Source organism: Harpia harpyja, chromosome Z, assembly GCF_026419915.1.
Source record: "Harpia harpyja isolate bHarHar1 chromosome Z, bHarHar1 primary haplotype, whole genome shotgun sequence".
Lineage (NCBI taxonomy): Eukaryota > Metazoa > Chordata > Aves > Accipitriformes > Accipitridae > Harpia > Harpia harpyja.
The window spans coordinates 19207541-19448180 of record NC_068969.1 but is presented as its reverse complement, the minus strand read 5'-3'; the positions used below and the strand labels follow the sequence as shown (position 1 = coordinate 19448180).

Genomic DNA, 240640 nt, shown 5'->3' with positions numbered 1-240640 from the left:
AAGCATCTGAGAGTCAGAAAAGGAGAAAACTTGCCCCACATACCATTGCTCAGAGAAGTACAAATACACATGCACCTTGGCAGTCCTTGCTCTTGATGCTGCCATCCAAAAGGGGACAATTCACATGCAATGGCTGGAAGAAGACCAAGAGAGGAAACCAGAGGGTGGCATACCCCAAAATGATGCCAGTGAGGGACCCAGAGTTGGGGAACTTCTCTTGCAACCCAGGATGTCTTGTTCCAGCTCTGAACCTGCAAGGTATACTGGGATCACCCATGGCAAGTGAGGTCTCCACGCATCATCTGTGGAGCTGAATTAAGGACTACTGGCACAAACTTTTTTTTTTTTCCAGCTCCTTTCCTAGGAATCATTATTCAAAAGAGCTTTTTTTCATGTTGTAATCCATAGGTTGGCAAACTGAGGTCATGTCTACTGTAGGGCATGGGTAAGGTCAAAGACAGAATTACAGTGGTCACGGCCATAGCCACGGCTAGACAGGATGTCCCGACAATATGAATTGAATCGCACGGTGGGATATATTGAGAGCTGCTGTTGTAGTGAATGGCGGTGTTTTAAATAATGCAGCAATATCTCCTTGCCTGAAGTGTACAATGGCACATTGCTCTGTTTCCTGTTTTAGGAAGTAGATTTTAAGAGGCCTTCTGTATGAGCAATGAAAGTTTGAAAAAACATGTTATTTCATACAATGTAGTAGAAGCAGCAGCTTATGATGACTTTGTTTTCTGTCATAAAATTATTAATTGCAGCATTGTATTTTCATGACACAGAGAAACCCTTCAATACATTGACACCAGAGAAAGTCAGTCAGACTTTTCCATTAACTATTCCAGAAACTGGGTTTCCTCTTTGGAGAGCCATCCTATTCCCACACTAAACTGACTTCCTAGGCCAGACAAATACCCATTTATCAGATTTGAACATGGGTAGACATTCCAGTGAAACAGAAATATTTGGAACAATTCAAGGCTGTCTCTGTATTTTTTATTTACTGGGAAGGAAGGTCTGAGCACTTGAGTAGGAGGCGTTTGGGTGGATGGCTGTTCTGAACATGTTGGACTCAGCTGTGCTCCCAGAGAGATGTCAGCTCCGCAGCGTGTGAAACCAGCTCCTCAGAACAACAAATAGAAGTTACCATTTTGCAAACGGGAACATCACTCTGACACGACGCCTCTCCTCAGCACCAGAAATGCGCTGACAGATTGGTTGGGGGAAGAGAGAGACAGAGATAATAAGGAAGAGCTATATTGCTACCTTCTACAGGAAGGGACCATGGGATGCTCTCTAAGGATGTCCTCTTGGAAATGACCCAGCAGTCTCATCCTTGAGAGGAAAATGTCTTTTCACCTCCTTTTACTGTGTTCTCAAGACACAATACAGATTAGGATGTCAACTCTTTACAGCAGAAATTGTCATTTGCTAAATATTGTACTGCACACAGAGGACTGGACGTGAAACGCCTCAGGGTGCTTCCGAAAGGTTAAAGACCAGTTATCTCAAAGGAAATGAAATTCTCCGACTGAACATGAGCCCTTCTGTAATGTCGTTCTGGTGCCTTACTCTCCATTCACACTATGAGTCCCTTCAGATATGGGGCTAACAAAAATTAGCCCATGTACACCCCATGGGGCACATTATATTGTCTCCTTTGACTTCCCTCTGCTTCCTAGAGCATTTTGATCATTCGTATTCTCTTAAGCAATCACAACCAGAATGACCAACATCTTCCAACGCACAACTCTGCCTTAACTCCAGTGCTGCTTAGGGATTCAGGCTGAGTGCTACAGCTGAGCTCTAGAAGTCTTTGGTTCTCAGGAAGCAAGCAAAATACGGGAACGATTAAGATGTTCACAATTGTATTTCTCCTACTGTTATACTTGTACAGTATCAAAAAATGTTCAATAGTGTTGGACTAAGAATGTATGCATCTATTAATTTTTTCTTTTAATTACATGAAATGGGTGGTTCCATTGCTTTAATCTTCAGCTATGTCAGGCTATATTTTAGGCCTCTTAAATGCAAGGTAAGTTTCCCACTATGCAAGAAAATAAGTTTACCAAACAGGCTACGATTTCCAGGCACTGCTCCACTATAATTCACAGTAACAGAGTATTAATCATGATTAATAATCTATCATTCCTGTGGTTTTAAAGAAATGAAAAGGGAGGGAATTATTGAGAAACTGCACTTTGTCTTAGCATAGTTCATATAATTGCACAACGGAACAATTCTATGGAATTCATTATTCTGCTGGTAATGATCTAGATTTCCTTAACATTGCACATGAACAGGAATCGTTGCCATCTGATGCATGTTCCATGGCCTGTACAAAATAGAGTCGGTGGGTGCAAGCCAATTCATAATGGATGTGTGCCCATATCACAAAAACCACCATTATAATTGGTACCCTTAGGAAAAATGCCAAGGTCTGAGTGTAAACAGAGCACTTTCTGTCCCAAGAGCTAGTTCTTCCATGGTCAGAGTTGAAGCACAATAGGAAAAGCAGTGCTGAACTGCATCTGCTGCCTCTGTAAAGGGCTTCACTCTCCTAAGGTAGCAGCTGGCATCTCAGATCCCCTTTAGAGTAAGGAGAAAATTCACTCTTAAGGGACACAGTCACTGTGCCTCTTCCTCCCGCACCCATTAAAGCCATCATGGAGATTGTGCAAGTATAAAAGAAAACAGAGCCAGTCATTGTTACAGTAGATAATTTGTCCTCTTTCTAGGTGTATCCAGAAAAAACACTATTCTCACTGAATAAAAAGTGTCTATTCATCAATCTCCATTTGAAATCTAAGAAATCTATGAATCAGCAAATGCCGAAAGTCACTGACTTATCATCTCCTAGTGCTTTCCGGTGGTGAGCCACCATTCTCCTCGTATTGAAGAGGGACTGTGGACTTCCAACAGGCCAGTTCACAGGCCACTAGAGTATCTTGCTTATAAAACAAAAAGCAAAAAAAGAAGATGTCTTGTGGACATTCTGTTGATGGCCTGCCTGAGCAGAGCAGTTTAAGTGACAAAGTAATGTTGGAAAAGTCTGCCTCCTTATTAGAGAATCTTGCAACTGAAACAGTCATTCACATGCTCATGCCGCAGTATACTAAAATGACCACAGTATAAAAGAGAGAAAAAAAGCCCACCTTATACAAGCACACAAGAAAATCACCATCAATATCATTAAAATGCAGACTCAATTTATATTGCCAGTTTTGCCATGATTTCTATGAAGTAAAAAATAATGCCAGAGAGCAGTGAAGAAAATATTATTAGATCAACTGTATAAAAAGCATGAGTGATTCCATTAGCAAGCACAGCTGAGAAAAGACAGTATTTAAATCAAATCTAAATATGACAAGATTATACAGCCAAAGTGACATGTCCATTTGAGAAAACATACAGGGCAGGGACAGAAGAGGCAAAACAAAAGTAGAATTTGGGGTTTAGGCTGTAAAACATGTTTCATCTTACACAGCATTTAAAAACCTGATGGAAGCATCCTGTTAGCTCCTCAATTTTATACTGTACTTGTTCTAGGTAAATAACAAGTGTGCAGTTAATTTACAGGGACACCCTTTGCTCATCTTTATTGCAGTATATTTGCATGATTCATCCCTTCGGAGAGTCATTGTGTCTTATCGCTTGATACAGTCATCATACACACAAACCCTTCTACTCAGAAAACAGCAAAGCTGCCTACAGAACCCAGTTTCAGCTCCTAAAAACTTTTGGGGTGTTGTAATGTGTCTTTGCTCTACATAGAAGGTGAAGGAAAATGTGCCAAAGGTTGGTGTTACATGGGACAGTCAAGAAGATCCTTTCCAAAAGAAAAGGATCAGGTTTTCTAATCTGTTCTCTTTTGGAACAGGAGAGCTCACCCTGCACTTCATGAGCCTTTTCATCAAAAATGTAGCCGGAAAAATCTCTCTCCGAGAAGCATTTTTTGGATAGTACAGCGTCCAACAAAGTCTACTGTATTCAGAGAGAGATAGGGGGACAGGTAAAGGATTAAGAAGCAGAAAGAGATGCCGTAGCTTTATAGTAGCTAATACTAGCTCGTGATCTCCGATTGCTCCCTGGAACAGTTTTCTCCTGTCAGGGTAATCTTTGTGATTTCTGCTGCGCCAGAGGCGAATGAGCCATGGTATGAAAGCAGGACAAGCGTCGGCGGGCCTTTGCCCTGGCTCCTGAAGATTCCTGCTTCCTCATGCGCTGCCCACTCCTGTCCTCGTCTACATCCAGACCGTCTCTCTGAAATACGTTTAATTTGTAAGAGATTTCAACACAGTTCAAAATCAGGAGTAGAGAAGGACAGGCATCAATGTTCATCTTCTCAAAGTTATAATCAAATATTAATCCATTTTAAGACCCTTAATTTTACTATGCATTTCAGTTTTTCATATAATCTATAACCCATACACACCACAAAGTCATCACTGAGAGAGGAAGCAGGAAAAATCCAGCTACCTTTCCAAATTGAAATCAGAAGATATATTTTTAGCTACATTAAGCCAACTGCATGCAGCTCTGCACACTTATGTAATTCCAACATAAAAATAATCCATAATATTCCAGAGGAACAAATCCAATTCTTAGTCATATAAATTTTCATATTAGTCCATCAAAACCCATTCCAAAAATGTCTCAGTCTCTCTGAGCGCTAGAGTTGGAACAAAAGAGTGAGTCCTTTAAAATGCCTTTGGAGCTTCCAGGGATGTTAAATCTAATTGCCCTTAGCATAGCACCGATCCACAAAGGTTTAAGTCATGGAAAATGTATTTTACCTTTATACAAGATATACTACGCAAAGTTTATCATGGCACAGTAAAGTCAGATCTAACTTACTTTGTGCAAATTTCAGACAGAAAGAAATTAACCTTTGATGCTCCACTTTGACTAACAGAAAATGTGTCTTCTCATTGCAGACACGCAATTTTATATTAAGTTATATGACACAGTATGGTATGATATGATAAAATATCAATTTGTGCACTTGAGTGTAGATGTGTACGTAGAAATCCATATTTATACTCACAGATACTTATAGCAAAGCCTCTGTGTTCCAAGAAACAAGAAAGGATAGAGAGTGGGCAAAGATTAATTGCGATAGAAACCTTCTTAAGACAAAGCCAGAACCAACATTATTTGTTAATACCTTTAGAAGCTGTATAATTATCAGAGCTAAGGTTGAGCAGAAATTTCCCAGTAGAACGGTTGTTCATGACAGAGCGATCATTTGCTAAAGCAGACCTTGCAGCATCGCGGGCAAGGTAGCGTTGGGAACTGCCCGTTTCCCTGGAGGGCTCCATGGGGCTTTGGCAGCCCACAGAAAGAAGAACAACCCAGGCGCTTGCCTGGGAGCCTGGGAAGTCCTTGAGATTCAGGTCAACCATCTGTTCCATTTCATTAAAACATAAAATAAGAACTAGAACAGAAACCTTCTTTTTTTTCCAGAATGCGTTTTCTTTGACAATCCTTCTACACGAGTTCTTTCATTTTCTAACATCTATCTGAACCGGTATTTTTCCCCAAACTCCAGAATCTCTGGTGGAATAAACCCCCCTATCTTTGCCTGTAATGGCTCTGTCACAATCAGTGTTTTATAGGCATAGGAGGAGACTATGTCTGACCCAGAGAGCTCCTAATTTTAAAGATGAAAGAGGGAGAAGTGTAAGACTGTACAGTCTGCAAACAGGAAAGCAGAACAAAGGGACCAAGGGTGGATTTTTTCCTCCGAGAACTTTATTTCTCAGCTAGAAATCTGATCTGCAGCGAGGGGGGCCAAGGGACAAGCCGTGTTTATAACACAGCCAAGGACGCTGTTCCCTTGGTTCAGTCCCCCCGGCGCACTCAACACTCCTAAGCTGCGTCTACTCTATAAAGGCCCAAGAAAACTTAAGCAGCCTAAAAAAAAGAAAAGAATTTGCAATGGCACGTCTTCTTAACCAGCATCATGGAAAAGTCACGCTGCTCTGCATATAGCCTTCAGGATTGTGTCTGTAACACTTGAAATCCTGCCCAAGTCTGGCTTCGCTCGCACTAACAGGTACTCTGTGTGCTTCTGCATCTTTTCCTACAAGCAAATGTTGCAACTTTCCTATTGCGACAGCTGTAATAGGCATTCACTTTACTCTGTTTTTCCTTAACACTCCCGATTCCTTTTATATCTATTTGGGAATACACTCAAGCGCTAATGGCACTTGTTCAGCCATCCAGAGAAGGCGCAGCGTCGCCTTTCAAGCTATTTGTATTTCTTCATTTTGGAAATCTGAACTTTGCCGAGATCCAAATGCCTGATATTTAACTTAGAGTCATCCCTCTTAAGGTCAGAAGGAACCATTAAAATTATCTGGCAACACAAGATTGGCATCTACTTGGAGAAAGAAGGTTTTAAATCAGTCATTCCTTCCTCTTACTTCTGTTTGGGCAGTAAGCGGATTCCAGGTGCCAGATAATTAAGTCACCACTGACAGATGAGACAGGTGATAGACCTGCATCCATATGCTATCACTTCTAGTTTGGTAACCTCAAGGGATGTGGCTCACGCTGCACGATAGTGATCTACAGCTGCTGGTGTTTGCTAGTCGGTCAGCACAAGCTCCTTCTGCCACCACCTGATGGAAAAGTCCTAAGGAGCTGAGCAGAATATATAGCCTTTAAGGCTCTAAAGACATGGTTTCATGGAAAAGGACCTGCTCTGGGGTTTCAGACCATAAGCGCTTTCTGCTGTCAGCCGTATGGGGTGGTTCAAGGCGTAGGGAACAGCATCGGTGCAGTCCTGCACAGCGGCAAAGAGGCTGAACTGCCTCGCAAGCCACTTCCAAATCTTTGAATCCATGTGTGAAAAATGGCTTGAACGGTATAAGAAGAAATGGCACTAATAAGCCCTACGAAACCCATTGGTAAGGCAAAGGAAGGAGAGCTGCAGGGGAGCTGAGGGAGTGTGGCGACAGCCAAAAAATTCAGAAACTCCTTCAGCAAACAGGGAGAGAGACATACCACCACCCAGGCAGGTCTGACATAAGGGTTTTGAACGGGAGCCTTCAAAGTTTTATTACTAGGCTCCTTTTTGTAAGGCAGGGCACAGCAAATACTCCATTTAAGGCTTCTGTGGAGTAGAACCAGAAATATCCAGCCTTGCAAATATCCTCACCAGCCAAGCGTGGAGCCGAGACATGCAAAATGAGCGCCCGTCAGCTCGGTGCCAGCACAACAGAAGGCAGAAGTGCTTCAAGGAACTTGTGACAGGTTCTCTGGATGCACCAATTCGAGACGGGCCAATCCCTGCTCGAAATGTGCAAACTCTCACACTCCTTGGCATGACCGTGCAGCCAAAATGCACATTTTTTTAAAGGATTCAGAGAAAACACGACCAAAGGGACAGGAACACAGAAGAATTTGGCAATGGGAAGCAGATGCTTCCTAGGGAGGAGACAAGACTTAGTTCGGAAAAGGTTTGAGGGAAAACTTTATATATAGCAATGAAGTTGTTGAAGTCTATTTTATTGCAGAATATCTAACTTACAGGGAGGACTGTACTCTAAACAGTCACACCTAGAAAAGCAACTCCATGGAGATTCACTCTGGGGAGCGAGGAAACTTAAATGGTATAAATATCAGTGCTCTGATTTACCTAGAGCAGCCGCTGCTGGCTGACACTGCAACCATCCGTCACAACCCAGGCTATCCAGGTTTTGTCATTCGCTGCTCTCCAACAACCCCTCTGAAACCCCAGAGGCGACGTACCAGGGATGCCGACAGCGAGAGGGTGAGCTGGTGTGCGGAGCTGGACTGGGAAAGAGAAAGAGAGGCTATCAAAATGCATATAAGGCACAAAACAGAAGTACAGAGACTCAAGATGAACTCCAAAGTTTCTGGCAAGAAAGAGAAACACGACCATCAGTTTTGAGGAGGGAGGTGGTACAGTCCAGGCTTGTTCCTGGCTAGTGGGATACATTTTCTGGTTGAACTTTGTCTGAGAACTGAAATGGTGCTAAGCACTGAAATGGAAAGAAAATGAAGGACAGGCTGGCTTGTGAGGGATGGAGCTACCTACCTACAAGAGAGAGAAATGGCTGGTTTGGGGAGAAAGGACCCAGGACAGGGCAGAAAGTCCTACAAGAGAAGGGAGAGAAAGAACATCCCTGTTCTCCTTTGTGGCACTGAAAAAGGGTTTGCCTCCATCCAAAGGGACCTTGCTTTGCTTTCTTCTCATAGGCAAGTATGAAATACATTATTCCAAACGGACCTCAGTTACAGCTTGAGCTGAGCCTTTGCATCCTTCTGTTAAAAAATAATAAGACACTTGCGGTTCTCTGGGCTTCAGTCCTTTTCATACTGGTGTTAATTTTATTTTTGAGGCTGAACAAGATCACTCCTCATTCACATCTTAGGGCCTCCTCATAAAATTAGCCTGGGAAAGCAAGACAATTGGACTGAAAATTTTTGGACTTGCCTTGGCTTTGGAACACTCCTAAAAACCTCATGTTTCCTTGGAAATACTCCCCTTTTGACCAAACTAAACCTGCTCTATTTCCACTAAGTGTCACAAGATCATGCCTCCCTCCAGCGGGACCAGAGAGTTTCCTTCCTATAAAGCCAGGTTTAAAGGCCAGCTGCACTCCCGAGGCTTCAGCAACAGCCTGCAGTCTCCAGCACACCACATGCCAGAAACCAGCATCTATACGGGCTCACAAAGGCTGTAAAACATCTTGTGCAGAGCAGAAAAAAAAAAAAAAAAAAAAAATGCCAGGAAGTTTTGCCAAACACTTTCTGCTTATTTGCACATATGCCAAAAGCTTTGCAGTCTTTTGCGGGGGGCATCAGAAAGTTAACCCGCAGCAGCCCTGGGAAGCAGGGACGTCCCTTCTGTCAGCATCCTTGGAGAAGGGCTGGGACAGAGCTCATGCTCCCAAGGAACTGCAGTAGTTTTGAGATGTCTGCAAAGACATTAGGCTATCTGATGCCCTTGGGGAGAAAATTTTCATCTGAGGCACAATTTAATTCCAGTCCTGCCACAGAATCCTTTGCAGTTGCAAGACTGCTGCCTCAGTTTCCCCATCGGGAAAACATGTTAGTATGTCCTTTACACAGCTGTCTTGGGCACTGAAGGGACATCCACTTCTGAATCACATAGTTTGGAAACGGAGAAGCAGAGAAACAGGGAAATGCAGGACATGAGCTATCCTTCTTTTGAAGAGGACTTGAGCTTCTGCAGCAGCTTGGCTTTGCTACCCACACTGTCCTGTAGGGACCTATAAGGCAAGCTCTTCTCCACACCTAACAAGAATCTTTGGCTTCAGGAGAAGCAGCTTTTCCCAATCTGGGATGTGGAGTGAAGGTCTTACAGGTAAGAAGAAGTTCCTTCTTGCCCAGAAGGAACAAAGCTTGGCGAGAAAGTGAACCAAGGGGAGAGCTGACTTAGGCCGTGCCCTTCGCTGCTTTGAAAGAAGCTGAGAGGAGCTGCATTCACCTGTTGCAGAGAGAGAAGAGAGAGGTTTAAGCGCAGCAATTTTTAAGCAGTAGAGAAAAACCAGTGTCCTGGCTGGGGTGGGTGACCGGGAGCATCCCGCACTGCACATGGAGCAAGAGAAACAGCAAGGCACCAGCCAAGCACTGGTCACAGGAAGAGCGGTGAAGATAAGCACTTTGCAGATGAATAGACTTTACCCAAATTAACTTTCCTTCTCCGTATTTTGCTTCCTTTAACAGTGGTCATTGCCCACTGACTTGTCCTGGCAGCCTGGGATGAAGCACCGGGTGCTTTTGCCTCAGCAGCCCTTGCCAAGGCAGCAGGGCAGCCCCAGCTCCTGGTGCTGCTGGAAGCTGCGGTGAAGCCTTTCATCATGAAAGAGTCATTTCTTCTACTGGGGGGAGCATTCAAAAGCCACAAGAGGCCACACAGACATCCAAGAAGGCATAAGCCTGTTTGAGGAGCTTACAGCATGGGAAGACAACAACAACACAAGAGAAATGACGGGAGAAGGCAGACAGAGGGATACAGGATGCTCTGGGCTTCAGGCAGCCAGTCATTAATTCCTTACTTCAGTGTGGTTTTGTTATTTCTCTATATAACAATTTGCTTAACCAGCCTCAAGTCTTCAGCTGTTAGCCCCCCTTCCAACACAGCAGAAATGCTCAGTTTTGAAGGGGAAACACAAAGCACAATGGTACCTTCGCATCTCTGAGCGACCTTAACCTCCCTCAGAAAGCACGGGCAAAGGCAGGTCCCAAACCGCTGTCCTCACAGGTCAGCCTAAATCTGTCCTTTGCAAAGGACAGCTGATTTTGACTTAAACACAGCTGTGCCTTATCCTCGGCTCCTGCAAGCTGGCATCCACCTGCTGAAGTGGGAGTCCCTGCTAACGGCTGCCAGGGGAGGACCCGGTCCTCCGCATCCGCAGGCGTTGCAGAGGACACACGAGCATCCTGGCAGCGCTGGATGGATGCTCCTGGCCACCCTGCGACCGAAGGGACATCCTTCCCCAGGTGCCTGCCCTCATCCCTCCCCACCGCCTCCCTCTCGCTGTGCAGGCACCAGCGCAGAATCTGCCCCGGTAATGAGATCCGGGACTGTCACTTCTGACATGGGGCTGACTTTTGTCAAAACCTATCATTAGGACTCTGTTTCCCCACTGTTTTGAACCTTCTTACGTACAACATTGAAGCCTCAGATTTGTCAAAACACGCAAAGGTGCTGCCAGAGGCTGAGCAACTCATTTTAGTCCCTTTACAAAGCCATTTTAAGGAAAGAAACAACATGTCAGGGCGATGCCAACAACTGACTGTACCAACAAGGAGAGATTTGACGTACTTTTCTATGCTGCAGTGACTGTTACAATAAAAGACAGCAGTGCATTAGTGAAAGATTTATGCTAGTATTTCAACAATGGAAAACATGAGCTTTGCTGTATTCTCATTCACACCGAGACAGGCAGCGAGGGCATGTCAAGTAACGCTATTTCCAGGAATGATGTTACAATTGAAGAAATGCTGAATTGCTGGTACAGTAAGACAATTCCTGGAAGCAGGACAGACCCCTGTATTATTATCATCGCAGAGGAAGAATTTGACTGTACAGCCGCCTATCCCCGGCTGTTTAGGAGGGACGGCTCTCCTGCTCCCAAAGGGTAGGAAGGAAAGGTGAGCCAGAAAGCCTGGGAGAGCTGCCGCTCTGCCGTGGCCCCCTCTGCGCGGCAGCAGCCTCCCTGGCACCGACAGAGCCCTCCATGCCAGCAAGCGCAAGTGCCAGCTAATTGAATTTGCTAATGATACATTCTCTCGAAACCCTTCACGCTGCACCCACCATTTTGTGCTTGCAATTAAATCACAAGCAAAAAAAAAAAAAAAAAGAAAAAAATGCCATGTGGTGTCATTTGACATTTAGATGTCAAAGTAACTGATTGACAGGGAAAAAATCAACAGTGAAAGGCCCGTTCCTGCCAAAGCCAGTGAGGGGAGGTTGCCAGCGGCATTGGGAAGAGCAGGATCGGGGCCCCTGTGGGCCAATGGGATGAGGCAAGGTGGTGGGAGAGTGGACAAGCAAGCCCCTTGCCAGCTTATCCTGGCCCTGAGAAAAGTGGGAATTGGGAATCAGCCATCTCCGGGAGCCTCCCTCTCCATCCTCCATCATCCAACATGAGGGTTTGGGACCCACGGAGGGAGGGAGGGAGGGACCAGACCCCGACGCCTTTGCGGGAGGGTTGTTCTGTGCAGAACCTGGGAAGATGGGGTTCTCCCACCTTGCCAGAGGTTTTGACATCTCGGTGTTTTTTTCTCAGGATAAAGAAAGGAGGGATTTAAAAGGAAAATCGTTTCTGAGCTGACCATTGGGAAAAAAGCAGAATTAAAGCAAATAACTCATTTTGATAATTTTGAAATCTTTTCTTCAATTTTTTACCTTACACAATTTTTATTGGTTTTAGTCTAAAGACTAAAGTAATGAAAATTTCAAAGGAAAAAGGAAAATTTTTAGATGTCAAAACCTGGACAGTTTTTATAATTTAAAAAAGCTTTTTTACCCCAAACCTTTTCAAACTGAAGAGGTTCACCACAACAGGCCCCATCCTGCAAAAAGCCTCAGCAATGCTAAGTATGATGTTTTTCCAATGGGATTAAAGGTTTATGCCCAGGTTCCTGGCGAGCCAAAGGAGGGAGACCTGCCTCGGGGCTCAGTGAGGAGGGAAGGGGACTGCAGAGCCGGGGCCGCCTCTGCACACGCGTGCGCATCTGCATGCTCACCCCTGCAGCCTCCGTCAGCATCTGCGCGTGGTCCAGGAGTGCAAAGCACAGCTACAGTCATGGGCCTCTGGTTTGAGAAAGGGAAAAGAGAGAAGAAACAAAGAAAAAAGAAAAAAAAAGAAGGGAATTGCAGTTGCGTCTTTTCTCTTTCCTAGACCTCATGTGGAAGTTGGCTAAATAAGTGAGGGTTTGGGTCACCCACTGCAGGCAGTCCCAGATCCACCCGTACGGTGCTCAGCTGCTGGCAGGGTGCGAATGCACAAATTCCTATAAGAGAAGAAAAATAGGAATAATACAAAATTAAAAGCTCTCTCCCTCAAGCTCACTTACTCAGTGTCTATAGCAAACAAAGTACACCAGTGAGCTTCCTTGCCTGTCTCCATCCCTGCCTGCAGCAGCGGTCTCCCGCAGATCCCACGGACCACCGGTGCCGTGGGTTTCAATGGGCTTCATCTCAGCCCCCCACAGACCGGTGCCGGGCAGACAGTGGGCGCTGGGACTCGTGTGTGTTTTAATGGAATGGACAAGGTATGTATGCGGAGTTAAAAATAAAGCTTTGGGGCTTTTTTTCCTTCTCTTAGATGCAGGTGGGGCTATAAAACCCTGTTAGCATGAGTCAGAGAGCCAGACTTGGCAAAGCTTGGCTTGCCACTTTAAAAACAGAGCACTAATTAAATCAAGTAACAACAAGGAAAAAAAATACCTCTTTTTTTCCAATAACTAATCCAGCCTGAAATGAATTAAAAATATTTTACCTGGACTCTATTCATGTAAAGAATAAAGCAAAAAAACACTCCTGAAAAAAAATGGCTTGGCAAAAACCTAATGCAAATTGCTCTAACATGAAAGTGCAGACTCTTTTTTTAAGCAGTTTAGATAGATTTAATCATGAAGCTGAAAGCCTCCTTCTTCTCTGAGGAGAGGCCAAGTGAGTAGCCCTCGCTTGGGTGTTCTTTGTAGAGAAGAGAGGATGGGACCATCAGAGTCATTCTGAATATCCCATTACAAACTGCTACTAACAGGCAAAAGTGTATCCTTTATCTTCCGATGTATATTTTACAACCTATTGCAACTGTGAGAGAGGCTGTGAGTGGGTTTATTAAGGCGAAGTCATGGCAGAAGTTTAGGCTTTAGCTTGGTCCTGTATCCCCTGCGCAGAGATCTGCCATCGCTCGTAAGCCCTCGCTGGGTGATGCTGCATGGGCCCGCTGGGCACCGCGGGTGCCTCTGCCCCAGCACCATCCCTGCCACAGAGATGCTGAACCGGTCCTCCTGGCAAATCTTACAGGCACAACCAAGACGAAAGATCTTAATAGCCATTACAGCAATTTCATTCCCCTATGTTCCTGCTTCATGCAAACATTTGAGGAAAATGAGATCCATTTTGAACTCACACCAGTGTAGAAAAATGTTCATTCTTCCAGTACTCCACAGTCCTTGGCACTATCCTTACAGATTTTCTTCCAGGTTTTGGTTTTTTTTTTTTTATAATCTTATGTTGTTTATAAAAAAAAGAATCTTCAGAAATGTTAGTATCAGTGAGACACAGAAAATTAGTGCGAAAAACACTCAGTAAAAATACTAGAATGTGACAGGAAGTAATCTATTTCTAAAAAGCAGCTAATTCCTCCTGAGCATGCTACATTTGCAGAATTAGCTAGCAACAGTTAGGTTTCACACAGGAGTCACGGGACAAAGTTACACGGCTTGCATTGTACAGGCCATCCGATCGGCTTGTCACAGCATCACTTGCCTATAAAATTACTTGGGGCAAAACGATGCACAAATCCAGCTCACTGTACATGACAGTCATGCCATTAACTCCAATAGAAATCTGCTCGCCTGAATAAAACAGGAAAGACTTGCCGGGGAATTTCTATCAGCACAGTGAGCAGTAATAGATACAAAGCGTACAGCCTGCAGTTATTCATTCTGGAGATTTATTTTTATTGGGAGCTATTTACAGAAGTATCTGCAGCTGCACATTCGCGGATGCTCAGGCCAGCCTGGACCACAGAGCGTTTCCCCAGTCATGATCCCGAGCGCAGCAGAGACACGCTGGCTCCTCTCCCCGACTTTATCTGCTGCAGCCGGTGCTCTGCGTGCTATGTGCAGGCTTATACCTGCATCCCAATCTGCCATTAACTTCAGGGACAAATTTGGCTGCCAAATAAAAGGGATGTCTGGTCCGGTCGGCTGGGTGGGTGGAGTACACACCGTGTGCCACGGCAGGGTCTGCATTACCCTTGAAGCCTATGCGTAAATCCCATTAACGGTCATTAAAATTCCCGGCTGGTGTTGGAAGGAAAATAGACATTGATTGGTATGCGGGGGAGTTCAGGGGAGGCAGGAGGCACCGGGGAATTGTGCAGCTCTTGCTTAGGGTCCCGATCTACTGCGTGGGTGTTTCTGTGGGTCAAACCTGGTTTGGGTACGGCTCACCGAAGCACGGGACCCACAACCACAGCAGCTCCGGTGGGCACGATGCCAAGCCCCATCGCAACTTGTCCTCGCGCTGTTCCAAGCACCTCGCCTGCGTGAACACGGCTCCCTGATATTTCTGCAAGGAACGGAAAACTCAAGGGCCATGCCCAAATTACACGGCAAAAGCAGTGCCGCCTGAGACTTTCCAAGTCCCATCCCTTGCCTCTTTCCGCTGAAGGCGTCTTTGGGTTTTTTTTCAGAGTGCTCATTTAAATTACATTTAATAAGATAGGCATGTCAGATTTTGTTTACAGAAGTTTACTGTTCAAGTCAGTAGGGAAAATAAAAATCTATCGACTGTGGCTTTTAAACAATAAGAACACAGATTTTTTTTATTAGCACTTTATTTCAGTGCAGACAGAAACATTGCTGACTATCACTGTTGTTTACTGTTAAAGGCACAGCTCCTACCGCCTTTCCACACATAGAATATTCCCATGGCAATCAATGGAAGTTTAGCATAAAGAGCAAAATATACTCCATCATGTTGTCTCTCTATATAGTAAATGCTAATTTCTTGCCAACTATAAACTTGAAAATTTCTTGCAGTACATTGCAACACAAACCTATTCTCAGTGTGTAATTTAGATTTTCAAGATGTGTACATTCCCAGCGGAGAGTCATTTCTGTGTGTGTGTGTGAGTATATGTATAGAAGAAATGAAATGTTAATGACTTCTCCATCTACGTTTCTATACTTGTTAGCTTTTCCTACTATTTTCTTCTGCCCTTCAGAGTGCTAATTGTGCCTGTAAAAGTCCAGGAAATTTGTGTCATAAATAGTTTCTGCCTATTATAGCCAATGAAACACATATTGAGACAAATATATGGGACTGAATCACAAGTTATTTCACTGAAGTCAGTGGGGTTACTCTGCATTTTGATTTCGATTTGGCAAAGCATGTGGTCTAAAGTTGGTCTTGGAGACGGGAATAAAATTAAGCACATGCATAACGTACTTGTCTGGGGCTTTTTTGTTTTAAATTGATTCCATACAGGGAGCAGAATTCAGCTAAATACATTTAATACAATTTCCTTCTGATTTTCATCACTATAGATAATAGCTTGTATTAGGAAAAGTGTACCATAAATATCACACATTTGCCAGAGAATGGGCAAATAGGAAATACTGATGCTGCACTTGAATCAGCAGTAGTGCTGATTTTGATATCCAGGTTATTGCCATCTGGCCATTAATTTTGCTGGTAGGTTGGAAAATAGTATGCTTTTCTGTGTTAACTAATTAATTTTGTATTCAGGAGCAAAAAAAATCCTTTGGTTTCTCAGGTGTTCAGAAGTACTACCGTTTCTTTGCCGTTGCCTATTCCCCAGTATTTTCGGTATGTGACCCTCTTTGGTGGGTATATTCGACCCTTAAAACTAAGTTGCTCTTTATTTTTCATGGGGTACAGAATTGTATGCATGTGTGGTTTTAAACAAGGGCACCTGCATAAAAAATGTCTATCCTCATTAGATCCATTTTCTCAATTAAATTCAAGTTTCTATGTCCAAAAGGCATAAATCTGGGTATCGATTTAGTCATAAAATAATGAAACTCCCAGCAGTCTTCTAAACCCATTTTACTTGGATGAGCGTATAAGCTTTTAAAATATCAAGTTATTCCAGTATTTAATACACATAACTGCTTCCAGAGGTCTGAAGGCAATAAGGCATATCTTCCCCACTCCATTTGAAGCAGTACAGTTAGAGCTAGCCAGTCCCTCACTACTGGTTTTAAGGCTTTTGACAATTTTATTCAGTGTGAGTTTGATACTTTCTCAACAGGGGCTATATCCCCCAAAGCCAAAATCAATAACCTATCAAATCAAAGCTCTATAAAATACCGATGGGCTCTTGGTGCTTTGCTCCCATAAATACAATTCAGCTTAATTTTACACTTCCAAAACGGGCTGACTCTACATTTACTGGCCTGTTCCACCAAGTTAACTGTATCGTCAATGTGTACTTCCAAAAATCTCTTTTTAGGCAACAAATAATGATCTATTCCTTGTAAAGTAAAGAATCAAAACCAATTCCACTTACCTGTGTTCAGGGGACAACTCTGAATCTTTTTTTTTTTTCAAACAGGACAGTATTTTGCTGCGCCCGTGCATCCTTTACCTCGTTCAGAGGACTTGCCCAGATGAGCAAGTATAACCTCTGCGTGGAGACAGCGGGAGTCTGGGCAAAGCATTTAAGGTTCTTGTGGTCCTATTTCAGGTTAAACTGGATTTAATAGTGCATAGATCAATGTTGGTAAACAAGCTTTAAGGTACATCAGCCTCTTACTCAGCCCTGTCTACGCTCAGGGCAGTTTGAAAATATAGGAAGAATGGTAAGTTGAAGCAAATCGAAAAAATGCCAGTGTGTTTTATTTGACTCTCTTCCACTCCTCACACACATGCTGAAGCTGCTGCTTGATAAAACAAAATCTCATAGAGATGAGCATTTTATGAGCTAAGAAACTTTCTCTTCTACTGCAAAGTGTAACAGTGCAAGCAGTAACTTACCTTGTTAAATCAAAACAAATTCAGCATACCATGTTTTTCCCCAGCTGGCAGAGTTTAGCAAACAAACTTGCCCTGCATAATATAACAAACATTCTTCTGATAACTAGGAGCAACATTTCAAATTCAGTGGGTTTGCGAGGTGTTTGATCTGCTGATGCAGGCTGCGGTTCCTTTCCTTTCCTCGCTTGCCTTTAGCACCAGAAAGCTCGGTTCACAACCACATTCTTCCAGGATTTACAATCTATACCACCGGAGCAAAGGATCCTCACTGCTGGCTGTTTTCAAATGATTTCAAAAGAATTGAACTGTCAGATTTCACTGAAATTGCACACACAGAAATCTGAAGTAATGTGGTGATGAATTATCCTCCAAGTATTTTGATTATTAATGAATACGAAATACAATTACTCCTAGCAGTTTCATATATACAATCTTGACTCCTGTTCAGCAGCAAGACTAGTTTCTAAATATAGTCTTGAGGTCAGCGTGTAAAAAACGTAAAGTGTGGCCACACTTCAAATATTGTTGTATATCATAAATCAAAATTAATGCCAAAAATTTCATTCAAATTAGTATTTTTTGGTTCGGCCACTCCTCTCTTCTCTCTAATTAACTCTTCTCCCATAGACATAGTGAGGTAGTCGCTATTTTTTTCCTCTGGATGGCATTTACATAGTTCCCCTACAGCAAACATCACAGGAACATATTTATGTATTGATCTCTCTGGTGTCCTCCAAAAAACCAGTTCTCTAATACTACTTTATTCCAGACAGGTCCTTATATTCTTGACTCTGTTCGATAAAATTAGTAAGCACATTTTCTTTTATGTTAATAAAATCAGTAATATCGGCTGGAATAATCTTCTTCCCCTATTACTTTCATCTCTGTAGCTAGCAAGGACGATGTCCAGATTTGGAGGGCTGAACAGCTGCCGAGCAGGACCACAACCTTTGTTTCGTGACATCTCTTGTTTTGACCCCTGCTTTCTGGTCACCAGAGAGATGATTGACTAAGTGCGCCGAGAAGTCCATTTTTAGTATGGTGGACTGGAGCACGGCATGACAAACTGTGATGTCTGAGTTTTGCGTTACACCATCTGGCCTGCCATTTCCAGAGCCTCACATCAGAGTCCTGATGATGTATGTTTAAGCTTGGCACTATCATTTATCTCGTATCTTGTGTTTAAACAGATGCAAGCTGAATATAACAGAAAAGGAGACCTTGATGCAGGAGTCGCTGCAGAAAGCGATGCTCTTGAGCTGTCTACAGACTCCAAGATTAAGTGTGAAATCTGACAGGGAGGATATGTATTAAAAAATATGTGTTGACAGAATGATTTAACTAATATTTTAAAGGCAAAACATCAACTGAATTTCCATATCATTTATAATGTTAGTGAACAAGGTACTACAAAGCAGGCTATCCCCTCCTGTCACCATCATCTTATTCGCAACTTTATTTTACAGATCAAGAATGTTTTAATAAAAGGAAGCTCTGGGGCCTGATTTTCAGCTGCTGTAAATCAACCCAGCTACACTGATAGCACCAGGGTAGCCACATTAATGAAGCGACGCCGATTTACATCAGCTGAGGATCTGGTTCCTAATTCTGGTACAAGTTCTTGTACACAAAGATAACTTGCTGCATCGCCAGGAATACAAAAGCTCGATGATTAAAATGAGCGCTTGAAATGCCGTGGGTGGAAAAGCATGACTGCAGGGTCTGAACCAGATGTGTTGGTCAGCCCAGGAAGAGGAGAGGAACAGAGAGGGGTCTGCCCTGTGCCACGAGGTGGTGCTGGGTGGAGGGTCCCCACTGTCCCAATCGTGCTCAACTCTTTTTTCCTTCATCCCACATTAAAATACATGTCTCCTCCTGGATCTAGCTCACATAAATCGGCAAATCCAATGGAGGAATGACATTTCACACCAGCTTTGGATTCAGCCCCTGAAGCCTAGATTAAGTTCACCAAACTTAAATTAGCAGTCCAGGTCTGCACTCCTAATCCACAGAAAGAGGTAGGCACAACCAGAAGGGGATGCAGCCCTTTTAAGATATGAAACATACCTTAAACGAGGGGAACAAACCTCATTTCACTGGCAGCAAAGGGAGTGTTGAGCAACCTCATTGTATCTTGGACACCTGGGTCCCGACATCCAAAAGAGAAAATACCCCAGGGCAAACAAGCTAACTGATGCAGGCAAATGGGAACTTCTGGGGGAGAAACTGAAGGTTGGAAGGGGAAGAAAACATGATGAACTGAATAAAAGAAGCAGGTAATTGAGACGTGAAGAGTTTGGGAAGACCAAACTGTACAAAACCTAGATACGTCACCCTCTTACTCCCTCAATGTTGCTGTAAGCGCCAACAGCACTTCCATAAATTCCAGGGGACATCCCAGTGCTGAAACTGGACTAGGAGCAGCCACGGTGCTGGGAGGATGAGGGAGCAGCCCCTGAGCGACATACTCCCCCGCAGCAGCTCCTGAGCAGACAATTTTCAACCCTTATTAAAATGTTAGCACTTTATTTTGTGAATGGAGTGATACTTTTATTGCATGCACAATTAGCCTTTCGTATTAGCAACTTCCTAGCAACTCTGTTTCTTAAAATAGGGACTTACAGTGCAAGCTTTTATCTTATATAATCCCTTAGAAAAAGATAGCTCAGACACCTTTTGGGGGTTTTAAACATCAAATCTTCAGCTTGAGACCTGTCTTTATCAAAGGAACTAGCAGCTCTATCTAGGGTTTATGTTCTTTAGAGGAATTCCAAATTGCCTGTTTTTTATAGACTACCTACATAACAACCTCCTACAGTATTTAAATTTTTGTAATTTTCTACTCCTAATGTGATCTTCACATTTAAATGCACACAGAGTATTTTACATTTATCTATTTAATATCATAGTTATGTCTTTCTTTAAATGCCTGTTATTCAACAACTTATTAATAGTGAACTGTTTTTTTCTAACAGAAGCCATTTAAATTTAGTTAGTTTATGGTGATTTCTTGTATCTTTTCAGCCAGGAGAAAAGCCTTAATAGCCTAGAAGACTGTATTTATAAAACATATTTGTCTATTTAACCTCAGATGTATCATCATTATGAGAGGACTGAAACATTTTTCCTGACTTTTCTTTTCACAGGTATTTCATTGCTACGCATTAATAAACATGACTCCTCTGAAACAGACTTGCTGTTTATCGCCAATCCTTAAAAACTGTTTTGGCATCAAGAAACCAAAGAAGTTCTCCTCCACAGAGTGTTCAAAGTCTTCTCAGGAAGCTGTCCCAAAGACAAAGGTCACAGCAGAGCTGTGCTTACCTTGGCTGTCACGCTGCTATGGGGTCCCAACGCAACAGTCTCTCTGGCATCAGCTGCCAGACGTGACCCCATCCTCGGCGGTACAGAGCACCCTGATGCCTGGGCTATGCACATGAGGTGAGTGGGCTGAATATGGCCCAAAGAAACATCATCTTGTTAGTGAAGAGTATCTACCATCTCCTGGGCAGGGAAAGATAAGGGAGGAGAAACCAAGTGTAGTGTCATTTAGCATCACACTCACCCCTGCACCCTTCTTACTCGTGTGGACTGGCACTTCAGTGCACAGGTGGGCCATAATCCAGAGCCAAGCCTTTGCACATGCTGTACGTGAAGAGCAGAAATGCTCACAGGGTTTTAAGGACATCCTTGGTCACTGCTCCGCATGGGGCCTCTGGAGGCAAGCGGCAGTGAAATGTGTGTTTTCCTGACGGGCTCTGGCACGTACCGAGAGGAAGAGATGAGGGCTGAGAGAGAAATGGCATCAGCTGAAGTGTTGTTTGCAATGACCTGCACAGGATCATCAACGGTAGGTCCAGTCAACGGTGTCATTGACTTCACCCACATTGTTGACTCCAGAGCATCTCCCAGGCAGGAGGGGGGTGACCCGCTCACTTCTGACGGTTGCCCGAACACCATTACTCTGAAACAGGCTGAGCAGGAGGAAATGGAGGGTTCCCCAAGGACGGGGACAACCCAGCTCCCCGCATTCCCTCTGGGCCCACAACATCAAGTGATGTCTGAGAAAGGAGTGACTGTAGAGGTAGCCCCGAGTGCAGGGAGGGTCTTGATCCCAGAGCATCTCACCCACCTCTTTGGGTCATCCTCCTCCCTGCAGGACCTGAGCCGTTCGCAGGTCGTGCAGCTCCTGGCCTTCTCCCTTGCTATGGGTACCTAACAGCGAGACTTCAAGGAGTCCTTTTCCTCCTTTTTATTTATCCACCAAGCGTGCTTTGCAAGGGCTAATTTATATTTGAGCAGCAGTGTGTATGAAGGTCTACGCAAGGCAGCTCAGGCACCAGAAAAGTTAATATGTGCTTTGCATTTGCTGTCTCTAATTACAGGAGGGAAGGAGCGGAGGTACAGCTATGCCTGCCTCTGCGTGAGCCACTTTGACTATTGCAAAGCTAATTAAATATGTCTCCTGTATATAAAATATATCATCTCCAGATAACAGCATACTGTTAAATTCTTCATCTTATTAAAAGCTTGCATTAATGCTTTTCCAACATAAATTTTAACTGTGGACAGGTACTATTTGAGGAGCCTGACAATAGGACTGACCTAGATTAGGCTGACAGTGCCAAAAGATATATCACCTCTAGCTGTCTGGGGGAGAAGAAGGATGAGGAATACATTCTCCATTATTGCCTAATGCTGATGTGCCGGCATTATCTCCAGAAAGCCGGTGTTGCTTCGCCTCCTGCTCTCTTGGTACGGTAGGTGGCCATACCATGCCGAGGAACGGTATTCTCTGCTTGCCATCTCTTATTTCCCATCTTATAACTCAGCTGCAGGGAGATTTAAAGGGGCATTGGATAATGATTTTAAAGCCATTGATGAGTCCCCCTATAGTTTAAAACATTTCGGGAGAAGTCAGGTAATTCCAGGCGGTTGGGTTTATGCAGTAAGTTCTTGCAGGCATTTGGGTCAGGGCTGCCATCTGTATGGGAGCAGAAGGAAGTCTGCCTGTACCAACGCTTGAGCCTTTGCAAATTAAATCTTCTCTAAGATTGCTTGGACTCTTCTGCTAGGCCTGAGCAAGCAAGGGGCAGTGATGACAAGTTTAAAAACCACAGGGAGTTTCACCACATAGGGAACATTTTGTTCTTTTAGTATATGTGCACAGAGCTGATCAGAGATCTTTTCAAGGCATCCTTGTACAAAAAGAAGACAGCAAGTGGGTTCATAAAAAAACCCTTTACTGTCACACAACTTCTAATGCAGAAAACAAGACGACTGCCGAAAAGCAGCAATATTTCTCACATGCATTACTGAATATTCAAAAGATATGAAAATAGCATTAAAAGTCTAAGAAAATAGAAATCCCAAATATTAATAGGAACTCTGCCATTGATTTTAGCACAGAGCTTGCACTGACATTGTGAGATTGCTCAGTCTTAGACACTTGATTGACACAGTGATGGCTCATTCAAAGTGTATGCAAAGTCAGTGCAACTGTATTAGGCTTTTCTCTTGACTTCAGGTTTTTTAACTTTTTCCATTGACATCCCAAGGGCCATTGTATTGACAGAATAATACTTCTGTTGCAATGCTGGTGTATGACAGACTTTCCTTTTGGGGCAGGGGGATGGGAAGACTCTTCCACTGCTGTCCTCCTGGATGAAGAGCTCGAGATACAGTGAATGAGGTGCAGCCACAGAGTGTCCAACCCATGAAACACTTTTTGGACTAATTGGTGGGTTGAGCCCTCAAAAATTCAGTGAAAACCAGTGGGAGCTGATCCCAAACCAGCACTTCTGAAAATGAGACTTTATACATATTCTGCTAGTGGGGTGAAAAGGCCAAGGACCAATTTTGGAGCCACACCTCTCTCAAAGTTGACCGTGGTGTTTCCCAGAGCTGGCTCAAACCTCTTCAGCAGGACAGAAGAAAACCAACATTGCCATCTCCCAAAAGAGGACAAAACTGCTGCCCAGGACAAGGGTGCCATTTGGCATGTTTCCTCCCCACATACCCAGCGAGTCATCTGCTGTAGCACAGACCTGTCCCTTCCCCAGGCCATGAGCCCATGGCCCCTGGCAGGGGCTCGTTAACTAAGATACCAATGCAGGCAAAAGTGGCCTATTCCAGAGGGGAAAAAAAATCCTTCGTTGCCACACGCTTTTGCTATATAACTGGGTGAAAGACAAAGAAAAGGAAGTAAAACTGACGGAGGAAAGGCCTCTCTAGGGGAAAAGTTATCCCTTGAGCACTAGGACGATAAAGTAAAACTTACTGTATCTAGGGATTCCATCTGATAAAAAGAAAATCCAGTGCCAAAGCAAAACTGAGGATTGGAAACTCAATGAGCAAGAACTGGAAGGGTGTCAGGATCACTTCCTCAGCAGGAGTAAATGGCTATAAGTGCACTGGATTTAATACCAGACAAGAATATGTCAGGGATCTATCAAAAATGTCCTACAGAAACAGATGTTTCCACCTGCTCAGAGATATGGACAAGAGTCTCAGTTACCCTAAATCCCTTTCATGCTCTTCTAAATATATACCCATCATATGCCCTTTAAAGTGTGAGAATGATGCAAGACAGACTTCATGTGTATGAAAATCTTATCCTGGATTTTTAGAGGGAAAAGCATAATTTATCATCAAACTTTTTCCCAGCATTTCCACTGGCTGTGGAAATTCACCTCCTCATTTTGGAAGGTATGTACAGAAATCTCTCTAACTCAAGGAAGAAAAATGAAAACTGACAATAAACCATCATAATCTGCTTGATCAGCTGAAGCACAGAAATAAAAAAATGCTACTTCTTAAAAGAGCAGTCTGAATTATCTTGATTTGTACGTAGAAATAAGTGACAACAGCTTCTAGATAGCACCACTTCCTATCCGCATATTTAAACCTAAAAGTCAAGGTTGAGTGAAAAAATATTGCTGCCTTGAAAGATAAATATATTACTTATATTAGCTATAACAGGAATATGTGCTACTGCATAAATATTTAAATTCAGATTTGGAAACTATATATTTTGAAGAAAGCAAGGCCAATGAATATTGGATTACAAATTCATATTTACAATTTCCTTTTAAAAAAAAACCAACCTTATGATTTTTCTTTCACTGAACTGGGGCGGTAATAGTTTGTCTATGTTGTACAAATGCTTGATTTGTACTCTGTTCTCCAAGCTAACATTTCCCATTTCCTTTTAACTTCCAGAAAAGTGAAAACCTTGCCCTAAAATATTTCCATTCAAATTTCTGAGATTAAATCATATGCTTCTAAACCTCACCCTATGACCAAGACACTTTTCCGGCAGCCCTCCAACCCAGCTAGTTGAGAGGGATGAAAAGCAATAGAGTTGCGCTAATAGAGCAACGCTAGTTTGGAACAGATAAAACAGAAATGCTGCACAGCAGGCAGCTGACAAAGCCCATTGCCAAAAGACATCCCTGAAAGAAGGATCTTAGCAAATTTTAAAAAAAGGAGGTGGGAGGAAGAGACCGTTGTACATAATTAGAGCAGAAAGGGCTTGAAATGTCTTAAAATATAAGACATGCGCCAGCCTGTAAAGAACGTAAGCAAGGAGGAGGCATTTCATTTGGCCTGCTCTTTCGCTTTGACCTACTGTAAAGATTACTGCATTTAGCTCCAGGGCAGCTCTTATGGGTCATTTTTACCTACAAAATTAGGCCTCCATAGCCTGGGGTCTCATATGATCTGATGGTTCCTACGTTAATTACTGAATACCAGGTTCTTCCCTTCTTGCTCGGATAAGCTGCTGTTGGTCTCTGATGGTGCAGACTTTGAATCAGAGGATTCACAGCTGTGTCAGGGCAGGAGTCGGGAAACGATAAGCCAGGAGTAACAAAGAAAAGACTGAAAATTAACTTGGCAAGTGCCATGGTACCAAAAATTTAAACTATGCAAAGGATGTATTTATAAAGTTTAGGAAGAATATAGACTCCAGTCACAGAGATTACATGGAACAAAATGCTTAAGTGGGGCTAATAATAAAACAGTCAAGGAAGAAAATAATCTGGTCTTCCTATCCTACAAACCTACATCTGCAATTGTTCAGGCTGGGTAAGATCCCAGAGGGGTGAAAAATCATGTCGCTGAACTTGTAGAGTCCTGTCCCCTTGTGCTGGACCCCCATTTTTGCTCATGGGGAGAGCCAGCACCCCCACGCAGGCGTTAGAGGAATGCTAAAATCCACCCTCGCACAGCTGATGGTGCAAACTGCACATTGCTCTGAATTTCAGAAAATGATTGCTGGTTTTAGTTGCTCTTTTTGGGTGGCTGCCCAAGAGAATTGATTGCCAGAGAGCAAAGGCTTGGGCTCACTGTGAATCAGGAGCTAATAAAACATCTCAAGGGACAGGTGAAGGCATGCCAATTGTTTTTGAAAGTGTAGGCTTTTAAACATGACATGACTACAAAAAAAAAAAAAAAGAAAGAAAGAAAAAGAGAAATAAGTTTTGTTCATAACCAGCACAATAAAAATACCTGATTTCAGAGGGAAAAAAGAAAATATGGATTTTTTGCAAAATCCCACTAGAAAATTATCTCATTTCTGAGCACCTGTAATGCTGACTCTAATACATCAGACTTTTCTTTTTTTTTTTCCCTGGGAAAACCTAGTTATCTTTTACATTCCTCTCCTTTTCATTCTGCAATCGACTGTTGCCACAATGTAGTCTAACTCTTGCCCATTACTGGACCATCAATGACTGTACCAAAAGAAAATGCTGCATACAGTTGGTGCCTTGATCCAAAGGAAAACATAAATAACAAAGAAGTTTTAAGAAGCCTTGGGATAAATTCAATTTTCACTAGTTTAAGCTACTTTACCACTCTTTCCAGCAAGCTGACCTCAGCATGGACAACCCACTGCATTCACGTGAAGCGTTGACATCATGTCCGTGACTGTAAAATGAACTTTGACAACACATCTGGCTCTCTGGGATGCAGCAGGCTGACCGCTGGGTTTCCAAATCCTCCCCTTCTCAGGAAGTTTTTACACTTGTTCATTAATACTTAGCTTAAAGGGCAATTTGCTGCCCACTACTGTGTGGACAGCATTTTTAATAAATAATGCGTATTGTGTAATGAGGACAATAAAGGCCAAGGTAAAAAATGTAAAACATTTTAACGGGATGTCTTGATGAAAGCTTCCCATCACCTTCTCTAAATACTTTACTAATGATCTTTTAGCTTGGGGAGATTATTTTTTTTCTTAGAAACAAGTTCATAATGTACTAATAATATGCTGCTAATTGTTGAAGTAGCAAAGTTCAGATATGTTATTCCAGCTGTTCTCACTGAGTAAATGCACTCGTGTCACACACCGAAAGCTTCAGTAGGGTGTAAGTGATACATGTATAGGGTCTTCAGGTCTGCACTGCCTGGGAGAACTTCAGCCTCTCAGTACAAGAGTGGATTCCAGTTTTCAGGGGTGGAATATGGAATAATGAAGTGAAATAATAGCATTAACCAATACCTAATTAACACACAATCTATTTAATTTCTAGCTCCACCATTAGGTTACTATTAAAGTATATTTAGTTGGCCTGTGTAAAACCGCATTATGGCAGCTTTTCAGAGTCAGGCTATTCACAGGCCATTTGCAATTTTCATTTCTCTTCTCTCTTTAATGTCATAGACTTAACTTCATGAAGGTCTAGAGCAGATTAGTGCAGAAGATTGACGATTACAGCCTAATAGGTTTTTTTCTTGGCCCCTCCATAGCATGTATTAGAAACCTGCATAGGTTCAAAGCAGCAGTGTGTCTCCTCTTGGCCTCCAAGGTAAGGGGGAGCTGCATTTTAAGTAAGAGGAACCGGTATTTGAGGCAGAGCTATGTCATTCTCTGCTAGACACCAAAGTGTTTAATGTATTTGGATACTCGGGCAGGTGAACAGGACCAGTGCCTTAAACCTAGCGCCCATGGAGCTAACAGAGTGCCATTCACTCTGGGAGGACTTTACATCCAATGCAATGCACGGCGTGTTACATCTCTCTTGTATTCCTGCCTCAGTTCCTGTTAGGGTCATGGCCAAGGGCATACTTGTCCATGATGTGCACGACTCCAGTTCTGCATCCCACTAGGTCAAAACACTCCGCTTCCTCCTGACCGAGAAGACAGCCGCATGAAAGCTCCTGCTTGTGCTCAGGGACCGGCACAGTTCGTCTGCCACCCAAGCACTGGGCAGAGGGGATGGAGCAGCACGAGCAGGTCCAGCGCTGCAGCGAGCACCAAGGGGAAGAGTCTGTGCTTGCAGCCCTGGATTTCAGACCAGGTGGGTGCTGGGACAAGGGTTCAAGCCAAGCACGTTGCGGATCAGTCCATCAGCACTTATTCCCTCTCAGTAAGGTCTGGGTCATGTGCATTCACAATTAAACTATTCCATCTGCACCAAGCCTGACCGTGGCCACAGATATTATGGTCAGCGGGTGAGCCTTGGGGAGTCACGGTCACCCATTCTTCCCAGCCAAGAGACCCAGCAGCAATGGTCCATATACTTAGTTGCTAACTTTAGTAAATCATTCAAAATACTGCCTAGCCCATAATATAAAGGACAGCTGTGATTTAGTAAGGCTCTCAGGCTGGGCAGAGCAGAGCTGTCTCTGTTACCTCAAGCTAGAAAAGGATGAGTTTTCAACAGACCTCCTCAGGATATTTTAATTTGTGTAAGTGCATTCAAAGCATGAAAGCAGACGGACAATATGTGAATTATGAACTAATTGGGGGAAGATGGAAATGAGAAGGTAAATTTCATTTACATTATCTTCCTTTTTACGCTTGCTAAGGTCTAAGGTAAAGGCTTGGTCTCTTTCTGGTCCATAAAATATGGATTGCTATTTTCAAACTACATCAACACTGCTAATAGCCATTCCCATTAGTCAGCCGTATAATAGCATTATGATGCTATGAAATATTGACATGATAAAACAATGTAAGCCAGAGGTTACTGACAGTGCACACTCTGCTATTGACAAATAAATGCAGATTTTTTAATGCACTTCTTTTGCCACCTTTCTACCTGGCTGACAGTATATAAAACATTTTTTCCAGATGCTTTACTCAGTATTGCTAATGTAGGTTGATGGCAGAGGAACACTGAAATTAATGGGACCATTCTCACTGATGTTTTCCAGTGTGGAAAAAGAATTCAGGAATTTGGCTAAAATGGGGCCAGCTCTGAAGATTTTATATCTCAGCCAGTGCGGCATGAGAGAGGCGAGACAGGCGTGGAGGTGTGAGAAACCAACCAAGGAGATGAAAACTTGCTGGATAACACCCAGCTTTTTGGAAGTGTGAGCACACAGAAATGATCAGGGTAGGGCAAAGTGATAGACCTGGTTGCTCCAGCACCTCTTTTTTTGCACCCACACACCTTCTCTGGAAGGGAGCTGCCCTGTACTGTACCTCCTTCACCAGCTAGCTGCAAAGTCACCTTTCTGCAAAACAAATATACATAAACACATATCCAGCTACCCCAAGGGAGTATTCTATTGGGCATTTTTAAACATCAAAATCATTTATAACACCTGTTCAGTGCCTAATTCTCCACCCTAAATCACACCTGCAGTATTTTTTATTTTGCTGGGTTTAGGCAAATTTCATGTAACATTTGATGATACAGTATAGATGAGAGGGAGAAGCTTATTTTTCTAGAAATAATGATTACTGGTCACCTACTAGAATGCATTCCAGAAACATTAAGTTAGAAATCATCTCTTTAATGGAAAACGTATCCTCTGTACCAGAGGCTTCCATTCATTAGTGTTTTCTTTACCTCTTGTCTTTACTGTGTTACTCTTCCTCTCTAACCGAAACATGTCCACACAAAATTTCAGCCGTGGCCGTCTCTGTTTTCGTGGTACTCCAATGATGCCTGCTCATTTACAGCTCTGTGTCCCATCAGAAACAGGGATAAAGACCCCTGCCAGGGGATGGTGCTTCATTCCCTGGTGTCCGCAGAGCAATTGGATGTTGCCAGGTACAAGGGTCCAGAGGCCCTGTCCTGCGTGTGTTTCTGCTTCCTTTGTACCCAAGAGGAGCCTAGCACAACTTTGTGGTTCTCCTGGAGAACGCGTCTGCTGGACTCACTCTCCACCTCCCAGGAGTCCAACCTAGGACTGAGCTCCCCTTCTCATTCCTCCAACCCATCTGGTTTAATGATGACTAATTTCCACTGCACATAAATCACCAGCTCCCCCTTGTTTTCCTGGAAGAATCCTTATTCTACGGTACATACCTCCTTATCTGTTCCTGCAACCAGCTGTCCTTCCTTTGATGGTTTCTACCAGGATTGCTACACAAAATCCCCAGACTGTATAAATCCCGTTCTGTGGAAATGTGGTGATTTTGCCACCGGGGTATCCAGCCCACTCCTGAGATGACAGAACCCGAGGAAGGGTCCGTAACAAGCACTGGCTTTGATGTTCTCTTCCCACACGCTCCGTCGCCTCATGTCTGAGGCTGTACGTACCGCAGGAGGGTACAACAAGGGGAGCCTGAGGAGAGCTTGTCTGGTGGGGCTCGTTCCAGGAAGACGCGTGTTTCTGGTCTCCATTATCTGCAGGAGTCAAACAGAGGACGTGAGACGATGGGTAGTGCTGAGCTAAGGAGAACACAGCCGCGTCTGAACACATACAGCTTCTGTGTGCCTTTAACAATTTACACTTCACAGGCGAGGTCTGGATAACACAGGAAATTTCACCGCCAGATGCTGTAGCCCCTACCTGCAGACAGAGACCACACAAGGGAGCGGAGTAGCACCGGGTAGAACAGAGGAAGGGAAGGATGGGGTCACTGCTCACCTCCGGTGTCGCGGCACTGCTGGGACAATGAGATCTGCTCTTGCTTCCCACCAACATGCGACACATCCTCTTGCTTAAGATAGGAAGCGTAGCTTTTGGTTATGGAGGTGCATGGATGCTCCAAACTGCTGTGCAATTAAAACAAGAATGAAACAGAGAAATAGGAGCAGTGAATGGAACAATAAAAAGAGAAAGGAGAAGCTCACGCTGGCAGGGGATGTGTTTGCTCCCTGGCTATCGGCGATGAAGCTGTGAAGTGGGTTCCTTTGTTGTGCCCAAATTACGGGACGTTGCTGCCATCCCCACCAGCCAGACAGGGCTCTGTCTCCAAACTGGAGAGGCAGAGACCAAACGGCACAGTGAGCCCATCAGCGGGGCTTGAACTGGGGCATTGTGATGGGCGAATGATTCCCCCCAGCAGGCACAAGTGCTTGCTGGAAATATCCTGCTGCCTCCACTGATGCCTGATGGTCACAGCCCCACATCCAAACAGGCTCTCCGGTTAGCCAACCTGAGGGTACAAGCAACAGTCTGCAACTGTGACTGTTGTGGTGCCATAAGGCTGATAGAAATCCTGGAGAAAGCTTACATCGCCGCTGATTGCAAGCATTTTCCCTGGTCTTATTCAGGAGACAGCTCATGAGGACAGGCACTCAAAAATAGACCTTCCCGTAAGACTTAACATTACTAGATTTTAGCACAGGTTTGAAACCTTGCTCGGTCTAGGTTACGATGCTTGGAATATGGTCTCCTGAGTTAGCACTTTACTCTGCTGATCTGGCTCCTTACCTGAGCAATGCTGACGTGCGGAAAACAGACTCCACAATCAGTGAGATTGTAAAGTAGGTATGTTTATTCAGCGCTGGGCCGCACGGGGGGTAGTCCCACCAAAGTCGTGCGCGCCGCACTCGGCAGTTTGTCTCAAGTTTATACAGTCAAGTGTTACATATTCACAATACACCTATACATATGCATGACCTATCCCCGCTCCATATTAAAATTAGGTCCGAGAGGTCATTTCCATAGTCTCCTCTCAACTGCGCTTGCGCAGTGCCTCTTTATGGTGGTCGTCTGGTGGTCGCAGAGATGAAGATAGATGACTCCTCTTCGTCACCGCTAGTAACCTTTTTTCTTGCGCAGGCTCAGTGATTTCTTGGTATTCACCCAAGCCACAAGACCAGTCTTAGCTGGCTCTTGGGGCCTGCTCCTGCTTCTTATCAGGAGCTGTCTTTACCTCATTGGCTGGTCCTTGGGACTAGCTCTTCTTATCAAAGACTGTCTTTGCCTCAGCTAATTTCAACAATGTAAGTGCTAAACATCATCCTTCATCCCCCCTTATTATGTCTACTGAGATTCTTTTGACTCCCCTTGTCTCAATGCTTAATAGCCGTAAAGTAGCAGAAACCATTCCAAGTTGTGCGCTGCGTTGCTGAGCTGGTGGGTGAAGCACGGGCAATTAAAAATGTAGTCAGAAATAAGTTTTCAACCACAATAGATAAGTGATATGCAAAGCAGTTGCTTGTCCTTACTATTTACCTTGGTTTAGAAGCTGATGGCAACCCTCCAAAGAAATGAGTTTAAACTGAACGCTGAACTCAGTTTAATTAGTTTTAAGGTATTGACACCACAGCAAGAACCATCAGACAAAACTTCAGTGCTTGATCAAACATATGGCTTTATCTGTGTCCGATGCGAGGCTTTTGCTGCCTAAACCTGAAAACTTATCACTTAATGGCTTGGCTCGAAAGAAAGCTAATTTGGGATGGTAAGTGGATTGACTGACCAATTTGTGTTTTAAGACTAATCCACATGTGCTGTACTTCACAGTGCTCCTTGGTGAACTCCTCACCTTGTTCTGAAGCTTTCTGTATAAGCTATCTTCTGTGACAAGTGCAGGGAGATGCAGTGAAGAGTTAAAAGTGAATCTCCTGCCTCTTTGAACTGTTTTCTCAGTACTGCGTGTACACAGATACACTTTTGATGTGTTAACTAGAAAATCTGACTGAAAAAGAACAAAGCAGCTGTCACTGAAAGGAAGACACTGACGAAGAACCACACAGCCTTTTATTGAAGAACTGTCAAGATTGATCCTACAGCACTCAGTTTGTCTGTAGTATTTATCAAAGACCTAGATCAGATGAAGGAAATTAAAAAAAAATAATAAAATTCTATCCACTGGACATTTATAAATGGTATCTGAAAATACATTACATTTAAGACACCTATGAGAATGGGTTTTTTAACAATTCAGGGACTGGAATATAAGCACACTGGCATTTTTCACAAGTCTTTGAAAATAATAATTTGTCATTGTTGAACAAACTCATTTAATTACTTGTGAAGTCTTAAGTAGCAAACTTGATTAAAAAACGTTCTGTGTTAATAAATAAATGAACTCATAGAAAGTTCAAAATCTCTTGCCTTTAAAAGAGAAACAAAGCATGCAATGCATCCTTTTAAGTACTGACATTCATGTTACAGTTGCGCCGTGAGAGCTCAAAACAAGATCAGGGCACAAGTGTGCCAGAACCTCCCCAAACATCTGGGTAGGCTGCAGATGGCTGCATGAGCAGAGGGATTAAAGCATTTGCCCAAGGTCACACAAGGAGGCCGTTGGATAGTCAAATCTGCAGCCCTGAGGGTTTCAGTCCGGTACTCTACCACAAGGCCAGCCGCTAATGGAACATCCTTGCTGGCCTAGGGATGAAGCACGTGATGTGACGATGTGAACTAGGGTGATACATATCTCACAATGGCAATGACCGCCGTTGAAAGGATATTGAAAGCCAAAATCCTCTCCAGATGAATATCGCAGGTCCTGGTCCTGCACTGAGCTCTTCTGGGGAACCAGCACTCCCTGGGGGGGTAGCAGAGCAAAACCTGTGGTTACTGTGTGATATCTCTTGGCAAATGCTGACAGTTTAATGATGAAGACTCTGGAGATATCTCCAACACAGAACCAACAAGATAAGTTCTTCTCCATCAACCTCTCTTTAAAAGTAACAAAAATATTGTCCTTTCTTCCAAAGAGGCAAATGCTGCACAGAGAGCTCTGAAGTACTGTGCAAGTGTTGATTAACATACAAATTCTACTTGTCTACACACACACACACACACACGTATATACTCTGGGAGGGGAGGACAGATTAAGCTTTCTGTCAGTGATGGAAATGGAAGTTGCACTTAGGAGCCATGGAAGCCCATGTTAAAAAAAAAAAATGTTTTGTGCCATTACCCTTTGTGGAAGAGCACAAGTAAATCCTGGAAATGCTGGTGTGCTATTCTGCATCCTGGGCCATTTCAGGCACTGTTTCACATAGGCAACGAGAGTGGTTGCCGGCCTTTCTTTAGCCAAGGCTCACCTGAAGAAATCAGGAAGAAATCTGCACCTCACTGGGTCCAGCTCCTTACACCACACTCACACATTTTCACTCATAATAGTTAATACCTCCTAACTACCAAGGCTGCCAACATTTCCACCTCTCCTTCCAGTAGAGTAAAGCCACGTCCCTGAACAGGATAGGGCATATGGCCAAGAAAGGCATATATATGGTACATCAAAGAACTGTCCATAGGGGGTTCATGCACACTCTCTTTGCACTGGCAAGCAAGATGTTTGCTAATAAGGTAGTCAGGCCTTCCTAATTAATTCATGTGCCTACCGACAAGCACAGCACTGGCCTGCTTCTCCCATGAGAAACGGCCCTGGGAGATGTGGCAGTGGGTTAGGCAAAGCAGGGGTTAAGGAGTTGGATTGGGAATAGACGTGTGTCTCAGTTTGACAGTCATACGCTAACTGGGGATGGCTGAACAGATGCTCTCCGAATGCTAATGTCACTCATGGTGTTCTACTTTGGGCAGACTCTCTCCACCAGCACAAGTCATCTGGGAAACGGCTGAGCTTGGAGGAGCTGGTGGCCCTTGTCCTGGGGCACTGGGGCTCTGCCCAGATGGAGCTTGCCCCAGCGCACATGGCCAGGCTAAAACCCTTTGCTCAAACATTATTTAAGCACCTTAAACCAGCATTGCCCCTTTTTGCCAGCACCTTGGCAAGGGGTGGATTTCTACAAATCACCTGGGGGTGGGGCCTTAGCCATTCAGATACTCTTGGAGGAATTGAAAAAGTGCACTGGACTTGCCATGTACACTGTAAAAGACATTTAGCAAGTCCTTAGCCAGCATATCTTCATTGATTTAAACACCAGTTCTGTATTCAGACCAGCTCCTCCAGACTCGGAGTCCTACTTCTGAAGCACCTTTTGAAGCGGAAAGGTCTGTGCTATCAAAGGCAGTGCATGGTCAAGACCTCAAATAACAGGCTGCTTAGATCGAGGATGTACACAGTGCCACAGGGACCTGTGACATTTTATAGTGATCATTAACAAGACATACTTAAATTGCACTTCGAGAAAATATATATTTATTTAAACTTTGAGCAGAAGACCCCAAAATTTTAAAATCACATTGGAGCTGTCCATTATAAACAAAATAGCAGAGCTCTTCCTTAGCTCTACCCATATAAACTTTCCCTGAAATTAATCAGTAATTTGTCCGGGGGATTACAGAGATGCGGGACTCTGGGTGTACAGGCAGAAGCTTGCTTACATAGGATGCTCTCAGTGGAGTAACACTGATTTACACCACTAAGAATCTGTCCCAGAGATTTTACTTTTTCTGAAAAACACTTCCCGCTGTGGCAGACATAACGCCATATCAAAGGCATGTGCTGTAATACACAATAAAGATATAGCTTTCATAATTTTCAATTACACTTCCTCTGCAATGATGTTAGTGAATCTCACCCAAAAGTAAATTATTCAGTGCAGATGATATAGAAATCATTTGATGAGTGTCACTTTTCCATTTAAAGTTTTACCAAGATCTTCTTGGATAAGGGGCTCTTTTTTCACATGACACATTTTATATTTTGTTTCTGTCCCTCACCTTCATTCAGCAGGCTGTTTCAACTTTTTAATATACTTTTCTAACAAAACATTGAGTAGCCATTCAAATAGGTCTATTCAGGGGAACTGCTCATTCATTCAGCCAGAAATACTGATATATATGTTTTATTTAGTTTTAAGAATACTTTTTTTTTTAATTTTGAGAACATTGAAAGCTAGAGCCAAATATGAAAAGGCAACCTTCTTTCAAGGCAGGCTTGGAGGGAGAAGTATCGTGGGCTGCACTGGGAATCCTTTTCTTTCATGTAAATAAATAGTTCATTTACAAGAGCTTTTTAAATGGAAAAACATATCCAATACACCAATACATTTAAACTCAATCATATGGTAAAATACAGCAAACTGAAAAGCTGAATTCCAGAATGTTTTTATCTTTCTTTTCATGAAGTTACAGATACATTGGAATCTAATTCCAAAAAAAGTTAAATGTCCCTTTAACTTCACAGTTATTTTCTACTTGCTGTACTTCAGGTATGTACAACAATTAATCATTTCATTTTCCCATCTACTTTTTCTCTTCTACCAAACTATTCAGAATCCTGCTCATGTGACATGGCCAGTAAATGATGTCCTAGGTTATGTTTATACGAAGCAAGCTTCTACTTTTATGTCTGGATCACTAATACGTTCCTTATTACCTCAGCCATACTGGTCAAGAAGCACCAGGTATCGGTACCGTAAATGTTGTGTCAATTATTCCTGTTTGGAAATGGGTGGGTAACAACTAACTCCGGCCATAACTATTTTTGCAAGCATGGAAGCAAGGGAAGGAGCTGGAGGAAGAAAATGAGGCTTGCACATTGTTACGGAGTGTTCAGCCAACATAGAAAGAAGCCTCTATACCATTATACTAAGTTGGCAAAAAAAGCCCCATCTCTATCTACTGGAGAGAGGATGGTGAATTTTCACTGATAAACACATACATTAAGATAGACCAAGAAGAGCCTTGAATAGGAAAATCAGCAGCTTGTGTCCGAGACTAAAAGATGTAGCAGCAAAGGAGATAAAAGATGATGGAAGTCTGGATGAGAGAGATTTAGCGTGTGTTGATGTACAGGAAAGGCTGCATCAGCCGTGATGGGAGGAGAGATGACATTCTTCACTGTTTTCCTCCTTCTGCCTTGGAGTACTGCACCTGCCTGCATTTCCCTAATTCTTTAAAAAAGGCCTGGATCTATCTGCAGCTCATGACAGGTGACACATACCCATGCAAACCCCCAAGCTTCAGCATCTGTCACTGAACACATCAAAAGCATAGCAAAGTATACCTGTTTGTCCTGGCATTTATCCTGCACTTGCCTTGGTTTTGGCACCACTTAGGCAGTGCAGTGCAAGTCTGGTTCGAACTTGTTGTAAATAGCCCACAAGCAAAGGTCAAAGGCAGTCTTTATCCCTTGTGTCTTATATACTAACAGTATTTTTTGTAAGAGTCTAGAAAACCTTCCTGAAGATTAAGACTTCCCACTAGTCCACAGACATACACAAATTTTTGTCCTCTGCTAGTAATAATCTAGCAACAGAGACATGCAACACTATCCGAAAAAAACAAGGAGTTTTCCAGTGGGAAAATACACCGCTGCATTACACCGCTGAGGTCCGTAAGTCCAACTGAAGCTCTGCACCTGCAATTGATGCACAGTCTTTGGGAGAAGAAACCTCAAAACTTGGTGAATTATAGTTCCAGGTTATGGACCAGAACCACCGTGTTATGGGCTAGCACACCAGTATTACTCAGAAGTAGTTCATAGGCAAGTGATAGAATAACCAAAGCTGTGGAAAAACCCTCATGTGAAGAGCTGGAAACTACTTGGGATTGCTTACCTTAAAGGAAAGGGCATACAAAGGAAGTGGGTAATATAGATCAACTAGGACCTTCTGATCTCCCTGACTCAAAACATAAGGGGAACATTAAAAGATGGGAAATTAAAAACTGGTGGTTATCATATTTTCCCAATTTGCTCAAGTGCAACAGAAAGTCCTTGAAGACTACAACCTTGCAAGATTCAAGAAGGGACTGGACATTTGTACAAATTTCACTATCCAGAGAAGTTCTCTCTCTGCTTAACAGCCATCTAGTAAACGCAACACATCATGATTTTAGCCATTCTTAGATTTTGAAATGGCAGACCAGTGTGGAAAGCAAAAAAGCTCCTATCTCCCTGTTGTTGGGTTTTATATTACAAATGTTAGAGTTCTCAGACTTTTGGGGCTCATGGACCACAATAAATCCACTGATGTTCCTACTGATTCCCGTCCTAGCAATGAAGAACTGATAGACTTACTAGTGTTGCCATCTAACACAAATCCATACATCAGCTACAGATCATATACCCTTGCCATATAACCAGATTGACAGCCCATGCTGGGAAAGCTGGTACAAACTTTGACTACTGTTGGCGTGCTCCTTGTACAGACTTCAATTCAAATGTGCACAGTACTCAAAGAAACCAGACCATGGCTCAAAAGACAACAGGACACCCTTTTTTGCAAGCCGGCTTATCTCTCTAAGCCAGCGATCTATCAGGCACACAATTCCTCCCTACCGCAACCACTCATCTCTGAAAGAAAATTTGTAATTCCCATTCTTGATTTCCTTTCAACCTGTTTCTCTAAAACAATCTTCCCCTCAGGCAACGTGAGTCTCCAGCCTTTGTTTGGCTGAAGATGTAAATATTTGGGCACTCACAGATTTGATATATATATACATATTTGTTGGAACATTTACCACCTGCTATTCAAAGTTAAATCCATAGATTACAGAAAACAAGTTCTTTATCACTTTTTGTCTAATGTAAAATTAAAGACAGCTGAAAGCCTACAAGCTTATAAGTCAGTTGTAGCATAATTACCCCTCTAAGGCTTGAATAGCAGTGAAGAGCCAAATCTTTGCAAAGGCCCATCATCCCAGCAAGAGCTCCAGGAGCTTCTGTGCTCCTGAGGACATTCAATCAGAGGTTGTTAAAGCAGAGGCCACAGACTAATGAAAACTCCTCGGCTGTACTCCGCATGAGCTCTCATCTGCCACTGATAAAGGGTCACTTGGCTCCTGAAGCAGGGAGACCCAGGGTCTCCATAGATCATCACGTGCTTCCTTCTGAGACCAATGCAGGTAACACTGTGGTGATGTATTGCACAGGGTTTTCCCAGCCCATTCCCAAAGTTAAAAGTGGTTTTTAGAGGTTTGTGAGATCTTTACACAGCCAAACCCTTCCTGTGTGTGAGGTCAGGTCTACCAAACCTGCATTGCTTTCCCTGGGTGGCTTTTCTTCTGTAAGGCACTGAAGCAGTACTAGGAACAAGGTCCAGCACTTGGCTATGGGCAGGTTTCTCCTCTCTCCAGGCATCTCAGAAACTTCTTCGGACTCAAAACCAGATGAATCATCTGGATGCCTGGTTACAGCCATTGAAGTGAGGTTCTGCCAGCACTCAAAAAACCCCCAAACAAACAAACAAACAAACAAACAAACCCCAACACCAAAACAACAAAAACCCAAGGAGATGTGTTTGCTGGGAGAACTGTGTTGCATTCACATGCTTCTTGTTTTCATTAAGTTTCCATGTGGTGACCTGGGGTGGTAAGAGCAGAGGAGAGCAGACTACGTAGGAGCAGGACGTGTGTGTGGAGTGTACACAGTGGTACAGCAGAGCTGGTACAAAGAGTGATGCAAACTGCAGCAGTGCCATGACCTCCAGTATCAAACTGGGCTTGATTCTACGTACTACGTACGGGCCTCTTTAGGTTTATTTCACTCTATGATGAGCTTTCAAAATATGCTTGAATAAAAAATAACATCCCTAAAAGAGAGCAGGCTTACTTTAGACATTTCAGAATTTCCCAGTCCCTTGTGACTACTCTCAGTAAATGGGTACCAGCGCAGTTTCAACGCCCACGTCCACTACCAGCATCCAGGCTCCAAGCACAAAACCAAACTGTTCACCTGGTAACTGCTTTTTGCACTTAATTGTCTACGTGCAAATATTTTTGAATACCCAGCTATGTATATGGAACTTAGATGACATACACCAAATGGTACACACAACAGTATAAGCAATATTCTCCAACCGAGAAGGTTTGGAAATCTGAGAAGCGGAAGCACTGATGGCTGGTCATTAAACTGACTGTTTGGATTTGACTGTTACAGGAGAGGAAAAGTATGTCTCTGCTCCCTAATGAAAAGGATAGACAAATATTGAAGAAGAGTAAGTTGGACTTTAATTACTGTTTTTGATGTCTGATCTATAACTCCCTAAAAGTTTTGTACAGGAGTAATGTGTAAGCATCGGAAAATTCCACTGGGATATAGATGAGGTCCAGTTTGCAAAAATATCCTCTTCATAAAGAAACTCAATGCCCTCTTTTGCTTGGCAAACCATCATGAATTTATGATGCATTGCATTTGGAAGGCAACACGGCACACAGCTGAGGCAAGTTACTGAAACGCAGGGAGAGTAAAAGCAAAATGTTCTGAGAGTGAGGGTGCATATGGGGATGTATTTGAAAAAAATTATATATATATAAATATACACACACATTTGCTAGAGAAAATGTATATGTATTTATAAAAAAATCTAAACTTCTCACCAGTCAAAAGTTAGAAATGATGCAAAACGCATCTGCTTTGATAAGCCTGTTATAAATCTCACAGCCTGAAGCTTTTAACTGACCCTTTCCAGTTCATGAATATTTTAAGCGAACCCAGTTTAATTTAAAACAACCCTGGATCAATATATGCATTTATTCTGGTACTGTCCAAATTTCAGGCCCTTGTATAATCAAAAATTGTATCATACATCTCCAGTTTGACTCCAAATCTAGGGTTCATTCAAGGCTGGACCTCAAATAAGGGGTAAACCTACATAGATTGAAACCTAAAAATGTCTGTATGGAACCCGGCCAAGCAAGACAATTTGGCTAACTATATTTAGAGCAATCCCTTGACATAAGGTCTCTCCTATTGTCCGAAGCCGATGCTCAGAGCAGCACACAAATGCCCTGGGGAATAGGTGATTTCCAATATCACTTTGTGATGGAGTTCAGCACAGGATATCAGCAAGGAGGCATTTCTGCATGCCGGGGAAGACCACGCTACCTAGCTTCAGAAAACCCACCCGCTTGTTCCCCAGAGCACTGGTGGGGAGAAGAGATGCTCACTCCACCAAGAACTGACAGCTCCAACCTAGCGGGGGCACCTTCCATGCAAAAATAGTTTCAATAACCCAGAACTGCTGCTGTCCTGAACGTCTTTTGGAAGAAGTGCTCTTGCCTGTATGACACACTTCTTCATCCAGGTGTGCAGAGGGAGTCGTAGGATGAGAACCGCGAGGCTGACAAATTATTCTTTGAAGATTTTGAGGATCTTGGAGCACTTGTATGACTTTGCAAGACTTGCAAAAAGCAGCTCTTTATAAGAATAACTCCAAACCTACTGTCCAGTTTAAATATTAATGGAATTAACAACTGTTCACTGTCCCACAGATCAGTGTTCTCTGCCTCTCATCTTCATGTCAGTGAGAGGCATTTCTTAATAACTACAGTGAAAATTAAATCCTGCCGCCTTCTTAAAGTTGATGAGAGTTTTGCTCTGAGTCATAATTTATTATATACTTATGTTTTTCCTTCCTAATACTGTTCATTTTTTTAAAAAAAGTTCTCTTGAAAGACACCAGCATATATTCTACTGCACTAACTAAATATGTTTTTCATTTGAAAACCTCTCCTTCCATACATCTCCATCCCCTGCAAAATTCATTTGGTGCCACTAACATAACACAGATCCTGTATTAATCCAAGCGGCATACTTCTATTGCCGTTAAATTTCATAGCAGTGACAGCCGCCTGGCCGTCATCCTCTCACCTGGTGTGGGGGCAGCAGCCAGCTGCCCAGCTGCGGTCCCTTGGGTGCGCTGGGACACCCTTGTGAGCACAGCACCCTTTAGAGACTTCCCAAAAGCATGGGCACGGATTGACAGGTGTCCGTGGGAAGGGCTATGGAGTTTCTCACTTCTCAGGTGTAATTTTAATGCCTGAAAAACATCTATTTTCATAGGAAGGACAGCCTAAGTCAGCTTCCAGATGCTTTGGTAAAGAGAAAAGCTATTGGTCATTTTAAATACAATTAATAACAGATACTAAGCTAAGAGTGCATCACAACGCCAACATTTCTGCCTAATCACACATGCTAGCAGTGATAAAAAGGCAGAAACATGGACCGGTTTTACACTTGAGGTGCATTTGGGGGGGCTTATTCAGTGCATAGATTGTGTAACCAACCTCTAAGGAAATACCTACATAAACATCCAGCCTATGACTTCATTAAGATGCTCAGTGACTCTATGGGAAGTCCATAATAATCTCCATAGAAAGAATGCAATCAATATGTTATCAAGAAGATAAGTCAGTTTAAACGCTAATGTTTAAATATTCATCTACTTGTACCAACATCTTGCCTGTTACTGAAACAACAGGAATATTCAAAGATTAACTCTACATAAAAGACTCGGTAATTTTTTTCTCCAATTCCTTGTTTTTCTCTCGTCAGTTCTACGAACAGTTGTTAAGTAGAACAGGTTGGCATTTTTTCATCAAAACGTTACTTATTTGAAAAATGGGTCTTGGAACAAACCAAGACTTTTGCAGAAAATTTTCATTTGGGGAAATTTTTCAGCTTGTTGTCAAGAAAAGTGAAAACTGAAAAGAACTCATTTTCCAGGATACACAATAGTTCTGAATATATAATCAAAAGAGCTAAAAGAACCAGACGGTATTTGTTTTAATCCAAAGAATTTGAAGGGAGAGAATATAAAAGGACTCATATTAACTGCAAGCACATTTATGAGGAGCTTCAGAAGAGAGAAGATTTGCTTCTTCATTCAGGACGACTAGACTAACTCCAGAAAGTACCAGAGGAGAGGAGAGGACAACTTCCTAGCATTTGCAACCCACTCAAGCCATTTCTATCTCTCAGAGGAGAATTCCCAACATTTCTGCAGTGAAAGATCTGTTTAAAGTTAGAAATAAAGAAAAAACTTTATGTAGAAGATTAAGAAGCATGTGAAACGCTTGGACGGAAAACTGCTGAAGTTCACTGAAGCTTGTGTTCTGCATGGTGCTGCTTGGAGGCTCTAAATATAACCAACATTTCTGCCACCAGAGGCAACAGTCCCCTGCAAAAGGGGAGAAAACTGATCTCCCAGATGATTGCACTGCCCTGAGAAATCCTGCTGAAGAGCATTAACATTGTTTCACGCAAGATGGTGAGTACATCTACCTGAGATCTGGAAAAAGTAATGTATGGTAGCGAACCTAGTCCCACAACTAATTCATCTATTGCAGCACAGGCACTGTGCAGCATATCAAAAGCAAATCAACACTTCCAACACCTTATTCACAGGTAAGCATTGAAGTTAAGCCTGTTACCATTTCGTAGGTGGGATTTGAACATGCGAATTGGATGACTGATATGACAGTAAGAGAAGCAACAGAGACAAACCACACTGTCATCAAGAGAGTTTTGTAATGGAATAGCATAGTATTTGCCATTTTGCTATTTACCAAAAGCCTTGTTTTAATCAGGGCTGTAATTAAAGCCCTTAATCATTCTGAACAGTTTTAAATTAATGGCTTCTCTCATGCGTTAACATATCATTTATGCAACAACTGTACATGTAAGGTAGTGTCAGTAGTCTGTCTGGACATAGGAAGTAGCCTATGGAAACATAAATCTATTTGTCGGTATTTTAATACAAATCTGAAAATGCTAGTTTACACATTTAAGAAGCTGTTACAAACTGTCAAGCAAAAAAATATGTATCTTGTGAATTAATGAGGCTTCCTAAAGACACAAACTGAGTCTGTACACAGCATGCTGCGCTGGTGAAAGGGGAGCAAATAGAGCATGGCAGAAAGCGCTTGCAGCTGCCGTGTGGGGTTGCGTCCTGAAGGACATCTTCCAGGGGAGGGCATATTGTCCCCACAACCAAGCCAGCAAGGGCTGAATTAGTCCTGATCGAGCCCCAGATTGGGAAAGGACTTTAACAAAAGTGGGAGTGGGATCTACAGCTTTCCCTGATGCCTGGATACATTTTTCAGGCCACTCCTGGATTCAAGAACATATTCAAGTATTCACATGGGAAAAGATTGAGGTGGGAGTTACTTGTACTCACCCATGAACAAGAGTCTTCCTGCGTTTGCTACCACCAATGAAGTCCTGGTACCAGAAGCTTCACGGATTGCGACGGAGTCATTTGGGCTGCAAGTAAATGAAGGCTAAATCCAGGCCTTGGTAATGAGAGGTATTTCTGGGTAACCCGTGTGTACTGTCGAGGTGCTCTGCTTGGTCCCTCTCCGCTCCTCTCCGTTTGCCTTGGTGCGATGGGGCGACAGCAGCAGCACCGGCAGCAGAGCAGGGGAAAGAGGTCAGGTAGGACAGGTGGGGAAGGGAGAGTTCTAGAGAAAGAGGAAGGAGGCACTGAATGGAGAAAAGACACTGGGTAGGTGAAAATTGAGCAGCAAACACTCAGTGTGATTTGAGAGTTTTGAAGAATTTCAACCTGTTCTGGTGAGAAGGCATATGCTGTAAGACTGCATTGGGGTTCTCCAAGGAAGAGCATGTATTTTCCTTCCCTGCTTTAAAGAATTAAAACAGTGTGGAAATTAATATATAGTCAGATTTATAATCAGTGTAAAACACATATGGTATTAGGCAAGGCTGGGAAAGGTATCCAATTTTCAGTCCTCAGCTCCTTGCGTTTCTCCTCCCAACAACTGTTTAACTCTCTCTCTTGAAGATCATAAACCTCCTGTTCCCAGGTGCTACCGCTCTCTTCTGTTCCTCTGTCAGCTGGCTGGAAAGGCAGCGAGAGCCTCCCAGAGCTTCCTGCTCCCTAAAGGAGTAGGAAAGGCAATCCCTTTCTACCTTGCTAGCCAAAGGTGCAGCAATTTGCCACAAAACCTTTTGCCCTAAGGGAACTGCTGATTTCTTTAAGAAAATGTTCCAAAGTGGGTTTTGCTGAACTTCCAGCAAAACGTTGACGTGTTTCTGAGGAAGAACTGGTGGACTTGCAGTGCTGTGCTGGACTCCGCAGGGAAGCCCTAGCAGAGAGATCAAAGTCCTCAGCAGGGCATGTCAGAGCCTGGGCCTCCCAAAAAGCAGAAAACCACCAGGATTTGTGTCCTCACGGCACCTGGTAGGTCCAGTTTCCTCCCCGTGCAGCAGAGAGCCAAGAGAGCCACATCTCACAGCTCAGAGTTTCCTCTCCCGCTTCGCACTGGAAATTTGAATGGTCCCTGCCACGTTTGCTCCAGTTACGTGCTGAAACAGAGAAGTAAAAGGCACCTGTGTGAAGCACTTTACTGACCTGCCGCCCTTGGCTTTGCATACCCACATACTTGAGATGCCCGTCTCCCAGATGTCGTCCAGCATGAGAAACTTTATGTGTGCACTTCAGGGCTGCAGCACGGGGTGCAGCCAGCAGGTATTCCAGGTCACTGGTCTTGGGTCACCAGATGTCACCCGCAGCACCTATGCCTTCAGAGGTGTCACCTTAAAACGTTTCTTTCAGGGCGACCAATGGTGGATGGATAAGCTAAAAGTATAAAATCCCCCTTTTTCTCTCAGAGGCCACAATAACATTCAGTCCCACTTCCATGTCACACTTAGGTCTGCATTTTAACATATACATCAAGGAAACTGTTAAAAAAAAAAAAAAATCTAATATTATGCTTTTGAATAGAGAATTTACCTAAGTAAATAATTATTTTTAAACCCAAGATTTAGGCAGCTTTAGTATTCCACATTATGCTAATGTTTGACAATTACTAAGTGTGGGTATCAGCCAGCATTTTTTTTTTAAGTTTAATTTAAAGCAATTTGACATGGAAAGGTTATTACTTTAGTTGCCAATAAAAGCTGTACTTTTAACATAAGTGTACACCAAGCCCTAGGGTATGTGACTATTATCTTTTCGCAATTATGTGGTGTTCTACATAAATGTTTAAAAAAAAAAAAAAAAACTTAGAAATCTCAAAAGTACTAACTTAGCTACAATATAAAAGTTGAATAGCAGAGCCGGGAAGCCCGGCTCCCGCAGACACAACACAGGTTGAGGTTTCCTCCTAGAGGTACCGCCGGGAACGGCGCCTCCGCCCGCGGCCTCTCCGCGCCGCTCCGCACCGCTCCGCGCCGGGGCTGAGCTGCCCTGAACAACCCCACCAAACACAGAGGCTGCCATTTCGCAGCTTCAGCCGCATTCCCCAGAAAGGTGCTTTTTTTCAATTTTTTTTTTTTTCCCCCCTTCCCTCAGGTTTTCTGTGCTAAGAGGGGGAAAAGGCTTTTCTTGCATCCCTCCGTGCTTTGCTTTCCCCTTATAAAGGGAAATCGCCGCTTCCACTCACTTTAGGGCTGCGTTGCCAGAAAAGACCCCACGACTGTAGCAATGAACCTCCCCCTCTGCCCAAGGCAGGGTGCGATCCTGCACCCAGCGGGGAGCCCCGTTCCCCGGGGAGCTGCCACCAGATCCCAGCCCAAAGGCAAGGTTTGGTCCTATCGGACAGAAGCACCACTGCACGGTGAGCCCTGCCTTTGAGTGGAAATCAGCTTTTTCTCCCAAGAAATTACAAGGGGAGACCGTGAAGAGCCACAATGTCGTTGCCGGAGCCCGTGAAGGGATGGAGCCCGTGAGGGGATGGAGCCCTGGGTACAGGCATGTGGAGGAGAGAGGTGAAACTCTGTCCTGAGGAGGAGACAGGCTGGCTCACACATGTGTGGGGAGATGCATTTCCCTCCCAACACCTGCTCTCCTCCAGGATTCCTTTCTTTGGCCCAAGTGAGGATGCCACGCAAACCAAAAGTGCCGTGAGGGTGTTTGCCCGTCGCCCCGGGGACTTGGCACCGAGTGCCGGACTCCCTCGGGCCGCTTAGTTTTGAGCCGCTGCTGTATCACGGAGTGAGAGACGGCCTCTTCCACCAGCCGCTCTGGGCCAACAAGAGGCAGAGCCAGGGTCCGCGCGGACACACGGCAGCGTCTCCAAACAGGGTCCAAGCCCCACATCAACCTGTGCAGGGAAACTCGCTCCTCTCTGCTCTGCCTGCTCAGCCCTTCAAAGGCAGAGCCTGGGGGCAAACAGATCGGAGAGAGACAAGCTCTAGTCCAAACACTGGAGGCTGCTTAGCTAAGAGATCATTTTGATTTTTTTTTTTTTAAAGTCTGGGGGGGGGGGGTCTGTCTGGGTTTTGTTTTTAAAGTTAATTTGGAAGCTTGTGAAAGTCACAGCACGACACTTACTGGCTGAAAATCTTCTTCCCAAAACCACCCGGCACCAGGGCAATGAACTTCAGCTTCCTGCAACGCCCTGCCAGTGCCTTTGGTGCTAACCTGCAACCATCTCCAGACAGGGAAAGGGAGTTCAACCTCAGCAGCCTGTTCAGCTCTTTGTCTTTCTACCGAGAAAGCGAGAACATTGGTTACAGTTCCAGTGCCAACTGCAGTTCATGTTTCAAATTAGCTCAAGTTTGTTATTTTACACTTTAGGTAGGAGCTGCAACAAACTGTTCACCAGCAGTCCAAGCGATAGTATACAAGCCCCTCTAGGATCCCTTGGAAGAGCTCCTGATGAGTTCACCAATGTTTGCACATTAACCTCTGGGTGAAAAGCCAGCCAGAGGGATGTGAGAACTCCACCGAGCCCTCCAGAGCATGACACAAAATGATGCAAGTGTGGGAGCTAGGAGAGAAAAGGTTTTGTGAGCCCAGAAAAATAATAAAACGTTTAAATCCTTAATTGTTTTTCTTGAAGATTTATCCAAAATTGAGCTCTCCTTAAGCCTGTGAGTTTGCAGAGCACTGTCAATAAATTAGATCATGCACACAAGGCAGGGATTTCAAGCCAAAAAACTCTAGCCCTGAGTCGCTTAACAGCAACGCTCCCCAGAAAAACGACTCGAGATGAAACATGAGATATGTATTAATTATCAATGGTCTAATAGAAAATTTAATGAAGACAAGTATCTTCTTGCACTTTATCCATGATAACGATGATAGTACGTCAGCGAGATGCATACCTTACAACGTGGCGGTGAATGTCAAGTCTGAAGCCATTATAGCAATTCACCACAATAATGGCTAGCCAATGTATGGACTTGTAGCACTTAATCAAAGTAATGACATTCATCCACAATTATTTATGTTATGGTAACAAAGAGCTGCCAAACGCAAAACAAATGACATGAGGATTTGCAAGTGAATTCCTTCCCGTAAATTCTCCTTAGGTTATGCTTAAAGGCCCTCAGGATGGAAGTCTGTATAAATTCAGAGCATTATCGAAACGGTGGTGTTATTGTACCACGTTTTATTACCTATAAGCAATGAACCCAGAGCTATTGCCGAAATGAGCTCTTCAGCCAACAGAACTGTATTGGTACCATTTGAGCTGGCCTTGATTTACACCCAAGAGCTGTCTTCAGAATTTTACAGGAGAAAAAAAATATTTGGAAGACGACCTTTGCTTACATCTGCCTATCAAGAAAAACAAAGACCCAGTTGTATCAACATTTATACATGGGTTTAACTTAAAGTATATGAGCAGTCCCCACTTACCTCAATGGGCTTTGGATTAGAGCCATTATAATTACCAACCATGATTCTCTGTTAAGTGCAGTACTTTCCTTTCAGGGGCATTTATGTGGGTGTTTGTATAAACACAGTTAAAAACTAAGAACACCAGTAAATATAAAATGGCAACATTCAGGTTCAAATGCAATGAACTAATTTATTTTTTTTAACACTACATCCAACTGTTTTTCACCACTCATAGATGTCACTGGAACAACTTGAATACAAAAAATCGCCTAAGAACAATATACTACACAGACCAGCTAATACTGATCGCTTTAAAAATGCCCCGTTAAACTAAGTAATAGCCAAATCTCACTGCAGTAAATGTGCCTTTATATCATTAAATACTAATTTAACAGAAATCTGAACATGTAGTGAAAAAACATGAAAATGTCGAAAATGGAAGATTGCTTTTTTTCCTTTTTTTTTTTTTTTTTTTTATTACACGAGTCTCCAAAGCAACACCCAAAAGAAAAAAACCAATCATTTCATATTAGCTGGCCACTTAGCCGCACAGGCCAAAACTTGGACTAAGCTAAACTCTAACAGGCACTTTCCAGTGTGAACTATACCCCTGAGAGGGGAGGCAGGAGGACACCCCTTACCACAGGCTCTGGCCGCCCTCGATGACCAGATTATGACCTGTCATGTAATCCGAGGCTTCGGAGGCCAAATAAACAACGGCAGCCTGCAGGTCGGTGGCTCGAGCCAGCCTCCCGGCGGGGATGTCCGCCAGCCAGCACCGCACCAGCGGCCGCAGGTCCTTGGAGCGGATGAGCGGCGTGTCCACGATGCCCCTGCGACGAGAGCACACGCACCGAGAGTTTAGGACCGGGTTTTCCCCAGAAGGAAAGGTGGCCCTTAGAGGTTTTTGAGATGTTAATTCGGAAGGAGAACCGTGGAATAGCACAAAGGAGATGTGCAAGTCAGACCTGCTCTGCCTCTGCTGAAAGTCGCGATGCAAACTTCGGTAGCACTTCTTTCCTATTGCCTTTCGCCACTGCCGGGCAGGTTTACAGGTTTTCTTTAAAGTGAGTACACACGTACTATCTTCTTAGCTAATAGCAGTATCCCCTTACTTTTAGGTTACTCGTTGTCATCGCTAGTTTAAATTTTTTTGCAGAAAACAAGCATGGCATTGGAACCGAAAGCGCCTTGAACCGGGTCTGTCACGGCCTTTGGGAACTGTCATCCTTCTACCCATTTCTTTTCTCATCGCTTTGCAGCATAATGTCACACAGCGTGTTTGTGTACAGCCGAGAAACTGAAAACAGCCCAACTTCCCGTATGTCAAAAACCAGGGGAAACAAAAGCCAGTGCCCTTCTGGGCACCAGACCCTTTCCACACAAAAAACGAGAGGCAAAGATAAGCACAGTGCGATACCCCTTAAACCAATACCCCGACAAATCACACTGCATTTCTCTGTCTTGCCTCTTTTACATTAATGAGTGACTACGCCATTTATTAAAACTCTGCTAAGTTCATTTTCTTCAGGTGCCCTAAAAATGAGTGATGCTCCGGAAAGCACAATGCAGGGCGAACGTTTGGCTGGCTTTTATGACTTTAACTGCGACTGATTTGTCATACTCCTCCTTAACAACATATTTGTATTTTGCAAAATGTATAATTTTTTCAACCTCTGAACAAATATATTTACATAACTGTGTCTAACGAGAAATTACATTTAACTTCTCAGAAATGACAATAACTAAAACCTGAACTGCCAATTCCACTTCATTAGTGTGGTAGAAATGCATTCCAAATGTTAATAAAAATTCCAACATGCTGATAAATTAGCGCTTCTAAGGAGCATGTGACACCTTGGTTAACATATTCAACCTCAATTATATTTCTCTTCAGCACCCTGTTATCTGGAACCTTTGCTGGCAATCAGAGGTGCTGTTTTTCAGCGGCCAATTTTCTAGATAATGTAGCTTATCAACACTGTGGGTAAACTTGCCAATGAAATCAGGCTGCACTGAACCACACACACGCTAATTGCATCTCTTTTTTATGCATATTTACAGACTGTCACTTCAAAGAAATCAGTGGCCCATTGAGGCAGCCAGTTAGCTGGAAGAATTGCCTCTTGCAAATGAAAATTAGCAAACAAGCTAGTGATAAATATGAAATGAACAAAGTATAAAAATACCCGTTTTGTTCTGAAACTTCATTGGCATCCCAATTTATACTTCCAAGGAAATAATTTTTTGAGACACACTGGATTCTGGGTATGAGATTTACCTTTTGTTTTAAATGAAGGCTGAAATCTGCTATTTACTCTGTTACAAAGTGGAACTAATTCAGACTTCCCCCCAAACATTTCTGTTTTCACTAAGCAGGCAGGATTTAAATATCAGCTTTATTTTTTATTGTAATTGTCAATAAACACCAGAGCAGTTCAGAAACACTGAGCGATGCAGATCACTTAAGATCTGGCAATGTAATAAAATCAAACACATTCCAGTATAGGACTGCAGACAGTTCACTTACTTCCCCCAAGCACAGACCCCCGCTCTCCCCCTTGCTCTCCCAAACTCCTCGATAACTGGTTTTCTTCAGAGACAAACACGCTTTGAGCAGCAGACGAGAAATATATTGCACTCCTTTTCCTTACGTGCCTCTCACCGTGCTTACAAAACCATCAACATAATCATTCTGGCTTTACACTATCAGAGATCAGAATAAGATCCATGTGATTTTATAATTTTTTTAATTTACATATCTATTTTAACCACAAGAGAATGCAGATTAGGGAGTACGACACATAGTCCTCCAGCACAACAGATTTTGCTGAAAAGAGGACATTTTTCAATCTGTTTGGAAAAATGATCTTTGGTCTGATCACTGCAACCTGTAAATCACAGCACTGTGCCTCTCGCTGGGCCTTTCTCTAGGTTCACTTCAAGTAGCAAAAATTTAGATACGTAACAAAACTTCATTACAAATTTTTGTTATATAAATGAGAAAAAAATATAGCACAAAACTTAAAAGTTGCAAACACACATACTGATGGCACTATAAATATTAGGCATGTCATTGATACTACACATCTTCTGGGAAAGCTTTGGTGCCAAGTTGGGCAATTTAATGTTGTCGAACCCTTTTAGGCAGATTTTAGTTGGCTTCTAACCAGTTCCAGCAAAGACAACTGCCAATGCATTAATTCCCTACCTCATCTCGTATGCAGTGCTGAGCCTATCAGTACTTTCTGTTGCATGTCAATGTAATATCAAACTGCTGGTTCCTTAATGTTAGATATGAGCATCAATATTTCATTATTGATACACAGGACAATTCAAGATATTAGAAAAAAAAAACCAACAACAAAAAAACCACAACTGCTTAAAACATTTCCACTTTGAGAGACACATTAGGAAAAATATCACTTACCAGATACTTAACTGGAATTGTTATGTGCGCTCAATCCCCAAATGAAAGGAAAAAAAGATTCCATCTGTGTGTAACTTGATTTCTTTCAGATGAGTTATTAATTTGAATGAGTTAAGTACACTCCACTTAATCAGGAAGTGTTTAATCACAAGATCCACTTAATTGGGACATCTCCCACGGAATTAAGATTTAAGTCCAAAGATACTTACCAGCAACGACTGCTGCTTAATGGGGATAGTAATGCTGCTTAATTGGGACACCTTCAGGGGATGCTGGGGTGCTCCTTCTCCTGCCAGCTCTGCCCCTCCTTCCCCCATGATGGGGTACACCCAAAATCTGCAGTGATCCCACCCTACCTGCTTTCTGAGTCCTCGCACCCACTGGGCTAAAAGCCTGGGAGAGCACCGTATGGCTGCCTCCGTACCATCCCAGGCGAGCAAGACAAAGCCTCTTTGCTCATCGCAGCCCAAACCCAGATCCCTGTAGCCTAGCAGCCCCTGGGACTGCTGAGTTCCACTGGGTCTCCGACAAGCTGCCCTGGCTGCGGCTGTGGGTTGAGCTGAAGATCAACTTCCAGCTGCCCATCCCCAAAGTCATGACATTATAGCGTTTTATGCCTTGCAAATCAAGCAGGGAGATACAATTAGCCCCCAAAACGGACATTGATTCAGTGCAACAGCTGCAAAAACGAACCGTTCCAATGCTGCACGTGCCAAAAACCGGAGACCCTCAAAAGTCCCCTGCTCCATCACACCCAATGCATTTCACGTGTGCAGGGACCAGCAAAGGGACTAAACTACACCATGGGCAGCCAGGCATCAGCTGCCAGGCAGTGCTCTGTAGAGGTCCCCGGGTCCCCTCTGCAGGCCAACCCCCACGTCCCTGTCAGGAAGACTCCAGCACCTTCTTCATATTGCACGGCATCGGCTGCGCAGCAGGCTACGAAGCAATTGCACCAGATGGTGGCAGAAGGGCTGAGCACAGTATCCTCCATAACACGGAGATGCTTGCTGCTGCACGGAGCAACAGGCAAAGTCAGCCAAAACATCCAGGGGGTCTTGGCCACCTTCTCCTCATGGGCATGAGGCTCGCCTGGCCAGCCAGAGAAGCCTGACTCTTCAATTTTATAAATGCAATAAATTATCCTGAGGACTGTGCCATAACATTTTATGTATTGCTCACTTTTATGCATTGCTCTGCATAAGTTTTATGCACTCATTAAGAAATTAAGTTGATAAAAAGTGACCAGATAGGAAGAGGGAAAAAAGGCCAAAAGGTTTGCGTGGTGAAATAATGTTTAAGGCCAGACTGGAGTGTTTGAAGCTTCAGACAGAGGTAGGCTGAGAGTGCCTTAAAGCATTAATGCAAGTGTGAGTGGGAGGGGCAAAGTACTTAAGGACACACTTACATATTTTACTTATCCAGATATTATCTTCGGTACCATCATGCCCTGTATATTCACCTCTGTGCTCCTCACACTCCTCAAGATCCCCTCCTGTTATAAGATGACTACATGCTAGGGTGGACACCCGTGCTCGGAAAGACTTGTGCGTTTGGGACATTTTTCAACCCTGCGAAGTTGTCTGACGGCTTTGAGTTGCATTGAGGTTACTGCCCGGTGTTGGGTACAAGAGGGTTGAAGATGCCCCCGTGCCTCGGTGAGTCCCATCAAGAGACAGGACAATGAGACCGGTGGGGTCCACAGTTCTGGGGATGGGTCCAAATCTGCACTGAAACACAGGCTCAATCTCACAGAGGCAGCAGGGTAAACGTGAATATTTGTTCACTCTCAAGCGTATCTGGGTTTTGCTTGCGGTGAGGAGGGATCCGAACTACACGAACCGCTGTAGGCTCCTTCCTCGGAACGCTCCCCACCGCTCCCCGGGCAGCCCGGCACGAGGGGCTCTGCCAAAGCTTTGAACTGCCAGGAGGAAAACTCTGCCCGGCTCCCGGAGCGGTTCGGTCCGGGTCCCCAGCTGCGTGAGGGGGGACTGCTCTGTCCTGGACGGGGGACATTAAAGACAGCAAAAACATTTGTCCTCTGTGCGCTCTTTCTGGCTATTCCTCTGCAAAGCAAACCCTGCCTTCCTGTCGTAGGATTTTGAGCTCAGAGCTATTGTTTAAGGCAGGTAGGGATGATCAAAATGCAACCCCGTTTTGGCTTGAAAAGTAGAAAAAGAGAGGCACGACTATCTTTTCTCCATGCTCTGACAACTGCCTCCAGTAACATAACTTCTTCAAGTATGAGTGTCTGCTTCCAACTTACACAAAACACTAAGTTTTGATCATTCGGTGGATATTTTTTAAATTTATGTAAACGCTCTCGAAATGGGTAAATCCTCATCTAAGAGCTTCCTTATCTGTGATTGCTGTGAATATGGCACTACTATCCCACCTCTGTTGGTAAAGATTACCCATGAGTTTTCAGATACAGTTCCTGCCAGGTTCTGCTGAGCTTCCCTAATTCCCTTCATCTTCCCTGGCTCCCGAAAGCCAGTGTAAATTCACTAGCACTAGTCGTGAGAACACTATTGCAGAGCTGATAGCATTGGCATGGGGAAAATCCCATTATAAAGTAAAATGCTGTTTAAAGAATCTGTGGATCACATAGAGCGACGGCTGGAGTCACTGGTATAATTAGTAATAAATAATCATAAGGAAGACAGCTAGCACAAGGAAGTTGAGAGCAGACCCACAGTAAAAACAGAGGCACTTGCCATTGAGCTCTGTGATATATTTTTTTTTTACTCCACTTTGTGGATTAAAAGACGTCATTTGTTTTTCCTAATTTGATATACATTATATCTTTGTTATTACAATTTAACTCCTGGGTTAAAATCCTGCCCTTCTTACTTACTCTGATTGACTTCAATGGTCTACAGAATTTGACCGCTTCCAATTAACGCTATCCACTTGGGTTTTTGCTTAGCAATATCATGCACTGTTAATTGTTTAATAAAATGACTGTGTTGGGTACTTGTGTGAGAAACAGGAAGAGAAAAAGTGTATGTGGCAAGAAAACTCTTCTTTGTGAATAAATACCATAAAATAAAACATACACCTTTAAGCCTCTAAAAATAAGGAAAACGTAACTTGTAATAAATATATATACATATATATATGTATTTACAAAATTACACCTGGCCTCCTGTGATTGTCAGAACTGAACAGTATCTCAATTACAGCAGTACAATGTGGCTTTTAAAGTGCCTATATATTTGTCTCAAGTAAAAAAGGGAAAGAAGTATTGTCTATTAAGTGTCAAAAGCCTTTTCTTTAACCGAAGAAGGCTTGGACAGACTAAGGAAATATTTCATCTGGAAGAGAAATGCTAAAAACTACCCTTCACGTTATTGGAAAACCTATTATCAAATGCTAAAACCTCTTCTTAAATCCCTGAGTATACACAGCAACAGAGCAGGCTTGGTTCTAAGTATTTAAACCTTTGTTAAGGAAAAGACAACATAAAAAGGGATGCAATCCACCTGTTAATTAGAAACTTTATTTGCTGAGATACTGTTCATTTGAGCTTTTTAGAACATTTCATTCTCTTTGTACTTTCAAAATGAGACTACATTTTACTTACGGGGAAATGCAGTTGACTTTTACTCCTCTGTCAATCCACTCGGTTCCTAATGTCTGTGTTAATTTTACGACCCCGGCTTTCGAGGTGTTGTACGCCAACTGCTTCTGCGGGTGTGGGACTAGAAGGGATTCAGAAATAGAAAATTATTTATTCTCCACAAATGAAGATAGCTTAGGCACTACATGGACAATTCCCTGCATTGAGATGAACTATTTGCCATTTTCCCTGATACTAGGCAGGGAGCAACAAGAATTTAGCCACCCACAACACAAAAATCTAAATCTGTATTTTGCCATCTAACATTTTTGCCTCAGCAGCTGGGCTACTGGAAAAAAATGGAGGGGAAAAAGAAATAAAGAAATTTAAAAGGTTCCATATTTGGGCAAAGCCAAAACCAATGTATTAAACATACATATGTAATATTTGACTACTTCTGAGAAAGAGAAATAATCATATATAGACATGCACAATCATATATTATACACATATGTACGTTTATATACAAAATACTTGTACACTGTAGTACTAATAAAATATAGTATAGCATAATATGATATAATATGATATAATATAATATAAAATGTGATATAAGTGCATAATAGATTTTATATAATATATTATATATAGCTTCTTGGAACAAATTATTCTCCTTAATTTTTAAATTACCCATAGTCTGAACAAACACATCATATTATCTAATCAGTGTTTGTGTGGATGTGAGCGCAGGTGCGTCCCAAAAATTCAGAACACCCACCACTTTCAAAATCTGAAGCTTTTGAAAATGTTTCAGAGATGTCACATGTCAGTCAGAGAGGGAAAATGATCGGCTTGCTAATTACAATGTTCAAGCTTGTTAGTGCTGTGTGCTCGGGTGGCTCTGCCCCTCCACCAGCTCACATACTCGCAGTGTTCCCAGGAAAGCTACTTAAGGACAAATCCCCAGTGGGTGCAAAGTGCTTTAAACCCACGGGAGTCCAACCAAGTCAGTCCAGCCGTTGGGATTTACACCCACAAAGTGTCTCTTCTTGGACTTTTCTGGCTGCTGTTATGACTTCATTAAACAAATCCAGTGCAAAGCGCTGATCCATAATTAGCATCGTATCGGTGCTGAGTTGCTGACTCTTTCGTGGAGGGAGAGTGGGGAAAATCAGTGCTAAATATCAGTAATCACAAAGGCAAGCAATTGTAGCCTGCGGGGTTAGGTAACGCTGAACCCTGGAAGAAAGTGAATCGCTGCGTTTGTGTAAGGTACAGCAGGCAAACTCCACAGCATTTTGATAAAAGCACGTAAGCGGCACTGGTAGATGGCATTAAATTGGTCTTAATTTATTAAGTTAAGCCGGTGCATCAGTTCTAGATCGCTGCCATCCATGGAATCCCAACATATCCACTCTTGCTTTTATTGACTAAAACTGTTGGTTTTGAGTATGTCAATTTAAAGGGCGAAAAGAAGATGATAACAAATTGAGTTATCCAAAGTCTGAAAGAGCCAAAAGCCCTGCTGCAAATTACTGAGCATGGAAACAAAGACCTTTGCCTTGAACATAGATGCTTGTGAGTAGATTTAAAGCACACACATGATGGGAGCAACAATTAGTGTTTCTTTTTTTCTGCACGTGCTGAAGGTTTGGTCAGAATTCAGAGGCCTTTTGCTTGCTACAAGGAGCATTTCACACCACAGCCCCCCTCTGCCAGCATTTTTTCTGCACTTGCTTTTTGTTCAATATGAAAGAATTCGCATTTTGACCAGCAGAACCGCTTTGTCCTCTGCGTGTGCCTGTTGCCCCCCCAGACACAGCACACCGTGTGGGCTCTCGAAAAGATATGGAATGTAATTTCTTGATTAATTGCCATGCATCAGCTCCAAGTTACATACAACTTCGGTAGTTAACCTTGTAACCTCCCAAAAGCAGTTCTTTGCTAAACTTTCCAAACATGTCTGTTTGTGATAAATCATTCGGCATTTGCTAAGAGGATAAGAGTTTTGGCACCAGCTCCGCACCTCTAGCACACGTGGGTGAGAACAGCAAGTTGCTGCAAGCTATCAGAATCAGCTTTCTGATTTGGGATGGGTGCTAAGACAGGGTTTTCAAGAGTCCTTCCGTGTAAATGTTTTTGTCTTCCTAAGAATATCTAAGGAAGGTTATTCAGAAGATGAAATTTCCCCCTCCTGAGACACTTGGCCCCTCTCAACTGGAAGAGCTTAAGAAGGTGGCAATGGGCACGACGAAGCTCTGGTGCTGGGTGGGCTTTCTGCAGCTGAGCACCCCACACTGCCTCCTCTGCCCTTACCTAAGGTGGTCTCTTCTAGACAGAAGAGCAAATCTGCAACCCTTCAAACTCGTACAAAATGGGGCTAGAGCTTGTAAATAAAGCTGTGCCTCCAGCAGTGTCACCAAAAAAATCTGAATTTGTAGGGCGTCTGGGAAGCGAGGATGCTCACTGCTGTTTCAGACGGAGAAGATGGGAGGAAAGCAGATAAAAATGCTGCCAACATCAGCTGCATTACATTTTAAACACCTGACACGATGTTTTTGCAACCTTGTTCGGTGCATAAGGCTTCTAGCCTGACTTGGAAGCAGCCATGTAATGTCAATGAGAGGTGCACACAGATAGGGAAGACCAGACCACTTACCACTAAAGATATTCACTGCAAAAATTACAGATCTGAGTTACACCTGTGCAAATCGCAGAGCCGCAGCAGCCTCGTCTCCGCTGCTGAAACATACGTCTGGAATAATTCCAGTGAAATACCAGAATCAAAATGCACATATGCAAAATGTATGCAGCTTATCTTCAATTAATTAAAACTGATTCTGAGCAGTGTATCTGGAAAAATCACAAACAAAACCCTCCCTATCCTGCTAAGTGTCTCCTCATTTTCCTCTATATCTGAGGAAGGACTCAACCTACCAAAAAAAAAAATATCCCCTAACTATTTCTAGAAACATTTCATACTATGCCAGTTGGCCAACATACTTAAATAACCAACCAACCAACATATTTATTTAACATTCAGCAGATGGACATGATATGAACATCGTGGTTTTCAGTCGTAGTTTTATAACTACTAGATTTTTTCAATGCCAAGATTCAAACAGGTTCAGAAGGTAAACACATCTCTCCAACTCTTAACTTCTGGCCTTGCCTGCATTAACTTTCAATGACATTTAAATGCATCTTGCAATGACCCTTCCAGGCTGCTCTCAGGGTTGCTTTCCAGTGTTTGTTCCTGCTCCAGGACTGATACCACCCTCAAACATGATTCCCACGTGGGTCTCAGTGGACTTGGCATGCCAGCCAAGGAGGTGCAGCCCCGAGTTGGGGCTGGGATGGATGCCGTGGTGGAACGGCATTACATCCCGGCTCAGCAGAACTGTGCCAGGACCTGATGGAGAAGCTGGGAAATAGCTCTCCTCAAGCAGTGGAGAGCACTTCTGGGCTGCAAGAGCCAGACTGGGAGCAGTGTGCCATACCAGCAGACACCCAGCTGGTGCCAGTTTCCAGAGCTTCATAACTTTCCCTAGGGTGGAATACTTCCCAGTAAATTTTGCTTTGCGACAAGGGTGTGGACGGTGACAGCCCAAGCCCAGACCAGAGCCCCACTGTGCAGGGCAGAGCACAAAAAAAAAAAAAAAGTCTTGGGCATTTGAAATTTAAAGCTTTACATTCTTTTCAAAACTATTTTTCTTTGAGAGATTTTGTAAGTCTGCAAAGCTGGGGCGGAGGGTTAGTGCCTGTGTTTAAGCATAAGTAAAACAGCTGGTAAAGACACTTGAAAAAAAAGATTAACAACAACATTATAAATGCATTTTTTAAGAAACATTTAAAGTTACTGTGCAATAAACTGAGCAGAATGTCACAGAATGTCAAACTGGGCACAGTAAAAATAAATGTTATTCCCAAGGAAAATAAAAGGACTGCATATTTATGTAACATTCAGCAGATGGACATGATATTAATACAGGAGTTTTCAGTTGTACTTTTACAGCTACTAGATTTTCTTGCCTAACTTGGCAACCCAAGGCACCATTTGATTTTTGGATTCGGACAATACTGCAACAGATGTCCAGACCAATAAAATAAATTCCTAAAGGGCTATGCTTAATTTGTGTAATTGATCAATTTTTGTTACATGGGCCTCAGTTCACCAGCATGTAACTGCCTTCCAGATTAGCTCAGCAGTAGGGATTTCATTCCATATGTTACAATGGTTTATTGGCGCTTTTGACAATACTGCTGATTCAGCAGCATTGGTGGAGACACCTGTTGGCAACGATAATGAAATAAAACCCGCGGGTACTGGGGGCGAAAACCAGTGCAAAAGCTTTCGGGTGGCTTGTAAACATCATGGGGGCACAGCTTCCCGCACTCAAACGCGTTTGCCTGAAATTACTGGGGAGTGCACCAGCACCTCTCCTATGCCATCAGTGCATCGGAGTCAGAGGAGGTGACTCCGCCTCTTCTATAAAAAGTAATAAGTGCTCTAAAACATAGAGAACAGATAAATGTTGAAAAATGGTATCAATAAAAATTTTGTAGTACATTTCCTCTAATACAAAATGTCAGTGATTTACTCCTTCCCAATACAGGTTTAATTGATTCAAATAGCATCGGTAGTAATTAAAATATGGATTCTGAAGCACAACTGTTAGCTCTCATCACTCACCTATTAAACTTGCCATAGATGCTGTGTTAATTATCTTCCCATATCCTTGATTCAGCATAATGCGGCCTGCAGCCTGTGACAGAAATTAAAGGAAAGACCAGTGACCCTTTTTGTGATTGTGCTAATAATGACATGATAATAAATTAGTCTTCACTTTTCAGAAGAGTTTATGTGCTAACACATTTTTTTTAAGTACTTGATATAAAAACTTGGTATAAAAATGGCTGATGTAGGAAAAATCCCATTGCCATTTCAGACCCTCTTCACTTTTGGCAATATTTTTTCGAAATAATCACTAATGTTGGGAATGGCCCCCCACAGCTTTCTGGTTTTCAGAATGTGTCAAATAACTACTGTCCAAAAAATCTGGTCATTCTTAAATGACTGGGCTTGGGCAGCCAGTAAGTACCAGCTGCTTTTGAAAATATTGACCAAAATCTGTAACTGATATAAAGCAAATCTCTCCCTAACTCCACCAAAACTAGGATCAATTTTATCATGATAATTAGTAATAAATTGTTATTAAATCTTGGTAAAGTAAATGCTTAGAAAATTGTTACCCATTTGCAAAACAAACCAGTACAGCATTTCACACTTACTTGGCAGCACAAAAATAATCCTCGTAAATTAACATTAAAAGTTTTGTCCCATTCTTCTAGGGAAGTATCTTCGCTTGCAGAGTTCATATTGATTCCTGCGTTGTTGCATGCAATGTGAACTGTGCCCCAGCGAGCTACGATTGTATCCACAATCCTTTGCACATCCTCGGGTTTGCTTACATCTGCTGCGAGGGCAATGCTTTTAATCCCTGCATTAAAATAAGAGTGATGAAGTCGGTACGGGAATTCATAGAGGAAGAAAAAAAAATCTATGTTATGATTATTTATTAATTCATATATATATATTGTATTTTACATATATATGTGCTACCTTAAGTCATCGCTCCACAAATTGTAGCAAAATAGGTGCTTGTTACAGCGATGCTGCTATTAAAGTTGCTAACTAACTCGTGCGAGGTTTGCTTGTTGGAGGCAAACACAAACCCGAGGTAAGAGTGGAGGCTGCCACTCCAGCAGGACGAAGCTTTGAACACTGCACCATCTTCTGTCCAAACCCTCAACTGCAGCTTCCCCGCCCGTGAGCAGTTCCACAGACCAGCAGCACTCGTGGGTGGGTGCTCAGGAGCAAGGTAAAGCCAAGGACTCTTTCATTTGCTCAGATGTAGATGGTGTTTATGCCAGTTGCCCCCCAAGATGCTGCAGAAATGAAACCAATTTGTCCAAAAAGTGCTCTCTGGATGAACTACAGCATCCGGACAGCTTGGAGCCTCAGACAGAACCAAACCAGTTTTAGGTGGGAGCTAACTGGGAATACCTGCAGGGTCACAGGTATGGTAGTCACGGTGCCTGGCCTTATTTATCGCAAATCACACTACCAAGATAACACAAACATTCAGAAGTTAAGAGATTTACTGGATTTGAAACATGCAATAGTTGGGCTTTTTTTCCTAGAAAAATCCAGGCATTGACTTTTGCACCAGTGCTGATCCGTAAATATCTTCATTTAATTTACTATGAAAATCAGCTTTAAATACCCTTATTATTAAACAAAATAAGCAGCCTACTGAGGCGCCTGATGCCAATGGGATTACACCCATCCTGAAAGTCAAACAAGGCTACACCGGTAAGGGCTGTGGTGAAATGGGTCTTAACTCACAAGGAGGGAGGCAGCCGCTGGGGTTGGACCATAGATCAGCAGTCTGCAAGCAAACAGTGCCCAGGTAGGAAGTTACAGCTGTTAAAGCAAGATTTTTTACTTCTATTTAAATGGAAAATGTATTCCCTATTGGTCCCTCTTTTAGATCATTCTAATAAAAAACTTAAAAGAAGCCTTAAGCCTATCCTAGAAGAATAGCAGAAGACTCTCCCAAAATGAAGCTTTGAGATGGAGGCTTCCATGAAAGCAAGGCAAAGCAACAATTGCCCAGTGATGTTTGAAGAAAATGACAGGAAAGAGGCTTTTGGATGGAAAAGCTTCCCTTGACGTCCAAAGCCTCCAGGAGCCTGCCAGAGCGCACGCCCCGAGGCGATGCTGGTCTGGGGTGCTCCCCATGCCGGACCATGGGACCTCACGTCCCCTCTGGGCTTCAGCTCTGCCACAGTCCCCTTGCTCTCCATGGCAGAGAAAAGGGCAGACCCATAATGCAGTCACCTCCAAAAATGAATGCACGTTCTCCTACAAAACTAGACCTCTTATTTTATCACAGGTTTTATGCTAAATACGCTGAAAGAATAAGAATAGCCAGACAGCCCCCCAGTTGCTCCTCTTAATTGTTATCAAGACACGTAACGTACAGGGAGCTGCTGCAATCTTTCTTATTCAATTTACAGGCAAAATGGGTGCGTGTTACCAATGGTAACAGAATGAGGCTCTTCACCTGCCCTCCAACTCTCACCCCATTTATGGCTTCATCTTATACAATAGTTCACAAAAACAGCACAAAAGTTGCCACGCGTGAGTATCTAGTGAAGAAGCAGTGAAGGCACGCTCACTTCAAACCAGAGTCCCACACTTGACCTTAATCAATTCAGCTGATATCCCCGCACTCTGAGAGGAAGAAAATCCACTCTCTGTCTCTCCACTGTCCCCCCAAACCATCTGTTAAAAATAATAAATAAAATAAACTATGAAAAATAGCTTAAAATCTGTAGTCCCAACCAGAGGTAAGAAACCCAACCCATGACCGTGCTGCTACATGCATGATGGTGCCAGCGCATCTCTACGGTCCTCAGTTCAGTTCTGTGATGTTCATGGAGGCAGTTGTGTGATGAGAGGGGCAGGAGAGGAGCCCAGTGGCTCCGTGCTGGAGAGACATCCATGTGCCGAATCTGCCCGAGGTGCCCTTCTGCAGGGGACGTGAAGATGGCCCCCCCTGTCACGAGCTTCATCTCTGGTCTCTCAGTATAAATGGAAGTTATATGTTGCATATAGACAAGAAGATCAGAAGTGACATTGTGGGGAAGGCATTTGCATAGTTTACAGTGAAAATGCACATTCTAAAAATCCCATCAGACTAATTCTTCCCTTAAGGTACAGGCAGTGATTCCCCCTGAAGGCAGAGGGGTATGTAGTGGAAGGTAACCCTTAGGATTTTTTGGTTATGTTTCATCATTTTTGGTTCTTCTGTCAGGATCCATTAGCAACTGTTGAAAAAGGTATTCACGCAGGATCTAAAAACAAAGACCCCTGTAGCCAAGGGACATACACCCGAGCTGTCTAACAAAGCTAAAACCGAGATCAGAGAGGTTCTGATGTTTAAAACTCATCATGAAATGATGGCACCATCCCAAAAGACAGTAAAGGGCTCCTTGGTATAAGAAGCAAAGCCGGTTTAAGAAAGCTAAGCAAAATGTTTTGAAAAAGTATCAGTATGGGAATGACTTGGGGCACTGCGTTTCCAACTTTGAGTAAGAGATCCACAACCAAAGAAGGGGGGGAAAAAAAAAAAAATCACAGCTCCTTTGTGCTTATTATAGCAGGAAAAATATGTATTAATACTACGATTGCTTCAATTTACTCATGTGAATATTTCGAGAGTAAAGCTAGCTGAACCTTTTTGTCAAAATTTATTTCCAACAGAGTACGTTACTTCTTTGAAGCCAAAATGTTTCATGGAAACATATTGATTTCAACAAAAGTTTTCAAGGGAAAGCTTCTGAGGTCCAGGCTAGACTCTCTCGTTACCTCTGGAGAGAAAGAGATTGAAAACCTGACCTTTTCACATCCTTTCCAAAATTGGGCATTTGGATATAATTCCCTTTCACAAAAGCATTACAAAGTTTGGGTTTTGTTCCAACAAGGAATGACAATAAATTTGAAACCTCAAAAACTGTCATGAGATGGAATAGATGTGCCCTGACCAGCAGCATTGGTCAAGTTGATAGAGAATATTTGACCTCAAAGGATAAAGATGTGTAAAGACTGAGAAGCGAGATTTTCTTTACTTTAGACAGCGATAATATTTGCTATGCTTCGTGACCTCTCCGACTGCATTTTGTAACACCCCCCCACGTCCTCCGGGCTTGCAGCCCACCAGTGAAGGAGCACAGATGTAGGGCAGCCATTGAAGGATGGATGATCAAACTCCTACTGAAAATGCCCTGGAGATAAGTTAAGTTAGTTTTCAAATAGGCTGTTGGCATCCAAAGTCTCACGGCTCTATCAGGTAGCCCATTTCTATCTGAATAGCTCTACTTGATATGCAGGATGTCACTGTGAAAAAATGTCCAAAAGGCGAGTTAACTTGTAGGGCACAGCTACTTTGTGCCAAGACCATATGGCTTTAGTGCATAAGAAAATGGAAAGCTTCAGGGAAGGAGGGACTGGATGACTCAAGAATTTGTAATAGGAGCTGGACACTTTCTATTCTAGGTCATTATTTGGGATCAGACCAGCAATCAAAGCTTTAACCATTACACTGACACTCCGTGTAAAGTGTCTCCTGCTTACTAGAGCTGGGATCGTACAGGCTGAGACTTTTTGTTTAGGATGTTCTCTGAGGAGGCTCAGGATGCTATCAAAACCAGAACCGAACCATTCCTCTCCCCTTCCTCAGGAAGTTAATTGAGACTGGGTGATAGAAATACATCTGCAGGGGCTGGTTTTGCTGGAGAATATGGTTTCCAATGGCCTGACCCTTTCTGAAGTCAGAGTGGAAATAAATACTGGTGACTTTATCCGAACGGGAATGCGAAAATTTCCTGGGTAAAACTCTGTCTTCAGAGGCAATGAAGTACTGAACTCAGAAGAAGGCTCAGCTGTAATCTCACAAAAGGAATTACAAAATGAGTAACACTTCCTTTCTTTTCTCATTAAAATTATATTTCTAGTTTTCTTTTTCCCCTTTACAATTGCAGTTTAGCATGACTCTAGGGGGAAATTCAATTTTATGTTACATTTTCTGTTTTTACTGCTAAAATAGAAGTGGCTTGTAGAAGATTTTACCTCTTATTTGGGATTTTAGTTACTATGTCTATTAGTATTTCGTTCCTATATCTGACCTTGCATGCATGTTTGAAAGAACTATAGCTGAGGCTTTAAAAAATGACTTTGCATCAATTTGAGGGCACAATGAGAGATTTAGGCTGACAATACCTCTACCTTGGCTTGGGGTTTTGTCTTCACAGTCCAGACATTAGGTATGGAAGAGGTGCCAGGGAGGGGGTACATGCTAATGAGTTCGCAGACCATGTCTGTCATGCGTCTTTAGTGAAGCCTGAGGTGCCTCGGCTGCTGCATGATTTACTCTGAGGAACACCATCTCCTTTTGTTCAATGCAGGTTATACAGATCTCATTTGCGAGAGGTGGCCCTTCTCTGTCCCTGTCAGTCATGGCTCACTGCTGTGTTTCCTTCGGGCACTCTTGGCAAGGAATTTTGTTTGGATCGCTTTGCCTCTCTGGTTGAGTTTATATTGATAAATAACTCTCGCAGATGATGTGATATCGATGACTGTTTGCTGAGACAATGCTGACAACCAGCCTGGGCAGGAGAAGCTTTGTGACCAGGGCATGTATTTGCTGTTTGAAAATCCTCTGCTCTAACCTATTCCCCATCAGGGCTGGATGGAAGATAATTGCACTGCAGAGAAAGGGTCAGGTTTGAACAAGGAAAAGAAGCCCGTTACAGCACTCAGCGCCAGCTTGCGTACAGCAGGACCTGCGGGTCAGTCCCATGCTTACCTTTGAGGCTGAGCTCACACACCACCGCTTCTGCCTTCGCAAGGACCAGATCCACAACGGCTACTTTAGCACCGGCTTCCCCCAGCGCATGAGCAAAGGCTCTTCCAATTCCCTGCCCTCCGCCTGTGACGTAGGCCACCTTGCCATCCAAACGCAGACGGTCGAGGATGTGGCGCCTGTTATAACCCCAGAAGACATCATCCCTCACCACTTCTTTCTAAAACAAAAACAAATATACGTTGCACAATAAGGTGCAAAGCTCAGGAAGTGATAGCTCTGAAGGACTCTGCCTGTGAGAATGAGGTGGGAGCACGAACAGGTATCCATGTCTTCCTGGCTCATTATTTAATACAAAAGGTATGACTAAATCAAGCCAAAAAGCACCCGTATCCCTACAGATATTAGTCTCAATAGAAGCACTAAGGTGCAAGACAATGGAGCAGAAGGGCTGTGGTTCGGGGAGATGCACCGACCACTCCACTTACATGAGAGTAGGGTATGGCATTTCCTGACCCGGCTTCCCATGGGAGATGGGTCAGGTACCATGTCTTAGAAGATGACTGATTAAGTCTTCCAGTTATTTCACCCTCAGGGCCCAATCCTGCCGTCAGGCTCAGCTGGCTCCAGGAAGGCACGGAGGCTAAGAACAAGTTTCCAAAGGCAGCATTTGGCTCAAGTGGAGTGCAATCAAAATATCTTCACAAGGCTGGTGCGCAAATAAAGGTATCAGCCAATAACTTAAACCAAGCTGTCATCTGATCAGCTGCCATACATCATTTCCCCCTGACTGGAATCAAAATGGAAAATACAAGATGTTTAAAATATTGAGTTTGAAATGCCAGGAATTACCAGTGGGTGTAGCTTTGGGAGCACTCAGAAACTGCAAAACAATCAGGACGTTTGGGACTGGATTTACTGAGTTAAGCCATTATGATTCCAGATGGGAATTTCATTACAGCTGGATGATGCCCACAACATAAAATGGAGAAAGACAAAAACACCATCTTTTCCACAGGACAAGCAAAATCTAAGGCCGTGAAAATATTCAGCTCAGAGACCATAGGAGGGCATCATGTGCTGCCTTTGAGCAAAAAAGAGCTACTTCAGAAACACTGCACTGGTTTATTATGGCTGGGCCCCGGCTCCAGCTGCCCACACTCCCCTGCATGGCGAGGACCGGAGAGCACCGGGCACAGACACCCGGTGAGCAGCACGACAGCCACTCCAGGGATTTATCATGGCACCAGCATGACTGATCCAAAAGATTTTGCAAGGAATCAGCATTTAATAGCTTTAGTGTGACCCTGGACTAGTGAGGCTAATATGTGCCAAGCCCTATGCTGGTAAGTCCATGCTGCACAGCACCATGGCATGACAGAATGTGAGCTGGGGCTCTCCCCACCAAACCCCTGGAAATTATTTTGTCATTGTCCTCAGCAGAGTCAAAATTTTCCCAGAAGTGCTCACAGAGAGGAAATACATACCTTGGATTCAATCACTGCATCTGGAAGTGCATGGCTCCTTTGAATGATGCTCAGTCCATTCTGCACAGGTAAAATTATCTGCAAATATAATGCATACACACACAGTTCTCAACTGCTCGGTACCTGGTTTTCTATCACCCAAAGTCCACTGACATGAAGGATAGTCATTCCTTCCTTAGGTCAAAGTAGCTCTTCTCTTACTCCTATTCTTTAGCTGACATTCCTTCCAACACAAATATGTCAGGCATTTGTATTTGCTCACATTCTCTTCCAAACTCATGGCTTCCAAAAATGCCAGGAAAAAAATGCAATTTTGTCACTCCGTTTTCTAAATCGGTGCCAGCTGCTGAGGTTTCTGGGTTTCCACTGCCTGGCTAATGCTGTCATGAGGATATTCCAGTCTTATTCTTGGAGCTCAGCACACCACAATAGCAACACTTCAGTGTTCTTCAGCGTTTGCCAGAACATCTGCACCCATAGACGAACGTCAGTGGGTTTTGCCACCTACCTTCTCTGATAGCATTATCACACTTTAGTGAAAGCTGCAGTCGGTGTTGGAGATTCAACACCTATATCAGACTATTAGAATATTAGATAGGAAACCACATGCTATCTATCTGCATGCATTGAATGGCTAACAGTAAGATTCAGGGCATGGAAAATTGTCATTAATCTTTCCCTCTTCTAGAAAGAAAAGCTGTTGCTCCTGGTACATTAGCTGGTAGTTGCGTTGATGATAGAATAGCACAGAATCCCAGGAGGCACCTCCAGAGGCCACCTGACCTGCAGATAGACAAGGACCTTAAGGCTACGAGGCGCACACCAAAACCCTCCGGGCACGAACCTCACCCCCCAGTGCCGTGGTGCGCTGTGGCGGGGAGCGGGGTGGGTGGGAGAAGGCGCCTGGGACGGCGGTGGCAGACCTCACCTCTCCCACCATGGGACCAGCCTTACAGTGCCGAAGGGCAGGCAGGGATCCGGCCATCCTCAGGGGCTCCCCCCAGGCACGGCAGCCCCTCGGCCAGCCCGGCACAGCCATGGCACGACAGCAAGCTTTGCAGGCCGGTGGCTACTCCCCTGGGGTAGCATCATTCACGCCTGCTGTTAAAGCCCTGGAGGAGAAGTGTCTAATTTTGCCTCTAGAACCACAGCATATTGTTTATGCACCCTATTACTTTTTTTTTTTTTTTTTTTGTCCTGCTGAAGTAGGACTTTATTGACTCCTGTTGCGCTGGTGTTGCCCTACAGCCTGCAGAGCCTTTAAAGCAGAGCGGCGGTTCCTTGGTTGTGCTGTAGAGCTGATTAGTCACTCTTAAGTGCTCCACTTTTATCTTGCCTTTAACACTCTATATGATGTAGACAGAGAGTAGGGACCATTTCTGAATATAGAAACTCATACATAGAGCTCAAGTGAGGTGAATTATAATAAAATTTGAGTTCATTTTAGGTCCTCTGGATAATAGCACCAACAAAAGAAACATTTTAAAGAGTACTTTGCAAAATCCATAGCTACAGTACGACAGGCACCTTAACCAATTGCATTGCACTAACCTGCTCAACACGAGGATCTGAATTAATCACTGTATTTAATTTGCTGACAGCTAGTACATTTTCATCAGATATGTTCTCCAGGTAGACTTGTCCTTTCATGAGTGTATTCTCTACACAGATCACTGCATCCATTCTCAGCAAGTGGTTATCCATGACAAAGCTGTAGTAGTTAACAGCGTTCCTTTGATCAGCATCAATAAAGACTATATCAAAGTGCTCGTCCTCAGCATGTAATGCCTGGAAAAAAATTATGTTGGAGAAAACACTAATTATTTACCTGAAAACTTAAAGTCTTGCCATTAAAATGTTCTTTATATAAAACCCAAACCAGAGGGAACCCTGTTCTTTTAAGGTAACGTTGCTAGAATTACTCGGGGAGATCTTGGGAGTTTTCCATGCTTTGCAAACAATTCTTCAGCAACGCTGGTGCCCAAAACTCTGAAACTCTCAAAGAAAATCAGGCTATAAAAGAGCATGGCTCATCCCAACTTGCGGTGTTGAGAGTCACAGCAGAAACATCTGCATACCTAGAGTCAAAGCGAATTAATCCATCAGGGTGAGGGACAGGACTGGCATCAAACCCTGCAGCTGAGGTGCTGCAATATGTTATCTCTTCTCAAAAGAGTAACTATTAACAAATTGAAGAGTGGCAATTATATCAGTCTGGGAAAAAGAGGTATAAGGCTGATCCTGGGAATTGCAAACTAGTGAGTCCCACTTTAGTAGCAGGAAAATGGTTGAAATCCCAATTAATAATAGAATTATAAAGCACATAAAAGAACAGGTCATGATAGAGATAAAGCAGCACAGCTCCTATGAAGGAAAATGATGTTTCTTTAATCTAAAAAAATGCTTTGGATGGCTCAGCAACAGAGAGGATAAAAGAGAACTGGCTGCTATCATCTAATTGGATTTTCAGAAATGTGGCACACCTTCTCTCCAAGCAGGCTGCTGATGATAATGTATAAAAGTGTTGATGGATGACCAGATGGGAGCCTTTACAGCCTTCTCCTGTGGCAGTTAATGCACTCGCTGCCCAAGACGCTGCTATGGAATATTTCAGATTCCATCTGGGACTATTTAACTGCATCTGTGTGCGTTGCAATGAAACAACGGCTCATCCACCTATCTCGACAAGCAGAAATGCTTTCAAGTCTTGGCATTTCGAGCAAAAAGAGAAACAATTATGTTTTCCAGAACTCACTGTTTCTACCACAACTTTTAACAGTACTTCTTGCGTCCAGATTTCCCTTTTGTGTTTGGAGACATTGTGCACAATGAGTGATGAGTGATCCCCTGAGATGTACAAGAGAAAGCATCAACAACAAATGGCAACAGAATGTGAAAAACTAATTTGTTTTCGGGAATGAGGTTGATGGCTCCCAAACAGAGATTTCAGGAGCCTTTCTGAAGCAGGGAGTGCGTCATTCAGACAAGGAAATAGCGGGAAGTGGATCACCGAAGCTCTGAATTACTCTATTGTGCAAACTGGTGTCATTGTGAGCTTGTTAGTGGTTAAGAAATTAAGCCTGCCTGAGAGCCTGGATAGTCACACTTAATTGCAGATGCTTGATAGCACAGGAGCTCTGCCAAAAGCATTCATGAGTCCACATTTTGGACACCTTTTGATACTACACTATAATGAAAGAAGACCTTGAGGCCAAATATCTGCTGGTTTATAATAAACGTAGCAGAAACTGGGACGTCTGGTTTCCTGGGATTCATCTTTTCATTTCATGACCAGTAAGAAACTTTTGCCCTGGTTCCCTCTTGAGCTGTATTGGGGGAAAGCAGCAGGAATATTTTTGCTACTGTGGAAGGGCATCTTTGCAACTCGGCCAATCTGTCCAATGTAGATACTTTAGGAAGGGTCAGAAGATGAAAGCTGGGAGCAGGAGTCCATCAGGAAGAGATATTAGAGGTCTCATTCCCCAGAGAGAAGAGCCAAAGCCAAATTCAAGTAATTATCATGACTTATCACTACTTTCTGACTTGTAACCTTCCCGGGCAGAGGAGGTGGGGGGCAGACATTCAGAAGCAGATGTGGCCATCTCTGAACATATGTTACTACTGCTCCGTGGTATAGCTCCCTAATGAAAAAGAATCTCACTTTTATGCATTGACTTCATTAGGTCCATATGGAGTTGTGTAGCTCTTTGGATATTAGCTGGACTTCTCATTTCAGCCCTCTTTCTGTACTGTCTACCTGCTGACAGCTTGTAGCCTTCTTATCTATCTTCTGATACAGATAAACCACCTTTTAACTTCACAGCTTTCGTCCCAGGAGGGTGCCTGTGTTGTATGTGTATCCATCACACGCCTGTCTTGTCCTTGCACTGCCTGGGTGTGCAAGGCCACCGTTTGGAAGGCATTTCTCTTCTGCCAGTTCATCAAGTCCTGAACGGCCAGCCACGAAGGTCACTTGGGCACCTTTCATTTCTTCTAGATACTTAGTACCAGGCACCTATATGGAAATGCCTGCATCACTGCCTCGGAGTTCGTAGCAGGACCCTGCCATCATTTGAGCTTCTTGTTTCCACAGCTTCAAGGTTGCTGTTGGGTTTTCCATATTTAGCTGGAAACAGCTCCAGGCGTATAAGGGGAATCCATGAAATTCCATGAACCAGCTTTGCCTCCAGAGCAGCCTCTACACAAGAGGATAACAGCCAAGGGAATGGGAAAGTGCTCCATTTCCTTGAGTTCCTTGGCTAGCAGAGAGTGGGTCACCCAGACGTGTGGTCACCGTGGCCTGGGTACCACACTGGAGAAGGTTTCCTCCCTGCCAGCACCTGCTGCTGAACCAAGACCGCCAGAAAGAAAAAATGTCGCTCTACTGTGGAGCTGAACACTGGAAATATCAGTGCAGTGATGGAGAGGAGAACTCGGGGCTGTCCCTCTCAAAATGGATGAGGGGGGTTAAGAGGAGGGATTGACCACCCTTGTCCTCCCAGAGCAGACTTGGGCCAGGCCCTGCCTAGGACCTCACAGCACGTTGGAGATGCCTTTGTCCTTTGCTAGGAGAGAGGCAGAGCCCAAACCTCTCCAACTGTGAGGAAAGCCGAGATCCAGAAGGAAATAATCTGCCTGAAAAATATCCTGCTGAAACTAATTTCCTGAATGTTTACAGTGCAATCCCTGCTCCTTGCTACAGAGGCATCATAGACAGTAACAGATGGCAACAAGAAGTGTCTTAATTCAGAGCAAACTTGGCTAAAATTAATGCTTTTGCTTACAGTGAGTCATTAACTTCCTTTTGGATTAAAAAAGAAAAAAAAACTTGTAGCACTGCATTCCATAGAGGACATGCATTGAAAGCGAGCATGAGAAAGGGCACAGCAGCACTGTTGATGGATACGGCAAAAGATCAGGGAGAGGACATCCCGAATGAAAACATGAATGAGTCTTCTGCCAAAGCTCAGAGAAAACCTGACTGGAGTCCTGATCAGAGACAACACTCTCTCATAAGGCACATACAAACTCAGTTGGAAAAAAAATGACTGTCCAGTTCCTTTGATATGGATCATACAGTCAGCATATTTGTAATAAAGATGTACTCAAAACTTATTACCTTCCCTATGCCTTGTTCTTGACCTAAATGTAATAGCAATCCATCCTTAGGGTACACAGAATACATGAAAAAGTACAGCTTCCTTTTAAAACACCATTAGAATATTTTACTGTATGTGGACATACACTCTTGTTACTCCTAAATGCTATTCTATTGAGTACAGTTTATATTCACCGGCAAAGCTAAATCTCTAGGGAAGCTAGAGAGGGAATGCAATTTCTAGTAATAACAGCTCACAACAGTGAATACTATCCACTTATCCCCACAATTTCCAGCTATTTTGGACTCCTTTCTGAATTAACCTTTCATATCAAAAGGAGCAATTCTGCACACTAGAGACTCCGACACAATTTCATGCATAATTTATTCACTCAGTTCAACATTAAACGCAGAGTCCTTGACTTTGTCAAGGTGGATTCTGTTGGCAGACTTCACAAGCAGCAAAACAGGAGAAATGAGATCTGCAGCTCAACCTCTTCACCTATTCTGTCTGGTAAAAGGAGGGAAAAAAGAAAAAAGAAAACCCCGACATGCTTACACAATGCCCTGCAATCAGCAGAATCTGCTGCAAACAAGGTGTTATTTTTTGTGTTGCATTTTCGATTTTAAAGTGGAAGGATCAAAATCATGGATGGGAATAATTTCCTGGTAGTTTGCATTCCCTCCAAACTCAATCCTGCATCCATTGTTCAACCAAAAGTCCACCGGGAATTAAAGGAAGCGCTTTGTGCAGGATCAGGCCTCTTGCTCACAGCTGATGTATGGCAAGGCACATTATCCAGGCACAGCACGACAGAGTTTAGACTTAAGGAACTTGTTGGGAAAGGTTTTTAAATGCTGGCCCAGCACATGTTGAAGAGGTAGCTAAGTCCCACTGAAAGCACCTGTATCAGAGCCTGAACCCAAGGAAAGGCTTCCCCTCAGTCCACATTTCAAAATATTATGTAAAAATTACTGAGGTCATTGGGCACAGAGGCTTGTGCCACGGTGGATGCGAGCTACATGCTTTGGCGGGGACCTAGCTTGGCAGTGTCTGTCCCTCACCGGTGGGAAAGGTGGATTTTTTCCATCATGCTCTCAGGTATGAAAAATGAACCCCACCGTGTACCTGAGCTGGGTGGCTCCTGTCTGGTATTTAGCACCCTTTGACAGCTCAAAATCCCAGATGTTTTGCAGCTGGCTTTGATCTGGGACAAGAGACGGGGAAACTGGCCAACTCTGCCAATGCTGTGCGATAATGCAAAGGAGCAGCGAGAGGCTTCAGAAAGCCTGGTCAAGGTGCCGCTACGGACTGGTGTGCTGCCTTTGCACTGCCCTCCGCTCGCTCACGGCCCTGATGTGCCACGGTCGTAGGTGGAAGAGGCAGAGCCACGTGGGTGCTGCAAAGACCCCGCTGTCTGAGGCACGCTGGCACAGATGTGTAGCATCCTTGTGGCAGCTGCTGCAACATCTGGCAGCTTTCCTTGTAAAGGGCATCGACACCAGATGTGGATGCAGGACTGGACACATCCTGCAGCACTTGGATGGTAGCCTCTACCCAAGGCTAGGATGTAACTCCTGGGTGGACTAGTTTTACACCAGAAGTGAGAGTACATCATATACCTTCTGGCATTTTGGACTTTCTGAATCGTAGCTTCATGCAGCAGAAAAGGAATTCCCTGCCAGGTAGTGTTATTTATATATCATTTTACATTTTTGTGCTTTGAAAGAGCCAGTGCAGCAAGGCAAATCCTCTGCTCCCAGGAGCTCGCACTGCTGCAAAAATTTGAGAAGCAGCAGATAAGCAGAAGTCCTGCCCTATTGCCCTCAACTTGGAAGCAAAATTCAGCCACAGTCACCACAGCAAGAAAGCTGCAGCAAACACCTCCAAAGAGCACATGGCAGGTGACCTTCTCTGCCCTCTAATTTCTCTAGAGGAACAAGAACGAGACCTGAGGCTGCAGACACCATAGACAACAAAGGCAATCCTTGCCAGAGCTTGTTCCAGCTCTCCTGAATCTCACCACGCTTTTCAACAACTGTTAGCCAGCTCTACTCTAGACCAGCCTCCCTGCAGACGATGGGGGACAGAAACACTGTCGTTCTCCACCTCCTCCACGAGCTGAGCTCGGCTGTGCCATCCCTGGCCCATCTCCCACCTGTGCCTGCCTCGTCCTCCTGCCTTCCAGCATGCCCATGTGGCAGTGGAGGAAGCCTGCTTGGTCTCCAGCTTAAACTGGTCTTCTCTAGGAGGCAAAAGGCAGCACACTGTCCCCAGCCTGAGCCTCTTCCATGCAATCCAGGTGTGCTCCCACACAGCTGCCCCACTCCAGCCGCGCAAACCTCAATGAGCCCAAAACGCAAAGGCACCAGAGAGACCAAATGCGTTGTTTCAGCATTTACAGCCATGGTGGATTAAGACCTGTAGGACAATCCTGATTGTCCTGGTACCAATGACCAAATACCTGCCAGGTTGAGCAACTAAAGTTCAGAGCCCAGTGCAGAAATCCTGAACAGGGAGGTGTCCCCAGTGCTGTGTTCTCTCCTGCCGAACACGAGCATCTCCGCCCCCATCAGCTCCCAGAGCTGTTTGAAGCCCTGAGTACTTGCAGAACTGGGGTCAGGATGTTACTTCACGTTGCAATCGAGGATATAAAATCAATTGCAACATTCCATTTTAAGGATTTAATTTTCATGTCTTTGCTCCCTTCTTTAATCTCTACACAGCATGTACTCTGCCTGCCTCTAGATATTTTAATTCAGTCACAGTAAGTCAGTTGCACAGAATGGGCACTAGAGAGCAACAGCAATTCAATTAATTTCACACTCACTGCGGGGAGCTGGGATTTTAAATGCTGCACATTGCAGGTGATCTGTAACATTTCGTCTATTCATATACTTGGCAAAGCTCTTTGTTCCTTTCTTATCAAACTTGGAGGTCATGAAAGCCAGAGGTCAGAAAACTCCTGGCCATTTCATTTTAGAAACAAATATGGTACCTGTTAATGCAAATAAGGTTACAATCAAGCTCACACTGACACTTCCAGATTGAAAATGGAATGGAATCAAATCAAATTGGTTTGCATTAATAATAGAAAGGCTATATATTTAATGAACCCGGCATGGGCATCACCTGTTAGCGTGCTGGACCTGCAGCAATGTCCTGGAGATCCATAAACTGGAATTAAACGTGAAACTCCTCTAGCTGCTGGCAATCATAAGCTTTTCTCTTTCTTGGGACAAAGTCACAAGTCAGACTGAAACAAATATAGCTAACAGATTTGCTTGTCTGAAGCTTATCATGTTGCTCTGGAAGTGAGAAACTTGGGGTCTAATCATCTGCAGTGTTTTCAGTGGGGGAAAATAGTGAGAGGTTGTGGTTGGATTACAAACTTCTTCAGGACTTTCCCACTTCTTGTGAGCATTGGGAGCAAGCTGTCCTACTCAAGAGGTGGCTCGGCAGGGCACAGATACACTCTTCCAGCTTGTTATATTTGGAATTAGAGACCCTGAAACAAAGCCCACCCACGTCAAGTAAAACTCTGCCATTGAAGCCTATCGAACTACAGTTAGAGCTGGTGATTCCTCTGATCAAAAAGCTGCGGTATTTTAGTTAAAAAGGAGAAAAGCTATCTTGTGTGACAGAACTGTCCCATCATACATTGTCATGAATAAGAAATAACTCCAGTGCAAGACTGTGTTCACATATTTGCAAGCAAACTAGGGTCGTCATCCAGCATTTTGTGGGCAGGATGTAGGACCTGCCCGAAATTCTTTAATCTGCTCTGCACAAGAGCTCCCAAAATCCCCTTCCAACTGACTTTACCTCCAAAGTGTCTGCCATTGGTCCCACTCGCATGCTTATCTTTTTGCCATCTGAAGAATAATCAAATGCTTCTTGGCTGTTCACTCCGAGATACGGCACTTCTGTACATGCAAAGATTTTGCCATCATCTGGCAATTCTTCTGCAATAGCAAGGATACTGCAACCTTTAAGCTTGCCAATTAATAAAATCTTCCTGGCTCTGATCATACGGACAAACATCCTAAAAATTTGGCCTGTTGAAAGACAAGAATGAAAATTTTAAAATAAAACCATAGGAAAGACTGTACCCTGTTCACAATGAAAATTAGATGTACATTTTAAGTGATCACTAAAAAAAAAATCTAATCTTAAAACACTTTCAAATAAAGATTTAACAACAGAATCTGACAAAATTTCATCTAAAATGCAGCTAAAAGACAACAGAATAAAGGGACTGGTTTTAAATGTAGAACCTTTATCATCAATGCTGCTATTGTTCAAGTGCTTGTTAAATAGTGCTTGAAATATTGCATATTTTAACATTCCCCCCATATGAAAATGGCTTTAAGATGTCTCCATATTCTTTCTGGAACCCAGTTAAAAAAAAATCACTACATTACCTTGCATTTGCTCTTAGAGTCATTATCCCTAGACAGCACCATCATTTAAGAAATTTATCATCAGTGGTGTCCTTCGAACAATGTATTAGTGTAATACATTATAAGAGTACTTCACTGTGATGATATATTACTCAAAAGATGGGAACATCTGGGAAGAATGAATCTGGGAATAGATTTAGTGTAATAGGCTTTATATGGGGATACAAGCCTGGGTATTGCTACTTGAAAAGGTGCAGTGCTTGGCCACGGGCCACCTCCACCGCAAAAGCACGTAAAACCCTATCAGACACCACCAAACCCAAACCAACATGATTTTTCCCTTCCTTCCCCTTCCCGTGAGGACAATGATCTCTTTGCTGCTCACTAAGGGATGGGGCTGGCACTGTGAATTACAGCACTCACCAACATGTGCGTGGGGACAAGGGCACGGGAGGTGGGGGACAAGGAAAATTCATGCAAAAGGAAGATCGCAGCCTACAGGAGGTTCTTATCTTTCTCCTTAAGTAATTTTCCACGTTTTCTGAACATTTCCATGGCATTCATCCTTTCCCCACTCAAGACGGAGTAGAGGATGATGAACTTCAGTGATAACCTTTACACCAATCTGGTGTCATTTTATCCTCTTGGTTGACCAACTTGCCATTCAAAGAGCCAGAGGCACGTTCTTCCTGCAGCCTAACTTTGGTTTCAGTTCCTCCAGCGTCCCCCGGGCCGCGGTCAGGTGATGTTTTTCTGGAAAAAGAAAGAAATTTTGACATTATGGTAACAACCAAAATCTGAATATCCTGCATAAAAAACAGCAACCAAGAGGGAACTCCTGGAAAAGGTTCATCTGTGCGTGAGCATGAAAAATTAGCCCAGAAGCATTATAAATATCCCTAAATTACAGTCCTAAGAGGACCTGGCTTGGCAATAGGCCTGTCTCAGTGCTGGCAGCCACTCCAGCCACAGGGGCTTGCAAAGTAGGGGCTGTGGGACTGAAGGAAAGCATTCCCCACTGCTCAACCCCAAATCTTTCCCACTTCCAGTTGGTCTCAGACAGGTGTCTATCTATCTGCTGGTTTGGAGTAAATGGCTCCAGCTGCCCTGGCCAGGTTTCGTTCAGCTTGGGGGGGGGGTTCAGCCAAAATAGTGTTTCATTGCAGAGTAGGGGAAAAGATGTAAAATGTAAAATTTTTCGCAAACCAGGAAAAAAATGGTTTTCCTCACTAACTGCTGAGAAAAGCAAGGTATCTCCAGATGCTATTTCACAGAAGCCAGGCCTATGATGTCTCTGGATGAAGTGAGATGCTACCTATTACAAAGAGAAGGAAACAGATGACGGGAAGAAGTCCATAGCCTCCAGACAGATTAGATTACCCTATCTGAAGAAAGTAACCACCATAATGGCTGGTGATACTTCTGCGGGCCAGAATTTAGAGCCATTTGAGCTTTTTTTTTTCCCCAGCTCCCCCTACCACTCCTCAGTAAAATGAGAAAGAATTCATAACCCATGTCAGCCACACTCAGATAATCCAAGACTTAAAGAGTAGAACATTTCATATAACCTCTTTTCTGCCCCTCACAAATGCTTTAACAACTTTAATAAGATAATGTATAGCTATTATCGTACAGCAAGCGTAAGTCAAACAACTATCAGCTATTATTTCAGCAACAGAACGAACGCTCAGCGTTCCTGTAATCCACAGCCTGGAACAGTTTACACATTGTCAATTTTAGACAGAACTGGCTTTTTCCACATATCAAAATGTACACTGATAAATGGGAATTGTTTAGCAGACCCCACATGGCTGGGTAATATACTGTAGCTCAAAAAAGAATAATGAGGGTATCAGTTGGACTTCTGAATTAATGATACCTTAAATTAGTTTAATTAATTAGTTTAGTTACTAGAGTAATTTAGTTAGCAGATTAATTAATGTTTGTTGAGCGCTTGGAGATAAAAGCTGCATATAAAGGCTGTTATTACAGGGTGGATCCAGAGGTGCAGGCTTTCTTTATTCTTTATTTATCCCAGCACCAACTTGACCCAGGGGCTCATTCTTTGAGCCTTTCAGCGGGCACTGTGTGGAGGCCGGCTTGCTGGTTTTTTACAGGATGCGGTCCAACACAGATATTGCCATGGTCAACAGTCAATTGGTAGAATATCTTCCAAAATTTAGAGTTAGGACTTTTTGTTCTCACCTCGTCTCCTCGAGGCCATAGGCACACACGGACGGACACATGTCCATGCACACTTTACTATATATTTGGCTGCAGTTAACTCTCATTCTTCTTCCTTCCACCGTCCCCCATGTTTATGGCATATTCTGAACAGAAAAATCTAAGAACATATTCATACAATCACAGGAAAAAAGCACAAGGTTACAAAGGAGTACCCGTACCTCTTTGAAGTTGCCATTGCATCCAGGTAAGGGTCTAGTCCAAGAGCAACATCGAGAGCTTTTTGTAAGTAATTCTTGAGCTGTTCAGGAACATGAGAGTCATTGAGGGCTATTTCTTTGGCTTTGAGAAGATTCTCAGCAATGAGTCCAGCCGGGGTTTCTGAAACGGAAAATAAAAGGAAGAACAATGATTTTGTAACTGCTCAAATCAGCAGAAGAGGAATTTAGACTGCAAAAAACAAGTGCTTTTTTTTTTTTTGATACAAAATACAGGTTTTTGAAGGACTATGAAAACAATCATGGAAATGTTATCAAACTGGAAAAATATTATACTTCTAATTCATGTTTGTTGCATGCATTCTCCTTTTTTTTCCCCTCACAGCTGATCCTTTTCTGAGAGGAAAAGGATAAGAATATTTCAAAACCATGAACTTTCACTTTTGAAGCTCCGAAACAAACATTGGACACCAAACAACTGTGTACGAAACTCACTCCTCTAGGTAGCTTTTTCCTTGGAAAAAACAAAGCGCTTCTCAAACCACTCTTGCAAAACCAGGCAGATCCTCTCAGGCCAGGACATGCAGGCACCCGGTCTAGCTTTGTAAAAAGGAGGATCACTGCTGCCTGCGTGCCAACGGGGTGCACGAGTGCCCCCGACACATGTCCGTGCCATGGAGGCTGCTGTGCACAGAGTCTGCAGAGCAACCCGTGATGCTCATGCCAAAATTACAATTACACCTGCCCTAATGCAGCCAAACACTCCAATAAAAAATTATTGTCCCAAATCCATGATGGCATAAAATCAAATATACTCTTCAACTAATGATTTCAAGCAAGTGATGTAGCAATCACCCTGGCAAGAACGCAGCCTCCTAACCCTTCTTCTGCCTCCAACCTGCCACAACAGCTCATGGTGGTGATGCACCATCCTGAACTCTGTTTCTCAGGTCACGAAAACTATGCTTGAACGCATCAGCACCACATGGCAAATCTTCCAACATCTTATCACAAGCCAGACCCTGCCAAAAGCTGATTATTCGGGTAAAGAGAAACAGCTTTGCACAACACAACAACATGTCAGTGTTTCAAAGGCTGCAGAAACATCTCCAGGATCACAATCGCCCTGCCCTGGGGGCAAAAGCAACACTGCCCATGGCACTGTACTTGCCCTGAGACCCCAGAAAACCCATACGGCAGCAATGCAATGATGGACCTCAGCAAGCTATGGCCCCACAGAGCGAGACACGGTTCAGAAAAACTCCCCCACTCCTCAAGTGTAAGAGCACGTGCTGGGTTATGAAAGCGCTGGCGAGACCAGATTTCAGAGGCACGGGGCAAGCAGGCTGTGAGTGTAACTGGGGTGGAGCAGATTGCCCCTGGCAGGATTTTATTCCCTATGATAGAAAAGCTGCAGACAACTAAGTGAAGCGGGTGAAAAGAGGACATGTTTCCTCTGGAGGACTGGCCTGGACCAGCCCAGCAGCCGTGGGGCAAAGCCCTGTCCCTGTGGAACTGCTGCTGCTGTAGGTACTGTGTCCCCATCCCAGGATGGGTTTCTGGTGCGGTCTTGGACACCGTAGAAGTCATCCAGCCGTCCCATGGCCTACTGGCCCAGCTTCGGTGTAAAGCCACCGAAGACATCTGAGCATCACCTCGTGTAGCTAACTCCTCCATAGCCCACTGTTGAGAAAGACTCAATGAAGGCAAATGCAACAGCATATTTTAGGAATAGCTTTTAATCAGAAGGTCATTAAAGGATCAGAGTGCAAAGTGGAGATACACATGTGCCTCTGACTTCTCTGTTCTCCATTTCTTCCATATCTACTTAAAATGCCACCTTGGATATATTCCCCAAACACTGGGTCTTATGGGTGTTCTAACACAGCCTTGGTTGTGGCCTGGCGTCAGCTTCTAGCCAAGCGGTAGCATGACAGGCGGGTGTTTGGGTTTTTAATGTCTTCTCTGTCTGAGCATTTCAAGGGATAAATCTGAGATGGATAGACCGAGCAACTACGCAGGACGTGAGAATAGTCAAGTCTCCTCATTGTGGACGTGACCACTTTGAGTGTCTCTTTCCACACACACCCCCAGCACACCAAGATGAATGGAGGTACAGCAGACCACCCCACCGCCAAAAGAGCACCAGGGCTTCCAGTTGCTGGGGACCGCTCCTTCCCCTGGTACCAAGGGGCACCATATGAATAGACTCATGTCTTTGGGAACAGGGAAAGGTCTAAACCTCCCAAAAGGTCTGCTTCTCAGAGCAGCATTTCTCAGCTTTCTGTAGCTGCTAAGATGACAGGTCTGTTGCTTTTTGAGATAACTTCACTGATTTTCGTTATCCAAATTACAAAAAAATATGAAAGAAGACAAGGAACATAAAATATATGTGCATTTTATGTGGGAATTGCCAGCCTGGACCAGACTTAGAAGTCACCTAAACAGCAACATGCTCGTGGCAATAGCCCAGCCTGACGTATGAGGAAGGCAGATTTAGACTAGATATAGCAGCCCCTGATTTACATCTCATGCCAATCTCTCGCCATCAGGGGAGGTTTATTTCTCTTTCAGCAGTTTTATAATTAATTGCAAGTGCAGGAATAACCACCCCCTTCCCAGACCATCCTAGTTTGTTGAACTCAGCCCAGCTACGCGTTGCGTGAAGACACATTGTCTTTTTGCAGCATTTTCACCACCACATGAGCGAGCATCTCCGGGCTCCCGCTGTACGGCTGCAGGGTGCTGGCGATTGGGATCTGCTCATCCGCCCTGCCAAGAACTCTGAGGCTTTTTGTTCATTTACGGGAAAAAAACATGTTTTTAATCCATGTTGGATTTTAGTAATCATCATGTTACACTTCTGGTGAGTAACAGACAAGGATTCCCTGTCACTCAAGGGGGAGGAAAACAAGATTTACCTCTAGCTGTTTTGTAACCTGTGTTATAACACCAACTGCAAGCACCAAGAAGTGCTACTGGGGAGAGAGAGCGTGCAGTGCATGCCAAGATCAACTCTACATCTAAGATTATACAATCTTTTCAGGAAGCGCTGCATTTTTTGCAGCCTGATGATGCTTTGGGCCAACAGCAGAGGTCAGAATTGTCTTCATTTATGCAAGCACCTGACAAGTCGGAGCAGAGCTCAGGGCTGGCTGCCCAGCCCGGCCAGGCTGTGCTCAAGGCTCTGAGCACTAAGGTGAGCGAAAATTTATATAAATACCTTTTTTTTTTTTTTATGTTACTCCAGGAAAAGTGCTTCATTTTCAGTGCATAGTTTTGCACTACCCCAGCAAAGCTGCTGGACCATATTAAGCACTAAACTAAATTGCCTGGTTGCCTCCCCACGGCTCTCTCTATGCACGGACATATCTCTCACTTTCCCATTTAATTGTGCATCATCTTCTTCATGCATACAAGTTAAAAAAAGGAGAAAAAGTGAACTCACTCAGAGGAGGAAAATGCTGCCAGGTGCAAAGAGGAGGAGTTCAAACCCTACCATGAAAGAGCAGGAAAAGGCTGCTTTAAGCCTCCAGCAGCTTCATAAAAAAGATAAGTTGGCAGTTATTAAAATGGACCACAGATGCCAGCAGGACTGTTCCCAGCATCTTCCTCGGTAGGTGCAGAGAGTACAGTCAGCCTGTTTTACAAGGAAGCTGAATTACACACTGCAGCTTCTCCTTTTTCCAGAATCAGGCACTTTTGGTTCAAGCCAGGAGGAGTCAGGATTGCAGGCGGGGGCTCTGTATGGGGCATATTAGCATCCCCTGAGCAGGCAGGCAGTGCAGTGCCATGGAGGGACATGCTGCTCCAGAAACAAAATTAAACTCTGCAGCTTGGGTTTAGATGGCACTTTTTGGGTGGGGGAGCTCAGCCAGGAAAGGGGAGGACACTGTACAGTTTGCAGGGGGCTGCCCAGGAGAAGGCATGGAGACAAGCGCACAAGAAGGCAGTCTGCATTTGGCAAAAACAAAGCAAAGATGCCACAGCCAAAGATGCAGAACCAGATCTTTGGTTCCCATTTTTGGGGCTATCCTCACTTCACCTTCCAGCCTCTAAATCTATTTCACAGCCCCAGCAATGACTTCCAGAAGAGCTCCCCTTCCCAGCCAGGGCAGAGCACTGAACCTGATCCACACGAACACCATGCTGCCAGACAGCTTGGTGCTCAGGTGCCGAGCACTTTGGCAGGAGCTGCTCAGTGCTAAACACTTGGAAATCCAGTCTGATAAGATCATCCCAAACAGTTCCAGCCACCATATTCACCAAGGCACCTCAGGCATTGACAACAGCTTATCACAACACTCACCACTTACTTCATCTTAACGTGTAAATACACCTCAGCCATCGCATTTTACCAGGCAATTCTGTTTATGGAAACCACAATGCAATGCTTGAGCTATTTCCTTACCCCACCAGAACCCTGCACACAAAACTGCAGCCTCTTCGGAGACCCTACGTTACTGCTCGACCGAAATACGTTAAACCCAGCTGTGATGCATGGCCACGCTATGGATGGAGCTGTGGCAGAGGGAAGCAGGAACGTGGCTGTGGCACATCTGAAGCTGTTCGGTGGCTCCAAACCCACCACCCGTGAGCCCAGGCAAAGCCATGCACCGGGCACAGGCATGCCGTAGCCCACGTGGGCCAAGAGCCGGCTGGTAGCATGGGCCAAACCCAGCTGCCTGGCCATTAAACATTGCCGGGTTCAGCTTAATTTATCAGCTTGGCCTCAGCTTCGGTAGTGCCAGAGCCTGCAGCGAAGTCAGCAGCGATAGCAAGGGGAGAGGTAGCAGCTTTGGGGTGGAGCGGGAGCACGAGGAAGAGGAGGGGGAGGAAGCAGCCAGGGTGGGGAAGCTGCTGCTCGTGGCAGGAGCCGGGGTGCTAAACTCTGCCTGAACTTCAGGGAAAGGTGAGGAAAACATACGCCGGCCGACACATTTTCTATGGGCTTTATTGCTGGAAAAGAAATAGAAAAGCTGGATGCTCCCCAGCGCTCCTTTGCTTGCATTAGGGAGGCTCTGGAGTCACTGGCAGAGAGTATGCAAAGCATACGTTTATTTTCATACATAATAAAGGACGCTGTGCGTGGCAGGAATAAGCGGCACCCACTGACAATTGGATCCAAAGCCCAAGGCAGTCGAGGGGAGTCTTTCGATAGCTTCAATGGGCTTTAGATCAGGCTGGGAGAGAACAAAGTCTCTCCGTTCCGAGAAGCCCCGATTCCCACACACAGCTGTTGATTTTAGAAAACAGCCAAAAAAGGCAGCAAACATCTCACTCTGTGTGCCACGCCAGGCACACATGGCTATCACAGAATGCACCGAGGCAAGGTTAAAGCTGCAGAAAAAAATATCTATAAAACAAGCGTCTCAATCCGTCGGAAATTATTCACAGCCAAAGTTCTCTTGGCACTGCAAGTGTCCGCCTTCCCACCCATCCCTTTCTCCTGGGAGCGTCCTCCTCCCTCCCCTTCAGGTTCCTGCAGACCCATCTCCCCTGCTCAGCCTCAGACTCCTCTCCCCAGTAAACCCTTCCTCTGCTCCTTTGTCCCAAGCCACATCTCTGTGGGGCAGCGGGGGACCCAGGACTGGGACATCACACGGTGTCCCCTCCTGTCACACCATCTTCTCCTGGAGCTCCTCACCCCACATAGGGAGTTTACCTGCAGGATTATGCATGTTGCTTCTTGTCCCTCGGCCTCCGAGGATGCTGCTGTGGGTTTGCTGCCTCTGCAGAGCAGCACGTCGGTGCTCAGGTGTCCGTCGAGGGGACGGGCTTCTCCACCCACCATCACCTGGCAGAGCCCCAGCTCTGGGGAGAGGCTGCGCAGGGAGGATGGCCCCGGGCTGGGGCTGCACCCCCTCCAGCTGCACATACCTGCCCTCACCCAGAGCACGGGCAGCGGGTGAGATCCAACAGCATCCGACACGAAAAGAGAAAAAAAACCCAAACAATAAAGTCAACTTTCAATGCCTTCGCTTTACGTAAGAGCGATGTTCACATCCTGACCTCGGGAAGCTGCTGGCTCTCAAGGTGATAATCGGCAGTTTCATAACATTCTGGTTACATAGCACAGATGTGTCCCAGCTAATCGGTCAGGTATGAAGCCAAAAAAGTCCCAGGACTTTGAACCCCATATTATCTACAAGTGGTCCATAGCTTCAAGGTCACCTCTGCCTCGCACAGCCGAACATGGGAGCATCCCCCACTCTGGGGTCCAGCTCGGAGGCCAGGTCTCTGCATGGGCTGGCGAATGTTGTGTCACACAGGTACCCATTGACCTGCACCCCCAGAAAGGGTCCCAGGAGCCTTCAGGAGGAACCAGTGGGAACATCCAAGGTATTGAAAAGCCTAAGCTGGCCTGCAGCAGAGCTGGAGCAGAAAAGGCCGGTGAGGAATTAAGCAAAGTAATTAAAGAGCATGTGATGGAGCTGAGGTCGGCCAGCCGTCTCCTCTTCACACGGATGAAACACAAACTGAAGCTAATGAGGAAACATGGACTACCCCATAACCAGAACAGCATCTTTCACCTAGGCTTGTTCAGTCAAGGACCGACTCAACGTACCTGCAAAGCGTGCTGAGAGAGCCCGGGGCTGGGCAGAGGAGGTGAAGAGGCTGTGGGGAGCCCGTCTTCGCTGCAAGGTTCTTGGCAGCCCCTCTGCAGGATGGATGGTACAAGGACATGGCAGTCATTGGCTATGGCAAGCAGACAGACTTCGGAAAGTCAATTTGTCAACTTCTAAAATGAAACAGAAGACATTTCAATGCCCCCAGAATAGAACAGGGAAGTATAAATGGAAAATAAGTAAATGCACAGGACAAAAGAGTAAAAGAAAAGCAAATAAAATAAGTCTCAGTGCTCAGTGCATTGCTATTAATCAAAACAAATAAACAAGATGAAGAGGAGAGACCTCCTTGAATACCTAAGATTATTCCATCTTATGATTTAGTAAACAACAAACTGCATTAGACCTGTAGTGCCTGTGGAGAGCAATCCAAATCGTGTTTGGATTGGGAGTTAAAATTTCAGACAAGTATTTAGTAAACAGGCTAAGAGCTTTAGTATACCATCTAATTCACCCTCCGCTAGCTTTGGAGGTCACTTTCGGCAAGTTGCTTCTCTTCTGGTGACTCTGTTTTCCTCTTCTGTAAAATGGGATAACAGTCTGTCCTCTTTGCAAAGTGCTTTGCCATCTGGAAATGAAGCCAGCAGTGAGAACTAGATGTTAGGAGTTATTACCCTTCCTGGAGCAGGGCTACATGGCTTTAGAGTTTATTCTTGTAGCTTTTTCCCCAAAATTAATTTTGAGATAAATGTAGGTTCCTAAGTGAATTTGGCTGCAATTAAGCCTTCAATGCAAAGAAGTGGTCTTGTCCGATGGGCTCTTGAAGAACCATTTTTTCAGCCTCTGCTTTTATGCCTGTTTTTGATTTACGTCTCACCCCATAAGAGCAAGTTAGAGCCGCCGCCAGATCAGAGGCTCTGCACAGCAAAGGAGGTTCCTGAATGTCATGGAAGATCACACAAATTGCCTTTCATAACTTTAAATTTGCCGTAGGGCATCATGTTGGAAGTTAATGTATGCACTCCTATTGTACTTCTTAAGAATTATAAAACTAGCCGATTATACAACCCTATCCTGGTACTTGCACGTGTCTTCAAATGCTCCTACCACCCCTAACGTGCATCCCAGATTAGGTAATCTTAGTTTTGTAATTGGTCTCCCCCGTGGAGCCAAGACCTGCCCTTCCAACGCCTGGTCACCTGGAGCCTTTAAAAAGCACCTCAAAGGCACCCAGTTACGGGAGATCTCTGAACAGGGAGATTTTACCTTCTGGAAGCATGCCAGTGTCAGAAGAGACCTTTGCACCGGCGGTCCCGGCCACTGTGCCCCAGGAGCCGCGGCAGACAGACTTCCAGCTGGTGCGAGTCAAGAGCACGTGGTGCCGGATCAAGAAAGGAGAAGCCCTTTCTGACTGCGAGGACAAGATAACTCTCTCCGAAGCAAAAATGTAAGTATAGGAGCCCACGTTGCTCATTGGTGACTGCGCTGGATGGCCCTGGCTAGCCAAACTGCGTGGTCGCCCTGGTGGGATGCATCTTAGTTGGAAAAACCGTCTTGTGTGCCGTTGCGGCTTAAACCCACCATTACGTGTACAACCCTGTGAAAGCGGGCTTTGAATGTGTGCAGTATGGCAGCACAGGTATTTGCTGTTCTCCTTGACATGATTTGGCTAAGTTACAGAGGGAATTTTATCAACAGCCTCAATTTTTGTAGATGGGAAGTTTCTTTAAACTTCTGAAAAGCTTACTCAGGGACTTCTGAATGCTGCACTTGGGCTTTTTTTTTCCCTGTACGTACATGAAATCTTTGTGTGCAAAAGCTCATGCACAGGCATGGGAGAAGGATGCATTTACAGAGATGGTTGCAGATAAATGAAATGCCTAGATGGAAAAAAAAACCACAGTAGGTCACTGACAGGAACAAAACCCATAACACATCTCTCAAACTGTAGAAGCCACCTGATGCTGCTTCAGAGAGAGGAGGGAGATAAATTTCCCCCAGGGATACATACAGCTCTTTGCTGATATTACATCTCTCCAGTTAATTACCCTTTAATTACAGGATACTCCTTTTCATGAGCACATGGAGCCCCATTTGCGATGCAGGTCTTCCTTAACACGCCTACGTTTTGCGTGTCAGAAGTTTTCTAGTATTTGTCATACTCAGGTTTTAATGTCACAAGTCTAACCCTTTTCTCAGTCAGGTCAGAGGGATCTTCACCAGTGCTGGCAGCAGGCAGCGGCTGCACGCAACCATTGCTCAGGCAGAGCTGCAGCAGGTAGAACAGGACTTTAGCAGATCCAGAGGCAGTCTGCTGGAGCTCAGTCAATAGCAGGATGAAGCCAGGGCCCAGAGCACACCCCGAAAAATCCCCAGCTGACATATGCTTTAACAAGGGTGTGTTCAGCCTCAAATTCACTACTGTTTTTGTACAGCAGAGGGGCTGCAATGGGTGCTAGTTGTGCCATCCAGCACTCAAAGCTGATTCCGCCAACTAACATTCAAAACCATCCTGTCTCTTAGAAGGGTCACATGCCAGAGGTGGATGCACAAGCACATAAAGTAGGGCTATAAGGTATATACTTGATGCATTAAAATGTACATGGTGACTTTTTTGTAATACTGCATTTTAAAAGCACAGAAGAAATTTTCTGGAAGATGTAAATCCTCACTTAAAAATGTTAGGGCCAGATTTAGAGGTAATTTGGTAAAGAAAGCAGAGAAGCATCTATTCAGACCTATAAGAGAAAGCTCAGGCATGTGGAAAGAAATTGGGCATGTATGGACATCTGATTATTCAATGAGCCATCTGCTCATTCAAAAACAAAACAAAGGTTCGTGGAAACCTTCAATTTTTACCCAACTGCAGCTCAAGAACAGGTCTTATATAAAAAACATTTTTTCAGTTTTGTTCTGTCTTTAAAAAAAAAACAAACCCTTTCCTGATTCCCAACAAACTAAAAAAGCCACTTGTTTTTCACCTGGGTCCCCCTTCCCAACAGGAGAAGTAATAACTGGATTGCAGGGCTGCGTTCTTCACTGTTTTATATAGATACTACATGCCAGTTTTGTAGGCTTCTATTTGTCCTTTCAAACTCCACTACGGAAACCTTTGCCAACTGTCAAATAATTACTTTTCCATTTTAACTACCTGAGAGCACTTCCTATTTCTATCATACCTGTTTTGAGGTAAAGAGAACCACTCTTTGATGAGATCCACTGTTCAAATGGAGAACCGTAGAGCCATTAGTTTGTATGGAGGGGTGTGTATGTGTGTGGCTGTGTGCAGATAGACGGGACTAAATCAAATCATATCACCCAAATGTACTAGGCAGAGGATGTTTCCTTCATAAATACTTTGGAAAATTTTGGCAATCTCTTCCCCACTCCCTTTTGGGAAGCTGGGATGATTGGTCTGCGTTTCTCTGCTGTTTTATTGACGAATGAATTAGAAGGGAAATTATTTGCTTCCCCAGCCCTTCTTGCTCTCTGTTTTATCATTACCATGTAGAAGTTCAGCCACTTGACTGTTCTCTAAGATGTGGGAGGGTTTCTCTGGTGCCAAAGCAATTGAGCCCTGACACCCGGGAGATGCGTTCCACCCTCGCAGCCCCACGCTTTTGCAGTGCACGGGCAGAAGACACCGCATTCCCCACCCCCAAGCTACATCCTTAAACTAGTTCAGACATGCAAAGTACAAAAGAGGAATAAAATTATTTCAAACTGTGTTTTCTGATCCTTGCCAGAGGTGAATACGTCTCCGAAGGCGGGATTTCCTGGACAATTGAAGCTCCCATCTATTTTTGCTACAAAGTGGTAGAAACGTACAATATTCTGGATCCTTCCAACACTACTCTGCTCTGGGGTCACATTACTGACCCCCAGCAACTAGAGCTAGCCACTAGTGGCAAAAGGAAGCTAAGGCGCTTTATTGTCATAGATGAAGTTGTTGATGAACTTTATGGTCCCAAGGTCAGAGAATACTTTAAAGAGAATAACGTTCAGCACAAAATCCTCGCCCTGCCTACCACTGAAGAAACGAAATCCATGGACCTGGTCTTGAACATCCTGCAAGAAGTCCAGAACTTCAGCATCGACAGGCGAACGGAGCCCATCATCGCCATCGGAGGAGGCGTCTGCCTGGACATCGTAGGACTAGCCGCGTCGCTCTATAGAAGACGTACCCCTTACATTCGGGTCCCAACAACCCTCCTCTCTTATGTTGACGCCAGCGTGGGGGCGAAGAATGGGGTAAATTTCCTGCAGTGTAAGAACAAGCTCGGGGGCTACACGCCCCCGGTAGCTAGTTTCCTGGATAGATCCTTCATTCAGAGCATTCCTCGGCGGCACATCTCCAATGGCCTTGGTGAAATTTTGAAGGTATGAACTTTTGCACGTGCTGTTTTCATCACTGAAATCGTAGAATCATAGGATAGTTTGGGTTGAAAGGCACCTTTAAAGGCCATCTAGTCCAATCCCTCCCTGCAGTGAGCAGGGACATCTTCAACTCGATCAGGATGCTCAGAGCCCCGTCCAACCTGACCTTGAATGTTTCCAGGGATGGGGCATCTACCGCCTCTCTGGGCAATCTGGGCCAGGGTTTCACCACCCTCATCGTAAAAAGTTTCTCCCTTATATCTAGTCTGAATCCACCCTCTTTTAGTTTAAACCATTACCCCTTGTCCTATCGCAACAGGCCTTACTAAAAAGTCTGCCTCCATCTTTCTTATAAGCTCCCTTTAAGTATTGAAAGGCCGCAATGCTGGTAAGCTGTCCATCAGCATCCATGGCATTGTACAAACCGCCCTATACAAACAAGGGTGGGCCATCAAGGCTGCACGGGGACTTTTAACTCTCATCGAGCCTATATATATTTTTACAGCTGCTAAACTTGTTAGAGTATATCCCTTAAATGCAGTGCCTAGTGCCAATCCTGCGGACTAAACTCCAAAACTGAAGGCTAGACATAGACGCGGCACAAGCAGGGAAGAAAGCATCTTCCCGTTGAGGCTGATCCATAGCAGTCTAAAATGAACTGCTGGCAGAGAATTTGAGGTTCATTATACTGGGCATTAATAATCTGCAAGATCATTTGCACTGACCTCGCGGGGTATGTTGAGTGTGGTCAATTAATCTCCTGCGAGACAAATTCTACTTCTAAAATTACCCGGGAAGTGCACAGTAAATGGTTTTATGCCTGAAGAGCTTTGAAAACTTTTGATAAAGCAGAGTTCAAGCTGTTAAAGTGTATTAGAGATGAGTTCATCAGCAGCATTTTTCAGTGCTTGCATAGTGGGAAATCCCCAGGGAAATCTGCAGGTCACCATTCCCCACTGCAGGAGGGGTTAATGCCCGAGTCAGAGGGTGAAAAATTACATACTTCTAACAATGAAACCGCTTCTGAACCTTCATATTGCCCATATTGCAGTGCTTTCCCACCTTCCCTTGCCCAAGGATTAGATGAGAGTTATCCCGAGGATGTCCACCATCCAGTCCCTGTCCTGGGATGGCCACCATTCCACTGAGACAGTCTCGAGTTTCCTGCCAGGCACACAAATAGCCAAAGCTCATTCCAAACCACCTGCTGGGCTACTGGAGCATGTAGCAAGCTCACAGCATGGTCAGGGCTGTCCAGTAGCAAGGGAAGTTGCCCACCAGTGCTCCCATCATCTCTGCCATTTTACCAGAGCCCCACTGGGCATTTCCACACTGTCTTTTCATATGTCTTCACTTACCATAGCTGACAACATGTGTAACGCCACCAGGTCACATTTCCTAAAGCCCTGAATATCCACCGGACTGGTGTACCCTCCCTACTCATACAGTCCCCCATATACACGCTAAGCAAGAACTGCACCTACAGAAATACTTTTGCATGTTGCAGAGGTAGAACTTGCCCGCGTACCAAGTGTGTAGGTATTTCTTTGCTAGTGTATAACGTGATATTATAGTCTAGTCTATTGAAACACTCAAGTTTTCAACAGCACATACAAGAATCACATAATTATCTTTAATCATCTCTTCTGTTCTACCCTAGATGGCACTCATGAAACACAAAGGGCTGTTTGACCTGCTCAAGAGCCATGGGAAATACCTGCTGGACACCAAGTTCCAGTCCTACAGTGGTTCTGCCAGCCATGGGGATGCTGCACTGCAGACTACCAGGATTGCCATTGAAACCATGTTGGAAGAGCTGGCTCCCAACCTCTGGGAGGATGACCTGGACAGACTGGTTGACTTTGGTCACCTTATAAGCCCAGAGCTGGAAATGGTAAGTGACAGACTTTATATTTCAACATCTGTTTAAAAAAAAAAAAAAAAGTTTTCAATCAGCCCCATGAAAACTTTACGCAAAAGGAGCTGAGCTGAACTCCAGATTTGCACATTATCTCAGATCACCCAACACACCCAGCCTGGTCCTGTTGGATAAAGAGACCCCTTTCCCTGCCCCATTTCCCCCACACCTCCACCCATGTTTCCTATTCAGACCACAGACCAATTATTGCTTCTTACTGGGCATTTACCAAAGCACAAAGATAACCAGATTTCAGCGAAGCCATTAGAAATCACCAACATGAGCTACAACAGTGCAGAGGCACGGAGACCATAGCCTGTATTACTGAGGAGAAATTGCCACTGAGGAATAAGGGAGGGGAACTAGACCTTATGCAAAATTCAGAGTTTTTCTCTCCATCCCATGGTGCTTTTCATCAGTGATTTGAATGGGAGAAGAATTAGATCCTGGATCCCTATGGGAGATTTTACATGCAATTAATCACCCGTAAAAGAGATCATCCTCTGCAACCCATAAATCACAAGAAGCTAATATCCAGCAAATCTGTACTTCTACTGCTGTGAGTCGAATGACAATTTTCACGAGTACTTTTTGAAAAAGCTATTTCAAATTATGTACCCTTTGTCACCCCAAACCTTTTCCCCCACCCACCTTTGCTCCATTTCAGACGGTTTTGCCATCGCTGATGCACGGCGAAGCTGTGAACGTCGACATGGCATTCATGACGTACGTCGCCCACGCGCGGGGGCTCATCACTGCCGAGGAGAAGGAGCAGATCATCCAGTGCATGAGGGGCCTGGAGCTGCCGGTCTGGCACGGCGGCTGCAGCTGGCCCCTCATCAAGAGAGCGCTGATGGAGCGTCTGAAACACAGCGGGGGACAGCCGCGGATGCCTCTCCCCACCGGCCTCGGTGTAGCAGGTACCGCAGCGAGGGAGGGCAGCGAGCCCCCAGGAGCCGGCGCTTGGGGGGCAGCGGGCGTCCCGGCACACTGACACGCTGGGAAACGCGCTCTGTAGTTCGGCAGTTGTACGTTTCTGGTTTTACTTGGGCTTTTCTTAACATCTCAGTAAGCCCATCGAGAGTCAGCGTCCTGCTCTTGTGTGTAAACACCAGAACTCAGCTAAGGACTGAGGTCTAATTGCATTATGATTGACCAATTCACTTTGCAAACGTGTTTGCAAACCAACCGTCTAAATGCAGTGCTCTGGCAGACAAACCAGCAATGTCGTAAGGGAAAAACAATTCCTTTGTTATACTTGAAAATATTTGTTCAATAATCCTTGGTGAAAGGAATTTAATGTATTACTGTGCCTAGAACTAATACCTGAAAACTAAGTAGTATCTGTTCAAAATCTGGGGTGAAACACTCTTACTTACAAGATTTTTTTTTAAAAAACCCAACCCCTACCATAGAAGCAATGCATGGGACCAGGTTGTGATCTCTTGCATTGGTATCCATCCAGACTACTTCCATGAAGCTCGGTCTCTACACACTCACAAGAAAACAGACTCTCATAAACTGTTTGGAGGAGCTACTCTCCCCGCTAGTGAGTTAGTGTATGCAAGTAGGAGAAGCTTCTCTGGAGGTCCAATTAACTACAAGTCTTATTTTACAGAGATATTCAATGACACTAGCGAAGAAACCTTGGAAAGAGCGTACAAGCTGTGGGTCAGGGACTGCAAGACAGTGCTGGAAGAAGAGCCAGCTGCCCTCTGAGAGCTGCGAGCCCGGGCTGACGGTCCTGCCCCACGTGTAGAGTTGTTCAACATCGTAAGTTAGTAGGCAGGACTGAATTTTAAACAAGATAAATACAGCAGCACCTGTGAAACGCCGTACACGCCAGAGCTGCATGGAACAAGAAGAATATTGGCATCTGACCTGATTTACCTCTTTCAATTGCTCTATTTGAAAGGGAATTGATTAGACCTGTGTAGCGCTCAAGAATTGATCGCTCAGAAGCGAAACCACCAAGTGCCCATACTGTAGTTCATAACAAGCTGTCTCCTTTGGGGGAAGCGAGTGGCATTTATTCATTCTTTTGGTTAATCCAACCTGGGGGCTGCCATGGCCTTGCACAGTGCTGTCCCACCATTGCTTGTTGCTGGACCCCTCAAGTCAGTAGGTGTATCTGGCTCTTAGACCATGTAAAAGAAGTGGGGCATCTTGACGGCACCACACAAAATCTCCGTGCTGTATAAAATCTTGGAAGTGGGATATCTCCTTCACTGGTTTTGGCATTCTGAGATCTTCTGGTTTTCTCAGCTCATTCGAACTAGCAAAAAAAGAAACTTAGCTGCCAGCCTTTGCTCCCAGTGTAAGGGAATGACACACTTTGATGACAGGCACCGGCACATAGCTGCAGATCAGCAGATAGCACTGCTGTGAAGCACAACAGGACCTGTATCTTCATAGCATGGGAATCCTATGTCTTGGGACTCTTGGATACCGAGGACATGCTGGGAGGCTCACCTTGCTGCCAAAATGTATAGCGGTGGTTTCACTGTGTAACCCCTGCAAGCCACCAGTGTGACAAATACGGTACAATTTGAGTCAGTGTTGCCTGTGAACAAAGTTGAGCTCCAAGCTATACCCCAGAACCCCTCCGGCATCCTCATGGAGTGTCTGCCACGGGCCTCCTCGTACCTGGCTGGCTGGGGCTCCTTCCCCATCGCAGTGCTTTCCAGGTAGATAAGGTCAGCTGGGGGAAAAAAAAGAGAAATCAGGGGACACCAAGAGAGTTTATCATTTTCAAGCAGCCTCAGTGTCATGCCTCAGGATCCTCGCAGACTCAGGCCAGATTACATATCAGATGCTGACTGTGAAAAACGTAAAGGCAATGTCATGCTTCTCCCTGGAAGTTGAATCAAAAGAATCACAATCAACAAACAGCCTTTGAATTATTTACAGCATTTTTTTTTCTTATGTCATACCAGTTTGTGCTGATGTGCTGTCTTCTGTTTGCTGAAGTAATAAAAGCTACTAAAACTGGAAAACTTTTAAAATAACGATTCCATTGCTGCGTGCAGTGCATGCATGTGTACATTTGCACGCGCTCGATAGACAGAAGGACACTGGAGGAGTGAGGAATAGACCTGATATAATAAATTCCCTTTTCCTCTTGAGCCCAGAGAAGATGTGCCTAAAATTACACAGAAAGACTTCCTCGACACTTCTCCAGAGCCATGCGTTTCTCTAGCTTCAGGACGGCATTTCACACAGACGGTACCACCTTACCAAGCAGACCTCTCGCAGGGCCCTTGCAGCAAACAGCGTAAAAGCACATCCTCAGAGCCACACTTTCCCATAGAAATAATCCCCTAACGCCCTGAGTTAAATAAGCCTGTGGCTGAGGATATCAATGAAATTTTGTCCTTTGTCCTATGTCAAACATAGGGTCATTCACCGGGTTCCTGACAGCGGCCACCGAGCGGGGAAAGCATCGCTCCCGCTCGCAGGGAAGCTATCTGCACCGTCAGCCTTTCGCTAGAACAGAAAAGGATGGTGCAACACGAGGCTAGACGAGGACCCGAGGTTTTTAGGAGCGTGAGGGAGCCCCAAGGACAGCGGCACTGAGGGACAATGTGCTGAGAGCCTCCGGGAGGGAAGGTGCAGGTTGTCTCTGCCCCATCTGGTGCCGGCCACCTCTTGGGGATGAACTGGGACTGGAGCCCTGGAGCTCTGGTGCTCCTCTCCCAGAGTTTACGGTGATCACCCGGGTCCGCTCGTGAGTGGTTTACCTCCTCTCCGGAAGCTGGATGGGCCGTTGTTCACATCAGATAATCTAGAACTGAATGGAGCACAGGATTATCGGCTGCCCAACAGTCAGTGTCCTTCAGCGCAGCGGTCCTGCTCCCATCTACCTACACGGAGGAGGTACAAGACAAACGTCAGCTGGAGCTGCTTATTTTAAATGTCCAGGGAGAGACTCTCAGGAGCCCAAAGGCATTTCGCACTCCAGTCCCATGGAAAGCCAAGCAGTGGCTTAGCAGGGTCCGGCCAATCTGAACCCAGAAAAGTCACGAAACTACACATACACATTAAAAAGCCCAGCATCTAGGACTGATGTGCTATCGGTGACAGTGATGTGGCTGCGGGTCACCTGCCAGATGTTCCCACACGTTGGCTTTGCCTCCATCTTCAGGAGCCGGCATGTGTGTGTAACAACATATCAAAGGAGCTGGAGCACAATTAAGACTGAAAAGTGAACACATGATTATTATTTTTTACCCTCCCTTCTGCTGTGGGTGACAGAATACAATCAACCCCTGACATGCTTGGTTGCTTAGTAGCAGACAGCCACATTTTTAATTATATACTAAAATATGCTAAAGAACATAAAACGGCTGTGTGACTAATACGTGTATATCAAGAAAGGCATATGACAGCAGCTAAATTGCTTCAGTGTCTGATAAAGAGTGCCTCTGCCTGGCTTGTCATCGAAAGATCAAGGGAAGGAGGTGGAAAGTATTATTAATAAAACAGCGACTTTTTAAAATACGCCTCATTGTTTGCAGTGCATTTTTTTTTAATGTCTAGCATGAATTTAATTCTTTTCCATTTATTCAGCTTTGATTTAATTCCCGCTTTTTCAAATGGAACTGTTATCATTAGACCTAAAATCTCTGCGTATTTTCTTATTACCTTCAATGACGTACTGCTCCAAAGAGAAAAGTGGAAAGCCGTACGGGACCCAGCTGGATTCTCCGCAGCACAAGTTCTTCACGGATTTGTTTGAACAAAATTACTCTAGTGGTCAGAGAACAAGAAATTATTTTACTCTTTACATGTTCTGAATTTTTTTCAAAAAATGAATTTCTGCAAAAGAAAAGCAATTTCTTTTGCAACAACCTGCTCTAGAAACTGCTTTTCAGCAGGGGAAAAAAAAAAAGAAAAAAAAAGAGAAAGATGATGAGCTCTGATGTTTTTTAATAAAGGAGTATCTAAGCAGTTATTAATCATGTCCACTCAATAGTAGCATTCAATGTAGCCAATGCAAAATGAGAATCAGGCCAGAGATCTCGAAGGCACTAAAAGATTTTGACTAAATGTATTTAAAGCGGCTAAACAAACAGCGCCGAACATCGCAGCAGCTGCCCAATTCCTCGTACAACGCAACATGTGCTCAACCGTTCTGCGCTTGTCTGCCCGGAGCTGTTACCGCTGGTACAAATTACACGCTGCATTCAGAGAAAACGACTTGCAAATGACAGTATTAAATCATAGCTCGCCTTCGAGCGAGGCGAGTTCGCTGGTCTGTACCGGCCTGGAGCGAATGCGATGCCGCGGGGGGGGTGCTGCCTCTGCCCCACCAGCGCCGGGATGCAGCCGAAATCATCACCGCGGCAGGGTCTGTGCCCACTGAGGTAAGCCTGCCCTCGTTACAGCTTTGAAGCCGGCCTGGAAGGGATGCAGCCCCACAAAAGTGTGCTGTTCCCCGCTTTTTTAATTAATGTCTAACTCTTGCTGCTATCAAAGGCGGAAAGGAGGAAAGCCGGAGGGAGCGGGGAGCTCTGGAGAGGCACTGCTGTATGGCAAAAAAGCAGGCAAAGCATTTGAGCGAGACCAGAGCCCCCAGAGCCGTGTGTCCCATCTGCCAAACCCGGCTCGGAACACAGAGCGCATCCCGCAGCCTTGCCAGCAGCCGGCCCTGCCCTGCTCCCGTGGGACGAGCACCGGGTTTCGCACTAGAGCCAGGCGCCTGCTCTCCCTCCCAAATAATTGCAGTTGCCCTACCTACTGATGGCTACGGCGAGGCAACCGCTGACGGGCTGTGCCCGGCTCCCAAAGCCTCTGCTGGTGTCCCACAGCCGCCCCAGACACCCAGTTCAGCTCCCCTGCCCACAGCAGATGCATCGGGCATTCGGGATTTCTCCCATAGCTCCTTTGAGACAGTATTCACAATGTGCAACCGTGTACATCGACCCCATGGTGACTTTTATAAATACGTTAAAAGAGCAATCAATGTTTAGACGCTTTGCATGCCCTGGCTCGTCCTACTGACCGTAGCAGCCTTCCCATTGCCTCGCACAGCTCTTGGACAGCATTAACGTAGAGGTCTGTCACAGGAACCATCATTTCGTTCTGCGATCATAGAGCACAACGGTGCCTCAGCCCCAGTGACCCCAGCCCTAGGAAGCACAGGGATGGGGTAAAAGAGCAGCAGCACGAAGGGCTGGGAGCTGCCTTCTCTCCAGGGAATCGCAACCGAGAGCGTCTGTCCATGTTCAGCATTGCCAGAGTTCCACAGAAGGCTTCTCGCTCCTTTGCAATCTAGGTGAGAAAGTCATCAAAAGGAAGAAATTGCAGCTTCAAGCTGCAGTGGAGACACGAGCCTCGACACATGCCCATTAAGAGAGTCACTCTCAAAAGCCTGGTTAAAAACGAAGCAGTTTGAAGTAAGGATGCACTTCAGATCACAGGCAAGGACAACAGCGATGGTCAGTGCACATGCATTTAACCTGTGAGCAAGCATCCTATTAAGTCTTACTGATTTTAATAAGTCAGGGATGCTTTTTTCAAGCCATGTCGCTGCAATTTTAAGCAAGCGGATCTCAAAGGAGCTGCAGAAACAGAGTATGACCACCATCCAGTGCCGGGACTACCCCCAGATGTGACAGCAAAAGGAGCAGCAGCTGCTGAAGCTGCAGAAGCAACGTAGTCACCGCCTCCTTCCCCGCATCGAGAGCGGCTGAGCTCCCAGGTGCATCTCCTCGGAAGGAAAGCACGATACGGTGACACGGTGGCAGGATCCTGCCATGCCGCTGCACCACGCAGCCGAGCCCCACAGCATCCCACAGCCCGGCCACAGGGCTTTCCAGCAAACCAGACCCCACCGGGTGTTGGTGGCCTTAACGTTCGCTTTCTTACCCCCGCACAGAATTTTTCAGGCTTGTCCAAAGGAACTAAAAGGCTTCTAACCACATCTGCTGCCAGCTCTTTGCTGACACACACTGAGCAACTACTTAGAGCCGTTATCCCCGCGACGGGTTTTCTTCCCGCTCCTCCCGCGTTCTGCAACCCAGCCAAAACCCAGAGCTGCTCCCACCGACAACAAGAAATTCACTCCCAAAACAGCGCTGGCACAACTGACCACCAAAAGGAAAGCCAAAATACATCTAAAATCTCAAACTTAAATTAGAAACTATATCCTAGCCTGCTCATAAAAACATTTCCAATTGCAGTACTACAATGCCACATTCTAACACTGTGCTGCATTTTTGAAGAAATAGCATTACAAAGCCTGCTGGAAACACAAGCTTTAACTCAAGTATCTTCTACGAAGAGGGAGCAGGACTTTTCTACTGTAGTCCTAGCAGGGTCAGGTAGCTTTGCCCAGCATTTTTTGTTTGGTTGGTTTTTAAACTGAGTGATGCAGGACAGCTAGTCACTTTTAATCGCAACTGAATTAAGTATTTTCTACTCCTAATAGGTTTCAGATTTTCAAGACAGGCCAAATTCAAGACTTCTTTTGGTTGTATTCTGGGCTTAAAACCCATGAGAGGATAGGCATTAGCCACCACTGCTGCTGCAGCAACGTCCACAGAGACGGCGAGGGCTCCACGCTGTGAGCACAGTAAGCGACAGCCTGTCGAAGAACAAGACCAGAAGGGATGAAAGCAACAGAGAGACAGGGAGAAACGACGGAGACAGGAAGACAAAACAAGACCTGACCAGCACTAGCTGCAGCTCCCAGCACGGTCCGGGAGCCGACGTCTGCACATTAGGTGAGCGGGGGGTTCGGAGGAGCGACCCAGCGGGTGAGCAGAGGGGGACGGGGATCTCTCCGTGCTCGGGTCAGCCGGAGAAGGTGGTGAGATGCTTTTGCGTAGGACTGCTGGGGGTAGGTGACCTTGCGGAAGTGACAGCATGGCAAAGAGGTGTAGGTACCCCCAGGGCTCACCAAGGGCATGCCTGCCACAGGGCATCTGGTGGGAGGTGAAGGGCAACGCAGCCGGGGGTGGTTTTAGGAGACACCCCTTTGAGAAGGGATGGAGGCGAAAGGCAAGAGCCCACGGGAGGGGAGAGAGGCAATGACATTTTTCCACGTCCACCTGTTTTGTTCCTTACGCCGGACAGTAAGTTTTGGGTCTATCCGCTTCGGTGTGTATTTGCAAAGCCCAAGAGGGGCCTGATCCGTAGCTCCGTCTCCCCCGTGCTACCGCAATACGAACACAACCAGACAGCTGCGGTACAACCGGGCACGCTGACTGACACCAGGTCAGGAACACGGACACATCCACCGCCAAGTCACAAACACAGGAGCGCTGCTGGGACTTCAAATGCATGGAAAAACAAGATTCACTTACATGGAAAACGAGTGGCTTACACAGACGTATGTGAAAAACCAAATGCTTTAATCCATCTATCAAGAACAACAGTTCAAATTATTTCATTGGATACATTAATATTGATCCATAATTTACAGTGCTATGGACCATACACAAATTATTGCTGCAGTCAACAGCAGATGAATATCATTACAGTACCAAGCATCATAGCAAGAGGCAGTAATTAATGTCACTTTTTCAAGAAATATAGGTATTTATACTATTATCAACATCAGCTTCCCCCCCCAGTGCATTTTATGTCAAACAACATAAACTTAAGTGCATTATTTTGTGCTTTGTGCTTTCCTTATGTACCTTCTTTTTGCTTTTACAGGTTGTAAGAGTTAAATATTGCTTTAGATGCCAAAAGCAGTAAGGAAGAACTTCATGGTACTCTGCACATTCCTGCTTGTTGCATGGCTTTGGCGAAGTGAGAACTGGTAGGTACCCCACCCACCCGCTCAGGAAAGCCACCGCCAGCCCAGTGTCACACAAGACACCATCATCAGACTGGGCAACAACTTCTGTCCCATCTCGCTCCACCTAGTTCATGCCAAACCCTGCCTGTAATTGCTCTCTCTGTCCTCTGCCATTGATCCCCTGTAAAATGTCACGGCCACACGTTCACAATGCTCAAACGGGCAAGGACATCTCTAGTTAGCACCCGCCTGGAGCTCCACGTCTCCTAGAGATGTCCCCACTGCAGTGTCAACATGCTTCCATTGGAAGGGTGGGCAACCTCTGAGGAGGGCTGTAGCCTAAGGGAACAAGGGGTGAAGAGCAAGCAGGGCACAGCCGAGTCGTACGTTACCCCAGAGCAACACAACGTACGGGGAATACGCAACACAGCTGCTGGGGCCGCAGCAACTTTTATCAAGAAATCCAGCTCTTGATGTAACGGTTTTCCTTGAATCCTAACTCGTCTCTACACAGCATGTAGCCAAAAATCAAGTCATGGCCGTCAGTGAGTACCAGTGGTTTCACATAAGCTTGAAAATTATTTATATACCACAGTCTAGACTTCAATTTCTGAATGCCCAGCATGGGCATCAACCCAAAGCCTTATTTAATATATTCAGTGGTTTTCAGTTACTACACTCAAGCGAGCACGCCCTGATTTTGTACAATGCTGCAGAGCTGTCCCATTTTAATGGGGAAGGGTAACGCAACCCTGTGTTACAGCTACAAGCATTTTACAGCCCTGATTTTCTTTACCTGTCACCATTACCAAATGGCAGCACCAGAAGCCTGTACCCGCATACTCGACTCGGAGCTAACTACGGCACAGCTGCCTTGCAGAGAATTTCCCTGCCCGGGGGCCACGACAGCCGCAGCGCATCCTGCAGGCTCCCGGGTCCTGCCCTGGGCCAGAGCTTCACTACCCTAGGAAAGACACATTCCCAAAAGCTGTCTGGGGTGGGGGGGGGAGAGGCATCATTATAATCTAACTCCACCTCCTCCTTCAAAAAAAAAAAAAATAAAAAAAAAAAGCCACAACCCGGCGGTTGCATCAATGCTAACACACAGCTCGCTGCTCAAGCAGAAACGGAGACAGCCGGACGCAGCCAGCGACAGCCACGGAAAAGAGCGACACGAAGGTAGACCCCAGAGTACCGTAACAGCAAGTCGCGTCCCCGCCGAGCCCCGCGCCCCTCGCCATCGGCGCCGGGAGGAGCGGGGCCGGGCAGGGGACGCTTCAAGAACCCTTCCATGGGGAAACATTTGGGTGAAAGCTCAGCGAGCCACGCCACGGGCTACGGGAACTCCCGACGATGTCCCCAGCTGCCCCACCGCTACCCAATTCACATTTGATTTCTGAACACTAACTGCTGCGACCAAGGTTTCCTTATGAAGCCTGCCAAACTGGCACTCAAGTCACTAACCGTTTCACTTATCCTATGGAATTTCCAGTGTAGCACAAAGGAGAACAGGAAGCTCTTGTTTTCTATACGTAGGCACCATGCTACACTTCAACATCCTATGAAACACCACCCTAAAGCTCTCTCCCATGCCACACTTCAGTCAGTGCTAGCCAGGGAAGACTACAACTAGAGTTTAAGGCACTTCATTCTGAACAAGATACGCTTGCCTGCCGCTTGCGAGTCAGCTGTAGGCTGCTATTGAGAAATCCATTCAATCCGTCTAGCTCGTAACACCACATGTCACCTCTGTAAAACAGCTAGGCTTGATATAATACAACTACCGTTATTGCATAGGACTACACTTGAGTAGATAATGCACCGAACTACTTTTACAACATTGTTGCATGTTAAAAAATAATAACATTGTTATCAAGTAACAGTTATTTGCAGATACAGTAATTTACTCTTTTTTTTTGTTTGTTTGTTTTTTTCTTATGTCAGCCCCAGTACTGAAATAAAACACAAAATTACTATAACGGGTATATTAACTACATAGTTATGTTTCCAAGCATATTACTACTTTTTTCTGTATCACTAAAAATAAATATGTAAGTTCAGTTTCTCTACAGAGTTGTTTTATTACCTAATCTAAATTTGTACTCTACCTTAAATGTGTTTAAAAACATTTTCAAAGTGAGACTGTAATATACAAAATATTCTCAAAATCTCTCTTAAAACACAGAACCCTGCATAAAAGCTTCCTTTCAAGTGTTTACAAAGAATGCAGAAAACTTCCAATGAGTTTTAAAAATGTCAAAAAATTGTTGCAATATTAAGAGGCAAAAATCTTACAAATGAAATACAAATATATTTAAAACAAAAAGTTGAGGATAACTAAGGAATCCATGCAAATCAAAATAAACTGTACAATGCAATTTAAAAAAAATAAAGCCAATTAGATATGTACAACATAATGTGCCCAGCTGATGTATAAATTTTTTTTTGTCCAAAGGGTGTATACCAACTTACAGTGCTCCTGCTTGGTTTACTGTTGGCAAGCCATCAATGCGTGTTTCAAAACAAAATAAAAATCTAAGAGAAAAACTCGAACCATGATCAAAAGGAAAACCCAAATCAGCTCAGAGTAAAATTAAACAGCACTCTGAGAAAGAGACTTGCATCTCCCTGCAATTTTCAGCAACAGCATTTTATATCACAATCAACACCATCAGGATGTCTTAACACTTTTTTGTTTGTTTGTTTGTATTCTGAGTGGAGTAGGGTGGGTATTTTTCCCTAAACACTTGTCATGTAAAGACCAACGTTTGAGGGACACTGTATCTTTAAGGCAGCACTATTCAATTAATACAATTACAAATTGGACTTTTTTTTTTTTTTGGTTTCTTTACATTCTTGAACTTTACATTTTGTTTCCAAGTAAATAGGTTGCATTTACAATTCTACGATTCCCCCCTCCCCCCCAGTAGAAACAGACTCTTCATTTTTAATTCTATTGCTTCGAGTAGATTTGACCAGTTCAAAGTTCTTGGTGAATCCAGTTCACAGATACTGTACATATGCTGTACAATATTTTGGAGGCATTGGTAGTTTTAAAATAGAATATACAAGTTTCTTCACAAAAATTCTAAAAAAAATCCTATATATATAATATATACACACACGCACACACACTGGGCTACTGATGAAGCACAAAGAAAAAAAATCAAAAAATTCTACAAAAAGTAAATTATTTAATCTACTGATCAAGAAACAAAGCAGTTTATGAAAGGTGTGCCAAGTATACGCTAACAAGCATGATCGGTGTCCTCCATGCTCACGCTGCTCCGCCTGCTACTTGTCTTCGATGCTCCAGGGGACACAGAGGAAAGTAGCGGGTCAGTTACTCCGACAGGGGAGAGGGTATCGTCCATCAAGATATCTTCCAGTTTGGATCCCATTTTTGCAGGAACGCTGTAAGTGCCAGTTGGTTCAGTCACATTTCCGAGGTTGTCACTGAAGGTGATGGTACCGTCAGTGAGATCGAGGGTGGTAGTGCAAGACAGGTCTGTGTGGTGCGGCATGATGTCTTGGTTGCAGTTGTCCAGCACAGGTTCTTGTTTGATGACCCTGTTGACGATATCAGGGGAGCAAAGGCCTGTAGATGGAACAAGGGACAGTCCGTGTGCCCGAGCTTGCATCTCAAGTTCCTGTGAAGGAGGATAAGGGACAAATTAAGAAAAAATCTGAAAGCAAAATCTCTCATCTTACGCTCTTGTGTACTGCGACTTAGTTTCCTTCTGTTGTACACAAACCGTTCCCTCCCTTTCCAGTAGCAACAAGTGCTTGCACCCTGTACAATCCTGCCCGCAGCTTTTCACCTGAACATCAGTCTCTTGTAGAGGTGGGTGAACACCACCCCACTCAGGTCCTCCACACCTCTCCTCAGGACCTACACCAGAGCCAAAACCCAGTGCCCTATAGAACAGACACATTTCCCCTTGGGCCTCTTCCCAAACCAGTGCCACAGTAGGCAAGTTTGGCATCAGGTCAGGTGAGGAAAGCATTTAAAAGTTGGGAAAAAAAAAAAAAAGTGAAATAGCAGAAGCATAGGCTTAGTACTTTTTAAGAAGTTGTATGTGAAGGCATAGCATGTCTATATGATGCTTGTCATTTCCTGCCGAGACACTGGAAGGGACATTTCTCATTCTACAAGTCTGGTAGAGCTGGCAGTAAAGAGGTCAGCCGAAACTGAGCAACACTATTCCTGCACTGAAATATTATAGGCAAGTCACAGCCAGGATTCTTCGAATCTTCATGAAAAGTTTAAGTCCCACCTTCACATTTAATCATATAGATGCACTTGACTGAAAACAGATAATAGAAGAATTCACTTAAATGCCCTTTCTCAAATGCAGCAGTAAGAGAGATGTTTTGCTTCTACTTATGCATTATGTTAGGCAATCACAATCACTGTTGTGATTGTACTGTTTCTGGATATTCCCGTCACTGAGGTTGATTAATAGGCCTTTTTCCATTTTCAAGCTAAGACAACAAGCTTGTAATGGCACACTGCAAGATCAATGGAGAAGGTGGAACAAAGAAGCACTTATTCCATCAGCTAACGTGGCAAAATCAGGAGTTTCTTACTCTGTGCTTAATCAGAATCAACGCAAAAAGGGAAAAAAAAAGACTTTAGGTTATTTGCTGCCAGTTGTATTGCCCATTATTCAAGGGTCTGTTTTTTATGGTTTTTTGATTGAAGCAGGAGCCAGAGCAGATGGATAATGCAAAGGAAGATGAAAGATGCTTAAAAAGTGATCTGACTTAACTTTGAAATACCAGTGCTTGATGTTGCTCTGCAGAAGTGTTGCACATCTTTATCATCTCACTCTAGCAAACAGATTGCCCAACAAAGCACAAAAACTGCGCTGAAGCTCAACCCAGCCTGTTCCATTTTAAAGCCGTTTACTGCCACACTTGACTCTCGGGTATTTCTAGCTTCATTATCTATTTTGTGGATTAGCCGTGCCGTGGTTCAGGGGTCTCCTGACACAGCAGCAAGCCTGGCACACTGCAGCCTGCATGCAGAGTTCAGCTGTTCACACTGCAGGTGAGTAGCAACACGAGAGTATCTGGGACATCGCTGTCTCTGTGTTAGGTGTTCTTACACCCAATTCTAGATATGCTTCTTTCATTACCCTTTTATGAAGAGGGGCAGATAGCCAGCTATCTTTGCCCACCTGGAGAAGAGAGTTGACAACAAAAGCTGTATAGGGTGCAACCCTAAGGTTTCCTATCCGGCTTGAGGTGAAAGCAAAGGAATTAATTAGAGAAACGGAGTTCTCACCCCAATCTCTGTGTAATATAGGCTATCGGGAACCTGGGTGAATCTAACAAGGCAACAATCCCCAGAGAAAGCATATTCGTGCCACCTACTGCTTTTCAGTGTTGAACAGGAGAACTGTTTTACAGCCCTACAGACTTCAAGGAACAAGGAAGACAAACCATAGCTCCTTGGACAAAAAAAAGCAGCTCAACATCCCTAGCTCTTGGGTGTCTTGCTGCAAAAACTCTTGGAGCCCTCACATTAGGTGTGCTTCTCTGCAACTGCTCTCAGACAAGCCAGGCAGCTTCAACATTAAATACAGCTGCCAGATCCCAAGATACCTATGGGGAACTCAAGATACAGTGCTGCAGCGTCTGTCACCAATACTGCCCTCCCTGCCCATTTTGTCCTGCAAGCAGTATTTACCCTCCACCAGAAAGCAGATGACAGATTCCTGCAGAGCATCAGGGAGAGGCTGATCAAGAGAAGAAATAAGAGATCAGATGTAAAAGACCGCAATCTGCAGAGCTTTTCTGACAGATAGGGCCTAGATTGGTCCCCAAATAGTTTAGAAAATCCACAAGCAAAACAAAAAGATTTCATTTATTGCCATTTGTCCAAAACAGCTTCAGAAGAAAAGAAAAAAAGCACTAAAGCTACAGGTCAAAAAACCTCCACAAACAAGACAACTAAAGTGAACATACTCCCAAACAGCTGAACTGAATTTCATCACTATCAACAAACAGATGATAAATGAAGACCCAATTTCTTAGGTCTGGCACCCAGAAAAAAATATTACCATACAAACCTTTTTTATAGGATGGTTTGCAACTTATGTTGGCCATGGTAGACCAAAAATAGACCAGCCCTAATTGCTTTACTAGAGTGTTGGGACTTTATTTTACTTTCTTTTAAACGAGTGTATCTTGGGGTTTTTTCTGGAAACATCTCTGCAGACATCTCAGCGTTAGTCACCATTAATTAAAATGATGGTTCCTTCCAACTCATATTTCTACAAACCAGCTTCAGTTACCATTATTTGCAGCCACACACTGCAACAGCAAGAGCACTTGCAGCTTATTTATCAGCAAACCTGTATTCTGAGCAGCAGGTGCCTGTTGGCATGTTCCAACTTCTTCTGTCTGTTCTCAAGCTCCTTCGTGCGTTGCTGTTCTCTCTGCAGCTTACGGATGTAGTCCACCGAGGCTTTTAGAATCGTTCCCTTATTCCAGCGCATATCCCTTTGAAATCAATAAAAAAGGAAGAGTTAAGGCTCTCAGGGAGGCTTTATTTTATAGTCATTACCTTCACATCAGCAGCTATGATTACACCTCACATATACGTAACACCTGGCTAGTATTTATTCCAAGTTCATGCATACAGAAGGCATTTGAAATGCACTAGAGGGGGCCAGAGCACAGCTATTGCGAAGCAGGCTGCCCCAGCCCCGGCCCAGCCGAAGGCACAGAGCCCAGGCGCTGCACTGCGGCCCCCCCAGGCTCCCCACAGCCCCCCCGGGGCCAAGCCCCTGCCTTCTGCACAGTTTGGGACCAGCGCTGTGCAAGAGCCACTGAAGACCTGGGAGCTCCTTTCATTGCCTTACGGCAAGGCTGCAAGGCAACAACAACGAAACCCCGCAAGACTCTTTCTCAAAACGTGGCATGGTTTGCTAGCTGGGTGATGCCCAATTTCGGCTGGGGAATTAAAAGGATCATATATGACCTGGTGCTTCTGTGGGAGAAAGACCTGAGGCTCTTTAGCAACCCAGAAGCAGCAAGCAATAGCCCTCCTGGTGGCACTGTATCACAGCTGTGTTACGGTAGGAAGAGAAGAACCCAATACAGCAGCATATTCAAGTACTTTAAACCCTGGATAAAACACAAATGCCGCGTTGCAGCCTCGAGGTGATGGTTCTTCAGTCAGGCAGTTACATGGCTCCCATACTGCTTCTCCCAGACTATTCCTCCCACGCTCGCTTTAGAGAGAGAGGCTGCCTGCATCATCTTCTCCCCCACATCATCTTACTTTGTTTAAATTAAAAAAAAAAAAAGTTTACTGCAGACCATCAGACCAAAGATCCACCTGTCCCGTAGGCTGATACTGCGCAATATTGTCTTGCTTGCCTTAGAGGAAGCTGAAGAGCCTCTCTGAAGAGTAGCTACAAGTTGCTCCATGAGCATCTGCCTTAAAATAATGGAAACTCTCCCCAAAAGTGTCACGGGGCATTGATTCAGATTTAAGTGACACTTTCAAGCTCCAGAGCAAGGGGGGTTCCTTGCTACTGAATCAGCATTGGGAAAGTGTTAAGACAAGTTAGTAGCAATAAAGTTACCTAAAAGAACTACTGGGAAATTACCAGAAACACTGGTGAATTATCAGTGAACAGACACACAGCTATGTTCTTTATTTTGCTGCTTTTTTCTTGGTGGGAAGGGGAATATGATGGCTTCCCTGATGAACTGCCCTCCATTTTCACAGAAAGAGGGACTGGTTCTGTCTTGCCAAGCTATGACATCTAATAAATTAAAAGAATCATTTAGCAAGACAAGCAGCCAGGCAGCCAGCTAAGCAGCGAGACTAGACTAAGGTTTTACATCCTGACAACTCGACCTCTGGTAAGGCAGTCATTCCTAGCATCAACCCCAGCCCTGCCAGGTGCTGAGCTGCTGCACAATGGTACGGTGACTGTTTTGTGACAAAAAAATCAACAAATTAATGTAACTTCAGCAATTTCCAAAAGGGAAAAAAAATAACTCCCCAAACAATCTTCAAAAAATATAATGGAACCTTCATGTATTTCTACACTCAGGGAGTGCCAAGATCATACAACAAAACTCAGGATATTTTTTTTTTTTTGTAAATTCTTTTTCTCCCCTAAGTTTGGGGTTTTTTTGTCTGTTTGTTTGTTTGTTTTTTTAAACACCTCCCTCCCAGTCTCCTTGGGCACATTATACTTACGGGTCATTTGACTTGGGTATCAAAGTGCCTAGTTCTTTTATACGATCATTAATATTAAATCTTCTTCTTCGTTCAACTTCAGGAAAAACAACACAAATGTTACAAGTAATATTCACACTTGATTACAACATACAAAGTGTTTCATCAAAGATTTCTTTAAGCACCTTTAAAATGTTCACCTGAAGCTTAAAATCCAGTAACAGAGTAATTTATTTTGCTCTCCTACACATGGACACTCTAAGACAGAAGTTCTGTCTATACTGTAAAAATGTGGGACTGCTGAAGTGGCAGAGTTAAACTGAGACACTAAAAACCAGGATGGCTGCATTAGCATAGGACTCAACTGAGAAGCAAATGTTTTCCTAGGGAAAAGCGTCACAGACAAATTCAGAGACAAAAACTTAGATGCTCAAGGAAATCCCAAAGCAGGAAAAGGGACAAAATGTATAGGCTCTTCTTTAAAAATACTCTTCCAGATGCAACATTTTGAGGATCCAAAAGTTAAACTTAAATACCAATTTTCCTGCATTAGCTTTTCATGCTATGAAAAAGGCTTCTGAATAGCTCAAGGCATGAAACAGTTCCTTTCTTCTAGTAATAAAAAGTATAAAAGGACAACTTAAGGATCCTTTAAGTCACAAGATGCTCATTATTTTAAAATGTTTTTTTCCAACTTGGAAATAAGTGTTCTCTTCAAAACCAGGATTTTTAAAATTGCCACACTGAGGGTGCACACTGATGTTTAAAGTCACAAATTGACCACTTATCTAAGATTTTAGATTAATTTAACAAAGGAAAAAAAAAAAAAAGCAAAATTGTGCAAGGTGGATTTGTTAAAAGCAGCTGTATCAAGTGTTGCTCCCAGTAATTCCACTGATAACAACCACCTGTTCACTTGGTTTATTAAAAAAAAAGAGTTTAAAATTCAATAGTAGATTTAAGCATACATTTCACAAGAATTCAAGATATTTCATCTGTGGGCATAACATAATGAACTGGTACTATATACTACATGCAGTGTCTTGTTCAGATTTAAAACAGCAGCATTCAAATGTTTAATGCATAAAATCATTACTAGAATTGGTGCAAAATGCGAAGAACCAAAACTTACTCAAGTTGTGATTGTCTTTCTTTTGCCTCTCCTTAGCCAATGCTCTCGCTTCTGACTCTGTAGGAAAAATACATGCTGTGCATGTGAATGAAGTAATTAGAATTCAAGCAATTCAAACACAACATTTCAGTCTGTGAAACATTTGCGCAGGAAGCCTGATTGATATTTGTCAAAGCAATTATTACACTCATTCCAAGGGGTGAGAAGGGCCTGTACAGTAAGCTGTGATTGCCAAAACACAACGCTGGTGTTGAACTTCACTCCTGCACCTGCAGAGCACCTCTACCCACACTTCCCATACTGACTTCCACGACGAGAACGTTTCCCACGGAGGCCCTGACTCAGCAAGGTATTTGAGGACAACAAACTGCTGAAATCCAACATACCTTCTCCTACGTTTACATACAGCCGGCACGCTTACGTACCACACAGAAGCTGAACCAGAGGAACAGCATGCTTATTGCATTGCTACCTGCACAGGATGTGAAGCAGTCAGGAGTCAGAGGCTCTGCTCACTGGAATTAAGGCTACATCCTTTTGTGGCACGTGCATGCACATCACCAACGCAAGATGTAACTTAAGCGACCTATTAAAAATACTGTATTTTCCAGCTACACTAACTGTTCTCATTATATGAAAAAAAAAGATGAAAAATTCAACACCTTTATTAGCAATAATGTTAGAAAACAACGGTCCTTGCTTCAGGAAAAGCAAAAAGAAAAGTAATGATAACCATGCTGCACACTAGTTGTCTCCCCAACTCAGAAGTGCTCTTAACCTTGCTGCACATGTTTATTATCAGACTTCAGCATACAATAGTACAGGCAAAAGCATAATTAAATTTGTTATTTTCAGTTCTCATTTGATCTTACATTTCTCAAGCAATTTTAAGTATTTTCATGTTTGCTCTACGTGTTTTAATTTTTTAAAAAGGTGAGGTCATTAATCCTTGCCCTGTTGCATTTAAATCTCAAAACCACCAAGCATTTAGTTTCACAGTTAAGTCAGTGAGGAGGAATGAGTGTATGATCTATTATCACACATTCCATTACAGAAACAAAACCCCCCACTGACTCCAACACGTTTCTTTCCTGTATTATTTTATTTTTAAAGAATATGGATTTTGTCCCACACAATTCAAAATAACAGCTGATAAGGGTTTCCCTTGGAGTACTGGAAGCTTACTACTTCATTGCTTAGAATACAGAGCTACCTGGACATTATACGCAGTATAACAAGACATATCCTTTTCTATGCTAGGCTCCCAAAGGATCCCCCCAAAAGTGCGAAAGATCGTTGCGTGTCTTAATGAAATTTGGGCTTAATCTGACATTGCCTTATGAAACAGATATGAGGTTTGAAAGGCCAAAACTGATAGAAACTGCACTCCTGGGTGAGCAGGATTCCCATTAAATGCTTCAGTAACTACAGCTGAGAACTCACAACCATCATCAAGATCAGACGCTGGGGATAACAGATTTGATTGGGGGGTGGGGGGTTCTTCATCATTTTGATATTTATACAGCAAGATGAAGAAAAGTTTCTGACAAATGCTAGATTTAAATATTGCAAGCTCTCTCCAGCCTAGCTCCAACAGCAAAATCAGGAAGTGGAGAACCAAAAGACTCCTGCCTGCAACAACACGCTGATTTTAAAATCACTGGCTGTCAGAAAGCACCATCAATAGCGCTTTCTGCACAAAGGCTTGGCCAGATCAGTGTCAAAGTGACACTGTTAAATTTGAGTTTAATTCCTAAACATCTCCTAAATAAAATGCAATCTGCTAGCATATATTTTGAACAGAAAAAGCACTCACCTGATTTTTTTCTCTGTACAGGTGAATATAACATATAGACATTTAACTTAGTTCAGGTCTACTCTAATGTACTGAGCACTTCCATAAGACCACTTCACTCACTGATTTCCCCTGTCTTTCTGCCTTCTTTGCCTGAAGTCTTACACAACCATCTGCCGTGAATCCACCAGCCTGGGCATCTGACAAGTTGGATGTTTAGTTTGCAGTCTACAGCCAGCTTTACCTTTCTATAACTGGGGCAATGAAACTGTCTGTAACGCAGGACTTGGAGTAGTTCTCATCCCCTCCCACCCTCCTCTTAACATAGTTCCATCGCTGTATAAGCTTTTCTTTTTCTAGCAGCCACAATTCATTGTGCAGTTTCTGTGTCTTCATTTGGTGCTGAACTCAAATTTTGTGCAGTCATCTAAATGCAAATATCCACCAGCTCAGAGATGTGGCATTTCCTCCTGAGAAGCTGACTCCTGGGCTATTAAAACTGCTCTACTTAAACTAATTCTTGCCCAGAACCTGCTTTGCAACTGAGTCAGCCTGGGAGTTTTCACAACAGAAACCCAAAAAGACGACAGACAAGAAACTATGCCTCTACCATACTGCATACAGTGTGACTCCCTGTTGGGCTTAAGAACAGCCATTTCTGGGTATTAAGATGATTTTGTCATCGGTTCTGGAATGGATCTCCATTTGTTCATCCTGCGGACAAGCTTGCCTTGTATACCGTAACCTATCTGTGGTTATAGCCTTTCAAGTGAAGCGAAACAGCAAAAATAAAACATGCTTGAGAATACAAAACTTACTTCTTCCTTGAAACTCTTTAGCTTCTGTACACATGTGCTTGAGAAAAAGAGGCTTTTAATGTCCCCCTTCCCTCCCCCTGCCTCTGATGGCTTATTCAGAGTGCTGCTGGAGGACCCGACAGGACAAGAAATATACAGGACGCTTCATTTCCATCTTAATTTAAGACATCCATATGCTCTCTCTTGAGTGCCTAATTTTACATTTTATAGGATCTACGTGTCCAGATTTCATATTACAACAGACTATTTGTTCATTACTGCCCTCCCCTAGTAGAGTAAAGCCTCAAAATGTAGCATTCCTTGACACGAATCCCACAGAGACTCCAGATGTGAAGGTTGGTGTTGATAGAGCAAACACGAAGCCCAAACTAGAAAACAGCTCTGCAAGACATGCATGGAAGTTTCCTGTGACACAATGCTTTCAATGTGCAGATTTGACTATAACAACTAGGGACTTTATCGTAACTAGTCACAGTGAACACACACATACCCACACAACTGCATTGCAGGCTAATACATCTGCTAAAAAATGGTCTGCAAAGCAAAAAGTAACTATTCATCCATACATTCTTTCTCGTAACAGAAATTATACCCAATATCACCTATTCAAGTGAAACAAATTATACAATTGTATTATTGCTCCAAGGTGGTATTTTAGACATATTTACCTGTGAGCTCCCTTTTTATATTAGGAAGATTAGCTGGACATGAGTTGCTGATGTTTAGTCCTGGAGGAGGCATGCTTTGGTTGCCATAAAGGTCAATCAAATTGCCAGACACAGGCAACTGGAAAAGATAAACAAGGAAAAGGATCATTTGGTTTGTCCTTATGAAAGGCTTTGTACAGAAGAACAGAGTTAGGATCTGCTAAGAAATCTGTGCTCTTTTCCATTTGCAAACAGAGCATGCAACAAGGTCAGCAAAAGTCAACAGATATGCACAGGCCTGAGGAATAAAACACCTACATTGGGAAAATTCTGTCTTCTTTCCTCAAGAATACGCAGACAGAGAATATGCAGAAGAGGTAACATGCTGACAATATTGCAGTATTGTTGCTCCTTGGTTTTCAGTGAAACTATTACATCTGTACCCCCATCGCTTCTCTCACTCAAAACATCTGAAAGAGCCTACAGAACTCTCCCAGAGGAAGCCCCTCTTTTTTCAGGAATACGTGAGTGAAAGTACTTAGCAAGTTGTCACATGGCTGAGGAAGAACACTGTATTAATCAATCGCATTTTTCATGTGATTTGAAAGCTACCTACACAGAAAACATTTAAGTTTACTTTAACTTGGTTTTCGTCTTATGTAACAAGAACACGCATCAGTAGGAGGAAGATTATTTTTGCATTAAGTTTCCTCAATTACTTGTTCATTCTGCTATTCTTATTTAGGTATGTTTAAGAAAGGAGATCTATAGAGAAATAGGATAGTATTCCAACAAGACTTACCAAAGGCATCCCTTTAAATTGAAACGTGTTTAAAGAAGTTTACATTTACCCTGAGTGGATTATTTTACCCATCTCTTTTTTGTTTTCCAACTAGGTTTTGAAAAAGACAGGTACAAAACACTTTGATATCTTATCTGACTGGCAATACTTCTTATCATTGCTTCAAAGAAAACCAATCCCCCCAAGACACTGATCCTGCAGCGATTAGAGTAAGTATTAACTTTACACCCGTGTAATTAATGCTGCTGAAAACAATGGAGTGAGTCACAGCCTGGACTACTGAACTCCTACTGATGGTCCTTGCCAGACTGAGACCTAAGAAAATTTCTCCATCCGGAGCCATCTGGAGCTACCATAAGCAGCAAAGTTGGTATGCATCCATTAAAGTACCACCAGCTAGAAGCCGTGCTGATACTTGTCTTGAACAGACAGTGGCCAACAACAAAAACAAAGTCGCCTGACTCAATCTTTAAGTGACAGAGGAAAAATATAACTGAATTCTCACCAAGATTCAGTCTTACAATTCCTCACCCTCCCCTTAGCTCCTGACTGCAATATAAAAATGAAAAAAAAAAGAAAAAAAAAAAAATGAACGTCTATAATAAAGCTAAGGTCACAGTTGTCCATCACAGACTATGGTCCCAGTTGTGACCTACCCGCATTAATGTCAGGGTGACCACTCGCTCTCACTGCTCTACAAGGCTGACCCTTGTATCTTTTGGCCCCTCAAATGTATCCATGACATAGGCACAGCAATAGCGTCATACGCCCTTCTGACTTGGATGTGCTTTTTCTATTCATGCTCCTATGCATGGGGAGAGCACAAAGACCTTGTTTGTAGCCCAGGGACTTGAAGTTCAAAACCAGACATGTGAAATCTAATTAGGAATTTTGGGGTGGGAGGGGGGAAATACATTTTTTTCAGAAATCTAGAAACTAGCATCTCAAAGCCTGGGTACAGCAGCTAGGTTATAATGAAACATGGAGAACAGTTAAAGTCACCAAGCTGCTTACCTTACTGCAAGATGGACCTGGCTTGTTACAACAAGTTTGTGATATTTTTTTTTATTATCCCCCCCCCCCAAGGTGTAAACACTGTGCCAGATTTTCTGTTTAATAAACAGGACCTGTGTAAGCAATCACCACAAAAGGGGACACTAACACAGGCAGCAGCTGCTGAACATGCACACTGAAGTCCTGCAGAAGTTGCAAGCACCAGAGGAACCCAACCAAGAGCTGCGCAACATCCAAAGCACAAGCACTGCTGATGCAGCATTAGCTAAACAAAGGAAGATGAAGGGAGAAATCTGCACAGCTGCTAAACTTTGCAGGTTTGCATGTACACATGAATGCTTATCAAGGAAATTTGTATTAAAGGTCGATGCCAACAGCCTCAGTTTAAATCAGTGATCCATAAGCAAAGACACTGATTGGCTTCTTTCTTTGACTACTTTTCCCAGCAAGCTGAACTCCACAGGTCAAAGCTTCAGTTTTAACTTTTTACTATGAGTGTGACTACATGTATGGTCCGCACTCATACTCAGTATGAGCCTCTGAGAAGCCTCTTCTCCAGAATGGCTGCAAGTCACATCTTTGGGACTAACTTTATACCATTCCCTTCAAATGAAAAATATAAAGTGCATATAACACTTCAGCTCATCTCACATGGCTAAAATACCTGCAGTTAAAGATAAGTTAAAATTGAGGCGCATCCTCTGTTCACAATTCTATTCCAGGTCCCAGAGGAATAAAATAGTTGACTTGTAAGGTAAGACCAATAATCATTAGTGCAGAGTTTAGGAAACTGCAAAGGGGAGAAGACCCCTATATGCTGAGGGCATTGGTTTGAGATGGACAAGTGAGCAGTGCTGTGAGCACACAAAAGCAGCCACTAGGCTGAAAAGGGGCAAAAAAACCCCAAACCAAAACCAGAAGGGGCTTATAATGGACACAATGCAGCGACACCTAGGCATATAATTCAAATGCTTCCTATTGGAAGAAACTAGGAAAAATTAAACATTGTTTGCAAACATTTCAGCTCTAATCTATTAAGATAGTCAAGCCTTTCATGCCTTTCCCCAAGTACAAAGAGGTGGGAAAACGTTCAAAACTCCCACAGCCATTTCATTGGGAAGATGGAGTCTCAAAACTTTGAGAAAGACATGGAATTTTCTGGTGCTGAGGCTCCTTCCCTGTCTTCTCCAGACTCTAGCATGTTTCCAGCCTAAACATGCTTTCCTTAAGGCTTTCTTAGCTACTTCTGGCTAAGAAGAAATTTAAACACAATGTCAGTCAGATCATCCACCTTTACTCTCCCAAAAAGTAAATGCAGGAAGAGTGGCTTATGCCAGGCTTAGCTTGTTATCTCGATTGAAATAGCATGGTCTAAAATGCCTTCATTTGTAAGATTTCGTATTTCTAGGCCTTGGCTTCACAAGGTGCACAAACATACCAAGAAAAACAAATTTCAGCCTTCCTATCACTTTGCATTCACTTTTTTTTCCTTTTTTTTTTTTTTAATAACTGCTTTTATAGAACAGAAATATCAAATATGGTTATTATTTCTGCAGATTCTTCATAGTGTACATTCAGGGGAGTCTGAGGCTTTCCTTTCTCCTCCACTACTCCAACAAAACAAGCACCCACATTCAGGTCATTGAGGTTCTGTATAAAATCACTGAGACATCAGCTGTGTGATCGACAATGCTGCTTCTAAGGTATCAGCACATGCTGGAATGGATTCTGCTCCCCAGCTCATGCAGCCTGCAATGTATTATCTTGTTGTTCCCTCACCTACAAGCACACGCTCAGCAACAGTCCCTGAAATAAGACTCCTCTCTACTTCTGGAGTTTAACTTCCACAGGAAAGTCACATTTAGAAGTGGAGCTGCACGTACTCACGTGGCTTTCCATGTCAGACTCTTGCTAGAATTGATTAGTTGGATGAATTAGTTGACATCTCAACTTGGCATATAAGAGTACTTTACACAGTACCTAGCAATTCAATTACTAGGTCATATCTATGCAGAAAACCCTCTTGGCAAACTAGTGACCATTTTGTGATACTTTTCACCACAGAAGCAAAGCCAGTTAACTTGTGACCCAATACCAAAGTTTACAAACACTTCCACAAGCAGTTGATTGCAATGAGCCCTTTTCAATTAAGAGGTACTTGGAAACTTCCCTTAGCTCCCTCTACACAGAAATCTCTGCTTTTGCTTATCAATTAAGTACTGTTACCAAATGTAACAAACTGGTCCTTTTGTTCTTTGTTGGTTATGGAACAATAGCAGCCTTTGTCATAGTCTCAGCACAGCTATTTATAGGTTGCGTCTCTTTAGAGACCATTTCCTCTCTTGATTTCTTCCACCGCTACTTAGCTCAGTCTACAGACATTAATTCCTTATTAGTAAAATGTTGTGTGTTTTAAGAGCTAAATCATGTTCCAGAAGAAACGTGTCTGTTACACCAGGTTCATTTTTTTCCCCCCAAACCAACTGTTGGGAAACATGGTTCAATTTCCATCTCTTCAGGATTGGTACGAGGTTAATTCAGAGACTGAAACATGCTTTTTGTCTCCAGCAATTTAAATGTATTAGTAACGAAGTCTTAATTCTACTATTTCTTTATGTTACAGACTTCACCACATACAGTGGGCAATTTTTGAAATTTCATGGCAAATGTGGATCGGGCAGTCTTTACAAGGCTTTGTGTCATGCAGAAAGCAGGAGGGATACAGACTACCCTAAATATTGACTATATGGACTCCTTGCACCAGAAGAGTGCAGAGTACCGTTATGTCCTTGCCTGGAAACAAAGAGCCACTGCTGGGGTACCTGAGAAATAAGAGAGGAAGAAAAGTACAAAGAAATCCAAGTCCCCTCTAATTTAATGGGTCCCAATCCAATCGAACTTCAGAGAAAGGACTCCAGAAGAACCAGATCCCTCAATAAAAAAAAAAAAAGAGTAACTATCTTGAAAACTATCTTTTTCACAGGTTTTTAAGTTTTCCTCTCCAATTCCAGGGCAGATGCACTTTTGAAGTCATCTTACATTAAAGGAAAATTTATTTGTTCCGGTAGGACTCTGCAGTTATTTCTCAGTCGACTCAAAGGGCACTATTTAGCAAGGGATGCTGGTGGGCCGTTTCCTGCAGCATGCACCACATCTCCAAGAGGGCTGTGGGAATCTGTGGGAGCGTCGGACTAGGTTAACACGACATCAGACGAGTACTGTCAGGAAATGTAAACCTATGCTACAAAATTGATGCTATGTGGTAAGCTGTAAATTTTGGCACTAGATAAAAAAAGAAACAGACGCCAGCCCTGGCAGACATCTACTCAGCCAGATCTAACAGCACTTAAGCCTAAGGCAAAAAATTCACTGGAGCTACCCTCCACAAAAGATCAAAATAAGATTATGCCAGAAGTACGATTATATTAATGCTCGCAGCAATGTGAACCAGCAACCAGAAACAGCAACTCAGAGGTAACCTGCTCCTTCCCTCACTCACCGACTTTCGCACCTCTGTGTTTTTGTCTTTTGTCACAGGCTTCCTACATCCCCTTCTCCCGTTCGGTTTTTAAGCTTCTTTATTCCTTCCCCTTTTGTTTGTTTTGAAGGTTGGTTTTTTAATTATTTTTTCTCCCCCTAAATTTTGTAACATCTTTGCTGTCATCTAGCTAGGGCCTTCTCTCCATTTGAAATCAGGTTAAGCTACAGCTATGATGTTAGAGCTAACAGTTAAACTAGAGTGTCTCTGGATAGGGATGCTAACATGTGCTTAAGCATGGTGTACAATTTCTTAACTGAACATGGTAAGATACAGGAACCTGGGGTGCCAGAGGTTTCTTCTAGGCTTTCCAAAGCCAAGTATAATGACCATGGCGATTTTAAATATGAATGGGTATGAGCTCACTCTGGTTAGCCTAGTTCACTCCTCTGTTACAATCCTCTCACAGACTAACCCGACTTTGAAATAAGAAAAGCAAAATTGTCCCTTGTATTGCCTCGACCTGACTCCAGCTTGTGTTTTGAAACTCACATTTTTCATTGCAACTGTATACCTTCAGCTCTTCAAAGAAAAACTAATTACACTTTATGGGACAATACAATAACTACTTAATTGCTTGGAAAAAAACGCATGCTACAGTTTTGCATTCTCTCAGGGAAAGAGAATTAGACTTAACAGGGAAACGAGAAGGAAAGGACCATTGTACCGTATTTGCCATTTGCAGGGCTGGGTCCATCAAGCCAAGGATTTCTTCATTGTAACTTGACTCCAGACTAATTATGTCATCGATCACATCATCCATCTGCAGCAGAAAAGGTGGACAAAGAAAAACAAAGCAGTTACCAAAACCACGAGGATACAGAGGCCTGGCAAAGCACTCCAGCCACACACTGGTTCTCTGCAGCATGGGCCCAAGCAGAGGTGCCTGTGCAGTTTTGCCACGCACCAAATCCAGTCCCTCAGCCATGACTCCCGCTATTCAGCCAGGACATTCAGGTCATGAGAAAGCTGAGGCTTCGTGGTCTAACCCACTCCTCCCACCAGCAGTTACCCTGCACTACCTGCCCACGGACACACTGTTCCTCCCAGGTACGGCAGAGGAGGTAGCTCCCCATAAAACGAGCCACGCTAACGATGTGAAACCCTCTCCCCCGTGCAGCACTGCCTGCCTACCCTCCACCTCCTTCCTCTAGTTGTGGGGTCAAAACCCGCATACAGACAGTAACGTCCAAGCCCCTGACACCCGCAGGGGAAGGAGAGGGAAAGGCTTGCTGCTGGGTGACAGGCTGCCCACCACAGACAACAAAATCCGTTGGATTCGTGTCCCTCATACACCCTCCCAGGAAGCGCCACCCAAGAGCATCTGGGAGATGATTTTAGTTGGATGCAAGCAATCGTCTTGCTGGGGCTGGGCTGGAAAGTGCCTTTGTTAGCTCTTGCACGGGCAGGAGAAACCCGTGCAGGTGCTCCAAACTGTCCCGCAGGATTGACTATTTCCTTTTTGCTCACTATAAAAAAGGAGCTTAAATGACAGTCATCTACAGAATCAATGCATAACGCTGATGGTAGAAATAGTACTATATGGGATTTTTATATCAGCTCCAGAAAGTGCGATCAGAACCAATTACACTGACTGCAAGTGAGGGCAAGAAAGGAACTAAGAGTTACAGCCCATATCCAAAGTCTCGTTACTAGAAGTAAAAAACCCTTAGCTGAAAAAATAAAATAAAATAAAATAAAATAGGATGACTACTGAGGACAAATTATCATGGACGGATTAAAACCTTCTCATATCATTTTTTTAAATGCAACTGTGATCTGCATAGAAATGTGGTCATAGAAACTATCAGGACAAGAACACATACATGCAATCTTGAGAAGAGTGCATTAGAAAAGATTTCCTGAAGTGAGACCTTAAAGCATGGTTGATACGTTCTTCTGCTATAGCATTACAGTGCTAGAAAAGCACTAGCCTTCTTCGGATGTCTTAATGCACTTTTGACATCAATGCTAATAAACATTGGTTTATTCCTTAAATACATCTTATATTCAGCTTCTGAAAGACACTACGGGGCAAGTTTATTCTTCAACATAACTTCAAAGAAACATGCTCATTAGAAAGGGGACCTGTGCTCCAACTCCTGTGTCATCCAGTACCTGCATGCATGATGCTCGTGAGTGTGTATTCAGAGCCGGGCACTCACTCTCAACCCTGCTTTGCTCTTCAAATTTATAAAATCCCTGCAGAAATAAAAAGGAAAAAAAGAAGGGGGGAAAAAAAAAAAAAAAAACCAAAGAAAAAGCAAAGCATGGATCTGAGTTCATGGCACAGTCTCCGTCCCAAAAAGAGCACGATTGAAACAGTGTCATGCACACATGTGCCTGATGACACAGCAAAGTGAAGCTATAAATAACTTGAGGAAAAAAAAGACTTGGGTACAACTGGGATGATAGGGTGGAACTATTTGATTTTCTTTTCTTTTGAAGCTACGGAGCACAAGTAATTTCTCTTGCATCTGCAAAACATGTTCTGTAATAACTGTTTCTCAAAGTTGCATAACGTTTTCCTCACAGAGTGCATCTGTATTAAAAAATCTGGCACAAAGGCTTGAGGGGGGAGGATGAGAGGACACGAGGAGCTCTACAATTGTCTTCTATTTGTCAAGTTACAAAATTATTGACGTGATTCTTACACTTGTTAATAACTTTCAATCATCTTCCTTCAGCATGTGAGCACACGTGTCACATCCAACTAAGTTTTTGCCAGCAAAGATTAAGACAAGGTTGCAAAGGACTTCTAGGCATAGGCTAGTGAAGTCTTTTATTTGCAGCACTGAGCTCACCATGAAACAGCAAACAGTAACATTTTAGGGTATATTAGCTGGGATAATCTGGCCTTCCAGCTACCCAAGAGACTTGCTCAAATTTTACTGTAAAACTATCTAAAATAGCTCAAAAAGCTTTGTGTTTTTCAGTTATTTTTGCTAAGCTCATTCAGTGTAGAAAGAGCCATAAATAACATTATTGCAGAAAGCTACAGCTTACAAAACTGCTTTGTATTCTCCAAAGGTCAATTATTCACTGTGTGCATCAAGCAAGGGGGAGGAAAAAACCAAAAAGTAAGTAGTTTCAATAACTAGCTACAATAGTTCAAAAAAGAGGAAGTTAGTCGGACACAGTTTTTTTGCCAAAATGTTCTATGCAAATACATATTCATCAGGCAGACACAGAGATAGTGGTCGCATTTTCAAAGTGAACAGTTCAGAAAAGAAGATAAACATAACATCTTAACATGATCAAATACGGTTTAAAACAGAAAGCAAGCAGACTGCAATTCCATTTTACTGAAAAATATGCAGGGTGAGAGTGTATTACCTCTTTTTCACAGTTGGAGTTAAGGGTAAGCATAGCCATTGGACTGTTGGGCGCGCTGCTTCCAGTTCCAGGCGGCATGACATGATCACCGGGCTGGTTTGGACATGGCAAGCTCAGGGCTTGGTTGGCATGTTTATTTGCTAGAGTGGTAGAGAGGTACTGCTTTACCTGCTGCCGCTGGGCTTGCTGAATATGGTACTTCGTTGGATTCTCAAGGTGAGTCTGCACCTGTATGACACAAATTTAAAAGTACTTTATTGTTTTACAACATCATTATACGTGCTATTGATTTGAGCTATACATTTGTGACATATATACCAGCTAAGCATTTGACTTAAAAGTACAAACCTGTACGTCCCCAAGGAAGTCAGCAGCGCTTCACTAATTCACATTTGGTGGCAAGAAATCAGTTTATGAGCTAGTGTTTCAATAACTGACTTATTAATGGTAAACCAAGAAGTTCCACTTATTTTTCTACAATGTGAGATTTTCACTTAAAGCCAACGCTCAGGTTTTCCAGTTTATACAGATACTCCAGAACAGACGGTTCTCCGTTCAGACCTTCAGCTACGCAACATTTAGTTTTCACTAAAATATGGAGAAACAAGTTGCACTGCAGGACTCATTTTACTTGTTTGTAGCTACCAATTAAAACCAAATAGTATGGATTGCTATCCTTTATCAGATGTCATGTAACAGAGAGATCAAAAGGTTTGTTGGTTTTTGTTTTGGTTTTTTTTTTAAAGTAACACATTGGTTAAAAAAAAGGGAATACACCATTTTTTTGCCTACAAATTATTTATATCTCAGATATATGGCCTGAATCATATACAAATAAGACAGCCTGTTTATAAACACATTATGCAAATAAGATGCAAGAAAAGAAGTGTTTCAGTTCAGATCAATCACTGTCCTCAGCAACAGCTATTTTTGTATTTAAGATAAGCTTTTCAGTACTTACAATTTTTTTTTATACAAAATACCAAAAACCTCATACTGAACTATTCTTACACACCCTAAATAAGCAAGAGAAGAAAGGCAATTTTTTTCCATGCAAAATTTTCACCATATCCTGGAAACTATTTGTCACCTTTCTTTGACCATTAATGTTTTTATCAGAAGGTAGAAGACAAGCCAAAATATAATAATACCCTGAGAAGTTTTTTTGGTTTAGAACAGTTCTATTAAACTGACTTTTGCTGTTACAAGTGACCACGTATGTTCCCCACTTATCTTTGTGGAAGAAATTAAATAAAGCATACTAGATACCAGAGGAAAAGGATTTCCTGTATACTGTAAGCCTTCTTAGCAACAGGTTTTAAAGTAAGTCTGCAATAACAACTCACCTGATAATGATTATACTCAAGCATTTCCAGCATACTACTTAGAGGTTACGAGAGAAGCGACTGCAATATCCTTTGCTCTACGCTACTCCAGTTTGAGGGATTCACATATGGAAGCACCATAAACAAGCTACCCCAAAACAGCAGAAGAAACTTGAATGCCACTGCCCAGACTTATAGTATCCTACGCTAATTAGCCATGCATGTAGAGAAACAAACAGTTCACACAGGGGCTTTTCTTGGAAACTATGCAAGTTTAGCCCTAAGTATTGGTATTTTTTTTTCCCCTGGCTTTGACATCATGCTTTTTCATAAACATAAAAGGACCTTTTAAGTGATGGGCTATCAAAGTCAGATTGACAGTTTGCTCAAGGCTAATTCACTATTCATCTTTCATTCCAGTCGTACTAATAGACAATGGCATTTTTCTTTAGCAGTAAGGTTAAAAGTTTTTAAGTACGAAGTAAGAAATAACTGAACAAATGTCCTGCGAGCCTAATGCGCATCCCCTGGCAGTGGGGTGCACTGGATAAACCCATGGGGCTACGCAGTCCTACCTTCAGCTTCTAGGTGCAGCAGTCCACTGCCCTGCCCTGCACAGCCGCTGGTCCACCCAAGACCTGCCGTTGAACACAAAGGACTTGAAAAAGCTCTACCACATCCTCAGCCTCCCTGGTGCTTCAGAGCCCATTAGTTCTGTCTCAGTCTATAGCTGGAAGAAGTTTTCCAGTTCAGCAATGGTTGACAATGGGCTAAAATGTGTCCCAAATGCACTTACCTGCACTGGTACAAGAGTCACAGTACTGTGCACAGTCCCTACACCTTCCAGAACTTACTTTTTCTTTCTGTCCAACCCCTTGACCAAAGATTGTACTCAAGCACAGGCATCAAAAGCTGCTCAACTTGCATTATTTTCCAAAGTCTCTGCTGCACAGGGAAGCACACTTAAGATAGCCTTTCTAGAGAGTTTAATCTGATTTGTTGCACTAAATTACAAGACAACACAATACAGAAGTCTGCTGTGATAAGTACAACACTTGCTTTGTCAGTCCCAAACTGTGTTATCAATTTTCCTGTCACCAGTGGTAAGAGTTACGCTATCCAGATAAGTCTATTTTTCACTTAAATTTTCATCTTCTGAGTAGATAAAGTTATCAGTAAACGAGTTATTTTCATAACACTTATCTTTGAATATGTTATTTTAAAAACAAGCCCGACTCGTCTGACACAATTTGCACATTCCTTTTCCTGTGGTGAAGGGATGAAGCAAAGCCTCTCCTCTCTGCACCCATCTCCTACCCACTCCCCACGCTCCCAGGAGAGAGACCTGCAAAATTCCAAGGTCCACAACTCAACTGTGCATCATCAAATATTATATTATTTATAATATGTACTAATACACTGAACTGACTCCACTACATGTCAAGTTTTGAAACACACAATGACATAGGATTTTTGTTGGCAAAACACATACTTATTCCACAAGAACACACTTTACCCAAGATTTTGTTATATTATACTACATCAGAATAGTTAGCGTTATTTTGCTACTCCTTTGTTTTTTTTTTTTAATGGGCTGTGCTGCCTTCAGTATGCCAAGGAAGGCAAGAGAAAAAAAGTTGTGAACCTTAAACAAAGGAGCTGCGTTCTTTCTCAAACTTTTAAGTTGCAGATTTCTACTTAATACAGAAGTGTAACTGTTCTCTGAGAATTTTAATCTTGCTAAGAAGTGCATCCTCTCTGGTACAGGGCAACAGGTTTCAGCTGCAGTTCAGAAGCTACTGTCTGCTTTTTTCTTTTTATCCTTTTTTTTTGGGGGGGGGGGGGGGGTGGGCAGGGAATCTTTCTTGCTCTGCCCACCCTTACAGTAAATTTAACAGCTAGATAAACACTACTGCATATTTGTGTGCAGCATAACTGCAAAGGCAAATTATAATCTAGCCAATTTAATTCCTGACACACCACACAGTCACTTTGGCTCACAGAAAAAGGTATATCCTTCTGGAAGTGTTCTGAACAGTTATCCAGTAGACCACGTTTTCACATAGAGTCAACTCTTGCTACACATGGGCAACAAGTGACTCTGAGGAAATTCATTTACTGTCAGGTGTCTGGGCTTCAAATCAGCGGCAGCGGATAAGATGCTCTATTGCCTTTACAGAAAAAACCTACCAGAAGAACCATAGTCATTATACACTAGATAGGCACAGTTCTCCAAGGACATGTCGCCTTCACACACAAGTCCCGTAGTGAACCAAAGAACACAGAGAACTGCCTTTTCTGGCATTAAATTGCACCAAAATGATGCAAAGGAGAGATTCAGGGACTGAAGATTTCCTTTTAATCAATCCACAGCTGGTCAAACCCACTTTCACATTTGAATACAAGAACATACAATTATTCTCTGAATGGAGATGAATGCGACATGACTATTCCCACCCTGCATGTCAGTGCGACAAGGACAGGAGCTCCCGCAAGATGGAAACAGCTTCACGCACGTTCCTTCTTGGACAGTTTCAACTACCCTTGCTCTTGCCAAATGTGAGGCTCAACAGGCTACACGTAAGACATCCGAGAAAATTCAGTTTGATCCTTCGTTGTGTCACTTACTGCCCTCTCAAGCTGCCTTATGAGCTCCATCATTGAAATCTGGTGGGGACTATCTTTATGAACTCAGTGCTTTTTATTGAGACTACCTCTGTCTTTAGCCTAGAGCATCCTTTTCTGCAGTCTGTACATCAAAGAGAGCCCAAATGTGCCTACCTGGGCAAATGTCCCAAGATGTACCAGTCATGGTCAGCCTGCAGAGAAGCCATAAAGCAGTCTCACTTTTTGACAAACTATCTCACAAGCAAAGAGCTGCAAAACAAACCCGAAACCAAAATTCCACTACCCCAATTTTGAAACCATGAATAAAAGCTTTGACTTAATTAAGATCTAATTTTGGTCCTCGGCCCCTTCTTGCCTTTGGGGCGAAGCATAGTTCTTGTTGTTCTCCCAGATTCATGAGATACAAAGTGTAAGAGGACAACTATTTATGGGTTTGGATACACTCGCAAAGAAATGTGTCTGAATGGGGACATGCAATAAAAATGGAACAACTTGAAACTGAATTGTCTGGATCTCCAACCATCTCCAGGAATCTCAACCCAAGCTTTGCTGTAACATTACTAAACTGAGTAGAACACTGGTTTTTGGACATTTTGGTATTGGCAAGCAAGAAGTAATGGAAGTACCACCTGCAGAACTCTGGAAATTATTTAAGACAAGGTGACAAAACCAGCTAAGTTTATCACACCATAGTAACAGAAGAATGTGGCTACGAGGAACTACAGATCTAAGGATGGCCAAGAGGCAGCCTACAGCCTGGATTCAGCCCAGAAACACCTGGAAGAAGGCTGTACTGTCAATTTGTATTCAGGTGCATTTTCAATTTGCATGGCTATCAAGCTACTGCTGACATGGGTAGCCGAATAACACTGCCTTAGAAGTAGAGGCCCAGAAACAGTTTCATGCCAGAGCAGCCTCCAATGCCAGCTCAGCAGCATCTCCACTCATCTCCATGGGCTGGCTCCATGCACTACCATTGCACCAGGTACTCCTGCACTACGAGTCTCACAGGTCAGCGATTCAAGCTCCATCCATTCTTGCCATGCTGACAGTGAGCTAGTATGTTTTTTTTCTTGAGCTAAAACACTGAGAAAAGCAGTATAAAGAAATCAGCTTGACTGCACCCAGATGTAACCCAGCTTAGGCCCTACAAGGCTGAGCTGAGCTGGAAAAGTCCTGGATGGAGCCACGCTGATTACTCAGCACTTGTCCCTCACCCTTTGGAGTGTCCTGGAGAACAATGTTATCTCAAGCAGGGGAAAGGCTTTCTCGTACCTTCACTAATCTCAACATGATTGCTAATTCCAGCACATACATCCAGTTCAAGTATCTGAGTAGGGGAAAACCAGCTCCTGAGAAGCTGCCTATTTTCTTCCATATCATAGAAACAATGGTAATAACCCATATACATAGAGCAGGTGTTTCCCAGTCTTTGGGTCTAGCGTCAATCAGGCAAATATTTAATCAATGGCTTTCACTAGCTTTAAGCATACACACTGTATCAGTGGGAATTTTAGGTGTACTTCAGACTACATTCTTCAAAATCCTTGTATTACATTATACATCAGTGACAGGACTCCTGAGCAGACCCACATGCTCCCTTCAATTTGAAAAACTAAGAATGTTTCCCATTAAGGTGATCGGGGGCTCAGAAATTTAAACACGAAGCATAGCTGCGTGCTTAAGCACAAAGCATATGGCTCAAATAGTTCCTCTGTATGAAGCCACACAAGCAGCTGAAACAATACTTCTCCTATTTGCTCCTCCTGTCAAGTCTTGCTGCGAATCACTCAGACTTAATTTACTAATAACTTGCTAATGATGGCAAGAACTTGGAAGTGCTACATGGCAACAGAGCAGTGCATCCCCACTCCCAGTGGGTATGCATGGACCAAATGCCTTTTGTAGAGGCATACAGCAGAGTTCCCTCTTGGGAAGAGCACAGGGCAGGGAAGCCTAGTGGCTTGGCCAATGCATTTTACACAGTGTAATCCAGAAACTAAGTGGCTAACGATTAAAATAACAGGGAACATATACCAGAATTAAAAAAAAAAAAAAAAAAAAGAAAATCAGTAATTAGCTGTGGCTTAAATACCTATCAACCTCTAGGAAAACTTCAAGTTCATAGAAGCATAGAATCATTTAGATTGGAAAAGACCTTTAAGATCATCAAGTCCAACTGTCATTGGAAGTTGATTAGTTGCTGCAGGATCAAGCTTTGACCCACCAAGTACTTCTCAATGAAGGTAACTAGGCTAAGTTAGTTGGCCTGTGTTATTTACATACTTATGAATTTGTCCATGCACGGGTTTGATCTGTTTGAAACAGGTAACTGCAGGAAGCAAGCACAAACCCAGCATATCTTGTGTTACTGCTTGTGTTACTTGTGTTACTGTGTTACACTGCTTACTGGTTTTGCCATCTCAGTTACTACTTAAAATCACAATGTGTTACTTGCCACATCTCCAAGTACCACTACTTTCAAACTTCTCTTACCATCCAGGGAGAAATATGAAGAAAATTATCTATTTCAGCGTGATCACAGAGCAGTTTTGTATGTACGGCCTTAGGTGCTATATTAAAAAAAAAAAAACCCGAACCCAAAAACCAACCAACCAAACAAAAAACCAACAACCACCCCACCCCCCCAAAATACCAAAGTTATAAAACTCTGAAGTACTTAATAGCTGTTTTACTCGCTTGTGGTCTTTCCTGTAACTATTGAACAATTTAACATGCGATTTCATCACCAAAACTTTTGCAGATACCCAGACTACTCCTGGTTTACTCATGTTCCTGCAGCGTTTGCATGAAGTGAAGAAAAGGCAACCAGGCCAAGTAGAAAAACCATCAGGAAGAAAACACTTGACGAATGTGAGGAGAACAAAGCCGGTTCTGAACTAGCCACACTCGAAACCCCGATGCCAGGGCAGGACCCGTCCACCCTGCGGACAGTGGCCCCGTCCCACCTCAGGGAGCCCTGCTTGCCCAGGTCTCCTGGCCCCAGGACGTCCTTCGCCGCCTCTTCGCCTTCCCCACTCTTCATCTCCCCCCTTTTGTCATGGCAGATATCACAGCCCCATCTCTCTCACCCCGCTCTGGGAAAGGCCACCACCACCCCAGAGCCCCCGTCCATCCCCACGCCGGGGACTCGCCGCGGGTCCTGCGCCCAGAGGCGGCACCGCGGCCAGCCTCTGCCACGCTCAGACCCAGCTGGTCTGGTCGGACGGGAGCCATTCGTGCAGCCAAAACAGCTTCCCCTGCTCTTCTCCTCCCAGCTGAGCTTACAGGGCACAACCGCCGTTTCCTAGCGAAAAGCAAGTTGCGAAGAACCGGGACGCAGAGTTAAGCAGCGGAGACCTCACGCCTGCGCACGCAAAGCTGAAGATGCCCGAAATCCTCCGTTGGTGCGACGCAAGTGATGGAAGGCCGTCGTGATGCCAGCAGCTCTTGGGCTGCCCCGCTCCTCTGGGCCCCACGAACTAGGAAGGAGCACATTCCCATTCCCCAAACCACACAGAAGGAGATTCTTCTCACCAAAACCATCACTGAACCTTCCTGTGAAAATAAAGCCAAACCACTTAATGCTTCATTTAAGCAGAGATAGGCTTGGGCACAGGGACATAACAGAGATTTACAGAGGACAGCTAACCAAGGGGGAAGAGTCCTTTTCCCCCCAACCCCATTTTTATTTTTTTTATTTTTTTAAATTAAAAAGACCATTTGTTTCAAGTAAATTGCCTTAGGACTTACAGTTTATAATTAAAAATAAAATACTTTTTGGTCAGTTTTCTCAGTTCAATAGAACTTGTTGTTGCTTAGACAGCTAAATGTCATGGGATTTTTAAGAAAGGTTAAAATTCTGTGTCATTTAACAATTAATGGTACCCAAAGAAAAATGATACAAAACCACATCCACTGAAGTGTTTTCCAAGGGCTACAGGCTTCAGCTGGGTCTACTGCAGCAGAAAGCCTGTTCAACACGCTAGTCCAGGGCTTCAAAGTTGCTTTTTAAAGCTGCTTCAACACACTACTTTCAAGGATAAAAAACCAATAGTAGCAGCAACAAATTGTTTTCTAGGACTTTGAATAAAAACAGAAAGCTGTATAAATAGGTGTCTGTCCTTTCAGGCTAGGAGGGGAAAAAAAAAAAAGACATATGAGAAAGATAACTAATTAGTGCCTCTTGCATTGAGTGATTTATTCTCCTAAAGTTTTCTAATCCAGGTTCAAGATTCTGCAAGTCACATTCACCACAGCTTGATCCACTAAGTCTGAAAATCCTAAAGACCATAAAAACCTTCCATTATTTCATTAAAATATTGATCATGGGTTTCACTGCAATGCCAGGAAGAACCCTTCTACCACCCAACTCGGAGCAATCCAAACAACCAGCCAGACAATGGTTTAACTCATTCTCAAAGACATTTTCCCACATGCTGCATTCAAACATTAAGCAACAGCATCACATTTTTCCCCCTAAGGACGTCAGTTGCCTGAAGTAGCTTCGCATGAGAAGTTCAGTCCTCTTACTTTCTGAAACCTCTCCAGTCCTCCAAGATGGAGCAGCTACCTCATTATTTGAAATGTAATCAAAATTAAGTTGATTTCGTTGTGATATATCATTCCCCATAGGGCCACTGTGAATAAACCTATTCAGTAACTTCTCCAGCTGCTGTTCTCCCCTTCCCTCCATCTTTTCTAGAGCATATTTGCTCTCCTTTTAGTCTATAACCCAGGAACAGTGGCCAGAACACTGACCAGAAAGCCCAAGAGCAAGAAAAAGGTGAAGAGTTACTTGTATTGACTGGGGAATGACAGGCAGGATGAGCTGATTCCAGGATTTTACCTTAGGACATAGCCAACGCAAGGAAATTACATCAGTTACGACAAGAAAACTCCCTCGTTACTTAATTCATCCAAAAAACCCTCTGAACTTGAAAACCAAGGCAGGTACGAGAAAGTTATTTAAGATCTCGCATCGTGATTGCAGTCTAAGTGGATGTCCTGGTTTTGGCTGGTAAAGAGTTAATTTTCTTCCTAGTAGCTGGTACAGTGCCGTATTTTGGATTTAGTATAGAGTAACATTGATAACACACTGATGTTTCAGTTGTTGCCAAGTAGTGCTTATCCTAGGTCAAGGATTTTTCAGTTTCCCATGCTCTGCCAGCGAGGAGGTACACAAGAAGCTGGGAGGGAGCATAGCCAGGACAGCTGGCCCGAACTAGCCAAAGGGATATTCCATACCGCAGAACATCATGCTCAGTATATAAACTGGGGGGAGTTGTCCGGGAGGTGCCAATCGCTGCTTGGGGACTGGATGGCCATCGGTCAGCGAGTGGTGAGCAACTGCATTGTGCATCACTTGTTTTACTTGGGTTTTATTGCTCTCCCTTTTTGTTACCTTCCTTTCCATTACTATTATTATTATTATATTTTATTTCAATTATTAAACTGTTCTTATCTCAACCCACAGATTTTACTTTTTTTTTCCCTGATTCTCCTCCCCATCCCACCGGGGGGGTGGGGGGAAGGAGTGAGCGAGCAGCTGCATGGTACTTAGTTGCCAGCTGGGGTTAAACCATGACAGCGGATCCAATAGTCATCTTCAAGCACAAATAGTTATGAAAAAGAAAAGGCACATTGTACAGAAGGAACATCATTTATACAACTAGGGGTTGTTTTGTCCATCACCAAAAATTCCTCTGCGTAACGTGACTTTTTATCCAAGGGAAAGACATGGAGCAGACAAAAAGAACAAAGTTTTTGTGGATTACTATTTAAAATCTGTGCTTTAGCTATAGAAGCACATGACAACAGTATCTAAGGAAATTAAAGAGAGGTTAGCCAAATTTGCTTAAGGCGACAGGAATTGATGTAATTTACAGGTTAGTGGCATGCTAGCTGTCATTCCATAAGTGTGGCTTTCAGATAGGATACAGTCCTTCAAAGTCCTGCATTTTTTTTGTTAGGAAACCAGTATTTCAGCTGTTTACTTCCCAACACACAAGCCATAGATTTTTATTTTACACAGTTACTGAGAGGATATCAAAAAGCATTGCAACCTTTTAGGTCCTTTTAGGACAGACAAGTAATTGACTCCATAAAATATCAGACACAAATCTTGTGCTCTGATTTCACCTACCCGAGGTGCTTCAGAGTGTAAATATTTTATGACTAACAGGCAACAATATCAGCCACACAACTGCATCTGACAGTCAAGTTTGAATTATGGCACTGCCACAGAAAAACCTTAATTCAAGCACCTCATATTTACATCCACTTCTGCCATCCTCCTCTCTCATAAGGAAGCTGGGCAGCACTCTCATCAGCACTAGAGGGTTTGAGATTGCTCACAGCAGGACATGAATGACTCCTCCTTACAGGAACTGTCAAAGATAGACATAAAGTTGCTTCCAAAAAGCTCTCTTGCAAGAGAGAGAAGCCATCTGAAGCCATCTGAAGCCATCTCTGCTCCCAGCTTCCCCTTGCAAAGCCTTTCACAGCCCAGGCACAATCATCCGCCCTTCCTACAGCCCAAGCAACACCAACACGAGATTTACCAGACCACTCTAGCACAGCTCACTATTGACTTGAAAGAGTCACATTAGAGAGGTAAAAGTATTTGTCGAACCTTATCTTTCTCCTAAGGTTGCCAAGCACGGTGTTAGCCAGTGCCAGCTTCAACTTGCAGTCACGTATTTAGAGCCTGAGCAAGACTATCAGTTACATTTCACAGGGGTTACTAATCCAGCCACTGTTCCAGCCCTCAGTAACCCCTGCTAGACCTGCACAACAGAGTATTTCACTTCCAGGTCTCTGGTTCACTACAAGCCTGCTGGAAAGACTGGTGTCTTCAATTATTTCACTCTACTGCATTTCCCATGGCAGGGAAGAGGTGCAGAATACAGATCCCTCTCCCCAGCGGGGCCTTGACAGGTCATACCACTACTTAAATCACATCAACCTTCACGTGTGCAAAGGATTTCGAGATTCTGTGTATGTTTCTAGAGCCCACACCTGAGACAGCATGCACTTTGCTATACAAAAGGATGAACATGAGTTTTTCCTCAAGTCCTGCAATGCCCTAAGGAGGCTTCCGCAGGTGACAAGAGGCATCCTTCTCCACAGCTGGTTTTGCTCAGGTTGCTCATTTGTCAAATGCGCAGAACACAAGCGGGACTGGGTAAAAAATAATGTTATCTTTGTAGAAAATGAACAAAGAAGAAAACAGAAACCAGTTTTATACAAGGTGTTGAGTAAAAAGTAAGCAGAACTAAGCTTAAAACAGAAGGAGAGGCAGCACATGCTGACTTTAAAATGAAAGTCCTGATTACCACCTTCCTAGAGACATGGAGTTACGCACACACAGAATGGGGCAGGTTGGTTGCTTGTCCAGACTTTAATAAATAAAATACAAGAAGCTTCAAGTCTCCAGGCCAAAAGCAGATTTTAATGCAGTACATCTACTTTCCCCCTTCACAGACTTGTCTTAATGTGTGTCATGCAACACTGACTTTTCACAGGTGAAATTTAAGCAAAAATAGGCTATTTTGCCCAACCTGTAAATAAAAAGTATAAGAAAGGGGAAAAAACCCAATCTGTTACTTTCATAAATTTTAAAAACCCATACCCTCAACACTGGTCTCATTTGTCACTACGGTTTGTGAAAGGCTGCTCAATTTTATAGCATATGAGACACAGTTTTGAGCCAAGACAATTTCAAACGTTAAGGAAAGTAATCTTTGGCAGTTTGGGGCTAAGCAAGAAGTGAGCTTGATTTAAAAGTCTTTCAAGCCCACAACGCTAGCTTGTGAGAAAGAACTGGTGTTCAGAATATTGCCTGTAGGCTACTGAAGTATTTATTTACAAAATTTCAACATTTAGCACTGAAACACAAGATAGGGAGAGATGTAAAGACGGCACTAGATCAAAATATATCAAAGACCCAAAAGCCACAAACAGAAAACGGTTGCATCCTTCTCTTTTTCAAATAAAAGCTATTTGTAAACTCAAATCCAATTCTTGGATTATTATATTCAATGGAAAAAAACTCCCCAGTTTTGAGGCACACTGCACGTCAGAAGGACATCACAGAATCATAGAATAGTTTGGGTCCTTTAAAGGTCATCCCGTCCAACCTCTACATCTTGTTGCATACTTGTCTAAAGACATATACACTTGCTGCATACTTGTCTAAAAATGATCTAGGTGAAAGACTGCTACAGTCATTGTTCACATAATTACATGGGGACTGTGAGACTGGCAGCATGCTCTCAAGGTCACTTACAAAGCACATATCAAGAACATGCCACTAATCACGACCCAAATGCGAAAACATAAAACAAATACACCAAACCCAACCAGTGCCACGCAGTGCGTGCTGGAACAGCTTGGCCTGTGCATCTACTGAAAAGCCTTCCTACCGAAACTTTTAAAGAAGCGTCCAAAAACAGGAGTGAAAATAATTTCAAAAAGACCATTTATTTTAACAAACCACTTGGCAACACACCGGCTACAGCACAAAGGACACTTGTTCTGGAACACACCTGTTTCGAGGCTATCCGCTTTACAACAAATACACAGTGCCACAAAAAGAAGTTAGCAAGAGAATGAAGGTTTTGTTAATTCAAAACAGTTTTATGCTGTTAACATGGCTTTTACATGTCACAGTTAATAATTAGAACGACTTAGCTGGGCTCTATACCACTTTGCCTACAGCCAATGATGTCTCATGTCAGCCCCAATATGGAAGGCTTGAATAAGCAGAAGAATAAAGCAGTCCAGATACATCCATTTTATTCACACTACTAACATGATCATTAGACACAGCCTAAAATAAAAATAAATTGCTGACTTCATTTAAGTGAAGGAAATGCAAGCTGGCTTACCACCGAACTCCTTGATTTTTATCCTTCTGCTCAACGAGCTGTGATTTTATTTATGACTGTATTAAAACCTACTGAGTTATAATAAAACAGTTTCAGTACCTCAGAGTGCTTGATCATCATGTTCGCTAATGTAAGATAATCCAAGTCACCTTCATGCAAACTCAACGGGCTATGATCTGAAGCATTCTGCCAAATACCAGAAATGGGATTTTGGGGGGGACTTTGGCAAGACACAAAGGTGGGTACACTCCTTGTACAGGGTGGCAAGCCACCGCTCTGGAGGGGAATTAACCCAGGGGGACAAATTGATGCCATAGAGCATCAAAACTGGAAGCCAACGCTGTCAGGGTTACTTTTGAATGGTGGTGGCTCTTCCTAGGGAGTAGAGTGCTAATGTCCGACACTTCCATTAAGCAACATTACATCTTTTATTTCCTGACATCTCATTCACCAAGTAGGTGCTACAGCAGACATCACAGTAGCCACAAGAGACTAAAGGTAACAACAGTAAGAAATTAAGTATGTTTATTCCACTCTAATTTTAAACCCAGAAACCACAACGAAACTTAGTGTTTTAGTTATTTCTTAGCTAAAGGAATGTTGCCATAATGCTTCTGTAACACAAAGACATATTTAAGGCAAATAGCCATTATGTTGCATGACCTCACCTCTACACCCCATGATCTTATTCCCACAACAGTCAGACAGTAGCTATCGTCTGGCTCCCAGAAAAAACAAGACTAGCATCGGCTCATTTATTAAACAAGGATGCCAACATTTCAACCCTTTTAAGATCTCGGGTCTTACATACATAGAGACGTAGCATCATGATCTATTTTATACTTACAAAAACAACATCCAGCCACTCAGCCATTTTTGTAACCTTCCCCACACCTGCCCCTCCATGTCTTCCAGAGATGAGCTGTTGAAAACCCTTCTCCTCATGTTATCTCACATATGGTAGGAAAATAATTAGTTACACTGTGAAATAAGAAGCTCCTGTCCACATAAGTGACCCTTCATCAGGCCAGAGGATGGGGCGCTTGCAGGACCATCACCTGAACCACTGAAATCTTTTGACAAAAATATGAGTTAGCTGTCAGTAGCCCTGTTTATATTGCAGTTGTAACAAAAAACTGCAGTCAGGATCATTACCTCAACAGATATTACACAAGCATGTCCTTTATCACAAAAACTTAAAGACTCTGAAAAATAGGTTATATAAAAAGATAGTCTAAACTTCTGCTGCGATGCTCTTCCAGCACACACGCATACCCTGGCACAGCAGCATTTTCAGCATGTGAGCACATCTAAGACCTCCAGCCTGCAAGGACTACAAGCTCTTGATTCTTTACTGCGTGGAATCCTACCAAGGTTGGGGTTAGGGCTCTTTCTGCAGGACTGGAATCACATTTTATTACATGACACCAAATTCCACCTTCCCAAACAGCTTACAGAAAACTCTTTTCAATGGTTCCATCTGAACTTCAAAAAAGCACAAGCCAACAACTCACCAGGAGAGGCACACTCACAAAACACAAAGAGTGTGTGTTATCATTCCAGTTCTCCAAAGGTTAGCTGCAAATAAGAATCGCCGAGAAATTCAGAAGTAATAGTTTTGTCAGAAGATCAAAACATCTTTTGAGAAAGAAATTCAGGGCCTCCAGGCTTGGTCTCAGAAGAATCCTATTTTAAACCGCACTTGACCCACACTAATGTAACCCTTCAAATGCTATTACAAGAGCAGAACTATGTTCACAAGGGGAAATAGGCATAGTATCTTCCACTGAAGCCATATTTATTTATGTAAAAAAATCATGCATTTCCTTTTAACACTGAAAAAATACAAACAACATGACATGCATTTTACAACATACCTCTCATCACTGATTGATAACATACACAAAGTTTTAGCTACCCAAGAAATACTATGGGAACATAACCCAATTCAAGCCAACCAGATATTAGAGTTAGATAGATGTAATTAGAGATTAGATGTGAATTAACTAGATCCTAACTCAATCTTCCCCACCTTCCTTAACCTTTTTAAACCTCAAGCATAAACCCATTTTAGCATATCACTACTTCACATGATGGAATAAATATTTTTAGAGATCTTAATGCTTCAGAAATGCAAATAAGCTCACACTGAATGTTGTTTATTTTAAATTAAATAAAGTTTAAACAGAGGAAAAAAGTAAAAGTTTGGGGGTTTTTTTAACATCTGCTACGAGCCAGAGGAGATGCCAGTACATCCACGATAGCAAACAGTTGGGTTTTGACAATGGCAGATACAGCTGCAGCCAGTCCCGAGGACACCACAGCTAGCTGTGCACCCTCAGGCAGCACAGTGCAAGATGTGGGACCCCACAGGGGAACGGTTCAGAACACTATATGCATTTCAAGCTGTTGATGTCAGACTGGCTCTAGTCTGCTCTCACAGACTGAACTCCCAGTAGTGGCTGCAGAACATGAGGTCTTCTCGTTTAATTTCCTCTGACAAGAATCTAATTAGTACTCATCAACAGCACTAGGCAAAAATAAGCTAATATGTAATAAGTAGGGACAACTGGGAATTTACTTCAAAAGCACATTGCTGCTCTACACTAATGGCAGAGCTGGCCTGAGAAGGTGTTGGTGCTGATGTCCGGCTGCTTATTCTTGCCCTACCACATCAGCTCACTGCTCTTTCCAAAACCAGGCCTTTTTTAAAATCTCAAACTGCCTCAGCAGTCCCACATAATTTTTAGTGCGGCCCCACAAACGCACATATTGGCGTAACCACAGGGGCAGCAACTACCAGGGCTGCAAGGGACTTCATCAGCCACCTTTGCTGCCACAGTCAATGCATCATGGAAACGTAGCCAAAAAATAAAAATGGGCACAAATAAGGAATTGATTGAGTGACAGCCAAAGCTGCTTCTGCCTTACCCCATCTGGTGGCCTATTGCTTATATACAGCTGGTACTAATAGCTATTTAGGCATGTTATCTGGAATTGCAGCTACTAGAGAAGAAAATGCACAGTTGGATTAACTGTGTTCCTCTAATAGTTATCTGTCATTACTCCCTGGGTCCGGTAGCAGTCAGCACATTTCTCACTCTGTATTGAAAGCGGAGCATCTAGACACTGTGTGCTCAGATCATGCAGAGCCATCAAGAACTCAGTCCTCGCAGCCTACCGCCTTTAACCAAAGAAGATAAATGGAATTAATAAATTTTCCTGGGGAAGGCGCAAGTTCAGAGAGAGAGGCTTCCTAAGGATAAGCCCTGCAAACAGGCAGAAGCCCTGGCTGGAAGCTTTTCCCTCATTACTTACATTAAATACCGCAGGGAAAGGCAGAAGGCAATTCTGAACAGTGACCCACGGAGGAGGCGGCACTTCACATACAGCAGCCACTTATTGAATAAGCAGCACTCTAGAGCAGAAGGCACCACTTTTCTTCCCTCAAAAAGCCAATGTACATTAGAAAAAGAGAAACTCTTTTGAAAAGCCACAGTTGCATGATTAAATACTATTTTTCCTTTTACACAGCAAACCATACAGGGCTGAACCCTTAAGGACTATATGAACTTTCATGTGAATGGAGCCCATTAACTGCCTCACAATGAATGGTGCTTGTGGTCCAGAATTCATTTCCTTTTAGAAAGCAAAGGGGATAGAAAACTTACGATTGCTACACACAAGTGCTGACTCATTCAAGGTCATTCTACTCCTTCCCTGAACAAATTGCTTCTTTGAGACCCAGGCTAGCATGGTATTTCAGAAGAGTATAGTTTTGGTGGGAGTCAGGAAGCAGCACTGTAAAATAGTCAAATTAATACTGTAGTAAAATAGTATTAGACTGCTCAAAGGACAACTTTTCAATTAGTAAGTTATGGTAATATAGATGATTGCTGTATTTTTTTAATCAGAAGTCTCACTTCTCAGAATTTTCTGTTTAACAAGGCAGGAATTAACTTTAAAGCAGTTCCTGAAATGCTAACATTGCTTCAACAGAACAGCCCTACTTCACATGAGGCTGTAGCAGAACTAAAAGCAGCTCTGCCCCCCAGGAAAAACAAGCTGCTTTGCCAAAAGCAGGCTTACTGCTACAGCCGCTATGGGGACAGTGATGGTGGTTAAGGGCAGCAGCTCTCTGGATCACTGATATGGCTAAAGCAGAGTAAGTCTTTCCTGAGAATATCACACCCTCTAGACAGGACTCCCAAAACCCAGAAGAAACAAAAATCCCACACACTTAAAGAAAAAACACAAGCAGAGAGAAGTCACAGCCTTACGCAGCTAGCAGAAGTCTTCTTAAAGACAAGGTTTAGCGTGCTGCCTATAGGTCCTTCACAGGACCTTTATAAAGACCTGGGATAGGCAGACAGGCTGTTTTCTACACCTCAGTCTTGAAATAGGCTCCTTTCAGGGAAGGGAGTATTTTTTAAAACAGAGTATTTCCATTACTTGCCTATTTATATTTTCCTCTGAAAAGAACAGAAAGTTTTAATTCATAGCCTGCCATTGAGTCCATAAACTGGATTTTGATGCTTTCAGCCAGGAATTTCCTGACTTTTAGGAAGGAAGCCTGAAATACAAGCTTTGATTCACACCCCTTGACATACAAACTTCCTCTCAAATTCATAAATTATTTTTGATTCCAGGTCAAATACTACCATGAGTGGTTCAATACCCCTACCAGCATATTTTAATATAACAGTTTACTGGCAAGGCCTTTCATTCTAAGTAGGAAAGAAAAAGAAATGTCAGTGTTAGATAGGGAGGGAAAAATACTCTGAAACTCACTCTTGGGATTTTCTGGAGCTTGCAGCAATGAACCCTTAGACCTTTTAAAGATGCTTACGTGCCCAACTACTGCTGAGACTCCAAACTCAGCTCCAGCAACGGCACCCAACACCGCTGTGCATTCAGCATCTGTGGCACTCATGGCCTGTGACGCTTTCTGGCAAGCGGATCTGCCTTTCTCCATGTTCAAAAGGAGAGGATGGATGGATGGATACGTAGACAGACATACAAGGAGTATCTTGCCCGAAGACAGAAAAACAGCTCTTTGTAACATTGGTTTCTTTGAACACACAAGACACGTTCCTGCTGATGTCAATGTGTTCACTTGGAGATAATATACAGATTCCAGCCAAGTCGGTAACAAAAATGCTGTTGTCAGAAGCCAGGGCTTCAAGTAGGTGGGTTGCCTGAAAACAGCTAATGGCTTCTGGGTTCCGTAAGCCACATTAATTTAGAAATACAGTAATATTTACTACTTTTTTCCCAAAAGCCATCACATACTTCTTCAAAGTATTTTTCTTTCACTAGCTCACATTGTCTACAAAAATCAGGATATGTAGCACAAAGCAGGAAGGGGGGTATAATTTAGCACAATAAAGTTGTGTCTTACATCGCTTTGAGGATTGGGAATGTTCAATGGAAAAAACACTCCAGTTTTATCGCCTAAGCTTTTTTTTAGCGCTCTAGTCTTACCTGCTGAACAAGTTTATTACTTCTACTGGACACCAGTAGCAGGTTTATTTAGAAGAGGCAGCCTGCCTTTCACGGACTTTCTAGCAGTAATTGGGTTTCGCATGTAATAACTTACATACAGCATTTACTGGTTAATGGCTTAAAGGTACCTCGGGGACATTAGGTGCTGAAAATAAAATACAATAACACAAGCAAACAACACGATTAGAGAAACTGTCAAAACAGTTTTTAACACCTGAGTATTAGCCTTCATCAGTAAAAGGAATAGTCTAGAAAGACGACTTCCCCAGCAGCTGAGAGCTTTCCCAAGAAATATACACACTCTTGGAAACGGTAATGCCATCTGCTGAGAGACTGTAAAAGTGCAACACAAGGAATGACATACCTGAGTATGTTCTCAGTGCTTCCAAGCATTTCGTGTACTAGTTTAATTACTGTAATATTGATGTTGAAATGCATGCCGCTCTTGACCAAGTTCAAAAGGAAAAAAAAATAGTTCTGCTTGCATTGTGTAAGTTACCCAGGAGTTTTCAAAGATCTGTCTGGAACTTCAACTACTGATATTCAACAAGACGAAAACACTAAGTCAGAGGTCCGTAACAAAGTATTGTTCCAGTATGTTAAAAATGTAAGACTATGATGTGGGAAACTCAAACTATTAATTTGGCGTGGACATTCTAACTTTGCAAAAACACTGGTATTAAATAGACTTGTGTTTGTTTTTTGGGGTTTTTTTCTTTTTTTTTTTTTTTTTTTTAAGATACTTGATTTTCTGCTCCATATCGTTACAAGCTGGAAAAAATATCTAGTTCTAAGTCAATTTAAACTATAGAAGTTTATTAAGAAACTTTATTATCAAGTTTAATGTTTATTAAGAAACATTATTATCAAAATGATAAACAAGTGGGTAGCTGGTATCCAGTGGCAGTGCTTCTAGTGACAACCTGCAGGGTTGAGCTGTTACCCCAATGCCCCAGCGCTCTCTCTGCAACTGTTTGGAGGCAGCAGGGTATTCTTGCAGTTCATAACAAAAGAATTGCTGAGAACTAAAGATTGGAAGAGTAATATTTCCACAGAGGCCATCACTTTTTTTCTTCCATTTACCAATCTGCCAAGCATAGAAAAGCAGACACGCAGTTTTGCTGGGTCACAGCGGCAAATGACAAACACAAGCTCCCCCAGCATAAGCACTATCCCAGGGGATGCATGGAAGACAAGCGAGGAGGATGTTTTTTCTTATTTGCGCTGAAACACTATATCTAATTCTGCCCCCAATGATACTGATGAGTTAGAAGACTTTTTCTGAACCTCTTCTAAAGCATTCAAATCTGGCAAGCCTACCACAAGCGGAAGGCTAGCAGCACAGCCTGCTTTTCCTCTAGCCCACAACAGTTTCAGAAGTGTTGCAATCCAAGTCTGACATTAATTATTAAAGGAAGATTTACAGTAATAGTAACTTAAATAATTAAGTCAGACAGACCGACCTAACCTGATGTGCTGGCCAACAACTGTTGATGTAACAAATTCAAACTGGATGCTGCCATACAGAGATACTCTCCCAGAAAAGCGCAAAGGCAGCAGTGTACTGATCCAGTTCTAGCCTGATCCTCTCATTTAATTTCTGACTAACGCAATTCCTATCTATAAAGAAAAAGAAAGAACACTGCATGAATATTTTCTAAGCAAATACAAACCAGATGAGTTCTGTCCTCAATTCAGGGACAATTTCCACTACAAGCACTGAAGAGACACATTACTAAAATGGATCATTTTGCCCAAAGAACAAGACATGAAGCTGGCACTTACTTCCCAGAGGTAAAGGGTTAAAGCAGTTACCCATTTCCTCAACTGGACGACTACTACAATTGTAAAGTCCGTATTCAGCTGAATTCCATCAGGCCATGCTTTCTTAACACAATCTGACATGTACCTCTTCAAGATCTTGGATTTTTTTTTCCTCCTCTCTGCCTCTCAGTAGTAGACGCTAGAAATAAATACACCCAAAAAGCCAAATGGTAATCCAAACACAAAGTAATACTTAATTATCAAGTTGGGGAGACTGATGACGGGACTGAATCATTTCTTTTTTTAAGAAACAAAACAAAACACACTTGCCAGGTCCTTTACAGACAACACAATACTGGTTTTTGTTTCAAGTTCATAACTTGGCTCTTAAAGTAGTTGATAATGAACCAGCGGGCATTATTTTAAATCAACCAGTTTTATTAAATGAGCCAGAAAGGAAAGAGGCAGGGCTAATTACCAACATTCCTTGATGAATTACCTAGCGGTGTGTGGTAAATCTTCGGGCGTCTTTGTCTTTATCCCCAAATTTATCCCTTACTTATTTCTCAAGAGGTTAAAGGACATGGGGCTAATTAAGGAACCAATCTAATGACAGACAGAATCATTCAAGGTAAGGCTGGTTTTTATTCTTTCAAGCTTTTGCATCTCTGCCTGGTACTTCATAATCTAATTTAAAAAAAAAAAATTACTGCTGGGGAGGGGGAGGAAAAGTGCTAATCTTGTCACGGTCAGGCAGGTTGAAATTGCCATGCAGTGCTGGGCAAAATGCTACATATTTGTAATTTAGCCAATAAGAAATTCCTTAAGCCTCTCCTGAATGGCAGGAATGTCTCCAGCTTGTCACTTTGAATTCATTCACTACACAGGTTCAGTGTCTCGGAGAATAATGCTGCCAAACTAGCTGAAGAACTGAAATATTTGCGAGTATACATAATACCAAAAGATTACCTTAAGCAGATCTAAATTTTCACATTTAAAATTTAATGTCTATCAAAGGTGTCAGCAGAGGCCTCCCCAGACCTCCACCCAACATCCCCCGCTCTCCAGCGCCGCGTGTGGCTCCGGGCTCTATTTTCTGCCGAATTAAGCTGTGGAAGCAACAAGCACAACTGCAATAATCAACACTGACTCTCTTCTTATGTCCTTGGCTTAACCAGGAAAATGTAATAAGTTGTTTTTCTAAAATTAACGTTGACTGAAAGAGGACTTAATACAGGCTGTTAAAATTTGCTAGCTGGCGGGCTGCAGAGCCTTGCCAATGCTTTTAATACCCACAACTACGAGCACCTACAAATCTTTGGGAACATTAGCTCATCTTCTGCAGCTCTAAAACAGCCACTGAGACGTGGTGAACCACCATTTTCCCACCATTTTCCCAAGGTCTGGTAGCTCAGCCATCAGACAGTATGGGTAGACCATACGGGGGGGGGGAGTGCTTTGAAGCTGTAACAGAACAAACTTAGCAAGCTCTCCTTAACTTTGTGGATGTTGTCATGCCAGCAGGAAGACAGCAAAACCTGAAGACCACCAACTAGGGTATATACCACCAAGAACCTTCTAAAATGTGATCAGAGCTTAGACCTCCAGATTCCTGTATCATTTTCTGCAAATATATCCTTATTTGCTCCGTGTCAAAAATGTTACTTCAAACTACCAGGTAACTACCGTGAACTTGCAGGGTGACAGCTCTATGATAAGGAGCAGTTTCTCAGCTACCTTCCCGCTCTGCTCAGTTACCTGTGCACGCTACTTACAGTATCATTTGCCCAGGGAACACCCTGGCCCCCTCCAGCAGCATAATTCTGTAGCAGCACACTTTGTTCCTCCACTTTGGGAGCTGTATTTTACGTCACAGTGACCACAGCTGAAGAGACAAGATGCAAACATCAGACATCTTCATCAGCAACAGCATTTCTCTCAAGAGCTAGGCAACACACGTATTTGCATCCATAGGAAAAGGACGTTTGGAACGAAGGGTGAAAGCAGTGTTTTGCACTAGCAGTCAAGCAGTCAGATATTTGTACACCAAAGCATGTTGCCCCCTTGAATTCCATGCATTTTTAATGTCTAATAACCTAGGTGTTAAGCAAGAGTTTACATTTTACCTCTATTACTAACCACAGACATTTAGCACCAGTGCTTGTTTTGGAACAGCTTTCAACCCACTAAGCAAGCAAAAGATTTAAGGCCTGAGAGATACTTTTACTTACGTGAAGCCTTAGAAGACAAGGCAGGGTTTAGCGGTTCTGTAGTTAAATGCAAGTTTTTCTTTAAGAAGAATTTGCTGTAGGCTTAAGTTACATATACCAGAGTCTCTGAGTGTAAGTAACCTTAGTTTAAATGTTCTATCTGCAGTTCACCAAGACGCGGTCTGGCAAATCACTCATCTAGGTTCTCAATTGCAAATACACGCCATGCTTACATAACATACCAGCACACACTACTATCTACCATTGTCAGGTTAGATTAAATTAACTTTTAATCAGATAAGTGCGTCTACAAACACACATTTGCTGTAGCAGATGCTACCACACATTTATCTTGACATTCCATTGTTCCTGTTCTTTAGAACTGTGAGATAAGTCCCCTATACAATGAAGTTTTATGGTAATTATTACACCAAAACCACTATTGCTAACTGCACAGCCTCCCCTGCCAGGCAGGACTGCATTACCACCACAGGTCACTCTCAGTAATAAGCACACTGGAAAAGGACTAGGAGGAGGTATTTTTCTGATATATGTCCATAGTCATTAACATCACTCAGAAGGCATGCTTGGCATTTCAAAAATGAAGAAATACAGGGTATCTGATGCAAAGAGCTTATCGTGGTGGCACATTTAAAATCTGAATGAACAATGACACGAGGGTGAAGGCAAGAGGCCAGCCTGGTCGCCTGCACCCTTCCAAGCAGTGCGGCTGCAGCCCTGCACTCCTGTCGACTTGGAAAAAGTTGCTGTAAAGGGAAAGATGAGCATGAACTACAGCAACGGGACAGCATTAAGAGACAAACGGACCCGCTCTGGTATCAGCAGTGATCAGCCCAAAATACTGCCATAAGATGGGCAAAAGCTCTTGGAATAATAAAGCAAGAGTGGAAATCCAGTAAACAGTATCTGGTTCTAGGCTTTGAAACTAAGAGGTTTCAGCTTGTTTAGGACCCCAGATGGAAGAAGAAAGGCCACAATGAGAAGACGTAGCAGTAAGGAGCTGTATTTCTAGCACCAAAAGAGCAGTTAACATCTACCATGAAGATGCCAACCTAGGCAGTGCAGCAGGGGAAATCCTAAGCGGGGTCCTTAGCGGCAGAGAAATTTTTAAATGTCCGGCATATTATAAACATTACTGTATGCAAATACACTATTAACAATCTGTTAATAACAAATATTAAAAATGTTTTTGTAGCCTATATTTCCATACGTATGTTTTTATATACATGTCACATTTGGGGGTGAAATGCCCCGTTAGCAAGAGCAGGCGCTATGCGGGAGCACAGAGAGGAGAGATCTCAAGCTGCAGATCAACCAAGCAGGACCCACCTTGTCTGGATCCCCTGGAGCAAGGGAACTGTTTGCTCACTCTCCAGAAACAAGGATAAAAGGGACGTTAGCATCCTGAAAGGGACCTGTTATATCATCCGCTGGTCAGGAGACCTCTTTATATCTCGTTACCTGCAAAGTGTTTCCGCAGCGTCCAAATGACATCTGCACCACTGCAGGAACACGCCGGTCCATGCAGCAGACACCCACTGCAGACTGCCACCCCAGCCCTCGAGACTGTACTTCGCAGCGGCATCCGACGTGGCTCTCCCATCTCAGCGCCTGTGCCCAATGGAAGTTACATTCTTAAATCCCCAATGGCAGGCAAAGAAGGAGGAAGAGAGATGTCACAAGCCCAGCAGATTTCTTATTATGCTATTCATTTGGTGAGACAACACTCGGGAGGAAGGGGAGGTAAACCAACCGCATCCTTGGGAGCGTTAGCATGCAGCAGCGGGGACAGACTGGGACAGGGACCACGCCATTTCACAACACATCCAGTTTAGGCTTCCATCATCAATCCTTGTGCCGTTGCCTGGTGCATCACATTAAAAACACGACAGCACAAGCGTCACATCCATGTGCCAACTGAGGATCGCGAACAAATAACATGGAGGGGCAGAGGGAAGAAGTGCTCACCCTCAGTTTTCCACCTTCTATCTGCTTAGTGAGACATGCAAAGGGCTGGATGTCAGCTGCCCACCAGTAACGTTTTCAGTTCTGCAAGAACTGGTAGTGTTTTCAAAGGAACTGATTTGCATTCTGTGGGCCGAGGTTGGCCCTGAGCCTCCTGCCCTGACTCCTGACGATGCTCCAGTACATCTCCTCCCATGGAGGACATAAGCCTGCTCATGCCAGTTGCAGCTTCTGCAATGCCACATTGGCGTTTTGGGCAGGCAGGTCCAAAGTACTTAGGGGATTGTGTTATACTTGCTCTGAACAGTAAACTTTATCCAGAAATCAGGCAGAAAAATACAAACTGCACAGCATAGCTACAATTCAATTTTTGTAATGTCTCTCAGTGAGCAGACAGGTGAGACTCCACTCCTCCCCCTGGCCCACTTCTCTGAATTTCTGCAATAAGTTTACTTTCTGGACCAGAGCAAATTCTGTAACTGAGACTACTTTGAGACAAGTGCACTTAAAAAAAAAAAAAAAAAAAAAGAGCAATCTTCAAAGGCAAGCCTTAATCAAAATCTCAGGTCTGACTACTTCTATCAGCAGAACTTCTCAAAGACTAACCCAAAAAACAAGTAGAGGATCTTGCATGCCTTGCTTGGGAGAATAAGGCATGATGGCTGGTACTTTCAGCCTTTAGAACGATTCCTTGGTTTTTTCCTCTGGATGTTTTAGATGTTTTGGATGAAGGAAAATCCTTTTCCTTCTGTGTTTTTTAAAAGCGTGTAAAGGGTAGTAAACCCCAAACCCATACTGCTACAGTGCAGCTTTAGTGAAGATGCCAGAGGGACATTACATAAAACTCTGGCCATACAAGTCAGTGTTTCTGCCTGCTGAACAAAAAAAATAGCAAAATCAGCTGCCTGGACTGATGTAGAAGACTGAAAACTACCCTATAGATGAGGCTAGGGTATCACTGCCCGTCAGAAATGCAGGGAGTTGCCCTGCTGCTGCCAGTAACTCAGGAGGCAGGAGATCACTCACTGATCACAAGAATCCTGCAAGTTGCTTGGTAGGAAAGGAGGCTGGGAGCGGGCGAGGGGGGCAGAGAAGACACAAAAAGCAGAACCCAGTAACTCGATCACATCAACAGGAGATGTTCCCCGAATAACTGTCAACAGACAGCTGCTAGGACTACAGGACAGAAGCTAATTCCGCGATAGCAAGCAGGAAGACGGTAACAGATGAAGTCCGAGACAGCTATGGGGAAGCTGATTAACAGACCAGCTTCACCACAAACCAAGAGCCTATTCTCTCGATTAATAATAGTCAAGGATTTCACCACCTTTAACAAATTTAACTCCACAAGGTATGGGATTAATAGCAGTAATATTTTGCAAATGGATGACTGAGGAGCAAAAGGACTAACCTATCATCAGGTCTCGGGGACTACAGGCAGGGAACTGATGCACGACCTCCTCAAGTCCTAGCTAACCCTTCTTACAGAAATGCAGCAACCAGTTCCCAGCGATCAGCTCTGGAATACTGAGGTTGAGATCTGCAGCGGTGCTTCTGCTCCAACAGATAAGGACTCTTACCAGACGAGAGAATAATTGCAATCAACAACAACAAAAAGAACAGCTGCTTAATACCAATTAAGTACCCAAAACTAAAATAGACCCATAGGAAGAAGCTACTCCATGAAACAACCCGCCGAAGACATCTCGAGACAAACTCTTTGCGAAGTAGTGAACTCTTTTAAACAAAAATATAAACTTACTTTTTATCTCAGGAACGGATCCTGATCCAACATTGATAGGGCTTCGAACTACTCCAACGATCAACATCTTAGGCTATATGCTCCTATTTCCAAAGCAGAGCAAGAAGCTGAATTGCAGCAGAAGCAAAGAAACTCTTGTGACATCTCTGTAGGTGATCGATCTTGGTCATCGACTACCAACAGGAGATGGATGAAAAGGTGCTTAAAGATAAACCAGCCTGTATGTCCCTGAAGCTAACACCAGCTCTGCAGAGGATAACTGAAAGCCGAAACAAATCTTCCTTTTGCTATTACATTCAAAGAGATACTGTTTCAAATGCATTAGACCTGCTCCTAGTCCATCTCTTAATTAGGCTGCACAAAGCAACACAGAACTTGAATTCCAACAGGTCATTTCCTACCTTCCAAGCTACATTACTTGGCAGAGAAGTGATGCAATAAGAAGTCATTACTCAAGAAAATGAAATCCTATTTATTCATATGGCCTTGAGCATACCACATTATGTAATTTGGAGATTCCTATGCAGTGTGACATAGATTCATATGTATTTCTCTTTCTTTCTGTATTGTTTCTAAATTAACATCTCGAAAACAAATATAAAATCCAAGCTCATCAACCCCTTTGGCTTCTTTTAAAACTAGTCATTCCAAACTACCATCCTCAGACACAGAAATATTATTCTCCCTCTCACACTGGGAGATATGGGAGAAAGGGCAACTCACACAATGTAATTAAAAACACAAAACGCTGACAAATGCAACAGGTTTGGAGTGGTGTTTTTTGATGCTGAGTTCCAAAACAAACAAACAAAACCAACAACAAAAACAGCTACTACATCTGGTTTTATTTGTTTGTGAAGTAGATCTCTTTTAAAGAAAGTTGCCTTGCAGATTAACATTTCTGAAAACATAAAAATCCCCTTTTTGTCTACCTCATTCTTTAAGGTCACTAAATCCAGACCATCTGGATAATAAAGTTACCAACTTAGTTCCCTATTTATCTAATTAACACTTCTGTACAGCTCATATGGAAAATTTGTCTACAGCTAAAAAACAACTGAAGTGTAAAAAGCAGCTGCAGGGAAATGATGTCACCCGTACACTGTTACTGCAGGCAGAGCTGGCTGTCAGCGGATCGGCACCAGGAAGATCCTGATTTATTGTTAATCTCATCTTTTGAGCCAAATAACCTATTTAACATCAAAAAAAAACAAAAAAAAAACAAAAAAAACCCCAAAAACCAACAACCACCAAAACAAAATTATATGGACCTTTCTGCCAAATCCTACTCTTCCTGAAGCATCAGTGGCAAATTTTCACCAAGATCATGACTTCAAGTCTGGTATTTTATATTATTTTTTTTGTTACAGAACTGGCCCACTTTTATCAGTAAGGATAAAAGGATGAATCTTTAGCTGCTTTCCCCCACCAAAAACACAAGCAACAAAACTATGCAAAGCAGTCTCTCTTCTCTCATGGGCAGAGACCAAAAGGACTTGTTTTTTCTAATTTTGACTGTTAGTTATGTAAATGCAGGCGATGAGAAGACAGGCATCATTTTGTTCCAGCAGGCAGCTCACATTTCCACAATCATCACCTTCAATGTGCAATTCTCTGTCGCCAAAAAGGCAGTTCTTGCCAGTTACTACTTTTAATTTACAAGCCAGTTAAGGATATATTCTCTTAATTTTTTGCTCTACAGGGTCATGCTCACTGCCACTTGGGCCAAAGACGAGTGCAGGGGAGGTGTCCTCCTCCTTTCCAGGAGACTCTCCTCCATCAGGACAAAACAAGGGACAGGTATTTCTTTTGTAATCGTGAAGGACGAGGATTCAGGTTCAAGTCCTTCGCGTGAAGTTCCCTAGGAATGCTCTAACTCATTACAGATTTGCATACAAATCCTCTGACGAGCCAGTTCCTAGTAACCCCATTGGTAATAACCTAGCATCACCTTTCGGCTACAGCATCTTCTGTAGTTTGTCTCTCAGAAATAAAGGGCTGCCTCTTCTCCTCTCTCATATAAAGAGGCAATTGTAAAATGAACAATATAGACAACTGCTAGTGCTTCTTCAAGACATTACACTTGCTCCTTAACACTAAAATATCATCAGAAAATAAACATTTTCCTACAAGATTTCAGAGAGGTTTAAAAAAAACCCTAAAATTCACGTCATAACATATTAGGTTGATAGGGTGAAAAGGTATAAAAATGTAACATGTGCTTATTTAACTAAGTGCATTACAAACAAAAAACTATTTCATAGAACCTACACATCTGCTGGATGTGAATTATAACTACAGTGTCATAACCCGGAAACAAGTTTAACAAATTGTTATACACAAACATTGTGTGTAATGCAAAAACGTTAGACAAATAGCTCTTCCCAGTCAATTTCGGACTCCTTACTATATGCACATGCACACACACTCAAAGTATATCACATTTAATTTTTGATGGAAGTGTGCGTGTGTGTGTATATATATATAATTCAAAATTCAACTGTCGCCTTTTTGCTCCTAGATCGTAGACCATACTTGAGTATGACTCTAGTGTCCCAATTAAGTATTAGTTTTGGCACAGTCAACACACTACCGTAATGCAGATTCAATAAATAAAAGCACCCTACATTTTCTCCATAAACCCGTCACACAGACTGCCTCAAAGTCCTGAGCCTGCAAGTCTATTTTAAAACTAAATCTTTGAATACGTATCATTGATATATAACAGCAATGAGCAAACTACAAGCGGATTGTAACCAAGCTCAGTTTACTTATCTGGTAAGAATATGCTTACCGACTGAAAGCAGTTACTAAACATCAGACTGTAATAAAAAGATTTAGCAATAATGCAGAGCAAATAGATAACTCTTCAGAACTAAAGACAATTTTATTTTCATGAAATATGTCAGCAAATTTCTCCAAAACATTTTACATTCTTTTACTCACACATTTCACATTGCTTTACTCTACTTGGACTTAACCAGTGCATGAAATTATCTCTTTTCTTATAACTGTTCACGTTTTTCTCCGAGTAATTAGCAAGCTACATCCCCTTTGACAGAGGGATACTAACAAGCTCCTACAGTTTCCAGTAGGACAAGGAATCCAAAGCTACTAATAGCAAACAAGTCATTTAAGCAAAAAAGGATTACAAAGGCTCATTGCAAGAGGCTGGAAACTCACCCTTATTTCAGATTAAGGCTTTCTGAGGAGCTCTTTTGTAATGAGTTTTGACTCCATTTTACAAAAATATTTCATGGTTTTCTTTTAAAAACCAAAATATTGATTTGAATATCTAGTAATAATTTCTTCTTTTTGAAAATAATTAAGTACTAGAAAGATGGAGAAGTATTTTCCAAAGGGAAAATGATGGAAACATCAGTTTTGTAACAAAACCTACCTCCCGAGATCTCAAAGTTTAAAGAAAACAAAAGTCACACAAAATTTTCAAAAAAGTTTTTCCATTTTTCACTACCAGGACACCAAAACAAGCTGCAAATCGAGCCAGAGTGCAGCCTGTTTGCAAAATTTCATTGCCGAAAATCCCTATAACCACGTCCCTGTTAAATACAGTACACTTAGACGAGCAAGAGCTCCTAGACAGAAAGGCAGAGAGACCGGCGTACCTTGAGGACCTCCATGGGTACCTGGGTGGCGGGGGGCAGGCTGGTGGGGACGCTGACGTTGATGGCAGGTGTCTGGCTGACGGGTACGCGCTGCTGCATGAACTGGGCTGCCTGCTGCTTCTGCTGCTGCTCCCGACGCTCCTGCTCCTGCATCTGCTCACGCATGAGCTGCTGGCGTAGCAGGATTCGTGAGGTCATGCTGGAGGAGCTTAAGGGAGGCTTGGAAGCGCCAGGATGCTCGGAATTGCTGTGGGAAGACCAGAGAGAGACAGCTCAGCTTCCACAAGCGGGATCGCGGCTCCAGCGGTCGGAGCTTGCAGAATCACACCAGAACGTGGGGCGGGATGGGTGAGGATACGCTGCACCATGCGAGGGGGAATTCGGAGCCGACCTACTTCAGGTACTTAGTAGCCACATTAGGCTGCCTTAACTTGGCTACAGCTAACCATTTCCAAGTGCAAATATCCAGCTGTAAAGAGCTATTTGCTGTTTCAATTTTTACAGCAACCACCCACGAGAAGAACAAATGCTTTAACGGATAGCAGCAGGCACTCATATTCCTTTCTTAAAAAGTAATAAAGGACTGTATCAAGTCCAATGACAGGTATAGATAATACTCCAGGTCTAATGATCTAGCTCAAAAATAAATAGATGAAATAAATCTACCTCTCCCAGGAAAGCAAAACATAACAAACTTCAGTTATTTTCTGCAAAATACTACCTCGGGGTTGGATTCGCTGGTGGCAACACTCTTCATAGCTAGAAACCAGACCCAAAAAAACCCAACCCAACTCCCGCTTGAGGCCTACCAGGATCTTCCAAGCACAGTGACATACAAGAACAGGCAGAATAAACAAAAATAATGGCTTGTTTCAGTCACACTTTATAAAGCGTATCAGGCTGGCCCAAGCTAGCTCACTGCTTCACCACCTAAGAGCTATTTCTAAGCCACTGGCCAGCAGGGCTTCCTACCAGACAGCATGGGACAAACCATGGGACTTTGCCATGGCCTGCAGGGAAACCTTCTGAAGCAACCCATCATTTCGTTCCCTCAGAACTAAAATCCGTTTATAAGATATTTCTGTAACATAAGGCGGAACAATGAGGGTATGTAAATACCAAGCTGCACAACCTTTGAGGGAAGGATGTTGGAAGTGGGTAAGAATACATGACTCCATACAAGAAAGAGCTACAGTGCCTATAATTCAGGATATTTGGTTTCTGATTCTGACTGCTGCAGCTGATTGCTGTCAGCCCATGGAAGGAAAGGGCTCATTAGGCCAGAAGGATGCAGGGCCATGCCTGGGGAAGCCAGCAGTAACCCTCCCGCTCTAGGAGGAGACTGCTCTTGAAAATCCCACCTCTGGCTCCGGTGTTTCGGTGCTACCTGCAGGATGCTGACCGGACAGCTTGCAAAGGAGCGCAGAAGCAAGCATCCCTTCCAGGTCTCGCCTGGAGGCTGAGGCACCAAGAGCTACTTGTGCTTGGACAACCGGAGCCAGCAATGCTGGAAGTTTTCCAGCTTTGTTTAGGACTGATGTTGAAAACAGTTCAGAGTAGAAACGAAAAAGGAGAACCCACACTTAGTCCCCCAAGAGATCAAACTCTGCTTTTCCAGAGCTCACATTTTGGGGGCAGGGAGGCAGGGGACCATCTTGCTATTTAAGACCTGTCAGGTTGAAACATTCACAGAGACACTGATCCTTTTGATAAAACAAGAGAAAACCTTTGTGGTGAAACTAATGCAGCTGTGGAATAATCGTACTAATTAGCTGCTCAAGACAAGTCATTGACTGTGATACTTGTAAAAAACATCACCCTTCAATTAAGGGTGAAGCATTCTTACATCTAAACCCAGCAGCATGTTTCCTGGCTGCACATCTGAACCACTTGCACATTTCTAAACTGAGGAGATGCTTTATTTCCATGACTAGGACAGTTATAGGTCAGTGGTCTCCCAATTTTTTTGATCATGCACTGCTACAATGAAAAAATATTTGAGCGTGCACCCCCAATATATGTATATTTATTTATTTATGAATTACAAACATGTATTACTGAAGTGCTAATATTTTCTTCCTGCCCACCAATAATATTGCGCACCCCACTTTGCAGACCACTGTAATTGATGAGCAAAAAAAGGCACTCAAATGCTGCTTTTAAGGGAGGATTCATTCTCCTCATGTTGAAGAAAAGCTTATTTTGTATCACACTAAGCAGGATTCTCATTTGTGTGTTACCGGCATTTTTTACAGATACCTAATTCTGCAAAATTCGTAACCCAGCAGTTCCTCCCACCTTCTTTCATTTTGAACTGTTTCTCTGCCTACCAAAGCCAAGTGTACTAAAAAACATCTCAGAAGAACCTTCCCATATACTAAAATTTTGGGGAATGCGAGGGAGAAGAAAGAGAGAAATTATTTCCGTGGCATTTCAAACAGCCCCTGCTAGAAACCTCGTATTGCTCACGCGATTACTGTACCTGCTCACACCGACAACTCTCTTACAGCTTCCTGCAGATGAGTCAGGGGTCTACTGTTGATTGAAAATTGTCAACAAAAGCTGCAAGTATTGTGTCTTTAAAAAGAAACAATAGTCCCAGAAAATGCTGTTCTGCCAAATTCTTCCCCAAAGAGCAGAGACTCTTCCAAGTTTTATTTCTTTTGCAATTCTGCTCAGTATTTTAATTATTCACTGGGAGAAAATGGCTTAGATGTAATTAGGTAGGTAGTGCAAGGTCGGGCAATGTACTTTTTAAACAAGTATCAAAAGAAGAGCAGACACCAGCAAGGGGAAGAAGAGTCTGATCTTATTCACATCTGGAACATCAGATTTTGGTGGCCAGATGAGGGGGAAGGAAAACCTTGAGAGGAGATTACTGAATGTCTTGTTCATCCTTATTTCAAAGAAGCCAGAAACCAGCATAGCTACAACAGAGCCACGAGCTCAGCGGACGCACCGTTCTCTTATTTATGCATGTTACAATTATAGGCAGAGGTGCACAAGCCCTGAACGCAGGCAGCGCTGGTAGCAACTTGCTGCCAGACCGCAGCTACTACCATCAACATATTTGAGTTGAAATAATGCTTTTATCTGGCATAAAAGCTGCTGCGCAACACCTGCCTGCCTGACCAGATACTCCTGTCACAAGCACTGCAAAGGAGACTGGACAAAGACAAGACAGCTCCTGCCACGCAGATTTCCCATTATTTCTCCCCCGGGGGCTGTAAAGCTCCTCCGCGGGCAGGGTGGTCTCACCGCACCAGCACTCCTTCCACTGATCAAACGTGGAAAACTGTTTGAAACTTTGGTATCTCCTCCTCTAAGCCTGTCCCATGCACAACACGGACCGTCCTCCTGCCCAGCTTCCCTTCCCCACCGCATCTGCTCCTCTTCTCAACTGCAGGACGCTCTGCGCAAAGCTCTGAGGCGGAATGGAAGATGGTTTGGGTTTCATCGCTGTGTACCCTCCGGAGAGCAAACAGGAGAAGGTCTGTCAGAAACTCAGTTTTCCAATCAAAAAAGCAATTAGAAACTTGTTATGTCAAAGGCTTCATCAAGAGAATTTTGAAAATTCATATTTTTAAAGCTTCTTGACCTTTATGTGCTGCTGCACAGGCAGATCTTCTCCCGTGATCAAGCACGGTGCCACGTACCGCAGTACGACCCAGAACTTGGACACATGGATGCAAAACTCTCATATGTGAGCTGATTCACCGCCAGATTATGTAGAGTCGGTAACAGAGCCCACACACACAACTGATACACGATGTGATTTAGATACTTCCTGCAAACATGGTTTATAGGTATCATTTAATTGCAATAAATGAAACCAACTCATCCCTTTAATTGACATATGATTAAACCAGTTATCCATTAGCAGTCTAATAAGCATAGTGTAATACAGACTGAGAGTTATTAGTTATGAGTGTCATGTGCCAATCCAATTAATCATGAAGCGATAACGTTTTATTAAATAAGTTTAAATTACATATCCTTTGCTCAGATGCCTGGGAAATGTTAGTTACTGCATACATAAGTTATAATGCAGATGGCCATTGCATAACAAAGGCAACTGATCAGACTAAAATCAAGTTTGATTTTGTTGCCGTCAACTCAAGAGATTACAGAGACCATATCTTTTAAAGCCTTATCTACCTTCCCAGATGTGTACTGATTATTTTACCTCTGTCTCCTTGGGCAAAAAGACAAACTAGTCTTTTGTTGGTCAGTTTTGTTTTCAGATTCTTATAAATTGATCAAACAAGTTATCCAGTTCACATGCATTATTTACATGAGTTGTCAGGTTTACAAACATTATTTTGCATTAGCTATGTATTTGTTAAGAAACCTCCCTGGAGATTTTGAACTGGAAAAAAATATTTAACTCAGCTTTGCTTTTTAATTACTGTTATAGAATTTTATTGCTTTTTTTAAAGAAAAAATAAAAGCCTCCAGTGTAAGGTTTCTTAGACAAATTACAATCATTAAAAACACAGACCAACTCCTCAGACCCAAAGCTTCCTCAAACGCAGATGAACAAGAATCAAATAAAATGCATTAAAAAGAGCTTTCAAAACCACTTGCTCTGGCAGGATTGACTGCCCTGCTCTAAGCAGAGAAATGGCACACAAGAGGGAGGCTGTTGCTCTCCTCTCTTCGTGCCAACTGTTTGTTAATGGGTTAGTCCACAAAGAAAATCAGCCAAGAAAAGCAGATTTAGCACCACAAGAAATCCACTGAGCTGCACCAGATCTCGGAGGTCAGAGGTAAGAAACAACACAGGATTTAAATGCTTGTGTTTCATGTCTTACCCTTATCCCATTCATAATTATTTATAGAGAAAAGAAAGGCATCCGCATTTATGGATCTAACATTAGCATAAAACTATCCTGATCTCTAAAGCAAGCAGATGAGAGGTTGCCAATGTTAGAACTCAAATATTTGGCTTGACCTCCAGAAGGTATTATCAGAAGAGACCACTGCACAGCTCCCCTTCCAACACCCCTCCTGTTCAATGACCACTAGTTTCCTCAAAACTAAAGTCTGTTTGTCCAGATTTTGTTTTCAGTCTCTCTACCAAGCAGTAAAGCCTCAAGAAACTTTTTGTTGCCAGTACTACGTGTATGGCTGAAGCAACAACACTTGCAGCAGCATCTAACCTGCCAGCCACCATCGCTGTTTGCCACAGAGGGGGGGTGATGGAAAAATGGAAGGATACCAAAAGAAAAAAAATAAAAGCAAGAGGGAGCCAGATTGCCCTCCAAAAAACCCAACCCCCAAAGCCCCACAAAAAACAAAAATGTCCCCTACTCAATCTCTTCTCCCCTATCTTCAGCTAAAGCAAGGGATTCTAAGTACAAGAAAACTACTAGGGCATTTTCCCTGGAACACTTTGTACTTCATTCCTAAAATTTAATAATTGATTGTGGGTTACAGCGATGCTCCACTCACCACGCCAACCGGCTAGCGCTGCTTAAAGTATCAATGTTAAAAAAAAAAAAAAACAAACCAACAGTTGGCACCCTGGTATGTCCTTTCTTGCCAAGGACACAGCAATAACAAACGGTGTGGAGACCTTTATCAGCCTTTATAATAAAGCAAGGACTATGTTTCAGGCCTATATATGAAAGAAGGTTTCCATGTTTGAAGGTTACATGTTCAAAGAGACATGCTGCCTGGTGTTACATCTGCTTCATCATCAAGGTAAACATTTTTCTGTCCCTCCAGTGTTTTTTTTTATCCTGACCCACACCAGGTCAGAGCTGCTCTCCTGCAGCAGCGCTGCTTACCCTACACCACAGGCTGCACCCGTAGAACAGCCCTCAACCCAACAGGCATCCATCCATCTACCTGAATGCACTGCGTGCACCTGGTCAGCAGGGGGAAGGAAGAAAAAACCCTCAACCATCCACCATGCAGAATTACTATCCAGGAGCTAAGGGTTGAATTACAAATCAAATTAATTCAGTGGATACACTTGTCTTTAAAAACAAAACAAAACAAAACCACCCAAAAAACCAAAACTTCATTTAATCCTCAGCTAAGAATTTTTTTAAGTAGCTGTACACCATTTAGTAGTTTTCCATTTTTCTTCCTGTCTTTAAAACACACCTTCACAAGCTGCTGAACATAATGCTTTCTGAACTTAATGAAAACCTCTCTCATGACCCAGGAGCACTCAGTAAATAATTATTAAGCTCTGGAGGTGGCTTTTGCATGAGCATTGACTTAATAAAATTCCGTAAGTTGATCTGCTTGAATGCCCATTTACTTGGGGACACAGCTTGCAGCATAGCTTGGAAAGCTTGATCACCACCAGATTAAGGAACAAGGTAAAACTAAAGAAGTTCAACCTAGAAGCTGCAAAGTTCACATTTTAAAATCCTTTACTACTGTTCCTGTTAAAAGGGAGATAAATAATTGCAAACCGAGAGTACCCTCAAAGACTTCTACATAATAATCACTATAATGCACCAAGTCTTTTTATGCCTAAACCGAACCTCTATTAGCCCAAATGTGTGTTTGACATTAAGTTTCAGAAGGAGGGGGGGGAGAGAGAGAGACATGTATATATGTTAGTAATTTCTTTTTAAACATGGAGTATTTTATAAGTCTTCCCCTTCTGAAAGTCACCGTCATTATCTCAGCTGGTCAGCCACAGCTCCTGTGGCTCTGCAGAAGACAGTGGCCAGCTCCCAAGCACGGTACTTTTAACTCCCAGAACACAACCTCCACCACAACAAATCAATCACACAATCTGCTCACGGTGCCGTCGCTCCGGCAAAGCGCCACTTACAGACAGGAGCTGTCAAAGGAGCAGGGCATGAACATCTGAACTCTAACAGCTTCCATCTTTTCCCCCACCCCTCGTGTCTGAGGGCTTTCGCTGAGCACCCTGGGGTGAAAGTCAAGCGGCGTCTCGGCCGGCCGTGTCTCTAGGGGTGGCTCCAGGTAAGGACCTGGCAACTCCAATCCCCACAGAGCAGCAACACGGGCAGCGATGCCCGGCGCCGGCCGGCACTGCAGACCTGTGCAATCCAGCACCTACCGAGGAGAAAAGAAGCTGGGCGTTGAGGCAGCGACACACAAGGTCTTCAGGTATCACGAAAAGGACTCCAGAACAGCCCCGAAGTTCGGAGTCAGCATCTCGCTACATCTTGCCTCACCTGCGCGAGAGTATTGCACAAACTCCTGATGGAGACAGCCCGGAGCAAGGCGCGGGTGTGCAGCAAGCACAGATAAATGCCAGGCGCTACCAGGGAGCTGAGCGTGTTCCTCAGACCCGTGCCCAGGCGGCTGTACCACCCTCGCTGTCCCGTGGACCGACAACCCGCTGCGGGCTTGGGAGAAACAGAAGACGCGGGTTGGAGTTGAAAGCACTTCTCCCCTTCGTTAATTAAAAGGGGTGTGATCGGGTCATTAGTGCCATCAGAGAAGTGGATAAGGGCTGTCCGTAACAGCACAGCTTTCTCACAATCTTTATTGCCAAAAAGAAGAAGGAAAAGCGTGAATGCAAGACAAATTTGTTTTCTGGGACATAACTCCTTCACGTTCAAGGTTCACCAGGTGGAACCTCCAGCCAGGAACCACTGGAGGTGCACCTCACGAGAGCTAGACGTGCATCTGTACCAGTACGGAGACTCAATGTGACCGTGTACACACCGTTTCCGTAGTTTCACCTCTGCTCAAACAGGCTGAATCCCTCGGGCAGAAAAGGAGCAGGCAGGTGAATGACACCTACACACACAAATACCTCAAGCTCCCAAAAATGTTCCATGAAGGGTTAAAGGAATTTAAAATGTAGCTGACTGCAGTACCCAATATTGGTTTGGTGCTCTTCCTCAAACTTTCAAAGCCATCACAAACTTAGAGAAGATATTACCAAAAAAAAAATGGCATGAGGCAGGTTTGTCTTTCACTTGAAAGCCTGACCTTGTCAAAAGCTTTTTGAACCATTTTTCAGACATCGCATCTATGGGTACTTCCCTCTCTAAAGAGCTCTACACACATTTGCAAAACAAAAAGCCAGATAGCTAAAACAACCAAGAGGTGATAGAAGAAAAAGCAAAGAGATAACGCTCCACTAACAACCTCTGTAGTTCTTGATTTTGTAATATTGAATTTACCTTCTTTTATCTGGGTAAATAGAGAAGATAACACCGTCGCCAAGAGGGAAGATGACGTATAATCACTGCGCTTTTTGATACTTTGCAACTACATAGCGCCCAGTTCTCACTCCACATCACCTTTCCGTCGTCGGATAGCAAGTTTATTCACAGAGGCAGCCCTGCAGAAACCAAGACTTGACCGTGTTGTGTTCACAGCTTGTACTCATCATCCGCATGCTCAGACTCCCTCCTAGCCAAAAAGCCACCACGCTTCTTGAGGCTTACGGTGACCCAGCAACTCCCACCCTAAACCCTTCCACTCATCCGAGGTTTTCTGCTTACTGACTCCACTGTTACAGTGCTATTCAATGCTTTCCAAAGACGACGAGGCAGCTCGAAGCCTCATCTCGCACAGATGACATCCTCGCTCTGGTATGCTGAGCAAACAGGATCTTAAGAAACAAAAGGGAAAGTGTTTATGGAAGATTTGCTTTAAATGATTACGAATGCCAAACAGTCACAATGAAAACCACCAAGTGAATTCGGTGCTCGATACATGATGGATCTATTATCAGCATGTAGGACTTGCTCGTTACAGTCAATACCATGTGCAAGGGGAAAAAACAACCCCTAACACATTACTGCAACAAGTCTAACATTAAAATAATCTTGGACAGATATTATGCAAACTCTGACTTCAATCTCTAGCCACAGCACTAACTGTTCATTACAGGACCTGATCCGATCAGGGAGTGACTTTAGCAACTTTTCTTTCTAACAAAGCAACTCTCCAGACTGCAGAAACCAATTCCTCAGCATCCACACATTTTAAACAAACTTCAGTTTGCGAGTCCTTAAGCATTGCTTATAGTCCTTCTACATTTTTGGCTATTTGTGGAGGAGTTACTGGGGCAAAGAGGGTTGTTTTACTGTGCAGGCTGAATGACTGGCTAGGAAATAAGCCTTAAATAAGCAACAAGTTACTTTACCAGCCACGTGGATATTTACACTGCAATTGCGATTCGCAATTGCGGGACAGATGTACCAGTCTTACTGTCTTGGGAACCCACAGCACAGACAGGAAGGTGGGATAAGCTCCAGCTGTCCATGTAAGAAAGCATTAATGATGTTTACAAACTTGCTAACTGAGGCTAAGAGAAAGACAGTTGTTCACTGGAGGAATCGCTCAACTACAAACAACTAGAGAAAAGATGGCCTTCAGATCCTTTGCTTAAGCCATTTAATGCGACCTACAACACCCCTGACATGGGGTAATCCCAAACCAAGGCTCCTGGAGAAAGCAAGCCCCAGCAGTCCATCAGGCAGCACTGCTATGCTACCACACGATCCAGCAGCATCCTCAGTTCAGCCACATCCAGCAATAAGGTCTCTCTCTCCCCAAGTACCTATCCCAAATCCCGACCACTCCCAGGGATTTCCCAAGACGGGTACAGTTTCTGTGTGCTTACAACCTTCGGGTGTACGCTGCGGGTCATGTCAGAACACCTCAGCATCTGCTCTGCAGCTGCACAGGATGGCTGGGGTAGGTCAGTGCAAGTGTTGATTAGAGGACCTCTTTGCCCACCATCCAACAGCTGTACAATCTATTTTAAGTTCATGACATCTATATGAACTGCAGTCTTTCACAGAAATATTTAGTGTCGGTTTAACTGCTGGAGTACTGGGGAATTGGCATCTCCAGGGACTGTTCTGGCAATTCCCCCCTTGGCCCCCAGAAAAAAAATTCTGCACCTTGTTTCTAGCCAGAAACTGTTCATAAACACCAGAGAGAGGGAACGAGGAAAGTAATTACTTAAACTTGGGGTCGCATGTAAATAAAATACCAAACCAAAAACATAATACAGAATGAAGTCTCAATCAAAATAAGAACACACAAGCAACATTTATACTTTCTGATTTCACAAAGTGTCAAAACATATACAAGAAGATCCTCCTTAAACTATCATAAGTCTTTTCTTAACACCTGAAATACAGCCCTGCTAATACACAGCCTTAATTTCATTTTGCAATCATCCTTTTGTTCTGCATCTTTCTTATGTTGCATCTAAAAAGCATAAGCTCTTCCGAAAGAGGAGACCTCAGGAAAAATCCTCAGAAACAACTTTATGCAACCAAATAAAATCTCAAAAATTAATACAGCTGCTGCAGTTCTAGAAAAAGGCTATTTTAAAGTAAAACTGTTCAGCATGGTCCATGTTTTGCACAGTTTAATGACAACTAAGTGAGACATGCTGTCCATGTAACTTGCTGCAGGAATACCAGTCCTTAACTTTTCAAAATACATTACAGCTATTGGTTTATTTTTTTAAAAAAGCAGCCAACTCAAAACTATTTACAAGCCTTCTTGTTAGACCCTCTTAATCTCTTCTGCACTGCCAGAAGCATAGCACTTGAATGGCTATTTCTGTTCAAAGCTATATTTGTTGTGGAACTACTGCAAACTCCTGAATCATGTAAACAGTGGCAAGAGCCAAAAAATGTTTCACTGGACTTGAAGTTCACATCTGCCTTAGTTACTAGGACAAAAAATAAAGGCAGGCGCTTAGTTTATAACCAATAAATCCTGTAAAGACTACAGTTAATCACGAATTCTTGCAACAGGGTTTTGTTTAATCTGGTTTATTTAGCATTTGTGACCTTGGCAAAGTACCTGTGGGAGCACCCACCATTACTGTGGAGCAGCAATTCACACCTCCTGTTATTTTAGGCTACAGCAGACGACTATACAGCGCTACATTAGTCAACCAGGTTTATAAACTTGCAGCAAAGTCACCTGGAAATGATGTATAGTTCCAGACTTGCTGGAGCCCAGCAGCCAGCAGTATTGCTGCCCCTAAAAAGCCATATTATACCAGCTCTCAGTCTGGACTTGGTAGCAGCTGCATGTTTCTGCAAAACAAATGTTTGGCAAACATGCTGCTGGGAGCAAAATTACTCTCCATTTCTTTAGCTTCTTGGTTCAGAAAGGTTAGCACTACAAACCATCCCCTCACCTCAACCTACCATTTTGGATGCAAACTTCACCTTCTCTTCACTTACCTTCTTCTATTCCTCCTGGTCCTCCTCTAGCAGGAAGAATCCCCAATATTCCCAACATGCTGGAAACTACAAAAAGCCTTAAAACAACAACAAAAACCCACGCAGGTGCTTATCTCAACTTCCCACAGATTTCAAAGAGCTACTACTGCAGGCAGGGACAAATTCTGCCAAGTGGTCTTTGGCACTGAACCACAGGTATGAGGTGCTACAGGTATGAGAACAAGCAGCATATTTTTGGATAAGAATGGGACATCATTGGTGGATTAAGGAAAACCAAAAAATATTTCCTTCATTATCCACAAAAAAAGTCTGGATTAGATCATAGTAGCCTGTTTTTGCCATACAACCATTTGCTGAATTCAGAAATTTAGCAGCTGCCTGGTACTGAGTTGCCAATATGTGCCTAATACACTGAAAATATTTTTCCCACCCTCTTAGAAAGGCTGCTGCAAAGCCACATTCAGGAACTGCAATTGGTTTTCCAAGTACTCAGGGAAAAAAAAGAATAGAAAAAAATAAAACCTATTTTTAGCAACCTCCAGAACAAACAAGATGATTTGTTATTCTTCTTTTGTTTTTAAAAGCAGATAATAAAATGTCTTGTCCATTTATAATTGCATTATCTAACACTTACTGTAGTTTAAGATTGTACAAATCCATCAGGAAGAGTCAAAAGATATTCTACCTTAAAAGTGTTAACCTTATACGTCGTTATACTTCTGTGTCTCTTCTCTTCACAGAGCTATAACCTGGCTATACAAATCCTAATCTTAATAGAAGGACATATATTTAGTTCTGCCTAGAATTGACATTGTAGACTACTTAAAACTGTATTAAAGCCAGTATTAACCTGTACGCACTCCAGGGTACAGAAAATGAGCATCAGCTGTCAGGATGCTGAAGCCAGTCAAAGCGTTTGCAATCCTATTCACAAGTTATCAAAAAAAAAAAAGAAACCAAAAAACACCCCCCCCCCAACAAAAAAAAACCCAAAACAAAACCAACATGCCTGGGCTAGGGAAAGCCATCTTCTGCAGAATTTCTTCTTGTTTTGCTAGCTCCCAGACATCTCCCTTTATACACTAGATGGAGCTTTGTCCCCTGCTTCCCCAGCCTGCTAGCTGGCACTGCACTGAGGTAGGGATGAAAAGGGTAAAGAGGCAAAGGGTGAAATGCCAACCTCACCCGAATAAACAGAGTGCACGCAACGGCTTCAAGGAACGTTGTGATACAAAGCGAGTATCTGGGCTCTCACCGTGCCCTCCCTGGTCCTGGTCCTCTCCCGCTCCCATTAATCTCTCGTTCGAGCACTGTTTTGTCATTTTCAAAGAATCAAAGATTTCAACAACTCCAAATCCCAAACCACGCTGCAACTTCTACCAGCCTTTACTATGGTCATGAGGCACTGCACTGAGTTCACACCACATGAAAGTTACATTGCTTTTTCTCCCCTTCTAAAGGGACAGCATTTAAGCTTATTACCAGATCACACTCCTGAACTGCTCACTGGCTTTCCTGGATCCCTCTTCATATTCCCACTTAGTTTCTTTCAAAATAAGCTCTTCAGCCTCCTCTCTAGTAACCTGAAACATCAGTACCTCATGCCTCTGCTAAGGCTCCAGACTTGGATCCATTGACACTTTTGGGAAACAGCTCATTGATTCGAGTAAAATTCCCCTTGACTTGTATCTGCTGGATTTGGTCTGTATTGTTTCAGAACACAGTTCAGGAGAAACAGCTCATCTCTTCTGGTGAGCTGCCACAACTCCATTAGGATCTTTCAAAGCACAACAGGATATGGTCCATCATCAGTATTTCTATGATGAATTTAAACTCAATGGGACAGAGAAGAGCCCAGGGGAATGAGTCACTCCTAATGGCACAAGTAGCCAGCACTGCAACACAAGCGTAAAAATCAGTGGCCTCAGGCTGTATCCGACAAGGTAATACCAGAGAGGATGGAGAAGCACTAGTGTCCGTAGTACAAGACGTCTTGTGGGCAAGGGCTCCTGCGTGGGCACCTCTGCTCAGGAACAAGGAGCTGAAATTGAGGTGACGACAGAAACAAGAGCCCACTTTACAGTGGGAAGCTAAAGAAAATTTTGGCATTTTAATCTCACAAAATGGAGGTTGACGGGGATGAGTGTTGCTGCCTATAAATACAGCAGAGAAACAAACACCCAGGAGAGAACCCTGGCATTTCACCAAGCGATATAAACCAGCTATGAACAAGATTAAATTGGTACCAACAGTCTCATTCTGAGAAGTCCAGTCCCAAAACCATTTCCAACTGGAGGACTGGCGAAGGAACAACTCGCTTCTTTTCAGATAAAGACTTGTTGCCTAATCAAAGTAGGGCACTGTGGAACAAAGCAGCCAGTAACGAATTACAGGCCACAGAAGGTGCCCTCCAGCCAAAGGCTCCAACAGGACAGATGCAGGACAAAGCAAACTCTTTGGCAGAGCATACGGACCTGAAGTAGCACTGGAATATAGTATTGCACATAACAGGAGCTGTTGCCTTCACGTGTATCAGCATGGCCAAACGCAATCCTTCTGGAAGGTGAGCACGCTAGCTTGAACAGGCTTTGCAGTGGGTCCCACCAAAACAAAGATGCTCTTCCTGAGCTACCAGCCCATTCGGACCCTAATGAAACACTTCTCATATCATCTGGCGCGCTGGGTCAGCTGGAAAGCAAGTGTCAGCAGTCATCGTGCTGCAATTTCTTGGAAGTTCTCTCTTCCCCCTCGCCCCCACCTTCGGGGACGCCGTTGTCCGTATCCTCTCCCACATTAGCCCAGCTGAGTGAGCCAGAGTTCAGAAGTGTTGAACTGAAGCAGTAAATAATACCTCAAAAATGCAACCCCTCCTTTCTAACTAATTCAAAAATAACTTGAGTGCCTATGTCACCACTTCGCAAGTAAGGGGCTACAGTTTAGCTGACTCCACCTTTTGCATCTGGCTGCTACACTATTCCCCAGATTTCTGCACTGAACCATGCAGAAACCAGAGGGGTCCAGTGCTTCCTTAATGTGGGGCAGCCACAGGTTCAAATGGAGTAAGTCAATGGATAAGACTAACTTCAAGTACTAAAATTAGGAAAAGGTCTGAAAATAGGCTCCAAATAAAGGTCATTTTTGTCATGCAAAAGTTACTCCAAGTCAGTATTTCTTAAATAGGCAAAAACTCACGTCAAGCTGTACAAATAACTGACATAATAGCACAGAAAGAAAGCTAGAGTTAGAAAACTGTGGGAGCAGGTGATGAAAAGGAAAAGCTGTTATTTGTTCACATCAGAACGATCAGCCTCGGTCCCTATTTTCCTTCTGTTGACCACACCAAGTTATCCAGTTTAACTGGCCCACAGAGTCAGCGTCAAGACATTTTGCCTAAATCAAATGTTCAAGTAGGTCACCAGTTTTGAGCAAAAATATTTGCTTCTTTATTCAGTCAAGGAACAAAATAAAAATAGGAAAAGAAATAAAAGGCACACCTACTCATACTTTCTAGGCAATGGCTCCCTGACCAGCCCAGGGGTACCTCTAGCAGTCCAGACTGGACAGCCAAAACTGGCCGGTCAATTTAAGTATTTTTTCAGGTCAAGATGTTTATAACATGCATATAACTTACAGCAGACTTTGACAGAGGAAGAAAACTCACATTCCCTTCCAGGAAGTTTGCTTTGCAAGGAGAACTAAGCCAATTTACCTTCAAGAGTCTTAACAGCACACCTTCATTTGCCCACCACTTTCTGCCATCCTGGAAAGCTGGAGCTCTCATGCGTTAAACTACCAGGCCACATGGGCAAACCTATAGAAGCCCACCTGCCCTTTCTCTCCCAATCCAAAACCGTTAACCCAAAGAGTATGGGTCCTCCCCAACACAAACAAGGAATACCTGCTACAGAGACAACTTAAAGTAGACAGAAGGCATGCAGAGAAAGAGATTTAATCCAGAGCAGATGTAAGAGGGACACCTTTCAAAGACAAGAACAGCAGCTGAAGGGTTCAACAGCCATACATCATCTGACAAAGATGCCATCACCCGTAATGATTTTCAACACAAGGATTTTGAGCGGAGCCTCTTAGGGGACTTCCTTGGGGACACACAGCCTGAGCAGTAAAGACAGGACTTGAAACCACATCTCTAAATCCCAGTAACATCCATCCTCTGCAGCCAACAGTCATGCGTCTTTCATTATCCTACCTGGCACCGACAAGCAACACAAGACGAAACTGAAGGTGAACCTGCCAGGCTCTTGCAACACCTACTCACAAGTTCAGCAGAGAAGAACCCTTTCAGTCCGTTACATCAGCATAAAAACCCAAACCCTCAGCATCCCGCTGCTGTTCAACGTCCTGGACTTGCCATCCAAAATTTCCACTGAAGTTCAAAAGTGGAGCAGGATGAAAACACCTTCACTGGCCATGTTCTTTCCAGCCTGGGAACAAAGAACTTCAGCCTCCGATGCTCTTTCAGTACAGCCTAATTTATTCTGAAAAAAGTAATAATTAAGAAGTACACAAAACCAAAGCATGCAACCTGAAAAACACCCTCCTGTCTGGCAGAGCAAGCGCCTTCTAAAGACGCTTACATTAGCTCATGCTGCTAGAATTGTGTTTTTAAAAATAATTGGGGGAAAGCAGAGACGATCTACAAAATACACGCCAATGTTAAGCTGAAAATGTTCAGCTGAAAAATAAAAAAAGCAGATCAAATGCGTTAGGTAATATGTTCTAATGATTAAGTCCATATATGAAGTTGTTTGAAACTGAATTCTTTAGTATTTGAATGCTTATGTATGAGTTTTTAAAAATCAAACACGTGTTTAGTACTACTAAAAAGCTGGCACATTAAATCTTTCCAGACTGGTATTCAAAAATTCCCTGAAACAAGAACAAAAAAGCCCTAGGCAAAAAAAAAAAAAAAAGAAAAAGAAAAAAAGAAAAAAAAAAAATCAAATTTCACTACCCATGCCACCACACGCCTCTGCAGAACCAGCACTAGGTAAATTGGGCATTGCAAAGTTAGCCAGAACAATGCACTTCCCAGGCGAAAGGCTTTTGGTTTTCAAACAGGTCCAAGACCTTGGTACTGTAGTGGCCCTGAACAGGATTGCAGATGAAGCATTAGCAAGTGCCAGCAAGGGAGGCACTCAGGACTGTGATACCAGCAGTCTTACAAGCAATAAAACAACCTTACAGTTATGATTTCAGGTAAGTTGTATCCTCCCTTATTTAAGGAAAACCTCAATATACTACCATTAAAAAAGGCAATAAAAGGCTACTGCAATTCCAGTGAATGCAGAAGATCACAGTTTCAGAGGGTGAAAAGCCTTCTCCATGCCCACATGCAAATAACAGACTGAAGTTGGTAGGAATCGTCTGATTCACCTCTAGGAGAAGACCATGGCACTTTCAACACAGCTTAAGGAAAATCAGCTGAGAGTAGTGTCCTCAAAATGAAACCACGCCACAAAAATCCCCAAACCACTCACTGAACCGCGGCAACTCCCAGTGTATTACTGTAAGGACATATTACTACCGGGATAACTCATGGATAAGACCCATGTTCCAACATCATTCTCCTGTGCTGATACTCTCCCACCCTGAACAAAAAGGTGCACCCCCCCAATCTTGCTTCCGGGGGTAATAGGTGCGCAGAGACCATGCTCCAGAAAACCTGAAAAAGTCAGTTTTGTTAGAAATTGGCCAGCATGTTCTAGATTTAGCTGCAGCAGCTTAAAAACCCAGTTTCTAACTGATGTATCGTTTTCTCACTGCATTATTCAACAGCGGCATCGTTTTATCAACTGCCCAAGTACTACCCTCCAAGAAGCAATATACAAGAGCTTTTCTGTAATAAAGTTTTCCATCATAACTAGACCAGCAAACCAAAAACTGATATTGGCAGAAAATTGCCAAGTTTTCTATAGCAAAGTCTATCTTTTTAATTTTTAATTTGAGATTAAATGCAATAAAACTCTGTGGAACTAACAAACCAAATATACAAATACAAGGTGGGACCCACCCTGCATGCATTTTTGTATTGGTTAACATTACACGTGCATAAAAATTTAAATCGTGAACTTCAAGCCAGAATGGCCAAATCATATATTTTCCTTATTTCAATTAAAAACATGAATATAACTATTTCCAGTGGGGTTGGGAACCTATAGATGCATGGGAAGAAGACAAGGAAATGAAAAAAAACCAAACCAAAGTACCTACAGAAAACAGATTTAAAACTGCATTTCTGCGTAGCAATAAAACAACACACTGCTTGGAAACATCCTTCCATTCCTATTTAACATAATGGTGGTATGAATTACTGCCAAAGTAAACTTCAAAAATTTGTCTGCCATGGAGGAAAACCAAGCAAACTGAAGTTTTATGTGCAGAATCTCGTTTCAAGAGTGTGAAGGTTTCTTTGTTCCCTTTAGTGCCAGGTATTTCAAACTTTTATGTCTACATATTTTATTGCGCTTGCAAAACCTTTATAAAAAAAAAAAAAAAAGAAAGAAAGAAAACTGGAAGATTAAAAATTTTAAAAACCCACTCCTAAAAATATCAAAAAAGCCCTGCTAGATGTCCTGTGTAAAAATAACATGAAGTGCAACATTTTTCCTATTCTATCAGTCTACTCCCAAGAGTTTGGCATCTGAAAGCAAAATATTCTTTCATGTAGCAAAAAGAGAAGGCCTGGTTTTTGAAACAAATGTTTGTATAAAATCCAGGAAAAAAGATATATTTACAATTTTAATACAAATTACTCAATCTATCCTCTTAAATGGCAGTTTCTGACCATTAATAACCATAAATACAGATAAGACCTTTTATTCAACTATCATGCTAAACTTCAAGTTTCTGTAAGCAGCCCGATAAAGCAGCTCAATTATTCCTCCCTTGCTTATCTGTTATCTAAAACCCACAGCCAATATCATTTCAGACACCAGAAAAATACTTGGAACTTTCTATGCTGTGGCTCAGCCGCCCCAACAGATCTCTATACACAAACAAGAGTTTTCCTTCTCCATCTCTCCTTTCTATTTAGGTCTTCCTCATTTCCATGGTTTTAAGTCCATACCTTCAGCACACAGACATCTAGGCAAACAGCAATTTCAGAAAGTTTGTGTTACCTATTCAAGGTATTTCTCGTGGTATTCGCCCTAGTAACCTTCGAATTTAAACTCAGATTGCGAGGTCAGACTCTTAACTGCTGCAGGACTGGGGAGAAAGAGGCTGATTTTGATGAGGTTATTAGACAGCAACTTTCACTGAGCATTTAATTACAACCTCAAATTCAAGCATACATTCAGTGCATCATAACCAAATTTAGCTGGGACATGGTCCCAAACCCAAGGGAATCAATAGGAGTATTTAATTCTTACTTCCCACAGCCTGATGCTCCTTTGGCACAGAGTATATTTGACTACAGCATTTTCAGCTGAAAACTCGCCTGCCCTTACTGCATCTGAGGAAACCGCACCGAAAGGACAATCGCAAGGCAGCGTCGACCCCACCACGTACAGCATCAGTTCTGCAGTCCACAGCATTTGCAACGGAGCAAACCATGAACCAGCTGGCTGAACATTAAAGCATATACAAAGGTCTTGTGCATGCTTGTTAGGCTGTTTTGTAGAAGAAAAAGAAAGAAGCAGGGAAATACTACCCTGTGTGAGTTTGGTTTTTTTGTTGTTGTAAGTCAGATAATTTCTCAATTTTATTCCTACCTGGCCTAGGAGGGGAGGGGGAAAAAGTGAAACAAAATGATCACATAACACTGCTTGTTCTCCCAACACCTGCAAGCCAGCTGCAGGAGCTGACGTACAGACACAACCTCATGCTGGCACTAGAAGTGACAATTGCTCTGTACAGCTCTGCTGCAGCTTAGAGAAGAAAAAGGACCGAGAACTTACCCAGGGAATTCATTCTTTCACGTTTCTATCCTGCAAGGCAAGAGCTCACTGGGAACGGTGCTCCTGATGGCCACAAAACCAAGACTAGACAGAAAGGTCTTAGTAAGCATCGGCTTCCAGAAACTGCACTTCCACTCCTACCATCCACCTCCTAACCCCGCCACTGCATTTGTGGCTGCCTTTGTTAGAATACTTCTGCAAATGAAAACAGATGAGTAACTATTGCTGCTTTAGCAAACTCCCAAGCCCATGGTCACTAATAATAGCTTTGTTCCTTTTATTACTAAACAAAACCAAAAAAAAAAAAAAGTTTAAATGCTTGTATAAAATGCACATTGCTGAATGTTTTCTTTCATTGATCCAGTGCTGTTTCCCATACGAGCTTAGGCCCAGGTCTCTCGAACAATTTATGTGGATCAACATGATGAGGAGCAATCTCAGGCTTTTTGAAGGGGCATCCCTCACAAAAAACAAACAAACAAAAAAAAACCCCAAACCACCAGGTTTTGTGCTCCTTCACTTTAGACATTAAGAGTTCAATTTAAAAAAAAAAAAAGAAAAAAAAAAGTCTGAACAGAGACATTCCCACTTTTTGCACAAACTTAAACCCAAATGCAGATCTGAGCTCTCTGGTATGTGACATCCTGCAGCTTATGAATTCCGAAAGGCAAAAGTGCTTTGGCAGGCTGAGCTCCCGGCTCCCCGCTGGCACACCGGCACGTCACCGCCAGCTCCGACTCCGCTCCAGGGGCAAACAGGTGGGATGGGAGGGAAAGGGCAGTGTGGAAGGAAGAGAAAGTGGAGAAGGGCAACACGAGAGGAAGAAAATGGAGAGGGTATGAAGCCACTGCTGTGAAATGATGGTGGGAGAATGATGACAAGAAAGCCATCCCTTGCAGAAACCCTGACCTGGTTCGCCACTGGTAAGGAAAAGAAAAAAAAAAAGGAAAAAAAAAAAAAAAGAGAAACGACTACAAAAAAGTACTTTCGCTAAAAAATTCTGATTTTTCTGCCCAGAATAAAATCAGTTACAGGAACTCCTAAAAGCAATAAAAGTAACTAGCTTGCAAATTGCCTCTTTTTCTCAGAAAGTCTGCCTGCCACGCTTCTACCTGACGGAGCCTCACACTACACACCTCCTTCGGCCCAGGACCTGCTACAGCCTCCTACTCCTCCCACCGCCCATGCTCGTGCCTCTGGCCGAGCAGAGGCTGTGCTCTCAGCTTCCCTGGCCGGGTGTGCAGGTTTTCACGCTGATCTTGGATAGAACCGTAGCACCACCGAGGCCAGGGCTTCTGTTAGCCCGAACAATGTTCCTGGCAAGTGACTCCGAGCCACAGGGCTTTGGCCACCCATGCTGGAAGGCAAGTAGATATCAAGAAAAAAAACCAAGACACTAAATGTTTAAGTCAGGCCACAGTGTTTTCTTATTAACATCCTGAAGCTTCCAGAGGTTTTTAACTTATTAATTTCTATTATTGGATTGACTGTTCCTGAATAATCCCAAGCAACGCATTGCAAGTGGTTTTTTTTTTTTTTACAGGAAGTAACCAAGCCAAAAGCAGCGAAAGCATCCTCTTGTTCTTGTGTGAGCCCCTTATTTTTTTTTCAGTTTATTTGAACAATGGCACCATGAAACAGCTTACAATAATGACTGTTACAAAATAGGAAGCTGAATTATTAGGCAAGCTTTGTCTGCGTAACTCAATCAGCCTAGGGAGGATATGACAGGCACGACTGAGACAAAGGACTGACTCGGTGACCCCAGGCATCTCTTTCAGGACTCTGTTTCTGCAACTGAGTTACTTAAGAGTTGAAGTTTCCTTTCGCTCCTTTATTAGATGCACCATTCCCGTAACTGCAGCAGCAAAGCATGCACGCTTCCCAAGAAAGCCACCACCAAGTGTGCACGCAGAAAGTAAACACTTTGGAGAGGCTGTGATGAGAACTTTACCTGAAAATAAGTTTCAGAATGGAAAAGCAAAGTTTAGTATTTAATCTTTTTAGCGTACAAGAGGCACACACAGCAGGACAGGTAAATCGTGAGTTAGTCTTTAAGCAAATAGCCAAGCATAAGTTTCGCAAACCAACAAAAAAATAACTGTTAACAGCGGTCTTTAAGTAGTTGCAAGGTTCAAAGGCAGCCAATTTCTACAAGCCTGCTGAGAGCATCACTGGGACCAGCTCTGGAGTGATATACTTTGAAGCAGATTATCAGTAACCAAAGGCAGACACCCGCCATCCTGTCATTACAATAACCTTACTGAAACTATGAAAATCGGGTCTAAGTGCTCGTCTGAGCAATGCTTCTGTAGACAACAGCAACACAAGTGACTGAGCAACAGCAATCCAGGAACCTGTAAGTGAATCATTAACGAGCAATGATTTCTCCATTACTCACTGTGGATATAGAGTTACTGCGGGTAAGATTTGTTTCTAAAAAAAGGGAACAGCCAACAACATGAGTACTAACACATTCATCAAAGCTGAACACAACATCTAAAGGAAAGAGGAAGGCACGGCTATCGGGCAGTCTTTGTCCAAAAGAGCGGTTCACCGAGGAAGGCTCCATGGAGCAGAGCAGCAGCGCTGGGAACAGCATCGCGCATCGTCTCCTTCCATGGGGGTCGTGTTCAGGGGCTCAGGTCAACTGGCTGTTGATTTTGCATTACAGCAAGAAATTATTAACTCATTCTACAAAAGCTATACATCTGTCAGACTAGAGATACAGATCAATAGCCAACAACCTAAACGTCAACAGTTTGACCTCTAGGCAAGGGTTTCCATACCCCTTTATCCACATTCTACAGTAAATACTCCTAGTACATTTTCTCCAAGCATTTGCCGTCTATGCTACCGCAAATAAGCATCAGGAGAACCAAGCTGACATTCTCAGCCAATCTTTAGGCAAGATTAGCAAGCAATTAAAGCTGTTGTATGAGGAATTTTAAGTGCTCCGCAACTTCATGCCAAACAAGAGCTAGGCAAGCACTGGAATTTTATTTTTTACAATTCTGTTCTATACAGAAACAGAAGACAAATTCAAAGAAAATATTTTTGAAGCACGGATTCAAACGATTACCAAAACATCTATTATAGTTTAAATACTAATATATGGTAAAATAAATTCTGCATCAAAAAAGGACATGAAAAGCATTCTGATTGCTTCCTACCAAAAATGTCAGAGGTAATGTATTCCAACAAAACACTTCAATTTCAACCAAACTGGGGGGTTTTAATCATTTTTTTATTGTTGTGTTGGCAAAACCTCATCAACAGTTATATTAACTGCACCCCAGCCAGTCTGGGTGCAGCACAACCCGGGAACATTTTTAAAGCCCAGAACCAAATCTCACCCCCAAAAGCAAATGAGTGCTTTGCCACCCATTGCCTACAACCAGATCCACCAGGGCAGCAGCAGAGAATACGGCTTTTGTCCCAAGAATTGCTCATTGAGTCCCAGCTATACCTCTTCATTAAGTTGCCAGGAGAACTAGACAGAATAACAGAGAAAGCTATGCATTTCATGAGGGTAAGAGTTGCAAGATGTTCAAGAGGAAAAGCCTGTTTTTAAGTACAGCAGAAAATAAAGCAGATTTTGTGAACTGTCACCCACAGCAACAATTGCACAGCTTGCATGGGTTTGATAATATGGGTTGAAAATAATTATTTTCATAAACACACCAACTGGAGCAGAAAAAAATGTTACAATGAACAAAACGAGTAAACGAAGTTAAATAAGGCAAATGAAGCCTGAGCTACAGTTTCAGACTGATCTGCTGTTCGTATAAAGAACGCTCTAGTTGGAGATTAGGGGTGAGAAATAAGAACTCATTAGCTCTTCTTCAGGGTTCATGATTCAAATCTGACAAAACACACACTTCAGTGTTTCCAAGCTTAAAGAAAATTCCAGCAGGGTCACGGAAGATGCTATTTATAGCTGGCTTAATCTCTGTGCACTCAAACACAGCTTTTGTACATAGACATATTTTGTTAGCACTTAAAGAAAAAAAAAATCTCTGTCACTGAAAACTTAATCATCCACAAGTTCTGAAAACGCCTGTGAGTTTTTCCTCTTAATATTATCTGCTCCTGACTGAACCGCACTGAAAACTGGCCTATAGTTTTTCCAGCCAAAACTGTTACCAGAAAAAAGCAGGTCCTGGAAAATATTCAGTGACAAAACTGAGGAAAAAGAACGTGGAAAGTTACCAGCAATTAATTTCTTCAGTAGGAAACAAACTCTTCCCACCCTGAATGTACACATCAGTATAGCTGAGACTGTTCTGAAACCTGGAACACCCAAGCAGTGAAACACATTGGGAAGTGCCCGGCACTGGCAGCTGGAAGGAAAGCCAGCAGCCCCGCAGCCCTGGTCTTTAAGGTCATTCTGCAAACATAAGCATTGCTAAGCCCTCTGACAAAAGGAAAATACATTAGAGATCAATGGTCCTCCGCTCTGCCCTGGTTCCTGACTGGCTGCTCACTGCAAAGATTGTTTAGGTCTGAGGCTATTAGTAAGAGGGCAAGGCAAATGGGTCAGACACCTGTGTAATCTACACCACGATCAGGGAAAGGCCATGGGATGGCTCCCATGCTGGGCAAACAGTGCCTCACCAAGCTGACTGCCTTCTACAGTGAGATGGCTGGCTCAGTGGACAAAACCAGAAAACAGTGATCGCTGTTTACATGACTACAAGACACGAGGAAATCTGGACAGACTGCCCAGCTCTACATGCAGTGGTCAGACAGGTCAGCCCACACTGGATGGGCTGGTTAATAGTAGCTGTCCTTGCAGGGGTCACCACTGCAATCAACACTGTTTGACATTTTCATTAGTGATGCTCAGGAGATAAGCAAAACTGGACTAGACATGGCTGCTTAGAGCCTTGCCCAACTTCAGACTTGGACATTGAGCCACGGGGTTGGACCAAATGACCTTCAGGGGTCCCTTCCAACCCAAATTATTTTTGGTCCAGAAACACTGAAGTTTAGTCTTTCTCTCTTAAGTTACTTATCATATACTTAAAAATATTTTATTCATCCAAGTTGGAAAGGTTTCAGCCACGGCAGATGGGATCAAGAATGATGTGGCCCAGGCTCTGCACCACCCCTTGGAAAGATATAGAAGAATATTTGTAGTTGCAACAAGACTCTTGCCACTCTCCAACAACTGCTCCGTGCGTGTACTGCTACACAGTCTCTACATTAGTCACTTACACACAGGGCCCTTGCTGTTATATTCTTCATTAATCCTTATATGTTTGTCTGTTGACCTACTGTACTTTTAAGAGATTCAGAGTTTAAATGCTCCTACCAGCCAAACTCTTTTAATAGAATTAAATAGAGATATCATGTAAGCTTTTAATAATGTTGACAACTACTAAAATTCAGTTAGCTGAGCCAACAAGAAACCACTGAACCCTTACATACATTCTCTTCTCCCCACCGAGTGTGCCCAGCACACGATGCCATGTGGAGATGGCAAATTTCCCTAACTGCCTTCTTAAAATACTAACGGATCAAATCTGACTGTAAGGGAATGGTGAGCAGCTGAACCCCTCTCCTTCTGCCCGAAACAACATTCTGGCGAGTCAGCCCTCAGCATTTTTCCTGCTCAAACCCAACACATGCACACACACACAGGTTTTTTAGCATACTGCTATTCTGCAACAGTACCAGCGCCCAAGATCACTTCTTATTACCCTTAAGCAAGTTTAGGAAAAGATTATAGCTTAGAGGAGCATGGCAGAGCATCTTCTTTACCAAACACTACTGTCAGTGACAACTCCACATAACTGACACGCTGCATTTAAGGCTTTGAGTTAATAGCTACTCAGCATTGAAAAACAGAAGTACTTTACCAATGTACACGCATTGGAAAAAATTAAGCAGAATCAGTCAGAATCTCTCCTCCTTAGTTTTCTGTAAGTGATAGAAATCTTCTAGCAGTCATAATTCATAACCAGCCGTCATTTCTCTTAAGGTACGCCTCAAGGAAACTTGATGTACATCCAAACTTCTGCAAGCTTGCTGCTTTCTGTTGGATGCATATTTCATTTTCCCTAAGAGTGCAAATCATGTTCTGGAAAGGCGACAGCATGCCAGGGATTCTTAAAATAGAAAGGCCTGTAGCTGGTGATACTGCAAATATAAATACAGCTGTTGGTATAGTGGTGGGAGTAATAGCAGTGACATGGACCCAGAGCAGCCCAGTGGTCAAGTTCTGCTGGCAAGCTGCTGACAGCTCCCTAAAACGCAAGCAGAAGAAAGGGAACTGCCATTTAACAGTTTGAACGGGCATAATGCAAACGAGATGAGTTATGGCAAATTCACAGCACAGTTCTAACCCTCAGGCTTCAGTGTTACTAAATTTAGGAGTTTCAGTGCAGGAAGGGAGGTAAGAGAGCTACAAAAGTGCTTTAGTAAGGTAACGGTTAGACAGCGAACTGATTGCAAATCTGTGTAATTTTGACCTTGCTGTACACAAAAAAAAAGCACTTACAATTGGCAGCTGGGGCATTATGTCTAACTGCCACTTTTGTATGACCAGGGAAAAGCACAACCATGGCTTTCCGTAATAGCAGACTTTAGAGAAGGATACAAACACCAAACCAGGAACCTCAGAGGAAAAAAAGCTGCACTGGGAAAGGCTTAGCCACCAGACTAGCAAACCCTACAAACCTTAAGGTCTGCTTAAAAATATTAGATGTCAAAGTTATCAAAGCACACCACCACTTAGAACTGTGTCCAAGTCTAATATAATAATGTCGTGTTTATTTTTGTCCGGGAGTCCAGACTAGATGCTCCAGCTATATCTGTGCTTCTTGTACCATTTTACAGGAAACACACACACACACTGACTGAGCAGAGTAGAGGGCATATTAGATTATCTATGTCAGACAGCAGCCTTGGTGCATCATCAAGTTAATAAGCAATTTCAGGTCAACAGAAAGACCAAAGCATATATTGAGAAATACTTTCCCAAACATTTTTAAATAACTGTTTCTATTGGACTAAGAACAAACAATATTCCATAGCTTTTAGAATACTTTAGTAAGCCTGGTTTGGTAAACTAAAAGAAAAAGTTATTTCAAAAACTTAAGTCTAAAAGGTGACTAAGCATTTAGACATGCGATGACCCAGGCAACCTCAGAGCCACTTGAGCTTACAGCCCATCTGGCAGTGTCATTCAAGCTACCGGGTGCTGCAGCACACACATCTTGACAGCAAGTCTTCCCAAAACTTCTGAAGAAAACATTCATGATCTCTCTCGTTATTGCTGAGCACACCGCACAGAGCACGAGTGGGGAGAGGGCAGACAGCGCTGTCCCAGCACTTGCCTCTGATTTCAGTTGCATTGCTGTTGACTAGAATGCAAGTATTAATCACTATGTAAAAAACAGAGACAAGACAGAAAGGCTTAGGACAGAGATAATAAATAGTACCTAAATGTTGGAAAATAACATCTTCCAACATTCATTCCAAAATAACATTGATGACTTCAGTTTAGCTGCTTGATCTCTACTTAAGAGTGCACTGTCACACAAAATACTTAACTTTCAACATCCTTCTTGCAACTAACACACGCTTGAAAACAAAAGGATGTTCACCATATTATCATCAAGGGTTCAAATTTCAGGTAGAAACAAAAGTTGAACTTCTTGCTGAAGACTGCTGCCAAAGGATGGCTATTCCCATGACAAATAACACCTTCCAGTAGCAGCAGTCTAGCTTTAGGGACAATTAAAGTATGGTTCTTGCACTCAGAGAGGGGCTTATCCATTTTAGGGTAACACCACCTCAGGCAGGCAAAGTCAGACCTGGAGTAAATCTGGTCATTATTTTATAACAAATAAAAGCACTGTGTTACTGAAGCTCATTTAAAGTAATTTCAAATACACCAAAACCTGGTAAAGAAATAAAACCTGTACAAATAATTTGTTTTATTTTTAAGTCTTACCAGGAAAAAATAAGCCCATCACAAGGCCACAAGGCCAAAATTACCAAATTCAAAGTATTCTGAAAAGAGGCCTAGCTAACAGTTTGGGACATTTCACATGCACAAAAAAAACCCAAACCAAACACAAAACCCTAAACACAAAAAACCCAACTTCACATTTGGTGAAATAACATGATATCTGGGAGATCTGAGAGAATAGGTCTGCCCCCGGCAGGAGCCACCAGAAATTGCTGCAGGAGAGGTCCTACGGCACTTGTTTTCAAAGATGCCAGAGATGCAGAAACCATCCCTTTCTAGTTTCTGTGTCCACCCTGTCCTCAAATGTGAGGCTGAGCATTTAGTCTGTAGGAGAACGTTTCTTTCAGCTTCCCGTGAGATAGCACATGCAGGAGGTGAAGCCACAATTCAGCCCTTCCAGGTCCAGTACTCCCTCCAGTGCTCAACCCAGATGCCCCAAACACTTGGTGCTTCTAGAGACCTTCAGGAAAAGCCACCGCCAACACACAAAGACATCAGGCTGGCTACATCTACAGGTTTAGCAAATAGAGATCTTAATCACCACCTTCATCCCTTTCGGAAAGGTCAGCATGACTGGTGTCCAAAAATCAGACAGAAGCCCCCACTTCTCTCACCACATCCCAAAGTCAGGCTACAAGTTTCAAGACAGAAAGTTGCCTGCCCTTCTTTCTGCTTCCCTTTCCTTCTTCCAGCTTAGTCTTTCTTACCCCTCCACCCCACGCTTAGGATGACAGGCTGCAGATAACATGAGCTGGACTCAGGCGTCCACATAGAAAAGCCCTTGTTTAAAGGCCTTGGGCCAGGACTCAGAGACTCAAAGTAGATGGCCCAGACCACCCTTGGTCAATCTTCACAGTATTCAGCACAGCTCCTTTCCCTTCCCTAAATATAAAAGAAACCAGGACAGATGACTGCGGGATGCATCCGCAAAGTACTTGCAACGAGCAGCTGATGAACAAATCCATTCGCCTGAAACATCAAAAGTTATATTCTTGTAATAACGAAAAGTGATGTTCTCGCAGCCACGATGATCACACAATATAAGCGATTCAGGAGTTTGTAAGGAGACTACTTCATTAGATGAACAGAAACACTTGGCGGGGGGAGGGGAGGGACTGTAAGCTTTTAGTAGACAAATTCATCATTAGGCTTCCAGGTGTTCACACCTAGCACTGCTCAGACCACCACCAAACTCTGAAATACACCTTTTTTGTTTTGGTATTTCTCACACAAGACAGAAGCAGGGCAAGAAGACAGACAGGACACTGGACAAAGCCATTTCTCTCCTGTGAGGTCAACACAGTTATATTGCAGGTCTACCAGTTCCAGCATCTACTTTCTCATATGATTAAAGAAAACTACCAAACTATAAGAAAATGCTTGCTTAATGCTTGACCAAATCTAAAATACCATTAAGTGCATTGCTGTTCCAGTAGAATGTCAACAGATGGATCAGCATTAGCAACACAGAGATTATTCACGTCACTGGTTGCATAAACCAAGAAAAACGCTGCTATTGTAGAACAACTGAGATTTCTCTGAACTAATAATTTAACTATAAAAACATTAATTGATTCCTTTTCAGTACATTTTGCAGAAGCCCAGTTCTTAGATGCAAAGCCAACTCTGCTTAAATTTTATTAGTTTTGGGGAGGAGGGGAGTGGAGGAAACAGGGAATAATTCACCATTTATGAACAGAAAAGAAAAATCCTAATGCAACCGATCCATCACTTCCAATTCAGTTGGCAAGTTTTCCTTTATTGTATGATGGGAACATGCTAAATCAAGTCACCACATTTGAATTCCTCCCCTTCCATGACAGGGGCATAGCAAGGCTTTAATATCACCAACATCATGCAGTACAGCCTTCACGCTAAATTCCAGTTATCCCACTACTAGCCACAGAAGCAAAAAATTCTGAGTAAAGAGGCAAAAAAAATCACCATGAGATGTAAGCTACAAAGCACACATTATGGCTAGTTTGGGTTGTGGACATAAGGATTAATGGATAGTCAAACAGAGGATAAAAGGAAAAAGTGGCAGAGAGGTCAGAACCCCCTCCTGAATGCAAAGCAAACCCATGTCCTGCCACAAGTGCGTGCTCTCCCATCCTAGACTGGTCTCAGAAACGGTTAGTTAGCAAAAGCCTTACAGTTTCTACTTGTGATGTTAACAAAAAGTCCTCGATACAGAAAGTAGCCTCTCCTTGTCCTGCAATCTGAATTTGTAACTACTACTACCATTCTTTGTTTCCGTATTACTTACCTCCGTATCCTTTGCACTCCAAATTAAGTAAGTTCACAAAACAAGAGTTCTGGGGATCATCCTTGGGTTTGTGCTGTACAAAACACTATGAAGTAGAGAGGTATAGATGGGATTCCTTTATACCATGAAAATACAAGGAATCAAGACCTGGTTATTGGACATGAAGCTACAGAAATTTCATTTAGTCTTCACTAGTACAGGGAGAGGACAGAGGGAAGAACAAACTGGAAGACTTCACATCAAAAGAAAGGATGTAGTACAAGAGGCCTTCTCCTTCAGGAGAAAGGAGCACAGGAAAATGCAAGAAAAAAAACACCCAGAGATGCAGAGTAGAAGCCGCCAGGACACCAGTCAGCATGCAAGGAACAGCCCTGAGGTATGCGGCACAGGTGGAGACCACAGTGTGAGAAAGGTAGGAGCCAGATATCAGGGCAGGTGAGGTAAGTGACAAGGAAAGACAGGGCCAGAAAACAGCATGGAGAATGTGACTGAGTCTCATCATAGTAAGGATGGAGGAATACTGGTCTGGATGTATGTGGAGAAAGACAGATGGGACAAGAGATGCATACTTACGGGTCCAGGAAGAACAGCATCAGTTCTTAAACAAGAGAAGAGAAAAAAAAAAGGCTATTGAAAAATTGAGAAAATAAGAATAAGAAACCCCAAAGACTCTTGGTTTTGTTCTGTTTAAGGAAAGGTCAAAGCTACAAGTATTGTCTAACAAAAACTAAATGACAGCTTCAAGAAGTGAGCTGGTCAGAGTTCATTCTCAGTGCATGGGACCATGCAGGAGAGCACTTCCCGGCCCCAGCCAAGAGCAGACAGGGCAGGAACTCCCTTTTCCAGTAAGCTGATGGATGAGCAGTAGCCTGTTCTATGTCTTATTGTTGTCTGCCACATCTCTCCAACCCTATAGCTCCAGCACTGACTATTGAGCTATCCCTACCTGACAAAGAATATTATTGCCAGTAGCTTAAGGCCATGATTATCAGTAATTGCAACTAAGCTAGCTCTGTCTGCAGAGGGAAGGGTTGTTTATGTTTTGAAATATTTTGTAATAAAGTCTTATTTTCAGAAGCTCACAGGACAGTTTTGCTTGGTGACACTAACTTCAGATGAAATAACTATAGGACCTGGCAAAGACAAGGGCTCTGTTCCTGACTGTTGCTCATCTACATCACCTGAGGGTAAGCTGCTCCCTTATCTGTTTCTATTTCCCCATCCGCAAAGCAGGAATGATGATAAAGGCCTCTTCTATAAGGCATTTTTTGAATTAGAAAACACAGCCACTGTTGTCCAGGCACAAACAATGGTCCCTATTCCAAAGAAAATGGAGAGAGGCCAAATACTTGGATGTATAACCCAAGCAGAGCTGCACAGAGGGTATGCAGTCTGGTAGAAGGTACATGGCAGGCTTAGAGAGCTCCAGCAGCACTGGCTTTAAGGTGGTGGGGGGAAACACTCCCCCCGACTTCTCTCTCCCTCCCAGTACCACCCAGAACAACAATCCACATACGTAACATTTCACTTGCACAAAGCAGATAAGCATTAGCTGTGCTTAAGTTCCAGACAACAAGGAAAAATAATTATGAAAAGTATCTGGGATGCTGGAAGATTTGCTTTCTTATTCACAGCGTGTTGTATTTGCCTCTGCAGTTTTTCCTTATGTCTCTGCCCAGATGCGAACCAAAACTAGTTAAGTAACAGTACAGTTCGCCCTTGATGATGCAGAGTTTCTAATGAGGGACTTCCCAAGAAAATAATACTCAGACTTTGAGTAATAATTATTCATACATGTTATAAATAAACACAGCTCCTAATACTTTTAATTAGACAGTATCCACCAAGAAGTTATGCTCCCCTTAAATATTTACATTGTAAAAAGAAACCATACAACATTTCTCCCAGTGATGGAGGAGTTGAAGAGTGGCCTAAGTCAAAATGGACTTACTGGAGACCTCTCTTATTACAGCTTTCTTCTTTCAGACTAGGTAAAAAATTGATGAAGATCAAAAGCATTCATTTACTCTACTATACGCATTTGAATGAAGTTGTTTAAGTGAGTAAAGGTTTTGCCCATCTCCATTAAAAGTTACAATCGATTTGAAAGTATTAAACAAACAAGCTGTTGAATGACTTGCTTCTGCAATACCAACAGACAGTAACCCATACCCAAAGGCTTCTATTTTGCTACGTTCCCTTGAGCATATTCGTTATTTTACCCACTGTGGGTGAGATTGCTCTGTCCCCCTACCTGAAAACAGCTTATTTACCAAAGTCACAAAACTTAAGCTTTTTATACATCTCCGCCCCATATATTAGCATATCACAGGTTTTGTGCACATTCACTCATATATGCACCAAGTCTCCACCTGCCACATATAAGCTACTTAATTGTTTGCACTGCCACAGTGCACAGGAGCAGTCAACATCAATCAGCATCTTGTACAAACAGCACTATACAAATAGCAAACATGACCACTCATGTGCCAAAGAACTTATTACAGAAGACAGACAACATAAGTAACATGGGGGGAGACAAAAGTGTGCCAGGGAACAGCAGCAGTCCTTACAATAGGTGCTAGCCAAAGGGGTTTGCCTTTTTTTAATAATAATAAAAAAACATCAAATTCCTACCATGGATCTCTTCTTTCCTTTGAAGGAAGGACAAATACTTTTTCCATACTAAAGTTAATGGTCAACTCATTTTGATGTGACAAGGCCAACAGACAGAAGCTTTTATTTGAAATAGCATTGTAGCTGGTAGTCTTCCTTCTCCTTCCTCCCCTGGCGCGGCTCTGCTCAACCTTCCCCTTCATTTTCTATGGGCAAAGTTATTATGTGATGCTGCCATAGGAAGTGTTGCAGCAGAAAGCATCTCAAGATCACCTTTACCTGCCAACTTACCCCCTGTGCTGGCAAGGTAAAGATCTTGAGGGAAAGAATGGAAGACTGAGACAGATGGAAAAAACAAGCTAACAAGACTGTTGCTATTAAGAGCATCTCGTCAAAGAACAACCCAAAGAAACTGAAGACATGGGGCAGAAAAAGACCACAAGAGAAAAGCAAGCAAGGTAAGCAGATTCAGTGAGACACCTGCTGTAAAAGCTTTGTGAGATGACTCACCCAGTTCTCTGTTCCTCTCTCCAACTTAGCTCAATGCTGGAGCAGAGGGAAGTGCTACACATCAGGAAAAAAGGGTGGAGTTGACAGAACACTTCCTGGGCAATCACAGGAGCAATAAGCAGCCTGTTTGTCCAGCCAGTGCAAATTACAGGAACATCAACACCGCTCAAACACACACACACAGCATGCAAGAGTGCCCTGAAAACTGCTCCATCCACCTTACGCTGCCAGGGTGCAAGAGGCTGGTTATAATCTGTCCCTGTGATAGCAAGCTCTGGAGTAGGTGGCATCCATTGGAAATACTGCCGTGTGCCACTGAGACAGCCCTAAAAACATGACACCAACTCCCTGCCAGTCCCCCAACTTACAGCATAGTTCGTTAACAAGACCATTTTAAAAGGCTCACGAGGACAACCATCATGAAACAGTGCTCTGTTGGACAAGGTGGATGACCACACAGCAAAAGCTTCGGGAAGGCGAAGCAGATGTGCTATAACACAAGACAAATCTGGAGCAGTGACTTCCAAGGTGGAAAGGGGAGAAGGTGAAGGACATGTATGAAATTATGGCAGCCAGTTCACTTTACTAACAGACAAAAACCCCTCCAGGATGAAAAAGCAAGTATGGGAAGCAAGCGATGGGGAGCCTCGTGGCACTGCTGGGTTGTGGGGGACAGAAGATGGATGTGAAAGGATAAGGAAAGTTCTCACAGCTAAGGATATATCTGACATACTTAATTTCAAGCCAGACAGAACAGGCAAGAGAGAGAGCCTGAAGGCTCCGAGCTCCTCTTTGTGGTGCATAAAAGACCGAAGGATCTTCTAGAGATGTAGTCCCACTTATGCCGTAAGAAGGGCTAAAGGCACACATACAACAAAGAGAGGGACTGAAGCCAGACCACGGAGATGAAGCAGAAACTCACCTTGATATCAGCTCCCAGCCAGTTGCTGACGCCTGCCCTAGAAACCCTCTGGACAAAGCTCCCACCAGGCCAGACTGTCTTACTCTTCCCTGCCGCCTCGTTCCCTTTGGAATAAGACTCCCAATACCCCATTGCCTTCTCTCATGTATCCAGCCAATACCTTCATATCCTGTGCTATTCATCTTTCTCATCTTCTTTTCATCCTCATAGCAGAGCTATTACCTACAACACTCCTAATCACAGTTAATTGATGTATATGGAAGAGATCCATAATCTTCAAAGCATCTTCCAAACAAACTACAGTAGAAGAGATTTCCCGCTCTGCTCAAGGCATTTGGCAAGAGCACAGCAGCAGACATTACACCAAGTGGCCTTTTTGTTTACACTCCCTGAGTCACAACCCTATGCATCAAAAGATTGATTTCACGCCTATCTGGGATGAACGAGCTTTCCTAAACATTTATGACATGCTAAAGAAAAAAAGCAGCCAGGGGAAGGTATGACTCACCAAGTATTTCCTAATCTATAGCTGATCTTCAGAAGTTATTACATTTGTATCATGTCTCAGAAATAAACATGCAGATTTCCAACACTTATCTCAGACCTACAACACACATCACTATCATTACGGGCTACCGCAGCTACTGGAAGAACAAAACCACGCACAGTAGCTTTCTCCAGGAGACAGAAAATACCAAGTTACCCAAAACAGTCAGAAATAAAAGAAAAGCCATCCTTAAACAATAACATACTCACTGATTAAAGGCCTTTTTTTCCTGATTATAATCCCTACTTTCTACTAGGTGTAAATGGCAGCACAGGCTCAGCAGACTCAAAATCTAGAAGATGTTTATTTTTTCTTTTTAACCACCAAAATTCTTCTCAGGTTTCGAGAAGGACCACGTTGTCTCTTCTCATCCTCAAAGGTATTTGGCACAGGAAGAGGCAACGCCTATACCATAGCTGAACAGATAAACCGTCTCCCTTGGCTGTCTGAATCACTGTTTTAAATTAAGCAGAAGAACATGGAAAATCCCAAGCTTTCCTTTGCCTCCCAATATTCCTACTCCCTGTTTCAAAGGGGAAGTCCTACAGAACTTCAGAGATTGGTTTTGCTCCCAGGCATGGACAAGCAAAGTACACAACAGTGGGCTCCAGGCTCCTGTCCTGGCTACGTTTCCTTCTCCCAGCACCAGTCTGTAAAATGACTTTAGGAGACAAAGCTGGGCTAGAGATGCGGATTTGCACGTTTGCAGTCGTTAGGTGAGGAAAAGGGCTATAACGCTTAGAGCCAGACTTGGAGTTTAGGGAACCTTGTAAATACTCCAGCACAGATTTCCCCCCCCCCCCTCTTTTTTAAGAAATGCTGTTAGCACCACAAATGTTGTTGCAGCCTGTAACAGCTGAGTAAGAGAAATCCCACCTCTGGAAAAAGTTTTAAACTGCTGAAAAATCCAGATCTCAGTGATACCACTGGGGTAGGGAGGGGGTGACACCCAGGGAGGTTGGACCTACCACAGCTGGTGATGCCAACAACCTGAACCCCAGACGAGGAAGATGAGAACCACCAATACAGACCACACCATCAATACCACTATCCTTCACAACAGCTATCATCAAGTACATTAAAAGAAATTACAAAACCCAGTTAGTAGGGAAGATTATTCCCTGCTATTCCCAAAGCATGGAGAGTTGCATTCGTTCTAGCAGATGCTCTCTTGTCCCAGAGTTACCCAAGAGCATCCAACACTGCCAACCCCATAGTATTAATGCAACAGCAGTGGTGTTTACAGAATTACGCGACATGCAAAGGGTTCTTTCTCCTGAGCAAAGCAATACACATTAGTCCACATACTTTTACAGACACTCTAACTTTTTTTTTTTTAATCATCCAAACATTTAGGACTCTGTTGTGCCATGCACAAGAAACAACGCAATCTAACAACGTAACCTAAAACATGCACAAAAATACAAAGACACAAAACTGCAACATCAACATTTATTTAAAACTATATGCCATTGATAAGTTACTGGACATCAAAGCAGACCGAAGACAAGTAATTCTGCAGCGTTCACACCTGACGCAGAACCTCCACGTTCCATTGCCACCTGCCAGATGTGATGGGACCCAGAAAGGACATCAGGGCAAGTCAAGTTAGCTCCCCTAACCTCCAACAAAATAAGTTTTTTGGTTTCTTTTTTTGTTTTGGTTTTGTTTGGTTTTTTTATTCCTCCCCCCATTTTTTCCTCTTACTGGCTCTACTTTAGCAGACCCAAAGTCTTTCTGCTAATTTTCACTCTTTCTTTTCTCCAGGCCATATTTTTATTGTATGTGGGCTCTTAACTTCTGTTTGATAACAAAGGGAATTAAGCACTCAATTACCTTATAAACTGTGTTTCTTTTCAGTATGTTCCTATTACATTTCTTTTATGTTCACCATCAATGACTACTAATATGCCAAGCCCAGGTCTTTGTTTTTTTTAAATGAAGCAAATCTCCTGACAACACTGGCAACAGAAGCACTGCTTGAACAGAGAGTAACCAACAGTTATTCTTTACAGTGTATGGTAATGAATGAGACAATCCCCATTAACTATGGTTAATAACGGGAGTTTCACACAGTATAGAAGTTCTGCTGCTTAGCAAATCAGAAACAGGCAACCCTCAACTAACTCTTTCTTTCTTGTGTAAATACAATTTCATGCGCTAACTGGGGACCAAATTCTGTTTGCCTAACTCATGAGAGTACTTTGTTTCTTTTAGAGGGAAAACCGGTAATTCGGCTTTCATTCAAACAAATAAACTCTTGATTTGACTTCAGGTGCTCTTACGGCCTTACTGTCATTAGGAAGAAGTCTGCATCTTCTGCCAAGACATTATATCTTCCTCCCCCCCTGGTAAATTCTGCACTGAGTTACAGCTGGAAAAGAGCTGGATAACTAACAAACACAAATCCAACAATTGAAAATAAGCGGATTGATCTGTTATTCCCATTCTTGCCAGCAAGTGTTGCTGTTTACCAAGGGAAAGCAAGAATGAAAAAGAATAAAAAAAGATATCGCTAAATTTCCGTATTCTGCTTGTATTCAAATCCTTCCATGCAGCATTCTGAATTCATCAGTTGAAACTCAGTGTGGCTTCAGAAGAGCATGCTTTTGATAGCTTCTGAAAGCAGAAAGCTTGCAGACTATTTTCTGCAAAAAACTGAACATGCATATGATCTTCTGCAGTGTTGATAAGCACATTGCAAATGCCCAAGGAGAAAATTTGTGTAGGGAGATAACTGCAGAAACTAATCTTAGTAACAGAGTTCTGCATCTGTTAAACTAACTCTGCTGGCACTGCGCTGAAAATTTATATTCACGAACACGTGCTCCAAATGTTGTGAAAAAGATACTATTTTAAATTCTGTTTTACGTAACCTGAAACATCTCGGAGAGCTCGTGGAGGTATTTTCATTGTGTACCGAGAAGGAGCAGAGCTCCTGGAGCGGCGGTCCCCAGCGCAGGGCTCATAAACAATAGCCAGTGGTGTGTGGACATCAGAAGCCTGCAAGTTAAAAGCACAGCAAAAGGCAGAGCAAAGCCCAATCTCCGGCAGAAACAGGTTACACAGAGTCACAGGCCTAAACGTGCTGAAAACCATGGCTTTAAAACTGGGGTTTTGCTGGCTAAACCACTGTCACTCAGCATGGGGAACTGATCTTTAGTGAAACATTTAAGCAAATCCTTAATCTTCAGTGTACCATGGAGTTCCATTTTCTGACCTCCTCATGCAGGCAATGCAAGATTCACAGACAAGCAGTAAAACCCTTAAGAGACTTGCAGATGAAAATAACATGGTGCAAGCCTCATGTGTGTGGCAGTGAATGAGAGGGGAAACTTGGTCTGAAGACAAAATGAAGGACCAGAGCCCCAGTTTCCCATTTTAATAGACAATTTTATTGATTAAACTTCAATACTCCTTTTAACTGTCTTATTTCAACCTGAAAACTAACTTTTGGTATGGGAAAAGTTCATTACAGACATTTTTTTTTTTCCTAGCATCAGCCATTTTTAAGTTCTCCCATAGCATTTTATTTTTGGACACTACAAGAAGTTGGGCATCTCCGTGCTGTATCTCCTCGACACATCTTCAGTGCCTCTTAAGTTAGACCACACAGAAATCATGGCAAAATACACTATTTCTAATGTAGCTTCTTTATGGTTATGCCTCTATGTACCAAACAGAACTGGACCCCTGGATGCACCTATAAATAACTGCTACAAATAAAGTGCTGTCAAATGGAATAAGACCATTCCCCTCTAAATCTGTGGCTGAAATCTCATCAAATAGCTGAGAGCAGTCTCCGAGTTTGACATCACCTGAAGACCACTACTATGCCTTCCTGCAACACTTTGTGACCACATGAAAAAGTCATTATCCCACCTGGCAATAACTGGGATCTTTACCTGTAGATCAGCTGTACAGAGGTCGAGAGGTCAAAGCCCGAAAGGATTTGGAGAAAGGAAAAAAAAAAAAAAAAAAGCCTACAAGTTGCAGGGACTCCAGCAAAACAGTTTTCTAGTTGGTTGAACAGCCAAAAGCAGTATTACCCTGTACCACTCAGGCCAGACTTACTCATAACCCCTTCCTCCTGGCTCCCAGGGGCCATATTCTGGTACCCATTTTGAAAGACAGCCTCCGCTCTTTAATCACTTTTTATTAAACACTCTTTTAAAAAAAGGTGATGGTACAAATAGGGCCCTACAGTAGTTGCAAAGAACATATTTTTTTCTGCTAACCCATCCTCATGGCAACAGCCAGAAATACCTTCAGTAACCCGTACGTGTCAACAAGCTCCGTTACAGGCCAGGATGTTTGGTATAGCAGTTATTTCATAAGCCTCTGGTGGGACTGTAAATTCTGGCAGTGTAAAATACATTTCCTTTTATTACAAAACCCATTTTGAAACCATCAGAAAGATTTCTCATTTGTAAACTAGCACTTCTATATTTAGAATATTACTTGGATTACAGATTTATTTTTTCTTCCTGACACTGCAGAAATGGAGAAAAAGAAAAGGCAGGAGCGCTAGCACAGGCGAGCAGGCAACTTCTCAAATACTGGAGAAGGTTTCAAGTTCTTGGAGAAGGGGACTGTTCCTCCGGATTTGAAGGAAAGGCCTGATTCATGACTTCCAGCTAAAACACTGTCCCTGACTTCACCCCTCCGTAAAAGGGAAACTCTTCCTCTGGCCAGGCTCACCTGCAATGTGACTTGTGGTCTGCTTCAGAAAGCAAAGGGTGAAGGTGTTGCAGGGATGTGGGGTAAAAAACCCTAAAGATCCATCAAGTACCTGGTCAGGAGAGGACTGCTCGCTTTCATAACTCTCCATTTCTTCTCTTCTGAAAGTACAAATGCTACCTACTGACCCCTCGGCCAAACTGAGGGGAGCAGATCACCCTCACAAGGCCTCTGCTCCCCCAAAGACAGGCAGCCTTTCAGATGTATCGGACTAAGTTGTTTTAACATGTACACCGAAGTACATCATGACGTGGACTTTGTGAGTCAAATAAAACATGACGAATAGTTGATGGAAGTACAGATTTCAGTTAATCTAACAACGGAACTAATACATTAGGAGAATAAACAAGTCTGTACATGCAAAGATGAACACAGCTCTCTAAATAAACACCAAATCAAACTAACAAACATGACTGACAGGATAATAACTAATACCCCATTTAAAACAAAGCACCACATAGCTTGCTCTTATGGACTCAGGAGATTTTTGATGTCTTTCACTGAGTTCTCCCAACTCAGATAAGCTTTTTTCATCAATTCTGGATTAACTGGCTCAGTTATCTGCTCAGAGTAAGTGATATCCACACTTTTGATTTTTTCACTAAAACCTGCTCTGCAGCTAGAATTAATATCAAGGCCTACCCAAACAGCTTGGTACAAATAAACTGGGGGAGGGTTGCATACATTAGTTCCCAGATCTTTGGATCTACTTCTTTTGGGGGGAGGGCACTGTTCCAATAGTTTCTTAAAATTATGGCAGCAGAACAGAGTGTGAAGCTGGGTGGCATGTAGCTGCCAACACATCTAGCATTTGCAATGATTCATTAACCCAGACTTTGACAAGTTGTTCCTGGTTTTGAAATAACTAAAGAAAGAAGGAACTAGACATCCAACCTGCCAGAGCTCAGCTGATTGGTACCTAAATTCCAGGTGCTGGGCAAATGCGTGGAATAAGCAGACTCATGGTCCATGCAGCTCAGCACCCTATCTCCAATGGGAAAGCACACAAGCCCAGCTACCACCTATGCTCTGCTCCCCCTGTAACCCTCCAACATCCACAATCATTAACTAAGGGATAGAGCAACCCCAGTCCAGTTCCCTTTAGTGTCTGTTTTGTCCATGAAAGCCCCTAATCTCTTTTTGAACCTACTAGTACCATCTACCTCCACAGCCTCCTGCAGCAACCAAATCCGTAAGTTAACTACCTGCTTAAACTTATTTCTTTCCCTACAAACCTATATTACTGCATTTCATGTATTTACTTTTATTTTAACACAGGTAGGTATCTTGACAAATGATGGAAAAGTGGCCTGCATCTTGAAGTCATATACATTAACCAGTAGAAGAGAGAATAAACCAAGAGAACTGCCATTGGCTAGGTACCACTTTGATGGTTCAACATTTCTATTCAACCACCATCTAACTTATCTGTGTATCTTTTTCGAAGGAAATTATGGTAATTTTTTCCTATTTATTGAACCGTAATCTCTTTGTCTGTTTTTCCTATTAAACCTTCTTCCAGGCTTCCATCCTCCCTTTCCCCAGAGAAAGGGTCTTTGAAAAGTTTTTATCAAATACAATGTATAATTTAGCCTGCTTTAGCTATTTCCAGATGGCCTCCAACACGATGAATTTATTCACTCGCCACGAATTTTCCAAAAGGGAAGAAATAAATGGAAGTGAGACAGGATTTCTAAAGCAAGAACCTTCCTAGTACCTCAGGAATTATGCTACTTCATTTCTTCTAATAAAATCACACAGAATTGCATCCAATTCACAGAGATACCAAAGACTCCCAATGACTTCACCCTTGTCTCTAACCCAAACAGCTTTTTCATGGAAAGAGAGCCACAGCACAAGCAGGTATTCAGACTGTTGGCACACCTTACTGGAATCTCTTGCCTGAAAATCCAGCCATTAACATATGGAGGAATTGGAGCAAGTGCTTCTATTTTTATTATACACCATCTTTTCTGAGTTATCGTTTTCCCTGCATTACAAGGTATTTGGCAAAACAGACAGAAAATCGTGAATTAGGATCAAGAATTACAGAACAGACCTTAGCCCTCCCATCAGTGTGACGGTACTTTTTTCTCTACAGAATCCTCGTTCAAGTTGTTTGTTGCAAGGTCCAAATAATTCATGCGACTACATTTAAGCCTTTTCTCTCCTTTGGAAAAAGGAGCTCCTGTATAGTACTATCAGGCAGCTCTTATATGAGGACAGCCTGGAAAGTCAGGAGACAGATCTCCAGGTTCCTAAGACCAGAAGAATCAGTAAAGCCAGTATTTTTCTGTTTTCGTTACAACACGTTTTGTCACTTCTCCACAGACACTGCTTCCTTGGCATGTCACATCTTAACTGAGACCCCTACACCTGTTTGAGGCTCTGCTGCCATGAATCTCGGGGCTGTAGTGAACCACCACTGACTACCCAAGGAGACAGGGCTGGCATCCAGAACCACAGGTTGCTGATGCTCGAGAAGAAAAGCTGCAAGCTGGTCACCAACGCCACATTTCTCCAACCACGTCTGCTCAGCACTTTCTCCCATTTACAAAGGAAGGTCCTCAAAGGTACCTCCAAGTGCACCTGCCCTGCCAACCTCCAACAAGTCTGTCTCAAAAGCTCTTTCCCGGGCAGTACGCCGACCAGGGTTTTGACAACAGCGAGGCAGTGGGTGCACTAGGACTCCTTCCCATCACGCTGACAGCTCTGCCTCATTGTTTCCCCCTGTAGCCATCTGCTTCTTGTGTCTTATTCTCAGATTGCAGATCTGCTGCAAAGCAGCCCACCGCCTTCCTTCATAGCACCTACCAGCAGCACGGGATGCTGGGTCCCAAGCAGGGATCCTAAGTGTTATAGTAGAGTAAGTCATAACATGCAGAACAAAAGCTGTTCACAGAGGACTTCGCTGTTGGAGCTCCATGCTGATGGGAAAATAACGTCACATTTCATAATTTCCCTGACGTGTGCCAACTCCAGAGGAGCCCTCTTCAACCAGTACGGCTCTGAAGTACCCTGTATCAAAGTCCTAGGTCTATATACAAAGCTGCTGAGGAGAAACAAGGTTTATATTCCGATCAATTGTTCAGGATGAAAATATGGGCTCTGACATAATGTAATAGCTATTTTGGCACAACTTTTGAGGAGCATGAGTAAGCAGCCTCTCCTAATTGATGTGCAGATCCTGGAGTGGGTAGTAACTGCATAATAGCTTCATGTTGTCTTCTGAAAGTTAACACAGATGTGAATCCCGTCAAACTAGTCCACAGTTACCAGCAGTGGCTACACACTGGAAGAATTTAATCCTGTTACATCCATTATTTACATTGTCTGTCTCCCATGGAGAATAGATTAACACAGGACAACTTGGACATTACAGCTGCAGTCAACGCAAGAGATTCCAGATCTCAGTGGTGGCAGGAGGACTCAAGCACCCGATCAAAATACCTTGGCTTAACAAGTTACCATTCAGCAGCTGAGCAGCGAGAGCAGCCACATGTGTTGTTAGACCACAGCCAATGTGTACTAAGACAGCTTAGCTTAGTCTTCGGTCAGAGGTTAGCATTAGCCTGCATTATGTCATATTTGCTATGAACCAGGACTTTGCACACAGATAACTACTGCAGTATAGCTGACATCAGTAAATTATTACACAGAATTAACTAAGCTATGCTTGAGCCAACAGATTAGCTCAGTGAGCCAGTATATTTGGGACATGGTGCCTATGGAGTAAGCGTAAAGCTCAAGAAAAGAGTTCTGGCAGGTTACCAGACCACTGGCATTACTGCTCATTCATTTAAGAGATTATATGACTGATTCTTGACATACTAAAAGTCATCAAACTGGACTCATTGGTAAAGATGTCACTGACTGCAAGCATGGTACTTGTCACACTTTCTACTGGAATGCTTTTAAGACAGCAAAATTCAGCCACATACAGAAAACCAACCACAGGCCAGCAACCATACAACTCATACATCACCTTTACCATGTTTTTATAAGGTCAGCAGTATGATTTTATGTTCCATCTAACCCACCAACCCAATATAAGTGCAAGCTGCTACAGAAGGAGGAGCCCTGCCTCCCCACAGTCTGGTTCTCAACCCTCCCCAGGCTGGGTGTCCTAATCGTGAGGCTGTAGCACAAGTCAGTTCTGTAAGCAGATGGGAAACTTTTTTTTTTTTTTTTTAAGCATGTGTGGTCCTTTCCCATTAAATCAGTGAGATAAACCAACTCTCCCTGCAGCCACTCAGGAGCCAGCTCCTTCCCGGGGTGCAGGACTGCACCTCAAGGCACAGACGGGCACGGCCGTACCTTCCAGCAGCAGCCTGCAGCTGGAGGAGATCAGGTGTAGCACAAAACCACACCCCGTGTAGTGCGTAGTCCTTCTGCCGGCATTCGTAAGGTGAACTTTTACCCCACGTTACTGCCTTAGAAATAAAGTAGTTAAGTAAATGATAAGAGGCTATTTTTTTTCCTTTAAATCACTCAAATAATAGAAAAGACAAAGTCTCCGATTCTACATATCTAAGCTCTAGAGGAGATGGCTGGGCAAACATTGAGCCTCCTGCATCTTCGCCTCTGACGTTTACTGGAGCAGACAATACCAAAGAATTGGCAGAAGTGCACTTTGACATGAGAACGCACGTCAGGGCAAAAGCACGATAGACAGTACTGCTCTGCAAATACCTTTGGGTTCATGTTCTGAGTTGGCGTTCTTACACAGTCCCCGATACCCAGACCAAAAAAGATGCATAAAGAACATTTTGTGCAGGCGATGTTCAGCAGAAAAGGGGAAAGCTGCCCCTTATCCCTACAATCACCCAAAACCTCTGGGCAGCAGAAACTGGCAGTTTTCCAGGCTGTTTAAAGACCTGTATCCAAAGGTAAATCAGAGCATATGAATTGATGTGACGCTAGCAGCCCAGTCCTGAAAAGCATGGGACTTACCAGCAGGCACACACTCCACGCATACATGCAATAAGCCTGACAATTTCTGGGGAAAATTAAAACTGTTTCCCCTTGCGTAACAGCTTTGCTTTCGTGAAGGGGTGCAGCAGTATGCACCTATCCTCCAAAGCTGGGAGTAGTTAAACAGTCCTCTTACCAGGAAAGACGGGGATGACTTTTCTTTGTAACAGCAAGTTGGATGTGGTAGGGTATAAAATATGGACACAGCAGTATGAAGAATACTACCAGATAAGTCACAAAGACCAGGCCAATTTTTGTGAAGCGACTCTGCTGCCTGCAGGTATAATTCTCCTTCCATATACCACCGTTCTGTGCCTCTCTCCAACAATAAACTCAGTAGAATATGCTGGAGTTTGGCTTCAGTCTTCAGTTACAACAGAGAAGGGGATCTCAACTATTAGCCTGTATCACCCAGTTGAACCAGGGGTCCCTCCATCTTTATACGCTTTCCTCTCAGCCTCTCCGAATGCCTCACACCTTCTGGCAGTTGTAGTGTCACAGCCATCCAATGTCCAGATTTCAGAAAAAGCTGTACAGTAAACCTAAGTGCAATAACAAGTTAGTGTGCCACAACAGAAATCCCAACTCCATTACTAATTCCCAGTTTAATTCAGAACTTTCCTTAACCATGCAAATGCAGAGGTAAGGCAGTGCCTTCAAAATGCTTTTCATTAAGAACTCAGCATCTAGCACAGCTCCCTGTAAACTGCATATAATCTAATTTCTGCACTACCCTGTTTCAGTTTCTCGTTACTGAATATCTTTCATGTTTTAATTCACATGACATTAGATTCGCTGCACAAAACGAGCACCTTCTGAACTCCAGAATAAAATGGAGTTTAATTACTAAACCAGATTTTTAAGTGAGAGTAGAACTCTATTAATGCCTAAAGCAATGGTAAACTTGACAACTTAATTGAAGTTAAGCATTGCAGAGTTAAACTGCCCCAACAGCTTTATTCAGGCAGCAGCTCACACAGTGAGACCTCCCAAGATCCCACATTTTACCCAGATGACAGAAGACAGGACTCCTCCTGCTCCCGAATCTTGCATTTGCTGTGAGATACTGAAGTGGCATTTCGAGGTGGCCTTGTAAGCCGATGTCCAGACCTCTCCCCCCACCTGCTTCTCCTCATCTGCCTTGTACACACCACTGAGCCTTAGAATATATGAGAGGAGACAAACAAAAGCAATAGGGTAAAGAGCTCTCACTGCAGGTAGTACAAGTAGAGGCAAAAAACTACCGTCGAGATCTGCCTGCATCCAGCATTCACATGGTATTAATTTTGTCACCAAGGCACCTAATGGCTAACTAAGCCTTTACCATCCAAAATCACTCTCATTTACATGAGAGAAGCCCAAAAGGACTGCATAAATGCAGACATCATCCTCATCTATAAACTTAAAGTAAGAAGGACCATTTAGTCTACCGAGTCTCAGGTTTGTTGGGAGCTTCTAAATAGTGCTAATTAACCAAGTCTCTTCCCCAAAAAGCATTACGCTGGGAAAGCGCCCTTAACTTTCTGCTTATTTCTCAGTAGTTATTGGAAATGCAAAAGGAAGAGTCTGGAGCAGTAAACATGGATTATTTTCTATACTTGATGTTTTGCTATTGACAGTCAACTCCCGTTACCCAAGCATGTCAGAGCTTGACAATACAGAGAAATGAAGGCAGCCTCAGAAAATACAGACTGAAGACTGTATAGTCAGCACGTGTTCATTTCTATGTCTGATATCAAGGGAATCAAGTAAGACTGCTATGGCATTGCATAGCACTGGACTCTTACTGGCTACTGACAGCATCATTAGATTTGTATTTAATTGCTACACTTTATTTTACCCTGGAAGGCACCTCTGAAGTAAACCTTTCCAGTAATTCCAGTAAACATTTTTTATGCTAAAGAACCCATTCTGCAAGATCTCCAGTTTGTTGGCACTTGAAGCTGCCAAAAGCAATCTGCAGAAAACTGAAGTGTAGTCCTAGATAACTGCATGATGCAGGACAGCCAAGGCAAGACCAGTCCCAACTGAAGCTTAGATACTCAATTCCGTGTGATATTTATTTAATATAGTTTGGCAGAAGTGTATTGTACACTGTCCCGATGAACAGAGACACAGTTGCAGGTTACAAAAAGGCACTTTGTGCACAGCACACTGAGGAACCGATTCTAGAATTATCCCAGAGCATGAAATGGCCAAAGGTCATGTTTGCTATTTTAAAAGTAATTTTGACTTTAGCGTATGAATTCATAGCAGACAAGTTAGTGCTGGTGCATCAAAGAACTGGAATATTTTAGTCAACAGCCTCGTGGAATTATTATACATATTAAACAGTCCAGATAACATCACAAGCAATGAGCATCCATCAAATGCTTTGCACAAACACCACCAAGGTACAGTTTTGCAGCACTGGACGCAACCTTTGCACTGAAGCTGAAGTGGCTATTAAATGTAACGTTACATTGCAGGATGCTTTGCATCCATCCGCAAGGGGGAATGACAGAGCAAAAAAACTAGTTAGTGTCAAACAACATTGAATGAAGATGAGGAAGAAAACCTGGCGGCCTTTGAGCCAAGACTGGAAAGGACGCAGAAGTTTTGCCCACCAGGTCTTTAACTATGCCTGTACAACCGTTTTTAGGACAAATTGCAACAATTTAGATAAGAAATACATCCCCTTGCCTTACTTAGAAAAGAAAAGCTGAAGGAGTGCAACTTGGGGAGGAGGTGTGCAGCCTCCTGCATACTTCATCTTGTGCACACTGTGATACTTAAGTCAAGAACGGTTTATGCATGAGTTATGTATAACAAAAAAAAAAAAAAACAAAACCAACAAACAAAACCCCACACTTTTTACTGTGAGGGTCATCAATACCCGGACCGGTCACCCAGAGAAGTTGTGGAATCTCTGTCTTTGGAGATACTCAAAACCCAACGAGACATGGCTCTGAGCAACCTACTCGACGTGACAAGCAACGGAGCTGGATGAGATGATCTCCAGAGGCGTCACCTCAATGACCCTGTGATTCTACACAGCCACTGGGAAAACCTTAAAGACTGTTGAAAATAACCATATTCCAAATTTTCAGAACCTGTCCACGTGACACCTGATATTAGACTAATAACGCTGTGGTTGGCTTTGAGACCAATCTAGTTTGGATTCAGAAAGCTGCAGTCATCTACAGCTCCTTTTTCAGAGGAGCCACACAAGCACTCGCTATCGCAGTAGGCACACACACACACGCGAGTGCTCAACGAACTGTTCTTCGTGATTTAAGCCCGTGCAAATCTAAGTACTCATCTCCCAAATGCCTAAAACTTTCCAATGCCAAGAACTTGAACACTTTCCTTCACCTCGCTTAAAAAAACAAAACCACCACCCAAAAAAACAAACCCATAAGCCAACGCTGTCATCAGGGTATCAGAAACTAAGTGGGCAGTTAAGTCTTTGGCGGGGAGGGGGGGAACCTGACTGATAGTGCTCCTCCTCTGTTAAACAGACTATAGTGAAATTCAGTTAATTCTGCATCGCATGTTGAAAAGATTATACATTTATCTTTTTCTAGTGGGATTTTTTACTTTTCTAAGTAGTATTTCAATGAAAGTGGAATATATTAAAATCACAGTGTCAGGCTCAAAAGTACATCAGATTTAACAGCTTGCCATATGCCAAACACTCTTCTCCCAATCCAACAACATATTCAAATCATGAGCTGAAACTTAGGCACGAAAAGTCTGAAGCAGCACAGTTCACGTGCTTAAGGTTTGCTGGATTGGGGTAGAGCACTCCCGTGTTTGTTACAGCCCTAGGGCTGCAACAAGTTTAAACCTATGAGTACAAAACCAATTAAATTATTTAGGATTCTGAAATTAAAAAAATACATGGAAGTTTGATCAAGGGAGGTCTTTAAACATACACGTAACTTCAGCTGGCGTTTAAGTCTTATCTCTTTCAAAGAAGCCTCAGCATGAACACTGGATGCTTTCTTTAGCTTGCAGCTCTCACTATGCCAAGGATTCAAACTACATCGCAGGGTAGGGGAGAAGCCTATAGCCTATGGCAGGCATTTGCTCAGGGAGAATGCTTTTGGGAAAGACTATATATCATTTTAATATTTCAATTACTTTTACAACTTCAAACAAGCCCAACTTGTTTCTAAAATTTCACGTCATAAACCAGCATAGGGTACCTCCCTGAATTTTAGTTCAAATTCTCATCTTCATCTAACAAGATGCCAGGAAACAGAGAAGAGTCTGTTACCAAAAACTTAGATAAAATTCAGTTAAATTATCCAGATGGTTTTCATTCCACAGAAAATACTAAACCAGCAGTTTGCAGAGCATAGCATTTTCTAAATACACAAAATAAAGAGAAAACAATACACAAGTGGAAAGTGCAAATGCTGAGCCCGTTATATTTTTGTTCCAGCAGAAATGCAACACAATCAATACAATCTTGCAGTTCTAGAGCACCCGTCTTTCTGCTGCCAGGGGTGCTCTGCAACTCTAAGTGCCACCAAATAGAGTGCACACAGTTCCTACTTTGACAACTTATTTTTTCCTACGCTACATGCAGAAAGGGGGAACTGCGTTTCCATCACATAGCCCCCAAAGCCCGGCATTCCCTATAGCACTACAAGCAGCCAAACGGCACCTACTGAACAACCTATGTACCTTGGATGACTCTGCAAGCAGCCAAATTTAGCACTTCTCCAAAGTATAGCCTGATTCTGTAGCTCTTAAATACAGGGAACACGGTCTTGGATTAAATAGTGATTACAGAATTGGAATTTCAAGAGCTGTTAAAGTCCTTGCCACAAAAAATAAACCCACTGAAAAGAGACAACAAGGACAGATACTGCAATTTTCTGCACTGTATTTAATAAACCTCAATGCAAAGGTATTAAATTACATATGGCAAACATGCATCAGATAATTGTATGACAACACCAGAAATCATTCAAATCCACCACCAGCCGAATTAGAAAACTGATCAGAAAGACCAGCAAGAGATAAGCCATGGAAAAATATCTCTGCAGTTACAGATGGATATTCATCCCTTTTACACAGCATCTCACTAAAACGTTTCATAGCAACGGGGCAGGAGTTATCAGATAGCAGGGGATGAGACTGGTAACCATACAAACCAGTACCACCCTCCAGCTCACAGCACATCTCAAAAATGGTATTGAGAAAACAGGCAACTGAGCAAAGCCGGTACTTAAACAAGGAGGAGCTGTAAGAAATCATTAATGATTTCTTCTTTAGATCATTACTATGTTTCTTCCTGCAGTACTGCTGGTCTTCCACATCAGCCAGCCAGCACGGCACAGACAAGAGCATCACCACAATCTGCTGAACATTGCACCATAATGATAGCGCGTTGATTCTCTCGCAATCCTTTGGGAGAGCGGGACCTGTCATCTTCCGTGTGCCTCTGTCTCTGTGCCTACCTGGAAGAGCTGCAGTGCCCAGGCTGCACAGGAGAAGCTCTGGGCATGAAAATGGTGGGATTACCAGCTGAGACTGCACCCACCATCAGAGGTGCTCCAGGTTGCAGCTCAGTGCAAGAGCCACCTTTTCTCACGAGCCTCCTTTCACTGAGCTGGTATGCAGCACGACACTCGGCACAGCAGAACAGCATTTGGGAACATGAGATCATTGGACCTGTTCCTCTGCAGGTCTATTTATAGTCTCAAGTGGTGCTGCAAGGCAAAAGGCCAAATGGTCAACAGTTTCAAAGAGCAGGTCCCTGAAGATCCCACCTGAGAGCCAAGAACACACACACACCCCGGATCGGTGCAAGAGATCACTGCAGACCCAGAGGAGGGAAATTTTGTGCTATGGAGATCATGGCACCCCAGCACAACTCTTACAAAGCACCTTCATTAGAAAGGCTAAGTGAGGGATAATTAACAGTCTCATCCACAAATGAGGACTCCTTTGGAAAGACAGTAATTACTGCCTACTCAGAAGGATCCCTCCCAGAAAGCAGGAGGCTGCTGCAAAAAGTAGGGTGGCCAATTCCTTTGGGAAATACCAAAAAGGCTGCAAGAAAGACCCTTCCCAGCTCTGCAAACATGCAGCAGCAGCACCACCACCAGACCCCTTCCAGCCAGCCCTGTCTTCTTTGCAGGGGCAGCTCCAGCACCTTCGAGATCCTTGTAACAGGCAGATCCGTTTCACGCTTTTCTACATTACTCGACACACTTGAAAAAACAGAAAGTCCTTGCTGGCCCACAGCATCTTCAGGGCTAACAGCTCCTACAGCACAGCTTTGTACAGTAAATACCAAAAGCTGTATTAGCTGGGAACCAAATTGTCACTTGCAGAATAGTTTTGCAATTAGATTGAAACTGTAAATTGTGCAACAAGCTAAATAAAAAACAAGTTTGTGATAGAGACATAATTGTATTTCATCTCCTGCCTTACTCACTTTACTCCTTTGTAACTCACTTCTACACAGATTCAATCTTCTCTTGCTGTACCACAAGTGATTTCACATTCCTAAAAAAGTAAGCACTCTTAAGAAATAATGTATACTTGTCTTCACTCTTAATATCCACCTTTGCCTGACAGCTTCCTCACCAACATATACCACTCAGAGGGCCCTTCGGCCACCAGTACCATCAGATAGTCCACAGCACCCTTCGACTTCTTTGACCTTCCTTCAACAGTTCAGGAATCTCTAGTTCCCATAACCCTAAAGACATTTTCCCTTAATCCAACTACCTGTGCTCCAAATAACACTCATATTTCAAGCAGGTCCCCATATTTCATGCTGTGACCTCAACTACAGAGATTTGGACAACCATTTTCTAGTAACAGATGGAACTGAAAACTATCTAATTCCTGAGCACATCTTCCTTGCCTCCTGGTAGAGCTGTTCCACTTTGTACAAATAACTATTTTCTGGAGCAGGGTGAGAACCATCCCAGGCAAATGCTCGCTCCCTTGTGTTACACCAAGCCACTCCTGTCCCAACCAGTTCCATGAATACTATACAAGGCAAAACGGACTAGCTTCTGCAGAAGTGACACCTGAAAAAGCCCATGGTTTATTGGTTTGGGCACTCCAAAGGGTGGTGGACATGTTCAATCCCATGTTTTGAGTCACAGACAGGACCAGAACTCAAAACTTCTGTGTCCCAAGTGGACACAGCCGGGATGGGGGGATGTCGCACTACCTGCTCTTCCTCACCTCTGTAAAAGCAGACCTATCTTTGGCACATCACTCCAAGAACGGTTTAGCAACAGCTCACCTAGACCAGACAACCAAATCTTCAAGGGACAGCATTCAACGCTGACACCAGCCTCTCACACCCTTCGCTGGCTGACTCAGGCAATCCCCCACTCCACATGCTGGCTTTCACAAGCCTTCTTCGAAGCCACCTTTCCCCCATGCATTCTGTAAGGAACCTAGACACCTACCTCACGGGTTTTTTTTAATTCCACGAGGCAGCAGAACACATAAAAATGAGATGATGCAACACCAAGCCGAAGTTCCCCTTATGAATATAGCCCTAGGTGCCCAACAGGATGTGACAGGTGGACAGGCAGGCGAGCCGAGCAGCAGGATGAGGTCACGAAATGAGCAGTTGCACAGCATACTACTAATCTTAAATTCCAAACTCATTATGCACAAGCCCAACAAACAAAGGAGCAGCTTAACAGATTCACAATGTGCCTTCTCCAAGGGTGGAATAATTATTTATCAGATAGCAACCTTCGTGTTACAACAGCAATAAATAAATAAATGATCCCAGCAACTCTTCTGAACCATGCCTATGTCTTCACTAGGCAGACTGACATCTGGGATGTGCCTTTAGCTTGGCTGAGCTTGGGCAGAATTGTAAATATGTCGTACAAATAAAGTAAAGCTTGCTAGACTGAGCAGAAACCCACACGCAGTAGTTAATGGCATCCCAGAGGATCCACCGCAAGAGCCGCACACCCGCCTTAACTCCTTCCAGCTTCCAATGAACAGCCCCTAAGAGTTTTTTCCCTTTCTTTTTCTGTAAGATCATTCCCTCCTGCACGTGTACACATCTCAATATCATTCTGATTTCTTTCTCTCAGGTTGCAACTGTTATTTATTCGGGCTGAAGTCCACAAACATTATAAAAAGGGGTTGTACCTCTCTATTCCTAGTTTGGCTTTACAGCTGTGTATTACCGTGCAAGGACACATCCAGAAAAAGCTTTTCCAAAGCAAGTCATGTTTTACACAAACTCTCTCCTTTATTTAGATAAAACCCAAATAATCCTCAAAGGAAGTAGTAAATGTGCACAAAACATGCTCAGCCAGGCTCTCCCACTCAGATATCTCAATGATCCTTTTCCATCTCTACAGTACTATTCCAACTTCCCAATCTGAAGCTCCAGGACCACAAACCCCTCCCCCCCTTGCCCATATTCCCCATCTCTTGCCATCTGACAGCTTTCAAAGTCTGCTCCCATCTTCTCACCCTGAAACAGTTTCCAGCTGATTTAGCTCCATCCAAAGTTTTCTAGCCAGCTGCTTCTCCTCCAGAAATGATCACAGTAATTCCTATTTTCTATATGTGTTTACATGTTACAACAGGACGGCTGGCAGTAAGATTAGTAACGATCATTCATCGTTCCTGTCTCCATTCTCTGAAGCATCCTTCATTTGGGACATTCCAGTTGTTCCCACTTCTTGTTACTTTTCTCCGGTCTCCAGATCCCAAGGCCCCCGCCCTACTAGGTTTCTACCACTCATATAGCAGTTTGTGTTGTCACACACTGGAAAGACAAGAAACGATGCCTCAGCATCCTAGGGTTACAGGCAAGCTTTGACAATACAGTATCTGTTATTGGCGTGATGCTTTAAACCCATTAAACTTGGCGAGCTTCCAGCACCTAAATATCTCAGAGATGATCAACATCTTTCCAGGTACCCAAAACACTAATTTTCATCGTGTAAAGTCCCCTTCTCTCAGAATTCATCACAAAAATTCTTTAATCTAACAGTAGGACAAACCAGGCACACAATACTTGCACACAAACAAAGCTTGCCCTTGTAGATTTGAACAGATACCTTCCTACTCCCTACAACTTCAGTGGTCTCTTCACAAGCAGTCTCACGAGGTGGTCTGAGAAGACCAGACCCCCCAGCACGCTCCACCCAACCACACCAGCCTAAGCAGCAGGTTCAGGTGGGTTTATGCCCATTTTGTGTCAAAAGAGCAGCACAAACAGAGGTGAAACGTACCTGTGAAACTAGATCACCATTTTGGGGGGAGCATGTAAGAAGGATGAATCCAGTTCTTCCAAGAGACAGGAACTGCTGCATCATCTCAAATGCGACTGTTTCCCTTAGCCAAAACGTCCCTATGAAATACCAACTGCAGGACTGATCTCCAGCCGCCTGACACCATACCTGTGGTGTTCTAGAGTAAGCCTGTGGTATTTTAGAGTAAGAGAAAAAGGGTCTGGAAAAAAGGTATTTGCTTGTTCTTGATGCTCATTTCTCCAAGTAATACAGAATTCATAAACTCCACATCTGCAAATGTATGTCTGCCTACACTGTAAAGGAATAATCTTCATGGGAACCGATTTAAAAAAAAAAAAAAAAAAAAAAACTTGTTTACTGTTAGAGGCTGTTAATTACAACATTAAAATACTAGCCCGAACCCCACATTAAACTTGCATTCTGTTTTACATAGCAGTATACGTAACAATCATCACAGCAAGCAGCTCTGTTGGCTAATGCTGGAAGAAGTAATTATATATCACAGCAACACATTTTTGCCCTTCAACCTGCCAGTCCAGTCCATGCAGCAGCTGTGAGCAGCAGGTCAGGGCGGAGGGGAGCCTACAGAGGGGTTCTACATAATCACTTACCAGTGAAGAAAAAAAAGAGGCTATAAACCACCAGACCCTAGCTTGCATGCTTGGCAGAAAGCTGCTAACACAAACATTACAGCAGCCCTTGCAGCAGAGATGTTACCAGAAAAAATGAGCTCGATCCAAAGGCACTATTAGTGGTTAAAGTATTAGCTAGCAGTTACATTGCAAGCCTTCCTTACTAATTTTCACAATCTTTGTACTTGTACCAGCGATACCCACAACATTCTCTTTCACTTGGACATTACTATGTCCTCTTTGAAACACTTTTTCTCAGGTGAAGCCCACGGACATCAATGACTAGGGCCTACGCAAGTCACAAGCTGAAATTCTGGCCAAAGATACTGGGACAGAGCCCTTCCAAAAGGCACCCCAAAATTGCTAGTGCCCGTCCGCAGCAAGCAGACCCTTGGCGTATCTAACACTGAAAACTGCATGTAACTTCTATCTTGGAGATGGGCTGGAGGACAGGCTGATCTGCTTCAGACTATATTACAGTCTTTGGTTCCAGTGAACCTAAATATTTCAATCTTGATACGCAAAGCAGCATCAGGTTTTCTACAGCTGTTACAGATAAAGCCATAGCATTGTTATATTATGAATATGCAACAATATTCCTTTTCCTGTGCTGTTCTTCCCCAGCATGAAATGAAGCATAAAACTACATGCAAGCCAATAGTTGTCCTGTTACTGTTTAGCTGCTAGGATTATTAAAAAATAAATAAATAAAATAATCACAGTTCTAGTACAGTGATGCAATAGTTAACTGCCCAGCAAAATCTGCCATGCCATGCTGCTTAATCATGTTGTCTTTGTTCCAGCAAAAAAAATATTAAAAGACAGTGAATTTTACCAAACAAAAACATTACAACCAATGTATTTCAAAAACTTTTTGAATCAAAAATAGAACAAGACAGACAATAATAGCCAAGAGCCTGACCAGCTTAATGGAAGTTGGACTCTCATTTTGTTCCGAACACTGAAACAGCAGATCATTCTCAGAAGACAGTTAACAGCCAACACACAACTTCAATTTTTAGCAGAAAAGTAAACAGAAAATTACTCCTTCCATCTCATTTTCAAAGTCTTAAAGTGTGTTGCTTTAGAAAGCAAACCTAGAAATAGGAGGACAGCATAGTAAGTGTCAGAACAGGTTTCTCCTGTACCCTTGTTTCTAAGCAGCTGTACAGATTTCTTCCCCTTGAACTTTTAATCATAGAACACAGTGAGAGGCTGAATTTGTTGATAAAATAACACATCTGCAAGTCTCTTCTGCTCTCATTCCCCAGTTTTCTTCTAGATCCTGGCCAAACCGTACAGCAGGAATTAGTCACGCTGCCTACCACCGTGCTGGAAAGGACCTCTGATACATCACCGTAAGTGCCAAACAAAAACATACACAGTGCAGAATAAGCCTAGCAGTGACTTGTTAATGACAACTGGTAGGTTCACAGCAGCCCCAAAAATTTTGGTCCAGAGGCCTGTGAAATTACCTCCACTACACGCAGGGACATGAGCAGTACCAGGGCACCCCAGCTGTCCATCAGCAGGGCTGCAGCAGTTTATTTTCAGCCATTCAAAAGACAGAAGAATATATTGGTTCAAATTATCACCTGGATTCTGTAAATCAATAGTAGCCAGCTAGGGAAGCCTCCTCCTCGCCAGAAAGGTATGGATGTATTTCATGCAGAGTGCATATGTACTTACACAACCAATACAGCCAGCAGTCCAATAAATAAAAAGAAAATACATGTGTATACTAAAAGGTGTACAGTCAGTGCAGTCAGCTCAGCCTCAAAATATCTGTGCACTCTCTGATCAGTTTGGCAGCTAAAGAAAATCCTCCCAAGGAAAGCAGCCTAGGGAAGCAAAAAGGTGTCGTTCAATAGTTCCTATCAAAGCAAATGCTGAACTGAATTTCATGGGCTATTTCTGTTTCCTTGCTAAATAGCAAAGGCCTACTGCAAATAACAGAGCAAGAGTTTCGCCGAAGAGAAAAGGTCAGCAAGGATCTCTCGCCACTGAAAATGCTCTGCTACAGACAGGGAGCAGCACCGGCTCCCAGTATAAAGAAATATAAAGAAATACTGCTTATTGTCTCCACATGTTTATACAACAGACACGGCAATTGCAGCCTTTCCTTTTAAGACTGTTTTCAAAAATAAGAAAGCACAAAAAGTTGTGGCAAGGGTTTCCTTCCCAGTGAAGCGAATTTGAGGTGCAGAATAAACATGGGATTATTGACTCACTCACAAAAATGTTACCGGAGAGATTTCAAAGAGACGTACTTTTGGCTTAGCTCTACTCCCACTGACGTTGGTTAAGACTTCTACCATTGACTTCAGTCAGTGCTAGCCTACGTATCGCTTTAAAGTCAGCTATTATTACCTTTTAGTTTAAAATATGTAATGTTCCTCTGTAACAGACGGAAAAATATTTCAGGAACTTTTAAAATCTGTTCCTCCAAGATACGTGGGGTTTTTTTTGGTTTGTTTTTTTTTTTAAAACATACTGAGACGCGGTTCCTGGATGCAAGCACATGTGACCTGTTCTAAATAAAGGATATTTTCCACTTCTTGCACAACTGGAACAGATATAAGCAGTAGCTTGAACAAACTGCATTGCAGAACCCAACCAGAATACAAAACACTTGAATAAGATCCATAAATAGCAGTAATATGAAAAGACTACCTCCAATAAGGCACAAACTCAATGTTGAGAAGCCTAATGTAATCAAGTTCAAATTTAATCACACTGCAAAGTTCATTTACAAAATTAAATTTGATCATCTGCAGACTAAGGCACTTTAGAAAAGTCCTCTCTGGCTCCAGAGTAAGTACACATTTCAAAAATGTGTGCCTCTGGTGTAATTAATATTTCCTCAACAAACACTGTCTATTAAAAGGGAAGTTTTAACTAAATCAAGACTTCAATGTTTAGCACAGCACCAGAAGAGGGGGGAAAAAAAGCCCAAACCAAAACAACAACAAAGAAAAAAAACAGGAGTGCTTTACAGAAGATCCTGACTGGGTAGAAATGAGGTACTAGCTGATATAAGTAAAGTATTGAAGGTTTACATTAAAAAAAAAAAAAAAAAAAAAGGCATTTGGACACCAGGAATTATAAGAATTTTATAAAAACATCACTCCTTTAATAAGGACAAACTCTACATGTCAATGCTATTGCTCATAAAGCAAGAATAAGCTTCCTAAAAACCAATCATGCAACTTAAAAGCATTTCCTAATAATGTTTTCCACTAAAAATACTTCAGTAACTGCATCATTCCAGTGCTTTTTAACCAGTCTGAAACTAAATAAGCTGGGAAAGGGCAACAGAAAATAGCACAAATAGCAGCAATTTACCTGCAGGTACATGGTTTTATTAAGAGCAAGGCAGTAAGTTACAATAACTGACAATAATTTGCTGGCATTTGCTAGGTCGCGTGTACCATCCAAATGGACACACATTACAGAGAACAAAAAAACAGAGAAAAGCAACTGAATGTAGATTTTTTTTTTTTTCCTGCATTTGGCACATCTGGGTTGGTTCAGACCACCCTGTGCAAAGGCAGACTGTAAAGTCTTTACTTCCAGATACTACTTTGACATCCAAAACATTGCTTTAATAAGTCAAATGATCTAAAGAATCTACATTAGCAGTATGATAGATGTAACTTAAGCCTACAGTGCCCTGATGACTACGCGTGGACACATCAGAAGCTGTGTTTGCTTTTGGTAATAACTGATTATTTTCTTCAACTGATCGCCTGAAAATATAACTCCATCGATTTCATTGTGCACTGCCTGTACTGCAAAAGAAATCTTATTTACTTGTTCATTACACAAACACATACATATTTAAGTGTATGTACTTATAAATTGTTATCCTTCGGGAATATGGCAGGAGAGGAATAAAGTATGAATGTGAGGAAAAAAAATAAATCTCGTTGTCTTAGTGGCTAGTCACACAATCCAGTTTCCTCCCACAGTGAAAAGTGACTGGAGAAACCAAAGCAACTGAAACATCTTCTCAGTTTTCAAAGACATTTAACCACAGTAAATTCCAGTGAACCCTTAAATGTAGCTAGCACTTAGCACGAGAAGCTAACTTCTCATGAGTCCGATGGGTTTAGGAAATATGGCTGGAACTGATGCATCTCAGCCCCATGTATTCTCTCCATCCCTTGTGATTAAAACTTTTTGCCGGGCTTACATTTTTCCTTGGCCTCTAGCATTCAATTGTGGCTTGGCCTAAGTTAGTACAGTATTTACTGCAAAAAGCTTTTATTATCGGACCCCTTGCGGCTCTGGATTGCAGACTTGAATTATGAAATACGGATGGAGTAACTGCAAGGGTACACTGAAGAGGAGAAATCTTTAACCAGATTGCTTGTTTTCCAATACATGATATCTGGGAAGAAGCGAATAGGAGAGTGAAGGACAGCAATATCGGCAGGGCTGAGTTAAACTGGGCAACAAAAAAAGTTTCTACTTGGTTCAGAGCACTGGCATTCCTACATATTTCTAAGCTGGATGGCTTTTTCTACGTACCCACAATTTCAGCTGCTATGAGCAAGCCAAGGTTGCCTCTCACCTCTTAATGGTTAAAAAAGATCAGGGAAAGCCCTGAATGTTGCTAGGAAATCAGCAGTTCCCACCAGGGAAGAGTAGATTGCTACCCAGACTCATCTCCTAACATCAGCTATTCCCTCTGGTTTGCCTGGTCCCCAAGCACCCTTCCAGAGCAAGGCTGCAGAGAAGACGGTAAGAAAGCAATTCCCATGGCCGCAGTCCCATTGCTACACCACGGTGACCTGGTGCTATTCCATTGGCTGCTGTGCAATTACTCCTGATTTACATCCACAAGAGAAAGCAGCAGGGTGATGTTGGATACCCTTGATAATCATCAGTCAGACTGGTTTCAGGCCTGAGCAAAGCTGAAGGACCACAGAAGTCCTCTTAGATTACGATCTGCACATCATGAAGCAAACAGGTTTGTGAGCCACTTCTGCCTCCTGTTATCATCAAGTTTTATCAGTCTGGCTCCAGGGACAGGTTTATATGGACCTGGCAGGGGCCCCCAGCTCCTTTGCTTCTTCATCTCCCACAAGACCAGGAAGACAACTGAGACTCTACCTGGAGGTAAGAGCTGTACGTGAGCTGGGCAGGCTCCACGCTGAGGTTAACATGTCAGTTTGCTATCTGCCAGAAAAACCAGGGGTTGTTATTCCACCCTCAGGGCTCCCTCTTCTTGTACGCATGGGTACGTGTGGAGGGACACGAGGCAGACTAGGGCAAGTTGGTCACTTTTCCTACCCAACAAGCCCTCCTGGAAACATCAGAACAGCTGTTGGCCTGAGGCACCACCAGGGTGTCAGGATGACCGACACAGGGGCCCACTTTTAAACCCAAAGGGTGGGCGGTGCTGGCTCTGCAGGAGTATCGGGTAAGAATGTACTGGGGCAATTCAGTCTAGGGAAGTCTGAAGTGACAACATTTAAAAGATGGCTAAATACTCCAGTGCTTCATTACAGAGCATCTTTATTCACTTCCCCCCTGAGAGAAGTGAACAACGCAGGGATGCGTTCGGGTCCCAAAGCATCAAGTCACAGGAATTAAAAGCAGTTGGAACATCTGTGCAAGGTCAAACGCAGACCTGCTATCTAAGCTCCAGTGCAGACCTACTATCTATACTCTATGCCCACACCCTCTGAAGGCACAGACAAACTGCTGACTACAAAGTGGACGACCATAAAGGGACAACCCCTGCACACCAGTCAGAACCCGCGGCTGGTGCAAACGGGGCTATTTGACAACGGTGCAGTTGTCACGATCTACCCTGCGGCTGCTGCACTCCCCTGCTGATGCAGGCACTGAACCCGAAGCCCTGCGGGTCTCCCAGCTGCCTCCATCACAGCTGGAACCCACCATGACCGGTGAACCCATCTTCTCTGTGCTGTCCTCTCTCCGCCCATTAGCACTGGCTCCCGGCTAATTACCTGATAACGGCAGCTTCCCTGCACAGCCTTGGAGGGCAGAGGAGTTCTGGCAGCTTTGGTTAGGTTGGCTGGCCTGTCAGGCTGTGAACGGCTGCACATCACCACCACTACGCACACCGTTTCTCGGCAATCCCAAAGGTTCAATGCAAGATAGGGCTGCCGTGAAGACAGGCTGCAGGAGGCGGCCCCCGATTTGCCAGTCCTCGCAACAGTGACAGAATTTTTGAACACCTTTTGCTACAAGAACTTCAATGTTTCTTAAACATTCAGAGCATGATCGAAAATTCATTTGTTTACTTTGAAGTCTGCCTGACAGGCAGTACAAGCTAAGCTCATTCTAGCACAGTTTTTTAAAAATATTTACCTTCTCATTGATTTTTCAAATGCATGCACAGATGTACGAAGAGCATTGTTCAAAACTAAAACCCATGACTATAAAGACAGGCTAACAACAGAATTGATTACAAACAAGATACATTCGCAGCAACGACCTTATATTCAACCGAGTGCTGCTAAGGAGAGTGTTGTGATGAAATGGAGGGCTTGTTACCGCCAGAGTACTTTGAATGAAAAAGCAGAGGAGGGAGAAACATGCCGTTGCTGACAAGGTAGATGCTCAAGGCGCGGGAGAGTGCTTGCTTTCTTTTTCCAGCCCTAGGACGGAAAGCGCGTACCTAACGCCCCGCGAGCGAGAGAAACCCGCACCGCCTTGAGAAACACGCACCGCCTTATTTCCCTTCAAGGGCCATATCTATGCAACGCAGCCACTCCAGATAAGAATAAAGCATCTATTTCGGGGGGGGGGGGGGGGGGGGGGGGGCGGGGGAATACTTTAGGAAGAAAGTGACGTACCTAGGCAAAAGTTTCCAGTCCCCAAGCAACCGCAAGTAACAAACCGGCTCCCAAAGTCGGAAAAAAAAACCCCAAAAAACCAAAAACTCCAAACAACCTCACACCGCCGCAAGACCTTGCAACAACTCTGCAGCTTGGCGCTGACCCCACCCGGCCGCACCTGCTTGGTGGAGGGGGGAAACGGGACGGGCGTGAGCAGCGGCGGAGCTCACCGGGGGGGGGGGGGGGGAAGGTGCCCCCGATGCCTTACACACACACACAGAGAGAGAGAGACAGGAGCCCACGGGCGGCGGGGGCTCCCCCGGCGTGACAGCGAGGCCCCGCACGGCCAACAATGCCCTTTACATAACGCCGGCCCGGCCCGCCCTCCCGCCCAACAACGCCGCTATTATGGCAGGAAGCACTAAATGGCCGCCCCGTTGCGCAGGCTGCCTCCCCTCAGCGCGGGGGTTGGTTGCAGGGTGCGTGGGGTGGGGGGGAGTGGAGGGGAGGGGGAGTATTTTAGCGTTTCGAAACGGCCTGACTCAGCGTGGGGACCCGCCGCGCCGGCCCCGCAGTGAGGGGAGGGGGGGGGCACCGCGTCCTGCGGCCGGCGCCCGTCCCACCTGCTCTTGAGGGGCTGGCTCTTCAGCTCGTAGTAGGTCTTGGGCTCCTCGTGGAACTCCTCGCCCACCTCGAAGTCCGGCACGATCCCCGACTCCGCCTGCATCGTCGCCGCCGCTGCGTGAGGGAGAGACGGGAGGTTACCGCCGCGCCGAGCCGCTCGCTCCCACAGACAGACAGACAGACAGACCACGGACACGGACAGCGCCGCCGCCCGCCCCGCCTGGGACTTGTAGTCCGCCCCGGGGCCGGCCGGGCCGCCTCCGCCCGCCGCGCACTACAACTCCCGCCGCTCCGCGCCGCGCCGGGCAGGGCCGGACCCGCCGCTGTCAGACGGGGGCGGCGATCCCGACCGAGCTGTGCCCGCCACCTGCCGCCCCCCCCCCCGCCCCGCCTCCCCGAGGGCTGACGTCACACGGCTCTGACGACGAGCTGGCGGCGGCCGTGCCGCGCGTGACGTCACGCCTGCCCTCCGCTAGCGGAGGGCGGGATTGCTCCGTCCGGCAGCGGAGAGCTGCGGCTTGCCGGGGGAAATCACCACGCAGGCTGCGGCAGCAAAAAAAAAAAAAAAAAAAGGGGGGGGGAGAGAAACGCAAAAGGGGTTTTCGTCACACCCACGGAAACGTCTGGCGAAGGGTCTCGTCAAACGTCCCGGTGGGCGCCGGGGGGGAGTGTCCGGTAGCGCGACAACATTCCTGGGCAGCTTCAGACTCCGGCACTGGCCTCGTCGGGGGGTCGGTTAGAGGTGGAGGGGGGGCTGCTCGGCAGAGGAGGATGCCGTGGGTTTGAATGCAAGCAGCAGAGAAGGTCTAGAGGTGATGGAAGGTGCGACATTTCCAGTAATTTATTTTGCTGGGTACGAAAGCGACGGGCATTCGCCTCCCAGGGCTGTTTGCACTTTACAGAATAAGTTCTCAGCACGAGAATTTGCAGCTCGAAGAGGCTTCCTCCAAACTTCACGTGCCTTTAGAAATAGGCGAAAGCTCATAAACGTTTCGGAGAAAGGTGCAACAAAATTAAACATTTGAGAGCCAGCTGAGTTTCAATTATTTGCAGCAGAAAATTTTTAATGCCGCCTCGTCTTCCAGATTGGCTCCTGCAGGATTAGGAAACAAAGAGCAGATAATCTTTGAACGTGGAGTTAAGTCTCTGCCGCGCTCCATCGGACCCGCGCCAGGTCCCAGAGACGGCAGAAGCAGGAGGGCACGGCTGTGAGGGTGGGCGAGGAGGTGTGGGCACCAGGGAGTTGGGCTGATGTCGGGGATCGGAGATGTCCGGTGCCTGCTCAGCCCCTGCGAGCGAGGGGTTGGTCCCTCCTCGGGTCCAAAGACCCTGGGCATGGAGGGTCCCATTCTGGACTTGTTAAATGGTCCTGCGTGGCCTTGTTTTCTCCAGAGTGGGGTTTCGGTGGGAGGCCGCGGTGCTGCAGGGAGGTGGGTTTTGGGAGCGGGGCCGTGTTCCCATGGTCACGAGGGGCTGTGTTTCAGCACTGACCGTCAGGACGTTCCCCTTTACAATCCAGAGGGTGAGAAACCGTCCTCAGCTCTGTCCTGTCTCCTTACCTGCTGTGACATTAGGGTGACAGGGACCTTCCAGTTCAGAAATGCCATAGGATATTTCAGTCATGGCATTTCCCCGGAGCTTTGACCTCACTAAATGAAGTCACAGCACAACTCAAAGGCCCAGGACGTTTAAGGATGCTGTTGACAACTGATGCCAAATAATTCTGGTGCCATCATATCACTCGCAGCTAAAATCACACCACTCCTGCTTTATCAGTGCAGCACCACTAACTCCAGCAGACTAGGTGAGCTGGCAAAGAGGTTTTTCCACACGTCCTTTTCCTCAGTCACAACTGCCGAAGCCGCTTGGTGCCGCACCGGGGAATGCTTGTGCCTGGACAGCCGGGACCCCTGCTCATTTCAGGCAATGTGAGATTTCATGAAATAAAACCAAGAATTTTAGCCAGGCTTAGAAATTTAGGTCTCAGGTTATTATGCAGCTGCCAAACTCCAAGCAATGACTTAAGAGCAAGAGTAATTACTTTAATGAATCAGATACAACAAATTGGATAAGGCCCTGAAGAATGTTCTTTTGAGCCCACATTGGCAGATGGCTGGGATAGCTTGACAGAGGAGTAGGCTTGCTAACACTGCTTTGGGCAAAAAAAAAAAGCAACCAACAAACAAACAATTAACAACAACTTAGAAAAAACCCACTGCTAAGATACATTTACAGCCTGAGCTTCTGTGGGTTAGGGGGTGTTTCTGATGAACTGTGTTTTCACGAGTGAACAAATGCAACACGATTTGATGCAAGGGAGTAAGTAGCAGGACTCGTCTCTGTACTGAATTTCCTTCTATTTTTCCAGGTGTAAAAATGAGATACTCTCTTCTGCTGTTTGAAATGGACGGCTTATGAGCTTTCAGCTCTGTTTTAATTATAGCACTCATTCTAAAGAGCTAAGATCTAGTATGCAAATATATGTCCTAGGGAACGCTGCTTCACTTGAGATACCACAGCTTCAGTAGGGCTGGCGTGTACAGCTCGCAGGGAGAGAGGAAGCTGGTTTTGTTTTCATCAGACCATGAAGCTTTTATTTCTGTCTTTCATCCCCCCTCTGCGCAATGCAAAGTTTGTATTTGGTGTTTGGATGGGGGCAATTTCTCATTGCACCTGGGTTAATTGGGACCTTCACACTGCTTTGCTGAGTCATGCAAAGCTTTCTTCTATTCATGATAGATGTCATTTGTGTTCATGTTTTTTTAGAGTTTATCTTTCAGGGTGAAGGAACAATATTTCCACTGTGCCTAAGCAGGATACTAATACGTGAGCATGCCCCAAAACAAACATGATGCTTAAAGATAAATCATATTATGCCAATGTTGCAGTTAGACTGACATAAAGAAAATTAAATTAAACCCAAAATACACATTAGGTAAAATTAAAGACGAAGTGACTATTGTGTTGACACAGGGTTTAGATTTCTGTACAGTTATTCTATACAGCTAGATTTCTGTGTCGCTCTGTTGAGTGTTTTCCAGTCATGGATGTCAAACTGCTTTAGGGAGAAGAGCAAGAACAATTATCCCATTTTGCAAAGTGTAAAACAAAGCACAGAAAGGTTATTTGTCAAACATAAAATCAGTGGCAGAACTTTAATCTAGTGTTTGCATTATGGGCCTAACCCTACTGAGACTCTTACCAGGTAGGATTTCTATAGCATTGTCACTCCACCAATGGCGATGATCTATGAGCAAGTCTCAAACACTCTCCAGGAGGTAATGTCAGGTTTCATCAGGGGTATAGTCCCATAATCAGATTTAGGGATCACTGGGAATGCACAGCTTGGTTTTCTATTGCCTGAAACTGGCCTTGCTTCCAAGAATGATTTAATGCAAACCATAGCCAGAATAAAACAAGCAACCAACTGCATCTATATTGACAACTACATGTTAGTTTGTTCCCTTGAAGATAATGTGCCATTTGCTCACATTTGGTTTTTTATTGTTCTCCTTTTTTCAAATGGAATGAAATTTTCATGCCTTGTTAACTCCTTCCTAGAGTTACAAATTAACATCTAGCAATATAGGCAGTCTCAGTGCTTATATGACACTTCTGTCTTGTTCTTTACCCAAACTAACATAATCCCCTCCAAAAGCCATGAGCGATTGTGTCTGGGCTCCCCAGCTCTGCTTAGCTCCCCAGTGCCGTGCAGACATCTTCTCTCTGGTCCGCTTTGTTCAGTTATTTTTCAACCGATGGGTCTGATATTGCTAAAGCTGTCAAAATATGTGTTCAGCTTATTAGACAAATTCTCCTTTTCAGACTGAGTTCTCATCAAGTCTGAGAAAGAAGCATGGAGGTTCAGGAGACTGAAACACTTTGGCCGTGCAGCTCCCGAGGAGAAGGGTTTATCAGGAGACACAGCTCTTCCTCATTCTGAACCAACATTTCCTGTGATTTCAGCAATGATTTTCAAGATACTGTGGGGTGCACAATTTAACATGCAGCAAACACATTGGGCAGAGCTGCTATTCCCCCCCCCCCCCCATGATTACTCTTTGCAAGTCCCTCCTTTGTGGTACCTTCACTTAAAAATCTCATAATTTGTATTTTTCTTCTTCTGACATACAAGTACCATTTAAGATGGTTCTCCCATCGGTAACGTTACTAAAACAACAGTCCGGGGATCCCTAGTTGACAGCAGGGAGCAGCAACATAGATTGGTATCTCTGTAAGTAGGCAAAAAATTGACACCCAACTCAGCAGAGTGCCCAGTTTGGAAGAATTCCCACACAGCAACTATTTGTGCATTCATTTGAAGAGGAAAGGAAGCAGTCAACACTGCTATTCAAAAAAATAAACAGACATGTGACTTAATTTTGAAGAAAGTTCCCAGACCTTTGCATTCATACTCTGTATCATACACTGTGAAATTCAGGAAGAGCATGCAATTTACCCCTGCAGACTAAAAGACAAGAAGTTGTTATTGCTCTTTATCTCCCTACAAGGCAGAAGACCTGTTTAAAAGCTTTCAGCACTGAATACAGAAAGAAAGGTGGCATTTAAGTGAGAGTTTCCAGTACCCATATACAGATTATGTAGAGTCTCACAGGAACATCCCTGTCTTGTTTCTTTGCTCCACCAGCTGCATAGATTGCCAGTTAAAATCTCCCATCCCCAATATCTCATCAAAATTGTTTCACTCTCCCAGGTCAGATGTAACGGAGAGCCCTTCTCTGCCCACACTCTTTGTCATTCTGCCTCATTTCTTATCCCAGTTTCTTCTATCCAGCCGCACCGTTTCTTTGCAGACCCCCAATCTGTCACCCATTCTCCTTCCCTCCCCAGATGCATTCCCCTTATTACAGACCTCAGCTCCCTCCACCTCCCAGTGATACCCTCACACATTTACTCAGGATTTAATCACAGTTTCTGCCTACCCTGAGTGCCCTTTGAGCTTTGTCTCCTATAAGGTGCAGTTTTCATCCTTTCTACTTTCAAATCAAGGGGTTTCCTTCTCCCCACTCAGGAAAATAAACCGAAAAAAGCTCCTCTCGGCATAAGCTCCCTACACACAGCAGCTCAGAAGTGTAACGGCTCTGCTCCCGTTTAAGATGGAAAATGTCCGAGAGGGATGAAACCCGTGGAAATTTAACTGCTGCTTTACTGTGCATAAACCAGGTAAGGTTTTTCAAAGAATTGCCATTTAGCCTGATTGTCACAAGAACAGCACATGGCATATCTCTGACATACATGAAAACCAGCAGCCATACAGTGAGATAATTCTTCCAAGCTTGGTCAGTTCACATGTAGGGCTTTGCTAGACAGCCAGACGCAACCAGATGTTTTGAGAGGGAATCCAAAAATCATTTTATGAGGGAGAACAACAGGCCAGCTACCCCAGGTCTCGGCAGGACTGCCTCGCTCTCCGCAGCCTGCCCCACACAAGATGCTGTTGCCAGGTCTAATAATTTCACTGCAGGGTTTGCATCTGCTCTTAGAAAAAGTTTCGTGTTCTCAGACTGAAAATGGGCCCCCTTGTTACATGAATACCCCAGGAGAAATAAGCAGAATTCATATTTTAAAGTATAGTTTCTAAGACTGTGTCATCAGTTTGGAACAAAGTCTGAAACCCTGTCAGTCCCAGGGTGGTTTTATCAGCAGAATTAAAAGTGATTAATTCTGCAGCTGGGGCTCCTGAATGAATTGTGTTACTCTAATGAATCATCCACTAATTCCTAGTCCTCCCTTTCTTCATCTCTGCCATATTTGGATAGGTAATGGAAGAATTCAAGGGGGAACCGGACAATCTCTGTTGTTCAATATTCTTGTTTTGATTTTCACATCTTCCTCTTTTCAGACGCTAACTCATGACACTGGTTAGCAACAGCAGCAGTGGCGCAAACAGAAGCTGCAAGAGCAATGTCATTCTGACTTGGCTTTAAGAAAAAAAAAAAAAAAAAAGGCTTAGACTGAGTGTTAAGTCCTTCCCCCTGGTTCTTCATGAAAAGAATAGCCTTCATGATTTCCACATCAGAGACTGAGCTTGGTGCTCAAGGCAGATGTTCCTAGGTCCAAACGGAGGGTGTCGGTGGGTCACAACGGCCTCTGCAGGGACAAACGGTCAATCTTCCCTGGTCTGGGCAGGTATTCGGGGAAGGGATTTGCAGGATGGGGAAGAGACACCTGAGGACCCTCACCTTCGGTCCATGGCCTGGAGAGGAGGCTCTGACAGGCTCTAAACCGGGCTCCCACCCAGTAGCACCCAGTCACCCTTGGATACGGTGGTGCGTTTGCAAGCTGAGAGGTAGGCAGTTGGCCTTTTCTTTAAGCAAAAGCTGAGGTTCTCCTGAGCTAATACGACTCTAAGAACTTGAGAAAGACAAATCCAAGGCCAAGAATGAGGTCAGAAGACTACGGCAGCAGGCTATGTGTGATCGGCTCCTCCCGAGGACCAGAGAGTCATTCTCCCAGTGGGAAATAATTTGGGTCTTGCTTCTCGAAGACCACTGCAGGAAGGCACGCAAATTCATCCTGCTGAGCTCTGCTGGGCTTTAGCAGGCTCTCTGGGAGAGGGAAAGGCAGCGGCAGCAGCTGGACCCCAGCAGGTATCACCGACCGGCGCTTGGACACAGCCATAAACAGGCTGTGAACAAGTGTTTGAAACTCAATAAAAATCCACGGAATAAAGTTTGTGAGGGCAACCTCTTTTGGCTAGCATGGCATTGCATATCCAGTTAATTAAACTGGTGCAAAGGCCAAAGCAGACGTAGATAAACGAGGTTAAACTCTCACTTACGCTGATTTAATGTAATTCAGTACAGATTAGTGCTAGTTAAACTGATTATAGAGTTAACTGGTTTAAATACATTTGCCCTAAGTACTGGCACTGGTTTAACTAGACTGCTTTAAAATCAAAAGCAAACTGTACACCTCTGCCAATTTTTCCCTGTTGTATTTAAACCAGTACAACCTGTAGAGACACGTAAGAAACTGCTTTTAACGAGGAGCAAAGTGCATCGAGAAAAGAGGACTTGGCCCAGCAGCGCTGGTCTCCCGCGCCTTATTCTCAGCTTTCCTGAGAACAACACTTAGGTCTAAATTTGTTTCCTGAAAATCCTATTATAAAAAGTGAGACCAAAATCACAGCCCATTTTTCAAAATATGCATAATCTCATCAATTTAGGGGGAAGGTGTTTGTTTTGTTTCCCACTGTCCAATAATAGTTTTGAATGGAAAAAGCACAGATTTTTTCAGTGAAAACTTTCTCAAGCTTTCTATTTTGATAGTTCTGTGAGTGCTTCCTGTGCTTTGCCTGTCTTTTGAGAGAGATTTCATTACAACAGCTATTTGAAGAGAACAAGTTTGTTTGGTTTTTTTTACATTAGAAATATGAACATTTGTAGTTAGTAGTCACAGCAAGCTCCAAAACCAAGACCCTCATATCTCTTCTTTACATCAGGCCTTTACACACACATCATGAAACACAAACCCTCCCCAAATGTCTTACAATACTCACCCACCTGAAATCAGAATAAAATATTAAATATTATTGCATTAAATATTAAAATATTCCCCACCTGAATTCAGAATCCCTTTGTTTTTTCTCATTTGCAGTGTTTCTACTGCAATTTATTTCTATGTCACCACCTGAAGAGTTTGTCTTCAAACAAAAACTAAGCAGTGAGAGAATCAGAAATCCAAAGCATTAAAAAAATAGTCTTTACTACATAAAGCCTGCTGAGACTTGTGGTGTTTTTAAAGCAGAGGAATTAAAGGATAAGGGCCAATTTACTGAATTTTTGTGTTACCTTTCACACTTTTGGATGTGCAAAAAGGATGCCCTCAGCTAGCAAAACAGTGTGGCAAGCATTTTAAATCTGTATTATACAGAGATAATTGGTAGCATCAAAGGGCCAAAACTATGTATAGTTGAGATCAAAACTGTCCATACAAAAAAAAAAAGGGTTCCCAAAACTCTTCTTGAGTGATTATTAAAGGCTTTACTCATAATGTGTGCCTACTTCAGAAACCACACAGGGATTTAATACTTCTTTTTTTTTTACCTCTTTTCTCTGAGCAGGCTGCCATTTGATCTGAGCAGGCAATGTAAGTCTATGACATTGCCTCCATCTACCTGGAAAGGATAATTTGCCAGAGGATTTTTTTTCTTTAAAGGCAAGAGGCTTTGTTAAAAAAAGGGAAGTTAAATGCCTGATAACTCAGCCCGACATGCTAAATGTGGATCTGTCAGACCCATCGCCTGCTTGTGAGGGAAGGCGCCTGATTCATCAGCCATGAAGAAACGATGCCCCTTCCCTCAGCGTAAATCCAGGAATGAGTTCACTCCAAATATGTGCGTACGAGAAGCCAAAAATGAGGCAACTTGCCCAGTAATATGCCTCTGTATTTTTGCCCCTCTATTTGCATCCCTCCATCAGCTCTTACCGCACACTTCTTTGTTCTGCATTCATCCAGCACTTGTTCCTAGCAGTTCTGGCCCGTGAAGAGGCAGGGCACAATGTTCACGTCAGCTCTCACTTGGATCTTCTCTGGTCACCCAGCTAAGACCAGGGCACCCAAATGTGGGAGCAACGTTTAACTGCTCGATTGGCAAGGGTCCCTTTGACTGCGAGACCACAAAACTAACGACTAGCATTAGCTTTGAGTCCTTGGGGGAACATCAGTGTATGCAAAACACGTAGCCGTGGCCCACGGGCCAGCCGTGCACAGTGCAACGACCCCAACAGTATGGCTTGAACCAGTACCGCTTGTTTTGGAGGGTTCATTTTGGCAGTCCTTTGGGAAGCACCAACACCAACGCTACTTTCCGTAGTAAGAGACCTGATAAAGAATAGCACAGCCTGGACCAAATCATACACAGCTAAGTGACTCGAATACATGAACAGACACATGGCTTAACCTTCCGCACCCTGCTAGATGATGTAGTGCATGAGAACAGGGTATTCAAACTGCTTCAGATGGCCTCAATTATTTGGCACAGTGGCTTTCATGGATATGGCTAAAATGAGCTGACTTCTCTCCAAGGAGCTAGTCAGTAGGAAAGCCAGACCTGGAGTTCATGTTGTCTGCTTTCCCAGAAGTTAATGCCATTACTGTGGCAAAATGGAATAAAAAGTACACTCTGTACTGTTGTGGGAGAATGGAGAAAATACCCTCTAGTGATTTCCATGAAAAGTCATTGCACAGCAGGCCTTAACCCAGAGTTATTTGCAACACAAAGGCCTTGCTCAGCAGCAAGCTAAGTCTACTTGGTAGGTGTTAGTCTAGAGCAGCCAAAGGTACCTGAATGCGTTACCTGCCCGTGCTCACCTGGGCTGTCCTTGACAGAAATGGAGGATGTTTCTGTCAAGCTACGGACTTCTGTTTGCCTATGGACATCCAAGCAGTGCGGAGTAGCCACCGCTTCTTTGGTCCAAAACTATAAATGAGTATCAAGGAACCCAGTACTTGCCTCACACCCGTGACTGCATCTAGCTAATTAGCCCTGATCATTGCTAGAACCTCCATAAGTCTTTTAAATTTCAATAAAGGCAAAGAGGCTACACATTGCACCACAGAGACATGTTCAGATAGATACCAGCAGGAGTTCCTGTATTAGTTATACCTGATCCTTACCAGGTGAGAGCCATTTCTGGAGTAGATTGATCTGTTGGGAACTGATATAGCCTCTCTCACTTAATTTTCCCTGACTGTGGCTGGATTTTCTGGAACCAGGGTTGTATTGGGGGCTACAAGTACTGTAGGATCAGAGCTCAAGACATGTGGAAAGCCTGGAGAAGGTGCTATCCAAGCCAAGGAATCCAAGTCTCGCTTCTTATAAAGAGCTCTGTCCTGCCCCATTCATGTTGGGTGATCGCAAGCCATCTTAATACCTTTCTATCCTGTCACGAAAAATCATCTTCCTCCCCACAAAGCAGAGTTATTAACCAGGTGTCACATTTCTCATCCACTGCAAACGCAAAAGGGGCTACCTCAAGCTGCTGTGATGTCCTGAGATATAATGAAATACGTGGTCAAGGCTGACTCTCACAACCCCCTGCAGAGCAATGCACACAAGGTCAGTTAGCACCACTGGGACAAGGGCAGCCATTTCTACTCAAGGCACAAAAGCCCCTCGGTTCTCTGCTCCCAGGGCTGTTCTGGTGCACACCTGCCGGTTTCACCGTTGCCAGCAAGCCAGGCAAAGGCCATGCACGTCTTTTCCACCCCCTCCTCCTGCAAGGCACTGGGTTTGACTCCTGCCAAACTACTAAGCAAGAAGCGCACAGTCACTGTCCCTGCTCTGGTGTATGCATCGGAGATATCAGGACTGCTGGATGCTGCTTTGAAAGGCCAATTGGTGGGCCTAAGTTGTCTCAGATCGAAAATAAAAATACATTATTTATAATTTCTACATATTATTAGCAGAAGCAGCACAAGGTGCAGTCACTGGCACTTCCCTGTACCCTAAGTGTTCATAAAGCTTTCCTTGATGTTAGCAAGTCTATTAATAAAGCGTTGCAAGCAATCAGAACTGCTCCACCAGCCTGGGAGGGGGAGTGTTGGTGACATTGTGTTCCAGCTGAAAGTCATGTAAAATCCTCTATACCTTCTTCTGAAAGATGTCGGCATCATCAGCAAAAGTAAATATGCAATCACAGCACCTTGTAATTAATGGGAAGTCGCAGGCCCAGTTAGCACTGCAGATCCTCTTCCACTAGCGGTGAGTGAAGAGGTTTCTTGTCCGGCTGGGGCATTATCAGTAAAATTCAGCAGCACATCCAACTGCAGAGAAAAAGAGTTAACCATATGCTGACCTTCACAGGTCTTCTGTATCCTCTTGGTTTCAGTTGTGTGGCTGAGCACAGACTGAAGCTACCATGGCCATTGGGTCCCTTTGCAAGCAGAGAGGGCTTTGCTGTGGGTTTCAGCAGTAGGGTTATGCCTTTGCTGACTGCAGACACATTTGAAACCCCACATCAGCACTCCGGGGAGATGCTGTCTGAGCTCATTGCAGAGTATTAATACTGGAAAGATCATGTAGGCCTCATTAAGAAATAGTTTTGTTCTTGAGTCTCTGTCTTATTTTTTAAAGCACTCAGGAGACAACAGAACCACCACATTTCCTCTCTACACTCAATTTTCTGATCGGGGGCCTGAAGTGCTCACTGCCAGATGTTGCCCTGTTTTCATACAATCCATGTGACACAGGCATCAGTGCCAGCAGCTACGTTTGCCGATGACGTCAATGCACACAGCAGCCAGGAAAAAGTTCCACGGGTAGCTAACCGGGGCATACATGCAAGATTGTATATTTTAGATACAGCGTTTGGGTGGGATTTCTAAACATCTCAAGCCGCATGTCTCGCTTAAACCACCAAACATCAAGCTGCTCCTGCTCAGCATCACACCACCCCCATGCTTATTCTTTGTCATCATTCTTGCACACACGTCATGCTATTGATGATGCTTAGATATATTATTTTAAGTGAAGAAATAAGTGTGGGGAAACCAAACAGCTACTTCTTTTATGCAAATTCTGGCCTGGGTTTCTATAAGATTTTTGAGAAAATTGCATTATTATGGTGAAGAGAGAAGTATGTTAAAACTGTGCCAGTGCATATATTTACAGTCTCTCCTACACTCGGCGTTAAGAAATAATTCACCGCAAATAATGACATTCTGTTCCCATTCCAGCGTTGCCCACTTCCTCAGATCTCCATGCAGCTGCAGCACAAGAAATCAGAAACAAGAGACATCCAGAGCAGAGGATGGCAGGGAGCGCTTGCCGCGAGGTATGGGTGGGCACGTGTGGAGACCTCGCCATGCAGGAGGTTTTACATCTGCAGGGGGGTGCCACGCTCTCTGCCCACCCACAGCTTGCAGCCCTGACAGTGCTCCGGACCCATTTGATTTTTCCCTTCCTTTGCTATTTAAGTAAAGCCAAAGGAAAAACCCACCCAAAAAACCACTCAGTCCAGCAGCACTACCAGCTGCTGTCAGGTTTTAGACACATCAAAGGCTTAAGGGGAGCTCTCCAGTACCAAACCAGAATAGACCAGCTGAAGACATATGAAGAGTCTTCGAAGATTGTCATCTGGGAGACAAAAGGACCTCCTGGTGTGCTATAAATGGATCAAAGATGCTAAGCAAGGAGCTGGTCCTAGGACCTCACTGACTATGTTTCCTTGGTCAGAGAAAACTCTGGACCTGTTCTCCTCTGCTGGAAAGGGAACATTAAAAGTGAGAAAGCAGCAGAGGGGAATTCCAGCGAACTGCGACGGGGAGCAGAGAAAAAACTGTGTTTGTTGCATGTCTGGCATGCACCTGACTGACATTTCACTCTTAAAAATGCTCCCAGTAGATAAATTCAGATAAGGGGGTAGAAGTCTTATGATTCAAACACGTGTTGAATAAGAAACCACATAAATGAAAATATCAAGGATACACTGACTGATGAGGCAATGAGCTCTATTCTGTAAACATTCTTTCAAAGGAAAATCATGTGCCTTGTATAAAAAAGTTGCTTTCTTTTGGCAAAACTCTATTAAAATTCAGTAAGCCACATCCAGTTACTCACAGTGGGATCTGAAGCTTGCATTAGGCTTCTTTATATCCTAAAGACCTATTTCCTTTAGCAATGTTGTCATGTTCTGTCCTTTAAGCGTCACCTTGCCTGTGCACACCAGCAGCAACGGGGCTGTCGGGCGGGAGTCGCGGGGGTGCCGAACCACGTGCCACCGGGGAAGCTCTGAACCTGGGCTCCCGTTCCTGCTGGCTCTGAGCTACAGTCGGAAAGTCAGGCAGAAAAGTCCTTCCAAATGGTTGCTCACTCACCAAAATTAGGTCACTAAAGGGGAAGAAACGTCCCTGCAGACTGTAACAGTGAGAAACTTCCTACACGAATTACGTGGGACTGGCAGCCTCTACGAAAGCCACTCAAAGCACCCTCCTGCCTCCAGGCTCCTTTGGAGAAGGCACAGGCAATGGGATTTTTCCATTCTCTTAACAAGGTTTGTCCTTTCGCCCGTTCCCAGCTTCTCTAGAACACCTCAGACTGGGATTTATTGAAATACCTGTGAACTGGGTGCCGGAGAAGTCCAAAATCTGTGGTGTGGGGGTGTGCCTGCAGTTGAGAGTTGCCATACTTGGCTGCCCAATGTCTCTGCCCTAGAGCCCACTGGGGTACGTGGACCTTTCTGCTGAACGGGCCCAGGAGGCCAAGCAGCTCATTTGTGATGGCTTTGACTACACAGGCAACACAGGAAGCCACAAATATACTCACTAGAATCATCCCCAAAGTGGCAAAACTAATTATACCAATATGCTTGACAATTTTTCCAGTCCTCATACACTGCAGGTAAATCTCTTTTACTCAGTACTACTTGGGCTTTAATTACTCCCATCTAATATACATTATCTTATTAGATTATCTAAACAGTCTTGCTCTGATTTGCCTCTGCATTTTATATTCCTTGCTACTTTTAAGGTACCTGTGCAACTGTCACTGTCAACAGGGCCTTACCTTTGGCCATCCCAAAGTTAGCTGCCCAGAGCCGTTGTGGAAGTTTCCACCAGCAATACCACCAGTCTCTCTCTCCAACTACACAGGGAACCTTCAGGACCCGTTTTAACTCAACACCTAACCTGCAGACCAGCTAAGACTGGGATGGGCTTTACCACATGTCATCAAAGCATCATCGTAAAGTTTATATCATCAGATGCGTGACATCAGACCAGCATGAAGCTAGCTCCGTAATACCAAGGTGCTGCTTGGCACGCTCTGAGCTGCAAGTATGGGTACTGCCTAGCACAAATTCAGGTGCCGTGAGATCTAGAAAAACTATTTTTTGCACACATTGCTTCTCCTCCTAACTTTCTAAGCTCAGCCAACGCAACCCAGACAACAACGGGAAGGAAATTAGTTTAGAACAGAGAGAAAAGAAATCCCTCCAATGAGAATTACTGAAACGTCTTTGTATTTAGCTCTGCAGAAATGTCAGCACAACCTTGAGGACATTTATCTGGAATTTTGCACTAGTATGCATGTATGCCTAGCATTGCCCTCAGACTTGCAAACCACAGGACTCTGAACAACCTCTTATGCCCCACCACACGCGTATAGCTGTTTACTCATGTTGAATATTAGCGTCTGCCATGAGTAGTCCTACCGTAACTAGCGGCACTATTTCCTCAGAGAGGTACTACTCAACATGAGTAAGAACATTACAGCTTGAGAGAGGGTGAAGATGTGCAATGAGACCAAACACCAGCATCTCTCCAAAATGCCCCTCCAATGCTCTTGAAATCTGGTTGACATCACTGTGTCAGCAGCTCGCTCTCTGGGTGTGGGGCCAGATAGGATGCCCCAGTCATTCTCGGGACACAATTTTATTCTTTTTCAAGAAGTCCCTTGTCCCATTGTCAGACACCTCCCTTCCACCACCCTCCTTGAAGGGCCTCGTCTCTTACCAAAACAGCAGCTCATTAAAGCCAGTGGAAGGCTTCCTGCAGCAAGGTACCGTTACTCTCCCATCTGCATTCACAGCCATTTTAAGCCTCTTTTCCCTACAGGTGTACACCAAGCACTCGGTCCAAAACACAGAGGCACCGAAGCATGGCAGCTGACTGAAATCAAAAGTGATATCTCAACCATCTGTTTAAAAATGTGAGACCATTGACTCATTAGTTTCATCTAACTCTACCAGCACAACAAAAAAACGCATGCCTTCTGGAGAACAATATCAACACGTGTGGGAGGATAATATCTCTGCAAGATGGGGTGGGATGTTGCAGTTAAGAGCAACTCTCTCGGGATTTGCACTGAGCTCTGTCAGGTCAGAGCTTCTGTAGATTTGACACTTGCCACGGCTGTATCAGGGGTCTGGGCCGTTCCCTTCCCTGGGCCATGGGTAGCTTTGTTTGGGTCCTTGCCTTTGACTGGGGTTTTGGTGATGTAAAGCTGGGTGGGAGTTTGTCTGCTTTTACCACTCTATTTTAGAACACTTTTTAAGCAATTAGCTTTTGAGCTGAAGATGCGCAAAATGACCAAAAAGAAAATGTAAGCAGCAACCCCTCCCACCCCTCCTTTCGGCTGTCCCCGTCTCATCTGGCGAGTCCCGATTATCTGGGATTGCAGTAATTCTGGGGGATTACTCACAGGCCGACCAGAGCCGCTCGCAGCAACTTTTCCAGACAAGGAGGAGTGAAAGCTGGTGAAGATTAGTTTAACAGAGTGTGCCTCGGTTCGTGGAAGCTGCTGAAGAAAACATAAATAAAGAGGGAAATCAGACCTCGGTCAAGTTCAACATTTGAAAGTTGAAGTCTCCTGCTTATGAGCTCACCATGCGCTGCTGAGCAAGTGGAAGGAAAACATTTTCTCTCTACAGCATGACTTCAAGAAAGGAAGTTGTGTGGGCAGAAGCACCAGGGTGATTCTAAATACAGTGATGTCTCCTTCCCCAGGACACAGGCTTGGGAGCACTTGCTTTCTTCCAGTTGGGGAAATTTCAATGGCAAGATGTAGGGAGGAAAATATTCAATACCTCCTGCTTTAGAGACATCTATTTCTACAGCCAATTATGACTCCAGCTATAAAGTTTTTATTGCTACCTCTCATGCAGATTATTTATTGTAACTTCCTTTTTTGAGTGGGCTGTTTATTTTTAAGCAAGTGTTGTTACATTTTTCACTAGATTACTAATAGCCACGTGCTCTGGCTGCTGAAGCTGAATAAGCTGATGTAACTGTAGGTCAGGATCTTAGCTCCTTCCTTAGCCTGTCCCCAAAGTAAATATACAGAGGATGAACCCAGGGTTTTCTCTAAGAGCCCTGTGTACTTTCCACTTGGAGGATAAAGTCAAGTCCCACTTCCAGCCTGGCCACCAGGCCTCTGGTTGGTGAGTGGGACTGAGACTTAAAGAAGTGAAATCTCTACTCACTGTCAGTAGGGCTTTGCAAAGCGCAGGGTTAAGGCAGAATTTTGCATTTAAAATTACTTTTGCAACAGCCCCTTATTTATGATGCAGCTCTTTCAGCTAACAGTAATTTGGGAATGTCTCATCTCAAAGGCTTTAGAGACTGCTTTCCAAAGCCCCAGCAGAAGGTTTACTGCACTCTTTGGCAAGCTAGTGGCATGATATTGCAGCTTACACCCAAACACTCTCCTGGCATTGGCATTTGGGGTGCCTTGGGGCTTCTTTGGTCCAGCAAGCCCTTGCCTGTATGACATGGGCCATCTCAAAGCTCCTTCTCCCCAATATCCTCCACCCACCAGGTATTTTATCCTGCTGAGAGTTTCCAACAAAGTCTTTTAGTGTGTGGAAATGAGGAAATAAAATTGCTCTGGGTTTTCTAAACATGCCTTCCTCTTCTGAGAGGAGCTTACTGGAAGCATGCATTCCTGGATAGGCCAAACAGCCCTGGGCTGCCCTTGCTGGATACAGAGAAAACCTTGTTGAAAAACAGTTGCGACAAGCAGGCTGCTTTGGGTGTCTCCTTACACTCGTCTGCGCTTTGCTCTCGGGCATTGTGCAAGATGGAGCGGGGCCAAGGGCCTCCAAGCATCGCCAGCTTCGGAGACAGATCATCTCTCTGTGCCCATGAGAGCTCACCAAAAATACTTTGTCTGCTCATCAGTCTGCTGGGGATCTGAGTATTAAACACCTCCACTGTTCCCAGAGAAAAGATTTTAAGGAGAAAATATACACCTACTAGCAATTTTTAGGTTATTCGTGTTCACAGGTCTCACTGAGGTGAAATGCCCCTGTCCTACCAAGAACACCATTTCCACAGTATTTTCAGTTGCTGAGATTAGTCTGAGATGTGATACCCGAATTTTCAGGTGATTGGCATGTCTGTCTGGCACCTCCTATATGTTTACTGAAAAATGAATTTGTTTTCTATTGTTCAAAGTGAAGATTATTGGGATGAGTATACTCCAAATTCCTCTGAAGCTGAAGTTTTGGGATGGGCTTTGAAGCCAATATGCTTTGGATCAAGCCATCAGCACATTGCTCAATTTTCCATTCTCTTGCAGGAAAACAGTTTACCAGTTACAGCGTGGAAAAGGGCAGCAGCGAGGTTTCCAAACAGCTCGCAGCTCAACACAGCAGTGTCAGTCCTCTCATTTGACAACCTCACTAAGTGCCATTACAGCCACCATTCAAAAACTGCTCTGTCCTATAGGTTTCGGATGCAGAGGTCACATCTGAACTTCCTCCTTTTATAAGATCAGGTCAGAGGTTTTGACCACCTTCTCCAATTAGGGCAGATGTATTTCCCTTCACCACTTGCCACTTGAAATGCCACAAAGACTGTGTGGAAACTTGACATTTCCTATTTTAGCCAGGCAGATGAATATTCAAGTTTGTATTTCACTCGGAGCACCAGCTTAGTCCATTGCTGTTCGCTAAGGAGCACACGGGCTGTTCCACCGAGCAACTTGTCTTGGTATTTGTGTGATTTATAGCTCGGTCTGTAGTCAGTGTCTAAGCCCTGATGTCCATATTTAACCCCAAATCCTAGCAGGAGCTGAGTCGGAGCCTTTAAATCCTTTTTTTTTTTTTTTTTTTTTTTTGCTACATTCAGTTGCAAGAAAACAATTCACAGCCGAGCGTTAACAAAGCATCCTTTCCAAACGAGGGGGTGATAAACCACTTCTCACCTCCCCTGGCCTTAGCTGTGGACACACATCCCCACCGGTGACAACCCGGGCAGCCTGCGGGAGCCCAAAGCTCTCCCCGTCGTCGCCCCCCCGGCCCCGGCAGGACGATGTTACCGGCAGCCGCTGCCGTTCAGTCCCGTCTGCAGCAGATGGTGCTGCCGGCTCGTCGGTCTGGGAGTTCTCCCGGGCATCTCCCCCCGCTCCTCCTCGCCTCCCACCGGGTTTTGGGGTTCTCGGCCATCCAAGGACCCTCCGGCACTGATTCCATCCCTGCGAGTCGCCGGCTGGAAAAAGGGCTGGGCGTGGGAGGGTTTGAGGAGTTGAAGAAAGCAGGTGCAGGCCATTTGTTTGCTAATATGTGTAGGATCAGTTTGGGGAGTGGAAAAAAAAAAGGGGGGGGTTCTTATACAGGTCTAAAACCACTCAGGATCCCATTTAAAAAAAAAAAAAAAACAACAACAAAAAAACAACAAACCATAAAACCCCCCAAACCTTCTGGCCTGACATTTTCCAGTTTCCAATCAGAGATGCTGCCATGTGCATCCTATATCCTATTATAAGGATATATATTATAAGGATATATATTTATATATTAATCCTAAATATTTAAATAGGGCACCACCTTTTTCCTCAGTGAAAGCAGGGATTGAGGTCTTTCAGAAATGCCAAAAGAGAAGCTCAGTTTCTCTGTGACACCACCTGGGCTCACTCCCCCTTGCACTTCACCCTCAGGTCAGACCATGTCCTGGGGCAGCTGCAGCCTCCATACAGCTGACGATGGCTTATTTTTCCAAGCTCAAGGGGAAATAGTCAAAATGACCCTATGATTTTTTCACCTAGTCAATATCTGAGAGCATAAATTCCTCACCACATAAAGCAACATACCAGTTCTAAATAATAAATGAGGTAGAAATGTACGGCTGGTTCAGAAAGACCAAAGAGACAAAGCATTACAACATCTACTTCAAATTACCGGCCGCCGCTGGATTCATAAAAAGCCTTACCTTACAATCAACCAGAAAATCCCACTTTTCTGGAGCATAACTCCAAACCCAGGATGGCTGTCTCATGTCCTCAGAGGGACCTGCAGTAACTATTTGACATATGCTCCTTTAAATTAGCTAGCTTCAGTACTCCAGCAACCGAGTCCCAGGCTGGTACCCTCTACCAAACTATCTGGCTCAAAGTTAATTTGGGCAGGTCTCTGTCTCTGACCACAATGAGGTAGAGAGATTTTATATACATATATATATGTGTGTATCTCACCATCACGTATGACATCAGCTGGTGATGTAACACAGAGTCTAGCAGACGTATTGCCACCACCCCACTGCATCCAGGAGGAAAGGACTGGCTTACGGGTGGCTTTAGGCAAAGGCAAAGTCCCTCACTGCCAGGGCAGCAGCTTGGTTAACTGAATTATTTTGCCCTCGACTTTTTCTAGCAGGCTGCTGGGAAGCCCTGCTCATCTGGCCAAACCTGTATCAGCTGGACAAGGCACAGGGTTCCTGCCAGCCACTGCCCATCGTATCCTGCTTGTTTGGGGTAGTAGGGCCCAAGCAGAAAGACAGGATTTTAGGAATAAGGTTCCTAAGTCATCTAGATTTCTGAGGAGCAGACATGGCATTTAATATGCAGTTTGCAGCTCCCAGGGAGCGAATGCACACTACAGAGCAGTGATTGAATATGCCTGTTGCTGCATCACTTTCTGGACAGCTTTAAAGCTGTCAGGTGCAGTGTCAATGGTATTTAGTCTTATCATAAGCCTCTTTCCCTAGCATGGACTCTAAAATAGACCAGTCTACATTTGCAGAACAATGATAGAACTCCACAGAGCATGAAAATTCTCATTTGGGGTGAAGATCTGCTGAATTCCCTTCCAGCCCAGCAAACCCATCTGTGATCTGATCTGTGCACCGAAGCAGGGCCTCGCTGAAGCGCAGCGAGCCTTTTTGCCTGTGCAAAGCACCTTTCAGCATAGGAGAGTCAGTCAGCGTTGATTGATGAACAGGTAGTTGCTAGCCCATAACAGGATTTAGGAAGAATATTTTCCATGCCCAGTATTATTTTGATCTATGTTACTAAATCAAATTCACCTCTCGCCCTCGCCAATCAGATTACAAACCCCAGCACAATACCAGCGAGCACAAAGCAGAAGACACAGCACTTTTGCTCATGCTTGTAACATTCCTTTTGTAGATAAGCGACTCCTCTAGATTTACGGCCATGCCCTCTCCTTCCCTAAACAAGCAACAGAGAGGACTTGCTACTTCATCACAAAATGCTCACGCTCTCCTGCATAATTCCTTGTGGCTTAGCAGGTTAAGGGTAAATGATTAGCCTCATCTTTCACTGATAGTGTCAGTGCTCATGCCATATTAGCACAGTCCTTATTCTGGAAGCAGGCAAACAATGGCAGAGACAGGGAGGTATGGCTGCAGGGACTCAGCTCTAGTCTTTAACCAGGTTGTTGCATTGGGGTCTGGGGAGACAAAACCAGCTCCAGCGATGGGTGCATCAGCTCTACCCGCCTGCCACAGACAGCTGAGCACGGCGAGGAAGGTCTTTGACTCCCCAGCAGAGATGCTGGCTGGGTGTGTTTGGAAATATCCATTCTGAAATACAGAGGAGCTGCACATGGGGAAAATAAACGTGATCTCTACACAAGTGTTATTTGAGAATGGCATCCCTGGCTGCAGGTGCAGCACACTGGAGTTATCAACATTTTCTATGGTACACGGCGAGCCTAAGGCTTAATTTAGTAACAAGATTACTCAGAGAAAAATAATGTACTGAAAACCTTTATGGGACGAGGAAATATGCCAAAAGTAAACTTGGCCAGTGTACTTAATAGATAGAAACCCATTTGTTTCTTTTTGAGAACTTAATTAAATTTCTCATGAATTCATTTGTAATAACAGTAATAAGCACCATATATGGAAATCTTCAATGAGCTGTTAGCAAGGTAATTTCCTGAATTTGGCTTATATCTTAATAAAGTCTAAAGCCAGCTAGATTTTAAACTACAGCTGGTATGCATTATTCCATTCCGAGTATGAGGGTGTGCATGGACTTATTTGCAAGCCTGGGTGCCTGAAATAAATGACTTTGTTGCTGCTTGACACTGAGTTTTATTGCCTGTAGAATGATGCTTGATCATATTCTGAAAGACAGTAAGGAGAGAGTTAACATGATATCTTCGGTTTAACAAAGAAGCCTTCAGGAGGGCAGTGCACATACCTTACACACTCTGACAGGCTCCTTCAGCGCTCCTTGGATCACTGTCAGTGACTGGGAGGGGGAGGCTTTGAACCAAGCCACCTGGAATCAAACAAGGCAAGCTGTAAGCTCTCCCATGCTCTACAGCCTTCGTGGTGAAATCCAAGAGAAGGAAATTAGAGGGGGAAAGAATCACTTCTCAGCAAGAGATGCACACACCCAATTTGCAACCCTGCCTGCTTCTCAGGCCTTTTTCTGTGCTTCACATGCACAAACGAGGTAAAAATCAGTAGCTAAATGGCAAAGAAAAAATGGTCATTGCTGTCTAAGGCTGATGACTGTATGGAGGAAGGAGACTTGCTCTCAGAGAGGATGAGCTCCATCAGTGGGTGGAAGGAGCTTTCTCCAGCAGCTGCATGTTCTGTGCGCTCAGAGCCCAAGTGCTAATATGGGAGCTGTAATTAAAACATGGCCAAGACTTCTAAAACCTTAACCTCCCTGCCGTTAATTTTGGATGGTATTAAATAAGTATTCCAGTCCTGACAGGGGTAGGGTAAGTCACAGTACAAACAGACATCAGCAATTCTCTTGGGGCATGAAGCTGAAATGAAGTGGGTGACAACAGTTGTGGCATACAAAGTATGCGGTCGCTCTTTGGAAGTACCACAGGAATGCTGGGGAAGAGCTAGAGAAGAGCCCAGTGAAGAAAAATGCAGAACAGACATCTGCTGCGGAGGGTGCTGATATTTCCCCTCACCCCCCAGGCAGGAGAACACTATGTAAATAACACAGAAGCACAGTTCCTGTTCAGAGAGTGCAGCAGCCCAAGGATAAATTAAAGCCCATTTAAATCACTCGACTTGTCCTCGTAGACTTCAGTGAGATCCAGACCAAAGTGGGAAGGGTGTCAAGAGAACCCCTGGGGGATTAACCCTGTGCTCAGCAATGCCAGCTACCAAAGAGTTCGCATACCTCAGAAGGAAGTGATATTATGTTTTTCATCATGAATATATGATAACAAACCTTCTGCTCCTGGGAAGCTTCCTAAACTCACACAGTGACTCATTTCAAAAGCTAAAGACCCAGCAGCATAGCCACTTCATCCATAATCTCCTTTTTACAGTTAAGCCAACGCTCCTCATAGTAATGCAGCTGCCTCAGGGGTTGGCTTGCAGGTCCATGCCTCCCTAGAAGCAGAGATGGGGATCCCAGCTGGATCTTCTCTCTTCTTCCTGACTCACCTGCTCCTCCTGAGACACCCAACAGTGTCTGTACCACAGGAAAGTGCTGCTCTCCAGAGAATCTCTCCTGGGCATTTTCAGTACCACACTTTGCCAGGCAGCCTGCTGAGAGCTCTGCCCTCCTCCTGCCTGCTAATATACCCTGCCCTCAGCACTAGCCAACGAGAAGGCTCAGCTTGTTCTCGTTAACTACATACGTGTCTCCAGCTTTCCAGGGATGCCATGGCCTTGATTACCCCACCTGCCCAAGCAGTATTATTCTGCTATGACAAACCCAAGAAGAACCCCTCTGATGATGGGCATGGATCTGCTACACCCCAACATCCTTCTCACCCCACTGGGGGTTTTGCTCTACAGTATGAGATTTGTTATTATTTGAGAAGTGTTATTACTGCCCCACTATTTTGTGGACTTTTACTCGAGTCTTTAAAGCTTCCTTTACCTAAAGACAACATGCCCACAGCGGTAACCTCTGATTTTGCCATGACTTCTGTACTGAGGTCAGAGCAATCAGCAGTCTCACCAGTGATAGCTTCAAAGCAGAGTGTGAGACCTGGGATGCAAGGAGGACCTCTCCCTCCTGTTAATGACTTGCAAAATCAGGATAAAGAATTCCCTAATGAAACGAGGAGCTTGAGCCTGCGCTTGTGCTCCGGGAAAAGCCCCATCGGTACGTGCTGCATCCTCCTCCTCCTCCTCCTCCTCCTCCTCCTCTGCTCCCCACCACCCTGCCGGTCCCTGTCTCGCTGCCCTGCAAGGGTGTGCTGTGGGAGCGTGCATGGCTCAGATGTCCGGTGTCTCCTCTGGGCGATCTCCTGACTCTCAGCGATTGCAGGGAGCTGAGCTGGTGGTGCAGGACCACTGCCAGTCCTCAACTTTCTGTCGTTCAGTCGAGCTCCCCATCCAGCAGATTCCCCAGACCGCTTTGGCAAGCCCTTCTCATAACGCAAGCTTCATCTCAAGGCCTCCTTGCTAAAGCATTACCCTATATTTCTTGTTTCTTAGATCATCTAGGTGAAACCGGGAGAGATTTTCCACCCGGGGGACCTCTGCTTTGGACCGGTTTCCTTCTCCTGTCCCTCCAGGTTGTCCTCCTTGCCCATTCCCAAGGAGGGGTGGCTGCAAAGGGCTGGCCTCGAGAAAGCTGCCTTCGCTTCAAGGGGCAATATTCTGTTACACTGAGTACATCCAGGCTCTGAAGACAAATAATTAATGGATTATCACTTTGCTTTTATGGGCAAGAGACAACCAATAAACCTACGATATTTAATGGTCAAGAAAATGATCTAAACCAAATTACCATAGGATATCACGAAAGCCCGACCTGCTCCTGTTAATTTGTTCTGAGAAAGCAGCACACGTAACTGAAACAACCACAAAATGAACAGGAGCTTAGCAAAGATTTTGTGCTAAAGGGACCCTTTGCATTTGACGTGCTCTGTCACATTGAATTTTAATTACAGCTCCCCCCCTGGTGCTGGCGCGGGAGGGGAATGCTAATGAGGTGCGGGAGAGGCAGCACGGGGAAGGGAGCAGCAATGGCAATCTCCAACCCAGCATTTGCGGAAAGGGCAAGGTCCCCAATCTGATGGCAAGGAGCAGCTGATATAGGTGTAGTCAAAGTACAAATCTTGCTGTTTATTTCCCTCTTTAGCTCCTACTCTTTCACCCCAAGTGGTGGGCTACTGGTTGGATTAAAACACATTGAAGTGAATTTAATATATTAAACCTTTGCAAGGCACAGCCCATTCGTGACAAGACACCCCCTGAAGGAAATCAGGGTTTAGTTGAACAAATATGACCACAGATCACTTTTCTAATGACTAGTAAGCCATGGCTTTGAATTACTACAATGTAGTGATGCTTCTTGCTCAGTGTTACGTCTATCAGGATCCTGTTTGTTGAGTTTTATAAAAACACCTTTGGGAAGCATCACTCAAAAAATTTTGTGTTACAATGGTGGGTCCATAGCTCAAGTAAATCTGGCAGTGGTCATGTGTAGGCTCCTTGCATGGAATAAGCATTATACACAGACTTAATGCTCTAAAACAATTACAGGCAGTATCAGTAACATCCCTGCTGTTCTCTACCTAGAAAGAAAGAAAATGTCTTAATCAGATGGTGATCATTAAATGTGCCAAGTATTAGTGCAGCAAAAGCTTCCAAAGATACAGGATGCTGATATATATCTCCACAAAAGGTAATCAGGACATTAGAGGTCCATGTAAAGATTCAAGAAAGGACAGAGTGAATTGGGAGTACAAAACCCACTTTCAAAACCTGATAGATATTTAGTGGCTACTCAGAATATTACATCTCCTCGAGGTCTAGCTGAAGTCAATCAGGGACATTCACAGTATTCAGCTGGGCATCCTGTGCATTGTGAAGGTATTTCAGACCTCTTCTTGCTTCACCCTCCCCCCCAAAAAAGAAACAAAATTTATATTTCTCAAAATGATCGAAAGCACCTCTTTTTTTTTTTTTTTTAATTATGCTATTCAAACATCAGCCAGCTTTTGCAGAAATGCAAAGTCTGCTTATCAGGATGAACGGCTGATCTACATAGATTGTGTGACAATTCATAAAATCCTTAGGGATCAGAACAAAGACTTTCACACTGCTTTAGTTGTAAGAGTGTGATCTATTCCTGAGGGGAAATTCTGTGTTATATTGCTGTCTGCTTGCACAATAGAAAGATGTTTTTCCTGCATTATTGGGGTTAGTAATGCAATGTTTGCTATTTCGTCACTGTATACTCCTGCCAAAAGAATTTGTATTACCTCACGCACTACTGATAAAATGGAGCTTCTTGGGGGAAAAAGGTTCACCCAGTGAAATAAATCAGACAGGAGTTTTATAAAATGAAAATACTATTTAAAGCTATAAATTACCTTTAAACTGCAACATGTGTTGCTGTTCTCCATTCTTGGTTTCTATAGTTTCTATAGTTTATTTTCTATATTTTTTATAGTTTCTATAGTTTATTCTCACCTTCTTTTTCTATCTTTCCATTCTCCTATTCTGTAAGTAATAATTAGCTCATTTAAAATTTCCCAGTGGGTAAATGTGGCTGGTTTATGCCACTTACTTAACAGTAGCATAAAGCAGGGTAAGATCTGTATCTTCGATATTGCAGCAACACTTCTTTTAACCACAGTAAGAGCTTCCTTCATTTTAGCATCGAAGGTACGTACTAATTTTCTTCAGCAACATTTCTTTCTGCCTTTTGCCAGAACAGGATACTATCAATAAAGCAGCAACAGAAGAGAGAATGAGCAGCCTTATTCCTGAAGCATCTAGAAATTCAGGGTGGACAACTAAATTACTTATTCACCCTAAAATGTTATAATCTTTACATTTCTTTCACAGGGTATAAAACATGCCTAGTCATTTTACCTATTGCAAGATTTAGGGGTTTATGTTTTGCACGAAAAAGCCTAATGGAATCTGGAGGGTTGATAAAGTCCATAAAAAGGACAGACAGATTTCACAGAGCAAGAAGAAGCTAAACTTTTAAAAAAGTCATAAATCATTTATTCCTCCCTCACGTAGATATTTGAGGGTGGTTTTCAATACTCTGATGTGAAAGTAGAAGAGCTCCTGGCATAGTTCGAAGTGTGACTGCATTGATGTAGGGGCATAAAGGCCAGCTGGGAATGTCTCTGCATTACAGAAGTAATTTTCAAAGAGATTTTAAGTAAAAAATACTCATCCTTCTACATATATATGTATTTTATATATATGCTATATGAATATATATTTACTTTCCCCAAGCTGCATGCTCAGCAGTGTGGCCAGCCCCATGCCAGCCCATATGGTTCCATATGGTAGGCTGAGCCGCTCTGGCTCACAGGTATGGCTTTCATGTCAACCCTGCTACTCCCAGGTTACACAGGGAGTGAGAAAGTTGAGCCCTAATGAATGGCTCAATAAGGCAAAGTAAGAATTGTCTAATTCTACGGAGGTGTTTGATGCTATTTTCTCCTCCAGTATTTCATGTGTTTCATGTTCATAGCCTATCTGACCAGGACGGGCTCTGAGCATCCACCAGCCATCAGCGCAAGAGGGAAACTCAGCCTTTAAGTTAGCACAAATTCCCATCAGGCGAACCTCTAATTCTTCCCTAATTAAGCTTGGCAGATGAAGCTGAATGAAAACCATGTTGTGTTCCATCCAGTGTTTCAAGGGGTCTTTGCTAAATCAGAAATAAGTACTTTAATCTGTGTAAGGAGATATTTTAAGCGCAAAACTGTGTCTGGAAAGCCAAATCCTTTATGCATCCCTCAGGCAGATGAAAAGATCCCCCCTGGCAGAGCAGGAGAGTACTGAAGTCTCCTATAGCAACTGGCTGCTAGCAACGGTAACAGTCTGTTGTCCGATTATTTCAACTTTCTGAATTATTCCATGAGAGGCAGAGAGAGTGGGAGGCTGACTGTGCACGGGGTTCAGGTTTTGCACCCTGAAGGACTCAAGCCTTAACTTGGCCAGAGACAGAGAAGATCATGAACTTGATACCTTTGTGCCTCAGTTTCCCTTCCCCAAAAGAGGAATAGCATTTTGTTTCCTTTCTCACCCCCATATAGGATGCAGAAGTCCAGGGAAGTGGATAAACCAGAGACTCCACATGAGTCAAAATTATTGCTTGTACGTATTTGTGCTGTATTTGCAAGGAATCCTGCTGGCTTAAGTAGGAATAAAAAGTTGGACAGATATTTCCTGGCATCTTGAGTGAATCGACTTAATAATTCAGTTGTTTTTATGTTTCAAAATAAAAAAGCGAGGTTGTTTCCACTCAAAGGGCCTCACAAAGCTAGGCAGCTTCATGAGATGGGGTTTTGGACCACTGCATTAGAGCTAACAGAGCTTACACCTATGCTTTTGCTACCTAATCACTGGAGCACCCGCCTGTGCTGACGACCCATGTGAAAATGAGGCAGACCCAAGCGTTTCTGCAGCTTGCATATGGCCAGTTCTCTTTAGTGTGCACCTTTCTGAGGATTATCAGTTTGGGGAATTATTAATCAAAGTTAACCTTTTGAAGGAAAAACCTCCTACCACCCTCAAACTTGCTATTACCCTTCCCCATATACTGCATTTCTCCTCCTATTTGGATTCTCTGCTTGGATTTCCCCCCGGTGCTGCCTAGAGCAGAGAGGACCCATATCCCTGTGCTCCTCGGGGTGCTCCTTCCCTCCCTCCGGCCAAGGGGGAGGCTTGAAAATCCCCACAAAGTGCTCAAGGATCTGCTTTTGTGCAATAAAAAGATTACAGTCGAAGCAGATAAGCTTTTTACTTGGTACCTGTGATGCACATTACATACTGCCTCTGGCAACATCATGAGCTGCTGCTTGTAATGGAGGCTTACGCTACAAAAAAATAATGGATTTCATCCGCTCTGGTGCCCGGAGGGGAGAGGACTGTCCACCTTAATAGAAATTAGATCTATATGGCCCTTGAAACACCTGGCTTGGTTTACACTCAAATGCCACCAAAATATTCACGTTTAATCAGGAAACTGTCAACACAAATGTCAAAATGCCTTACTGTGAGAAACAAGGGCAATTTCCTTTAAAATTAACTACTCAATTGGTTTTCATATAAAAAGCAATGCACTGACTCCATCGTGACAAGCTTGCTCATTTTTCATCTGTTGTCTTATTATGCAGGATCCCATCAAATGATACCATTTTCTCTCCCCACAGCAAAGCCCAGGAAAAAAAATAGTCTTCTATGCTAGCTTTTTACATGTAGGACTTGCCCCAAAGCCAGAAAGCCAGAATAACATAGCAGTGATTAATAATAAATAGCCAAAATGGTCATACATAATCTGTGGGGTTATGAATCTCAGCTTTGCAGCTCTTCTTTCTAATCCTTTCTATTGTGTTGGCTTCATCTGACAAGGCTAAAAATAAACTTGTAACCCCAAAATGGCATTTTCTTCCCACTGGTTACTCCTCCGCTCTCAGCGGGTGCTGGGTGGTTCCACTGGTGAGGTTTGCTGCATGTGTGGATGCAGTTGTTCTGCTTCTCAAGAAAAATGCAAAATGCCAACAACCCTGGTGCCGCTGAAAGCCCTGAGATGCATGGCCAGGTCATTTGTGTTTGCTGCTACCACTTTCTTTCTCAAGCCCATATGATGGGTTTGATCTTGCATCCGACACACTCTGTCACATACACGCAGCTTGCGATTTGACCCCAGGATGGACTTTACAAACCAGAGAATAAAATACCCTGCTAACAGCATCCTTTTGAGGCCTAAGGATGAGGGATGTAATGTTTGGATATCTGGATTAATGGTATCCCACTGTCAGGAAAGAGCAAGCACAGGGAAGGAGTCCACAGGCTTTCCCTGGAGACAGTGGAGGTCAGTGGGAAATGATATTTTGAAACAAGAAGTGAAAACAGTTTTATCTAAACCAAGATGGAGCTGATGTGAAAATCCAGCTGTAGGAAGCCTGCTGAGCAAACCCTGTTCACCAGAGAGTGAAGCCATGAGGTGCTCAGA

General features: G+C 43.6%; 3 protein-coding genes across 15 annotated transcripts; 1 reads left to right on the top strand and 2 right to left on the bottom strand.

The window, feature by feature from the left end:
- Positions 1-47792: 47792 nt before the first annotated feature.
- On the bottom strand, positions 47793-78285 carry LOC128136610 (uncharacterized). Its single transcript, XM_052776534.1, has 11 exons — positions 78239-78285; positions 76653-76786; positions 75456-75688; positions 68083-68319; positions 66550-66609; positions 66150-66164; positions 65048-65264; positions 59907-60115; positions 59308-59380; positions 54639-54756; positions 47793-48455 (listed from the first exon to the last, which is right to left on the bottom strand). Exons 1-11 carry the CDS (start codon positions 78283-78285, stop codon positions 48260-48262), a joined length of 1539 nt encoding a protein of 512 aa, XP_052632494.1. The 3' UTR covers positions 47793-48259.
- A 7996-nt stretch (positions 78286-86281) lies between these two features.
- On the top strand, positions 86282-93018 carry LOC128136609 (2-epi-5-epi-valiolone synthase-like). Its single transcript, XM_052776533.1, has 5 exons — positions 86282-86451; positions 88751-89384; positions 91042-91275; positions 91967-92219; positions 92918-93018. Exons 1-5 carry the CDS (start codon positions 86282-86284, stop codon positions 93016-93018), a joined length of 1392 nt encoding a protein of 463 aa, XP_052632493.1.
- A 6617-nt stretch (positions 93019-99635) lies between these two features.
- MITF (melanocyte inducing transcription factor) lies at positions 99636-212213 on the bottom strand. Of its 13 annotated transcripts, none has more exons than XM_052776171.1 (11): positions 212195-212213; positions 212004-212118; positions 151034-151280; positions 121337-121564; positions 120119-120202; positions 118668-118763; positions 112668-112785; positions 109387-109461; positions 108276-108351; positions 106411-106558; positions 99636-103698 (listed from the first exon to the last, which is right to left on the bottom strand). In XM_052776171.1, exons 2-11 carry the CDS (start codon positions 212105-212107, stop codon positions 103297-103299), a joined length of 1578 nt encoding a protein of 525 aa, XP_052632131.1. In that variant the 5' UTR covers positions 212108-212118; positions 212195-212213; the 3' UTR covers positions 99636-103296. The 13 variants fall into 13 exon arrangements, with proteins under 13 accessions (XP_052632131.1, XP_052632129.1, XP_052632132.1 ...); XM_052776169.1 differs by having other exon boundaries at positions 212188-212206; XM_052776172.1 differs by lacking the exon at positions 212195-212213 and having other exon boundaries at positions 109387-109443; positions 212004-212155.
- Positions 212214-240640: the final 28427 nt, after the last annotated feature.

Bases quoted from the DNA above. Each gene is read 5' to 3' on its own strand.
- LOC128136609 (XM_052776533.1), top strand. From the start codon at position 86,282: ATGCCAGTGTCAGAAGAGACCTTTGCACCGGCGGTCCCGGCCACTGTG. The intron at 86,452-88,750 runs GTAAGTATAGGA...GATCCTTGCCAG, and splicing joins ACTCTCTCCGAAGCAAAAAT to AGGTGAATACGTCTCCGAAG. The intron at 91,276-91,966 runs GTAAGTGACAGA...GCTCCATTTCAG, and splicing joins TAAGCCCAGAGCTGGAAATG to ACGGTTTTGCCATCGCTGAT.
- MITF (XM_052776165.1), bottom strand. From the start codon at position 200,341: ATGATCTCATGTTCCCAAATGCTGTTCTGCTGTGCCGAGTGTCGTGCT. The intron at 108,352-109,386 runs GTAAGTTTTGGT...TTTTTCCTGAAG, and splicing joins GAAAGACAATCACAACTTGA to TTGAACGAAGAAGAAGATTT. The intron at 103,699-106,410 runs GTTTGCTGATAA...CCTCCTTCACAG, and splicing joins ACCTGCTGCTCAGAATACAG to GAACTTGAGATGCAAGCTCG.
- LOC128136610 (XM_052776534.1), bottom strand. From the start codon at position 78,285: ATGGACATGTGTCCGTCCGTGTGTGCCTATGGCCTCGAGGAGACGAG. The intron at 60,116-65,047 runs GTAAGCATGGGA...ATTTTAATGCAG, and splicing joins GTGTGAGCTCAGCCTCAAAG to GGATTAAAAGCATTGCCCTC. The intron at 59,381-59,906 runs GTAAGTGTGAAA...TTTCTGTCACAG, and splicing joins GATTATTTTTGTGCTGCCAA to GCTGCAGGCCGCATTATGCT.